At 40.1% G+C, this 261862-nt stretch overlaps 2 protein-coding genes and 1 long non-coding RNA gene across 6 annotated transcripts; 1 reads left to right on the forward strand and 2 right to left on the reverse strand.

Moving 5' to 3' along the window:
* Positions 1-3536: 3536 nt before the first annotated feature.
* Positions 3537-144220, reverse strand: SRGAP1 (SLIT-ROBO Rho GTPase activating protein 1). 4 transcript variants are annotated; one of them, XM_051795758.1, is made up of 22 exons: positions 143553-144220; positions 73883-74078; positions 71189-71351; positions 64946-65008; positions 55085-55267; positions 54567-54695; positions 47208-47429; positions 46330-46431; positions 44645-44842; positions 44443-44527; positions 40312-40339; positions 37278-37311; positions 34078-34138; positions 33853-33930; positions 32725-32859; positions 22560-22665; positions 18965-19189; positions 17807-17886; positions 9563-9743; positions 8870-9004; positions 8399-8744; positions 3537-6626 (listed from the first exon to the last, which is right to left on the reverse strand). In XM_051795758.1, exons 1-22 carry the CDS (start codon positions 143617-143619, stop codon positions 6249-6251), a joined length of 3195 nt encoding a protein of 1064 aa, XP_051651718.1. In that variant the 5' UTR covers positions 143620-144220; the 3' UTR covers positions 3537-6248. The 4 variants fall into 4 exon arrangements, 3 of the variants coding, with proteins under 3 accessions (XP_051651718.1, XP_051651717.1, XP_051651719.1); XM_051795757.1 differs by lacking the exon at positions 37278-37311 and adding an exon at positions 37825-37927; XR_007905928.1 differs by lacking the exons at positions 3537-6626; positions 8399-8744; positions 8870-9004; ... (3 more) ...; positions 22560-22665; positions 37278-37311 and having other exon boundaries at positions 32815-32859.
* A 37860-nt stretch (positions 144221-182080) lies between these two features.
* On the reverse strand, positions 182081-192967 carry RXYLT1 (ribitol xylosyltransferase 1). The gene is made up of 6 exons (XM_051795821.1): positions 192580-192967; positions 192066-192242; positions 190947-191049; positions 185705-186019; positions 183879-184049; positions 182081-182782 (listed from the first exon to the last, which is right to left on the reverse strand). The coding sequence occupies exons 1-6, from the start codon at positions 192842-192844 to the stop codon at positions 182365-182367; spliced, it is 1449 nt and encodes a 482-aa protein (XP_051651781.1). The 5' UTR covers positions 192845-192967; the 3' UTR covers positions 182081-182364.
* On the forward strand, positions 192940-210211 carry LOC127474709 (uncharacterized). The gene is made up of 3 exons (XR_007905966.1): positions 192940-193045; positions 204014-204087; positions 208365-210211. It is a non-coding gene; the product is annotated as an uncharacterized LOC127474709 (long non-coding RNA).
* Positions 210212-261862: the final 51651 nt, after the last annotated feature.

Below are 261862 nucleotides of genomic sequence, written 5' to 3' on the forward strand. Positions count from 1 at the left end.
TAAATCACTGTTTTATGTTGTCTGGTCAGTGTTTATAGATGTCAGTGTACACTACCGAAAAGGCATGTGGCAGATATTAAGGGAGGAATTGATGTGCTCTATGGAAATAAGAACAGGCAGGGTTTGGTTTTGGTTTATCCATGCTGCTGCACTGAGTGCAGCTACTATTGATTTCAATCCCACAAGTGTTTGACCTACTTTGTACAGCACAACTTGCCTACATTTTACAACTGAATTTGTTTTGCTTTGTACTTCGCATTCTTATTCCATTACTATGCTACTTCGAAAAAAAAATCAATGCAGTTTGTTAATTAAAGAAAGGGAAACTCACAATCTCCAACCCGGGATCAGAAAGCTGCTCTCGGGTGTCTGTGGTGGTCAGTGTAGCCTAACCCTGCTGGAATATGGCAGTGACACAACTGGGGATCACAGAATCACAAAACTGTTTAGGCTGGAAAAGACCTTTCAGATCACTGAGTCCAATTGTTAACCCAGCACTGCCAAGCCCACCACTAAATTATGTCCCTGAGTGCCACATCTACACAACTCTTAAATATCTCCAGGGATGGTGACAACCACTTCCCTGAGCAGCTTGCTCCAGTGCTTGACAACCTTTTTGGTGAAGAAAATTTTTCTAATATGCAATCTAAACCTCCCTGGTGCAACATTTCCTTCTGTCCAGTCACTTGTTACATGGGAGAAGAGATCAGCACAGGATGCACCATACTTTTGCAGCCGTGGGGCAGAGGCCCAGCTGACTGCAGAGGCACAGTAAAAAATGTATTCCTGCATTTTTCATTTGCATATAATATGTGTTGAGAAAGGTGAGAGAAAACTCGCTGACCTGTCCAATTCAGCCAAACCCAGTTCATGTTATTTTATTCTATTTAATCCCTCAGTCAGTATCAAATTCTGTGTGTCACCTTCCAGCCCATGGGCCTGTTGACTCTTGCCATATCTGCTGCCTGTGTGAGAAGGTGAGGGAATACAGAGCCTTCTCCCCTTTGAGTCCAGCTTAGTGCCACCACACAAATTTTGTTCTCCCATCTGGTGGGGATGGTGCATCAGGTGGGCTGCTCTGATACCTGCCATTTTCTGTTTTCCTTTCCACTGGTTTTGGCCTTGATCAGTGGGATGGCTGGATGAGAGGAGCCAAAACACTGTGCTAGGGCTACAGCCCTGCTGGGGCAAGGGAGAGGTGGGTATCCAGCGGCACTGGGTGCCAGGAGAGGGCTGAGGGGAGTGGGAACCAGGGTTAAGACCGAGATTGCTGCAATGGCACTGTGTCAGAGAGAGTGGCACCTCTGAGTCATAAGGGTTCTGCCATCGTGGCTCCCCAGCAGGAAAACTTGCTCATGCTGGGTCTGCTGGAGCCATAGTGAGAGTGGTGCTGCCAGCTGCGTGATCTGCAAATGCCCTTGTGTAAAACACAAAGACAGGGAGTAGCTGCAGTTACAGTAGTGTGTCTGAACTAGTGGTTAGTTTGTTTGTTTTTTAAACAGTAATTCAGCTGTTTTAGCTAACTGGATTTTAAGATGCTAAGCTGTTCATCTCTTTGGGCTTTCACATATCATAGTGAGATTTTTTTTCCTTCACAAGCCGAGTTCATGGAAAAAGCAATACTCCTACCTACAAGAATGGTACTTTCATCAAGTAGCATCACCAGTTAATACTTTCCTGGTTTCAGTTGCTCCCAACATATCAGTTCCACCCAGACCAAATTCAAAGCTTGTCTCATGGGGTACCAGTGACTGAACAGAGCGACCGCAGATCCTTCTGGTCAGAGTGAGTCCAAGTGAGCCACAGAGTAAGCAACAAACAATGAGTCTCTACCAAGGAGAACTTAAAACTGGGTGGATCCTCTGTGTTTTCTTTATGCTGGCTGAGGAGGCATTTGTACAGGCTGGGGCAGTGCCATGTCCGGGAGCTGCATGTGGCTTGAAACAATGATTTGCAGCAGTGGCCTGAGAGCTAAACGCTCCGCTGCTAGTGCTGCTCATTTTCTGTTCAGTTAATACACTTTTCTCAGCAAAACAGCTCATCACCTCTTTGCTTTTTGAGTGCGAATAGACTCAGCTTTTCCCCCATCACCTGCCAAAAGCTTTGGCTTTGTGAGAGCTGAACTTCTTTCCACTACAAAAACTGGAAGGAACCTAACAAGTCAGCACAGTGCGACACCAAAACTTCACATTACAAAACAGGAAGAGACCCCTCTTCTTGTGTTTTCTTGTTTATTGTAAAACAGATTCAAAGCCATCATATAAGGCCCTCCCCTCATCGGTGTATGATCTAACTGAAAATTTGGTTATGCATCCTCTGAGCTGTGCAAGATCTTGAATGAGGAATGACCTTTGCTGTCCCTTCTTGCATGCCTTAGTCAGCTTTTGTGCAGTAGGGGCCAAGAAGAAATACTCAAAGTATTACACTGGACACTATGGCACAAAGGCTGCCATTGGGCACTGATTGATGAGGAGTCACATTATGGCAGCTTTCTCAGCATGAAGAATGAAAGCCCTGCTCTGATTGGGGTGGCTGCTGTGCCCCTTCCTCCATATCACCCCATACTGCCTGACATAGAATTGTAGAATGGTTTGTGTTGGAAGGGACCCTCAATATCATCTAGTTCCAGCCTCCGTGCCATGGGCAGGGACATCTTCCACTAGATCAGATTGTTCAAAGCTTCATCCAACCTGGTCTTGAACACTTCTAGGGAAGGGGTATCTGTCTCCTTTTCCTTCAGGCAGATGGTGGCCCTCAACAACCAGAGATGACTTTTTTTTTTAAGCAAGGATTGGAAATGCATTTCCGAATAGCTCTTCTCCCCCTAAACACATGCAAGTTGGGGAGCACGGTGAGCCAGTCTGGGCAGCTGTAGTCCAAGCCCAGGAATAGTCCTTCCCAGCATCTGATCCATAAATGGCTGAACATCTTTTATGCATCCATCAGCCTGACACTCACAGACCCCCTGGTTCCTGGAGCCAGCTGGGAGGGTGTGTGTGTATATTGCAACCATTTCTTGGACATAAGGTCACTGAAGATAACCTTGACCTGCGGCACTCCCCTCTGACTCCACTGTGCCATCTCTTCTGCTGCCATAAGAAACGTCCCCAGGTAGACTTTTTTATTATTTTCATTCTGTTTTTAAAATGTGTAAGCTGGATTGGCTTTTGCACTCCATTTTTCCTGCAGGGAGCAGGAGGGGGAGTGGCAGGGTGCTGGCTAAGTGGGTGGCAGGGTGTTCCTGCAGCCACTGGGAGTGGGATTGGCTGCTCTTGATGGGTGCTCAGGCAGAACTGTGAGGTTGGTGGCTCCTTGTGTGGGTTCTTCAGGTACAGAGGGACTTGAGTGAGCTTAAAGCAATGGTGTAGGAGCAACTTAAAGCAAATTAGGTAGGAGCCCGTCTGGGAACAAATGCTTCTTCAGCCAAGAGCGTGATGGGACTTGATGCAGTGTGGGGTAGCTGGGGGTTGCTTTTGTCCCCTTGTGTGGGAGGTAGACAGGCAATCCATGTTGGAAGACATGGCAGCAAAACTACACAGACAGAACTATTTTCTTTATTATAAAGATACACTATGAGGAACAAACTTGAATGTATACTGAAGCTTGTAATGGTACATGCCAAAAATGTACAGTACTATACATAAAAGTGCATTGTCACAACAGATTAACAGTACATTTCTCTTTGAGAACTGTGATTTTTTCTTGTTTTTATTTGTTCTTCAAGAGTGGAAGGAATGCAATGGGAATGCAGCCATACACAAACAGGAAAGGATGCAATGGAAATGCAACAGTACAAGAGCAAAGCTAAAGCTCCTCTAAAATTTAAAGGCACTTTCACATGTACATACTACAGATGTACATTGACACAAGTAGGTAACAGTCAACAAGCAGGAAGCTACCAGTACTGCAATTCATCAAACTTGACAGTAAAGGACAATACTGACTGGATTAGGTGTGCAGGAGTTACCCTTTAGTACGCCTGTAGTTGTAGCAGTCTTTCCTGTTACATATCCACTTACTATACTTTAAAGTATCTATAATAACCATCGAACTACACATTTAACTGTGTGAATGCACTAAGTGGATGCATTCACTAAATGCACTGTTTCTAATATTTTCTTTTGCTAAACAATTTCTAATATAAGCATTATGGAGTCCAGTATAGTTATTTAAACATACAAAATTCCCTATGCAATTTAAAGATACAGGTATCCATCTCAATTGTGCCAGGTGGGTTAATTTAAAAATGCTAGACTAAAACTGCATGTAAATGAAAGCTGAAATTCCAGTTTTGTTCCACTGAGTCTAGTAAACTGGGAAAATACTTGAAAATATCTCTGGTCCTAACCAAGTGAGTAGACCCTACAGACTAGAGTGGTGTGCAGCTGGTCTGACTTAGGTTCTGGCCCTGGTGTTAGGACTGGGCAGTACAGTCGAGAAGGATGGAGGTTCACTGACTGATGCTGCACAGCCCTTTCTGGTGGCTTAAGACTTAGCCTTTAACCTAGATATGTGTGAAGTCTGTGGCTGGGTTGAAAAGGGTTTGCAAATACAAGCAGCAGTTTGAGACTCAGAGGTTCATGGGGTACTTTTCACACCTGGGGCTTTGTATTGCATCATCTGTCTAGAGGGTGTAAATCAGAGTAGGAATAAGCTCCTCCTATATAACAACAGGAAATTACTCCTGTCACCTCAGCAATTATGTCTATCAAAGTTTGTCACTACTCTTCTCCCCCCAAACTCAATTGTTTAGGTACAGTGAGTGGTACAACTTCAAGCTTTCCAACAGTGAGATTGTACAGAACATGTGGAAAGACAGATCTCAATTACATTCAGTTGTACTCCTGTAGGTGGACTACATGTGATTTTTTCCCCATTTTCTTCACTGAAACTTACTTTATGGATTGGATATTGGAAAATATCTTCACAGAAATAATATTATGGCTTACTGTTGCAATGTGCAAACGAGCTGTATGTTAAGTTCACGCCTAACAAAGCTTAACAGAGCGCTAAGGAAAGTTGACAGTTGTCACTCACACAGACATAAGAAAGGTATTGATTTCTGTCATTTAAGAAAGAGGGGAAGGGGAGGGGAAAGAGGTTATGGAAAACTTTAGTCAGCTTGAATCTAGGCAGTATAAACTCAGCTGTCCTGTGAGTGATTCCTGCACTACTGGCAGGATGCAGTCCCTCTTCAGGGTTCCTGCCTTGCTGCCATCAGCACAACTGAGCGTTTGCACCGTGCAAGGCAGTCAGTGCAGCTGGGTCAGCTCGAAACTCTGACTATTACAACTCAAATCGTGTCTTTAATTGGACATTGAGCAATAAAGTCAATGGGATAGTTTTCTGAATTACTGTGTAGATGGTCCTTTTAATCGCCTATCAGCCTGCCTAATGGACCAACAGGTTCGTGCACTCCCCAGAGCCTGGCTTGCTTAACTATGAACTTGAAATGAATTTAGCTTTCATGAAAAATGTGGTATCGGGGAATGAAGGTCTAGCTTCATGGGAAAAGGTATGCTATTACAGAGGGCAGCAAAAGTTATTTTCTAGATATATCCTGGAGATGTGCTTCAGCTGTGTCCTGGAATGCTGCTTTGTATCGGTGAGAGTCATGTGAACTCCAGCTCCATCCAGTGCTTGCCTCTAGTGAGACTGCCAACAAGAAAGCTAAAACTCGGTGCCAATTACGAGTTGTGAGGGTTTGGTGATTATTTTTTTTGGTGTGTCTTAAATTTAAGAAATGTGGCCTGAGATGACTTAGACATTCCATACAGCCACTTAATCCTCACATGCTAGATTTCAGTTCTTACTAACCTGCTTGAGATTTGGTGACCCAGAAATGAGAGGCCCCACCTCCCCTGAACCTCCCCCACCCCTTAGTTTTGTGCAGGATCTGTTATTATATAGCTACAGTAAGAGTGTGAAGTACGGTACGACATGGCAAGCTGTTTGTGATCTGTGTTGGTTTTATTACAAATGGTGCAGCATCAAGTTTTCAAGTAAGTCTATGTTTGTTTTTTAAAACTGTGCACAGTTGTCCAGTTTTTCTTTTAATTGAAACCATACAAAATACAAATGCCCATGTTAATGTAGCTACTTTCATACAGTACATTCAAAAACACTGAAAAACAAAGCCTCTCCAGTTACAAACATGAACAAATGAAGTTATGGACCCCTGACTTCTATTGTTAATCCATCCCTTTCACTAGCATACCACAGCTGGGCACCATGGGTGGCTGAGCTGTCTACATTGTGCAAGATTTGTCAGCTGGGCCCTGGGAAGGAGGGGAAGGTCCTATGCTAGGATTTGTTTTTGGAAGAACAATAGGTTTTGGCCTAAGAGCAGGAGGTTTCAGCTGCACTCCCATTCTAGGGGCCACCATGGGCTTGAAAGTACTCATGGTGTCACTGGAAGAACTAGTGCTACGGCGGATCTGAGGCTCAGAGCTCCTTAAAACAACGCTGTGGAGAGGGCTGAGCGACTCCGTGGAGGTGGCAGGGATGGGAGTGTTTTTCATTTGTTCCAAGGTGTCCAACACGACATCAGGGGCGTGTTTTGCTGAGCTCTGCCTCTCCAGCTCACGGAGCTCGTTCAGTGCTGTGTTCATCGTCTCCTCGATGTCCTGGGTCAGAGCACAGAGAGAGGCACATCATTCCAATTGCTACTGAATGCATAGCACCAGAGGAGCAAGGGGAGGGGGTGGAAAATGCATGAATTAATTTGCCAATCATCCTCTAATAATTACTATAGTGCTAAAACCAATTTCCACCAGACTTCTTTAAAAGACACTACAATTGACAAGATGGCAGCTTTAGCTGGACATTATAAATATTTAACCTGTTTACATGAGAGAATCAAAAACAATACAAAAATCTGCAAGCCATTTATTAAGTGACTGTCAGGGCAATGAATATTTGCTTAGCAGTGTTTTAGTGGTGAAGATTTCTGTCATCTCTTGCGTACTGACAACTGTAAAGATTCTAGTCCATTTGCTAACTCTTAGCTAACTGCTCCTCTCATCTAATGCTTCAGGTGTTCAGGAACTGTATTCTCTCACATGGATTATAAAACCTGGTTTTCTAAGAAAATAAAGCTTGTGTGCCTATCAGCTCTTGTCTCCTTTAGTTTCACCAAGTTAAATTTTAAACAGAAAAAACTTCAAGATATTGTTCAGTATGCAAGCCTAAGAAAAATTATTTTTTTCATCAGGATTTCTGGCATGAATGCTAAAAGAATGCACCAAGACACTGGTTTACTGCTTTTTGGTGGTACTGAGATACAACTAAGGTTAAAATATCTGGTGTTCCCTGTCTGCTCACAGTAACTTTCACACAGTTCAATCAAAGTTTGGGTTCTCTCACTGCTAAATAATCAGTAGTCTAGGCATAAAACAATAGATAGTGTAAGCCAAACACCACTGTATGTACTTCCAGGAAAGTAAATAAATAACTTATAATAAAATAAAATGATAGCAACATTTACAGTTTCTAACCCTAATACATGGTTCAGCTTTCTGACTAAGCATGACAGTTCCTTCTATTCCTTGCTGGAAGCAGAGTTTGAAAGCAAGAATTACCAGTACATTAAATTTTAAAACATGAGTGTCAGTGTTATTGTAAAATGTGTTTGCAATCACACTGCACCCTCACGGTGCCCCTAGTAATGTTATCCTGCCTAGACAAAATGTGAGTTCTGAAGACAGAGGTATCTATTTGCTCAAGAGCTGTCACTAGCTCAGTACAACAGACCAATCTGATGATTGGGGTGCTCCCTATTCTATCCTTCTCACCTCTCCACTGCCAGGAATAAGACTGGTAAGTGTTCACACAGGGATAAGATGGCCCACGATTTACGCAGGTGCAACATCTTGCATGTTATGTTCTACTACAGGCACCAAAATAACATACAGTATGAACTATACATGAACTATATGAAAACCATGTAAAATCCACAGGAAGCTGGACAGTCAATCAGGGCTTTGAATGGTAATGGTCACTACTAGCCAGTCAGAGCACTTTTCTCCTTACCACAATACCGAGAAAGAATTGAACACTAATTATATGCAAGACAGAATAGGCCAGCCTTCAACAGCACACAGCGATCTACACAGCATTGTAATCATATACTGTCTTAGTATTCTGTGTGGCAGAGGTAATTTCATTACAGTATAATGGGAAACAATTTCTTTTTATTGCTTCTGCAATCTTTACTCCCCCTTGTGCTTCTTCTATTCAGGATAACTTAATGCATCTTCTTTCACACACACTCTGTTTTGAAAGCTAAGTAAGATATTCCCCTGCACACACCTTCCTACCAGTGCATGTGCTCCGTGTTACTCAATGAGATTTGCTTCTCAGAAAATCAAACGGTGACATAAAGAAAAAAGACACAAACCTGAGCTATTGACTCTGGGTCCAGTGGTTTATGGTCATTGAAACCTGTGTACTGACCAGATGACGTAGACCTTCTAATTGGAGGGCTATCGATCTTCTTCAGAGAATCGTGCCTGCTGATGTTGGTGAGACTGCCGTGTCCAGGCCTGCGTCGCCTTTCAGGGCTGTCGGCATTGAGGTTGCGATTTTGAAGGAGGGCTCTGGAACTGCAGTGAGCTGCCAGGTTGGGGGAACCCAGCTCCAAGGCTGAGTTGGAGAGAGGGTGAGGTGGGTGTACTGGGCAGTGGCTGTCACTGCTCCTGCCGGGGCGTCTTAGAGGAGGTGGAGGTTCTGATCTCTTTCTTTGCCTGCACCAATGAAGAAGTGGTTATAGGACAACTTGTAGCGATCTACCATAAACATGTGGAGGAGCAATTACTGTGTTACCTGAGCCGTGAGCAATACTAGTGAAACATGTCATGCTGAAGCTCACCTTCCTAAATAAACATCAGAGTGACGGTCAGTAGGAGAGTTCATGTCCTTTGATGATGACTTATCCTCAGTTATGGGTCCACTGCTGGCCTCACTGTCTGCTTTTTGGCTCAGTGTATCTGAGAAAGTATCATCCCTGAAGAGAAGACACATGATGAGGTGAGAAGTCAGTGACTGAAGTGTGACAGAGCACCTTGGTACTCCCAGCTTTTAATTCCCTTAGGAAAGGCAGGCACGTTATAATGCACTAAGCCCTTGTATGTCTCCCAGAATTGCTTATAATCCTGTTTACTGAGCTCTTTACACTTTGAGTGCAACCTTTCTGTAAAGAAGAACTTTGTCATCCTTGGCAAAACACATGCTTAATACTGTAAAACAAGAGTTCAGGGTTGCATTTCTCCAGTTTTTGCTATTCTGAAGTTAAAAGTCAGCAATTGCTACAAAGAGATACTCAAAATAAAATAGGTGCAGCAGTATCTCTCTTATACTGGGAACATATCCATAAAAGTAGCTTAGCCTAGTAGTAGTTTTTGATTGAGCTGTCAATTCAGGGCAATAAAGACAGAGGTATCTTGCCTAGAAGGCAAATGTTTAATCTGTCTGAGCCTTCACGCCACTGACCCACTTGGAAAACACTGCTAAATGCTTCAGATTTTACATCCCACCAAGAACCTAGTCACCAGACATTACTTACATATCCTGCACCACTATGTACTGGTGAGGGACAAGACCATCAATTCCATTGTGCCTTCCTTCCCACCAGTCTTCAGATGCTCGGTGATAGAGCAGAAGGGAAGCTCCTTTCTTGAAAGAGAGTTCTCGTGCAGATCTTCCCACGTAGTCGAACTTGGCAATAGCTTCTATGGGCTCGCACTCTGTGTGGGGAGGGAAGAAGAACAGATACCAGATTTCACTGGTTTATCTGCTCATTTTGTTTTCATAAACCCCATTTTTTGCATTTTCTCAGTGCTCATTCTGAGCAGAGATGACAGAGATCAGCTGAACTAAGGCAGACTTTAGGCAGCAGTTATAATGTGCCCCTTACAAAGAAACACAATCAACCGGTGTCCCAAGTGAGAAACATCTGGCTTGCTTCACAAGCTGCAGAAAACAGAACTGCATACTCAAATGTTACAACAACTGTTGCTGTAAGGGCTCCTGCATTGCTGGGGAGTGGGATGGAGGCCAGCCAATAAAGACCTCTGAAACTAAACCGAATAATCAAAGGTCTGAGGAACCAGTGTGATAAAGGAAAAGTAAGTAGGAGTGCCTTTAATATCTGCAGCGGCAAAGGAAGGAAGACAAAATTACCCTGTGCATTAGTAGGGATACTCTGCGTAACTGGGTTATGGGACTTCTTTTAAGTGACAAATGAGCAGATCTAGGGAAAAGCTGATGTTTTACCCAACGCCGAAGCCTAGTGCTTTAATCTGCTTCCTTAAAGCCCTTTTTGAGCGAGACAGACGGCTCCAGACTACCTAAGGATGACCCCTCCACAGGGGCAGACCCTGTGTGGCCTCAAGTTGCTTAAAGCAGCTCTGCCTGCTCCAAAATCCCGAGCTGCCCTGGTTTCTGCAGGAGAGGCTGGTGTTTTCTGAAGCCAACCATTAGCTACAGCAGTCCTGGCTAATCTTCTGTCAGTATGTTGGTAAATTCAGCCCCACACTGGTAATGGACTCCACCCCATAACCTATGCCTGGGATGGAAACCTACTGGTGTCAGCACAGGGCCCCTGTAGGTATCTTGAGAGCTGTGTGTGGGCATCAAGGAAACAGCCTTTAGTTTCTTCTACACAAAACAGAAAGCACCTGAGCTCAAACAGATTAAAATTTGTCATCTCAGTCTCAAACATAAAGAACCTGCAAAATACAGTTCTAAAAATCACACACTTTGATTATTCCAACAACTCAAGAGTCCCCTAAATGACTAATTTCTTTACGTAATTAGAGCAATATTTAGATGGAAATTAACATCTGGGCTAATGACTAGCATAGCAACTGTCTGTCTGGTGCAAATTAAAATCACTGAGGTTGTAATTCCCCAAAGAACCAGGCTGGTAATGAAAGTCACTGTCCCTTTAGGACAACATTTTGCACAGGAATGTCTTTTTAAAATTAACTTCATGCTGCAGCATGAAAACATAATGATAGCACCTTATTGAGGTTATAGTTTGCAGCTCATTTTTTTAATAACCTGTCGAGCCTGCGGAAGGCTATCTTGTGGTTTGCTGCTTCTGCAGTCACGTTAAGAGCTTCTGTCAGTGACAAACTGCAGAGTGTTTAGAAGTTACCAACTCAGAAACTTTCCAGAAATGGAACAGAGTGACATGGGGAATTCACTGTTAGAAACGCAAAAGTAATGTACGGTGGTAGAAATTACTTCAATTACATAAATACAAATAAGAACCTAGCACTAACAGTATTAATTTCTCAAAATGCATCCCTACTGGATACCTATGGAAGACCAGACCTAAGCATGTTTTGTCTCACATGTTCTCAGTATTGCTACAGGAAAGGTGTGATCGCAGGAAGGGCAGCGCTGTGCTGAGCCAACTCCCTGCTCCACCCCAAGACTCATGCTCAGTACCCCCCATCCAATTCATCTCCTGGAGAAGGGCAGGCTATGCACATGTGAACAAAACGCACAGAAGTCTAATTTACCTAGCAGGTTGCACCAGGTGAACTACAAAAGGGAGCAGATTGGGCCCCCTCGCTCTCTTTTTTTGTCTCTCTTTTCTCTGTCTCTTTCTCTTTTGTTTTCTTTTCTTGCTACCTCAGCTCTGGACCATCCATGCGGCAGCACCAGCGTGGGATCTGAGGACTGGTGATATTCTTTGTCTTCTTCCCTTGCTTTGCCTGGGCAAAGCACGCCTATCATATCCTACCCCATACTCCATTTTGAAGTTTGTTGTGGGAGTGGGCAGCTTGTGGAGGTGTTTGTGGCTTATAAGCCAACACCCTTGAATATTAGTTTGTTGTGGCTTGTGAGTCAGCACCTTTGCTTGTGTGTTGTGGGAGTTGAGAACTTACTTCATGAAGTGTACAGTACAAAATTAAAGGTTTGTTCACCTCCACTCTTGTGGAGGGAAGTCTATTGTAAGAAATTTAAGGGTGTGTTAGCCAATACCTTTTGAGTCTAAATATTGGACTGGTTGCCAAAGTTATGGAGACTGTACAATAAAACAGTTCTCTGACATGTGTCTGGTTTCTCTTCTCAGCCTGATGAGAATTTATAATGAACATCATGGCTCCTACCAATGGGTCATCACAATGGCTTGCTGACAGGCATTCCTTGGTGGGTGGGTGGGGGCTGACAGGTTTCTTGGTTTTATGATTTTAAGCAAAGAAAATGTATTGATGTAGAAAGAAACATTCTGGAAAACTAGGAAATCTTTAATGGTGGTATGATATTCTAATACGCTACCTTGTTGTCATTTCTAGATATTAGCTCTACAGTCTACCTGAACAGACAAAGTGACTATAGGCACAGAAAGACATCATTGCCAAATGAAAAGAAATAAAACCAAACATGCCTTTATCTTGCCTTATGTTTAAGAGGGCAATATGAAATCAAACAACAATAATTTAACACTGACCAAAGAACGCAGTTTTTACACATATCATGCGTATTGCTTATGGAATTTGTTATAACAAGGTATCACTGGAATCAGGTAAGATTGAAAAGGAGCAGACATTTGTATGAATTGTTCTCAGGCTGCAGCTAAGTTACGGGTTATGGTAGAGGGAGTCAAGAATTCAGAAACAAATCTTCCCAGGTTTCAGAGAGTCAGTCACTCACTAACGGGTAGTACTTTAAAATGAGAAAAAAAAAATTCTACCGAACAAAAAAACTTTACAATAAGTCCTAAGATCCCAAATTTCCTGCACGTATTTTCCTTTGACATTTTCCGAAGTTAGGTTGTAGTGGTCATGAGTACTGGATTGATTGATAAACCCCTACACAGATTAGCTATGGAATTTCCCATTTCTCTGCTGACTTCAACAGATCATACATTATCCCATATTTAAGTATACAAATCTTTTTATTTACAAATTAAGTTCTATCTCCCTCAGTGGAATTATGCTAATCTAAGTATCGTGTACAATGGGAATTGTATGGTTTCACTGCCTGAAAGACTCAAATACTTTTTCAGAGGTTGAAAGGAAGTTGTCCCACTAGAACCAGCTGTATGAACTGGTAATGTACCCAAAATGGATGTGACTTTTGAGATGTGTAGATCAGATTGCCTGGGTAACAAATCCCTCCTCCTCAGGAAGGAGTACCCAGGAGATTTCACACAGATTTCTTAACAGGACAAAAAATAAATTCAGCCAGTTTTTACTATGTCGAAAGGGGCATTTTCTTTGCTTGAATGTTGCTTTTAGGCAGAAGAAACAGAGATAAATTTCCTATAGCAAATAGTATTGAGACTGTACTTAAATAGTAATTCACCTTGCTACAAGTCAAGCCTTAATAGTGGAAATCAAAGTACCATGACAGTTACTCCAAGAAATAAATGCATTTTGGAAAGTTAAGCCACTTAATAACACGGTTACTGAATGACAGACAAGAATTTCCAAAAAGCTAAGGTGATGAAAGCTAAAATTGGGATCTGTAACTCAAATTCCGTGTGATACTGAATATCTAACAGTAAAATTGACAGCTGAGAGGAAAGTGTAATTGCACTGCTCTGTCCATACCTGAGGGCATTCACCAGCAACAGCAAGAAGTATTTGATGACATACAGGATCTCACCAGCTATCATCTCTAGTGAATCAGGCAATGCTATGGAAGTGAAAAATTAGGACAAACTGAAGAACTGTGGGAAAAACTTCCACTGCTTGGAAGAGCAGAAAGGACAGAAGAAACATAAGTGTTAATTTTAATTTTGGGATTGGAGTGCCAGATGTAGGACTAACCTCCCAACAGAAGTGACAGCACTAAAGTGGCACTTGGCTGCCTCTACACATCAAGGCACAAGGAGACAGAGAAAGGAGGGGAGACCATCTGCACTTATTCTGGGGGGGTTGCTGTTGCTCTGCTCTGTGTTTCCTCAGTTTTCCCAGGTGTACTCTGTGTGTCAGGAAAAAAGTATGTCTTTTAACATCCTGGGAAAATTGTATCCCCCAATGCCTTTATCCTCTTCTGCATCCCATCAGAGAATAGAGTGGGGCTTTGCAACTTCAGAGTCCTGTCCTCAGAACAGCAGTTCTCTCTCACTGGCAACAGCAACATCAAAGAAACATTGCAAGGTGTTGACAAAGCAGAATTTGGCAAAGTGTTGATCACAGCATGCACTACTGAAAAGCAAGAAAATGACTATGTGTTGGGGACACAAAAATGACTTACAGTCTGACATGTCCCTGTAATTTTTGTTTTCAGCAGAACTACCATCTAAATTTTTACTCTACATTTATGACATATCTGTGAAGAGTATGATATTAGTTGCATGTATGTTTTCCTAGGAGAACTCCATCTGTTTAACTTCCTCAGGAAATGCTTACTTCCTTTGAAAACAAATCTAGTCAGCCTTTTCCATGTGACTCCAATAAGAATAAAAAATTTCCAGCAATTTGAAGGTAAAGGAAATATGCTAAAAACTGGTTCAGCAAAACAATGTCCTTTGAATCTTTACTGCAGAGGCACTTTCAGGTAAAGGTTCGTCTGCAGCAAAATTACAGATAGATTTTTTTTTTTTTCTCAGCTAAAGTACAAATGTACTGAACTTCACAAATTAAATTTCATTTCCAGATTTAGGAGAAAGAAAAAACTTATGTGTTTTCCTTATGGGATACTTTCTGCACATTTAAAAGAAGACTGAAAATACTACAGTAAAATGCATCTTCTCTTCCTTCCCTCTTCCCTTTCCAGTGATCAGCTGAAATATATGAACATCAGTAACCTTAGGGAAAAAAAAGGCAATTTATATGTTTAAAATAAAGCAGTTATGAAGTATTTATATGCTCAGTTATAAGTTCCAGCTCTCTTTCCCCCAATCTACCGTATTTTACCTCTGCACACATAATTTAATTTTCAATTTTCATAAAGTCTGGTTGTTTTCTAAATTATAATTAAACATTTCTAGTACTACTGCCACAGCCTCTAAAGATGGGTTTATTCTAGTAGGCACAGAAAGAGTCACTTGAAGTTTAACTTTAGAAAAACAGTCAGTAAAATAAATCCTTTTGCTTTTCACCATAGCCCCTGGATTATATTTCAATAACCCTGTAATTCCTGTGGGGTTAGCTGCTTGGTCTTCCATATGTATACATTTATACCTATCATTTTAGCATAAAACTAATCAGATTTTCAACACTGAAAAAAAATCCTTCACATTTATAGAATCTGCTTCTTCCATGTCCTAACAGAGGGAAACGTGTGAGTAGCACGTGTCTGATCGACACAGCAGCAATGCTGCACCTCCCTTTCTCTCTCTCCACATACAAGTGGTAGTGATGCATCCAGCATATAATCCATGAATCAATCACATTAAACCCCCAAAATACTCCAGACCTCTCAGCAAAAGCTTTTTTTTTTATCCACCACATGTCAATCAGTGACTTTGACGAAGTTCAATATGCAAACTGAAAAATTCTCAGCTATTCTCATATCTGGAGTAAAAAATAGTTTTAAAAGGAATTGTCCAAAGCACAAACACATGAATGCATGTGCAAAGAGACGGTGAGTGCATTTAATTTAAAGTTTGTAACCTACATTAAAAATGTGCTATTAAAATGGAAAGCCATATCCATGGAGCTTACAGGCTGGGAATCGAAGATCAACACTGTTTCGTATACAATACAGGCTGGCCAATCTTCATCTTTGCAGCAGTATTTCCCAAGCTTACAAATATATTTGTGCTAACAATTATTTCTCTGTAAACACAAATGTCCGCTTCCTTTCAGCACTGAATTAATTAAAAAGGTGTGATGAGGCAACAAGAATTAAACTGCTGGCTGATCTGGTGAACAAAAACCCATGTTTTGAGCAGGTAAATATTTTAACAGAACTCTGTCCTGTTATCAGCTATTCTCTTCAGGGTTTGTCTCCACCAGTGACACAGTTACAACACAAGTAACGCTATGACGGGAATGTAAAACTGGTATTATAACAACACAGTGGTGGGGCAGAGCCCATGATGATGGAGGTACAGGTGATGCACCATGTGTTGTCATGGTCCTGCTCCTCTGTATCCTGCCGATGTTTTCATCCTTCCTAGGCACGGTTTTGAAGTAACTGCTTTTGACTGGTGCTGAAAAGCTGCACTTGTCTCCATGCTTGCTTGCACCTTCATCTCTCAGTTTGGTCACGGGACCCTGAAGTTGGCCCCAACATATTAAATTGTTGTGTCACCTGCATTTCACTACTTCACTTGTGCTCTAAATGACAGACAGACAGACTTCCTCATCTTCCACTCTTGCTTAATACCTCCAGTGGAAGAAGGAGCTCTTCTAAAGTAAAGCTATACTGTCTCAGAAAAATAAAGTGCAATTACGAGTTTGTCCACACTATTTAGCAGAGATGAGTTGTACAAAGATGGTGGGTTTAGTCCTGCAGAGCTGGTCAAGAGGAACCCGTGCACAGGCTGTCTTGTAGAGCTGTTGGTATTCCTGACTGTGGGTACAGCATGGCTATACACCCCAGGCAGATTGATTTCTCTGCTATCCTCAGTTTTTTGCCCTTCTGTAATGCCTGCCTATACAACTTTCCCTCCTCTCTAAACAGCTGCATTGACAGACTCTGCCTGCCCCTCCTCACCTCGGCAAAATGGAAGAGACAGACAATCTGTCACTGACAGCCTGTGTACGTGACAAAGCAGATGGGTACAGCTAGAGTGGAACTATGGCTTACATTGTTCTGTGTGCAATGGGACCACTGCAGCCAGGTTTCCTATAGATACATCTTCCGGTTCCCCTTTCCTATGGCAACCGTCCAGCTCCTAAACAGTATCCCTTATGACATTCTTTAAAAAAAACAAAAAAAAATTCCTTCTCTGCTGTAACTGTTTTCCTCCCCTTTTGTCCCCTCTGTCTTTTCCTCTTCCTCCTTCCACACATCCTCTGAAATGGACAAAAAGCTTTTGTTTCTGCTGCTGCTAACTGCATGTGTGCTGGTTGCTCTGTCTGGGTTGCCTGCTGGCCTAATATGCAGTGAGCTCACACTGCAATATGCTGCTTGTCTCTACAGGGAGTGTTATTCTGAATCCTTCACCTCTAATGGGCAACTAATTCTCACAGAAATGGTAGTTATTTAACAATTTTGATATTTCTTTCTACCTGTTCAATTTGTTTGACACTAGGCAGAAGTTACTGTGAGTGACATCTGAAGGATGTTTCAACTGTCACAAACACACCTTCATGACATGTGGCTAAAAAGAATTAATATAATAGAGATGCATCAGTTTTTTCATGGATATCTATTGTACCCAGAACTCTCAGAGCATATGTGACTGATATTTACAGAAAATTACTACTGTTCCAAAGTTTCACCGTGGGGGGTACATACATGTTTTTTGGTCGTCATAAATCCTTTAGACAGAGCAGCTTTTAAATTCATATAAAAATAGAGCCTGAATGGCAAATATCCCTTAGCTGAAATATTTAAAGGCAAGCTTTTGAGGAGTTTAGTTTTTGCAGACAAAAGAGTCACTAAAAATGTAACAGTATGTCAGAAAATAATATGTGCTGACTGAAATAGTTTCTCTCTTGCCCTTCCTGTGACTGGGCAAATCGAGAGAGAACAAGGAAACAGCTGGTCAAACACAGATGAATCAAGAGTGCAAAAGTACACAAACAAAGATTAAAGATTTACTACTGAACACCAAGACTGAAATTTCCTTCTTTCAAATGAGACACAATTAGGAAAGGAAGAAGGTCTCCTGCATGGAACACCTGTAAAACTTACTCCCATCAAAAGCACAGTAACGTAACAGACGTACCGTCTTCACTGGTGTGGGGCTCTGTACTGGCATCCTGGTCCACCTCCTCCAATGTACCATGTTCGCTGTATGGGCTGTCACTGAAGGGAAACAAAAAGTTGAGCAGAGAGTGAAACCACATACATCAAAAATATGCCACCCCCATGAGATTATTTAAAATTATTCTTATAATATTACAGTTATGTGCAACATTACAGAAGAAGCCTACATACCCTTCCTTGAAACAAGATCTTCCGGTATTAACAAGTCCTCAGAACATTTGAATCCTTTATTTATAAAAAGTGTGTGTGTGTGCTGTCAAAGGAGTGTCCTGGTTTTGGCTAGGATATAGTTAATTTTCTGCCTAGTAGTTGGTTTTGCATTTAGGATGAGAATAAGGTTGGCAACACACTGATGTTTTAATTGTTGCTGAGCAGCGCTTACACTAAGTCAAGGACTTTTCAGCTTCTCGCTCCACCCCGTCAGTGAGTGGGCTGGGGGGCACAAGAAGCTGTGAGGAGACACAGCCAGGACAGCTGACCCCAGATGACCAAAGGGATATTCCAGACCATGTGGTGTCATGCTCAGTATATAAACTTGAGGCAAAGCTGATCAGGGGCTGCTGCTCCGGGACTGGCTAGGCATCAGTTAATGGATGGTGAGCAACTGCATTGTGCATCACTTGCTTTGTATATTCTAATTATTATTGCTATTTGCCCCTTCTTTTCTGTCCTATTAAACTGTCTTAATTTCAATCCATGAATTTTACTTTTCTTCCCCCAGTTCTCTCCCCCATCCCACTGTGGTGGGAGTGAGCGAGTGGCTATGTGGTGTTTAGCTACTGGCCCAGTTAAACCATGACAGAGAAAAGGAGCAGGCTGAAATTTGATAAGGTAGTTCACAGTCAGAGTAACAAATTTCCTATCTGTCTGTGTGCTCTGCACAGTACACCTGGAATTCTGGCTGTGTCTGGCTGAACATATGCTGTAGGGAACCTCATCATAATTGACTTTGCTTCACTTTTTTATAGTTAACACTTTATTATGTGAACCTAAATGCTCTTCTCATTTATCTTCATAGTTTTATTGTGTGCAAAAATAATTCTGTATCACAGGAATTATCCAGACAACAGCCTAATGATTTTGTTAAGATGATAGGAAGGGCAATATTCTGCCTTACCAGTAGTCATCTCCAGCCATGCATTTTTCATATACAGGTCCATCAAGTTCCTTCACATCCGGAAAAATAGCCTCATGATGGATGATGATAGTTTTGATTATCTCATTCACATGCGCCTGACAAGACACTTGGTCTTGTATGTCTGGAACAGGCATCAGGGTTGGCCCAAAACAAATGGCCAGGTTGTATGGATCCATCATGTTTTCATCACTGTACTGCGAAAGGCTGTTATAACAGAAAAATCAAGACAAATTGACTTTTCTACTGTGACTAACCTTAACCTGAAAACTGGAGGAAACTTAATGTTCGATCACAACTTAGAGATTTCCTGTTCTCATTGATAATCCTACATAAAGTAACAAAACAAAAAAAGATTTCTTCCATAGGTTATGCCCTTTATGAAGTGAGTTTATACCACATATATGTATGTAAATGTATGTGTTCCCACACTACCATGTTTAGTGTACACTGACTTAATGGGCTAACATAAAATGCATCAACTGGTGCTGTTTCTATCTCATCAGTGCTTATCCCTGGAGCTTCAAGTGAACTGGATGCAAAGTGGGTATACATTTCTCATCGGTGCTTGATGCACCGCTCCCTTCAGCTGGCTATGTAACTTAGGCAGACTGAATTGCCTTCTGGAGGCAACTAATTTCCTGGATCTTGCAAATTCTCTTGTGACTTCAGGTTGCTGTTTTTACCATACAGCCTAAAATTCCGAAGAACCTTAACTTCTGCCAACAAACTCCTACAATAGTTTCATTATGGAAGTGTCCAAACAAAAGGCTTTGATTGTTCTTATTAATCAATCTTTGCAAATTCTCCGTTCTTCCAGAAAATGCAATGTTTTCAGTTTTGAATGAAGAGTTGCTATGCATTCCCTTTTTTAAAAGCATTGGCATTTCTAACGGAAATGCTGGTTTTTGAGTGGTTCTATGTGGGACCAGTCAAACAGAACCTGAAGTGCTTGGATGCCCTATACTATGTTGTTCTGCACTCTGAAGCAGCATACGAATTCTGATGTTTGGTTCTGTTCAAATACAGCAATGTATTTCCCCTAGAAAGGGAATTTTAGAGAGTGGTTTCCACATACAAACTATACAGATGCATGAAGCAAACCTTCTAAATTACTTCCCTCATAACTACTTCGTAAAATTAATCATGTTCCCCCCTTTTTATGCCATTTTATCCTGTCCTGTATGTTAATTGGAGACATCTTGTTCTACCGATTTATAAGGTGATTTAGCCTTTACATGTGTGCAAAATTGTGTAAAACATTATAACTATCATCATGAAATGTGAAGTTCTGCTGATGGCTGGCAATATGCAGGGCTCAGTACTGGGGCTGATGCTATTTAACATCTTCATGAATGACTAGCCAAGGGGGTGGAGTGAACACTCAGCCAGCTTACAGATTATGTCACACTGGAGAGGGTGCAGTAAATATAAAGGTCAGGATTACCATTTAGAAGGACTTTGACAAGACAGAGAAATGGACAAATGGGAATTTCATCAAGCACAAAAAGGATGAATGCAAAGTCCCGCCTACAGGATGGACTAATTCCACATACTATTAGTCTGGAGCTGACTGTTGGTTAGCAGCTCCCAAGGAAAAGCATTGGGAAAAGCCCTTCTTGGACAAGAAGTTGGATGTGATTCAGCAATGCATCCTCCTGCAAAGAAGTCTATCTTAGGAAGAGAAAAGCCAACAGGTCAAGGGAGCTGATTATTCCTCTTCTACCTCGTGCTCATGAAGTTGCACATGACACTTCTGTATCTAGTTCTGAGAGACTGGCAAATTGGTGCAAATCCAGAAAAGGACCACTAAGATAGCTGGGGAGCTGGAGCAATGGGTTATGAACTAAAGTGGAGAGAACTGGGTTTGTTCAGCCTTTGCAAGAAAAGGCTACTGGAGAATTTAGCTGCAATCTCCTACTACATACAAGATTATAAACAAGAGCGAGACAGACACAGGTGCAAAGGGATGAAAGGCAACAGACACAGCAAGGGATACTCCAACTGAAAGCAGGAGAAAATTTCTTTACTGTGAGAGTGACCAAGTACTGGGACTGACTGCCTAGAGAAGTTATGGAGTCATTGCCCACTGAGGTTCTTGACTGCACAAAGCCTTGAGCAACTTGATGTAACTTTAGAAGCTCTGAGAAGTAGGCTACAGGAGGTGAGGTCTGCCATGAGATCTCTAACTTCATGTGGCCAAGCAGGCATAACTGCATATGCAAAAAGCAGAATGAGATTTGCAGAAAGTCAAATCACGGGAATGTTTTTCCTCTGGATGCACGAGAAGCAATTTGGAAGCAGAAAGGAGGAAGTCTACTTCCCAAATTGCATTCCTGTGGAGAGCACAGATGTAGCAAACATGACCGTGTAACAAATACCACCCCATACAGCTCTGTTCAATCTGTACGTTTAAGAAGAGGAGAAGCTGTGATAAAAGCTCTTAGGACATGGTGTCACTTTTGGGGGATGAATTCTGTTTCAAATGAATAGTTATTTTCATAAAACTTTCGATCTCTGCCCCTCTCTTCGATATTGCTTAAAGTGGTTCAGAAACTGCTAGAAGAAAGGAAATGGGAACAGCTGTGAATACAGGCATGAACAAATAACCCAGCTGCAAAGACCCTGTTACTATAGGAACAGACAGGCTGGATGAAATGGGGAAGGTCGCAAAGACAGAATGAATCAGCAAAGGGCAAATTTAGGGAAAAAAAAGAGGAAAAAGGTGATATGAATATAGATCTAACAGGAAACAGACAATATGGCAGCAGAAAGAGAAAAGCTAGAATCAGGGTAAAATGCACATAAGCAAATTTTTCTGTGAAAACACTGGGGGCCAGCAAAAACCAGAGAGGGCTGTGCAAGAGTGGAGGGAAAAACAGTGCAATTGCCCAACTTGTCTTTTATTTTCTCTTCCAGAATGAAGAAGTTTTTTCTGGGATGATGAAGACACGAACACCACTTTCCCTTTCTCACACAACTCTTCTTCCAGCCTGTGTTTTGCAATGTGACAACAAAGCTCCTTCATATTGAAGCATACACAGGAGATGTATGTTCTTTATACTCATACCCCTGTTATATGAAAATAGAAGCAGCCACAGGAAGTCTCACCGTGGCAGTGTCTAGCATTAAACAGGTAGTTTGTAGTGCCTTTGTTGCTTGAATATGCTAGGGTTCTTTTTTCCCATCAGGAGATAAAAGTCAGCTTAAGATAAGGAAAAAAAAAATTTTTTAAATTGCAGAAACTATTTTTAATGTAGTTACAGTAGTTTTGCTATTTTTCTTATCAGCTTATTTTGTTGTCAGCTTTAATGCTGTAGCCTGCACTTCCCATTTCAGACAAGATTTTAATCTGTCTAAGTATAACCTTGTTCAGTTTTGGACAAATGAAATTTTAATTTGAATGAAAACCAGTGTTTTTGTTCTATTTTCATTGCCAGTTAGAAGACCATCTTTCATGTTAAATGGCGCTTAAATGTAAATTCTACATAGAGTATGAGTAAACCCAAAGAACTTCAATACCAGGAAAGGAAGGCAGATAAAAATATGATACACTGGGTAATTATCAAGCACTTACTGATTGAGGAAGGCGAAGAGGTATCTCATCACTATAAGGACCGACCTGGGCAAAGTAAGAAGGAGTTTGCGGATGTGAAGAGCCCTCTCATAGAGATTGTCTATTCCTGCAAACAGAAGAAAATATTTTATGTTCCCTTGCATATGATTGTCTAAAATGATATTCAGTCCATTTACTCAGTTTACTTTGACTCTTTATTGTCAAATGCCCCTAGTTAGTATTGTCTAATTTTGGCCAATTAGAAAAATAAGATCTAGAAGTTCCTCCCCCTCTCATTAAAACTGCACAGTTTAAAAGGTCTTTATAAGAAGGTACAAATCTGCCTAAGTCAAACCCTGGCCACTTGCTGAGCATGACAGCTCACAAAACCACTAAATCAGTACATAAATAAGCTGAGAGAACCAAGGAGAGATGTTTGTTATCTGTTTCAAATAGAGGTACATTCTCTTTATTTGAACGTTCACATCAGATACATAATCTTCCAATCATTGAGCTTCTTGTCTTGTACCATGGATGCACTATCTTCTGTGTTGGTCAGAAGGATTACGTGGCTGCAAGTAGGGCAATGATGGGATAAAAGCTTGAACTGTTTTTCAAAATCACTAATATCTCAATTTTTAACTCAGTGTGTTTTCTATGTAAACGTCACTGTTGGAAACAACCTAAAATTTCAATAACGTTTTTTTATGTCAGCCAAGAAAGAGTGCTGGAATTAACAACATCTAGGGGAAATCTTAGCTGACTACATGAGAAATCCTGTCCTGTGGCACTGAAATGGATGTTCAAAAATTTGGAAATCAGAAACAGAAGCTGATTCCAATAGCTGAAAAGCCAATTGTACCACAAAATGTTGTATTTAGGAGTACACAATTAAAATAATCACTTACATAAAAATGCAAGTGTAAATAGAGTTACTGGTGTGTGTTACTTATGTGCTCTTTGGTGTCGCTATTTTTACTGATCAGCATTTATCTGTAGATGCAAAACGCGTGTCGACTTGTGTTTCTTAGAAGAACAACTGGTGTCTAGCAACTATGCATAAGCAGAGCATGTTGGCAGCAAGACTTCTGGTTACCACGCAGAAGTACTATAGTTCATTGGGAAATGCCAGTGTAGTAGATGGGTGTGACATCTGCTCCCACATCAGCGTTTATAGGAGATTCCACTCGCTCAGCACCACTAGTGTGCTGGGAACAGAAGATTCTGGGATGGGGTGAAACTGGGCTCCATGAGAGTTTCTGCAGGAGGAGAACAGTGCACCACTGCTTGCATGAAGGAAGTCCATTTGGATCGTGGTATCTACTGCAGGAACAGCACAGCAAAAACTCTGGCAGGAAGTAAAAACCTATTCCCCAGCAGAGCCCCTGGAGGCTGGAACAGTGTCTCTTCTCTGGTGAGCTGCTGTAGAGCTGGTAGGGAAAAGGACTGCTGACAAGCTGGATAATTTATAACCTACTGAGTCACTCTGAACCCAAATGCTAGACGAAAATCAGTTCAAGTTGTTACACTTTCTCAAGTGGAGCATGGGACTTGAAACTTATTTTTATGTTTCTGTTAAATGTGGACTGTACGAATCAAGAAGAATTATTTCTGGCTACTGGTTAAGAACTGCAGTCCATGGCAGGGATGTACTAAGTCCAGGAGCTGCCTGCACAGTAAGGATGCACAGAGCAACTACAGTTCTCCTTTCCCATTCCAGTGCAGACCACATCTTGGATGTCAATGCTGTACACCCTCACTTCTGCAATGCAGTGCCACACTGCTGTTCTGCACAGCCCACAGCCACCAGTTTTAGTGCAAGGCCGTTCTCCACCTGCCTCATCTAGCCACTCCAAGTGGAAGAAGCCTGCCCGTATCTTCAGTTCCCGTTCTTTCAACAAAAACAGCTGCTGTTACAGCTAGGGTGCCTTGTGAGTCTCCAGTTCACCTGACTTTTCTCCTGACAAGCCTGTCTGTGAACCTCTCTATGCAGAGTTGGAGGTCTAGGTGGTTTTGTGCATGGGCACAGGTGGATTTTCTATGGAGTGGGGCTGAGGGAGGAAGGTCCAAAGGAACTTCGGTTACATCTTTCAACACTATCACCTCGGCAGCACCGTGTGCTGCATATGAGAAGCTGGAGAGAAGTTGTGATGCAACACCAGGACTCGTCTTCTGCATTACAGCCTTTCCTGGCTAATGGCTTGTGCTGCAGACCTGCCTCTTCCAGCCAGTTCTGGAGACCAGCCCTGGGCCAGGTTCCGTCATTGCTGAATTCAAATCAGTCCTGAGAAATGCACTAGCTGGAACCCCAGGCGAGTCCAGCGGCTCCTTCTAGCAGTGTGCTGCCTATACGGATTCAACAGCTCTGTATAAATGAGTGAGCTAAACCAGGCTGGGGCAGTCTTGAACACCAGCAGGTAGCTACAACTCAATAGTTATCACACTCTCCAATGTGCTTGTGGTCTGTGCCAACTATAACTCTTCCAAGCAGTTCCTACACATGGTTGACAGGATGCATGAGCCAGGAACTGGCTCCAGTAGGCAGCATGGACAGGGTAGAGTAGGTACAGAGAGTTTGGCTGTATAGCCATGTGTTGAGCTATCCCAGCTGTCCTACTAAAAGCATGACTAGTATTAAGCATGTCATCTCTACTGAAGCAGTTACAAGTTATACGTACCTGAATGATGTATTTCCAATACCCTCCTGGTAACCCAGACCCAGTTTCTGTGAAAGTCCCTTTATTTAAAATCCAAACTACTGCCCAGTGGTAAATTCATGTTCTTTCCACATTATTTTGAAAGGCTTTTATTTCCCAGCACTGATTTGGTTTAAAGGAGATAGGTAATTATGCATATTTGCAATATTTGCATACTGCTTTTAATGAAGAGCTGAATTTCATCGTTGCTTGCGTGTATGCAGTACATGAGTGTTTGGGTACATAGGAAAGATGGAATGAATACAGAACAATCTTTCCGCATCCAGGCAGAAAGAATTTGCAGCTCTGCTGCTTCCCATGCAGAGGAAAGAGAAAAGCATTGCTTGGCCTCTGCTGGCTTTGCTAAAGAGAGCCTTGGGGCAGAAGGGCCATCCAACCTACAAGCTGGTTGCTGCAAGGAACCACTGACAATCCCAACACTAGAGAAAGCTGGCCATTTTCCCCTCTCCCACTACTTCTGTTAGAGACCTTCTTTTCAGTACTCTGATTTTCAAGAACTGTAATTAGCCCTACCTGAGTACCCGATGAGGTATTACCCATTTTCCAGCTAAGAAAACAGAAGTGCTGATATTACATGACTTGTCCAAATAAGGCAATTAGCTGCCAAGCTGAAACAGAAATCAGGGGATTTGAAAACTGGTTCATTACTCTAATGATGAGACTCACATTCCCAAACACAAGCAAGAGGACAAGCCTCTGGCAAGGCCAAGCACACTGAGAACTATCATGATTTTTCTGACTGTGAAGAGAGAGGCAGCGAAGAGAGATCTCTGTGAAGGACACAAGAATATCAACCGCAAATCAAGACTTATGTCAGCTAAACATCACACAGTGAAATGGTTATTATTTTTTAGTTCCCAGTTCTCATAGCAGAGTAAAACTTTTGGAGCTCTGGTCTGACACACCTGCCTTCCAGACCTATCTCAGCCATGGGGGTCAAATCCACAGGAGTTTCCTGACAGCAAGATGAGAAGCTGTTTGGTGTGGGAACACTGTGCTTCTACCAAAGCAAAGCTGCAGTGCAGCCCAGAGCACAGAAGACATTTGTGGGGTGAACAGAGAAGGAGAAGAAGCCCAGTTCTGGGGTTTCATGACTACAGTATATTTTGGAAGAGCTGGGTACCTGTGCCCACAACTTTTAATGTATTTTTATCATACCATAGTGGAACAAAGTACCCTAATAATATAAGGAACTTCATTTTCTGTGTATTCATAAAATTATCTAGGCATCTAAGTATCAGAGGTGTTTGGGATCTAAGGAACGTCCACCAGACACTACAAAAAATGAAAAACAGAGAGCTTGGAGGACTCTTCAGAGGTAATTTAAATGTCAGCCTCTGACTTCACTTTAATCACCTCTGAGAGGTGTCCGTCCAACTTATTCATAAAATCCTTCAAGGCGGCAGATCACAAGTTCCATAAGAAAATCCTGTATTGCTCTTGGAGAAGATTTTATTTATTGATCTCCCATGGACTTCCTCTGCAAACACTCCAGGTCCTTGAACTGGATGAATGAATCCAGATGAGATTAATGTCATTGCATAAATGAAAGAATTACATATCAGCTAGCTGCCTCTGTCAGCCACGCACTAAGGACTGGTTCTCAATAGCATGAGAGAGACATACATCCTAGGCACTCAAGCCCTAAAAGCTGTGATCTTCAGCTTCCAAGATCACTGGAACCTCTTCTGGAGAGGCAGCATCATCTTCGCTTACTGCAGAGACCCACAGAAACAATGAATGTCTACTTTTCTCTTTCATGAGAAATAACACATTTTAACCACCTGGTCAGTCTTGATGAGGTTTTTGCAAAGGCAGACCCTAAAGTGAAACAGACAGAAGTGAACAATCTGCCTCAGAAGACTAAAGGAAACCTGAGAGGGGAGAAAACACAATTACTAACAAAAGCCCCCAAACACAAATAAACCAAAACTAAATTACAAATGAATACAGGGATACATTCATCCTAAATAACATTAAGAAATGCAAATTAAAGTTTAATTAAGCAATAATCCTGAAATAGTGGAGCATATAAAAGGCAGTAAATATTCAAATATTTAGATGCAGTGACGGAGAACAAAAGACTTTTGCAAGAGAACAATTGCTGGTGGTTTTCAAGTATTTTGGGACAACTGGACAGCTGCATGCTACTCGGGTTTAGCTAAAAACGCTAAAGAAGCACTGTGCTTTTCCTGGTCTTGGTCCTACACATGGCCTCTCCTACACTGGAGGTGAGACATGGTTACCAAACAAGAAGGTTCAGGTTGGGAACAGAGCTCAGAAACATGAGTTCTGGATTGTCTATGTTCTACCACCCTCTGTTAGTAGCCAGCCTCCATGGCCCAATCTCAGTAGGAACAACAGGATTGCAAAGATTTGGCAAAGGGAAGATATTATTGATCAGAACATATGGAAGGAGAAACCTGGTGTCAGCAACTAATGAACTGTGCTACCACTAACACCCAGTGCTGTGCAAGGTGTAAGCATATTTCACAGGCAAGGGTAGCATAAAGGAGGAATAAGAAAGCAAACAACGGTAATGTAAAATGTTTCTCTCCTTTTGGGACCACTGTTTTGAAGGTTAAAATCTAATGTGATATCTCTGTGTGGGGGTTACTTGCTACTTCCCCTCGGTGCAGTGCCTACTAGTAACAGCGTGAATGCCTAACGCATATTTTACACACCCCGTGAATGTCAAATGGGACTGAGTTACACTCGCAGATGTAATTTTTATGGTCAATTTGCAGCTGACAAGTTATCTACATGCATATGTGTTAGTGCTGAAGTTAACAATTTGTGCCTCTTTTCGCTTTGGTAGATGAGTCCAATCCAGCTCAAAGATATGTATATATTAACTCAGCCATTACAGCTCCTTCAGATCTATTTAAGAAGGCATTACAGGAGGACAAACTCAGCAGTCTCCACTGTCACTTAGGGAAGGAAACACTTCCTGTTTTGTTGAAACTTTTCCAGGAAGAGGTGATGATTCAGAATAGTTTTTTACTTTTTAAGTAATGGGCAATAGTTTGGAAAAACAATAAAATAATTTCCCTTCATAACATTTATGCCTTTAGGTAAATGGGCACTGCTGGCAGCAAGGGACTCGATAAAAATCAGAAGGAAAAAAGATGTAAGTTTTCATCCATCCTGCCGTCTTCATATATGAAATTTAAGGCAAGAGAGATGAAACCATGAAGAATTACAATGCTCTGCACAGGAGCTAAGCAGTCTGAATAGCTGAGGTGTGTCTGTTGCTGCAGGGCACAGCTATGTCTGTAAAAGGGAGCTGTAAGTCACGTGTATAAGAGCCCACACCAGGAGAGGAACTGCAGTCCCCAGCAGCGAAGGTGAGTTACAGCCGGCCCTAAGCACAGCTTCAGCACCCTCTTACTCCATGTAATTCTTGTTACAAATACTTTGCTTGTCTTTGGTCCAACCTGTGACTAAAGGGCAGAGAAGTAGTGCAGTGCAACTTCTCCACCTTTCCACTCCAACCTTGGATTGCCCTCTAGACTACAGAATGCTGCTAGGACCAACCGTAGCCACTCCTTATGCTGAGAATGCAGAATTATGGCCCATAATCAGATGGATTCTTTACATTCTGTTTTATCTTTCATGCTTGCTCCCGCCCAAGCATATAATTTGGTCTAAATTTTATCTAAATCAGATCATAAGCCCAAACAGAATAACACTGTTCTCATGAGTCTAATTAATACAAATTGCCATAGAAGTCAAAGTAATTTTGCATTGTTTCCACTGTATTTACAAAATGGAAAGCATTAACTCACAATACTCTATTTCATTTGGAAATATATGCATAAATGCAAAGGAATTCCTTGGTGGTTGTACTGAGGAAAGGTTCATTCTGCAGCTGTAGCCTCAATTATGCTTGACATCCATAAATAACCACTTCATTTTCAAGGGTTTTTTCACTGACGACATTACATTTCCATATAAAATGTGTGACATTCTGCCCTTTTACAGTTTTATGTGAACATTAACTTTATGAATTTGCTTTCTCCCTCCTCCCTATTGCAACCATTTCTGCCAAAGATTAAGAAAGCACATGGACATTTATCTTCAAAAACTATTTGAAAACAACATAATGTTTATTCCTTTCCTCATTGTTTTTCAGACAGTGAACGCAGTTTGAATTAAGAGCATTTAAACCCTTCTAATTAAAATGTCAAAGTTTTCTGGACTTTATGTATGTATCAATTGTGATCTAAAGAAGTTACAGCAACCTGTGTTCTCACAGAGGAAAGAGACTCTGGCCCTGCTCCCATTAACAGGAAAACCAAGATACATAATAAGTGAGCACAGAAAAAAGAAACCAATGCAACTATGATTGGTTCAAAGTCTGAAATGGAAGAAAAATCTTGCCTAGGCTGCTTTACTTTTTGCAAGATATCCAAAGCATTAAGGTTAAAATATAGCAATGGAAATGATATTTTTTACCAACAATTTATGACAGCATGTGCCATATAGGTGCTTTGTAAACTAAACCGTGACAGGTAGTATATTTTGAAATGCTTGCTGGATTTTTTGTTTTGTTTGTTGTTTTTCAAAAAAAGGCATCTTACTCCCTGGAAGTGATGCACCACTCAACAAAGCACATAGAATAGGTACACAGCTGTAAAAACACTCTGCCTCAGGCTTCTCAGATAACCAGAAGATGTAGAAACACAGCCTCCTGTTCCCAGTGTATGGTTCTGGGGCTGGCTTGGGTGCAAGGCACAAGAGCTGTTTCTTTCTTTCCTCATACCATATTCAAATTCCCCTCACTGTGAAAACACAAACTAAACTCACTCCACTGTGCTCAGAGAGAAAACTCGCTTTGTCTATCATGGTCTGCACTTACTTCTCCTCCCTCTGCTGAAAGCATTGACATGCCATTTCAGAGTGCCCCTAATGATAACCTTGTGAAAACCAAACCAAACAACAAAATCATCCTCCCCATGCTTCCTCCAAAACCTGCCAGAAAACAGATTTTGGACTCTTACAGTACATTATCAGGAAGAAAATCCTTTGCTTTCTTCTATAACAGCGATAGTAAATGTCAAAACAAGCAGAACTACTCAGTAATTATGCCTCATTTTGACAAATTGTCATAGAGATGATAAACCAGATTTATGACACCCTCGGAGAACACTCAGACTAAACCAGGATCAGAAGGCAACACCTCTTTCTCAAGAAACATTTGAAAATATTGCTGCCAAAAGCAGTGACTTTGTTCCAGGCTATTGGTTGTTACTGATTTCAGCTCTGCTGGATGATACTACTATTCAAAGAAAAGGTTGTCAACTCTTTCACAAGAAAATAATTCATTGCCTACTTGGAACACGTAATAGTTGGACATTCTCTACAGAAACCAAGACCTAACACTAGGGAACTAGTGTTCATGGCCTTTTTTCTTGAAATTCTTAATAACAAAATAAATACCTTTCTGGGATAACTGAACTGGAACTCTCTTCAACAGTGATGCTCTAGAGGTTGGTAAATCTTTCCTGCCTGTGCGGGTGCCATGTATATCTACCTGATCAGTTCACTGAAGTTCTACCCCTCTTTCCAAACACCCTGTGCTCTTTTCAGAACCTTCAGTGGTGAATGGAAACCCTTTAAAATCAAGTTCCTCTTCTTGGAACACATTTAAAAGGCTGTTTCGGGCAAGTATATTTGCATTGCCTGAGCATTCACTTGTATAATCTCTGTAAACAGAACACTCATTCTTGGTATTTCGCAATTTGTTTTACAATTGTATTTAAAGTTCTGCAACACAGCAGACTGCAATACCATCTCCATATATAAGAACCACCACTTATATTTTTCTTAATGCTTAGTCAAAATAATGAAGACACAAAGAGATCCAGTGCACAGAATCTGACAGCAGAAACTTCGAAAAAGAGATCTGGTACAAATGTTTAATGATGAAAGTGATCAATAATTTGAACGCTGTATCCAAGAATGTGGTAGATTTTCTGTAAACTGAAGCCATTAAATCAGTAAATTTTTCCAGCAGACATGCTTTAATTCATCCAAGTTATGGAAATCGGCACAGGATTATTAGGTAAAGTTCTATCATTCCTGTCACACAGAAAATCACTCAGTCAAAATGATCCTTTTTAGATTTCAATTTCTGTGACTTGCAGACATTTTCTGGGCTGTTGCACCACAGCTAGCGAAAGCTGAACTCAGGCAGAACAGAGATTGTGCTCGCTAAAGAGACAATGCACCCCTCAGCATCAAGGATCAGACTGATAAACTGAGGTTTTGAGATCCTTTAGGACTCCTTAGTACCACCAAGTCTGTAAAAAGCAACAGCTGCACAAAACCCTGAAAAAAAAAAAGAAACACAAAATATCGCACATAGACCTGGTCACATGTGCATGATCCATGTATTTGTAACCTCCAGGAGGAATTACTACAATCCTCCCTATGTGGGAAGCAAACCACACGTGTTCACCAAGTAGGGAGCTGAAAAACACACCTGATCACCAGCCCAGGACACATCAATCAGTGGTCCTGCCTGCTGGGTTGAGACCTCTGCTAAAATAACAGTTTGGAGAGAGCCTGACCTAATTAATATCCCAAAGGACTGGCTCTTGTTACCTGTGAAACTGCCTCTTTCTCCATTTGGTAGAAGCAGGCAAGTAATAAAGGAAGGGTAGAAAGAAAGAAATTCTTCCCCAAAGCTAGCAACTCTGACCACTCCCAATGTACCCAGAGGGAACAGCAAGCCTACTGATGGTGGGCCTTGCCTCGCCCCTCCTCAACATCTGCAGGGATCCATGAACTGGAAGAGGTTTCGTGCATGTCAGAGCAATTCACTCACCCACTGAGTACTTCCCAAATTACCACAACCTCTTCGTGTCTGGCTACAAACACCATCAGTGCACAGATCCATGCAATGCTCCTCCAAGGCCTTCCATTACAACTTGTGTGTGTGAAGGCAAACCAGGCTCTCCCACAGATAACACTCAGCTGCTCCCCTCCATCCCTACGCTGAAGGGTTTTCCTGGTTGGACCACGGGTTTCAAGTTGAGCACAATAAAGGTCCAGAATCACACAATGTTGAGCAGTTGGTTACTTATTCACCAGTGCTGACTCCAAGCTGTGGGGCATGAAAACTTTTGTTAAAAGTAACACTCTCTTTGCAGGGTCATGGCTGCATCCCCTTCTGTCCGCCCCAGTGCACAGAGGAAAATAATAATGCATTTAAATTTAACTATCCTTTGTATACTGAAAGATATTCTTCCTGCCCTATTAAACAAAGAGTTGTACTGTACATTAATCCCAGTGGAAAAAGGGAACAACCACAGCTGCCAGTATGACTAATAACTGACCCAGACTGCTACAGATGGCAAAAAAACTGTCTCAGGAAAATGTGTGAAGTTAGCTCTTTCTTCAGGCTACTACTGTGTATCTAAAAGTAAAATTCTCTTGAGAAAGAAAAAGAAATTTCTACTTACTGATACAAGAAATAAGATCATTAAATCTTTCCTTAGGAAAGACAGGATTTTCCAGCCCTCGGAAATAGAGCTTCAGTACTCCAGCAACTGAGTTAATGTCATGGTTACTTTGGTCATCTGCCAAAGGATTTTCACCTTAAAAAGTAAATAAAGTGAATGAAACACACATGCAGGAGCATTCTTGCATAGAACATTTTTATAAGTGAGTGACATTTTTTTTGGTTGGTTGGTTGTTTTGTTTTTAGTGCGTGGGAGGTGGCAATGCAAGCACTGAAGTAAGATAATAAACACTGATTTAGAAATCCCAGGCTACGATTAAACTAAAAATGGCAGCCTAAATAAAGCTTCCTTAAAATTACATAACCTAGTGATCTCTTAGGTCCTGAACTTCCAGTTAGGTATTTATGGAGATGTTGTGATTTACAGTTAGTAAAATTAAAAAGCCAAATGTTTTTAACTGAATAGGATTTCTCAGACTTTTCTTTGGGACCTTACATAAAGCATATGGAGTTAGATCACCCTTTGAATTGGAAATGTGTCTTCATTCTGAAATACTAAAACATTCAGGAATATGTGCAACCATTTTGTTGAAACCCTAACTGAAGCTTCAGCCATGGCTGAACTATTTTATTTGTGCAATTTTAAAGACTTAATCTTTATTTTTAAACACTTTAAAGTGTATGTATTTTCCAGGATAACACTACCTAGGAGAAGCAGTTAAGAATAAGGCAGATTTAAAAGCTGCAGAATGGAGGGATGTGACTTCAGTTGGCTAGTAAAAACAGCTGCTTTACGTATCTTGTCAAAAACAAGATCAGGTTTAACAAGATATATAACAAATCCTGGGGAGAAAAATACTGTGCATATTTTTTCATGCTTTTAGTCACAAGACTTTTTGCTCAAAGGGTTTTTTTCATTAGCAGAGGATCTGCAAAAGTTTTTTTTATTTCCTGGAAATTAAAAAAACAGTTTTTAAGACTCAGGAAAAAAGAATGTAAGATGTTTAAAAAAAATGTGCAGTACACAAAGTACATACAAACTGCTTAAACAGACAAGAAAATAATTAGAATTTAAAAGATTTTTAAATGTTAGATATTAAGGTGCTCGAGTAAATGAAAATGCAATTACCTCTCTCAAATGAATTTTTAATATCATTGACTTCCACCTGGGAACCAGACACTCTAAAAATTCCCTGATGCTGAAGACCTGCAGCAAAGATGGGAGACAGTGGTGAAAAATTAATATGATTTTTAAAATACTTTAATCTCTATTTTAAAATCAAAGCTGTGGTGCTAAATGCATACCAAAAAGTCAGGGCAATAATGAAATGACATAGTTTTTTTCGGAGCTTACCGTATAAATTTATAAATCTGATACAGCTTTCCACAATAAGAGGAATGACTTGCCCTGAATCCTGCAAAAATGAGCAGAAAGAGTGAACTGCAGATCGGAAAGAGGAAACCTCCCTACTATGGTCTGAATGCAAAAATGCACTTTCTTGGTCAATCCAGATGGCCATACAGTGCTGGCAAAAAAACACCTAAGAAAAAACATCACTTCTAAGAGAACTCTCTTTCCATTTAAGGAGGAAGGGAAAGGAACAGATGAAGAGGAAGGATTATGGTTCTTAAAATCATTCAACTGGGAAATTCAGGCTTCATTCTCTACCTCTGCCACTGTATCTGGCTAACACTGTATGCAACATCTAAGCTCATGCATGCATTTTGGATTTTCGAAGCAAAATGAGTTAAAGCAGTGAATTTGTCTTTTAGAAAGCTTATTATTAAGAATAACAATTCATGATGAAGATGATCCCTCTGCATCCAATTAACTTACCTTTCTTTTCCTGGTGGAGAAAATCCTACATGGACCTAATTACACAGGACCTAATTCCTCAAGGTGGGTTTTGTTGTTTGGATGGGTTTGTTTTGTTCGTTTTTTTGGTAAAAAAAGTTTATTGCAAACAAAAGGCTTTTCTGAACTTGTTGGACTATAAGAAATGATCTTGGAGAAGAGCCACCAAATGACACTACACAGGGGTACCAGAATGTCTCCCTCCTGACCTGAGAGTACCTCTGTGCACTCTGATGATTTGCATGTCCTAACATAGGGCAGATGATGGCCTGGCACACTGTTTCTGGCTGCTCTACATGGCTGGTAGGCCCTGGATAGTGAATTCCAGCTACTCTGAGCTAAGCATGTGGTTCAGCTGTCTCTTCTGTAGCCACAAAGTTACTGGGAAAGGGAGGTCACAGCCCATACCTCTCCACCTGCCACTGGCAGAGTTCAGGAATCATTGCTCCTCATCTCAGCAATGATACAGCAGCAGGTCTGTACTACATTGTCAGTTACACAGAGATGTTTTAATAAAAGATATAAAACATTTTTGATGGGAGGGGGAGAAGATGATTATCCACTAATTTTCAGTGAGTTACTTGCCTTTTTCTTTTAAACCACCTTTTTCCAAAAGGCATCCTTCTGTTTTGGCATTTTGAAAAATGGATGTTTTAACTCAAGTGTGTTAGTGACTACAAGTCAACAAATATCTACTAATGACATAAATCATATGATTAAAAATTATTTGGAAAAGTTGGTGCTTACGGTGGAAGAATTACTGCCTCATAAATAATTTTAAAATTTCTTGTCTTGGAAGCTATAATTTTTTTCCCAAATGAATTTCAAATACATAAGTGCTCAGAGAATTGACTAATTCATCTGAAAGTTTAGTATAAAATCAGTCTGTACTATAAAACCATGAATTCAAAAGCACCCCGCAACTCAGAATACACATTTCCTCTTACAAACTAGTCCTTCATTTTCATGCTAAATTACAGTAATGGGATGTTTATGAATTGAGCTCAAGTAGAATAAAAGCCAACTTCTAAAATAGTTTGAAAAATAACACAATGAAGCAATGAAACATTGCACTTCTAAGGTAACCTAACCCCCTGATCTTCTGTGTACTCCATGCTGTTTTAGTGGGGCTTACAAAAGACTGTGTCACTAATTATGCTATTTAAATTGTGGCTTGTTTGTCTTTTAATTTAAAAGCTAGCAAAGACTGGCTAGCCAAGAACCAGTAATGTCTGGACAAGCATTATCTCTCTGACTTGTGTTCAGTAACAGCTAAACAAAAAAACCCATGGAACAGGTCAGTTACTAAACCCAGGAATGTTGTCATCTTCACCAATACTGAGCAGCCTGGCTGTCCAAAGAAGCAGAGTATTAGAAAACATGCACAACATGCACCCATATCTTCTGTTAGTACACTGGTTCATGCAAAGAATGTAAAGCCCAGGAAAAGATAGTGTTTGCAGTAAGAAATTATGAAAAAAAACCCAACCAACAAATTACTTTCATACCTGGTTTTGGAGAATCTGTTCAGAGCCACACAGAACTTTATACTTAAGTAATTCCTTGAAATAATCTAAACTAACAGCTTTGGCTTTTGGATCTAATGAAAGGAAAATAATTTGAAGTAACAATCTCTGTTGGTGAATGTCAAGAACAGTGAGCATACTGCTGCTGTGAATTTAATCTGATATGTGTAGTCAGTGAATGTATGTTTGGGACTAATTATAATTTCTTATGATGCAAAACTCTAACAAAAAGCAATTTGGTGAGATGCTATATTTCACTAGCTGTAATCCTTTCGTGACTGTCAAAATGACTCATCCCTATCAGGAATTCTATGGTCTTTGGGCAGAGATGCCATCCTAGGGTAGCTCCCACACTGGCAAATCTGTCATAAGGCTACCAGCTTTCTTGACCTCTTCCATTTTGAAAGACTAATTATGTAGGACTCCCACTTGCAAATAAGCCCTGTCACCCACTCTGCCATGTATTATAACCCCTTTCTCTGTGAGGGAAAATTATGGGGTACCATTTCTCCTGATTTGCTCTGTGCTTCTCTAATCCAGGGACTTTCGTTGTTGAGAATTTCTGCTTTTTGCTTACTTTTATCCTTGAGCAAGAATCTGTTCATGATACTCATCTCTTTCATCATATGATGATTTCTGAAAGTCTTCGCACTTCACAGCACCTCCTGCATAACAATAATAATAGTTTTCCCTATAGTTGTATTGAAGATGGCTGAAAGCTTGATTCAAAGACAGCTAAACTGGTATGGTGCCACTGAGCACAGAATTTGTTCTGCAAAACGTTTGCCAATAGCTATATTGAACAAGAAGGAAAAAAAATCCCCATAACATTCAAACCCAATTCACAGAGCTTGCAGTCAGGAATTTTATTCACTGCATTTATAAATGTATTTTTATATTTTTTTTAAAGATTTCTTTTCCTTAGCAGTGTCAGCTACTGTCCAGAGGCACTAATTGGGCAGGTGCTTGAAAATGAATAAGCAAATATCCATCATTTAAGACTACAATCCCTCCAAGTATTGTGCTCTGATTTAGTTTTGCCTGCTGTATTCATACACTCATTTCTTAATGCAAACTTCTCCCTCCAGGTCTTTGAAAGAACTAATTTAGAGCCAGGCATGAATGCAACCCGAAAGCGAGGCAGAGCTGGTTCTCTTGTCACCAGAACTATACCTGATGTCTTGTGTGAGAGTTCCTTCGGCCTCGGCTAGAAGCATTATTAGAAATAAAAGTATGAGAAAGAGGAAGATAGTAAATACAGCAAAGATACAAGATCCAGAACAGCCGTGGTCACAATTTCACACAATATAATAAATTCCTAAAGTCACAGGAAATCAAAAGCTGGATATCAAACCCAGGGTAAAACTGCTTCTCCCTTTTCCACAGACTTTGAACACTGAATGTAGTGAAAGTGGCAAGTAGGAAATTGTGCTAAGTTGTGAGATGTACCACATCCTATCTTCTGCATCATGCTATGTTTCCTAATAAAAGCAGGCTGCCAATACTATTCCTACTTGATTAACAAAACTGTGGGGAGGCTAACATGAGAAACGAATCCCCTTCTTTCCCTTGACTTCAGGAAGTATTATATTGATCAACCGGGAAAGAAAAGAGCCCCAGGACAGACTTAAACATAATGATCTGCCTCAGCTTCTGTGAGGTGGTGACCATTATAGTAAGAAGTGTTGATATCAGCCACTGGGGTGGCTGGTGCCAGTACCTTGATGAACGACTCCAAATCACCATTAAACAACTTAGCACTATAATGTGATCGGGGTCTGGGCTTCCTGTGTTTCTGGGGCTTAGGGGGAAGATTTGGAGGCCTAAGGGAAGGGAATATGATTACTGAGCAAGGCAGAATTAAGTCACACAATAAAATTAAATGTCTGTAAGCTCATGGCAAAACAACAGAACATTATAAAGGGAGAAATAAACACAGTACTTATCAAATAAAGACTTTCCATCAAATTTAAGTGTAACAGTGATTAAAGAGTGGAGAACTCCCCCATTAAAAATGCATTACTTATGGATAAATAATGACATTCTTTATGAATCCCTGTTTTGTGGTTTTACCACATACATTTATTCCAAACACTGCACAATTGAAATGGCCTTTTTTGTTGTGGTCATTCATAAAATGTGCAGTAACCACTGGAATTCATCCTGCCAGCCGTGGCAGAACAAAGGCCACTCAAAGAACCTCTTATCAAGCTGAAAAGTTGCTTCATGCTGAAAAAACTTCAAATGCAAATTAAAGCTGCTCATCACACTCCTAAGATGCTTCAAAACCAAACTGTCTGCATTTTCAAGTAGAGCCAGGAAGGTTAAACAGCTTTAGTCCTCCACGTCCAACCATCAACAACTTCACACATGAAAAAAACCACCTTGCTAATTAGCTAAAGGAATTAAAAGAATATCAACCTGAAACAAATAAATAAAAGCAGCATAACACAAAAATAAAAAGAAATGGAAGAACACACAAAACTTTGGTCTGCAAAATGTTTATCTAGTGTGTTACACATGTTATGACTACAACTGAAAGAGATTACATGAAATAAATATTGTTCTCTAGGTCACAAACTATTTTGTGAATGTCATGCCAGCAGCTTACTTAGTTCCTATGCACCAGCAGTCCAATGTTTCTATAGGTTTTTTGGGAATTAGCAAAAAATCAAATGTTTTTGGAGAACCAGTGAGGAACAATAAGGCACAGGGCATTCAGTGGTGGAACTTTGGTCTGTTGGAGTACTATCTGCTGTTTTAAATTCATCTTTAAAGATATCTCTTCCCTTCTACAATTTAACTTTGACCTTGAACATTTCTGTTTGCATGTCTCACATACTGGAAACTTAACTGAACCTTGGGGCAATAGGCAGGTCCCAGCCAGAACCCAGGAGCTGGTGCTGAGGAATGGATTGGCAGCCTCTACTCCTCAGAATTTATTTCTCTAAATGACCAGCTGTCATTTAGAGAAGATATGACGTAAGATGGATTCAAGCTGCTCCCCCATTTAACTAAGATAAAATCATTGCCTAAGTCCTCCATCTTCTTTCAGCTGCTTGCACAGTAGGGAATTTAGGATGATGTGAGTCTGATGAATCGCCTGCTTTGGAGTCAAGAAATAAGGTTTTTCTTATTAGACATAAATTTGTTGATTTCCGTGCATTCCTAGAATGGTAGCATCTGGGAGCAGAGTTACAGTTGTCAGAATTAATGCCAGCAACTGGGAAGAATGCTCTGATTTGTTACTGCTTTTCAACTGATGTCATGTAATGAAAGTAGGTGAGCGAGTCCAACTTTACAGAGCTAGAAAACATCATGGAGTGGTGGGAGAAAACCTTGTGTAAAGTCTGTAGGGATGCCCCCAGGAACATGGGGACCAGACAAGATGGTTCTTGTCCAGGAAGCAAAAAGGAGAAGGAGAAGGCATTGAGCAAGGCATGGAAAGGGAAGGGAGGAGTGAGACCAAGAAAGCTGGGCTGGATGTTCCTGCTGTCACCTGGACACACTGCCTGTAGCAGTGATACATACAACTGGCAGCTGCAAATCCAAACAGTTGCCACGGCCCCCCACAGTCTCATACCCTGAGGGCTGCAGTGCTCATCAGGGTTTGTATCTGGAGGTGGCTTCAAAGGTAGGGCATTACACAACTGAAAAAGTATGTGCAGCACAAAGCAGGGAGATCTAACACTGTATCTATTCTCTTCTGTGAATATACAGACCCATTTAAGCATCAAACACATGGATGCTGGGGGAGGCAGGTATTCGTGCCCAGAGCTAGGTTACCAAAGACATAGCCTATTGCCTAAACTGATCTTCCTATCAGGTTCTTCTGAACTGTGCATCCTGACCAAGTGAATCACAAACTGTGAGAGGCAAGGATCTCTGACAACTGGCACCAAAGTGCCCCCTGCAGCTTCCAAATTTGACATGTGATTCACAATTATTTTTAAGGATCTCCCAGCTTGTCACACCCTTGACACTGGTCTAAACTGCTCACAAGAATGAGGAAGATGAACAGTCTGGTCCTTTATCCATCAGCATGCTGAAACAGGAATGCCGAAAGTTAAAACACACATGGTCTGTACATAATTTATGTAACAACAGCAACTATGTTATAAACCCTTACAAAGTTAGTCTAATATCTGTAATTTCTAGATTTTACCTTATTTTTAACCCTAAACCAAGTCAGATAAAAATATCTTACCTTGTTGTCATGTATTCAGCTCTGTGACCTAGAAAAGTTCAATAAACAGGAAACAATCATTTGTACAATTTAGGGAGAAATTTTTATATCTAAATTACACTTAGGTAATTATTTTTGACCCTAACTTTCATGTTACCAGCAAAAGATATACGATTACATAACAAACAGTTATCTACTATCTCCACAGTTCCATTTAAAATACAAACACAACCCATGTTATGGAACAACTTTTAAGAAGCCTGTCCACAGATTAAAGAGTCACTTGATACCGTAAATAATTTCAAGTAAAATTCCAAACAATGTCTATTGTTCGTGCTCATGTGTTTTAGTGGCTAAATCAGTATGGAAATAGAGCTGTGCCAAGATTAGATAATATCTGCCCCTGTGCCTTGTGCCTAAACCTGGTCAGTGCTGAAAATAACAGGGCTCTAGATACCAGTAGCTATTGAAAAGTCTCCCCTCTCTTTTGTCTGTGCATTGCAGGAAAAAAGTACAACACTACCACTGAGAAACACCACAGAGAAGAACTGCAGGAATTGTAAAGAAGCAAATACCATATTCCAGAAAGGTTCCTGCATAACCTTTGCAGATCAACAGACCAGTAAGTCAGGCATATGCACCATGTCAATTCATCATAATGAAAAGCAAAATAATGAAACAGAACAAAGGCCATGGTATGATGAGTTCCAATGAGCCCAGTTTTGCCAAAGGGAGATTGTGCCCTATTAATTTATTAGAAATCTTTGAACATGACAGTAAAATACTGGATAAAGGAGAATCAGTTCAATTAATTTACTTAGACTTTGAAAGGTCCCTGATAACTTTCTTCCCAAGAGGTGACTAAAGCAACTAAACAACCATGGATCAAGTGGCAAAATATTCTCACTGATCAAAAACCAGGGAAGAAAAGGGAAACTGAGTGGACTTAAATGGTCTCTTTTCATCATGGCAAAAAATGTAACAGCCATTTACTCATTAGGACCACTTATGCAATCCGTGAGGCATTTATTAATGTCTTGGAGAAATCATAAGGAGGCAGAACATTGTGCAGATGATTGAAATACTTCGGTAACAAGTCTTGACAAAACTGTGAAGCCCTTCAAAAGACTTAAAGACTACAAAGTGACAAATGAAATTCACTATTAACAGGTTCAAGTAAGGTATTAGGGAAGAATTAAACACCTATGCAGTGAACAGAACCACAGATATGACTCTGAAAATCACTCTGAGCATCACTTGGGCTAGGTCTAAGTACATTGCTCAATTCAAAAGTAACACTAGAAATAGCTTGTCAGACTCCAGAAAGAATGAAAACCAGTGATATGAAAAACATTATATTATGTGCCAACGTCCAGATGCACCCAAAGTACTGCACAGTACTGAAAACCCAAATTTGAAAATATATTTTGCAGTACCAGAAGAGTGTGGATCCCATGAAGGTGGCACAAAGAATAAGCTCTGGGACAAATCTCTGATATTAAACATGTAAATCTTGTTGCCATCCATTTTAGATAGGTGAAAAAGAGAGATGAAAGAAGAGTATGAAATATAACCTATCATAGAAAAAGAGTAAAAAAAGTATCTGGGCCACAGAGGCAATTTCTTTTACAACTCATTGTTTTCTTTCTTGCATTTCCCTTTGCTTTGTTAATTTGTTCTTTCAATAGATGAGGGTTAGGGTTAGGATTAATAAGAGTATCAGTGTTCTTACTATGTTTAGTATCAATTTCATTTGAGCATTTCTCATTTACTTTCCCAGTTTGTAGATGCAGACTCAGCACAGAGCATTCCATCTATCTCTGCTGTGCAGATCATGAATATATATCTGCTGTGTCCATAAACAGCAGCAGACTGTAGCAGGCAGGTGATAAACTGGAACAGAAGCCAAATGCTATCAATGTTGTGGACACCAGATGGGAATCTGGATTTATTCAGCCTATGTCCTTACACTGTATAGGTTTGAATAAAAGCAAGAAAGGGTGCCAAAGGAAAACTTACAGTTCAGACAATCCTCTCCTTCTCCCCCCCTTCTCCCCTGCATTATTTAACACAGCACACTCTGTTATTTGTCTGCAGTCTTGCTGACATGAAAATTCCCAGAAAAGGTAGTTTGAGGGGAGCAGGGGAGCAGTTCACTTCCAACAAATTCATTTCTATATTAGCTACAGCAATAACATTCCTAATATCACTGTAATTTGATCCTTTCAATCATCCACATTCAAGGAACTTTCAGAATCCAAGTCCTCCTTCCCAGGCATGTGCACTGGAATGCAGGACATGCCTCAACTGAAGGGAGTACTTGAACTTTTTCACCTGCAAAAATGATGGCTTTTGCTCCAAATATCAACTTTGAATGTAAATGTGTATGTTTGGGGTACTATTTGTATGTGCTATGCAATGATGATGGGACAAAAAATATGTGCCAAAACACTGTGGGCAACACAGATTGACTACTTGGGGGTTACAGCTGGTGGGTAGAAGGGATCTCTTCAAACACAACTATCCAAGCATGCCTGAGCATGGCAGAATAACCCAAACACTAATGGCAATCTATCCTTTAGATCACCCTGCTGAGAAGTTTTTCTTTAGTTTCCTTTCAAATAATTCTTTCCTTATTTTTTTCCAACACGTATTAGGCAACAGATTGTTTCCTTTGATCTTTCTCCCTTTCGCTTTCTTTTTCCAAATACATTTTCTATGAGCTTTCAGAGGAAAAATTTCCCCTTTTTTTGACTGATGTCAGCTGCACATTGTTTTGTATAAATAAACTGCTCAATGCACACATTCAAAATAAAAATCCTATTAAACGAAAACTTCCATGAGAAAGAAGATAACGTAATTAGTTGTCTAAAACCAGCTACCATCTTCTACAGTCCAGCCTTGCAAGAAAATGCTGCTTATTTTCTACCCCCAACCTCAGTCACTCTCTGGACAGGGGCTTTGTTTGGGCCACAGCCACTGAACTGCTAATAGCTCTTTAGGCACCTCCACAACTGGATTTGTGAACTAGGTTTTTGCACTAAAAGCAAGAAGAGATGTGATTAACAACAGATACGTGGAAGTAAAAAGAAAATAAATGGATACATCTTTTAGAGACACTCTCTAGAGGACAGGTCTCCTTTCTTGAGTCTAAACTTTAAATTACAGTCCTTAACCTTCAGGAGAGGATTTTTACTCTTTGTGGTGTGATCTCACTTCCTCTCAAGTCTGTAACACTGTGGGGCTAGCCCTCAAGGCTTGTACTGCAATTCCCCTCTTCCCTTTGGTCCAAGAGGAAGTGCCTGTTGGGAGGGCTGGAGCTGTGCATAGTGCCTGATTACTGCCCTAATTCAGCTTTATTTCATTTGATCGTGGATGTCTGCTGACTTGGTTTAAATTTTAAGATGTATTTTTAAAAACTGTGGAGAGTGTTCAGGACAATGGATAATTCTCTGCTATCGTAATTTGTAATGCAATAATTTTATATGCAGTAATAATAATAATCAGCAGGTATAGAGCTATTCATTTAGTTTTCATTCATTTCAGTTTACAATATGCAAATACTTGGTAGAAAATCAACATTAAGTCCACAAGAATCTCCCTTCTGACATCAGTGAGATCAGGATTTCACTTTTTATCTTCCATAAATGCTCCACTGAGTTTTTAGGTTGCAAGGACATTCATGTCCATGTGTTAGAAATGCTGCATTAGAGCATCCATTATAAGTGATGCACCCTGGATAATTCTGTACGCTTAAAAAATATCATTGTCCCCCAACTCTTAAAAAAACCTCAAGTCAACAGAAATTGTTAGGACGCAAAAGTACATTTTTCACAGCTCTTAAATCAGCCTGCAGAGACTGTGTCAGTTCTCCTTTCAGACACGAGATTTTTCATTCAACAGTTCTGTTTCCAAATATACTCACTTGTCTAAACATCTGTGCAGCGGAAATAAGTATCTGCTGAAGAAATAAAACCGATTTCTTGTGTGTACTCTTACCACTGCACCAAAACTATGACTAGTAAAAATCAAATCTATGTTTACTGGACAATTAAGCTTTAAGTTCTGTAATTCTTTTCCTGCGTACCTTTAGCATTTCAGTGGGCACTGTATAGTCTGGAATCACTTTACAGTTTATTGTGTGATATTTACCTTCTCCGAGTGTTCTCTGCAGCAAGTCATGTTTTGCCTGAAGTTTTGTGATGAGATTACTACCTTCCAGATATTCTCTGAATTTCTGTAGAGATGCAGATAAATCTATTACTATGTATGACACATATTCTGGGAACTTCTGCATAATGTTTACTTCAGGTGTTTGGTCTGTATCACATGAATGAGGAAGCAACCAACATACCATGAAATAGAATTGCTCTGTTTCCTGCTGGTTAGCTCTTCTTTTTGCAATGCTAGGCTTACTCAAGTATGTCTCAGAGACTGTTGACTTCACAGACTCTGTTGAGCGACTGTGCTGGAAACACTCTGACACATCATAATCTTCAATGGTGACCATATCTTGTATTGTCTGAAGGGTAGCCTCTGTTGTTTTCTTAACCTGGTATTAAAAAGCACAATTTGCCAAATGCAATATAAACATATATAGAACAGCTTAGAAGATAAATATATATAAGGAGCAGCTTAGAAGGAAAGCTTATTACTCACGGTAATTCTCTGGCACATTCCCTTCAAACAAACTGGTGTGTAAATGTGAAAAGTCACTATAACAGCTATCTAAGTAACAGAAGAATGACATGATTAGGTTTCCTGTCTAGTTCTCTGTTTTGCCATGGTCCCACAAATATAAACTTGTGTTGGCTTTGTAGTGCACTCAAACATTTGTTTCCTGAAATTGGAATTGAAACCTGACATGATTTGATTATGAACCCTAATCTGGAAGGCAATAGAGACAACACAGAACTTTGGAGGGTCAGCTCTCCTAAATGTGGTGAATGTGTTATATTGAATGTGTACATTCAGGGATCTGGCTGCCAGAACAACACATTCTTCCAAGAAAAAAAAAATCTGTTACCCTACTCTGTGAAGTGCTATCATGAGGAGCACATTGCTGTCTAAACAGCAATGTTTAGACTGCATAAGTGGAATACATAGCTGAAAGACAGTGCTGGAGCAAGAACAATTTACACCAGCCTCACAGCACCTCCTATGACCTGTGGAGCACCCCTATGCCCTTGCACTTCATTGAAAGAAATAATCTTTCTCCTTCCTTTTGTCTTTGTTACCTTGAGATACTTTCTGAATGCAGGTGTTTTTTTTTAAAGACTACTGTACATGTGTCATGGACATTAACACTTTGTTACAGACATTCAACATATAACCTAAAATGAGAAAAACTGGCATCCTGAAAACTTATCAGTAAAGTACATGAAGAAATTAAATTAGTCCTAGGTTTTCATTTAGGAACATAATTAAACTGAAGAACTTCAACATTGCCTTAACTATGCTAAAAGTGTGGTTTATTCCCACTGGGAGGCCTTTCTTTGTTGCCAGAGCAGGAGAAAGAGAACAGCACAGTTTTTTCGTATTTTACAAAAAAAATGCATTTTATTTTGCCAGGTGAGCTGTTCCCATCACAGGCATTCATTACTTGTGTTTATAAATAGCTGTAGCTGAGAGCATAAGAGATCTTGACTCAGCTACCACAAAAGACAGTTCAAATTCCTTTGTACTACAGAAGTAGCAATTTGAGGACTGGACAGAGAGTGGTCCCAGAAGACAATAACTGTTCTCAGTGGCTTTCTGCCACAAGAACTAAAAAATATGTGTTCTAACAAGTTTACACTGAAGCATCTGCAAAACACAGAACTCAGTAATGTGAATGTATGGACAGGTAAAAAATGAAATTTTCAAACCTCTATAAAATCTACCTTAGCATATTTGTCAGTATTTGATTTTTAAAAATAAAACTGCTGATACAGATTAGAGCTATTTCAGGGTCATTTATGCGCTTCTGACAAGGTAGAAAACACCACACCTTCCTGAAAATGGTGTTCAATGCTTAGCTCTTGTAGACATAGGTCTTACCTCCTCATTTTCGATTTTGAGTGTAGCCAATCGTGACTGTAGTTGTTGATACCTAAGCATAAGCTCTGCTTGCACAGGTTGCTGGGCAGTGACCTGGCAAACCTAACAAAGAATCAAAAAGAGGTGTAAGATGCAAGTAATTAAAAAAAACAGTCAATCGTCTTTGGTTGCTCTCCTTAAAACAAGGTGGATTCCTACTGAAGCTATTAAAACTTCATAAAGTAGACAAAACATGTCCATCTAAATTTAAAGTTTTTGTGTGTTACAAGGTGTGGAACTACATACCACATCTTATGACTACAGAGCACAGCCTTGTTGTATGGCTGTTCTGTATCGCTTCTCTATCACACAGAAATGCAAACCCTGGAGTTACCTTCAGAAAAAAAGATGTACACAGGTGATTCTGCATTCTGCTTTGCTACAGGCCTTTGGTGTAGCAGACGGGGCACAGCCGGGGTACTCTGTATGCTTGAGATCTCCAGATGATAAAATGGGGGAGGAAGAAGGGGAAAAAGGCTGCATTGCAGCATGAATAATTTGCAGCAGCTCTGCAGCTGCTCTCAAATAGCACCCACAAACTCTGTTCTGAGTGAGGCAGGTAGTAAAGTCATAAAGTCACTCCTTACACTGCTGCTGGCTGAGCAGTGGTTCGCCAGCAAATTCACATCCATGTTATTATGTGTGATACAGAATATAATAACATAGCAGTTTTTACATGAGAACTTTGAAGAAACAGACAGTGCTGCCAGTTTTGCAAAATGTTATTGCTGATCCACTGGCTTTTGGGTAGCAATAACAGCTTTTTGTTATGTGTAAAAGGGGATAAATTCTCTATCCTGGTATACAGTCACCGTGGGGATATTTGTCAGTGTACAGACCTCATCACCCATATGAGACTGGAACTCAAATTTCATTGGTGGACAAAAAGCAGTGGGGTACATTTCCATGAATCTCTGCTTGTCACTTCGTGGCTCCAAGCTGTCAACTGCATTTTCAATGATGTCTAATCCCTCGTGCCTGGAAGTTTCAAGGTTATACTCTGCAGAAAGGTATGTTCTTAGGGCTCTGTTCAGACTAGCGTGGTATCCAAGATCGCAACACTAAAAAAAAACCACAAAAAAACAATAAAAGGAAAAGAAAACAAATTTAAAAGGAGGAACACCATTCCAATATCCCAATCCTGAAATTATCATTAAAATTTTCTGTCCTAAAATTTTTCTGTCTCTGAAGTATTTAACAAAATATCTTCTAAATTAAAATACACTCTGGGGGTCAAGACAGTAAGTATTTAGTATCTTTATTCTGTTGTAAAGATTGAAGAACAGTTTTAGAAAAGAGATCAAGTGTACATGTATGACAGTTTCCTTATCAGATACAGACATGCAGGTACTGTATTTACATGGAAAAGGTCTGGGACTTCACACACAAGTGGACTTTTTAGTATTAATATCATTTGTAAGCCTCAAATCATATATTTAAACTCACCCCGACATAACTCTATCATCTAAGTTAATGCGAGCACCAAACTGAACACAAAGCAACTCCTGCTTACCATGTCTTTGTCCAAACAAAAAACTCCACAAATGACTTGAGGATAAGCAATCCATCTAAAATGCTTTCTGATGCAACAAGAATGGTTTTATATCCTTTCCCCGATAGTGAACATGCATTTAATGTAAACATGCTATTTCCCATGCTCATACAGAGCCAGCAATGTACATCACATTACTAAATGCAGGAAGTCATAATTTATGTCTTTCTTTTTTTCTACAAAATGGAATGTAATTGAAACCTAACTAGTAAAATTTGAAGTTGTGTTTGTTCTTGAATTTTAAACATCCTCAGTTTGCATTATTCATGTTTGGTTAATATTTTAGAGAACAGCTGAATATATTTTAAAAATGTCACATCGGTAGCAAATCAACGGATTGTTTCCTTAATGTTTTCCCAACATCACACAGTAAATATCCTCAGTGTCTGCTCAGTGAGCCTTCAGGTAAGGGAATATGTGTTGCAAACCTCTCTGACACCTCAACAATGGCAATGTCAGTCTGCTAAGAGTTGCATACAAAGTAATGCTCTTTATTTGGTGGACAAGTGAGTTTTGTCCCGGAGGCCAGTGCCTGGCCAGGGCAGTCAGAGAGCACTCTGCTTTAGGGCACCCCTCAGCCCCCAGCCACTCATCCCGGGTGTCCACCCGCAGGCTGAAATCATCTGTCCCTGCAGGACTCGCAAGTTAACATATGGAGATGGGTAAAGAAGCAATTTGAATTCAGTCCACTGTATGCATATATGCACTGTTTATATGAGTACCTCCCTCACAGCTATCACAAACCCTTAGGACTCATGGAATCACATCCCCTCTCTTTCTTCTTACTTATTTGAAAAAGGAGAGAAAAAGATAGAGAGGGAGACAGAGACACAGAGGTACACACTGCATGGGAAAGAGCTTTCAATCTATTTACCATACCAAAACCTGTGTGCAGAAGGGAAAGAAACCCTTCACACCTCGCCTTAGGTGCCATAATGACTAGTGATCAAACTGCTCTCTGAAATCCAACAACAGAAAGCTGTTTTATTCAAACAAAGCTTTCAGAAAGACTAAGCTTTCAGTCCTAGCAAGTACTCCAGGTAGTGACTGCAGTTGGGGCAGTGGATCTCCAAAAATCAGTTGCTGAAAATGAACAAAAGATGTCATGTTCAATCAAACACACATATGTTAACCTCTCTTTTGCACTTATACACTGGAAATTTGTGTTACATTTACTAAAACAGCCACCCAACTTTTATACTAAAGTGCATCCATATTTCAAAGACCTCCAGCCTAAAAATATGGTTTCTAAAAGGAAAAGTCCCTTGGTGTTTTTCTCTTGTTCTATGTCAAATCAGATCTCATATCTAATTCACTATCATGGATGAAAAAGACAGACTAAAAGTGCTGATAAGAAAGTGAATTGGGACAGCTGTTTCATTTCATGTGCATTACTTTCAGAGAAACCTCATGGAAGATTAAACTGAAAGGAAATTAGAAATAGAGGGCAATGCCAGGTTTAGCATTGCCAACTATCCATGTGTTACAAAACCATAGCCTGAATTTTGGCTCTAGTGGATTAATCTGAGTATTACTAGAAAGCTTATTGATTTACAATTAGAGCTGTGTGGGTTTCTGATGCAGCTTTTTTGCAAGCTGGAATATTGCAGCCTTTATGCTGTGACTTAACTTCATTGTTTAACTCTTAAGATACTCAGTCACTATCACCACGATCATCTTTGGCAAGTGATGATAGCTGAACAGGGTAACAAATACAGCCTCTCAGACAATAAGAAGGATTCTTCAAGAGAAGCATAGCATCCTGCCAGACTAAGGCATTTTCTTGCAATGCCAGTGCCAGCAGAGCAAACAAGAATTAAATGCAGAACCTGAACTAGTGCTATGTGACCAGTGGCTCTTTGAATGGAATTAAAAACATATGAATTTGGAATTTTGCTTCAATGACTTATGTAAAAATAGAATTTGTATGAGTAAAGTTATTTTTAAAAGCAAAACTAAACACTCAGACATCACAACTCTTACTTCTGCCAGACTATAGTCCACTTTCTCCAAAGTTTGAAGGTGAAGATCATTTTAACAGGGGAATGGTTCTGTCACAGTATCAACTGAGAGCTATGCAGAACGAAACATACTGTTTTAATCTGCTAGTACTAGTGATGGTTTAGAAAGAGACTTGTCTATAATGGAAACAGCACATTACTGAGGCTAAAAATTTAAGGTACTGCCACTAAACTGCCACCCTCACCATCGTCTCTGACCATGCTTGGAAAAATTAATCATCAACCTTTCTGCAAAAAAGTATATTTGTATGCATACTCACACACAGATATGCATGCAAATTTACATGATTTTCAGGAAAAATCTGTAGATTTGTAAAGCTCAAGTGAGCAACCACACCGTTAGCCAAAATAAATATGTCTTAGAGGTTCACAAATCAGCATACCAAGGGTAGAGCCAGGATGGCCAACGAGATCTGCTGTCTATCTATGGGCTAGAGATACGAGATGTCAGTTGCGCAGTATGACACGAAGATGAAAAATAAGAGAATGAAGTCATAGACTATGAGTTTGATTGCATTTCTGGATTCATAAAGAGTCTTGGTTGGGCGAAGTGGAGGGAGATGAGTGATACATTCGGGATCTGTATGACAAATTAATTTTGGAATTTGCATTTTATTCTTATTTAGAATTAAATCGGAAGCAGTCTCAAGAGCATTTCCTGCCTTTATTGCACCCCAGAGTATATTTAGGCTTGAACAAAACAAACTGCAGTGCTTAGCACAGAGCTTCAACCAAACCAAGCTGCTCTTCATTTAATTTCAATTCATTTCAGGAATAGTAATAAAATTCTAATGCCAATGGAGACAAGAACTCATAAAAAAAGCCTTAACCTCTGAATAAGTCTCTTTCTAAGCATCCTGTTACACAGACGTCCACATTCAAATCAAAGGGCTCTGGCTGTACATAACATATTTATGAGGACTTATGTAATAAAGATAGTGAGCTGCACACACTCTACCCTAGTTTTAAACTTGGTTCTATGAATGATTAATATAGAACCTTTACAGAATAAATTAAGTTCACAATAGCTAAATGTTCCCTAACTTCTTCGCCATCGAAAGCATGCAGACTGCAGTTAGAGATTCAGAAACTCCATTTTCAGAAAGACCAACACATGAATATTTTATTTATTCCAGCAGCTGAACTACAGTCAAATTGTTTTGATCACTATTTCCTAGCATCTATCTCCAGATCATACAAGTGTATGGTAAGTCTGAAAAAATGTCTCTACCTTCCTCTTATACTCAGATAAATTTAACGAACTCAATTACATGGAAATCTTCAAGTAAATGAATAAAAGTATGTGCCATATGGACAGATGCTGGTACTAACAACCAGATTAGCAGCAGTGTGTACTCTGTCGCGCCTCAGAAACTCAAAGTCTTAGAAAAAAAGCCACATACTAGGTAAAGCTTATTTAATTTAGCTAAAATGTAATCTTTACTGCTTTTCACAAGATACAAATGAAAGAAACAACTCATTCTGTCCTCCACTTGAACTAGATACCAATCTAGAGAAGAAATACTCAACAGAAAATTCAAATTCCTCAATACAACATGCAGAGGACAGAAACACTGTGCATATCAAATCCTGTTTATCTCTCTATTTCTTCACAAATGCTGATTTCACCCCTTAACTCATTAAATGCACTAAATCATCCAGTTAAGACTCCAACAATATTTTTATATTGCTTTTATCACAAGAGGTTAAGATGAGCAATGCTTCATCATTTTAAGTCAGAAGCCCTGAGCTTTGTTGATGAAATGAAGGAATTGAATAGTTCAGACTGAGTTCAGATGAGGAACTGTAATTTAGGATTTTCCACATGAGCCTCATATATGGAAAATGGAGTGGAAGTCAAATGAAAAAGTGTTATTTTTTGGTAAAAAAGAATAGTTCCACAAGCCTCCCCAATCTTGGTACAAAAAAATGTACTGCATTCCTTCATACATTTATCCCATTTTTATTAGATGTATTTTTCAGTAACATAGGAAAACATTCAGTTTCATTTATGGGCAACACCAACAGCTTGGGGAGATCTAAATTCTTTCCATGTTAACTGGAACACCGACACAGAGGAGAGGTAATCCCCTTCTGTACAGGCAAAGAGAGTTCAGGGAAGCATGGAAAATCAGGCAGGCAAAGGAGGACAAAATAGAGAGGGCAAAGAATGAAATTGCCATCACTGCTCTGAAAACTCCAAATTGTACCACAACATTAAGAGATTTACAGAATGAGATAGTCTGGACTGTTGCAACATATGGCCACTGGGAAGCATGTCTCACATTCCAATGATATAACTCCAAAATCTTGCCAAGACTCTTGCATTTACAAAAACTTTCCTTTGTCAAGTGGCAAACATGCTGTCTAAATACTGACGCTTTCACAGCATATTCTGCTCAAATACAAATGTTTGAAAGACACTTCATTTAAATAAGCTCACAATTGGATTAAATTGGCTCTGAAGCAAATTCTGGTTGCATATGTTTACAGCCTACTCTTACAAAACAGTGATGTAAAGGGCAGCTAGATTTTCTGTCTAATTTACTCTAAAAGAGTAATTTCTAAAGCCATTTCGCCAAAAGAATTATTGTGTACATTGGTCCATGGCTTTGAAAAAGCCATGCAAACTAGATATAATTTTTCTGCATTACTAAATATTGTAGAATGTCTGTTTTTATTAAAAACTAACAGTTAGGAAGCTTTAGTCTTCATGGTTGTGTAAATACCTTTAGATACACTAACTTCAAAGAGTACTGTCTTTGCATGTGTATGCGCAGAGAGCTTCACTTCTTCTCCCCTCACAACTCTTTGTAAAGCTCCAGGCCCATGGTTCCTCCCCTCAGCTTTCACTGCTACAGCAACCTCTATGGACATCGATGAAATGGTTAAGAATCACATGTGTTTTCCAACCTGATATGGTTTTGACCAGGTAGAAACACACATTGAAGACATTCACTAAGAAATGTGAGCTCTGAAAGGGAAGGCAGGAGAGATGACAAAATGAGCATCTTTCCATCTTCTGAAGGGGTGCGGGTGCTGGGAACAAAATCAAAGGGATCTTTCCTTTCTTCCAGCAGACAAGAAGAACTCATAAAGTTTAAGGAGGTCAAAAATGCATCATCCTTTAAGCATTAGCAGGAAAATTCTCCATTAGGTAGGGTCAACTTCTCACTTGGGTGGTACCCTAGCAGGCACACTGCTTGTCCTTAGTTTTTTGCCCTGATCATCAGGATCCTGGTAAATGTTTTCATTGCCTGGGCAGGCTAGATGGGTGGAGCAGGTCGTGCAAGTGGATACAGATTAGACAAGGACAGGACACAGAAGAATAAAGCAGAAGAAATCAGAAGAGATAAAACACGCAGTAGCGACTAGGAAAGGAATAAAAGAGATGTTGAGATAGAGACACAAAAAACCACTGAAAACACAAAAAACATTCATTGCCATCTTTTATAAGAAAGCAAGAAAGAAATGAAGCAAAGGCAGGAAAAAAAGTTGAAAGGGAAAAGGAAAAAGTTCTAACAAAACCAGGCAAGATTTTATAAAATACAGAAAACCCAGAAATGACAAAGAAAACTATAAGTATTTAGGTGACATATAATAAAACACACACATGCAGCTATTTTAGTCTGTTCATCTCACAGAAAACATTTTTCCCTTTCTCTATGAAGCTTTCTTCCCCAGTCAGTAGAAATGAGAAACCTTGCCAAATCCTGCATTAATTTATGCTATATTAGAAACCAGAGGTGTATGTAAATGTTGTTTGCTATTGTAAGTAACATACGTTACTGTTGCAGTAGAAAGCGTATTCAAATATCTAGGATTTCATATGGGCCACAGGGCCGTAGCCATTAACCTAGTTAACCCCACATTGCTAGTGAATGAATATTCTTGAGCTTGTGTTTTTTGTCTCCATATTTTTTCTATCACATATGAAGTCAGCCTATGAGGAGGGTGGGACATGATACAGTGCAGGATGTCCCCTCCGCATCATGTAAAAATGTCACTAACACAGGTTCTGGAGACCAAATGCTGGCACAAGTCAACATCAGTGTATAAAATCATTCTTCTAGGATGTTCTCACAGGAATAACTTAATGAAAATCAGTAACAAGATTGTTGACAGTATAGATCACAGGACTGATTGTGTCTGTTCTTCAAACTACATGAAATAAGAAGCTACTGTATATATGATTCAGTGATGCAATGAATGTAACTAAACAATTTTGAAAACATGGAAGAAATGGCTTCTTTGGACTTAAATACCATTAGATGCTCACTTGAGAAGTTTATTAATAAATAAAAAAATATTTATAGCCCAGAAATTCTTTAATAGTACAAAATGAAAATGTCTATTTTTTTCATGGTGTTCCTGTCATATTTTCTATTGACATATGGGGAGAAAACACAATGTTCTAACTTTAAAGGTATGAGTTCAGCATCTTATTTGCACTTTATTATGTGAAACATAAAAGTTAAAGGGAAAATCTACTGATTATATCATACAATATTATAAATAATAAGCGTACTATAGGCAACCCATATGACTAGTGTATTCCCTTTAAAAATGAAAAAAGTATTATTTCTGAACAGAACGAACATAAAACCAAATGTGACAATACTTACATCAATTAAATCCGAAAGGTCATGAATATAATACTTGAAAACAGAAGCATTGGTTGCTTCAAGGGTGAGCAGGTATTCATTACGGGCCTTAATAGATTTCAGCTTGTTTTCAGAATATTTTGCTTGACGCTAGGAAAGATATTGCATATTAATGGATTTTAATTACTTCATTTTTGGTATGCAGAAAAAATGGTAACAATTCAAGCACACATTCCTACTAACAAGAAAGAATCTTAATTGCCAGCCTGTTACACATGTAACAAATGCAATACAAAGTGAAAACTTAGTATTTTGTTTCAAATGTGACAAAACATATAGTAAGAATTACACTGGGAATAAAGTATTCCCCTCTTTGAACTGCAATTATGTCAAGTTATCTATAAGCCACTGATAATTTATTATGTGCACCTTATTTAATTTTATTTCCCAGTTGGATTTCTCTGTCTCATACCATGCTAAAGAATGTCAGAAATGCACTGAATTTACTTCAAATGAAGCTAAATAAAAGGACTATTTACTTTTTCCTTCATTTTTTCAATCTTTTTCACAGAGCTCCGTCTCTGGTGCCTTTCCTCTAGTCGAATATGAAAAACAGGGTCTCCTGACCTCCCAATCTGTTTTTCTTCTTGCTTCTCTGCCTCCTTCAGTTTGCTTTCTGCACTGATGCTCTCTGCATGATACATGTGGTATGTTTTCATGACCTGCAAAAGACAAGAGTCAAAGGAAAGTCAGAGAAAATGAAAATATAAAGGTATCTACAGAAAAATCACAGGGTCTTTAAGCAAGATGTTGTCTTATAAACTTTAGGTAAATTTCCTTGCCAACAGAGATTGAGGACTTCTGGTTACATTTTTCTTTTCCGATCTATTTAATAGTATCCCAACAGGCATTTTTTCTTTCACTGCGGATAGGAAAGACCAAAAATCATTCTTATGAAACTTTAGAATTCTTGTCTTTCAATGAAAATCTGAAATAATGAACAAAAAGCCCTAAATCTATATCAGTGCCATATCTATCTCATATAAAACTATCTTCAGGACTAAGTTAACAGCTTGGCTGTGGACATTGAATGCTTGAAAGCAGAAGGATCCCTTCAGCACTGGGGAAAGGGGAATAAAGCAGCGGAAACAGGAAGCTTCGGTCCGGGAGCACACCCACAGCTAGCTGGATGGCACATCCACGGCTAGCTCCAAGGCCTGGAAATAAGTGGATGCCAACTGAAGAGCCAGCAGATTAGGTGCAACATAAAACCAGATGAAAGCTGAAGAAGGAGCTCCCTGATAAATAATTTGTGAAGATGTTTTCATCACAGCCCTACAGTTAATACCATTATCTTCCCTCTACACACATGCTGGCTCTGCAGACAAGAGAGCTTTGGCTGCCAGCATGCGAATACATGCTTGCACAGACCACCAAGAGGGACATGGACTTGTTTAGCCCAGTCCTCCTTCCTTCTTCAAGCAAGAAAAACCTCAACTTGAATGTTGTGTAGTGGGCAGCAAGCAACCACAACGCCCCCACCTCTGCTGGGGAGGGCTGTCTGTCCACTTTCAGTAAAGAAAGCTTCTTTCCACCTTTGCCAGCTCTTTTTTGTTGTTGTTTTCTTGTCTTATTGTCTTAAGTTTCAAGCACTGAACAAAGCAGGAAGGCATCCTCAGGCAGCTGGTGGCTGCCACTCTTCTTCACAGGGTGCCAGAGCTCCAGCCAGCAGATGTTATGTTTGGGTGGAGGCCATGCAAACCATTCACATCTCCTCCAAGAAGCACAGCCAGGGAGGAATCAAAAGGGCTGTTTGCGTGACCCATGGAGGAGACAGATTGGTCTGGGAAGCTGCAATGAAATATTCCCTTGGGAGAGACATACTTTTGGTGACTAAGTAGTTAGGCCAGCCTAAGGAGCATCCATAGAGCAGCAGCAACACAGGGAACACTAAAGTTAGATATTGCAAATTCACTGCAACATGTCTTAGCATGGATCGATACAAACCAACTGCACCACGTCAGTGGGTGGCTGAACTGATGTGTATTTGAAGTCTGGTGCAACAGAAAGACAACACACTTTTAGAGAGTTGCAATATTGCATAACCCATGGATGTTATACACCTAACTGTGTATGCCACTACTTAATACTGAAGCCATGCTGCTGATAAAAACTGAAATAGCATTGGTATTAAAAATGAAACAGGCAACTCTTCACTAACTTCCTGTAGTAAGGTAAAATGGTTGGAGACGGACATTAAAAAGTGGCCCTGTTTTTATTTTTAGAAACGTATGTTTACAGTTCTGTGGTGAAAAAACCCAAACTGCCAGGAGCACAACTTAATGCTATTGCTGGTGCTCCTTTATAGCACAGTTGTGCTCCAAAGCCTAACCAGAGTGCAGAGCTCCCTGCCTGAACACTGCCTACACCCACTGGGAACAGCTGCTGCCCCAGCAGCTCACAGTCCGCATGGATGATGCAAAAACCCAAAGCCAGACAAAGCTGGGCTAGGAAGAGAAGGCAAGCCTACAGAGCCAAGGTCTGCAAGGTTCCCAGCTTAACCAAACAGCACGTTCAGTCTCCTATATCCTGCACTGTTCCAAAGGCACTTGCTCCTAAAGTTGTCAATAATCAATGCCCAGGGAATCTAACTCATATGGCCACATGGAAACGAGTTACTGCAAAGAGAAGAAATGCACTTCTTAAAGAAATGGTTTATAGAATAAAACACAGAAGCACAGAAAGTGATATGGCTCTGATTAAAAATGATGGGGAGAGGAAATTAAAAGTAAGGTTGTGCCCTTCTCTTCTGGCATTTCTATTAAATTTTTAAGTGTTTCTTTACATAAGGCCATAGGTATTTGCTTTTATTTTTTATCTTTTGTCCTGTGTCAGCTCTAGAGACTTTCTAGTTCATGGGACAAGGCTAACTCACATATCTTACCATCTAGAAAAGTTATTTTCTTTTATACTCTGCCTGCAGATGGAACAATAATATCTCAGAGTTTTCTAACTGCATCTCAAAGCACCTAAGTGGTGAACCAAGCAGAAAGCATTGAAGATTTTTAAACAATTTCTCTAAGTTCCTAGTGGACTAGGCATAAACGTCCTTCTGCAGTGGCTCTGACATTTCAGCCTGCTTCCTTGTTGGAGGAAGTATTCCTTGAAGGAGTACAAGTGTATCACCACCTGTTCTCACCAATGTCTCCACGCTGACTCCAGTAACTTCACTGAAGAGTATTTCTTCCTCTCACTGCTTGCTTACAGCACAAGATACCAAATCCAGGTGTCTCACTCTACACTGACTGAATGGCAAGTTTTGTGGGAAAACTACATGGAACTCATGTCTACTTGAAATCCATACTCCCAGAACAAACTCTACACGAGTTATTGGTACAAATGATTCCCTAGATAACTAAAATTGAAAAAGCAGCCCTCTCTTTAGCAATACTCAGGTTGGACAGCAGTTAGTCTGTCCTACCTGAGACACACTGGCTTAGAAATCAACACAGACTCTCTACAGAGCAGTGATCAGCCCATGCATTTGACTCCTGTCCAGTTTGTTATATTGATAGCACTGCTTATCTCATGCACTAGTGACATCATTATTTTGCAAGCTCTGGGGAAAGCTTTTTCATGATTTGTCAGTCTTTTTCATGATTTGTCAATGTTGATTTTTTAAGAGCTGATATTTCAGCAGCAAAACTTGAGAAGGCATCAGAGAGACACGTATGGAAAAATAAATGAGAACAAGCTAAGGAGTTGGCTTCCAAGTATTTCAGGGCATACTTCCTCAACAAATTAGCTTAGAATTTGCATGATAAGTTGCATATATGATTCTTTCCCTTAACACTATACCATCTTTTCACCTTGGAGTTTTTAAGACTGTTAGATATTGTTAAACACAGTAACAGGCTTGCCTAATTCTTGTAAATAGACTTATTATATGAGTATCTGTGAGTATCCAAGAGATCCATATATCTGTTATTCAAACCACAAATAACCTGATGAAATAAGCAATAATGCTTCTCAAATGTCCACCAAACTGTTGAACTGATAGACTATCCTGCGAGAGTATCCATCACTGAACTGACTTTAATTAGTCCCCAAAGTGCTTATTGATCAGTCATCAAGTATGCACTGAAAAGAGAGAGCGAGGTTGTAATTTTGCAGATGCTGAACTGTCATCATGACATATGCTGCACTTCTCTGCTGTAGTGAACAAGCATTGTTAAATGCTTACTAGTACCTTTCTAAAATTAAACTTCAAGGTTTATATCCTAATAATTTTGCAGGTTTATTCTGCAGATCCAGTGATGTAAAACACAGATTTCTGTCAGATGACTGTGTCAGACTACAACCGGATGAAAAAGATTATGCTGCCCTAACTATGTACTCTCACACCTGTAGGTGACAGACTGTTCACTCAGTGGTATAAACATCTCATTTTGCGTGCCAAAGTATCAGCATCATTCGGGAGAGCTCAGCAAGCAGGCTTAGGGCAGAAGATAGCACTCATCACAAGGAAGGGCACATCAGAGTACAACCTTAAGTAATTATTTTATTTAAACCAATGATTGTTATCTGGACAAATCCATCAAAAAGTCAGTAATCAGCGCTGTACTTCTGTGAACTTCAAGAGAGGAATGTGCCCATAGCAAGGCACTGGTTTTCTTTTTCTACATGCATACTTCTTTCCTAGAGAACTTCTTAACCCAATGTAAGACTGAATGCTATGAAGTTAAAAAATATTGGAATTACCATGTGTTTCCATGTGTTTTACTTTTATAATACAACTGCAAAATTAGGAGCTTTTTAATAGTGTTTCTCAGGAAACACGCATTCCCGGAACAGTAGCTCATGCCTGGTGCAATTACCATGTTTGAATTGTTTCAGAATTGTCTCTGCTAAGCTGTTAGTTCTTATCAGAAGGTGGAGTCACAAGGGTTTCACTAAACTGGGTTACTCAGTACTCTACACAAGAAATAAGTAAAATCTTATGCCAATTTTACCACATCAGTGGCCTCTAGCAGTTAAGTAGGCTCAGTGTCAGCTGCTGTCAGTATCTTGTTCCCTTCCAAGCCAAATTCTGATGTAGTTTTAGGAATTGTCACTGATATATTACTACCAAGAGAAAATTACTGATTTCACCTTCTCAGATCTCTGATGTGCTACAGTAAACTAAACTTTACTTTTCTACAGAGAATCCAGATTCTGTGTTACTTCAGGAAAGAAAAAGGAAAATCTGGCAGCAACTGCTTTGAGAAATTAAACAGCCAAGATTTTTAAAAAGTAAGATAAAGCAGTGGAGAATGTAAGTGGCACAGCAACCCTGTCCTATTTAATATTAAATTCGCTTTGGACTGTCCCTACTTTTTCATTTTTCTGAGACTTTTACATTTGCGTTGCTTGTGAAAAGTGTGATGCCAGCAGGATTAATTTGGAAAGCCAAGTGGGAGACATGAAGATGTATTTTTATGATGTGTATCACTTTTCTCCGCCATTTTCCCTCAGCCTTATTACCAAAACAGCTCCGTATTTTGCGACCTCTCTGACTCTTTTAGAGGACATTTATGAATATGTCCTAACCCCTAAATAAATCCAGTGGAGACCCCCCCTCCAATACAAGAAAAGAGTCTGCCTACCTTCTGTTTCCTACCATTTCCAATCACTCAGATGCTACTGCTATATTCCAGTACCTGATCTGACAATGCAAGGTGTTCTAGCTTTTCAGAGAAATAAAAGAAGAATTTGACTGGGGAGCTTTCTCTGTTGCAAAGATGATCTATTGTAAAATCAATAATCTGTTGCCTCTTTAAGTCAACATGTAAGAAGATTTCTAAGTCAGTCAGTTCACAGAAAACACCAACCCAAACCTCCTATAGCTTTCAGTTTGACCATCTTTTCTCGCTGTAATTGCCAGGAAAAACTCCGATCTGTGACTCCACACAACTAACTGGGCTCCTCTTTCCCCATCTACCCTCACTCAAAAATACACCTCACTGCAGTTTCAATAGCTTATATCCTTATGTGAAACATGGGACGAATTACTAGCTTACACTGGCTGAAAGCGTAGTAGGGAGAGGAGTAAGACAGGAGTGCAGCTGCTGGGAATTGGGAATGTTTCAGATCTGAAAATACTGACTGGCTGGTACAGCCAGGGAGAAGCCATGCATAATTAAAAAGTACTTACCACTCATAGTTTACTGAACTTGCAAAGATACAGAATGAAGCTTAGCTATTCAGTTGTTTTTAGCATGATGTTTTCAGTTATAATTTTGAAATCAGTGCATAAAATATTGAGAATTGAAAATACAGAGTCTTAAAATCCATTTTCATTAGTCATAAAACATTTAGAAAACATACAAATATGTAATGTAATATTTAAGAAAACCTTTACATAAAAGAGACGGAAAATGAATAACTGTGGATTCCCTTATACAATTCTGATTATTCCAGCAAAATAAGCCTGCTTTGCTCATAGGTTCTAAGAATATCTTCTGAAGTTGTGGTTCACCTGCTTCTGTTCTTATTTTTTCAACAATCATGTACATGATGTGTAGTTTTAATGAGGACGTCACAGGCCAAAGTCAACAAAAGCTAAGCTACTCATGGAGTAAATGAAGACCTATGGTACAAATCTCCAATTTCCATGATAACTCCTAGTAGCAAAAATGGGAAAAGAAACTAATTATATAAAGTATAAGCAAGGAGAAAGGTCTCTTATTAGTGTGCATTTTTAAAGTACAATAGGTATTTAATACGGCAAAGTTCCTGATTTTTTTGACACTTCATTGCAGCTGTGAGTCTTTCTACATTAAATAAATAGTCAAAATTTCTAGTCTCTTTCTCAAAAGGCAGAGGGTCATACTTTCACAAGTGAAAAAATATCTTTGAGCAGAAAGTCTTTTTAATTGAAAATCTTCATAATGCACTCTTAGTGGAAGTTGGTATGTCTCTTAAACTTCTCAGCGATTTCTTGTTTTCTTCTCTTCGAGTAGTTTCTTCTTTGCAAAGTCTACAGCACTGCTTATTGACTACTTTGATTTAAACCCTGCCAAAATCAATGGAGATAACTCCCTAACTATAGCACATTTTAGATCTGGCCCTATGAACAGGTTAAAAAGGATTTTCTGAGGCAAAAGTGCAATGCTAGATATTCAGAGATGGGTCCCAAAGCCACCTGTTTTTTTCTGGCACTTGCTATAATACAGAAGATTAGGACACTTAATAAAACAGAAGAAAAGTCAGTTACTACTGATACTTGGTAGCTTACATTTGAACTTATCTGTTAAAAATATTTGGACTAAATTGGTGGCAATTCCTTTAAACATCTCATTTATTCCAGATCATTCTAGATAAACTGGTTTTGAGATATCTGGTGCTTAAGAAGTCTGCAAGTAGGTTTGTTGAGGCCTCAGATCTGACTGGCATGCTAGAGATGGGAGGCATGGTAGAGGTGGGAGGTAGAGCTTTTCATCACTTGGGTTTGAAACAAGCGTTTAATTCAGCCCTTTGTCCCATAGCATTAGAGAAATCCAGGCATATAACCTCTGAATATGTGTGCCTAATGGGCACAATCTTTAACTGAGAAATTCAAGAAGTAACAAATAAAATGTGCAATTTCTTTACACTGACCACATACCTGTGCCTCAGAACAAGCACCTCCTACTACTTCAGCTCTTAGTAATTTTCATTCTATTCTCTCATTAACACACTTTTGTGCACAACCATGTGGTTTTTAATTCTGCGAAAAGGCCATCATTTACAGACCTTTCTTGTAAAATAAGGAATGATGATAAGAAATAAGCAGATTAAAAAACCCTCTTCATACACATTAAAAGCTCTGCTACTTGCCCCTCACTCAAAGACTTTAGAGGTACTTAAATTCCAATAAGGTTTCACATTTTAAGTTATAATTCACAAAGGCACCGTTCCTTTCAAAAAAACAGAACCAAGTAGTAGGGAGAGATTTCACTATTAGTATATTACTCGCAGGCTTGAAATTAATTTGCTTTTTTTTTTTTTTGAACACAAAGATTTATCTCACAATAGTAAGACTGAATTCTTTTACTTTTTTCCCCTCTATAAATCATGATGTCTCTGTTTTGTAAGTGACTGAAAAATGTGCCTGCTGGAGATTAGAAGTGTAGATACTAGTTTTGCTAAGGCCACTGTGATCTTGCCCTGTAAACAGTTAATGTCATACACAATTAAAAACCTGTGCATGGGGTTTCCATCCGTCTAGATATTGTTCTATCTTTATGTACATGAGCAGATATAATACACAGATATGCTGATGAACATTCTAAACATGCAAGTGGTGAAACAGATGCTACTCTGTACCATATTGTCACTTTACTATGTGGGTTGTGTCTAGCTAAATGGGGACATACACAGCTGACCAAGTCCTTTGCAATCTATGAAAAGCCGGACAATGCAGTTAACAATATAGATCATTTAATCTGAAACAGATTCTTGCATCTGACTAAAGGGGTCTTATCTCCCCATATTAGATCTCCAGTGACTATAACTGGAACCCAGATAGCAAGCTAAGATATTTGTATCTATACTGCAGGTGTCTGAAAATCAGGTGAAGTAAATTCCATCCCAAGAAACCATCTTGCAACAGTAGCCTGACTCAAATTGTGCACAAGTTCGGAATTTTTATTAACATCAAAAATATTCCCATTTTAAAACATCTTAAATTTTGAGGAAGGAATTAGCATTCACTGGAAGCCGTAATGTGGAAGTTAATACCTGAACAAATCTGTAACCATCAGCGGGAAGATGTAGCACTAGTGTGAAGAAAAAGAGTGAAAATATTGAAGTCCAGTCCTGAAGATTTTCACTAGCAATTCAGAAAAGTATTTCAGCACATGCCTCACTGTTTCCCTACCCGGGGAGCACAGACACTAATCCCAAGTCTCATCAGGCAACTGTTTAACTGAAACAAGATTGTATCTTCAGAGCCTATTCACTGCTGAAGACCCACTTGTGCAATGGCTCCTACAGTTGCTGATCCCCAGCAGCTGTGTGAATTTGTTTGCGGCTATCGCTACTTTGCAGAAGCTGATCCCAGCATACTTCATTGACCACAGGCCTGAGCCAACAGGGTTTTGCAGTATTGCACCCTACAAAATCAGTGGTGGTTTCAGACAAAAAAGCCCCAAAGAAAATCCCTCAGAAAAAAAAAAAAAAAAGTGGTGGTTTAGGTAGGCTTTAGGAATCTGTGTCTGTAACTACAACTCAAAAGAACTCAAGGCAGTAGGACAAGACCAATTTTCTTTGGATCTCCTTTTTGCCGCCTAAGTTGCTCTTGAGTTCAAATGTTCTTCAACCCATCTACTGACAGGTGCACAATTTTCCCTAGGTCAAAAGAAAAACTGTCAAGATGCACAAAAGTAATGTTTGAGCTCTGCCTGTGGAGTTCCTAAACTTCCTTCAGGTCACAAATTGTTCCTTGATATAAATATTGTGAGTTCTTTTTACAGTCCTCCAAATCTTGAGGATGGAAAAGGGAGCAGTCTAGAGATTGTTATGCAGGGTACTGAGGAACATGTTTCAAGCTCTTCCAAAAGAGAATCTGGATGCACAACTTCCTCAAACAGCAGGAATCAACATGCTTTAATAAGAGGTGGATATCATTAGTTCCTCTTCATTCTAAAGCTATGTTTAAAAAAAAAAGGTACCTCTTGCTTTTTTTCTTTCTCAGAACATGTCCCCTCAAAAAATAAATGGGGAAATAGTTATTAGGTAGACAAAACATCATTTTGCAGTAACAAGTTGTGTAGATTGGTTTCAAACAAGAAAACAGGTCCAGACCTAAGTTCTCTCAGATTTTCCTGTGGGTTAGCAGCAGCTTGCCAGAATGCTTACAGTGTTTTTTTTCTTGACCTCTCTAAATAGTACGGAATGCCTATAAACCCCTCTGTTTTTCTTTTCATTATTTACTTATCCCAGTCAAGGACGGGGGAGGGCACATAAGTAACATTTAGACAGCACAGCACTGGATCTGCAAACACCTATGATTTTTTACTGACTGTAGTCCCCGAGTCAAACCAAGCAGATGGCAGCATGGACAAAAACAAGGCAGAAAAGAAGCTTTGTTCTGGTAACCTCTGAGTAGAAATGTCTCCTTAATAATCAACAAAACTTAAACTGGTTTAGCAGAGTCTGGGTAGAAAAAAGGGTTGAAAGTAAAGAGTAATCCTGAAAGCTTTAGCATAGGTATTCTAAACAAATGAGTAGTCTTCCCAAAAATATAGTTTAGACTTGTGTAAAAGACAAAAATAAACATCTCCACTGGGGGTTAACTTACTCGATAAAAGGCCACTTAAAGCTTACAGAAGTAGTTTGATATGGCATTTTTATAAGATAAGCTAAGTAATTGTACTTACTGTGTAAAGCTCATTAAGTACTTTCATTAAGTCTTCATGAAGCTGAAATGAAATCTCTTTGCTCTGTAATTAAAAAAAAAAATGAGGAAAAAGTCACATAAAAACTGCAGCATACATTTGTTTCTTGATATTTGCACTCATCATTCATCCTAGACAGTGAATACAATTTTGCTCACAAAGACCATTCTGACAGAATTACAGTGCCCTAAAAAGAGTGATTCAGAGATGCAGAGGTAGACAGATAATATCTGGACAGAGACTAAAAGGAAACCCACAAGTAATTTGAGATGTTTTTCCCATAAAGCATCAGGAAATTAGGTGCCAGCAGAAAGGGTAAAGTTCAAGATTAATGTTTTTAATGGAAGAAACTGTGTACTGTTTTATAACTGCTATGATACACACAAATCCTAAACCATGCAGAATGTGATATTCTAGAAGGACATCCCGCCCAATTTTACATCTAGGATAGTCTTTGTTTCTCAGTACATGCAACTATCTAAATATTTATGCAAGAAATAATTGTGGCTCCTCTTTGAAACAGATATCCATCTGCACAATATTCCACAGAGTGGGTTGCTGAACCAGCTTTGTTTAGCTTTTCTGGACTGTGTCTTTATTTTCATTCTGACCCAGAAAAAAAAAAGAAATATTTAGCAGTAGTTATTAACAAAGCAAATATGTCAAAATAAGAGTATTTAACTGGAGTCTCATTCAATTATATTCCCTTGTTAGTTGTCCACAGCAGTTCAATCTGATGAAAATTGTGGCAACTGTGCAAGAGTTGAAGACATTTGTATCATAGCCTTTGGAAAACAGTTATAGAACAGAGCTACAGGACTTGGCAAACAGCCTGGCTACATTTTTTCTGTTATGCTAAGCATTGTAACATCCATGATGAAAACATCAGACTTTTTTTTCTGTGAATGAATTGATAACTAGTCTGGCTTCTAAAAACTCCAACTCCATGATAGACAATGGCCTTAGCTATGAGAAATATTTTGCATTTGCACAGAAGCCAAAGGAAAATCCTCAGGGACAACTCATCTCCAAAGCCGCTAACACATACTTGGCCATCACTAAAACACCTGCAGGAATAATGGTTTCTGAATGAGAATTTCCAGCACAACGCCCACGCACGAGGAAGAACCACACCACACATCCCACCCACTGTGTCTTCCAGCAGGATGAAACACACACATACAGTAGCTCGAACAGAAAATTTTGTGGGTTTTTCCCCTCCTATTTCTACTGACATATTCTAACTTTGGGCAGTATTTTAAGGCACCTGTCATATCACTTAGTAGTATTCACTCAATCCTTATATGCAAGATGATTTTTCACTGACAAGAAGCTAGGAATACAGTCTAAAAAACACTTCAATGAAATTCTTGTATTCCCAAGGGCATTCGCTGTAGTAGCTAAGGCACAGTAAGGCAGTTGATCTGAAGCTGAGTTACATGGAATTACTATGAAACTTTCCTTATTGCTTATACTTTTCAAAGTCTGGTATTCTTCATGAGGTATGCATTACTACTGAAGGCTTACTGAACAAAAGGCTTACTACTTCCATTTCTTTGCGTATATCAGATTATTTTAATCTAATATTAAGCACAAAACTTCATATAAGTAACAGCACACAGAGTGCTTGTGAAGAATTGGAAAAGGACTGCAGATTTGCAAGCTGCTGTAGGGAAATGCACTAAAAGCTTTAGCAAAAATTCTGAATTGCTTTTCATTACTTTACATTGGCACCCTGCCTTTAAAAGTCAGCAGCACAGCTCTAACACAGCTTACACACCTCCTCAAAGCTCCAAGTAGAGGCCACCTGCTTTTTCTTGGATAGTTGCTTCTATAGTGCTGAGTATGAGTGGTCTGTTTTTTAAATTACTTTAGAAGAAAGAAGGGCAAAACATATAAATAAGATGTTTGACATTAAGATGAAAGTATACACGTGTGGGAGGAAACTCTAGATGAACTCTAGCTTCAATCAATTTATCCCTTTCAACTGTTGGTCACAGCCATCTCGAGGCTGTGAGAAGTCAAGCCCCAAATAAGTAACAGTGATTCTAAGGCAGGATGCCTTAACCTGGTAGTGCAAAAGTCTGAGAAGGTGAGACAGAAAACACCAAACCAGTTTTCGCTTTATCCCTTGCAAATTTTGTTGTAAGCAAAGCACACAGCAGTTCACTGGAGGATGCACCCTCCTTTTCTGCTCTTAATGCAGTTACACCTTAATGCAAATAGACACTAGATGAGTTGAGGATTTAGTGAATAATCACTATTTAGTAGGGCCCGTTTCTTCTCTTTGCTCCTTTAGAGCTTTGTCCAGCACTGCAACACAAGCGGTCCAGCCCTCAGTTTGCTCAGGATTTACTGGCCAACATGCACACATGGACTTTTCCAGGGCAACACAGTGATCAATGATTAATTTGAAAGTGGACAGAATAGATCACTGCAGAGAAAGAGGAAGATGCTTTAGAAAAGGACAATAGGTTTTAAAATGGGAAGCAAAAAGAGGAGGGAGGTGATCAGCAAAAAGAGTAAAAATAGAAAAGAGACAGCCTAGCAATGCCACGCAATCATAGAAGAATCATCCTTTCACCAGTTCATCAGTGGACTCCAACCTACAGAGGGTGTCTGTAGTGACAGATAACATGTCAGTTGTTGCATTTTTCTGATGAAAGATTTTGTAGTCAAAAAAAATCAGGAAATTTGGTTAACCTCAGCAGTATAAAAGGGATTAATTTTCAAGAACCAACACATTTTACATTAGCATTTAAGATAAAGAAAAACTGACTTGAGAGGCAAGCGATACAGGTTTTAGTGTGTAATATACAGTGTGTTAGAGCACCAGATAAAAAGTGCATTTATTTTCAGTGGTTAATGACTCTCCTATTTCTTTTTTATGCTACCTATTCCCTGCAGTAGTTCAGCATGTCTGAATGGCGTGCACCTCTAGGAGCCTGTACTCAGGGTAGCCAAACAACAGAATGTAAGATGCAGCACTCATTTTCCTGGCGCTAAGTTGATAACTCTAATCAGGCTATTAAAATCTGACAATCAATCACTGAGGTGCTTCTTTATTCACTGTGTCCTAGAGAAATGGGTGAGCACCTATTAAACAAAAGAACAAAGAACATAAAAATGTTAGAGCACATGCAAATTCCTGCTAAAAATATTATATATGCTACTAATCTGGTTCAAGGGCATTAGAAGACAGTAGTGTATTTTTTTCCCTGATTGCAGCCATGCAACAGACAAGTGCATCTAAACCCCCCTTTCAGTATGTGCTCAACTTTCAGCACATCAGTGGTCCTACTGATGTTATTGAGATTTATATGTCTGAGAAACTTAAATTTTTATTCCACATTAATACATTTTCATTGAAGTCTGCTAGAATTTTTCCATCCATTTCAGTTAGAGCATAATTTGGCACTCAAACTTTACTCCCTTGTCTATTTTAACTAAAATTTAAGAGTCAGTTCAGTTTTTCCGGGAATTCTTTAGTGTCTGTATTTAGTATGCATAATGCTAATCTCAGTTACATCATTTAGGGAAAATATTCTGTGACTATTGCTTTTAAATGAGTCTGCTACTGGTCTCTAGTCGAAGTGAGAACCCTTCTTTTGAGGAGTTTTCATAAGCTGACAATGACAATGACGGAACCAACTTGTAGCAAAATTTTGTCCCAGATTTGCCAGTCGATAGCAACAAACAGCTTTGTTATCCTTTAAACATTCAAATGTTTAAGAAAATGAAGCAAAAAATCTCTCTGTATGCCACAATCTTTATAACATCAAATAGAGGCAGCAGGTAGTCATATTCCTTGTTAATAGGCAGATTATGGAACTAAAATATTTATTGCGCTTGGCTTCTCCAGCATCTTTAACTGCAAAGATTGGAAGATATGTTCATCTTGGTTCATTTAGATTTCTGTCCAAAGAAAATACATGTTTATAAATTATAAATATACAAATCTGCTCAAGGATTTTGTGGGTATGTGTTTATACAGTTGATTATTAATGCTGGGGTAACCAGAATCACTGCACGAAATGTTCTGCATAATACTTCTCCCTTCTGCTTGACATTTTTCCTTATTACTTTATTCTTTAATTGTCCCCATGAGGCCAGCTACCCCATCTGCCTGAAGAAACACACAAGCATGCAAGGTTTAAACTCTGTTACTTTATTTTTGTAATTTTACGTGCAGCATGAAGGCCAGGCATGAACAGCAATATGTACTGCTTTTATATGCCAGCAACTAAAACGAAGAAGAGCTTAAGTGCCTGTCTGAAAGTATGAGACCTGATATAATGTCTTCATATAAATGCTAAAAAATCCCTGAACTAGATCCTATCTTTGTCCTACATTTAGTACATTTACACAGATGCCAGTTCCTGACCCCTGGAAAAAAAAGAATGACAAATAGCTCCTGGGAGAACAAAAATAATGACTATCTACATGTTAAGTAGGCCAGACTAGACAGCAAAGCCTTGTACAATCAGGTATCTGAATACAACATATCCTGTCTCATTAGAACATGTAAGCTAGAACCAGTAGAGACCATTTCCCCAAAGGAATCCAAATGTTGAGACAGAGGTACAGATGCACACAAAAGGAAGAACCAGAATGAGGAAGAACAGAGAGCGAGACAAGGAAAAGGTACAAAGACTAAGGGGCACAGACACCCTATCACTACATTTCATAGAGACCATCATTGGGTACTGCACACACTTTTTACAGGAGTAGAGAAAGGGGTTGCTACAGACTTACGACTTGTGCTATATCCCACATAGGAGAGGGAACAAAACAATACTCTAGTGGTAAGCATGGCCAGGAAATGAGGAAATTGTTTGATTTTTTCACTACTACAATTCAAGTCGGAGCCAATCTCAAGACAGAATTCAAACTACATCCCTCTAGAAAATGTTGTGGTCACTTCATGGAAAAGTTTCATTTGAGAACAGACATGCACCACCAGCAAGATGGAAAAAGCCAGTAACAGCTAACACTGAGAAGCAGAATGTGAAGTCTCATTCTCCTGGATTTCCAGTGACAAAGAACTGAACTACACCGAAAGCAAACAGGCTAATGTAATAATGCACACCTAGTGAAGAAGATATTTCTGAGCTAGGAACATAAGTGACTGAAAAACTATTCCAGATTCAATACCAAAAAAACCTCTACTGGTTTGCAACTCTGAGATCTCTCTACATAGACAGTGCTGCAATACGTTCAAATCACTTTCCCCATTATCTGTTCAACTTCTACAATAATCTTTCACATTACTAAGTTTAGTGGTTAGTGAATTATAGTTATATGTATTATATGAACATATGACATATTATATGAACAGACCACTACTGATTGAGAAACTATAAACTTCAACCAGTTTCCTCTTTTGAAAACATTAACATGATACCTTTGCTATCACTTAGTAACACACTTTATGTTTTTTAACTTTTATTCTTTTTGAACTCTTTTGTATGACACTTGCTTAGCGGCATCCAACCGTGACTAATGGATATGCATTTATAATCTATTTTTAGTTTCTGAATATTATAACAACAATGACTGCAAACACATTATGTAGATCTCGAGCTAAGGTTGCCTAGAGTGCTTGCTTAGCACATGAGGGATTTACACATTGTATGTGTTATGAAAATACATAACAGGCATGGACAAGAACAAACATGTACAGAAACAATGCTTTAATGATCTAATAGAAGTAGTTATGTTATCAAAAGTGTATGTCCATATTTACTACTAGGAAGGAAAGGGAACACTTGTAGGAGAATTGCAGCATATGCTACCATCTTTATGTCAAAGCACTACACGGCAAACCCTTGCTCTGGTTTCAATCTGTTTCAGTCACAATGAAATACTGGTTTTACAAATAATTCATTAATATAGCATTACTATTTTGGGAGTCCTAAGTGAAAACTGTTTCCTTTCTGCATGGGTAGGCAAGTGTGCTTTTGAGAGAAAGACAGGCTTTTTTCCCTGCCTTTTGGATATTTGTGATTCAGCTCTTAAGGTCACCAGCATAGACAGCAGGATCCCAGGCATTTTAGTGCTAAGGATTTGGTTCGTGAGAACAGTCATGAAGAATTTATATGGATGCTAAAACAGATTTTATGCTATGTGTGCTGAATCTTCTCCTCAAAGGTTACCTATTAGGACACTTTTGCCTCCCTCACGCATCTTACAAGTCTGCATGGAGGACTGCAGGAGAGACATTACCTTCTTGAACATTCTGGTGGAGTCTTCACTTATCTGCATGAACCTCATGATCACGTTGTTCAGGTAGATATCGCTCAACGTTGCATGGTCTTTGCTTTCTCTTCTCACTTGGTTCAGGAGTAAGTACCAGCAATTCACTGGTGACAAGAGGTTCTGGTCTTTCCTAAGAAAGGAGATACACACATGTATTATGTATAGAAATGAGAAAGTTACATTATTAATACAAACATCTCACTGACATTTACAGTCATAACTTGTTATGTAAAAATAGCTGCTTCTGGACAGACAATCAATTTTTGGAATAACTCGGGTTAGGCAAGCCTCAGATTACTTTTAAAATGCATTCTACAAGTCTCATGAGGCATGGATGCAAAAACATAGAAAAAGTATAAGAATTTAGAACACTGCAAGCCACCTGAAAGTATAAAAATATCTTGCCACAAAGCTTACAGTTGTTTACAGATGAACTCCATGTAAATATTCAAAATCAATAAAGGTCACTGCCAAAAGAGTAACAGTAATTAATTTTTGACATTAGAAATAAACAAGCACTGCATAGCACATCCCAAATCCTTCATGAGCAAAACTGCAGGCGTAGCTGTTTCCCTACACTGGATTTGTATAAATGCTGTAAAAGTAGAAGAACATGTCACAAGTATCCATATTCTGTGACTAGCATTCATAAATACACTGTTACTGCTAGCCCTAGAGGGGTCAATTACAAGACAAACAGCAGGACTGGACTTTTTCCACAGTGATCCAGTTCTGAATTCCTGTGACAGACTTTTTGCAATGTAGGCCCACTCCAAGCCTTCATACAGTGAGAAGTGAAATCACAGACGACTTCTCATTTCTTTCACACAAAGGAGAATAAAAATATAGGTAGTTCAACAACTGTTTCACGGACAACAAAAAACTATTTGTAACATGTCTTATGATTTCACTGAAATTTTATTATTAAGTTTGCCCTTCAACTAACTGCTCTAGAAACTTACTCCTCTTTTTTTTTCCTTCTTATATAGGGATTATCCTATAGTCAAAACTATCGAGCATGTGAAGATAAAACAGGTAGAGGTAGTGATGAACTGAAACTCCTTCAACTCTTGGTAAATTGTTCTAATAATTAACTATTCTCACTATTAGAAATATGTCCTTAAATTCCTATCTAATTGTCTACTTTTAGCTCTCACCCTCAGAATCAAAGCAGTAACGAATAATTAACAGACAAAAGTCTTTTCTTAATCATTAGTGTTTTCTTTGCTATCAATCAGAAGTGAGTTAAGGAAACATCCTGAGATGGACATCTTAACAGTGTTAATCACAGCAAGGAGCTTCAGGGTTTTATCAGCCAGGTCAGCCAACACGAGCACTCCTGAAGGACCATGCTGATATTACTTGCTCCTTATTGCTTCTGCATGTCCCAAAGCCAATTCCACAGACCTGATTCTTCTGGAGGGAATGGTGGGAACAGTTCTGGGGACCAACAGCTAAGGTGATTTTTGCAGTAACCTCTTCTCAAAGCAGAGAATTGCAGAACAAAGTCAAAGGCAGGACTCCAGTCATAACCCCTGTGCACAAATGCCAGTCTGGATTTAACGTGTTTAAGAACAAGTAAAGATGTTTGTATGCACAAGGAAAAAAGATTTTGCCACAAGCAGAATGGAAGCCAGGGCCCTCTCTGAAGTGGTGACATATGCACACGTTGGCTATTTCAGAGAATCATTGAGTCACTTAAATGAATTTTAAGAAATACATGTTAATGCTCTTTGAACTGCACAAGCTGTATCTGGATTAACCTTTCCTTTGCCAGATGTATTTAGAAAAGACTTTTGTCCTGAAACAACAGCTCTATCTCTAGCACAGCACTGAGTGAACAGTGGAAAAAGGTACTTATTTTTCAATTTACAAACAGTAAAATATTGTTTTATACCCCTAAGCGTAACAGGGCCAGACAAACGCATTCAGTAATCAGTCTCATCTGGTTATTTTCCTGACTTGAGCTATGTCAGCAAGTAATGCTTGAAATACTTCAGAAAACATACTGTATACAGGTTTAGCCAAATACTACCTGACCACTTCTGTTCTGCACAAAAGATACTATGCCATGAAAGGGGATACATTAAATCATAAGCAAGGCATAAAATTCACACCATCCTAATTTCCATCATCAGAGGTCAAGAGGCAGCAGAGTTCACATGCAATAACAAATCAAAACAGTTTTCTTTATTAATGCCTTTTTTGGCCAAAATCGTCTTCTTTTGTTGCAATGTTGACTGACCTTCATTTAGACACTTTAAAATCTTATCAACTCCAGTACAGATCAGTACACAACTTTCAAGCACTTTTGGGGCTCTGCATCTCTTCTAGATATTGGCTGTATTTTGGGTGACTTAAAATCCATATGGTAGGTTAGGGATAATATATGTGCAACTTACTTTTTAACAAACTGAAATCATTTGTCAGAAGCATTATATGAATAACTGCACAGGGCCAAATCAACAACAGTATTTAGGCACTCATCTACCTTTGACTGCAGTGAGAACTGCTACACTGCTAAACACGGGTGGGAATTTTAAACAGGCCTTTGAACCTGGGCTCAAAGCTAGCAGTAGTCCAAACCAGCGGAAGCAAAGAGTGGTGCAGCACTGTAGCAACAGCTAACATGGGGGCGACAGGGAAGCAAATCTCTCTTACTTGTACTGCTGATGATCCTTTGTACTTCTTGTTTTTGCCATGAACCTCTCTGCCAGTTTTTCCAGGTTTCGGGAATACTCCATCTCTATTTCTGACTTCTTGCGGAAGAAATCCTGCAGATCCTGAAGAAGTTGCACTCTCATTTCAGTCTGCTGCTCCAGGCATTTCTGCTGCTCAACAAGTTGAGCTCGGATCTCTAATGAAAGAAACACAGAACCAGTCAGGTCAGTGAAAGCAAATGAGAATTGAGAGTTACCAACCAAAATTACAAATGCTCCAGCACACTTCAGCCTCACAGCTCCACCAGCTGGATATGGATTTCAGGTCCTGTGGTGGAACGCAGCAGTGGCAGCTCTCACTTCTGCCACCACGTGCTTATGCCCAGCATCCCCCACTTGCTGTCTGTCTCACAAATAGCTATGGCAGGGGCTCAGGACTCCGCTGGGCTCAGGTGAGCAGAAGACCGGCTCCACCTTCCATCCTCTTCCAGGCCTCTGGCATTAGCACAAAATTCAGCTGGGAGTGATCTCCTTGCAGGAGGTGGTGTGCAACCATTTGAGTAGCAGCTCCTTATACTGCCCTAATAAATGGGAGAATAAAGATGCACTGTTTGGGCTAGGATCAGCTTGCTGACTGCCAGGTGGACCGTGCTTGTTGGTATCATCATGCACACCATGGAAACAACCTTGTGATAAACTCTGGAGCCATTATCCACTGTAACTCTGCACAGTGAGCTTCCATATCTGCCCCATCTCTGCCAGGGAGGGAACTGATATAGTACACATTAATTCACCAATATTTTATAGCAAATATAGAGGAAAAAGTGTAATTATACTTGGAGATAACTACTTGAAAATTTGCACAAGGTCCCAGAGATCACGGTACATTTTTTAACATTAAAAATATCAGATAATTTAGAAGAGAATATATGCTCACAGTTCTCTGCTGGACCAACAGGGAAAAGCCTCCAGATTTCTTACCACTGTTGACCAAATGCACAATTACTATGTGGTACGGGTTTTATTTTGGGGTTTTGTTTTTGTTATTAGCACTTTTATTTCCTGACTGCTAAGCAGTTAATCTCATTTTGAGAACACTCAGTCTAGAAACATTCCTGCAGTTTTTTAGGGTTCATTACAGTTTTGTCAGCTGTTCAGTAAACATGGGAATACACATTTTGTGGCAATAACGTATGTATATATTTTAAACAGTTTAATGCTATAACAAGGACCTATTGATAGCAAACCAACCAGAAGTAATGTCCAAGTAAATGCAAAATTGTTGCCAGCTTTTACTTGATTCTTAATGATGTAACCATGCTGTGGGCTACAACATGGTAGAAATCTTAGATGCCCACAGTACAGTTTGAAATAGAAGAGTGTTCTAGAAATCATGCTAACATCATATGGAACTGCCAACCAGTAAGTAGCAATAACATTGCCAAAAATGATCTGATGCAACTAGGATGTAATGCATCCTTACTGATCTTAAAACAGGTATGAAGGCAGAGATCCACCCTGCTGGGATTCAAATGTGTATACCAAAATAAGGTAATACGAGCACAGAAAACTGTTACGCCAACATATTTACTGGAGGAGAGAGACACTGCAGTATTTTCTTCCAGATCTCCTTTGAGCTACCAGCTGCTGTGTTAATCATTAATGAGACCATCCATTTTTACAGTCTGGGAGGGGAACCAAAAAATTCAGGTTTGGTTTTCACTTCATTTCCAGTCAGGTTTGTTGGAAGAGAAACCATGCCTCCAGCAAGGATGAGCCACTGTAATACAACACTATATCAATGACATTCTTCCACATGGAGGAGGAAACCACATTGGAGCTGGAAAGTTAACAACAGAAACAAAAACTCAATACCACTTTTTTGGGTGTCCACCACCGTTAATATTGCAATCATGGAAAATTCCTGCGTATGGGAAACCAATTGGAGTTGGAAGGTTAACAACAGAAACAAAAACTCAATACCACCTTTTTGGGTGTCAACTACTGTTAATATTGCAATCATCGAAAACTCCTCGTATGGGAAACCAATTGTACAAATTCACTGATCAAAAGCAGCAATTTTGTCCATAAGCTGGAGTTTTTAATAAGATCCATGTACATGGTCCCTATACTTTGGCCATCTCCCTTTCCAACTACAGATTTTCTAGCAGTTACTTCGAAAGCAAAGCTCTATATGGAACAACTATGTTCTGATTATTTTGTAGGTCAGTGTATCTTGCTGCTATAATTCTTCTTTTTTAGGTAGGCTTTTACCATAGCAACAGGAATTAGAAAGATTTTAGAAACAGGAATATATGAACAGAAATATAAGAAACAATCAACAAGGGAGAAGAGATAAAATAAGAGAAACTGCCTTAGGTTTTTGATGCCGTCAGGATTTCCAGTGGACAACAGTGGCTTCCTTCAAACTTGTGTATTAGAAAACAAAATTGAGGCATGATCTCTGAAAGCTGATAGAGATGTACAAGCTCTGAGTAAGGTGGTAAGCTGGGGTATAGGTATATATAGTTATATTTTTCATATAGCTTTATGAAAAAAGATTTAAAATTTCTGGCTATTTGAATCTTGGCAAAGATGAAGAACATGTTGGTTCCAACGGGCTGAGCCTCTGGCCTCCTGCTGGAGGAGAAAAAGGGGAGATGCACGTTCCACTCATGCCAGCTGACCACAGTCAGTCCAGAAGTGATTTCAATAGCAGTTCTCCTTCTAGTATTTCAGGTCATTCTGCTCCTGCACTTTCTAATTCTTCTTTTACCAGTAATCTGTAATGCCATACTGGCAGGCTGAGGAGATGGCAATGAATAAGAAATCAGATCAACAAATGTAGTGATTTCCATTTTCTGATAAGAGAGAGCCATGGATTTAAAAAAAACCCAGCAACCATCAAAACCCCCCAACAAACATTGGCAAAATATTCAGGCAGCTTGAGTGGCTGTGTATGGCAAAATCACAACTGTCCAAGCACTACTGACTAACATAGACTACCCATTACCCGCTGCTATTGCAAAATGCATTGAGTTCACGTGTGATTTCCCTAAGGTTACAAAGAATGGCATGGAAAATTGCTGCGCTATATTCAAAGAAACAAATACCCAATACAAGAAGGTACCAAGTTATAAAGCAGTAGACTGAACTCCATAGATACAGAGACGAGTGCAGCAGGCAACAGAAGGGTGCCTGTCTTTATTCTATTTTGCTGGCATATTTAAATTCAAAATTGAACTGGTATCAGCTGTAATGGACAATGACATCGTCCTTTTCTGTTCTGTGAGGTGGCTGATGTCAAATTGCCAGGCTATTTTGTGCCAGGAACAGGCTCATTTAAACCCTGGATGAGTTAACACCTTCTTCATCCTCTTAGAAGCTTTGAGTCATACTCACTGCTTTTCTGGCCAGGGGCTGGCTCAGAAGGAATCCCATCCATTTATACTGCACCTTGAACAGAGTGAAATCACATCAAGTGGAAAAAGCCCACCCAGACCCTTTGTCCAAATTTAAACACAAAACCAAAGGAAGAAAGCAGTTAAAGTGACTGCAATTAAACCAATAAACTCTGAGTAAAGTTTTATCTAAAGATTTTAATGTTAAAAATTATTTCAGTTATGCCCTCATTTACACCATCCTCCAGAATTACTGCATTAAGTGTCAAATTAGGTTTTGTTTGTACCAGTCTTGAAGATGTAAATCTAACCTTTCAATAAATCTTTATTTTCTTCTGACAAGAGATTAAATCCATGCACCATGGAAAGCAAAATGAGACAAGATTATAGCTGTTTTGAAAGTAAAGTCAAGGCGGATGAAGCTGAACTATTGACATCACCCAAATCATAACCAGAAATAACTCATCAAGGTTACCTCTTTGCACACAGTACAGCATCACAAATAATGACTTACATAGCACTGCAGTAACGCACCATATTACCCTGGAGAAGATATGTGTAATCACTTATAGGCTAGTGCCTCACCTGAAGGAACCTGTGGGGAGATACACTACCATGTGACATACAATGATGCTGGGTACACACCCACACGGAACAAAGTTCTTCACCTTCACTTCCACACACACAAAAGCACCAGGCTCCATCAAGCATTCCAAAAAGTCACAGGAAAACCCCTCCTGACCTCAGCAACAGCACAACTCATAAATGCACACAATAATTAACAGTATTAACCAAATTAACCCATTGACAGACCAACCCCTGGCATGCAGACTGCCACCCCACTGCAGAACTCCCCACTGCAAGGCCCACCCTGCCCTGAGGTACTGCAGTGCTCCGGCCATGCTGCACTAGGGTATGCCTAGTCCTTCAGACCTTGGAGACTTTTCAGAACTCTCATTACCAACTCTTGAGCAAAGCAACTCTAATGAACGCTTCATGGTGCTTGCCTGCTGCAAGATGCTTCCTGCCCAAGCCCCAACATAAGCTGTTGTAGCCCTGTCATCCTTAGCTCCCATTTAAGTGGAACTAACTTTTGTGCTTGCAAAGCAGCCCTGGCATGGGTTTTGGTCTTTGCTGAAAGCTCTGGAAGGTGCCACAGAGCTGGATGCATCTCCCTGGTCACCCTCTCGGCTGCACTGCAAGCCTCCCACCTGCTCTCTCATTCTGCCTGGCAAGGAGCTATATTTAAGTCATTATTACAATATACAAACTATGCAGACACATTAATCTACTAGTATTACTGTAATAATACAAACAGCCTCAGGGCCTCACTCTGCAAAAGATTACAAAAGCAAGCAACTCATCAGAACTATTTAAGAGTACAAAGAGGTTCTCACAAGGCATAGTTATGTTTGCAGGTTTTGTCTGCTCAGGTAACCAGGCAAAGCCACATCACCTCCTATCTCTCTTCAAATACCTCCTTCACAAAAAATTTTAAAAAATTAGTTTTAAAATACTCAAAAATGTCTCACCAAATGCACTAAAAACAAAATATGGTATCTTAGACTTTGTATTTCCAAACCATTAGACTAGTAGGGTTTTTTTACCCAGTGAGCTATCAACACACATATCCCTCATTGTCATGCTTATGATATTCAGATCATATTTCATACAAAAAAATTCGGACCTCAAATTCAGCCTAGATATCATCTGGTGACTGACATGCATTCATAATTAAGCAGCTACTGGAGCATTAATCATCTTGCAGTTCCTTCTTGAAGACACTTGAGTTTTACATGCCTCTCATTGAGCCTCAGTTATTTAGCATTAATAACTGCTCGTGTCTGCGCCTGCTGCTAGAAGCTGGGGTGCTGCATGGGGGGACTGATCATTTCCATTTCAGCACGGCCATTGCCTTTATGCAGACTTGCTTTTTTCTCCTCTGCCAAGAAGAGCAGAGCTTTGGTCCAGCTGCATGCAGCTGGCCAACATCTGCAGTTTAGGTTTTGTTTCAGGAAAGCACTTATGTCCAGCCCACCAGGGATGCTGCCAGCAGAGAAACCGCATCAGGAATCACTGAGAGGGGACTGGAGGTGTTCCTGTGCACAGCTAGCAATCCTTAATGCCATGTCACCCCCAAGATCAGTGCTCCCACACCTCCCAGGGACATTATCCTTCCTCTCAACAGATAAGAAGATAAAGATGATGAGAGGTATCAGACCCATGGTGGGTGCTGAGTCCCAGGTGTCAATACTTCTCTCTGAGATACACAACCTAAAGGTACTAGTGCTGAGCAAGTCTTTATTTCTCACAGCCATGGCTAGAAAGCTTTTTAAATATTTCTATGACAAATGGTGAGGGAAGCTCTGTGGTCAGTATGGGGTTTGGCTCACGCTCTCTCCCAGGTCCTTGCTGCCATCTTCCTTGACCACAAGCAGGAAAATCCACTTCAAAAGCCAGGAAATTCCACCAGACTGACAGCAGAAAGAAGATGTGAGATGCTGGGGTGAGGATCTCACAGGCTGCTGCAGAAATGCCTTTAAATAGATCATGAGCATGTACCACAACATTAACCTTCTATGACAGACTAGTGAAAATCACTTCCCTGTGTTCAGCATGCTAGAAGTGTGGCTGCAGAGACAGTGATGCCCTTCAGCTTCCAAAGGCAGGGCTTTTATGGACTTTTTTCTACCCTGACCTCTGACAATTTCACTTAGTACATGGAGCATAAAGCTTTATACACGTCCTCACTTAAAGTGTGACCTCTGCAATGCACATTCCAGCACTAAAGTTAATGTTTGACTTTGTGCTATTTCCCAGAGAATTAGTTTCAGATTTTTTGTTTGTTTGGGGCTTTTAGAGTATGTGGTTGAGGTTGCCTATGACAGAACATGTCTTCAGGCTGTAGTGTAGAAATAGATGGGGAGTGAGAATCATGCCCAGTACGTGAAGGGCTGTTCAGGAATCTGAAGCCCCTGTTGACATCTGTCAACCCCTTTAGAATCTGTAAACCACGTTCATTCAAGCACTTTGGCATATTTTAAGATAAAAATGGCCCTTGTGCAGCCATTAGCAGGAAATCTCGTGTAGAAGCCATTTGCAGGAAGCAGACAATTGTTTACAGGTCACTTCAGTTGTCGTGCTGAAATAAAGAGAGCACAGAAACAACAAGCTCTCTCCTTGCAGCTGCAAATTTCATTCTACACCTTCAAGCAAAGAAACTCCTATCTACTGCAGTCACAGACTGAGCAACATGTCCCCAAACAGAATCTGTAACTGGGGGATCCCTGTGGACAGGATTCAAAAGGGGCAGCTGCATTAGGGCATCTTCCACCTTCCAACTCCCTTTGAAATGGGAAGACATGTCTGGAAGAGCCAAGAAAACCTCTAGATACAGCTGAAGAAACTTTTCTTCTTGTTGTTCTTGGACTAACGCCCTCCTGCTATTCACAGCCACAGCTGCTGGTCACTTGGCTGCCTACAGTCCAAGTCTAAATGGAGGGCAGTGCGCCAGCTCATGACTTGGCACGACACTTTTGCCACAGTGTTACTGCCAAGCGACTGTGGATTTAAGCAGGCAGTCTGCCTGCACCACATTTTGAGTGCCACTGCTTTTGCGGTAACTGCTCCTTTGCACACGTAACTAAGTGTTGGCACTATGTCCTACCAAATATTGAGCACTGCCTACTCTGCCCCTGGGGTCACAGGACCTGGGACTCTGAGGACAAAAACTTCTGTCCCTCAGAGGAGAGAGAACTTCGTTTTGCCCACCAGTGAAACCTCAGCTCATCTCACAACAGCACTAACCAGAAGAGCAGAGAGCAAAGGGCAAGATGCCTCCTTTGCCTCAATGCTCTGATGTAAGGTCTTCCACCAGCATGACCCAGCCCTCTCCTCCTGCTGCTGGAGTATATACAATGGCCTGAGCTCTACATGAGCAAATTAACTCTGCAAACCACCAGCACACAACAAATAAGCTCCAGAACACATGTAGGAACAAAAGAAAGCAGAAACTACCCCAACTGTGGTGTTCATGGCAAAGGTCTGTATCCTGTCATAGGAAATAAAAGGAGAGGGAGAGAGAGAGGGCGTCCATACATCTCTGTCTTCCAAGGAGACAGGTGATCATTAAGTAGGTGTCTAAAAATCCATTTAGGGCATCTAAACTGTCAAGACCTATGCGAAAACTTACTCTGAAGCTTCTGAAGATCTTCGATCATCCCTTTTTTTTATGTTTGTTAAAGATACCATGAACCTTTCCTCGCAGACTTAAATTTTCAGCATGTGAGAAAATGAAAAAGAAACTCAGTATGCCCAAATCTTTCTTGTCTTCTCACCAGTGAGGTATCTGCCAGTAGAACAGAAAAATGACTCATGGTTCTCCTCTGAATCATTATTTGCAAAATATCTGGAATGCTGGGTTGACATGAGCACTCTACGAGAAAATCAAAAACCCAACCAGGGTGTCTAGTAGGGAAGAAAACCCATTTTGTCACAATCTGAACAGGAACCACAGTGGCTCATCTCCAACCTCCCTGCTAAAGCAGGGTCATCCTAGACCACACTGCATGACTGCATCCAGACCAGCACCATTTCATTTTGTTAAGCTCTGTCACAATAAAACCCTTCCTTCCTTCTTAATACTGCAGGTGTCTACCTGCGATACCAGCTGACAAGTGTCTGAAGGCGTTTTGTAGAAATTAAGTCTTGAGAGATGTGTCTTGTCTTGACAAAAATTTAATTATTCTGAACCTCTGGCAGGTGACATAGCTCTTAAAATGAGTTATGCTGGTAGTAGTGCAGGGCAGGAACTCCTGAGCAGCAGTACGAGAAGAAAGCCATCAGTCAGATACGGCATCTCCTGTTGATGGTTATCACTGCAATAAGACTCAGGAATTAATAACTAGAGAAAATACCCTCCCTACATCCTGTGAAAATGTTTCTCCATGCATGGCACATCATTAAGAGGTCAAGAAAACATTTTTAGGACACACACACCCTGTTGCATGTCATAAATAAGAGCATGCATTTGACCCAGCCACGACTTTCAATGACAGCTCTTTAAGTCCCAAGGTGACGTAACAGTCCAGTTAAAGACAAAAAGGAAACTGTAATCTATGCTGTGTGCCAGGATTTTACGCACATACAGTAAAACACCATCACTATTGCTCATTTAGCTTCGACACATTTAACTCCTAAACCCCACAAACTTAATATATTGAGCACCTTTGTGTTTTTCCTCTTAAACAAATTTGTATCTTTTTTTGCTGCAACAGATCCATCCAGATGCTTCTCTTTTTCACTGAGACAAACAGCTATGCCACTGAGATATGCCATCAACACCAGTTTTAAAACTTTGTGTCCACATCCCATGCTAATTACTCACCTGAGGACATTCACACAGTTACTTAAGGTCCCATCGACCCTAGCCAATCAAGGGGGCAAAGACACTGTCTTGGGCAACACACCAGAGCTGTGGTCTGGTTTGGTCACCGTCACACTTCTGGGCAGAGCATTACTCCCTGCCCATAAACACCCTCCTTGCCAGCAGCACAGACCAGGGACTGTCCCCATCACCCTGCACTGGTGAGGTATCCCTGTGGCAGTGGGGGATTAGAGCTCCTCCCTCACTCAGAAGCACGGTGTCCAGCACACAGCAAATATTTGAACTAAATCATATCACCACGCTTTATACTTCTTGTACAGATTTAACTGTAAAAATGCTAGTCTTGCTGGGGAATATGTCTGTCAGACCAGATGGACCTCGATCTCCATAATTTTTTAGCAGAGACTTGACCGAGCCTGCAAAACTCCCAGTGTGGGATTACTGGTCTTTTGAGCATGACTGACATTATCAAAAAATAAATCTCAGTGTCTTGTCTCATTTTCAATAGCAAATAATACTGAATTTGACTAAATAGATGATTTAAGAAACAGGACAACATTGCATTCTGGGAATGGGAAAAAAATGTCTGTATGCCAAACTTTGCACAGTAGAAGTTTGTATTTTTAATAATTAAACAAGAGAATAACCCCTATAATGATGGGATAACTTTTTCCATCTGTGGGAGTCCTAATAAATGTAAAAAAGATAATCACCATGGTGGTTGATTATAACTATCAAACGAGTAGCTGTAACAGACAGGTGTTCTTACATAGCACCTAATTAACAAGATGACATAGATTCTTCCACGCTTCAAACACATGTATGTATTTGAATGTATTTTAATACATGTGCTGATCTGATTTTGTAAAAGGTGTAATTTCTAAGTGAGAAAATAAAATGCCTACCTCAAAGGAAGGTTTTCTGACAAATCTGAACCCAATTACTCAGAGCCTCAAATTCCACTAGCAGCATCTGGGAAAAAACCAAATCCTTCAGTGTCACAGAGCAGATTCTTCCTGCTACGAGAAAGTATAAATTTAATTGTGGACCGCATTTAATTAAATTGATCTTCAGATTGTTACAGGAGAAGAAAGCTCTCACCACCCAAGGTTCCTGGTAATGGGAATAGCAAAAAACATACCCTGTGAGACTGTAGGTAACTGTTGCTCACTCACTCAATAGTAAGATGAAGAATAGTGTCTGCTGGTAAATGAACTTTTGGACTAAAATAATTTGCATATTTCCTGGTCCCCTGGAAACAGTCTTCAATTTGTTAGAAGTTTTACAAAAAAGAAAAAAAACACATTTCTTTAATGAAATGAAATATCAGAACCAAGAAAATTTGAAGTTGATGATTTGTAGAACCCAGTATCTGCATTGTCATCCTATATTAATTCCCTAGTTTGTCTATTCTGCAAATGTTTCTCTCCAACAGACACAAGGGTGGTTAGGATTTCCAGCAGGGCTCTGATGGCTGCTCTATGGAAGCAAAGACATCAAGAACAGTTGTAGGAAACAGATGTGCCACTTAAGGTACCTCCACTGAATGGCAAAGGGACCAATGCTTTACATGCTAATACTTAGTTCAGGATTCCTTTATAGAATAAGGCCATAAAAATCCTATTATTGCCTATGTTTTTAGCCTAGCTCCACTTGGAAGCAGACATTCTTGTAGCAAAAGCCCTGTTGGAGTGAGTAAAGAAGAAGAGTTGCAATGGGCAGGGCAGAATCTGTAGCTCCTAGGCCCCTTGCAGCACTAAACTGAAATTAAATTTTGATTTTTGTAAGTATAAAGTGCTAGCTCTGAGAAGCACATCAGCAGCCACAGCAGCTGGATGGCAAAGTGGTAATCTGCAGAAATAGTTATTCATTATTCTGGGAAAAAAATGGGTAATTCACAGAAAGTGGTGCACAACTCAGTGAAGAAATCAAAGATGGGACATCCACAATGGAGTAATCTCCATCCTCTAAGTAGTCCATCCTCCAGACATAAGCAAAATACTAGGGAAACTTTTTGAAAAGAATAAATGCAGTAAATACAGATACCAATCAGGGAAAAAAGCAAGGGTAGTCAGATGGACAAACCAGACATGCCAGCAAACAATACAAGTTTCATAAGCTTCTGACAATTTGCTAAAGGGGGCTTTATCCTCAGTTAGGTTTTCTTAATCAGGAATACTCTAAATACTCCTGATACCAGTTTTTACAATGGTGCTAAATTTCCAGATGTTTACCTTAGGGATGCTCTTTTCTTTTAAAACAAAGATGAGTTAGAGTTACTCAGGAGTACTGGGAAAAGAGTTGAAACAGAAAGATTAACTAAGATTAACTGAGGCGTGGGCAGTGCACACCTACTCAGCCTGGATGAAGCCAGGGGTGCAGTGGCCAAACTGCCACGACAGAATATATTCCCTCTCCCTGAAAGTGGCTGCTGTGACCAAAGAACTGGAGGAGAATCTTTCCTCCTGGAAAGGCTGAAGGGGAGCAGAGAGAGATGCCAGTGTGTTCTAGGTAAGCAAATTGCTATTTCTGCATCAAGTAAATTACTGAAACTCTCACCAGAAATATTTATAAAGCAAAACCAGGTAGAGAGATAAGGAGAAACTAGGGCAGTTCCTGGAAAAGAAAACTGTACAGTGGCAAGCCATTAGAATTACTTGAGCTCATCAACAGATAGTGGATAACTTAAACTCAGCTGACCTTCAGTTTCAAGTTACCTGCAGTCCTTTGTCTCAAATTATTCTATTCCTGTTCCATTTTAAATCTATCAACAAACCTTAAAGGGTACAAAAATACAGATAAACCAGTTAAAAAGCATTTAATCTTTCCAGTTTTGGCAAAACCTGCATTTTGGCCGCAGCTTCCGTCCTGTACCTAATCTATCAGTACAGAGAGTGTTTACTGAAGTATCAGTCCTGTCCTCTCTACCTGGATATACATTTTCATCTTAGTGCTAATCTACTGCTTTGTCACTTTGGTGGTAATCTGTCATAACTCTGTCATGTGAACATAACAAAGAAACAAAGACTACATTCACACGAAGTTCAAGTCGTCCTGGTTGACTCAGTTGAAAACCGTAGATTATCATGTCCAAACTGGGTATTATCTGAAAGACCTCCTCTGTGGCTTCTCTATCCAACAACAACCATTTCACAACTAGCTGCACCTTCCTCAGGACAGTCATCTATAGCACAGCTTCTACATCCAACTTACTGTATGCCCATTCAGTGCTGAACAAAGTGCCAAACTCAGATGAGACTGTAGGCAGAAATACAGCACATATCAAATACTAATGGTGAAACCATGGTGGTCTGTAGTTGACAGGTGCCATGACCTGTTTGGGAGCATGTGCACCAATACTGCTCAGAATGGTACAAAACTATTACAGTAAATTTTGTTCTACCTTCACACAGGGCTGGAAACTGTATGATCCTGGTGTCATGCTGTATTTCTAAACACTATCCTACTGCAAATAGCAAGGTCCAAATGACTGAAGTCAAAAGGCAAGTTACAAATTCTAAACAAGTAGTGTAATCAAAAAGCTTGGAGAGGTATTTTTACTTGTTTACACAGATGTTCAGGTTATGAGGAACAAGAGTAAGATAGTCAGGAGATACTGTGAAAGGGTTTTGAGTATCATTTGCTTTTATCTACTTTGAAGGAACAAAATGCTGATAGGAGGAAAAAAAAAAGAAAGAACTTTTTACCTAGGATGAAAAGCAAAGAAGTATTAAAGTGTTCTGCAAGTCAAGTCTTGCTGACATGGTGTTCCAGGTAATGGGTCTTTCGTTGCCCATAAAACCCAGTTTCACCTCAAATTAGCACTGGTTTTGACCAATGAGGTCAAATTTTGAGAAAATAAAGAACTTCAGCTGTGACAAAAGGCTCGTCAGAAAACCCACCAGAATGTAATATCCAGATCCTGCTGCAGATGAGCACAGTTAACCTCACCACGAACCACCTCTCTTCCAAACAACAGTGAACCTGCTTGGAGAACAACCAATCCTGCCCAAAACTGCGTCAATCACATTGAAACTGCTTGTAAATGTAACAGAAGTCTAATGAGAAATTATAACTAGGCATATTTTCCCCCCTCGATCCATATTTACAAGATTGCTTGAGAGACACGAGTTGGCAAAAGCCTCTCTTGGTCTGGAATATCACTGCACACGACATCCAGACAGGTTGTTGAGCTCAGCCTCCTTTTCCCACTGAGCCAAGCAAGCTTTTCTCACTTTCCATAGAGAGAGTCCCCTAACCACACAGGTATATAGCACTCTTGACGGACAGATTCAGATCAGAAAAGCCAGCAGCCTGAACACAAAAAGCTGGTTGTAAGCCGGCTTCCTAGGAAAATGTTTGCCAGCAGACCTACAAGCAGTTCACATTCAAGCCAAAGAAGCTGCTTGAGCTCCACAGAGGGGGCAAAAAAGCGACCCAGAATTAGTGTAGTCTCTGACAGAAGCAACATGAGGAGATGGCAACTGGAGACCTATCTCTCATTCTTGAGTGAGAAGCACATCTGCAACATTTTAACTCTTCTGAGTAATTACTTGTTTCTTGAATCACCATTAAGGCTAGACATAAAACCTGCATTTTGATAGAAATGTACCAGGTTTCAATTTCAGGGTAGGACACTTAAAACTTCCAAAAAAAGATCCCTCCTCTCAAAAAAACCTTCTCATTGCTGTCCTATCAAGGGTGTCACTGACCTTGACCTGCCTCCGTCCCTCAGGTGTTTTGCTAGGAGCGCCAAGATGGAGATCCTGACTTCTGGGCTCTGCCTGCACAGTGCTCACTTCTGCAGACAGTATCATTGCCAGAGCTGCAGATCCACCAAGGTTGTGAAAGAACAGGGAAGATATTTTCAAAGCATATCTCAACCCATGAGGATGCATGGACAGTGCAGACGGAGATGACTTAAAAAAAATAAATCTAAACAAATGAGGAAAGCCCTTAAGCACTCCTATTTAATGAAGGAGAACAAACACATTTCAATTCTAAAGTACCTAATGATTTTAATTAAAACTTCTCTCCTCTGCAAAGTTTCAGTCTTTTGATTTATTAAAACCTTGTAATTATAATGTAAACTACAGTTCCAAACATTCCCATTTCCTGCAGGAGGGAAATTCTGATTATTTTTTTAACATGTCAGTATGATTTAGACAGAAATTTTATGATTTAAATCTCCAAGTAAAAAGACCTAAACAACTGCTGCCAAAGGAAATTTAAGGCAAGAAATGAAAGCTTCCAATGACATAACAATACCAGATGCAGGAGAATAAGGAGCCTTGCAGAGGCTGCATCTGGAAGTGGAATACTCGACAAGCATTCTCTTGAGTGCCAGACTTTTTCCAATTTGCACCTTCAGATCTACGTATTTCTTCACTGAAATATAGTAAGAAAAAGTGCTGTCCTTGTTCCTTGTGCTGCCATGCAGTGCATACTCCATTAGCTCAGCACAGTCTGGCCTGTCTCAGGCACTTGGTCTTATTAGAAACCTGTACTCATTAGCTATGCAAGAGAACACACTGTCTGGCCAGTCACTGCTTGTACAATGCCAAATACATCTGCCTCTGGGCAGATCTGGGCTGGATTCACCACCACCTACAGCCTTCCTCTGAACTCCTCTGTGCATGGATGTCTTCAGGATGGTGCTCCCAAGCAAGTGAATCCAATATCACCTTGGTAACAGTTTCAGGTCTCCTTTTGAAAATGGGTTTTTGGATGCCTTCACTATGTTTTCCCAGCCCTATACAGACATCCCAATACCTTCTACCATCGCTCAAGAGCCTCTGTTGATGCTCTCTGAATGTGGGGAGGGAGAAATAGCAAGAATTTTAATTGTTTGAGGGCAAAATGAAATACTTTCATTACCTTTTTACACAGGCACTAGACAGCCCCGTACAACACTCTGGTTTGCAGGATGCTACTCTCTATTTACCAAGATGTTTTACTTAGCAGGCATATGCTCCCTCTGTATTCCCCACATGCTTTTGTGGATTTTAAAAAATAAATTCAGAGAAGCAGAATCATTTGCTCCATTGCAGACAGCTTAAATGGGAAACATTTGGATAATAAGAAGAGGATAGATAAATCTATGTGATGACTACATGAGATTTTTAACTGAAAGACTGACAAACTCTTCTGCAAAAATACAGAACAAAGTTTTGTGACATTAATGGCATTCCTTATTAAAGACTATAGACATAAACATCTGAACACTGGTATGCTATTTAAGAAAAAAATACAGTAAAGGTCAGGTCAGCTCAGAAAACTGTACCTTTTCTGCATAAAAATATAGAATATTACACTCTCTTCAATACAAGACATCTATTGTTAAGGTCTGGTCTAGGAAGCCATTTACAGCTCTCAACAGCAGCTGTATTCAACAACTGAATGTATGCGCAGTCGTGCTCACTCTTGCGCGGTACAGAATGGTGACCTTTCTATCAACCATGTCCATCTAAATCTCAAACCACTGTAAATGCTGCACATACAGGAACAATGTGCTTTTCATGTGGCATTAAGTATCCCATGCCAGAACCCATGCACAAAAGAAGCTGCCTGGATGAGGGTGAAGACGATACACAAACACAACACCTGGGAAATGGGGATTTTATTCTCAGCTTTCACTAAATTCTTGTGTGATCTAAGGAGAAGATATTTTGTCTTATTTTCTTCTGGGACTGAATTCACAGTGGCCCTGTAATTTATCCATCCTTTTCAAATTTTTTTTGTACTCTCAATTTTTACATTTCTTAAAAAAAAAACCCCGGAAAAAAAGAAGTGAGTTGTTTGGTGTTTTTAAGTCAGAAGAAGGGCATGTCAGTACAAAGTTTGATTGTTACAAAGAACCTAAAGTACCTTTTTAAAAAAGCAATTTTAAATGAAGGAGTATTAGCTCAAGATGAAGGCATCTAAGATTGGTCATTGTGAACAAAAGCAAAACCCTTCAGTTTGACGGGACTGTATTTGGCCATGCTTTCTCTACCATGGGCCACTTAAAATCCAGCTGACCTCAGACAGCAGCACGGAGGCAAACCCAAGCTCTGACATTCAGAGAAAGTAATGAAGGGGAAGGATGAGTTCACCTTTGTGTTCTAGAAACAAGACCTATGTGATTCTTTGGGGAAAAAAGGAAATCTATCAGAACAAAAATCCAGCAGCCATCCTATTTGCCATAGGCACTATCAAAAGTAGAACTGTTAGTAATATTATAGCAAATTTGGTATTATGAGAGGTGAAACCTTACTGCCTATTTTTGCACTTGCTCTTAAACAACAATCTCCATCTGACTTTCCTTTGCACACTGCAGTGGTGCAACTTAAGCTGACCTAAGCTGGATCTAGAGCAGTGCATCTGTGCTAACATGTGTTAGGGTGTTGATCTCGCTAAAAATTAACGAGGTAAAAAAGATTATCCTTCATATCAGCTCTCAATACCACTGTGAGATGAAGCAAAAGGCAAGAACATATGATGGGCTAAGAAGGCTACTGCAAACCAGATCAGTCATGGACCTAAAGTGCAGATGGACTGAAGCTCTAGCTGATCTCTGTTAGCTGATTGAGTATAGGCTGATAAGGAAATATATGGGCCCACCTTCCCTTCTCTCCATGGTTGCTCACTCCCTTCTCTTTCCTTCTAGACCCTCCAGAGATAACACACATGTGGGCTGCATGATCTGTCAAATCAAGGCCTGAATGCAACCAGAAAAAAAATCAGGTGAGGGTACTGAAGGTAAGGTTTGTTTTCCATCCATGCGGCTTCCCTTATAAAAGGGTTACATTTTCATTCTGTCCTAGAATAGTTCATCTTTCACCCTGCTTCTCTTTCAGCCACTGATTCAGAGCAGCAGCCAAGTACCATGTGCTCTGGTCTGCTCTGTGGGAGAGCTACTCCTCTTTCCATTGAGGACTGAGGGAACCCAGAGAAACCAGCCCCTCTCCAAAAAAGATTTGATGACTACAAACCACTAGTCTCCATATTATCCATTTTTCTGCATCGGGAAATAGCACCTGAAACAGCAAGTGGCAGCCCCCCATACCAGTGAGTCAGGGAGGGGCAGAAAGAACAACTGAACACAGGCACAGCAGCATACAGATGAAAATTCAACCAAATTATTCAGATATGCAGTTGCATGTCAGAAAAAAAGGGTCAAGAAAAGTCCTCTTTGCCCTGCACGATACACTGTCATTTGATCATGTGCTCTGCCATTTCTGGCAGTGCCTGGCACAGGTACTGTCTTACCTGTCAGGTGTGTATTAGACGACACCCCAATGAAGTACTTGCAAGGATACATTTCCCTACAAGTGACAATCCAATGCCTTGGTAAGAATACTGGCACTAATGCTAAGGGCTCACTGTCTTCCAGTCCAAATCCTACAGCACGGGGGTGATTTCTACTACTGTCAACCATAAAGTACAATGGATATCATCAAGCACTTGAGTAAAAATACCCGTGTAAAGCATTAACATGAAGGATGATACAGCTTCCTCTTTGATAAATGACTCTCCTGCCTAAAGCCTGCATCAGGCACAACCACATATTTCACCTTACTTACTGTGGAAGAATTTCCTTTTGGTTTTGTGGATCAGACCATCATTTAGCTCACCCACCTTGCTATTCAGTTTGCAGTGGTACAGAGCAGCAATCCACAGGATGCTGAGCCTCAAAAAGAAAAGCACCTGTGTTAAGTATCTAAGATAGCAGTGCCTAGTTCAGGAACGCAATTAATTATTCCTCATGCAGTCAACTATGAAAGAAATCCTCCTCCAGGGAATTCAGAGCAGGTACAATGCCCAGAGTAAATACCTCCTCCACCACCTTTCTGCATGTTACCAGTCCTGAGGGTCTTGGGATGCCTGTGACAAGGGACACGTCAATCAGTGCTGAGAGGACATGGGAACGTGAAAAAATTGCATCATGGAAGCCAGGGAGGAAATGGTCTGTCATATAATTGCTTCTTCATGTGTGCATTAAGCCTGAGGCATGGAGGTGTCAGGATGTTATTCAGTGTCAGGAAAAGGAAATAACCTTATCCTGTACGTCTAGTTATTTCTATTGGAGAGGGAGAAAAGACTCCCATTACACGAGTTGGCTCTGAAACAGCTAGTCCCAGAGAGGTAGGACATTGATTTATACCATTGCTCGGGGCATCTCCCTCTAGTGAACAGCTGGGTACACGATTAGCCCACGTATCAATGTATGAAAAGGACAGATTTGTCAAGCAGGAGCTTTGCTAGGTCATCAGCTGGATAACAGACATGCTAGACAGGGACACATACTGATCTTTTCTGAAGAAGTAGAAACATGCTTCCTTGCTACTGGTCCTTCCAAATCTTTTTTTTCCCCTCTGTAAGGAAGACAGAAGGCAATATTTGATGTCCTAAGGCAACTGCTTAAGTAAGAGCTCGATGGCAGATGACAGCCAGCACTTATTATGGATCAGAGGCACTTATCAAAGACCTCTAAGTCCAGATGTTGGAATGTTAACACAAAAGAAGTTACGAATGCCTACAAATATACCAGTCAGGAAAGAGTGTAACTATGGCAATTAAATAAGGAACAAAACCAAGTATCTCTTTGTTCAAAGGGACTTAAAACTATAAAACAAATATATCAGAAAGGAATTGCTGTGGCAAAAAAACATCCACAAGAACAAAACAAGGAGCTGTCTCAGGAGAAAGGAATTATAATTATTATGTCACATCAAATGCAACAGATAACTTACTTTCACAAACAGACATATTTGAGGGAATTCTACATGGAACTGAATTGTGTGTTAATGCTTTCCAGGTGTAAGAGGATAGCTAGAAAACCACAGTAATAACAAGACTAACTATGGCAGAGTAAGGAGCTCTAATGGACTGATAATCTTCCCAGAATTGCCTCGCCGCAGAGCTCAGCTGGCCTGGCTTGATTTCCTTCATCATTTCCAACCTTAAAGGAACACCACCAACTTCAACTCAGTCAATCTCCAAGCCATCAGAAGGAGTCACCCAGGCTAAGATCTGTGACTTGAACTTTATGGGTTTTTGCTGACATGTTAAAAACATACTCCCCAACAAAAAATGAAAAAACTCCTGGAGAATCAATGCTATAAATGAAAAGAGAAAACTAACTAGGTGTGAAATGCACAGGGATCAAAAGCCAAGAGACTGAAAAGCATTGCACCCTCCAACCTCCTGAGCTAATTGTTTCCCTTGAGGATTCACTGCTGCTGTTTCTGGGTGTCTGTCATGACCTCGCACCAGCTGCTGGTCAACAAAGCAGAGCATTTAATGGACCCCTGGCTCAGAGCTACCATATTACACACAGCCAAGTGCCAGGCAGTGTTACACCGCTGGTTTCAAGTGTTACTCTTCCTGTTCCTCATGTCCTCTCCTTTTTGTGGTCCAAAGACACGGTTGTCTATCTTGAAAGCTCATGTTCAGTCCCTTATGCTTCTGTCCCCTTAATTTTTTCCTCGGCTTTTCTCATGCTACTGGACATGGAGAGCGTGTGGGAGAAGGCTCACACATCTCATCTCTTCCTCTCTGCCTGCTGCCAGGGAGCAAAAAAGAGATAACACAGTCTCCTTCCTCTTGCTGCCATCACATACTGAGGAGGAAAGAGTGGTTTTGTCACTCCATACACACTGCAGTAGAGGAGAAAAGGTGTTGAGATGATCAGAGTATCTTGTTTCCTTGTCCTGACCTTAATGAAGTTGGGCACAAGGGACCTCAGAGCTACAGAGATCACGGTGCATCTCACTGTCAGAGTTTGCAATCAATTCCCCTTCATCAGCTGTTCCCCTCCACCAGGACTCTATTCTAGTCTCCTGCGGTTAACACAAGCCTCCAAGCTACAGGTGCTCATCTGCTGTGACTCACAGAGGCAGTCCCTATTAAAACAACATACAATTAATATCACAGTAAACTTCCGCACAGTCTTTAACAAAGCACTGTATAAAGTGAGGCAGCTATTGGTATGCTGGCGCAGTGCCTGGGGAACTAAGGCAGCCATGGGCAAGAGGACTTGTCTGATGTCCCACCAGAGGAACTGAGGGCACAACAATGAAGAAATAGCTGAGTAGCAGCACAAGAAGCTGTGAATGAGAGCAGTTCTGACACCAAAACCACCTTCTCCTGCCAACTACAGGCTTGGCCCCATAGCATGCTGACAGACATACTGCCCGGCATTGACAGCAAAAGAAATCCAGGAGGAGTGAACAATTTGGTTAAGAGAAAGAATATGAGACATGTTTACCTGCATACTAGTACTTCTGAAACATCTCACTTGAAAGCTCTGATGCGGGTTTGAATACTAATAACTTCCTCCTGCTTCTTAAGGAAAACATTTTGTTCTGGGTGTCAAGAAGCCCATTTCTACAATTCAAATATGCAGACATCTGCAGGATGAAGAGAGGAAATTGTGTGCAATGCTGCCTTCAGTGTACAAAGCAAACATCTGCATAGTCACAAGCAGTTTATTTGTCCAAGTTCAAAGGCAGGAGAGCCCTCCAGCTCTGTACACCTCTACTTTCAGCAGCTGGGGCTACAAGAGGAAATAAGTGCCACCGTTGAGGAGAGTGCAAGAGGTTCCAGCACAGATGACAAATAGCCTGAAAACAAGAAAGGAGTAAATAAAGGAAAAAAGGGAACTACACAACTAGACAACAGTCATGTAAAAATATCCTCAGTAAATTGTGAGGCAACATTTCAACCAATCTACACTTACAATATGATTTGCTCATAACTCAGAACTTTACTCATCTTTGAAGGCTCCAAAACGAAGTTGCAATTACTCTCTATTGTCTTGGGTGCAAGTCTAAAAAGCTTTCTAGAAATTTAAATTGTGCTTTTGAATAGTAAGAAGTTGCCTTACCATTTTCTGCTTCCTGTCTGAAAAATACTATCTGATCTGGAAAGGAATTGATGCATACCTTAGTGAAATGAAAAGTGGCAGTTAAAGACAAATCTGATTTACAAATAAAATTTATTATTAAACTGTCCTCCTGAAGGTTTTCAATTTGATTGAAGAAACTCAGCCAGGTGACTGCATTTTTCAGAGCAGAGAAGGTATTGTGGAAAATCCCCAAGTTAAAAGTTCAAATCCTTAGACTCACAGAAATAAAGCCTTCTGTGACTCTCAATCAAAATGCACATCTAAAATGTACAGTGATATTCTCACTGTCTCCTATAGAGGAAAAAACATATTTGCTTCAAAAGCAAAATGATGTTTTTCTGATTACAAGCCTGCCTGGTGACTTGCACTGTAGCAGGCAGCAGAGCTGCAGGGTTAGCTCCTAGGCCACTGTGCCTCTTAGTAAGAGTGCCATTGAACAAATAACATTCCTGTTCACTTACTTGCAAGTCCATTGCATCTCTAATCCTAATTTTTCCAATTTTTTGCATTAATATCCTAATGTATTTTTCCAACAATCAAGATAATCAGCAAGAAATATTACCATAAAAGCATAATCCCATCTTAGAAATTTTATTTTTATCAAAAGATCCAGAACTTAAGGCTAGTCCAAGCTCAGCAGGAGTGTCAGAGCAACAGAAAAAAACAAAGTCATTCAAAAGACATTGAAATAAATTTTCTCTTAGAAAATCTTGACCTCACTAAACACAACACAGGAGAAGGCTGTTTCAGTCAGAACTTTTTAAAAGACATTATCAAAATATTCTGTCCTGATTTTAAACCGTTCAAATGTTATGCTGAATTTTGACTAACTATACAAAGATCTTGTTTAATACACTACAAGGCAGAATTTCTGATTTTCCTGCAGTGTGGATATTAATTTCTATAGATGCTGACATGATGAATAAGAAGGAGAAAACACAGGATCCCAGACTTCGGATTTGTAGTAAAACTCTGAAAACATCCAGACTTGTAGTAAAATTAGGATCTCAATTTTTAGAGGGATCGCACTGAATAAATTCAACATCTTTTAAGAGTTACATCATCTATAGCTGCATATGTGACATCCAAATCTATCAGTCTTGAACATCGTTAGGGGCACACGCACCTTAACATGCAACTATGTAGAGCAAGGCAGCACTGCTCTTACTCTTGATAATTTCAAAAGGAGAAGAGTCATGTTCACTCCAACTTCTCCTAAAGGAAGGTGCCCTGAATATTTTGAAGGAGAATCAATCAGATTATATCTTTTACCATATGGCCTAGACACAAGGACATGAAGATTTACTTATAAATTTCCCCTTCCAAAAATAGTAATGTTCATCATCTGACTGAGACACTTCCTGCCCTTTACTCTTCTTCCTCCACAGAAGAGGTAAAAGTTTTTCCATAAATTTTTTGCAAACAAATGTTGTGAAGCACCTGTGAATTATTCACTGTGAAAGCTATTACATTGTGCTCTGACAGGTGTCTTCAAGAAAAGTAAAGCCAGAAAGCATCACTGATGTTTTGGAATCACATGAGTTTTATGGATACACAGTGTGTAAAAACTAGATGCTTTATTGTCTTTAGTCAACACATGTTCACAAGCCTAATATACAGAGTGCTGAAAACGACAGTGGCAGAAGACAGTTAACATGGAGTAAGGATTCTGATTTAGCTCATTATCAGCAGGTAGCACTTCCTAGGAGGCTGGAGAAAGTGTGATGGGAAACATCTAATTAAGAGGCTGAAGAACACCTACTTAACTATCAGCCAGCTGGGAAGAATTAAATAGCTAATGCTATCAGAAAAGAGGCAATAATGGATGGCACAAGTGCTTTTCAGATAGGCTTGTGAGCAGCAGTCTGGTGCTTAAACTTCTGTCAGGTTCCCAGTGCACAGTAAGTCTGGCTGGAAACCCCGAGGTGCAAAAGAAGGTCATTCTTTTCTATGACTTCTGTTTATTTGGTTTTGCAATCCTTGAATCACACAGATGAAGTTTCAGAAGGTTTTCACTTCTGCAATGCAAACTGGAACCATCTAAACTTAAAATGTTACCTCTGAATTTCTTTCTTAACTGTAGTAGAAATTTTGGGAGTAGCAAGGCCATCCAGTACTGACTTCGACAGCTGTCCCAAATGTCCTGGGTGCCCAGTCACCCCTGGAGACTTCTACAGTTGCAGGGAAGCACTGTGGGCTAGGCTGTAGTGTAACAAGACAGTTTTAGGTGATTTTTTCAGGAAGTAGATGCTACGGAAGACATCTGACAACCCACAGAAGCAGAGCCAGGATTTAAATTAAAAACCTTTGGGCCTTTCACTCCAGAAACAGTCCAAACTCTGCATTATCAGCATTTTACTAACAGCATTTCCACTGGAGGATCCTGTTGGTGGAACAATGCAATTAACCTGAGAGTAAAAATGTAAAATCTATTTTTCAAAACAAGAAAAGCAGGAATCAGTAAATGCAAACTTGCTGAAAGCCACCCATTTGTAGTGGAGTATTTGCTGCTGTGTAACCTAATGTTCTACAATAATACACTTACAAAAGTTAAGATCTATTTTTAAGCTGCTACTCTTGCAACAAGACTGTAACAGCTACATCAGAAACATACAGTTCAGCATAGAAGAAAATTAGTTTTTCAATGAACTAAAGCTGTAGCCAAAACTAAACCACCACATTTCCTAGAAACCATTAAATATCCCTATGCATTGTTAATATATTGCACCTGGAAGTAACAGTCTTGGCCCTAAATTTTCATTTTTCCCAGTCATGTGAAAATAATATACAGTTACTGCTACAATAACAGGTCTAATCATTTCCTTAGGCTGTCTCCATTCTCCGTATGTCAGCTGTGCATAATTCATAGGATGTGCCATATGTTGTCTGAAGCAAGTGTCCCTATAAGTGTTTGTGGTTCTACTTGAAGGCATGTCTTCATAAATTACGTTGTGATATATTTGACATTAAAAAAAAAACAAACAGGGAAAACAATCAGTGTAACATAATCTGGTTAAAGTTTACCACTTAGCCATTTGTTCAACATTCAAGCGGTTAGCTCACCGAAGTACATCTTTTTCTCAGCGTGCACAGACTGCTCCTGCTGGCACCAGTTTCAAAGGCAAGAAACAATTGATCTGCCTTTCAAAATAAGGACTTGGTCCAGCAACTCTTTACAAGCACAGATAGCTTCTGTTGACTTCTCAGAGCCTGAGCACTCTAGGATTAGTCACTTGACTAAAGGACGGCAGGATTAGACTTTCCACTGGTTGCAGCCTTGCAGCAGAGAACCCCCACAGAGCAACTTGGGTTTCCTGTTTCCTGACAGACCTCACAGCTCCGATGGCTTTTCTGACTCCCAGCTGGTTTCCCTGCAGCATCTTCAATAATTTTTAGGTAAGCAAAGTTCAAAAGATAAGCAGCTGTGGAGCGAAGACAAGACTATTGTCAAAATAACAGGATGACAAGCAACAGGATCTCCCATGAGAGCAGCATTGTTCGGAGAGGGGAAATAAACAGCAAAAAGTATAGGCAAGGGCAGAGGAAAAGGAAAAATAAGAGCAGAAGTGATGTAACCTGTTTGCTTCTGTCTCCTGATAGCTAATGAAAGATGAGTTAATTAGCACAGCCCTCAGCTGGAACAGGAATAAAACCTCCCTCCTACAGACAGCTATGCATACTGCAAAAGCTCTAAGGGGCATCCTGTCTCTCAGACTGCTGACCCTCTGACCCATCTGCCTACAAGCTGAAAAGGTGCTGGAGAGAGAAGGGCAGCAAGCCAGAAGGATGGACACAGCAGGATCTCATGGTACCTATTTTCTTGGGAAAACGTTAAAAATCTGAAGGATAAAGGAATACAAACAGGCAAGTTCCTCTTATACTAAGAGAAAACAAATCATCATCTGAAGCTTGTAAGAGGAAAATGGAAACTGGCTTTAAGAGAGGTAAACTGAAATGCTGATGGTTAGCTTTGCATATTTAAAAACTGAAAATTTTAAGAGAGCTTCTCAAAATACCAGCATAATTGTGTTTGTATAATTCCAGTATATTGAGGAAGTCAGAAAAGCAAGTATGAACTTAAAACCTAAAGTGATCCACATTTTCTAAATCATAATTTACTTCTGATGCTCATAGCAATAGTGTCATCAAAATCCACTGGCAGTTACCACCCAAAAACTTTCACACATAATATAAAAATTTCTTACACAGCCATGACCCTGTGAAGAACCATACATTTACAGCATGAATAACACAACTATGTTGGCACCAGTGGGGCTACAGGCACATGCAGGGAAACATATGCTCACTGTTCAGTTGGTCAATGACTCAGGAAAGTCTGACCCCCACAAAAATTTGCTCCCCAAATCCAGTGCAAGAAGTGGGTGCTCCAGACTGCAAATAGAAATATTTGTGTTTTAACAGATTTAACTAGTTTGTCGGTATGATGCTACGAGAGTGTAGGGGGCCGGAGATTGAGAACAGTTGAAAGTGTATACAGTCGTGTATAAGATGAGAAGGTCATGTCTGACCACAAAGGACAAAAGGAGAAAAACAGGATGTCAGGTTGGGCAGTAAAAACAGGAACTTGTAACCGCAGAAGCATTGCTGACGCCAATATAGGTAACCAATGAAGAGAACCCCTTGTTCGCATGTATGGCGCGTGGACAAGGTGACTTAGCCAATAAGCTTATGCGTGATCGCGTGTACGGAAGTAAAACAAACATAAATGTAGCCATAGAAGCTTCAATAAACGGAGTTCTGCTTTACCTACATCGTATCGGTGTTCTTGCTCCCCTCCACCTGGCCGCTGCACTGTGGTGACCCCGACGTGATACTGCACGGACGCTGCGGACGAGAGAAGGTGGAGACATCCCGGCTGCTAAGAAAGCAGGCTGCTCGAGAAGCAGGATCCTTGTTGTGGCCACGGCTGACCGGTGAGTCAGGCAGACTGCGGTCTGGACGGGATGGGTGCCGCTGTATCAGCGATAGAACGAGCTACAGTCGACGGGTTGCTCAGTGTAGCGAAAAAGACTGGGCACACGCTCCCTCGAGCTGAGCTCGTGGACTTCTTGTATTGGTGTCGGAGACGTGGTCTCTTGACTTCTTCTGATCAATTGTTTGATATCGAACATTGGGAAAAGATTGGGTCTGAATTATGGCAAAGTGTGCAGAACGGCCAAAAGGGGAGCAAGCAGATGGCACAGATCTTCCGAATAGTTCGGGAGATGATTCAACAAGTCCATGCTGACGCTGAGATCGCCACTGCTTTGCAAAAAGCCCTCGATTGTTCTACACAGCCGAAGGAAAAGGAAAAAGACGAGGAGGGAAAGGACAGTTGTTCGACGTTGATAGACTGGGAGGCAAAATCTGATCCTCCCCCATCGTACCCCCCACTAGCAGCGCCTATGTTCCGGGGAGAGTTTGAGGATCTCATTCCCCCTTGGACCCCTAACGAGATTTCTGCTGGGACAGCTGCTGCGCCTTCTGCGCCCCCTCCCCCGGAGGCTATGGAGGTTGATCCAGCTAAAGTACTGTTACCGGAGGACGGAAAAGCGTCCCCTCAGAATCCTCTTGTCGACGAGCTACGGTTGCAACGAGAGCAGATGGCTAAGTTGCTGGGGGCAATGCAAGAAATAGACTCTAAAGGGGGGAAGGGCAAAATGTGGGAGCAAGAACTTTTTCGCATTCAACAGCGACGTCTACACTTTGAATCGCTAGAGCAGAAAATAGTAGCATACTGTAGGTGGGCATTGGAGAAGGAGGTATATCGCCTAGAAAGTCAGGGGAAAACATACATACTTCAAACACGGTGCAATCGGAAGGTACCCCTGAGATTTTTTACATTAGTAGGGCCCTTTAGAGGAAGCCCTGATAAAGCGTTAGCAGAAGCAATTGAAAGGCTGCGTAGAAATGAAAGCTATCATAGCACTGCTCGCACTGTTCGCCTCTGGCGTCACCTCTTGGTTAACGAAAATTGACCAGAGGCAAAACATGTGGCTTACATGGGCTAATCAAACTAATCTAACATCCTTTTGCCTATCCTTAGCCACACCTTCCGATCCATTTCGCACTTGTCTATTAGGCATACCCTTTCAGTCATACACCGACCTTTTGGTTATGCGAGGATGGACAAAGCCCAAGGTTCCAATGCCCCACAATGAAAGTCAATTCATAATTCAAGTCTGCAAAGCTACAGCAAGCCTTAGCAATAACAAAAGCACTTGGGGTAATACGACATGGTGTCAGATACAGATTACAAGAAGAAGCGAAAATGGTTTAGCCTTATACCAATGGGGGCTTGCATGGTGGACACGTAAAATATTACTGAATTTAAATCATACTGGTCTAGAACCACAAGAGTTAGAATTGCTGGGCTCCAAGCCAGGAAATTATTGTGTTGTTTTCGGAGACATTTACAATAACCCAGAACACAAGCGCCCAGTCAATGACAGTGTAATAGTAACCCCCTCTAATGTTGAGATCTATAATTACAGCATGGGAAGCCCCTATTGCCTAAACGGAGTAGACTTTATTGAGACGCTTAACAAATCCCCACGGCGTTTACCCCCTGCTACGTTTCTAGTCTGTGGAGATAGGGCATGGAACGGCATTCCAGCTAGCCCATGGGGAGGCCCCTGTTGGTTAGGCAAATTGACTTTGTTCTCCCCACAACTAAGAGACCTGCAGAATGTTACCCGATCACCCAAACGACAAAAAAGAAGTATAGCCATGATGAATCAGAACTACAACTCTCACATAGTTTTGTGGAGTTCCCCTATCCAAATCTTAGCTTCTATCTTTGCTCCTCATGTTTCAGCAGCCCATGCGTTGAAACAAATAACACGGCTAGCATGTTGGGCTGGGAAACAAATCAACATCACTTCTGACATTATAGGGCAACTTACTCTTGATGTTGATTCTGTAAGACATGCGGTACTACAGAATCGAGCAGCTATTGACTTTTTGCTTTTAGCGCATGGGCATGGGTGTGCAGAGTTTGAAGGCATGTGTTGTTTTAATCTCTCTGATCACTCTGCGTCAATACATAAGAAGTTACAACAGTTACAAGACGGCATGCACGATTTAATGATCGAGAGCAACCCTTTTGATAGTTAGCTACGCTCTTGGGGAATAGGAAGCTGGCTACGCAATATAATAATAGCTTTAGCCGGTCCCTTTATCGTTATATTGCTTTGCCTTTGCTGTGGACCTTGCCTATTACAATGTCTGTTGTCGCAAATATATAAAGTGATAGACATGCTATTTGAAAAAAGAGGGGGAGATGTAGGGGGCCGGAGATTGAGAACAGTTGAAAGTGTATACAGTCGTGTATAAGATGAGAAGGTCATGTCTGACCACAAAGGACAAAAGGAGAAAAACAGGATGTCAGGTTGGGCAGTAAAAACAGGAACTTGTAACCGCAGAAGCATTGCTGACGCCAATATAGGTAACCAATGAAGAGAACCCCTTGTTCGCATGTATGGCGCGTGGACAAGGTGACTTAGCCAATAAGCTTATGCGTGATCGCGTATACGGAAGTAAAACAAACATAAATGTAGCCATAGAAGCTTCAATAAACGGAGTTCTGCTTTACCTACATCGTATCGGTGTTCTTGCTCCCCTCCACCTGGCCGCTGCACGAGAGTAGAAAGATCCACACTTTCAAGTGCCCCAGGCAGCACTATGTTTACATTCTTACATTAAAAAAAAGAGTAAATAAAACAAGAATAATAAAATTATAATGGTTTATGTTGTCGAAAGCTTACCTTTAGGAAATTTTTCCATGCATTGGAATTTAGTTAATCCCACATAGATCACCTAAGCATCTCAGTTTTCATGTATGCAGAAACACATTTAAGATTCAAGACAAGCAATTCAGAGACACAACACAGTCTTGCAGAGGCACCACTGACAGTTCAGTACAAATCCAGTGCACAGTTCCTTCAGTACTTCAAGGATGGTTCTCACTGTGTTTTGATGCTTTTTTTTGAACAGTTCTATGAATTAATATTAATTAGAACTTAAAAATTTTCAGTTCAGAAAACAATGAAAACTAAAGCCAAGACAAACACAGAAGAATGAAGAGACTACTGTTCACTTAAGATACAGTTTTGCATCAATGAAACCAAAGCAAGTTCTACTGCTGCCTCTGCTGAAGGAGGCATCAAGTCCCCACTCATGGTTCTTCATTTTCACATCTTGCAGCGATACAAATTTAAAGTCTAGTAACACCCAGAACTAGGTCTTGCCTCTGGCCATCAACACAACAATCATCATTACCTTTCTTTTTCCTAGACAAAAAGTAACAAGAAAGAAGATCCAGAATTACAGATATGAACACACCAGTTACTATCAACCAACAGTATGCTCTTTGAAACTTTTTAGAAGACAGAATACACTTTACACCTGAACATTTGCCATCTAATAAATGCGAGTTGAACTGTTTAAATTTGTCATCTCTTATCAGCAGCTGGAAAAAAAAATCATATAAACAACAGCCCTATTCCTGTGGCTACTACCTCACATATGAGGAAGCAGCACAGCCACAGGCACCTCAGGGACAACTGCTGAATACAATCAGAGATATTAAAACCGGAAGGTGACTCAGATGGCTTCTGGATGTCACAGGGGCTCAGGGCTGCTCAGAGCTGGAGAGCTTCAGAAAGAAGTTTGGGCATAAACAGCCTGTTGCCAACAGAGTAATTTATGTAGCTGCCTCCCAGTGGCTGTTTTTCCTGAGTGTCCTGCAGTTATCGGCAGTTTTCATGGAAATGTGTTCCTCATCGCCTTCTTTCCTGAAGCATGCATGGTTCCTTTATTTTCTGTATCATCATGACACTAGAAGTAGTTCAGGTCAGAGGGTGGTCAAGCACTGTAGCAAGCTCCACAAGGAAACGGTCATGGCCTCAGGCCTGTCAGTGGTCAAGAAGCATTTGGACAATGCACTGAGATAAATGGTTTAAGCTTTAGGTTGCCTGTGGGGAATCTTGAGTTAGACTCAGTGATCCTCATGGGTCCCTTCCAACTCATAATATTCTGTGATTCTATAAATGGCAATGCTGCACAAGGACCATCTTCATTTTTGTTACTTGATGGAGACAGAGTTGGTTGCTTTTATTGGAGTAGCTAATCCAACCTGCACTATGCTCCCAGCGTGATTCTTAGAAAGCAGGTAGAAGAGAATATACCACAGCAACCTCATGAAGAAGATACGGGACTTCTGTCTGCTGTACTGTGCAACACACCAGCTTGATATCCCATTATTACACACAAGCAGAACTGGGTTTTTTTGATGCAAATCAGCAAGAAGCTTTTTCTAGAGGATGTTGATACTTACAAGAGAAGCTTGATTTCACTCTAATCCCCTTGATTTCTACTGCACTCTGTAATTAGAAGTTTTTGCCCAGTTCTGTCAATTGGAAAAAACTACAGCTCACCTGATTAGTCAGTGCCCCCTGCAAAGAACATCTTCAGTGTGAATACTCTTGGAATGCACTGATACTGACATTGTCTTGATATTTTTTTTAAATGAGATTTGTGAATATCATTTAATAGCCTCTTTCCAAATTAGAGGACTACAAACTCTTTCTTTCAAAGAAGGTTTTGAGTGTAAAAGATTTGGTGGGATATTTCCATTCAAGGATAATGTTCTTCAGTATCTAGTGTATATTTAAATAAGCTAAGTGTATTAAGTTTTTTTGCATGGCACAAGAAAAGCTAGCTGTCATCTTAATTTTTTTGAAGATGTGCATGGTTTAATAATTGAAGTAAATAAAATTATTTTATGCCTTTAGCATAAAAGCTCCCAGAAACTCCAGCTGAGAAGAAACACCACTGTACTAAACAATGTGCTAATAGAGAGTAACACATGACATTCTCCCAAAGTTTACCATCAACAAAAGGCAAAGAAAGTACCATCTGTACTTTATATTGTTCAAGCCGTGCAGGTAAGCTGAGAAAGAAATCCACATCTACAGAGACCTGATACAATGAATTTAACCACAATCTCCGGCCATGGTCAGGATGAAACTGAGGTCTTCCCTCAGTGAGTGCTCTAGCAACTCTCACAAAGTATGACCTCCTTCGCCCCTTTTCACCTTGTATTGCCAGCTTGCCAGCCCACTTTCCTCTTTCCCCCCGCCCCAGCCATACTTATGATTAACATATATATTTCACTGCGATTTTGTCATTTTCTGTTCTAGTTGCAACCGTTTAAGCTTTTGTTCTGGGTAGCTTATTGTAATGATTACTAATGCCCATTTTTATTGGAGATGATGAAAGCAGTTTACCAGCAGAGATAGGTCTCAATAAATTCCAGTAGATGCAGGGCAGAGATCAGTCTTCACTTTTATAAAGACAGAAGTACAACACATTTTGCAAACTAGTTATAAAGAAAAACATATTGAGTTGTTTGAGTCCAGCACACTTATTAGAAATGTTATGACAGAATCATATTCTGCCCCTGGAGTAACAAATGTATCAGTTAATCGGCCATGATTCAAATGAGGGATGACACAAACTGTGAAACAGAACTGATACACAATATAGCTAAGAATACACAATAAAGCTATGTCTACTATGCAAAAAAATAGTTAAGGCATTGCACCGTAAGTCAGTTGTTGAGACTCCCTTAACTCAGCAGAGTCTAATAGAGCAGTTATTGTATGTCTTAAATGCTGAAATTCAATGGGGCTGTGGGAAGAACAAACATGGAAGCAATACAATGGGTTCCTTTAAGTGTGCTCCTGGCCAAGCTGCTTCAAGGAATTAATTTTCTGTCTCCAATTAGGTGCAAATGTTGCTTGGGAAGAGCTGGTATCAGCAGACCAAAGGCTTACCCTATAGGATAAACAGCACCTTTTCTGCAAAGATTGGATGAATTGCCAGGGTTCCCAAAGGTGTCAGCCCTCCAACAAACAAGGTAGCAAAGAGGGGAGCTCCAATGAAGGATCTGAGTTCATCCAGTGCTGGCTAAACATTTACTAAACATGCACTGCATTTAAACAATTTTACTCTTTTTGAAGCCAAAGCTTATTTTGTACAGGTTTTGTTCTAAATCCGGTGTGTCCTTGCTCCAAAAAGAACAAAATTACACAGTCTAGGGAATAAATTAGGCTTGGTGAGGAAACCAGAACCTATAATTGAAGGACTGAAATGCAGGGTCCTGCCTAAACGTGGGAAAGTTGTAGGCTTCCTCCTGGAGATGGGGAGGGTTCAAGGTCTCCTGCTCAGACAGGGCACAACTGGAGATGCCAGGAAGTCACAGGCAGGCTGTTGCCCACCCAGCAATCAAGATTTTTTATGATGTGTGTTTTGTGGTGGTCTCTGCACCATACAGTATCATTTGAGGCAAGCAAAATGAGCATTCAACAGGAATGAAGTCTGCTATGAATATGTGTGCAAGTGAACCAACTAGCAAGATTCAGTGTAAACCCACGTGAAGAAGAATGTTTGAGATGCAGTTTAAAAATCCAAACTAAAGCAATCCTCTGTCATCAGAATTGGGAACACATAAATCATCTATGCAATTAATTCAGTAATTTATAATGATTATAAATTAACCAATAAAGTGACAGTGCCAGCCCAGTCCTTTTTAATCATAGAATTATCATGTTCTCCCCATTAAGAATCAAGGCAGAAAACAATCAAATACTTAAAAGGCAAAGTTAACAAACCAACTCAATTCACTGAATCTTATAACCCTGACAAGCAAACTGATGATGGCTTATGAGCAAGTTAGTGAAATGCAAGATTTATTTTCCTATGTTCTTTGAGAAGACTGTAATCTATCTCACAGAACATACTTCCACCATCACCATCAGTAAAATAAAAAATGTCTTTTAAGTCACAAGCACTTCCTCTCATTACTGAGGCAAACAACATACTCTTATGCAACTATCCATTCTTTTCATGAGCATTTTGTTATAAAGCTAAAATATTAAATGGTACAAGATGTATTTCTCAGCAACTGTCATGATATTTCTTTGATTAGAATGGGCAGGTATACCATTAAAAAAGGCATACTATAGGCATTTATAGAAGTCTAATAAAAAGCTATATCCTATTCCTGTGTTTTGCTCTTCTACTATGAATACCCAAGGTGAACCAAACAATCCATCCCCTTCAACAAAACCCCAAAGCTTTGCAAATGACATGAGGCATTAAAATTCAGATTTTTTTTTCTTTTTTGTTTTACATAAATAAAAAATTAAGGTCAAGTCAGTTTGTTCTTTCATGCAGCAGGAAAGATCAGTATTAAAAATATTTCCATTTCTGCAACAAAATCAATTCTTTCCTTGAAAACTTTACAATCCCTTATTAGGCTTGAATTAAGGTGTATATGTAAGAGCATCATTAACTTCAATGAGAAGTTTCAACCTTTTTCTAAGTTGAAACGAAGATCAGTACAAAGGCAGCTGGAGATATCACATAACACAATTACGATGGTGGCCCCTGAAAGTCACCTGAGTTTTAAGGCATAATTTAAAATATCAGGGATAGTTTGACTAAGACATCCCTTGTAGACATTTATAGCTCTGAACTATACTGAGTTTTTTGTATACCAAAGTTGAATGATTTAGAAGTATAAGCACATTAAATCTAGTGGAAAGTGCCATAAATCCTTTGGTATTTACTCTGCAACCATAGGCATAAAAATATCTCTGGTGTTACACTTCATCCTGACACTGGAAACTGATACAACACTAAGACAGTGGATCTAGTCCTTTCTGTAAGAATGCATTCTGCTTTCCTTCTATGTTTTCTTCTTACAACCACCATCCCAAGGAAAGCAGATCTATCCCAGCCCTTTAGGAACACAGTACAGGTAGTCACCTGTTCCTACACAGGCCTTCACTTGTTTTGCCTTCCATTCACCAGCCTCACCAGTGTTCCTGCCTGGGTTGGCCTCACTTGGACAGGTGACCCCTGCACAAAGCACTAAGTCCCCACTGGAGGCCCGCTCTCCATGTCTGCCATGGGTTCAGCTGGGCTGCAGCAGCAGAGCCGCTTGGCAGCTGCTCCCCAAAAACTGCAAAACCCTGTCAGCTTGTCAGGGCATTTATGGGGGATCAGGAAGGCAGCAGCAGAAGGGCATCGGCATTCAAACAGCATGCTCTGCAACCTCTTGTTAACAGTGGCATAGGTCATCTCAAAGACCCTCTTAGCAAAAACTTAAATATAGCAGTCACTACAGTGAGATCTGATTTATTCCTGAATGGAAAGGATACCCCCATCACAGAACAAATTCCAATGACTTTTCTACTTGTTTGTTTTACAGAGAGCTCATCAGGCCACAGATCTGTGAAACCAGTGACAACACTAACAGCTGCCACGTCTTTCCACTGCTGCTAAGTTTCATCAATACAGGCCAGACTGACTGATCCAGGCTGCAGCCCAAAGAGACTCATTTGGCAAGGTTACGTAAGAAATGAGCTGCTGGCCCGGCTGCTTCATTTTTGTTTATCCACACAAATTAAAAAGTGTGGTCATGCGTAAGTTAATCAATAGCAGAAAAGAGCTATCCCCACTTTTTATGCCAGTTGGCCTATTTATTGCTCTCAATTTAAAAAGCAGCAATAAAAAGGCCACAAAACAGAAGATGTGTTGGATGAGTGGAGGATGGCGACCAGCTGGAGAATGAGCCAGAGCATGACGTCCATTGCTGTGCATTTCCCGGAACTCAAGTATAAAATTGGCAAAAGCTACAGATAAACCTCAAGTCAGCAATATACATTAAGACTTTTTGCAATGAAATAGAGTGAAGCCCTGGACAAAGCAAAATAAACTTTAAAAAAAGAAGGTAACTAAAAAGTATGAAGAAAAATATGCAAAGGCACTCTCTTTCAAGAATGTACCAAAAGAAAATAAAAATCTCTGACAATACCACCAAGAATGTCATACACACTGTTTAAAAGTTTACAGAGAAAAAGGGCATTTGGATCTAGCAGTCATCTTTTCAAAAATCATGAAAAAATGGTCTCAGAATTTGCCAATTACACATTTTGAATTTCTAACATAATTTCTTACTTAATATTCATGAGAGTGTTGTGCAATACTTCCTCCTAATTTACAAGCTAAGATTAAAACAAACACAAACAACAAATTCTTCAGCACATCTCCAGGCTTTTCATTTAACAACTCTGTGTCATGGTACCCAAAACAGAAATTTGCAGATGCTACTTAAAATTTCCCAGTAAGTTAAAAAAAAAAAAAAAAGTCAGTGCGTGCAGGAGGTGGCCATTATATGTTAAAAAAGAAGCTGCAGGCTGTTATACTGTGGACTCATGCCTAATATGCATTAACTATGTCCATTACAGCTAATTTTCACAGCCATTTGGTATCCTGACAGCTTACTCTGAAGTCTGAGATCATTACGATGCCAGCCCCATGCTAGCCTTACGTAATACTGTCTGTATCTGTGTAACCTTTTTCAGCAATGAAGAATTACTTTATTCTAAGGCACAGTGTTCTTCAACCGTTTTAAAAAATCACTGAAATGGGGGGGAAAGGGATTGTTTGGTCCAAAGCCCAGTTAATCGAGATGGAATGTCTCTTGGTGCTCACATCTGACCTCAGGGTTTTTCAGGATTTCACTGGTCTCCCTGGTGATAGTTGCTATGAGCACTTTCAGTGTGTGTCATGAGAAATACTTGAAAAGAAATTTTCACTGCTTTCACACAGTCCTTTTAACCTTAGCTGTATTTACTTTTATCAGTGTTGTTACCCATAAAAAATAAGTTGTAAAATTCTTCTAATGTTTGCTCTCATTCCTTTGGGAATCCAAGCACTGGACAGCATTTGCCTCCTCCTGCCACATTTAAAACCTTTCAAGATGAAAAGACTTTTTCAAAACTTGCACTCCATGGAATGAGCTTGAGAAGATGAAAGTGTCTTGTCCTCTTAAAAGGCTCAAACCAAGTAAAACACAACTAGGTGTGATGCAAAGTAAACTAAAGCCATAAAGCCATGTTCATCAGCCTCAAATACTGGGCCCTAAGAATCTCATTATATTTTATGAATATGAACAAGTTGAATTTCACTGTGTGAGGGACCACAATAAATCATATTGGATTCTCTTTCCTTTTACTCATTTGAAATATCAGCATTTTCTATGTTTTAAGTCATATAGTCATCCAACATGCAAACGAAATGCTTCTTTATAAACCTTAGAAGATAAAACCATCTTATTTAATGTTTGCTCTGTAATACCAAGGCAGTCAGGTCCTGTTGTCGAAGTAGTGCATGCTGTATACTTATGCATGGTATGTTTTGAGCAGTTAAACCTGTTTGAATCCATTTGACAAAAACAAACACTGCAGTTCAATATAACAACTTCCCCTTCCTTTTTGTTTTGCCTTATCTCCTGAATATTCTAAAGAAAGTTCAAGTTTAATACTTAAAAAGCACACAAAAACTACGCTCATTTATGCTTCTTGGTGTGCTAGTAAAGAAAAATTAGCTGGCTATTAAAAACAGTCAACAACTGCAACCTAATCAAAATTGGTTGGAACATCAGAAACTGACACAAATACACAAAAGATGAACTTTCAGAGGGCTTGGGAAACATGATTAAGGTCATAATGTTCAAAAAACACTAGGGTACAATTCCTCTGGCAGCAATAGAAATGCATTCAGTTATATTAAGATGCATTAGACATGTGCTTAAAAGCTTTCTGGCAAACTTAAGTCAAAACCAAATTTTATATTGAGTGGCAAAGCTCAAGTTTTTCCTATAAAAGATTGGTTTAAATGCAATCTTCTTTGTTGGAAGAGAGCCTGAATAAAATCTGACACTTCAAGCTGAAAATATCTGGATTTAAAATGGAACTGTAATTCTTAAGGAACTGTAATTCAAGTGCTTTATGCTTTCCACTACTGTCTAATGGAAACTTCAACTGGGATACACTTCAATTCCTACAGGAAAACCAAATGGCAACTTGAGTATTTTTTCACTTTCACACTGCAGACTAGAAAAGAAGGGAAAACACTAGTGTTATCCTCAGCTGCCTAATGGGAAGGCATACATACAGAAGGCAGGCTCTGGTATTCCCAGAGGTGCAGAGTGATGGGGGAGAGCCAGTAGATACAAACTACATGACAGAAAATTCTGATTAGCTGCAAGGAAAAAGTTTTCTCTGTGATGGTGGTCAAACAAGGGAACAGGTTGCTTAGAGAGATAGTGAACTCTCCATTCTTGGACATCTGTAAAGCTCAAGTGCAAACAGCCCTGAGCAATCTCATCTAAGGGGCTTCTAGGAACACACAAGACTAGATGGCCTCCAGACATAGCTCCCAACCTAAATTATAGCACAATTCTATACAGGGACTGAGAAATAAACTGCCTGTTCACAAGCAAAGTGTACACACAACTTCTCCACATACACCTACTTCTCAATAAATAATTTTGCTACACAATCACAGTCAAAATAAAATTAACTGGACTGAACTCTTCCTTGGATTGTAGATAGTGTCCTAGACAAGTAAGAATTTTGTTCAAACGAACAAAATCATATACTAAACTCATTTGGAAAGAACAAAAATAATTCTCCAAATAAAAATGCTCAATATTGTTGTGCACACAATTTGCCCATATCAGGAGGACACCTAGACCTCCCTGAGAGTTCTGTAAAGGCAGTGACTGTTAACCATGCTTACTTGAAATGCACTGGGGCAGATTAAAAGCTTTTTTGAGCATTTTTAATATTGACAAGGTCAACAGCCACCGACTCATGCTGCTACGTGTATTACACTTTCGAAGAAGTGTTATCCAAAAACACAAGCACAATCAGATCAGCCTAACAAAACTCAAGGTAAAAATCTTTGCCTCTGTTCATGTAAAAATGTTTGTGCAGGAACGTAGGACAGTTTTAGGATTTAGGAAGAAAATTCTTCCAGAATAAAAACGTAAATGTATTCATATTAAAGTAATATGTATTCTAAGTTTTACTATTCCAGTATGTAATCAACATACTGCAAATACCAGCAAAATTACTTAATGGGAGGCCAATTTAGAGGGAAAAAAAGTTAAAAGGAAAGCCCAACTGCTCCCTGAAGGTCTATCCGAAGAGGTCCTTCCCATGTCTATTATAAAGCAGTATTTTCAGGCAATTTGGTCAAATGCTAAGAACACCAAGAAAAGTTGTTTTAAGAAACCTGTCAAGCAAGTGACCTTACTGAAGTACAGAAACACTGAGAAAACATGCTCTCTTGAAAAAAATTAAAATTTAGCTTTTGAATTGGTGGCATTTTTCACAGTAAAAAGGTTTTCTAGCGTTTCAAATACCTGTTTTCATCCTTGAACTGAACATTTTCTTCCTAGTAAGGAATTAAATGCAGCACGTCAGAACCTATAATGTTCATAGGGCACACACATTTTTTTCAGTTGGTGGCTGAAGACCTTGCGAGTTGGCAGACGCTTCCTGTGTTACAGATCACCACTGTTCACAGTGGACACTTCTAATGAGGGCTAATAATTGTCTAATTCCCTCCAAATCCCATGCATGCTCCATACTTAAAATGCCCAGGAAGAATGGATGCCACTTCAGTCATTCCTTCTACACGATCTCAGTTGCTGACTTCAGCTACACACACTTTCCCATTTCCCTCCCCAGCCACTTGTTCCCAGGTTATCTGGAATCACCTTCACACCAAAGTGATTCCACTTCTTTTGTACAGTTTCAGTTATGCCACCTTCATTATGAGATAGAGAGACTACAATCACATTCAGTGTTCAAGAAGTTCTGCACCGTGGTTTATATAGCAAACTCTTTCTGATATGTAGCATACTATTAAACCTGGAACACTTACAGAAAACACATTAAACCAGAGTCATAGTTTAACAGCATAATCCATGGTTTAATTCATAGTCTATTATGTATTTTACCCTTTCCGTTGCTCCTTTTAATATGCCTTTGATTGTTTCCTCATTTTTATCTACTTCCTTTCTGAAATATTATAGTGGGAAATGAGGGGTTTTTTGGGAGGCCTTTTTATTTTTTAATGAGAAAACTGAATTAAAACACATTACATCATCTATTACAACTCTTCAGCATATAAATTGTGAATGAATAAATGAAGCCCCAGGACAAAATCAGAATTTTTCTTGTGGGTTCTCCAATGAAATCATTGATATTTGACTATTATTTTCACATCATACCTTTTTTAACTTCTTCCTAATACGTGGAGAAGTAACTGAATTCTCTGGACATTATTGTTTTCTAACGTCACAGCAATCCTCACTTTCCTCCATATTCTGCATCATGATCACCATTCTGTGTTACAACTGCTGGTACATTTCCAGGATAATTGCTATATATTCACTCAACTTCTATCCACATGGACTGAGTCACCTGTTGGTGACATTTGGCCTATTAATGCTATCCAGTTTCATTGTCCTTAAAAGCACAATGACATCGAGTCTCTTCAGCTGGAGGCAACAATAACCATGCCCAGATCTGCTACATTTTTGATTAAAACTAATTGCAGTTCTGAACTAAAACCATACAGAACTTTTGTGAACTCTTGTAACATGTAGAATGAATAAAATAGTTTACCAATAGTTCCTTCTCAAGTGCAAAGAACATGTATTTATCTCCTATGATTTGATTCAAAAAGTAAAGCCAGATATTTTGAAGAATGTCGTTAGGGTTTTATAGTCTTCATCAAAAAACAGAGAACATAATTTCCATTCTATCTTAGTGTTAAAAATAATAAATAATAGTATGCAATGGTATTTTAGTAACATGAGTTAAGGTAAAATTCCAAGTTCAGTAAGTCCTCTTCACCTTTCTGATCTATTAAAGTTCCTACCACTGTTTTGTTTGGGGTTCCTCTTTTTAATCCTGATTCTGTTTATTCAGGAGACTGTATTATGTATCTTAATAATTTTAAAGATGAGAAACTAGACCAGAGTCTAAAGGCCAAATAAAAAGAATTCAAGGTTGGAAGACATTAAAAGCCTGTGATAGGTTTGTATATATATATAAAATATATATATATATATAAAAATGTAGGTAATATATATGAAATTTAAACATGATACTGAAATAGCTTCTGTGACTTCTTCGAAGTTTCTTAAAAATTGAGGTAGCTACAAGTAATGTATAATGAAAGAAAATGAACACTTGTGTAACAATAATTTTCTTTTCCATAGAATCATAAAATCATTAAGGTTGGAAAAGACGTCTAAGATCATCAAGTCCAACCATTGCCATATTCACCACTAAAGCATGCCCTCAAGTGCCACATCCACATATTTTTTGAACACTTCCAGGCATGGCAATTCCACTGCTTCCCCAAGAAGCCTGTTCCAACACTTGAAAACCCTTTTGGTGGTGAAATTTTTCCTGATATCCAACCTAAACCTCCCCTGGCACAACTTGAAGCCGTTTCCTCTTGTCCTATTGCTTGTTACTTGGGAGAAGCGAGTGACCTCTGCCTTGCTGCATCCTCCTGTCAGGTAGTTATAGGGAAACATGAGGTTCCCTCTGAGCCTCCTTTTCTCCAGGCTAAACAACCCCCGTTCCCCCACCCACTCTTCATAATATTTATGCTCCAGACTCTTCACCAGCTTTGTTGCTGTTCTCTGGACACACTTCAGGACCTCAATGTCCTTCTTGTAGCAAAGGGCCCAGAACTGAACACAGGATTCGAGGTGCAGCCTCACAAGTCCAGAGGGACGATCACTGCCCTAGTCCAGCTGGCCACACTACTTCTGGTATGTTTCCAGGATACCTCCAACTTTTTGCCTATAGCAGTGGCGCTCTAGATATTCCTCCAGGAGAGAAAACCTTCTGGAGAAAGTAGTGTTAAGTTCCATAGCTTGTAGGCATTCCTGTACCCAGGAGGTTGCAGGAGGTGCAGTCGGGCATACAACTGGATGTTGCTTGTAATTACCATCTGCCCAAGTGCAGGTGTGTCGCACATATATCTGCCTCTGTGATAGGATGCGTGTTTGGCACATGATGGCAGAGCCTTAAGCATTCTGGTGGCAGCAGAAGGCAAACATGTCCCTTGGGACAGAAGGAACCACAGTGTCATCTGTGACAACTAACTGTGGCCTGCAGCCTACCCTCCCACCTGGTCCAAAAGAGAAGGTGAAAGATGCAAGCTGTGGACTCTGGGAATTATTGCTTTGGTAAAATGACAACTCCTAAACCAGAGCATTTCTAGAAGAAAGTTTTGCATCTCTTTTAACCAAGCAATCTACCAGAAGATGTTGTCCTCCCTGAATACAATTAAGACTTTCTCTTCTCCAAGGAGTCCACACGTACCTTGTGACTCCAGCCTGCCAAAGATGTTTTGGCACCTGACAGGCACCAGTTCCCTGGGGAGACACAGGGAACACTTTACTCCGTGTCATGGCTTCAACATAACATCATCAATCTGACCAGAAAGACAAATCTGGTAACATCTGTGACCAGTTGCACCTGCCATTTGTTATTTATCAAAGTGTGTGTGTGTGCAGGACCTTGCAGAATTTACTGGGGCACCCAACAGTGAAACTGGAAATGGGTATAAGAGGATGATCCTGGTCTACTTAAAAAAATCAAAATGAAACTACTGACTCTCTAGCCTGATTAGCAATTGTTTTCACTGACAGTAGCAATAACAACTCAGTAAAAATGCAAAGAAAATACAAAGTATTATTCCAAAGAAGTAATGAAATCCTTATCAGGTGCTCCCACATCAAAGATTTCCTGCTCAGTAGTACATATTTTCCTGTTCTCCATGTGCACAACACACACATCATGGTGGATACACAAAAATACTTTTCCTTCCTCACTTCATCTATTATTCAACAAAATATTCTCCAGTTTTAATTTTGGCAGTGTGTCCTTACTAATCCCTATATGGCAATACAGGGATATTTTCTTGTCTTCCACTTATCATATGTAAGTACCTGCAGAAAACACAAATGCAAATGCTAATAGACTGACATGTTTATTAATTTTTCTGTTTATAAGCAACATGAACCAATCATTGCCACTACAAAGTACAAATAATGATTTTACATTTTCAATTTGAAAAGGCTTAAAATTAAGTTTAAAATATTTATTGTCTTCTTTCCACTGTGTCTATTCTACAGTGTTGATAAGTGCCTCTTTCCTTTGCAGATAACTGTGCTAGTGTACCTTTCCCAGATGGGCAACAGTGATAAACTGGTTAACAAGCAAGCAGACAAGTCACTGTCAGACCGGCTTCTTGGGCTTCCACCAAGATTTATTTTGTCTTCAAACAAGTGAGGAAAAAATACAAAGAAAGGTGACCTGGAATAATATTCAGTATCTGCCCTTCAGCATCTTCACAGCAAACATTAAACATAATTGCCCAGTAACAGTTGGTCTGATACCCAGAAAGGCCAGTACACGTCCCACCTTCCCCCTCACAGCCTTTGGGCATGCAGCCTTCAGCAGGCATCCACAGAAATGATGTCAAGAAAATGCTGATACAGCAGGCTTACCATATGAATCCCAAGTACACTAGATTATTTTTTTAGCTGGTTTTCTGGGTTACCACAAACATAGTAAAAGAAAACCATATGTTTAAAATGCCATCATCATACTATAAATCTCATATATATAAAAATATATATATATATATATATATAAAATCACACACACAAAGGAATATATGTATTAAGTATCAAAAGAAATTGTGGGTACTGTTTCTGAGCAACCAAATGCCACACAGGAAGGCCACCATGGTAATATGGAATCCAATGTTTAATTCACAATCTGCAGATGCAAAGCCATTCTTCACAACTCATTCATTAAGCAGTACTGAAAGAAAGGCCAACAACCAGCATAATAAGTGTTGATGTTATACACAAATTTAGTGCATGTGGTAAACAGTAAATAGCAGAACTTCCCTTTAAGCCAGTAGGACACACACAGACTTATACACACTGTGTAGTTTCAGATATCTCACTTAAGGTCATGGAGTTGATAAAATCTGATCTCATTGTTGCTAATGGCAAACTGTCACTTTAAAACTACTTTAATTCCTTAAAGGCAGGTACAGAGCAAATTATCACACTATTTTAGTACACAGTTGCAAAACTTTACACTAAAGTCAAATTGTAATTCAGATAAGAGTATGCCAAGCTGTGCCTGGCACTGTTTGCAGAATTTCAAAAGAATTGTCAGTGGGAAGCCCAGGAGCTGTAAATGGAAACAGGCTACTTGTATCTTCTGAGCACAGCTAAGTTTTAGTTAAATGGAAAGGTTCAGAAAACACAGCATACGTGCACTAGGTGCTTTCTCACAGACCGGGTACAACCTGTTGTTCAAATTTAGTTGCAATATTATAAGTGACTGGCAAGTAAGAGAAATTGTAGCCTGAGATAAGCAGTGCTTGGCAGACTCATAAATACTGGATTTTAGTTTTGGTTGTGCTGTGCAAATCGATAAATACTGTTTAGAAGAGGATATTCACCTGGTGAACAGACATGTCTAGAGACCAAAGAAACAGGAAGCATGGAAATGGTACCCAAGCTAGTAAGACCCTTGGAAAGGTTGAGAAAACTTTATTCCTCTCAGTGAAGTACTTCTAGGACTTACCATAAGTTGCCAAACAATTCCTGCTGGGCCAACACACCTACAGTCTTGCTAAACAGTGTATGCTACTATCCTCACCCAGAGTACAACGATATGAAAACCAAAGGTGAAAAATCCTTTGGAGGAAAAGTTGAAAGACATTACCTCTATTCTCAAATGTGTTGCAAGATATACAGTACTTTTAAGTTGTTGTCACTTTAAAAGCCTGTGACACTTTGTGTTCCAAGTAAGATGTATTTTTAAAATCTATACTACTTTTCTTTATGCAACTCCAAATAGTTGCATATGTGTATATCTATGTATATATCTATGCTATAGTGAACTCAAAATAAAAAAGATAAAATTCCCTCTGCAACTACCCAACTCCAGTAATAAGTAGAACACTTTTCCAAATGATTATCCAGGGACAATCTGGGGATTGTGGAAAGAGAGAGTGAGAGTGAGCAAGAGAGGAACAACTGTATCACATTTTGTTTAGAAGTGCCTTTAAATTCTGCCTTATTTAACAGATCATTCAATTCAGTGGAAATGTTCTCAGCTACAAGTTCTATTTGCTTCTGCAAACTGTTTACAGACCCATCTGTCTGTAGTGACTCCAGAATACTGTTCTATTTTTTCAAGATAAGTACACAATTGAAATATATGTAAAGCAGCACAGAAAGAAGTCCTCATGTAAAACATACAGAAAAATTCCTTAATGGTTTGCCTCTTATGATTTTGCTTTGACATTAAAATATTCAATGAATTAAATGAGACATATAAGATCCAAGTATCCCCTCAGTAACATACAGATGAAAATCCCAACTCAAGTAAAGACTGAACTGCAGAGACATCATATAGAAACAGTTGATGTGATAGGTTGGTATGTGTAACACGAAAACATGGCAAAAGGGTGTGCGCTAAAAAGCAGGTCGAGTCCATCCATACAGGCCTTTTGCATATACCATCTGTTGGCTCTCATGACGCTGGGGGCCTGCAGTACTAGGCTATGAATACTCTGGAAGAAAATGAAGAAGCACACCGACTCTACCAAGCAGAACTGCTGTAGGTGTGCCATGAGATGACTTCTTCTCCTTTGAAAAAGAGCTCTTTAAGCTATGGTGTCTCAGAATTGCCAGAGAGAAGCAGAACTATTTCAGGTGTAAAAAAACTTTTGCTTCTTAAACAAAAAAAAATATGCATGGCCATGAGCCCAAGCAAATCTAAATGACAGTAAAGTAATACAAACAATATCACTTGGAGTAAATGTAAAAACTATAGAGGAATTAATCACTCTCCACTGTGAACACCGTAGTTGAGCAGAAGACTTACAGAGAGTACACACCAGCAACCTAAGTCAGTAAACACACTCTTACCCATATTTCATGACGACAGCAGACCACAATTTGGACTAAAGGAAAAACAAAAAGGTGTTAACAACTTAAAAGCATTGAACTCAAGCCAAGAAGTACCAAGGAGGCCTGGGTTTGACCATTAAGACAGCATAGTCAGAAGGCTGCTTGGTCAGCTTGGCTCTGGAGAAAAGCGAGCCTGCATGGGGCCACGACACAGGGTGAGCACATGTGGATGACTTGCCATTAAGTACAGGCAGGACATGAGGAAAAGGTACAGGCTGTTACCTCAGTCTCTGAAGATCTACTGTAATGCTTGGTGATTATATTTTAACTAGGAGTAAAAATATATGCACTCTATCCTAATAAAATCCATTGCATAATTCCAACCTTCACTGTAGTTATGGCAGGAAGTTCTGATTTTACCAGTCAAACCCAATGAAACACTACCAGGAAGATAATGTTGCAAATGAGCAGCAGACAAGAAAAACACTGGGAATTTTATTTAACTAAAGTGTTATAAAATGAAGCTAAATTAAGGGAAAAATAAATATTTTCAATCCTCTTCAGATTCAGCCATGTTTTTAGAGGCAAAATCCAAGTGTTGTTCCATGTCTTTCCAAACTCATCATCTATTAATTCTGAACCAAGCAAAAAGCCTACAACCAAAAGTCACTACAGTCTAATTCAATACATGTATTATTTTTCTCACCTTCAGTAAGGTGGAATTTTTAATTGCACAACTCTTCTTTTATGAGAGTTTAAAAGTGTAACCAGGTTATGTATAGGCCTTATTGTGTTAAAGGGAAAAAAATCTGCCTTGCAGTCATCATGGCATCACAATGTATCCATTAGCAATTGATGATTTTAGCTTTTAGCAGTCACTATAGCCATAGCAATTCATGACGCTGACCCCTGTTTTTCTGAATGAATTAAGAGGAAGAGAAAAATGTGGCTTCCACCAAGCTTCCATTCCAGCACAGGAAATTCTGTGTGGTTAGATACAGTATGTGTCGTGCTCAGAGATTTCATTCTACTCCCCTTCAAAAAGCCAACATGAGCAGCATGTCACAGGAAATTCTTCCTTATTTTCAGTAGTTCATAGGATAAGGCTTCTTTGGAAACAAGGTCAGCATGAATAGAGCATTGCTCACTTATCGCTGCTAAGCAGCTGCGTTGAGGATGCGAGACACAACGCTGCACCCTGTCCCTGAATACCTCTTTTCATAAACTTTAAGCATATGCAGTTCAAGCAGTTAGAAGTTCCTTTGTGCTTTTTCATTTTGAGATTTTTATATCACACACTTTCAAAAAATATTTTTTAAAAAAAATGTACTGAGCAACTTTAAACTCCACCTTAAAAAAAAAAAAATAAAAAAATTAAACTTCCAACTACTTTCAAACAGCACCACACAGCAAGGCTGACAAAATCAAAGCACAGAGGTTTGGCCATCTCTTCAGGAAGCGTGGGGCTCAATTCCAGCTCCCATTGCAATGTACCACTTTCAAGGTGCAATGTATTGCTTTCAAGGTATTACTGTAAGTTTCTTACTCTCCACAACTCCTCAGTTTTATGTAAAGCTCCAGCTGTAATTAATCATTTAACTTAATAAGCAATTTATGCAGGAATTACATGCCTAAAGAGTGAAAGCAAATTCCAGTTTTTCCTGATATAAACCACTCATAAAACATGCAGTTTTCCCCTGTGCCAGCAAGACTACTGTCAAGCACACTGATGAATAAGGTGTTGCTAATTTCCCTCAGGAGAATGCCTTGAAAGGTTTGCATTGCTAACAACAACAGTACCTGAAAGATTTGCATTTATTTTTTGCATATTTTTGAAAGGAAGTCAAGGGATGGAGGGAAAACAAGTTTAAAAGTAGCGGCAGTTTGTCACACAGAACTATCTAACTAGTGATAACCAAGAGCAGACACCCCAAAAACACAGGAAGACATTTAAAACTAAGACACTTAACCCCTCCATGGCCAAAGAGACAGAGTGGGCATCGTCCATTCACATCAACTCAGTGCTCCTGGCATAAGAGACACAGAGACAGCATGCTTGCTCTCACGCTGCAGACTCTTTGATTAAGGATTTGGATGGAGGAGTTCAGAGGTGAGAGACTGCCAGCATTCCTCAGGCAAAAGGGTAGCAACAGCCACCTCTGAGACACAGCATGCAGAAGGAGTGAACATAAAAGAAAGGAAGCATCACAGAACAGTGAGAAATAGTCCTAGCAGTTAAAATATATTCTAGGCTGAGGCATACAGAAATATGCAGTACCTTGGCCGCACTGCATTTCAGTCCCATTTGAGCTGAGCAACTCCACAAGTATTTTGCAGAAAAGGTATATAAAACCAGCAAATATAAACCCGTCATCAACAGCTTTGTCTTCCTAGTTTTCTGGCTGCAGATCCCCTTAAAAGTAGTTCATGAAGTCCCAAGTGTCCTCACATTTAAAGCGCTCATGTAGCAACAGCCCCAAGCTGATGAAGTCTAGGATCTTGTATTTTCCTGCTAGGTTGGAATGCTAAACATCCCTCAGGTTCCTAGACAGTATGGAAATGGTCTGGGTGAACGCAATTACCTGAAGTACAATCTCTCCTTTCCTTCCGAAGAAAAGTCATAATGCAGGATAGGTTACTGGAAATCGGTGTCTTGAAGGAAATGACATTGGTAATAATCAGCAGACAGAACACTTAACAGACATTTTAAATTTGTTGTAGAACGTAATACCTCTCCAAAGGTGCTGCAGGGGCTTTAGCTATGTCATCAGATAAAAAATCCTATACCGTTCTGGGGTTTGTGAACATCCAGAAGCCATTTTACAATCTACAAAAAAGTTACCATAGAGTCTGCTGTATGTGGAATCGCAAACTTGATTTTACAAGTAACTCCTAAAAGAAATGGCACAGGATAAGAAAATAACATTTTAATAAAACCCACTAGAACAGTAAGGAAGGGCAAACATAATCTCTTTGAGCATTTAAGTAGGTAATTGGTAGAATATTCCTATGACACTGGGACAATGTAAATGTGCCTAATTTTGCAGTGTGAACAGCAACACACTGGCTTTGCTTTAAGAGCAGAGTAGTAATTCCTCACTAAGGAGGAAGAGTTCTCTTCAGGCATCCAAACCTTAACCCTCTTTTTTTTTTTCCCAAGATACTGCTGTTCTCTTAAACCTCAATATAATTTATGCAGCCAGCACAATTTAATACCTTAACATCTGTGAGATAACTAATAGGATAGGTTTTCCTCTATTGCGATGTAAGGCTAGAAAGAAAATACGATGACCCAAACCACACCTAACCCCTTAGATCTTTTAACAGTTTATTTGGATTTGCTGTTCCATCTAACTTACAGCTGTATTGGAAACCAGACACAGAAGGCACAACCGGTCCAGATGTAGCAGAACTACTCCCTCACCAGAGCATACCATACTCCAGAGTTTTTTGTTTATTCTTAGAAATCTGACTCTGTGTGCAAAGCCAAAAAACAACATCTTGAAATGAAATGCAGTAAGTACTTGTGTTGGTGCAACTCATGGACTGAAGCTGAAAAGGCAGGCTGAAGTGCCATTTCTGTTCTGACAGCGACTATGAAAAATCCAAACCAGTTCTTCTTCAGTTTTACTCAAACTAGTAATTAAACCTGACCAGTTCACTGACAGGTTGTTTATCCATACCTGGTAGGGTCCCAGAAGAAAGAACCAACTGGAGTCAGAAAAGCCCTTTCACATATCAGGCACGTGCAGGAGGTGAGTACAGAGGCTGCTGAAGCAGCTACAGCTGGTTCCACCTTGCTTTGGAGGGGCCAGGCTCCGGGATCACATCACCCAAGTGTCATACCTAGCATTGCCCGCTCCCATCCCTCAGAGCTCTGCAGTCCATGGCCTGCAGAGGCGGACTTGTTTTTGCACACAGCTTTCAATTTGTGAAATCTGTGAAATTTGTTTGGCTCAAGCACATTTATTGCTTATTCTACCAGCACCTTACATCAGAAACAATAGGAAAAAGCTTCTGCCTGAAAAATACACAGCATAAGCTACACTGACATCCTAATAAACACATACTAGCTATGAGAAAGGAAACTACAAGCCTAGAAACCACCCCTCCAACAGGACACAGCTTCCAGGAAGTCACTATTGAGAAATTCTAATAATTTACATCACATTTGTTTAAGGAATTAATTGCAGGCAGTATACTGTATGGCAGAAATGAGAAAATAATACCAGAGCTGGGAGCAAGCAAGGCAGCAGGAAGCATGATCATAGATGCGAGGACATATTGACCAAAGTCATTAAGAAGGACTAGTTACACAAGTGACTCAGTTTAAGGTCAGTGTCAAATTCCTTACCAAATCTGAACATCATCCGTATTCATCCGTTTCCTGGCAAAAAGTCTCATTCTTTAGATTACATTGTTAACAGAATAATCAAGGCAGAAGAAAGTTGAAAGTTTCTTTCTGGAACAGTCAAATCAATCTCTATGCAGATGATTTTCATCTTATGGGAAAAATATTCCTATTTTTCAGTTCCATCTTCGGCACAGAAGTATTTCATTCTAGTGACTGTAAACTGAAGTACATTACCAGGTTCATTACCTCTCACATGCAGAAATATACTCTTCTGTAACTTATACCTGTCTGGCTAAGGCATTTCATGTCACTACAGACTGCCAGGCCAGAGGAAGGGACGCGACCAACCAACCAAACATTCATGTACTCAGAAAGCTATGAAATTCCTGGGGCAACAGGCCACTCAGAAATTACTAAGGGCCTTGGGAGGCTGAGGAGGCAGCCAGTGGGCAGCTTCAGTGGATTATGGGGGGGAGGACCAAAACAAACAAAACCCACCCAAACCCCCCATACCCTAATAATTAAAGTACAATTTCTAAACTTTATGGGGTGAATAATTCAACTGGTCTCCACAGAGGCTTGATATTTCGCATTCAAGAACAAACATCCATTTCATCACTGTGGTTGTCTGAATTTTAAGAGTTCCTTTGCCAGTGGTAAAAGGATCCCATAAAATAGGAAGCAGCTTTATTGCTTTTTATTGTTCTTTCAGGCAAGAACTATTTTAATCTCACCAGAACTTTCTGTAGGCTGTTAACAAACAGGCCGGTCATCTGTGCAGAGTCTTTCACCTCATCGCACCAGAAAAGGAAGAAAATGATACTTAGAAAATGGTAGTAGGAAAATGGAAAAAGCAGTTCTGTTTAAAGAAAAAACAAAACAAAGAGCACATTCACAATGCCAATAAGAAAGACTTGGAAGATTCACTTCCTAGCTCCAAAACCTTACATTTTTATAACACGAAAAGCAAGATGTTTGGTACTTGGTTAACCAAGTTACATAACTCAGAGTGACAACTGGCCAAGCTTCTTTAATCTAAGTAAGGATACTAACATTTGAGGATTGAAAACAGAAATGCAGCAATTAAGGTTTCCAACATTTTTAACAGTGTACAATCAAAGAGATTTTCTTCTAATGGAATTACAAATCAGAAGTGTGTCTTCTTTAGGCATATTAACAAGCTTGCATTTACTGCTGTCAGCATTAGACCTCCCAGTACAGCCATCATACAAATAATCAATGAAAATAGTTTGCAAAATGCCAGTCCGATATTAGTCAGAGTTTACCAAGGAAAGATCTCTAAGTTTAGCGAACAAGAGTAGCATTTTTCAGCAAGGAAACTGGTTTGTCAACAACCACTCTTCTCCCACACAAAACCTCTGGCAATGCTGGCTCAGAGGCAAGGCTAGCTTCATCTACTGGCGGGAAAAAAGGCGTCCCTTTGTACCATCACTTTTGTGCCCTTTCAATAGCAGCTCTGGTGGTAGATTAGTGTGGACAATCACAGTGACCATCTGCAACTATGAGACAGTTCGATAGTTGCAAGACTAACTTAGGTTCAGCATCACCACATCTTGCCCTGCTGAGTCTTTCATATGGCTTTGAAAAACTTAATGAAAATGGATACATTCAAAGCTGAATAAAAAGAGGTCTCAACAGGCTTGACCCTCAACCTAAACAATGGAACTGTAACGCTGGCACCATTGTAGCAACACGACAGATGTAGGTCGTGTTAGCTTTCATCCCTAGCTGTGACTGATAGCTTGCAATTTGCTGACAAGACGTCTAGTTTCCATTTTCATTTAGTTTGTAGGCATGAATTTCAAGGGTTCAATTAAGATGGAAGATGCACATTTTTTTTCCCCCCAGTTGTTCGTAAATTCTTGCAAAGACTATAATCAGCATGTGTCACTGACCTAGGAACATTCTTATACTAAATGCACCCTGAAGAATTTATTCTAAAATTACTCAGTGTAAGGTTGGTTTAAAAAGTTTAGGGAGAAATATTACTGCTTGAACAAAAAGGTTAATTCACAAAATCTTTAGTATCAGCTGCAAGCCAGTGATCAGTGGCATACTCCAGAGGCTGATACTGGGGCCGGTACTCTATAACATCTTCATTAATAACCTGGATGACTGGTCAGAGTGCATCCTCAGCAAGCCTACTGATAACAAAAACTGAGAAGAGCAAGTTGATACACCATATGGTTGTGCTGCCACTAGGAAGGCACTGCCAGCAGGTTGAGGAAGGTGATTTTTTGTCTCTACTCAGAACTGCTGAGATCTTATCTGTAGTGCTGTGTCCAATTCTGGGATTCCCAGTGCAGTGAGCACGTGAGAGTGAGTTCAGCAAAGGACCACAAAAATGATTAAAGCACTAGACCATTATTCATTCTGAAGAAAAGGTTCAAGGTGGATCATAACCATAAGCAAAAACATATAGTGGGGGACCAAGGGAAGGGAGAGAGAAGATGGAGCCAAACAATTCTCAGTGATGCCTATGGAAAGAACAAGATGCAACATGCACTAATTGATATTTGGGGAAAAAAAAGACCTTTTTAATTTGCACTCTCAAGTTACTAATATCTCCCTTACATGAGGTTACTCTACCAATCCTTGTGACAAACAAGAACCAGCCATGATCAAGTCAGGCAACAGGAAGAGCCATTTAGTCGCACATTCTATAAATGCAACACAAGGTCCCTGCCTCTCCTTCCTGGTAAAGAATCCCACATGCCAGTTGAGGTTGTTCCAAGGGAAGACAATAGCTTTCTTTGGCAAATATATTACTCATTTGGGATGCAGTAAAGGGGATGCAAGATGTGGGTCAGAGTAGGAGATTTAAATAAGTTTCAAGTACACTGCTACTATGAAGTATCCTTTACACCTCTGCAACTAAGATGCACTGTGTTCTGCGCTTAAATGGAGTTTGCTGCTCACACCGTAAAAAGGGAATGTTATATTTCTAGAACAGTCTACAAAATAAAGTTTTGAGCAACAAAGATCACATCGGTTATTTAACATAAAAGGCTATGCCCTTCTTTTTCAAAAGCCTGACCAGAAGCCCAATGAAATCAATAGCTGCTTTCTTCTGAATTTAGGAGTTTTGTTAGGTCCTTTAAAAGGACATGAATTTTGCTCTGGAAAGTACTCTCTTGATAGGAAAGAGCAGAAAGCAGTAAAACACCCAGAGATAGATAATTAGGGAAATGGACTATCTCAAGCCATGTCTGAGAACTCTTCTACCCAAACAAGGAGTAGAATCAATCGTTTCCCAGACAACAGCAGTCTTTTGTCATTGTTGGATTTGGTGTTTAAACTGCAGAGGACAGGCATAGGACAGATGGCCAATGCTTAAGCACAACCATCTTTTTGAGGTGTTCCTTTAAAGAACTCATTTAAGACAGGAGATTATTCAATTGTCTCATCACACATAATAAGCCAGTAAACATTAGATAAGCCAGTGCAAAAGAAAATCAGCTTCAAATCTGCTAGGCTTCCTCTTACCAGTATCTGTTGAGAAGTGGAGACTACAGTTCAGGTTTTTTGCCAAAGGCAATTTCGTAGACAAATTAAGAAGCCCTTGAAGCTACTACGTATTATTCCTTAAAGGTGCCAGTTTTATAATTTATTGCTCACTGGCAACTTGCTGAGACTGTACAGAAGATTATTGACTTCAAGACCTCAACAAAACAGAGCAATGTACATCCCAGAACACACCAGAAAAGATTTATTGTCATTCTTCATATTTAAAGGAAATACTGCATTGTATTTAGATTACATAAACTAAGTATAAAGATGAGCAATGGAAGAATGCAATTACAATGTCTGTGCCAACCTAAACCCAAAATATTATAAGTTTAAACACTCCTATTAATTTCACATTGCAATAAAGGTATTTCCTACATGAAAAATTAAAGCGAGCAAGAAAACCCCAAGCCAAAACACTGAATAAGTTGAAAAACATTGTAAAATATCTTGACTCAGATGCTCAGGGATGGGGATAAGGTAAATCTTATTTTAAGAGCTTCCCAAGTAAAAATTACTGGTTTATTGTAAACTCAGCACTTAACTTTGTAAACAGACTTGCTTCTTCCAAACTTCCTTCACCCCATCCATTGTTTTATTTATCCGATTTAACACAAGTTTCTCTTACACAAAGCAAAAAAGAATGCAATTGAAACTCCTGTCCTAATTAAAGGTTTCCTTTTTCTATTATGAACCTTACTTGACTGTTCAATACTATTGCCCAGAAGAACAATACATATTTAAATCTCTAATCCCCACGAGGGAAGAGAGTCCATTTGGAGTTCTGCAGTAACTATAACAACCTTGCTTGGGGACAAAATACTATTAAAAAATGTGTTAATCTAAACTTTCTTCCCAACTCTAACACTCCACACCCACTGATCTTTACATTTCTAAGATTTTGTACACTTACAGCCATGTGCAGCTGCCTCCTGTACCAGTTTGCGAGGTTTGAACTGTGGAGAGGGTGGACGTACAGACGATTATGAGACAGAGGTACTCCAAATTAGACACATGTCAGTGTCAGAACACACCACAGGATTTGCACTACCACCCACGAGACTTTTGGAAACAAAAGGGACCTCCGCAAACAGCTGCATATCTCAAACTCTAGCCCTGGCAATCAGTAGCAAGACATTTAGGACAGCAGCTTTCAGACAGGCTATAGATTTTGCACTCAAAGATAAAAGAGACCAAAAAGTTCACACCACTCAAAAGAAATGCAAAACTTACTTTCCCAGTTCTGCTTTTCATAGGCAACCTGCAAATATGAGCCTGCAGCTGAGTTATTTAGCCTGCAGGATGATAAAGAACCACAATATCAATACCACTCATAAATTCCATAGGTGGGAGCCACTGACCACAGCAGTGTTGACCCGCTGAACACATCTTGTTAGAAATTTGCAGATGACTACTGAAATGGTGGTGTTCAGTTCTGTTTGGAGACATAATATAATCTAAGAGGTTCCCAAGGGAAATGCCTTACAGCTCCTCATTCATCTCTTGACCAAACATATTACCTTCCTACATGTAATTCCAAGTTTGATCATGATATAGGCAAGTGCACATTCAGTAGTGGAACAGCATCTGTAACCAGTCCCCAAACACCTAATGTGGTGCACACATGCCTCAGTTACGTGATATGCATCTCAGGTCACAAGACAACAGTAAAGGTAGTTGTAACAGAAGGAAGGCATGTAGGTTTGTGAGGAACTGTGGCAGACAAAGTAAGAATCTGGTTACACAAAAACAACAACAAAAAAACCAAACTAACAAAACAAACAAAACAACCACAGCCACCCACCCACACACACACATTGTAATAATAAGCTGGTCCACAGCTTGCCCCAGAATCCTACCCGGAGCAGCTCTCTGGATGGAGGTGACTGATAGCCTGGATCTGGTCTAGGTTGACTATGTTTGTTCAAGGCTACAGAGTATCATCACTATGGATTCAAGGCCTTGCATTACAAGTAAAAAAAATCATCACTTTCTGGTTAGTGTTATGTATTTTATACACAGACAATGTTCAGCAACATAATCCTGTCACCAAAACACTTTTCCTATGACAATGTTTAGAAAAATAAATAATTTAGGGAATTAATGATACACCTGTAAAGCAACTCAGCAAACTTATTTGAAATACAAACTCAAAGCTGTTTAATATTAACACAACTTTTGTTCAGGAGGCAAAAATCGTTCTTGTTCAATATTCTATGGAACATCCATTCCATCAATATTGCAATTTCAGAGCTAAACATATTAATAGGGTCATAAATATTCAGATTATGTAATAAAGACAGTGAAAGCAGATGATAAAATGCTGTTAACATTCATTTACAGCAGCTGGGAAGGCCCTGCCAAATGTTGCTTTACATAACAGGTCGTGATGCTCTGACTGCATTAAGCTTTCAGATCACTCTTCCTTTATCTGCTATGATTTTGAACACAATATGAGACAGAGCAGACTAACCAAGGGATTTAGAAGCCCTTTCAAGCACACCAACATTTCAAAGGTTTAAAAGATTAAAACATCAAAAAGGGCCTTGTGGTTACTACATTTGTGCTTTTGCATTTCATAGTGCAGACATGAAAGTGACATTCACATCTTTCTCCACTACCTCCACAATTCAGTGCTGCCAATAAATTTTAAAAGCAAGTTTATTTTATTAAACCATGCTTTAGTTAAGCTATATGCAAAAAGGAAGTAAGGGTCAGTAAACTGAAAACATCACCACTATAGTTTTCACAAGGCATACTGAGTACTACTGAAATGTTCTATAATTCTGCACAATCCTGTCCACTACTTACACTGATTTTATCTTGGAAGTTGCATCTGAGTCAAGTGATAGTTCTTGCTTTGCTCCAGTATATTCTGCATTACATTTCCTTTGTTTCAGAATAATCTCTGCTGCAATTAAGAAGTCAGGATTTCCAAAGCATGGGTCAGATCCAACAAGCTCTCAAGAAAGGATCAGCCACACACATCAACTGTGGGACTAGGTCTGAATGTTTTACTGTAAAAAATGATGACTCATAGTTCATTTGTTTTTGCATATTCCCACCACAAAATTAAGCCCAATTCTGCAGACATTATGGAGATTAGTAGCTCCAGGAAGGTTAAGAGCTCTAGTGAGGTCAACAAATTCATGTATGTGAAGTAAACAAGGCTATGCATAACAGGACACACAGCAGCTACTATTCTGCTTGTAAAAGCAGTACCACTTCATTCATCCCTCCAGTCCTACATTAGTTAGCAACTATTCAGAGCACTGAACACATTCAAAGCCTAATGCTTTAACTGACTGAAATTTTGCTGCAGTGGGTCTCAAGCTTTTCCTGTAGTCCAGGCTCAATAGAGAACGTTGACATGTCTATGCACAATTAAGAAGTCTCCTCAGCACTTAAGGGCTCCGGTTCCACCTCATCTATGTGGAGCACTGCTTCAGCAAGGCCCACCTCATCACTTGGAAAACCACCTAAATATCAGATGCTAGCAAAAATCTTAGCCATCACAGGAAAAATAAAATTCACAAAGAAAAACATCAGTTTCATCAATACTCATTTAATGTTGTGAAGTCTGTATCAAATTACAAGGAACTTGGTACTCATTTTTTGATGCAAGTGCATCTACCTTCAACCAACTTAAGGAGACTCTTGTCGGTCCATTCAGTCCCCTGAAATTAATGTCTCTTTAAATTAAGTCCTCTTGCTCAAGTTAGATCAGAGTCTGACTTAGAAGAGACCAAAGATGTTTGGGTTTTTTTTTTCCCCTAAGTCAGGTCTGTTTGCACAAGAACTACAGAAAAGGTATGTTCTCCTAAAATCACAGACTCTTAAGATGAGATTCAAAGGGGTAATTCCAAGGTTATAAACACACTGTAATAGGAACAATGGCCCATATGATCCTAGTAACAGGTCTGAATCCCCACTGCACTACACAATGTTCAAGCTGCAACCTAAAAAGCTCTTTCTCAGAGTACCTTGCAAACAGACCTACAAGCAAGGTGGAGTTTTCAGTGATCATAGCTAATCCCATGATCTCACATACTACTGGTATCTTACAAACTAAGAAAAAAACTAATTATAGAGACATAATAAAAAAGTATTTAAATTAACTTTCAAATATCCTAACATAAGCAATGCTAAGCAAAAATGAAGCTGCCTAATGTAAACAGAATGTCTCTGCAAGTCAGATATTACAACTGAAAAAACAACAGATTACATATAAATACTTAGAGATCTGAAGTTTCTGTTAAGTCTTCATGTATATGCTATCTCCTTATTTACAGTATCTCTGAAGCTTATAAGCATACTCTTATCCAGTAGGAACTACTTCTGATTCAGGATGCATCAGCTATTCATTTAATCCAACAGTCAATTATAATTTAAAAAAAAAAAGTCATCAAATGAATAGTGAGATAAATTATTGGATAACCAAGTGAAGTGCAGAACAGAAATAAGAACAAATTGTTCTTTCCAATACAAAATATGCCAGTGTACAAGTTTAGAAGAATACCTGAAGGGTCGTCTTAAATCCCCTTTTAAATGAGGTTAAAAAGAATTTGGACATTTCCATCATTTCCATCTTCTTGCCTGATTCTTAGCTACAGTACTTTGCATACGGCTGTTCACACAACCTGACTTCACCACATACAGCTACAGCAGTACAAGTAAAGAACAGGCATGTTAATACACTCAAGTAAAGCCCCAAATCAACAACAAGTATCTTGGCTTCTTGAAGGACTGTCTGCTGCCCTACAATACAGTTCTGCACAGGAAATAACCTGATCAACTGTCATGACTGGTAAAGAGTTCTTCAGTTGTTCTTCATAGCTCCTCCTTACAGCTATATTAATGCACTGTAAACATTCAACTCTAGTCTCTAAACCCCAAAACATTCACTGCTATTTGACTAACAACTGCAGAATTGCCTCAGTAATATTTGCAGACCCACTGCCCTTCTTTCTTCCTTAAACATCAGTTGAGGCAATTTTTCTGCCCTCAAAAAAACCCCCTAAACAAATTCCTGCTCTTCACAGATATGAAGTAACTCAGGAATATTTGCAGAGTAAGTTTCTGTTGGCTGCAAAAAAAGCTGTTTGTGAATCTGCAACTCAGGCACCTGGGGAGTAGAACTGCCATAGGACAGAGGACTGACTATGCTGTATGGAGGGGATGTTGCAGGAAGAGTCATTGAAGCAAAGGTTCAAGCAAACAGACATCCACTTGTGAACCTTTCAAACAACTCTGATCAAACATTTTCTTCACAGATTGTCAGCAAAACTAGAGACAATCTGCCAAAAATTACCATAAATGCTGGCAGGGCATTAAGATTAAAAATCATCACATAGGAAAGGGTTGGGGTTTTTTTCTGTATACTGTATACCACATGCGATGAATAAATAAGGTATCCGCTGAATAGTTCCCCCTCCAGATTAATAAAGTATTCTTAAATTAGAGTAGTCACATAAATATCTCAATTCCACAGTCCTCCTCCTTTTCCATTTCTTTAAAAAAACAAGTAGAACAGGAACGCACTCTGGTTGGAATACATAGCAAGACCCATATCTCTCAGGTGACTGCTTTAACTACCAGGCAATGGATTCATAATCACTCTGTAAATAATTAAATATTCATTAAGTCCGGGAAAAAGCAGAAGAGCTTAAACAAACAAGAAATCGGGGAGACTTGTACCAGAATACTCAGTTCCTTAGCTCTCAGACCAACCATCTGCAGAGTGAGTGAGCTGTATTCAAAACTCAGTTTTGAGTAAGATGAAGGTGTGAATAATGTTTGAGTAAGATAAAGATGTGAAACCAAACTCCTCATGCAAATGCTCTCTGATCACTAGGAAGGATGAACTCCTCAGATTCCTGATTCCTCAATTTCATACAAATTTTCACATGGTTCAACAGAAGCTAACATTTTTAGGTCTGCTCTGGTGGCAACTCAGATGACATCAGCATGGATGAGGCTGGCACTTTTGTCTCTGCCAGCTGGAGGCAAGGCAGTTTCTGGTCTATAAATAAGGGAACAATGTTAGAGATGCGGTGTGTCAAATTATACTGCAGAATAAACATGTAGGCCAGTATATGCAGTCACATAAACATACCCACAGACACCTCCAAAGTGAGGCAGCCAAAGGGGAACTAAATGTGGCATCTGAAAGGCAAAGACAGGAGTTAGAGTTCTTTTGTGTATTTAATTCCATGGAATATTTTTCACCCTAAGCCTCTTTCAGCCCTCATCAAAGACTGAAAACTGCTACTGTAGCCTGAAAGTCTGTCCTCTTAAGCCTGAGCAGAGATCTCCCCTGTGTACAGAGTCCATCCCGGAACCACAAGGAAACAACATAGAGCTATACTGAACTGCCCAGAAGTTGCTTTGCACTAGCAAAGCATGTGCTTAGAATCTCCTTGAGCCAACCATCTGACAACCCATCCCCTCTCACCAGTAACCCACTACTTTGCTAGTCAGGGTGGTATATATATTGGAGGAATTATACTTTGGTTCTTATTTTCATTAATTTTTACCCTTTTTATATGCAAAAGAGGGTATTTCTTGCTTAAGAAAAATGCTTTTGCAGGTGCCAGGGTCTATCAGTGCTGGTCACTTTTTAAACATCACCTCCCAAGGGCACAGAAGCAGGCAATTCCCAAATGTTGTATGTCAAGCAGGTAAGGCAGAAGGCTGGCTTGGCTGAACAGGAATCTTCTCTTGGAGATAAGGCAAAAAAAGAAAGGTGTATGCCCAGTGGAAGTAAGGTCAAGAACATGGGAAGAATTCAGAGATGCTGCTTGCTGCTGTAAGGGAGAATGTTTGTGTGGCCAAAGCTCAACTGGAGTTGAAGCTAGCCAGAAATGTGGGGGACAATACAAAGAGTTTTTTCAAATACATTAATGGCAGAAGGAAGTATAGAAATATCACTGGCCCATTCCAGATAGGGTTTTAAGCAACCTGGTCTACTGCAAGGTATCACTGCCCATGACATAGGTCAGAACTAGATGATCATTTAAGGTCCCTTCCAGTCCAAAGCATTCTGTGTTCTGAAAGACAGGCAAAAGCTGCAAAGCAAATTTTACGCACATTAACTACTTGGTCTTTGGTAGTTAAGAGTTACCCTTGTTCTTTCATCAGGCTCTCAGTACTGCATGCCTCATTGTAGCCCAGTCTAATATACATATACTTCACCAGGTATTTTTAGACATAAGGAAAATGTGTTACAATTTTCTGTATGTACGTACAGTCAGCCGAAGCCACACATAATTCAGTATTCACCTCCCTTTGTTCTGATATGTTAGCAGGTAGATGCAGCACTAGATTCCTGCTCAAATACAGACTATTTTTCTTGTCCACAGTTTTTCCATTAACATTTTCATATTTTTCTTTATTTAAAGTACCAGAGACATCTCCAAAAAGCCAGATATCATACCTTCCTCAGGTGCCTTTATTCAGAATGGTTATGATAATGCATTAAAACCTTAGCAGAAGACACCTGAAGTAGGAAGAAGTCTCACAAGAGGGTTGTAGGAAAAACAGTAAAATCCCAAATTCTCATACCCTATAACCTCTCAGACCCCAAAGAAACCTCAAAAAGTAAAGTTTTATTCCATATTCCCAATTTATATGTTCTAGCTTAAGCAAGTTTGTTGATAGTTGTCTGTCTAGATTGCAATAAGCTACAAGAAACAGTATGTTCCTGGCTGCTTTTTATCTCATTAAGGCCACATGATCAAGTTCACGAGGTGTGGTGTATTTTACCCTCCCACAGGCAAAGTTAAAGATGGCAGTAGGAATACTGCTTAAGAAGCAGGGGATTTGACCCACAACTACAATATCATGTCATCAGAAGTGGCTGGCAATTAACGGATTACAATACACTCAACGATAATCCGATGAGCTCAGCTGCAGATGCACACAGACTGCTCATCGCAGGCTGCCAGGGAAGAAGTGATAGTGCTCGCTGTCACCGGGCTCCTCCATGGCACCCTGGGAGGAGAGGAGCCTCTAACAGGTGAGGACCTGCTACCTTCACTGGGCTCCCTCATCTCTCATCATTCTGCACAGGGGAACCTTCTCTCACTCTGCATGTGGTTGTGACTTCAATGCAAAGGTATTAACACTTTGGTTCTATTTTCTGTCATGACATTAAGAATCTCACTAATTTTATGCACTGTTACTTGAAAATTAGGAAAGCACAAATACATGAAGGCAACCTTAAAATAAGGCACGTAATGCACACAACCCTATTACATTGGTCTTCTCCTCAAATAGTCCGCTGAACAGCAAAACCAGCAGAGTTGTCAAGTTCTTAAACTTCGGTCAAATTCTTACACATATCAGTTATCCATTTGCAACACAACACACACAAAAGCTAGTTTTCTGTTACACAGCTGGAATTAGCATTATTTATGCCAAGAATGTACACATTGTGCACATATACACAAGGTACCTATGAACAAGAATTTATCCATTTTTATTTCTATTCATCATCAAATTAGTGATTTGCAAGAGGTAGAGCTTGCTGTATTGTCTAAGCACTTGTAACAACCTTGGTGTGTTAAGTACCATACCTTTGGAATGCCTGCATAAATACTGTCAAAGGAATAAGAGTAAGTTTATGCCTAGCAACTTAGTCACAGCGTGTTTTGGTACCCAGGCTCGTACTGAAGTGTATGATGAAAGGCTAAAGTGTGGGTTGGTGGTTTTTTTTAGTAGATAGCAGATAATCTTACTCTATAATATAAAATATAATATAAAAACTTCAGTTAAGTGGCTGGTAATAGTTTCAGTTGCTCTGTTATTGTATAAAACAGTAACTTAATTGTTGAGTTAGAAAGTTTCAGTTCAGATGCCTGCTTATTTTGGTACTGAATGAACACTTATTTTATCTTGCCTCTGACCTGATGCTTTAGATGCTGTTTATCCTCTCTTCTCTTAAAAAAAGGAATCAGAGGGGAAAAGCAGAGAACAGCAAGGCTTGAAAGAAGACAGGTTGTTGAAAGAACAGAGCCATACAAGAGCTATCACTGAATCTTATTAGACTTCTGCTGTACTCTGTGGTTTGTAAACATGAGCAGATTCCTCTGATTTTCAGAAAGCAGACACTCTGGAACTGGCTAGAACAGTAGAGACTGGTTTCTTTTACAATATGAAATAATGTACACTGGAAAGTGAGAGGGGATCAGCATGTCTCCTTATTTAGTTTAACATACAGAGAAAAGCCAAAGGTGTGCACCATCCCATTTCGGAAACCCTAAGAGAAACAAGCAGCATCTTGAAGACTCCCCAAGTAAGACAGGACCAACAAACTGCTAACAGATTCTACACACAGTGTAATTCAGATGAGTAAGCACTGAGTCAGTTAAGGAGTCTGGATAGTTTATATGAATCTGCAGTAGTCAGTTACGTTTCCCACAACAGCTAATTATGTAAAGGGTTACAATCATTATTTCCTGGAAGTCATCATCCGGTAAGCCAGCTGCATTTGTTTTTTATTCCCAATATAGCTAATAAGAAATACCGTACTATGTTCTAATTATACTTTTTGTAACTTCTATTTCACAATTAAAAAACCCTTATGTCTAGTGTATTTTGAGAATGTTTTGGTTAATATGCTAATACATTTCCCTTGTCAGCTCTAGTACATCTATAACAGGAAGTCTCAGGAGGTTGCAACTGAAACTCAAACAGGTCTTTTATCGGTCAATAATAGATAACATAACAAAGTTAAGAGAAGTATTCTAACTGATGAATCCATGATCACACTTTTAAGCAAGTTCTACTGAAACTTCTTCTAGATAAATAGACAAAGAATTTTTTTTCACCCTTCTCACCACTCTAATTAAAATCAACCCCCCAGATGCTATGATCAAGGTAAACACAGGTAAAGAACCCACATGCCTTAGTAGGGACTTATTAAAGTCGGATCAACTGCACTGTCCTGCACTGGACAGAGTTTGAAGAAAATGACACAGGTCACCTTCAACTCATTTCACAGATATGATTATTACAGACTCAAATCATAATCACAGACTTTCCCCACAACATTTTGTGAGAGCATTTAGTGGTTTTTCCCTTCCTATTTGCAACACCTACCTCATTAACGGGCACCTAAAGCCAGGATTATTTTATTGTGCCAACCATGAACTAAAAAAAAGCATGTAACCCTTCTAGAGAAGACAAACTGTTCATTATAATGTTTGCATTCACTGACTATGAGAGAGTAATATGAAGTCATGGTCATGCCCATATACAAACTAATTCTTACAGTTCTTAGAAACAGAACATTAGATTTGCTTGGGGTTATTTCCAAAACACTTTTCCATAAGGAGATTGCATCTCAATCTCAGGATTTATCAAACAGTAAGCTCAGGTAAAATCGAGGTCCAGTGCAAGACTGAATACTGCATCTTGAAATTCATATAGATATATGTCTGAGAAATAGTGACATGAACAGAGGGGACAGAAGAAGTTCTGGAAGAGATTTTCCTTGATCAGTTACTAAGCTAAAGCTAACAGAAAATGGCTTGAGAATATGAGTGCTTTGTCTGGACAGGATGAATTAGCAGGCAGAGCATAGGTAAAATGTAATACACTACCTTTAGCCTACCAGGTGGCTGTAACTGACTTGTGACACACTTCAATGTCTACTAGAAGATAACTTCAACAAGCTGCAGAAAACACTAGATTCCAGAGGAAGCAGTGCCTCAGGATTATGGCTCCAGTACAACAGATCAAAGTGAATTTTTTGTCTTAGAGCACTCCCATAGGACCAAGCCACCACACAAATGGCCAGAACAGTCTGCAGTTGTTTAAGTCTTGGAAACAAAGGAAAAAGCAGCGATAACCAACTCCTTTGGATTTGGTGCCAGATATAGCCTTGGTAATGTAAAAGACACACAGCAAGCAGTCTTCCTGTGCAGACAGCTCTGCGTCTTACCCAAGAGACGGTCCCGTGCTCTCAGCTATGGTCCTCTGTGCTTCACCCTAAGTATCTGGCATTGCTTAGCTCACCAGCCTCATCCCTGTTAGTGGTACACAAGCAGTGATGCCAGTCATTGCACCTTCAATCACTGCCTCCAGTTTTCAGCTGTTGCTCTTCTTCCACATGCATACATATGTACAGACACACATACCCCCACAATCTCTTGAACCTCAGGGTGTGTGGCATTGTGCCTGAGAAACAAAAAGTGGGGAAGGAAAAGACAAAATCATTTCAGGCACAACAGGCCATTCATGACTCATAGCTCCCAGACTGACCAGCATAGAGCAAGGTCAGCCAGACTTGCCTCAGAGACGGTCAGCACTTGTTCACATCAGCCCAGATAGCTCAGAGCAGAGAGTACATGGCAGATCCCTGGAAAGGGTTGGGTCAGTACGTGGCAAGGTGGGAGAAGCCAGTCACAGAGGAAATACTGCCATGAGGCAAAAACCTGCAGGAAGCAGAGGGGGTAGCACCCAGAACACAGGAAGCCCTGGTACACATTTAGCCTAGTCACTCACACACTAAAACAAACCTCCACACTCCAAAGCCTATTTACTCTGTGAAAGCCAAGCAGTAAGAGTAGATTAGACTCTAATAGGGATTAATACAGGCTAAGGTATCAGCGGTTTCCACCAGGGAGACCAGAAAGGTTAGACGTGGGATAGTATGACAGGTAGATATAACAAGGGCTTGAAAAAAAAAGGTAAAGGGAAGAACAAGCACCATAGGATCTTTCACTGACACCTGCCTGGCTCCGTTTGAGCTCTCCCCCACGTCCATCCCTGTCCAAAACAGAGATTACACAGGCTGCGCTGTCAAGTCATGGTCAGTGATTTCTAACAGGCTGTGTAATGGTCAGCAGGGGATTTCTTATCCAGTCTCAACAGCACTGACCCACTTTTTTCCAGCACTACCATCCATCACCTCTGACTGACAAGAACAGTTTTCACAAAAGGCAAAACCTAACCCAAGTGAAATCTGAGGCAGAGAATGGGAAGAAATTTGGATCCCATTCTGCCTTACTGCAACCACTTCAAAGTTATAAGTTTAATTTTATCAGCAACTAGAACTTCAGTTCATAAAAAAGTGACCAATAGAAGATAATGCAGGAAATTCAATGAACCTTTGCGTGATTTAGAGCATCACTCTGCAACAGCAAAACTGCACTGGAAGTACATTTGGAAAGGAAAAAAAAAAGCCTCAGAGAAGTGATCCTAAAAAGTTTCCAAACTGCTTCAGAGTCAGAGGTGAATTAAAACTTTCTTAGAGACTAACAAAAATATGCAAATATGCACAAAACATACACATTGAGTATGCATTAGGATTGCTATACTGCCAGAAAGAAACACTCTTCAGACAATCCATTCAGTGCTTACCTTTTCATGTGTGCTACAGCCATCAAGACTTCATTCACCTTTAAACTGAAGTAAAACAATACATGCAGCTTCACTGTGGTGCAGGGACATACCAGCTCTGTGGTCAAACCAGGAAAAAGAAAGTGTACTTTCCTGACTCTTAGCTATATTTTCAAATAGCATCAAGAAAAGGCATTTTCTTCTTTAATTATACAGAAAGACTATGAAACCAAAACATCTCAAGTTCCTCAATCATGACCTTTGGGAAGCAGGCTTTTTGTAGGGCTCCCCCATGCTCTAAATAATTTGGTGCACAGTGTTGTACTAAACCAAGTTCCTTAGTTTCCATTCCAAGAAAGCTGTGAGAATAATAAGAGTACTGAAGATGCTGGTTAACAAAAAAAAACCAAAACAACTCAAACTCCAACCCAATCAACCAGAGAAACCCCCTGGCTGGTTTACGACTGAACTACCTAAATCTGCAGATAACCCTTTCAGCTACATAGTCAACTACAAACTCATTAACATTTACCTAGACAACTGAAGTCTGTACTCTGAAAGGAAGGATCAGAGAGCAGGAAGAATGTGATGGCTGAAAAAGGTAAAGAACTAGCCTTCATTACACAGTATGTAACTCCAATTGAAAAACAGCATAGAGAACAATATCTTTTCTGTATCAGACAAAGTTCTGTGTGTGGTCAAGATCTTGGACCAGAAAAATTTCTGCTAAACCACACGATAAACTTGAACTTTGGAAACTGGCATCTATTCACCAGATTCTTTTTGAAAAAAACCTCAAGAATTCTGACATTGTCCAAGGTATCAAATGTTTCATTACAAAGATTTTTTTCAAAATAGCTATCAGTTTACTAAAATGACAACCCAATTTGTACTTCCGAACTCAGCATTTTCTCAGAGAAGCTTCTAGTGTTGTTTTTAATGTGAAGTTGAAATTCGGGTCACAATTCAGAATTTTCATTTTCCATAAAAATTAATTAGGCAATGTAATACAGACTGCTATCAAGTTGTTTCTGGTGGAAAAACAGGAGTATTTTGTTCCGAAGAAGACTATAAAAATATGGATTTTAGGGAAACGTCTTCTTTTCCAAACTGTTTTTGGGCTTGTATTTACAAGCCAATTCCAAGTAAAAAATGAAGGCGGAAAAAGGAAGCATTTAAGTAGCTCTTCCCTCAGCCCACTGCAGTTGGAGATCCTGTTGCATAAGAAAACCAAAAGACTGTTAAACTCCAAAGATTCTCAACAGTTCAAACCATACAGAGGATCTCACTGAACAGACACGCCCAGATAATTAGTCAGTACAATGTTTGCCTATTCAAAGAACATTTCTCCTGTGCATGGAAGACCAGTTACAAGTCTCAAGAAGGTAATGTCAGTTTAATGCTTGAATGATCATAAGGCTATGAAGCAGTACATTCCCAATCCTCCACTACTACAACAGATTTCTTCTTCAGAGGGATAAATTTCTGAAGTGAGACAGTATTCAAGATCTCGCTAACACATCCTTTACCGTACTCAAGACACCCACACAGCCATCAGAGGATGCTCTAGTATCTCTTCACTGCTGTCGACTGCTCAGTAACTTTATCAACAACTGCTCAGTAACTTTATCAACAGATACAACTTGACATTATCAGCGGTACCAAGGAGCAGCTGGTCCTCAGAATACAAAACATACAATAATAGGCTACTATAGTCAACTGAGCTTAGAGTTAAGGAATGCTGTGTATTAATCTAAGTAGGGTCATATAGCAAAAAGTTAATACTTGGCTCAGAACAATACCACCAGTCTGTTGCTCATCTAAAAAGCATTTGTCCACCTTCTAGCTCTAGTTCCATCACCCACCCCAGTTGCAAGGTTGCTAAAACTACCTCTAATGACTTTAGAGGGCCTATAAAATTATCACATCCTTCGGAAAAACAAACAGATACGACTGATATTTTGGATGATCAGGGATACTTTATTAATTATTTTACTTCCCAGGCACCTTTATGTCTACAAAGTAAGGTACCTATGGCACCATAATATCCTTACATCCCCCAAAACAATAGGTATAGGTATTCCGCTAGACAGATCTAACTTCAGTATTACGACATCCATAAGAAATATCCTGCTTTCTATATGATGTGCAGGGAAGTGAACGCAATTACCTTACTGCTACAATTGGGATAGTTCTTGACAGAAGTTAGGCTGAAGAACAGGGATGTTGCAAAAAATATGCAATAAAATGTTCTGCCCAGCAAGTCAGAAGTACTTTGTCCACTTCGGCTTGACAAACAGGTAACATTTGCAGGCTTTCTACCGTTCCTGTATGACCTCCACTAAAGCAAGAGCCAATCTAGTGATACTGCTAAAAATCCAAAGAGAAGATATCAGTTTACACCACTCAGGAACCAGGCAGAACAATTAACATCTGTTACTGCTTCCTATTTGAGGGGTTAAGAACAGAAGAGCTATGTGAAGAATGGCAATGTTAAATCCTCATTTCCAAATATGGCACCATATACATACCTATAGACCATGTATGTTATGGCCCCCTCTTCCTCCAGTATCAATATTCAGACATCTTAGGACAGGATTTACAAATGCACACATCAGTGTCAGTTTCTGAATCCATTAGGCTGATGTTCAGCAAGCTGAGCTCAATGCACTCCCACAACAAGGTAAGGCATACATGTGGTGTTACACTGCTCTGTGCATGCCTGTCCAGAGGACCTCAAATGGCCAGTTTGCTGACCAATTGTGCACATCCTTCAGGCAACTGAACACATCAGCAGTGAGAAATCAGCTAGGCATTGTAAGCACCATAAATCACAAGCAGTACAAGCGGTTTGGCCACACCCTCTCTCCTATCTTAATATATGAAATTCCAAGCAGCATATAGGGACCTGACTTTCCTGCATTTACATTCCCTTAAAGTTACCTTGCTGGCTGATTAGGGCTGATTCCTTAGCCCTTGAACCCCTCAATATAAAAAATATTTTCAAGGTATCACGCAGTGGTATCGCTACTTTTTTACAGTATCACTGAGCTGGTCTCAAGCAGAAATGTCTTAGTACAAACAGTTCATACCATATGAAATACAATTGCTGTGATGCTGGTTAAAGAAAAATCATCTCTGGTTACAGTTGCTAGCCCAGCATACTTTTTCAAACAGCTGCTAATCAACAATTCAGGTGAGACAGTTGGGACCAGACTGAACACACCCCAGACCACCATAAAGGAGCAAAGCAAGTTAAAATTTCTACTAAACTACAATTACAAACATCACCTCCCTCTTCATTATTCAAAAGAGAAGAATGACTTACATAGCAACTGGCTGCAGAAAATAAAGGCTCAGCCTGTAACAATCAAGTTAGGCAAAGAACAGTCTGCACATCTGCAACAAGCTTAAGATCTTCAACATTTTTTCTGATCAGTGATGAAGACAAATCTGCACCATCTCCACAGAGAGGCAAAAGCACCAATCCTCCAAGGGCTCGATGGCAGTGAATCCACCAGCTATGCCAGAGCTGTCTTGGTCTTGCCCATATCAGATAGACACTTGAAGCATAGCCTACCTGCCAGCTCAGAGAAGACCCCTCACTGCCCACCTGTCTGGCAGGTCTCGTATTTCAAGCCTAGATCCTTTCCTGGACCCAAAACGACAGGTTACAGGTATTTTTCACAAAAAGTTAAGCTTCAGAAGAAAAAAAACCCTCAAAATTACCTCTTTCCTTTCAAGAGGAAAAACCCCAACAAAACTCCAAGAATTGTCTTGAAAAATTCATCTCATAGGATCAAGTAAGAGGAAAAAATATTGTGCAATTATACAGAGTCAATAAACATTTGAACAGCTGAGGAGTGGTCCCTCCCATACTGTTTCAGATGCCTCGCCTAAAAGGTCCCCAGCCCTTTGCCCGCATGGCACACGAAGGCTGTTTCCGAAGCCCATGGACCTGCGTGAGGGCACACTAGCTCTGCACATTGCAGACCGTGGGAAGCATCAAGGAGGAAACACCCTATGTGACCAGCACACCCGCATCATTTTAATAAACAGAGCTCAGGTGTAGCATAGCTTTTTAAACACTGCATTTAAGGTTTGCATCCATCCTCGGATTTATTGCAATTTGTGTATTATGCAATATTTTCCCCGAGAGTACCCAGAAAAAAAGGACGCACACCAAGATACACACACCCCACTGCCCATGTCGCTACTTCCCCAATCTCTGTTTCGCCCAAGCCACCGGCAGAGGGAAAACGATAGGCGAGGAAACTCGAGGCTCTGGAAGCGCCGGTAGTTCAAGCCAGGATCTACCAACGCTGTCCTTGGCACAATAGTTGGACGCAATACAGCCGGGAGATGCGAGGCTGAAATACTTCCTGGGATGGCTGAATGGGTTCATTCAATAATCAAGGATAATTCTTTATTAGCCTTCTTACAGGCCAGCACAGAAACTACAGCCCTGAGGGGAGGGTGGGGGACACCAGCCATGTGCCTCAAGAAAGGGGTATGGCTTACTATTGTCTCTCGCTTCAGTAATTGCCAAGTCTTTTTTTTTTCTTTTTTTTTTGTCCTTCCCCCTTCCCCCCACCCCCGTGTTACCGAAGTCGGTGGAGGAAGAGAAGGTACTCGGCCGGGGCTGGGCAGCGGACAAGCCGCCGCCGCTGCCGCCCGGCCCCTCGCACCCACCGGCGGCGCTCGGAGGGCAGCGCCCGCCGCCCCCTCCCCGCTTCCTTCCGCCACGAAGTTCGGGCAGCTGGGACCGGCCGCCCGGGCAGCGCTGGGGGCTCGGCTGGCTGCCCCGGGAAGGGGCTGGCACAGGACGCCCCACTCCCGCGGGGGCTCTCCCGCCGCCGCCCTGCGCTTACCTTTCACTTGACTTTCATACTCCGCTATAATCTCTTTGTCCTTTTTGAATCTGCTCGGTGTTGACATTATCCACTCGCTTCTTCTGCTCCTTCCCTTGTTTTAAATTATTATTATCACTAATTACTCTTGCTTCTCTGGAGGAGCTCCCAAGTTGGATCAGACGGCCGCAAGCCCGAGGAGCGGGGCCGGGGCGGCGGCGGGCGCTGGCCTCGCGGGAGCGCCGCCGGCACCGGAGGCGGCGAGGCGGGGAGCGGCGATCAGACTAACCCCGGCGCGGGCACCATCGCCTCCCGGCAGCGCCGCCGGCAGCAACGCGGTCCGCGACCCGGGGCCGCCGCAGGGCGGGGCGGCGGAGCAGTTGCCGCGGGGCACCAGCTTCCACTAGGCGAGGGCGGGGGCCCGGCGGCTGCGCCCCACCATTGTTATCTCTCCTCGCGCGCCCGGGAGAGGGGAAGGGAAGCAGGGAGAGGGCGGTGGGCGGGAGGCGGCCGCGCTCGGTCCGTACGCCAGAGGCACTAGTTACTGCTGCCGCCGCGCTGGCCTGGGTGGGAATTCGGGACCGGCACCCTGCCGTGACTAACCCCGGCCGGCAGCGCCGCGGCGCATGTCCCAAGCCCACGGACCGAGCAGCCGCCTACTCGGGAAGACTCCGCCGCCGCGCCCTGGAGAGGTGTCTCCGGGAATAAACTTCTCCCCGCCCTCACGCCGTTGTCTCCTCCCTTCCTGCCTCCCCGCCCGCCTCCGCTCCTCGCTCGCTGTGTCCGCCCGCTCCGCCTCCCCCTCGTTGGCGGCCGCCGGGCGCCGCGGGCGGGCCCCGAAGGCTCAGCGCCTGCCTGCCCTGGCCGGTCCGCGGCGGGAGGCCCGGGGGCTCGGGCTCGGGCGGGGGCGGGAGGAGGGAGATCCCCGCCCCGCCACCCGCATTGGGCATATGGTGGCCGGGCCCCCTCAGGGAACGGGGCTGTAAGGTCGCGGTACGGTGACAGAAGGCCTTTGATGCGGCGTGGAAAGTTGAAGTCCCCTGCTGCCTTCAGCGCCAAACCGCGCGGGGAGGGGAGAGGCCGGAGGGGACATGTGTCCTTTGGGGACCCCGTATTCTTCCCCGGTGTCTCCGGAGGCAGGGCATGGCTGTGCTGGGCGGGAGGGACCGCGGCTGCACCGGCGTGCCTGAGGACCAGGACCCAGCGGGACCAGGGCATAGCAGCACCGAGGGGAGGGCTGCGCCCTCAGCACAGCCGCCTCCACCGTCCTCGATCGCATGGAGCTCCCCTTCGCACGCAGCTTGTTCTCGAGGGCAGGAGTGCCAGCGTGCCTATGTGGTGCATTCCCCACAAGCTCCTATGGGAAACAAGCAAAGCAAGACGGGAGGCCACCCAAAATGCTGTTGCACTGAACTGTTGTGCATGGCACCCATCAAGGCTGGCCCTGTCTGACAGGGCATTAGAAGGACTTCAGCCCAGCAAGGGATGGTGTGCAGCCCTTGCTACAAAGCTGGGGCTGTGAAAAAGGAAGAAGGTGGTCCTGAACGGCAGGAATAGCTGAAAATGGGAGCATGGGGCAAGTTGCCAAAAGGCATAGGTGACCCAGGCATGCCCTTTCTCCTGAGTGCCTCCAGCAGCAGTGGGGACAGCCTCCTCTGCCTGCAGAGCTAGAACTTGGCTCAGCCCTTGGAAGCTGCAGACGATGAGAACTGGCTGCCAGCTCTGCAGGTGGAGTTGAGGCCATGCGTGCCAGGAGTTGAGCACAGCGGTTCACAGGGATGGTAGCCACACTTCTCCAAGGTCCCTGGCTGTAAGCTTGGGAATCCCATGCAAAAGGGATCCGATGTGACTCAGATTGCACAAGCTGTAGCCAGAGAAGAGTTTTCTAAAAAAAACATCGAAAAAGCAGAGTGGAAAAAGCAGTGATGGACACTGCTGGCTTGTGATGAGCAAAGAATGTGGCTGTCACTCATGGGTCAAAGCCAAAAACCAAACCCCAAGGCTGCAGCTGCAGAGAGGTCAGCTCTGAGGCTGTTAAAGGCAGGCAGTGGACTTTCTGGAGGCACAGAGAGCTTCACTGATGTCAGGTATGTCTAGGAGTGATTAAGCAAAGTTGCACACTATTCATAAGGAGTTTCTGAAGATAACTGCTGTATGATTTGTGTGGTGAAAATGCCCAGAGATCCTATCCTGGACAGCTAGTCCTAGCACTGCCAGGACCTGAGTCTTCAAGACAAACAAGAGGGAATGGTGGGATCATCTGCTACTGGGAAAGTTCAAGCCAGCTACCCAGTAATTTGGCTGGGGACCTGGCACTCGGAGGGCAATGGCACAGTTAACTGTATCATGCAGACATTCTTGCTTCTGTTTATATTTAATTCTTATAAACACGTTGACTTGGTGTTACAGTCACTCACTTCCACACCTCTGCATTTCAGCAGTAAGTGTACATCTGTACTTTAAAGCTCGTCTTTCCGTTTTATTAGGTACCATGCTCTCCCTGCTACAGGATCAGGGTAACAGGATTCCTGTTCCCCTTTCCCTCTTCATGTGGTGTTCTCTGTAGTTTTATTACATTTCTTCCTCTTGCCCTCCCAGCACAGTCTTTTTCCAGCGATGATCCCAGTTCAGACCACCTAAAGCAATCTTAGTACAGGGGGTTATTGTCTGAAACCAATTTAACTCCCAAGTTGGATGGTCAAATTACATCCCTTGAATAAAAGGCCCAGCCTCAAAAGAGCAGTTATCTCTGTAATCCCAACCAGTCTCATTTTCATCTCAACCTTTGTTGCCAGCATCTTGCGTCTTGGATGTTCCAGTCCATCTGTTTGGCTGGGGACTGGCTGATTTGCAAGACAGTAGGACATGGTCCCTGGAGACATGTTGCACTAACTGCAGGTTAGCTGTAAGTCTTGCCTGGTCTGTCAGAGCACAGTGGTTTTGCAAACAGTGAAGACAGGGAACAGTGGTCAGGTCCCTGCATGAGGCTGTGCAGGCTGGCACCTGCAGCCAGGCCAGTCCCTTTCTCCTTTGCTCAGGACCTGCATGTAAACCATGCCCAAGATGTGGCTGGATGTGTAGGCCACCCTCCTCCTCTCCTGGGCACTGAAGGACACAGCCCCTTCTTGCCACTGAGGCTATGCTGGGAAAGACTGCCCAGGAGAAGGGTGCAGAGGAAGGCTGAACACCAATGCCTACACCATGATCATGTAGCCAGAGGATGGGCCTAGCTCCACAGAGCCAAACCCGAGGCTGCAGATGGAGCAATTCTGTTACTCTGCAAAGGCAATTGCCCGTGAAGATGCAGAAATCATCTTTTGGCTCTGGAGATTGATCACCCTGCATTCAGTTGCTTGGCTCAGGGCTGTGTCCGTGGCAGGACCGCCGAGCAAGGATGGACCAGTGACCCAGGCTTGCATGTGCAGGGCTCAAAGCTGCACAGATCCTGGATCCCTGAGTTAGAGTTGGACTCCAGGACAACCAGGATTGAGCTGGCTGAGAAATCTGATTCCGGCCCCCTGTCCCTATCCTCCCCCCACCCCTCCCCTTCCCACCCCCATCCTTCTTTAGAGATTGGCAAAGGATTGTGCATTATTACATGCGTGTAATCTTCTTTTAAGATGTTCATGGCAGCTCAAGTCTCCAGACTCAATTCCGCACTGATTTACACAGCCTGCAATCCCATTGTGAGAATGGTGATTGCACAGGAACAGACCCTGCCTGGGCTCTGCAGTGCCATGTTTGAGGTGACTTACAGGACACAGAATATTATTATAGAAATGCTTGTCATTTGAGACCTGTTCCTAAAGAGGTCCCCACAGAGTTCCCATCAATTTCAAGAGCAGCCAGTGCTAGAGCTGTGGAACAGTCTTATTATGTGAACCCCTGCGCACTCTTGGCTAATGCTTGAGAAGTCGTGTTTATCCAGTGTTGTTCTGTGAACTCTAACTTATTTCTTGTAGAGCATATTCAGGTCTTGGCAGGGAGGATGTGATAGACATTTAAAAAGTATTAAGATAAAGCTGATTGAGGGCACATATGTTCTGGCAAGAGACAGAGTTGTATCAATAATGCAGTGTAGTACAGTACGGTTGTGATACAGTACTGGTGCAGGGTTTGTGGACCGTGCCTCAGTGTATGGAGTTAGATAATCTACTCCATTGGGGAACTGGAAAACCTGAATTATGTATGATAGAACAGAGATGTATTTATACAGAGAGCAGTTCCTGCAATACTTCATACACTTAGTGCAAAAAGGGAATAACGCGGGCATTCTGCTTGCTTGAGAACTTCACTATTACATTTCATTTACACAGCCTGATGAGCTGTGCAGTATTTGCTTTCTTGTGCTGCTAATAAAAATAGTCCATACAGCTGGCTGCTGGAATATCACCGAGCTGTTCTCTGTGAGCACGTAATGAAACGCATGAACCCCCTTAAACAATAAAACCCTACACCAATTTTCTTTAGTCTGAAGAAAAGACAGAAATAATTCATCTTTCTTTATGATTGTAGTCAATTAGTAATTTTAAAATTGGACAGTAAGTCTCTAAGTGAAAGACCAAGCTTTAATTGAAACAATGAAACATTTGATTATTATTGAAAAATCAGTTAGAGGCATCATTGAAAGGGCTTGTTCAAATGTTTGTCACTGATAAGATGCACATTTCTATAGAATCAAAACTATTTTCTTTGGAATGAGATTATTTTAGCAAATACAGTTGCTTATCTGCAATGTAAAAACCAGTGAGGCTTTTTTTCTCTCCCCTACCCCCAACCAGTGCGGCACTTAATGCTGCTCTATGCTTATAAACTCCTGAAACATGGAGATGAAATCTGGGCTTATGGGGTTTGTCACAGGCTGCAGAAGAGCCGGGACCTCACCCTGGCTGACCTGAAAGTGAGTGGCTCTAAAGCATTCAGATGGACCTTCACAGCAATGAAATGAGGATCAAAAGCTGCCCAAACTTCAGTAGTTCAGGAGAGATGTTTCCCTCACCTGTGTTTCTCTCTGAGCCTAAGCTGTCACTCACCTTTAATTTCCAGGAATAGTACTCTGACCACTGACTGTCCTAGTTAGAACAGCTGGGACCAGTTCATCACTGTGTGGATGTAACCTAAACTGTGTATTCTACACCCTCTGTGTCATTTCCCAGAAACACTTAACAATAGACCATTTGCAGCAGCTGCCCAGAGCACACCTGACCCCTCAGGCTATAAGCTGGGCGTTAAGAGGCCTGGGAGATAGGAGGATGTTCCTGTCCTCACACCCATGACCCACAATCACCCACTGTGGAACTCCCTGCCCTGGGGGAGGTGCTGGGCGTTCCTGCCTGAACCTGAGGGTATACAATCTTGGGGTCTTGGGACTTCTGGTACCACTTGTAGGATCCAGAGGAGGACCAGAACCTTGACCAGACTGCGATCACTACTGTCAACCGGACTGTGACCACCACTCTCAACTGGACTGTGACCATCACTCGCACCAACGGGTTTTTTCCTCTCCTTTTACTTTTGGACTCAGGGGACCACGTGGGGCTCAGCATGGGGGCCAATGAACAACATTCTGTTCATGCCCCAGGGTGCTGGGTTATACATCTGGGTTTTTGTGGGCTAAAACCAATTGTTCATCTGTATAATTGTATTTATTGTATTATTTTTATTAAATTGTATTTCTGATTTATAATCTCTTTTGAGTTGGATTCATTTCTCCTGCCGGTTTACCTTTACACCAGCACACTGACACAGGTGTATTGATTGTAAGGACACATGAACACAATTTCTTCCAGAAGCAGAGTAAAGGAAGAGAAGGCATTCTTACTTCACAGTAAGTGTCTACAGGTGGAGTATGTAGAATTGATAATATGCTTTAAATTCATGCTATGCCAGAGTCCATGACCATTTTCAAGCCATAGACTTTACTATGTACCCCTCAGGTTGCTTTTTTTTGTCTGTTGAACTGAGTTTCTTTTGGACATAATTACCTTAATTTAGGCAACTGAAGTCATATGCCCAATTCAAATGAGGGCTCCTCAGTAGGCAAGAGCCATGAAGCTCCTGGAGTGAGTCCAGTGGAGGGCTACAAAGACGGTTAGGGGACTGGTATATCTCTTTTACAAGGAGAAGCTGAGAGAGTTAGGCCTGTTAAGCCTCAAGGAGAGACGACTGAGAGGAGACCTCATCAATGTATATAAGTATCTGAAGGGAGAATGCCAAGAGGATGGAGCCAGGCTCTTCTCAATAGTGCCCAGCAATAGGACAAGAGTTAACAGACAGAAACTGATGCACAGGAAGTTCCACCTGAGCAGGAGGAAGAACTTCTTTACTGTGAGAGTGACTGAGCCATGGAACAGGTGGCCCAGAGAGGTTGTGCAGTCTCCTTCTCTGGAGATATTCAAAAACTAGCTGTCTGGACACAATCCTCAGTAACATGTTCTAGGGGACCCTCCTTGAACAAGGAGGTTGGACTAGATGCCCTTCAGTGGTCTCTTCCAATTTTACCCATCCTGTGATTCTGTGATTTAACTAAGTCATTTAACCTCCTTCAAGAGAAGTGGGCATTTGAAATTCACTTATCTCAGACACTTTGTTTAGAATGGATTTTGTTCCCATTTTCCTTGCTATCATAACCAGGGGTCATATAAGACAGGGATTATATCCTCTTCATAAAACCTGAATGTAATGTGCTGAATGTTAACAACTGTCTATTAGGAATATTTGTAGTCCTTTGCTTCTGAATAAAATGCACAGCTAAGAGTATGCAGACTGCATCTGGTCATTTACTAATTGCAGTTATGTAGGAAAGTAATCCTGTTGGCCTGTGATCTGAAGGAGGATTCAGGAAAACAACCACTTGGTAACCTTTTTTATGTATGTGTGTGCATTCATGTGTGTATACAGCCAGTTTGCCACATTCACAGAATATTCTTAGTTGGGAGGAACCCACAAGGATCATCAAGTCCAACAATTAAGTGACTGGCCCCTACAGGGATTGAACCCACAACCTTGACGTTATTAGCACCATGCTCTAATCAACTGAACTAATCTCAGGGCTCAAATGCATGCAATAGCTCTCTCAGCATGAAATACATATGAATCCAGTGGAGAATTGTTCAAATCACAGAAAAAAAAGAATCTTCCAAATGAAATCACTGACTTGAAATGCTAAGAGATCCTTCTGGCTCAATAAGGTAAGATTTCAGCCCTGGAGGACTGAGAGAGTCTGGAACATGAACAAGCATTGTGTTTCTTCTAAAGCAGAAAGAAAAGCACTAAACCCAAACCTTCTCACATTAGTCTAATTGCTATTTTGTTTGAAGAAATTAATAATTGATATGTCAATATTTAGTCCTTTGGCTTTACAGTTGCAAAGTACATTTTAATGTTTCCTTGTTAACTTGTTCATTCTGAGCAATGCTAGTAGGACTAATGACACAACTAACATATAGAAAGTGATGAGGCTACTTTACATCTTCTACTGTAAGAATGTTATCCTTTCTTTATATGGTGTTGCTATTCACTTCCCAATTAGTAATTACAAAGCGTAATGAATTCCAAGTTCTAGCTCTCTCACTTAATGAGAAGAGACTGAGGCAGTCTTGCCATTTTGAAGGAGAAGAAATATACAAGTCATTACATCCTCACTGCAGGGTTTGTGTTCTTTGTGGGCCTACTTTTGTTCTGTTGGTAGCCTTTGAGACTCTAGTATTCTGCTTCTGATCATAATATGCTGAATGCTTAATTTGTAAGCTTCACACACCTAAATTTAGGCAGTGGTATGTGCCTTACACCTGCCACTTTACATGCACTAGCATTATTCTGGATCTTTATCTTACTCTTAAGAGCTATATTGTCCAGAGAAGCATTAAGATTAGTTTTGATTTGGGTTTTCTTTCCAAGCCTGGTGAGGCAACACCAGTGAGTCGGCAACACGGACTCTTCAAAGTGAACCTAAGGGTCTATGTTAGTGGTATTTAAAGTCTTTGATGAGCAGATAATTGCAACTCTGATAAACAACTTTTAGTTTCAAAACTTGGATTTAGTTTTTCACTTGCATTGTTTGTGTTTGTTCCATCCGTTCTCATCCAAAACCAAAATACTTCTGCTACTTCATTACTCCTGACCTTCTCATGCTAATGGCTTTGAATGGAGAACATTAGAAGCTGGGTTCAGTTTAAAAGGAGAAGAAATTGCTTGAAGCAGCATCAGATAATTAAGAACATCACATTTTTAAAAATCAGTCCTATGTACTTCATCAGGCTGCTGTTATCTGATTTTAATTGGAATGCTTCTATGAATAAAGGCTGCTGGATTTTACCCTTGGGACTTAGATAGGGGAAGGCAACTCCTGGTCTTGCTATCCTTTTATGGGCTTCATGGGCCATCCAGATTTCCCATCCAGGAATCTCAGCTTTCTGGGCTGCTTTCAGTCTGTGCCAGTAGTTTAAAGGTTGTGAATTGCCCTCATTTATCTCAAAAGGGCATTAATTTTGAAGCCCAGCAATGACACTTCAAATGTCAGCCTTGTTCTTTTTCTCAGAAGCATCCAGATAGTCTGCTTATTCATTAATGTGGCTAGAGGGGTGGAAACAGCTGCAGCCTATCTAGCTAAAAAAGTGCCTGGCTATTAATGGTCTACCCAGCACACTGCCATTTCTCTGATTCAGTCCCTTGGTCTACCCTCTGGCTGATCCCTTGCCAGAGAGAAAGGCATATGTGGAGAGGAGCAAGAGTGGAAAAAGATGCTATTTCTGTAGCATCTTATCTTTTGATTATTGCTAGTAGCATGATGCTGCTTTCCTGAGTTCTTTTTTTCCCCTCTGCTACTTTTGCCTTCTCAGTGGCAAAAAGACAAACCAGACTTATGCAGGAGAGGTGCCAGACAGCTAAAGGTGGTGATACCTTGGCAAATAGAGGTAGGAAGGGATACAGGCACCAAACTGGGCCTGGGGAGGCCCAGTATTTCTACATTTTGCTTAATACCAGTTTAACTTCACTCAAAATCCCATCTGCTAGCATGGCCCAAGAGCGCTCCAGGGTGAGCTGGGTGGTGTCAGCTGGAAAGATTTCAGGCTGCTGAAGGAATTGAATCCAGACCTGCTTCTTGGCCTGCTGTCCCCCTCTATTAAAAGACATACCAATGTCTTTCTCCTGCCACTGGATTTTTAAAACACAAGGATTAACATGAAAGCTGTTCTTTTAAAGATTTGGTGTTAGTGTGATTCTATACAGGGAAGGCGCTCCTTGCTGCAGTCTTCCTCTCCAGTTGAATCTTGAGGTGCCAATGATTCCTGGAGTCACCGGGGGCTGGGAGGCAGGCAATACTGTGGGTACCCATATCCATTGTTAGATCTGGCTTTCTGGCATCTCCTCAAGTTGCAGCAGACCCTCTCTGCACACTTGGGCTGCTGGCTCTCATCAACAGGAGACACACAGTAGTTCAAAGGTAAAATATAATGGTCTCAACCTTACAACTGTGGCTTCAAAGTGAAGCTTTTAAGCTTTTGTTCCAGTGTCCAAGAATATGCACTCCACACAGAAGAAAATCAATAAGGAGTTCAAGAGCAATTTTTCTTTCATTTTGGCATGTGATTGAATGTTTCTTAGTCATAGCTTCTTTTTGTTATTTCTGTTCAGCAACCCAATGTCACAATAATTGGGTGGGCAAATATCACAAACTACACATGGATGCTTGTTTCCAAATGAATAATTATTTTTACAGAATCTGTTTCTCAGACACATGCATATAACAAAAAGCTTTCTGTTAACACCGACTGCTTCAAAAGTTTATTTTGACCAAAGATAATATCTGCTGAAGGTGATTTATAGTTTTAAAAAGTGTGTAAGACAAAAGATGTGTAGAAAATCCTTCCTGGGGGCCTCCGGGGCAGTTTCCTGCCGAGGCTGTTGATGTATTTCAGATGTCACAGCTCCCTCCAGCGGGAAGAAGTGTGCAGAGGGCTACTACCACTGCAGACACCAACCCAAAGCTTCCAAACCTCAAACAGACAATATTCATACAACTTTTTTTTAAATTTAATTTTATTTCCCCCCCTGGATGCAGTACCTGATTCTCTCTTCTCTCTTCACATTGTAAAAATATTTGAAGCAAAGATTTGTATAAAATCTGAGAAAATTAACATACATGGATCAGATTTTCATGAAGACTCAAACCAATTATTTCCTGTTGACTGCCATGTAAATACAGTTGTTCGTGCAGAGTAGGGTGGCATGGCCTATGAAATCACAATGCCCGAGATGTAATAAGATAAGGAGTGTTGCCTATATTTACATCCTGCAAGTATCATTCTCCAACATCAAACAACTGCAACAAATCCAACACGAATGACATGTCATTCATTTGAACCTATGTAACTCAATGTAGGTTTGCTTTCGTAACATGGATTACTGGTATTTTTGAACCTTTACAGGAGCCGATGCCTTCTTTTATGAGTTCTCAAGTGTGACAGTGGATGAAGTCATGTCCATGTGAATGACAAAGTCTAGCCCAAGCTAACAGATCCAGAATGGAAATGTGTTCTTTCTTTCCAAGAAACCTGAAAACACAGAACAATTATTTTGAGAGATCTGGGTGTCATTTTTTGTGTGATTTTCATATCCCATGAATCTGGCTTCTGGGAAGATGATGGGTTGTGATATAAGCATTTAAAAATATTTTAATTTTCACAAATACAATAAACCCCACCACCTATATTAATAATTTTTGGATGGATAATTTCATATTAAAAGAAAAATAATGAAAGGAGTTTAATGCAGTTCATTACTGCTCCATCCCAATCAACTTCTGTTCACATTACTATGTTCAGCAGTGATTCAAGCTGTGGGTTTACAAATGGGCTTGCAGCTGGTGGATGGTGCTGGCAAACCAAGGAATAGTTTCAGCATGAAGGTTATAGACAGGTGGTGGCTGAGCCTATGAGAATCTGCATTAGATACAATTGTATCAGCATCTGGAGACACAGCAGCAGCACTAAATAAATCATGTGCAGTGTTATATGTTCTCAGGGCATATAATATGTTGCCTGGCAACTACATGTCTCTCAGCTTGGCAAAGTAACTGTTTTTACTTATGTCCCTGTGATACTGTATGACCGTAGAATTAAGAACACTGGCTCTGCCTGATTGCTTTTAAAATTACATTTATTAAAAAATAAAGCTCCTTTTCCCAATCATCAATATACCTTGCCTCAATCAAGCATTTTGTGCTTCTGGTATTGTTGCTAAATACAGATTACAGTATTGCAATTCAAGAAGAATTATGCAGAAGCTGTTTTCTTTTCTCTGAATACTTCAGGATTTATAGAATTTATAAAGCATCCTTCATGTAGTCATGGAATACCACTCCTTCTTTTTTCTCTATCAGTATATTCTTACATCTCTCTATTCACAGAGACAAGAAAGTGGGGCTATTTTACTCTCATATGGCTTGGACTTTACCTTGTGTAAGGAAAGCCACTAATATGCAGACCATCTTGGCATGTATCAGTAGTTTACAATACCCTTCATCTAGATGATCACAATTTCACATCTCTGTTTTGTGGACTCCTGCTTATTTTAGGGCCTTAAATAGACTCTGAGACAGCCATTTGGACTGACCTCTTAAGAGACTTAAAGAGATGCTTGGTTGCTTATAGGCAAGAAATCCCAGATGAATGAGAAAATCCATGGCTAGGCTTCGTGAACTTGGGAATCACTTCGTGATTTGGGAAGGGCTCTACCCATGTTTGTTACAAGCGCACTGGTGGCTAAAAAGGCCACCAGCCACTTGTCTGCGAGACAGACAAGTCCAGTTGCAAAAGGCACAGCAGAAGGACTCCTTAGGTGGTATATTCAGCAAGACACGATTCTTTCTGCGTTGTCTTTTCTCCTCGAGAGTGATCCTGCATGTGTTCTCAAAGGCATCAGCAGCGTTATAGATGGTGTGTCTCCAGGCCTCCTGACTGAAGGCCAGAGTAGATCAGTTATGTTGATCAATATGGCCAAGGCTGAGATGCTGTTTCAGGGAGTCCTTGTATCTTCTCTTCGGGGCTCCTCTCATGCGGCAGCCAGTGGCAAGTTCACCATAAAGTAAGATCTTGGGGAGGCAGTGGTCCTTCATCCTTGAGATGTGTCCTGCCCAACACAGCTGTGTTCTCAGCAACATGGCCTCGATACTTGTAACTGCTGCCTGTTCTAGAACAGATGTATTGGTCTCATAATCTGACCGGTGGATATTTAGGATTGTACGGACACAGCGTTGATGGAAGTCTTCTAAGAGTTGCAGGTGGTGGTGGTAAATGACCCATGATTCAGATCCATATAAAAGAGTAGACAGCACTATGGCTCTGTAAACACTGATTTTTGTACTTCTCTTCAGGTGTTTATTTCGCCAACCTCTTTTATGGAGTCTTCCGAAAGCACTGTATGCCTTTGCTAACCTGTTCTCTATCTCTCCGTCAATCTTACCATCCAAGGAGATGAGACTACCTAGGTAATTAAACTGCTGGACTGATTTGAGCTCTGATTTGCCAACGGTGATACAGGGATGATGGAAGACTTCCTGAGGAGCCAGTTGATAGAGAACTTCTGTCTTCTTTAAGCTGACTTCCAGCCCAGCAGAGCTGGAAGAGCTCAGCAGTGCTCAGCAGAGCTCAGCAGCGTCTGCAAAGCAGGATGTTAAATGCTGCAGAGCTACTGCTGTGTGAGCGATGAGGGCGTTGTTGTCAGCGTAAAGCAGCTCCCAGATAAGATGATTTAAGGTCTTAGTATGGGCCTTCAGTCGCCTTAGGTTGAATAGGCTTCCATCAGTACGATATCAAATGTAGATACCGTCCTGATCATCAAGGTCTGCCGTGGCCCTTTGGAGCATCATCCTGAAAAAGACTGTGAATAGGGTTGGTGCAAGAACGTAACCTTGTTTCACACCATTGGTAATTAGAAAGGGCTCAGAAAGTGCATTGCCATATCTGACTTGGCTGTGCTGATCCTCATGAAGTATGATAATCATTTTAAGGAACTTGGGGGGACAACCTAAACGTTCCAAAATCTGCCATAGACCTTTTCTGCTCACAGTATCGAAAGCCTTGGTGAGGTCAACAAAGGTTACATAGAGACCTTTGTTCTGTTCCCTACACTTCTCTTGCAGTTGTCTGAGAACAAACACCATGTCTGTGGTACTCCTATTGGCTCTGAAACCACATTGGCTTTCAGGTAGAATTCCTTCTGCTATAATGGGAAAATAGAACTACACCAAACAAAAATTGTCAAGGTCCATGGGGAGGTTGCTAGTGAAGCAAGGTGCCTTCAGGATTACTAACCAGCTGCTGCAGTGTTCTTTGAATTGAGTTCTTGGATATAGGTATTCAGTTCTACCCTATTTCTATATTTTATCAAAATCTTATTTTATTTTGTTAATTTATTTTATATATGGGCCCAAGTACCTATTGAGACTGTGCTCTTTTGGTGTTTTTACACCTAATTATCTATTAAGAAACCTTTGAGAAATAACTGAGCGGTAGATCACTCCTTCTAAAAAAATAACCCTGGGAAATCATCTAAGAGAGGATGGCATTAAGAGTACTCCCTCAAATCATACTCGGTTCTGTACAGCTTTTTCACTGTATGGTAATGTGAGAACAAAGACCAGATTTTGTGAGACACTATTGCTTCTCATTCAGAATATTGAACACTAATTTCATATTACTTTTTGGTTTTTTTTTTATTCTATGTGGATGTAGTCCTCACCTAATTTTATAAAGTGTAGGAAATGCACTAAACTTAGTATAAATATGAACATATACTTTATTAAACTTAGCACTGGCACAGGTTGCCCAGGGAGGTTGTGGAGTCTCCATCCTTAGAGATAATAAGAAAATGTTTGGACATGGTCCTGAGTGAAACCAAGCAAGAGTTCTGAGACGCTGGAATTCTATTCTCAGGGGATGTTACAGACCCTCTCTCTGAGGAATGCAACATTAATGTTAAGGGACAAGTGGTACCCTGTTCCAGAGCTCTGCCTACGTATGTTCTGTACTATTGAAAAGATAACAGAAAGGACAACTTAGTAGTCATGAATTAGATAGAATGGACATCCGGGGAGATAAGTGAGCTGAATCAGGGGGGGTTTCGCAAGCTCCCAGTGTGTAGTCAGGAAAAGTTGATTACAAAGAGGACCCTCTTGAGGCTGAAGGACTGGAAAGACCACCAGAGGACTCCCTAAAAGGACAGCTCCGTCTCAAGCTCTGCCTAGACTCCGCCTATTATGAATATGATAATTAGATTGTGAAATTGAATGAATATGCATGTATAGATGTTGTAATCACTCATAAAAACTGTATAAATTACCTGGCTTTTCACTGAGAACTTCGGAGCTTTGTTCAGTGCGAGCTGGCTGGTTCCCCAATGTTGCTCAAAATAAATACCTTTGCTGCTTAAAGACTCAAAACTGTCTCTGAGCAGTCTCATTTCTGCCAATTTTGGCATCATGAGCAACCAGCTGTAGGTGTTCCTGCTTGAGCAGGGGGGTTGGACCAGATGATTCCAGAGGTCCCTTAGAATCTCAACCATTCTGTTTTTCTCTGAAACAACTAGTGAAGGGAATCTGATCAGAAGACCCCATTACTATCTGCCTCTTTCTCTCCCTTCCTCCCAAACCTTCTAAGCTAACTTGAAAGTACTTACAGAGAAAAAAGGAATCAATCTCAAAACCCAAACTCATGACAATAGGACATGACATGGCAAGTTCAGTCTGTGGAGTAGAGCAAAAAGCCAGTTCTTAAATTCAGAGCCTTCTGGGCAGGTCCCAAAGTCACACTGAGCTGGGGGACTAGCAGCTAATCCGTCCCTGAGCAGTCAGGACAGAGCAAGATAGAACCACCTAGCACAAGATTATTTTTTTTGTTGTTGGAAAATTTCTTGCTTTGGTTTGAAATTGTGTTAGACTAGGAGGACTTTTTATCTCTTTCCATAAAGAAAACTATGAAGCATAGATACAAGATTATCAGCACACTTCAGAAGTTGTCTTTCCTATATGTCAAATTGGCCCAGTGTAAGATTTTATTCCCTACAACACAAGCACTGCAGTGTCTAATGCCAAATGCAGTCCTAGTGGTTCACTCCCCTTTCATAGTGTGTGGGGAGAAGTGACTGCCCAGAAAATCCTGTGTGCTATGTGGAACTGCCTTGTGTGGGCCAGAAGACGTAGGCATGGGAGTAAACCTGGAATCCCTCCTCAGCTCTCCAGCATGGGAGTGCGAGTACTCCCTTAGAAAGCATACCTGCCATAACCTGGGGGAGTCATGGGCACATTTCTTACTGCCCAAGAAAGTAACTAGAAACACCAGACTGTAGGCAATTGTGTCCAGGGAAGTAGTCTCTTGTGCACCTGTTAAAGTTGTGTGGCTGCTCAGACAGGATAATAAGATTCACTGAAGAAGAAACTGGCAGGACCACAAGAGAAAGAAAATGAGAGCAAGCATTACTCTGCAGCAAGTCTGGTGAGAAATTGAGGTGGAGGAGTCACATCTGCTCTATAAAGATATACGGAGATGAAGTAGAGAAGAGATTATCTGATTAAAAATGTCTCCAGTGCTGAGGACTTGGAGGGCTTTCAAGGTTTAACTTTGAAAATAAGTGTCCTGTTTTGTACCTATAACTTGTTTTTGTAGCAGGAGCAGCAACAGCTAAAGGGAAACTTGATGAGCTTTCTATTATTTTGTAGGAGTAAAAATACAAGCTCTTATCATCCAGGGCTGACTGAACTGCTCACTTCCTGAAAATAGGTCGCAGTGAGAATCTGCACTAATTAGGAAAAGTTGGCAAAAACAATCATTGCAAGTTCAAAATGTATGTCATATCCATTTTACTTGCATAGTTGAGCTGGAGGTGATGTAATGAAAAGGTTTTGTACCAAAGCTGGACATACTTAATAGTATGACTCAATTCTGGGAGCCACAGGGAATGAGTTAAATCAGGTTCATTTTGCAGAGCTTCAGCTTTTGCTGATCACTCAAGAACATCAGCAACTGCAGCTGCATCTTCCCCAAAGGCCCTACAGCATATTGACATTTTTCCATGCAGCTAAAATTTTCCTTTTCTTCTCAAGTCCAATTTTCTGTTTGATGGATTTAAACTGCTACTTCCTTCGGCTGAATTCAAGAGAGGACTTGAGTGCTGCTGAGTCAGATAATGTACTGGCCTTGAAGTATTTGGGATGCAAAACAGGCTTGTGACAGGCATCTCCCAAGTTTGTATGAACACATGTATGAAGCTATGCAGTGTCTATGCAGAATGAATTATATCAGGCTGGAGAGCTATAAAACCAGTGCGTGAGTAGGACAACATAGTAGTAGCCAGTAGGAAATGGGATGTCTGACTAACTCTGAGCATTCAATATGAAGCTGTAGTAGAGGCTCCTGGACTCTGTTTTGGGGCCCAGACATCCAACACTAAGCCCCGCAGTGCATAAGTTTGAATTTATTGTATAAATTGTAGACATTAAACCTTCTGTTTCTTCTTCTTCTTTCTCTGAGTAAGCAGCCTGTATTTTCTGGATCTGTTTTATTACAGGTCTAGAACACTCGTTTTGCTGCTCAAATGAGTCTAATGCTCTGTGTGTCCAAAAGCAGGAATGAAAGGGACTGTTAGGTCAGGCAGACAAGTGTGTATGCAGCAAGGTTAAGTGTCTGGCCAATTGTTTAATCCTCTTCTAGGACAGGACTCTGTCCAGATTGGAATTTAGAGGTAGGCTGTCTCTTTTTCTGAATTTTCATTATTTTGCTAATGAAAAACAGGAGTGATTAATTTATCTTTAGTGTTAAATAAGTATTTTACTTTCCTTTTGGTAGAACAATGCCCTGGATAAGTAATCACACAAAGCAGGTACCAACATGGAAGGAAAATCTGAATTGTCTTTATATGTGTATTCCAAAGCTGCTGAACTAATTTAAAATAATTTTACTGACTTCAAGAGGCTGTAGGATTCTGTATCTTGGTGAGTATCTGGATGACAGGAGAAGATGCATTTCTTTTTTAAACTTCCAGCATTATTTCGTTACATGAATCATTTCAGTACGCAAAGCTGTCATGAAAATTTACAAGCCTAGGCACACAGTCCAACTCACCCTATATTTACTATGATGAAAAAAAATAATCATACCTTGCTCACACATCAAAAAAGCTGACTGCCTCAGGCAAACAGAATTTCCACCAGCTTATTTTCAATTAGCTCTTTTAAAAAAACAGAGACAGTGAGAAAACCTTCTGTCACTTTTCTTTTTAGCAGTTTCTATGTTAAGAAACCTTGAGTCAACCCAAAAATTCTCTGAAAGTGTGGCTACAACTTGAACTGAGAAGAAAAGGCTTGATACTAGTTTTTAGAAAGGAATACAATAAGTTTATATCTAATGTTTAGAAAGCATTTTATCCAAGATGCTTCTTTCACTGCCAGAAATCTCATTAACATTTTTGAACGTGGCAACTGAAATTGTAACATGAGTGTGAAATAACTACACTGAAAATGAACATTTTGGAGTTCCTATATTGCACAGCTCAAACTGGGGATGTTTGTTGACTTTTGCCAAGGGAGTATGAAGCTATTGCCTTTTACAGAAAGCAGGCTCAAAGGTGAAGAGAAAATGACACTCTAGTGAGAGCAGTTCTCTATTTGTCAATGTTCTCTATTCTCAGCTATGCCATCAGTAGCTCATTCACTAAGATACTAAATGAGACATTAAATAGTAATCACAACATGCCAGCCAAACCTCACTGTCAGAACAGAGCACAGGAACTGCAGTGCCTGTGTGAGGTGGCTTTGCTGGATGAGGGCCCTTGTTCCATTTAGCTTCAGTTCAGTTACCTGAGACCTCATCTCATTCTCAGTCGCTGTATCCTGTCACAACACTAGAGCTTTCACATTGCTCTTCAGAATTGTTCAAATCTTTTCCAAGTCCAATTCTTATATGCCAGCCAGAAAGTATATTTTCTTTCATCTTATATCAGACTAAGTAGTAAGCCTTTTTAATCCTTGTTTTTCAAGATGACTGAATTTCTGGTAAGACAAAATGAGAAGTAGGACACAGGTTCCTGTCTTCCCAGCACTGCACTTCCTCACTGGAGATGGCTCCTAGGGTGACCAGGAAGAGAAGGCAGGAGGTAGCTCTCATAACTCTGATCCTGTCTCCCTTCTTGCCCCCAACACTACCCTCTCAGGAGAAGAGCCCATAAGTGGGATTTCTACCAGCCTTGGCACTAGCATTCTGCCTCATTGAGAGTGTTCCATCCCCACTTTGCTGCACCTCTAGGGCTTTTGCAAATGTCACATTACCTTTAAACCTTCCTATCACACTGTGCCCCCAAGAAATTACCCCATCACCAAGCCAGAGTCAATCTCTCTATCCCTCTGGATTCCTGCCTGTAGTCTGTCACACAGACACACTGTATTCACAGACCCCTGTTCCCTCAAATCATCCAGGGACAGGGCTCTTGCATGTTTGGGTGCTGGAAAAACAAGGGGCTGGATGCCAAATGGCTGGATTCCAGCTGGAGACATCAGGAAGCTCCATTGCCTGAGCAGCCACCTCACACATAAGGATGGGGGGGGGGTGGGAGAAGGCATGTCATGGAGGCCCAGGTCAAAATACTGTGCTGTCTGGTGTTGCAGTGCCATACTGGCTTAGATGATGAAAACTGGAAGTCCTTTATTACTTAAAGTAATAAGAAAAAGTTAAAAAATACCAGATCCTGTGATTTCGTTCCTTTTTTTTTTTTAGTCCTCAAAAAGAGGAAACTAGAGTTGGCTTTGAAAAGAAAGCAAAGAAAAAAGGTTGTACTGCCCAGGCACTTGAACTGAACTTGGGCATGTGAGGCGTTAAATGGGAAGTAAAGTCACTTTAAAAAATCTACTCTGCATAATATATGACCAAAACCAAGCAATGTGATTCAGCATGGTTACTAACTTTAATAAAAAAGAAAACACATATGCTTTAAAGAAGGAATTTCTCAAGGTATAAAAATAATTAAAGAGAGGCAGCTTTACTCATAGCCCTATGTAAAAACTTTTGAGGATTATTGCATGTCATATTTAGTCCACTATACCCTGTAATCTTCTCAAGCAAGATAAAAGATGTCTGATGATAAAAAGATGAAGTAGATGAGGAATAAGGTCTTGCAATATGATTTAGAAAAAGAGAGAGCCATGACTGTTTCTGAGTTGTTGATATTCTGGGCTTTATTGTACAGACACAGCAAAGTCTCCAATGTGCTTTTGTATAAGCCCACTGAAAGTCTTCATGCACAAGTCTTAACTGAACTTTTTGAAAGGAATATTTATTATTTTCCTTGCTTCTCCATGATCCTTGGGGAACATGTAATGAAGGAGCATGTAGGAGAAAAAGGTAACTTTATTCTGAGTTACTGAAAGACCCTCATAAATGGCTTCAAAGCAATATGAAAATGCTTAGTACTCAGCCACCAGTAAGTTTAGCACCACTGTGTTCAAAAGGATCCTTCTGCAAGTTAAGCTTTAGCTCACAGAGGGGGAAAAAGTCTCATTCTATGTGGGCGCCATTAATAATGGTAAACACCAAATAATCTCCTTTTTTGTAGATGAATCATACTGGGAGGACGAATAAGATCATTTTTCTCAGAGTACCAGGTAAGCAGAAGAGACTGCTGTGCCTTAGCTAAAAGTTGATTAGGATATTGGTGTAGATTTTTTAAATTGAGCACACACTGATGTATGTGCTTTATCCCAGCATCTTTTCATATTTTAATAACTTCCTTCTGTAGTGGGAGCAATTAAAGAAAAAACCCTTTGAGGAGAGGCTCTAGTGTTAGATGAATAATAATTCCTCTTCATCTGAAGAATCTGTTTCTTCTGTCCTACCCTCTCTTCTGTTTATTTTCCCTTTTATGGGTATTTGTGCCTCCATGGGCACACACCTGCCACTTTACCTCTCCAGGTATGTGGTAAGCCCAAGTCACCAGGTCTGTAAAGTCAGTTCAATCCCTCTTCTGACCCTTTCTGGCCTGTATATGACCCACAACACACCTACCTTGTCCTCTTCATTCACTAGGTGTTACAAAGGACCATCCTCCCCTGGGAGGGAAAGAAGCATGTTCCACTTTCTAGAGGCACATGAGGTTTCCTGCTAATTGCACTAAGTGGTACCCATCACCGAAACAGCTGCCATTACTGCCTCAACAGTGCAGGAGCAGCGAGCAGGGCGACATGTCTTGCTTTACCAGGCTGGCTAGTATGGTGGGCAGAGGCTCAGCCAGCTCTGACAGGTACAAACCATCAGAACTGGGGGCATCCACCCATCCAGGGGGTTGAATACACCCTTGGGCCAGTGCCACTCTCTGCTGGGCTACCTGAGTTGCATGGAGGGTTGCAGCAGAAAATTGGCTTTCACCAGACAATGGCACAGAGTGAAGCAGAGCATGGTAGGAAGCAGGGAGTTTGGCTGGCTGCAGGCTGATGCTCTGAGCTAAGATGACAATGCAGATATACCCAAAGCATCCCCCAAGTGTCTGGCTAGGAATTACAAGCCTTGGGGCACAGTGGCACAGGCTTTGCTATCAGAGGGCGGAGCAGGTAGCACACACCCATCCCTCTTTACTGATCAAGGATGGCACTAACCAGGTGACTAAAGCAAATTGCACATTCAAGAAAACAGTTCAGAGGAAGCAACAAACCCTTGAATATAAGGAGCAATGGAGGTACTTCATGTCTGTGGTACTTACACAGCCATTACCACAGCACCTCTTGAGCATCTGAAGCTCTTTCAGTGGCAGTCCTTGCCAAGGCCTGGCGAGGAGAGACAAGTTCTGCAATGCTCCATTTAGGAACAGCGATCAGAGACACAGAAGTCATGTCTTCTGTTTAGTTAGTGCTTTGGCCTCGGGAAGACACCAAGCTGTCACTATGTGCTTTCTGTCTGGACCGAGGACCTGTCAGCCTGGCTGTAACGTCTTTGCTGTACTCAAAGCTGAGCGTGGGTCAAATGATTTACTAGCCTGTACTGTACCTGGCACAGCTGGAGCTGGCTGCATGCATGCTGTGAGGATACCTTTGTCCTGCACTGATGTTTGGCTTTTCCTTCATGACGAACTTGGAGACAGGTTGAATCAGTCACGTTGCACACTCGCATGTGAATAATGGCTTAGTCTCCACGCATGCAGTCTAATTCGCATTTCAGTCTCAAGATATACCATAATCTGGATCCCTTTCCCCCCATGGCGTGGGGCGGCCCAGTTCTAGTTCCATTTCCATCTGAGGAACCATTTCCAATGGCTTGAGGTGGATAGGGAAAGGGAACTCCAGCACCAGGGGTTTCTTCAGGTCCTGAGCCTGGAGGGGAGAGGTGCTCTCCCCTCCTTCCACCCACGTGGTCCCATGGCAACCACAGAGACAGCACACCGGGCGTGGAGAGGAGGCAAGAGAGAGTTTATTGTTGGGGGGGTTACATTTATAGGGTTAGGAGGATTCACAGGGTAACCAATTACAGGTCACAGGAAGGGGTTAACAACCAAGAGGAAGGGGTTAAAAGGGGCCAATGAGAACACCTCAGGATATCTTCTCAGGTCATTCCTGCATGGGATAACACTTGTCCTGGGAGTTGTTGGGAAGAAGAAGCATGTGTTTGCAAAGAGACCACAAAAAGCCATTTTAAGACATGTTTAAACAACAGTTTTCCCATATAATGCAGGTTTACTGCTACACCATAACATATGGCCATTTCCAGCTTGCCTTCTAGAACTTGAGCTTCCAGCAAGAAAATTGACCTATTGCTCATGATGAGCAATCTACACTGGGTTGTACAGGTGTGGTGCTAAGCAGGAACATCTCCCAGCCATGCAGTGGTCATCTAAAAGTCAAAGTTGAAGCCAGGATTTAGTAAACAAAATGTTCCACCAATTTTCCTTTCCCAGCTTCTAAAAGATGCAGACCTTGTTTCCAGTGGTTTTCCACAGCCCACTGATTTAACCAACACATATTACCACCTACTGTCTTCTGGTTTCCATCATTCAAAAAGGATCATGAACTAGGAAAGGTTATCCTCTTTCAAGATCTCCTTTCCATGGATGGACTTGTAAATTCTCTGCTGATACACAGCAGCTCAGCATTCATTTTCATTATTCAAGAATGAAAATTCACTGAGGAAGAAAAGGAAGAACAGAGAGGTTTCCTCTCCTTTTAGATCACCCAGAGCATCTTGCTCTCCAGTGGTCTCACCTTGCCCATGATCTTGAGGAGGGCAATATAATCATATTTTAAGAGATGTAAGAGGAACAGGAAGGAAGGATGAATTTTAATCAGCTTCAGAACTAATTGTCTGAAACAGTTAGGAATGCTGGTCTAGTGTTCAAGCTGTGAATTCCTTTTTCCTTTCTTCTTGGCAGGACTTGTTTTGATCACCTAGCCTGAGCGAAGAACTGCATACGTTAATTAGGAACAAAATGTCATCTCACTAGAACAAAATGTCATCTTACTAGAAAACCACCTGCCATGTGGAAAGTTGTGCCATGAAACAACATCTATAGTGTAAATGCAAATTTAGCTGTCTTGAAAAAAGAAGCTGAGAGCTGGCACAATTGAGCAGCTACAGCAAGCCAGCTCAGGCTTGGATTAACAGTGTAGCTGTACTTAATACATGTAAGTTATGGAGACCCTTTGGCAGAACCACAAACTGTCATCAGATCTGGGTCTCTCTCCACCATCCCAATTGTTTTCATAAAGTGATATGAGACCCTTCCCTGTGCTTAATTTGACCTTGTGTTTCTGAAACAAAAAAGTCTCCATTGCCAAAAGGCTTAAACTTCTGCAAATGCCGATTAAGGTTGGAGCTTTGCCTTCCACTTCAGTGGGGGCAGATTTCAGCTCTTGAGCACTGAGCTGTGAGGGAGTGATCAGGATGATCAAAGAAAAACAAACTTAGTTCTTGATATGCCCAAGGCTGGAGGCCAAAGACTTTTAAGCATTGAGGTGTGTCAGTGGTAGATTACAGATATCCTGTCATAATTTACAGTGCGGTTAGAGCATTAATCTCTAAAGAATACACATGAGGAATATTTGTAAGATGAGGAAATCTACTACATTTCTCTGTTTATATCAGATAAATAAAACTGGTTTTTAAAATCATACAGCTGAAAAGTAGCAATGATGAACTGACTTTTCAGCTGTCTTTTTTCTCTGAAGAGTTCTAGCAGCAAGGTACTGCAGTGGTTCCTCAGTGGCTGAGAGTGATGTGCTGTGAACACTGCTGCTGGGCTAGAGATGCTAAGGGAAGCATCCTTTTCCTCCAGATGCCTATGCCCAGTCTGCTGTCATCCATTAAGTCCAGTAAGTAACCAGCAGAACACAAGATTAAAAAATAAAAATAAATTAGAAATAAAATAAAAATAAAATCAGTGCATTGTTAAGTATACTATTGCTAAGATACAAGAAATGCTTCTGAAGAGTGTTTCTCCCAGAAAAGACATAATCTGTTTTCTTCCACTTCAGGGTGACTTGACTTTTTCTTCCATTAATGTAATTTAAGAGACCCTGCTAAGCAAGAATAGAGTCTGAATACTATTCAGCTCTTTCTTAAAGCTCACTTTCTTTATATCGTTATCAATATGGTCCTCCTTATTTCAAAATGGCTCAAACTGGATGTTTTATATAAAATTTTATGTTAATTTTTTCCTGTGACTGATTAAAATAAAAATGCATTAGAAAGTACAGTTGATGAGAAATATAGAATATGTTGTTTTTACAAGAGTCAAGGCACTGAGTAGTGTAATAGTATCTTCTAAAAGAATGGTTCAAAAGTTACAGATTAATAAAAGACCATTTGGAGTTTTGACTAGCTGATCTGGTCGATTGATAGACAAAGGATCCTGTTTTGCCAGCTCTACTAATCTTTCAAGCTCCTTTTGGTATTCATCTGTAACAGTAAAGCTCACATGTCATTGATTTAATGATAAAATCTAGGTATCTCAATGCTAAACTAGAGTGTAACTAGTTCATCCTCACAATGCTGAACCTACAATGTCAGACTAAAGTTGTTTGATTTTTTTAAGAGTGCATAGTTTCTAAATATTTGGTTAAAGCTCTGGGGACCTGACATTTTGTCTTGCCTAGGTATAAAAAAGTTAAAGCTGTCAAAAGAAGACAGTGAAAAGCAAGTGACAGATGAGTGTAGGTTCTAGAGTGGCTTGACACTGTGCTGGTTCCTCCTTTATTTTTGTAAACATGCTGGCTCATGGTCCTTGGGGATTACTTATCAATAGAGTATTGACTCCCTGGATGATAATTCTCTTCTTTAGTCTTACTTGTATGAAAACAATTCTCATTATACTTGCCATGATACTTCACATCATCTGGGTGTTAGAAAAGACTGCTAATCTCTGTCCAAGTAACATATAGCCTATATAGCAAAATGTAAACTGAGCGCCTCCTACTAAAGGCAAAGGTTTATAAAGAATCTCAAACATTACAATTAAATTGCATTTGTAAAGTTTAGTTTATAGTGTTTCCACTGAGAATATAAAGTGCTCAGGCATATGGCATCACTAGTAAATTATGACACTTGCCTACATTAATGCTCATCGTTATTAAGTCTGAGTTACTAAGAAGTCACCATGGATCTCCTGGGCTGATCTGCTGCATTATAAAGAGCATGAGATTTCAGGAATTAATGGCTGCTTCAGGTCCAGTAGTTCAGACTGGAACAGAACATATTTTTCACAAAAGGCTCCAGTCTTGGTTTAAATTTTTGCAGTGCTGGAACACCCCCAAACCCAGACAGAGTTTTTTTCTGGGGGGCAATCACCAAAGTCTGCAGGGCCGAGATTCTGCTCCACAGCAAACAGGCTGTTTATGGCCAAAACACTGTCAGTGTAACCCAAACAACTATTGCTTTTTTGTAGTACAGTCTTTTTTCTTCTCTTTTGCAGGATGTCTTTACAAGACTAGAATCCCCTGACAGTGGTTGCAGTATTTTGCTAGTTAGCAAATCATCATTTATAATGTTGAAGAATTTCAAGGATATTTCATTCTGGCTTTATGAGTCTTTTGTTTATATTACTCATACTGAAATCCCTCACAGTAATGCTGGTTTTTGTCCCTGCATCTTACAGCTGTTTATGTGATGATGGTTGTGTTTACCAAAGTGATATGATGGTCTGTGGTAAATACCAACATACAAGGCTCTTTCTGCCTTCACAGAGCACCAATCCAGTGTAACCATGGCAATTTATTTTCAAGCTGTTGGTGACTTCGAGAGAAATGGTGACATGTTCTCAGGCACATTTATGACTCTTGGGAGTGTCCTGTGTATAGGGCTAAGAGTTGGACTCAGTGATCCTTGTGGGTCCCTTCCAACTCAGCACATTCTGTGATTCTATGTCAGACACAGAGACCTACTCCATTTTTCCCTTTTGCCTTCTCTGTATTTCTTTAGCAGGCTGTAAGATGTTGTTTTAATACTCTAATCGTCTGAATCATCCTACAGGGTCTCAAAAACACCAGAGCCAGAATTTATCTTCTTAGAGGAACAGCTCTAATTCCTCTTGCAATTTCTTTCTTTCTTTCCTTTATATTCTATAGTACCTACATCAGTTCTTGTTCTTGACATCCTGAGTTCAGGTGAAATGGGTGCTCATTTTTATGTTTTTGAGAGGATGCAGTGGGAACTGGGGCAGGAGAGTCAGAAGTCAGGAGTGTCCCCGACACTGGCTGTGCCTGCACCAACAATTTCCATCACATTGGGAGTGACTACAAAAGAACTTAATCTTCTTCTGACTACAGAGGCACAGAGGAAGCTTCAAAGTGGTCTCAGTATTCCTCTGCTTTCCTTGTTTCTCTGAGGGCACATGGCCACCAGTGCAGCCTCCCTTTCTCAGTTCAAGATGCATTCAGCCCTGCCTCAGCCGGCTCCGGGAACCCCTCAGCACCCTCCTGCCATCTGCTCATCCCATATGAGATGATCTGCTTTGCTCTTTCTAGCAGAACACATACCCCAGGAGAGCTCTTCTGCTTGACTGGCAGCTGCTCTCAGACAAGCCTCACAGAGGATGTCCTGCTCCACTATCCATGCTGGACATCCCGTGTGCATCTGGCAAGGCGGATCCTCTGCTCTCCTCTCACCATGGCTCATTATGTCCCACTTCATGAGTGTACCTGGTCAACAGTACAGCCAGTGTCCAGCCTTACTGTTGTTTGGTTTAGTCTAACAGGTATGAAGGGTAATCTCGGGCCCTATTGAGACACCCATCAGATCTGCTATATTTGGTCTGCACAGGTCTTTTTATTCCACTGTGTGGATGAGTCAATATCTGCGAGAGCCTTCAGCTATTTATTCAGCCATTTATTAGCTGAAATAAACAGTTTGAATTTGTTATGTAAATAAGCATTAGATAAATGAGATTTACACCAAAATATGTAGGGAGAGAGGATTTCCAGAAAAAGACACATAAAATTTCTGTTGAAAAGTGCCATATCATAAAGTGCTATTTCCCTCTGGTGAAAAGGTGTTGTATGAAAACTGGCCTGGCTACACACAATTTTGCTAAATAGGCATCATGGAAATGCTCTATTTGCAAATTTGGGGATAAAAAGAAACCCAGAGCAACTTCAATATTCCCAATTGGTACCAGCATTTTTTTCTGTAACATCTGAAAGGATGTCTTTTCTACTTACGCCACATATAAAAACCTGTAGTCCAATATCCTAGCAGTTATGGGGATTCCCAAAAAGACAAGGATAGCACAAAAAAATCCTCTCCTGGTGTGTATTTCATAATCTTTATAGATACTATTCATAAAACAGTTATTAAAATATTCCTCGTGAACTAGAGTGGTTCCAAGAGTAAGCCAACTGGCAGGGCTGCATCTGTTTCTGTTCCTTTAAAAAATGAAGGCAGAGAACATATCTCCCAATGTTTTGTGGAGCACTCTTAATACATGAGCATGTGTCTCATTAGCTTCCCAGGAGTTAGACATTAGTAAATGTGATCATCAGAGGAAAATTACAACCTGAGTAAATGGTTCCAGCCACCTGCTGCTTTGAGGAAGACATTGTGCTTACCAAAAAATAAGAGAAATTCAATCCTCTTCTAGGATGTGGTGGGGGAAAAACGTTTTCCCCCTGGAGTTATAAAAAGTGGTAATCCCCGAGGGGGGTGGTGTCTCTCTTGTGGTTGACCCAATCAGCGCTCCTGCAAAATATAAACATATCACAAGCAGACTAGAAAAGAAGGTGATAGTTGTTGTTGGAGAGGTGGCCATGTTCTGAGGCCACGAGAGAAGGGGCCCAGAGCCCCACTTCAGGAGCTGAAGAGAGCTGAGCGAAGGAGGGTTGGAGAAATAGTTCTGTAACTACACAGAATAGTAGATCAGAATTGCCAAGTGCTCTTTGCAATACTCTTCCACACTGCTGCAATTTATTATCTTGCACGGCTAACTTACTCTAGGATGAGGTGACGAAGGAGAATAGATGCTCCCAGACAGATGATGCCAGCTCCATGTCTTCTTGTATAAAATCCCCATGGGCATTTTTCAGAGGCGATTGGGAAAGCTAAATCTAAATGGACTTCTTTAAATGGAGAACTCTGCTATTTTCAGGAGATAATAGTGGTTCTGCGAGATAAACTAGATATATTTACCTGATTGTTCCTTTCTTGACAAATGTAGCTCTTCTTGGAATACAAGGGTTCTACCAGACCATTAAACCACATAGTTGTCTCAAACTTCCTTTAATTAAGGATTGCAGTATTGCTTTTTTTATTGCTTAAATTAAAGCTCTGCTCTCTGCAATTTGTTTTTATTCAGTTTCTCGAGCAAAGCAGTTCTTTCTGTGAAAAGTCTATGGGGAAAAAAAGGGTGAGCAAGAGTTCATCTACTCTCAATTAAAGGAATTAAGTGTGACTTTAAACAAGAAACCTCTGAGAATTTTTTCCTCATTCCTGATTCAGCTTTTATCAGGAGAAGCACAAACCAGAATTACCAGCCATAAGTACAACAAGAACAACAAGCTTGGATGATAAACAGGGAATGGATGTAGGAGCACAGCTGGTATCTTCTTTGAGTTCACATTGCTCCCTCAGATACTTGCTGTGAAGGACAGACAAGCATGTAGTGTCTATGGTGCTGCCCATGTGACAAACCGTCACTCTGTTTGATGTACCTCCTGATAATCTGGACTGGTTAGTTTGGAGTCCACAAAGATCTCATGCTGTGAAATGTCTAACTTTTCCTTTGTTGTTCCAAGTGTTGTTTGTCCTTCTTGTGGTTGCCAGGGATGCTTAAACTGTAAAAGACTTAGTAGTGGGCCTGTGATGTGGAAGCACTTCTTGATGAGTTGAGTCAAAGGCATTTGTACATGGGGTATTAAGATAAGTTAGTAATGCTTGTTCTGGATCACTGGCTTTCTGTAAATACCATTATGTTCACTGCAGCCTCAGTGGACTCAGTTTTCAGTGAACAGCAAGGGATGACTTCATAAAACTAGTCTTTTGCTACTGCAGTGAATAGAGACACTTTTGTAATTATTCCAATATGGCTTCTCTCCAAAGTCTCTTGGAAATTACATTTGGCAGAGGTGAAATTCATGTGATAACTGCATTGAAGCAAAAGGTCTTTGACTTCCTCCACCTGATTTTACATGAATAGCAGTTAGCCATGAAAAGCTACCAGTGATCATTTTAGGAAAGGAGAATGCTCAGGGAAGACAGACAGCAGAAGATATCGTACTGGCTCTGGCTGGGATAAGTTAACATTCCGCATAGCAGCCCCTGTGATGCTGTGGTTTGGGTTTGCAACTAAACCAGAGTTGACACTACCCACATTTTGTCTGTTACTGAGCAGTGCTTGCACGGGGTTGATGCCGTCTCTCCTTCTTGCTCTGTCCCCTCCCCTGCAGTGAGTAGGATGGGGGTGGGTAAGAAATCTGGTCCCACACCTGACCCAAACTGGCCATAAAGATACTTCCTTTGAGATGATGCCATTCTCAGCACTGAAAAATGGGGCATTTTTCTTCCAAAGCAGCTGTTGCTCTGAGACTGGCCCAGTATTGGTCAGCTTGTAGGAGGCAGTGAATGAATGCTGTTGCATTACTTGTTTTTTTCTCCTTCCTTCACTTTTTAAGCTGTTCTCATCTCAACCTATGAGTGTTCTTGCTTTGACTCCTCCTTTCCTCTCCCCTGTCCTGAGGAGAGGTTCTGTGGGTGCTTAGCTGCTGTCAACCCACAACAACTGTCCCTGTCTGTGGTTCTCTTTATGCAGATGTATCAGGGAGTGCTGATGAGTGCTTACCTTCCCTTCAGAGCCTGTGTACCTACCTTTCAGCCAGGCCAACACAGGAGTTCAAGCATGTCTGGGATAAACCCAGGTAAAATCTACTCAAATCATGGCAGTCTTTTGTCTCTAGCTACACCATATTATTGAGTCACTTCATCTGTAACTATAGAAATAGTGGTCTCTAGGATACACACTTAATGGGGGTAGTAAAAATTCCACGCTGCCAAATTTCTTAGAGTGGAAGTGAAGCTACTGTCTTGGGCAGTGCTTGAAGATATTCAAAGCAGAACTTGCTACTGCTATTCCCAGGCCTCATTTCTCCCATGCCATTGTGGCCTCAGGTTTCTGTCCTTCTGTTGTTCCTTCAGTCTTATCCCCTAATCCCATCCATGTGAAATGCAAGCTACAAAACACTGTCAACAAGGTCACCAAAACTCAGACTGTTATTTGATTGTGGGTGATTAGAAAACATAAGGGTGAAAACTTCATATTTGTTTTGGTGCAGTAGTATTTTTTTCTTAGCAACTTAAATGTTTCCTTGTCAAGTGTTGCTACAAGTTCATAAAATATACAGTGAGTGCATGTCTCTCTCTCTCTCTTTTCCACCTCCTGAACTGTTGTAAGTCAGCTGTCTTACACATCCTTCATGTGAACATTTTGTTACACTTGCTATGTTAAGCAAAGTTTTTGGAAGATTTTTACTTCTCATACTGAGTTTAGGTATATCAAAGTGATGTGTGGCCATTCCAAGACTTTGGATTATAACAAAATCATGTCTCTCTTCAGTATCATCTGTTACCTCTATTTGTAGCAGAAGGTAGCAGAAGGATAGCCACGATCATGAGTAGACTTGCAATATGACTTTGCAGTCTGAGGAAGTAAAATTAGTCAAAGCCCTGAAGGAGAAGAACCGCCTCTAATGAAAGATCAGAGCAATCAAGATGCTGGAGGGAAGGGTGTTACTGGTAGCTGCGAATTCAACAGGGAAAAGCTATTCTCCTTTGATAAAACAATTTAATGTTGTGCGAAGGAGGTTCAGTCAATAACTGAAATACTCTAATAAAAGACAACAGAGGAAAAGGGGGAGATTGGTAGTTGCAGCAGAAATGTCTTATTGATTATAGACCCAGAAGCAAGTTAAAGTGCTTGATTTAAGTATTAAACAGTAAAGTACTATATCCAGTTGTCAGCTCTGTTTAAGAAAAATTGTTTTATATGCATTTGTGGACCATATATAAAATCACAATCAGAAAATACTAAGTAAGTACAATACTAACCAATTGCCGGGACAGTGATAGAAAGGCATGCTCAAACTCCCCAAGTTTCAAAATGTGTAGTTGTCCAACACAAGGACTGCATGTACAGATTTGTACAACACTCTGAATTGTTGGCCTAGTGACCAAACACCAGCAGATCAGTACAGCTTCACAGCAGCTGCATCCATGGTAAGTGGGGGAGATACTACTTTTCTACAAACAGGAAAACTGGCAAAGAGGGTTTTGTGGAGCCAGAGCTAAACTCAGGAGTTTGTAAGTTGCCAATTAGGTACAGTCCTCCTGCCACTCTGTTTCTTTCTAAAATGTTTATAAGCCCATTTTTATTAACATTATTTGACTCCACATTTATATTGCCATTATTTGACTCCACATTTACATTGCCATTGTGGGCATGTTGCAAGAACAGGAGCCAGAGGCAACCATGATAGCCGAGGGACTGCTTTGCACAGTGGATGATATGGAATACTTCCTTAGATTCCTGACCCTTGTTGCTAAGGAAGGCCTAAAAAATCCAAAAGCCAACCCACTACAATTTGCAATTCCAGTGAGTACTGGAACGTTTTGTGAAGAGTGGGGTGACTTTAAGTGGAGAAAGACCAACTCCAGTCTATGATAACATCTGGTGCATTTTTCATTCTGTGAGCTGGAACGTGTGGGTTCAAGTTTTCAGGGGTGGAGAAGGGAAGCGAGCCCAATTCACACATGCCTTGGGGAAGTGCTCTCATGCCTGAACAGTGATATGAAAAAAACAGGCACAATCCCCTCCTTTGGAGAGGTACTGCTTTTTGAACCAAACCAATTGCCTTTCCTTTTTGCAGAACCCAACCCAAAAGGTGTGCCTTAGGCATGCTGTGGCCATGTGTAAGGGCTCTGAGGGAAATGAACACGAGAATGCATAGTCTGAGGAGTGACAGGTGGATGGAGAAAAGCAAGGATTTGTTCAGCCCTGACCAGACCAGCGGACTCGGGGCATGTGGAGGCACAAAAAGTAGGGAGGTTTCCACTGGTGAGAGATGGGACCTCTGGAATAACCCATAGGTTTTAAAGGAGCACACAGCTGCACAGCAGAGGGAGAGCCTATCCTCCACCTTACAGCATACTTTTTGATGATGGGGGAAATAACAGTGAAATGCTTTCCAGATACATAATTTTTTAATAAAGTTGTATGTCGGGTTTGTAAATTCTTTAATGAAAACCAATAGCAAAGGAAGTGATCTTGTTTCACTACAAACACTGGCAGCAGGGGAACTTCTTGTTTGTCTGCCTGTGAGGAATGTGCATTTGCTATTGAGAAACAATAAAAGTTACAGTTTTAAGGACCACTTTGTGGTGTTTCATGGCTCACTAGCAGGCCAAGCACCACAGGCTGTCTTAGCAGTAGTTGAAAGACTGGTCCTTTGGACAGTGAATCTATGCAGAACTGATCTGCCCTAGGCTTTATACTGCATCTGAATACCCTCTGCTGCATTTGGCCCTTGGTTCCTTGTGTGGAACTGAATTCAGATTCCAAAAGTCATGAACCAATGTCTAAGACTTTGGTGTCAAACACTATAAGCTGTGATCAGCTATTTATAGTTACATGTGAAGTTTCATTCAGGGAATGAGGAACATTCCTTGCTGCAAAATGGAAGGCAAAGACATGTTTGAAGTTAGTCCTCTATACTCTCCTACATACATAATCCTTTTCATTGAACTCTTAATACGGTCAGTCAAAAATCTTAAACAACAGACTAAATGTTTAAGAAACAAGCACTCAAATGACATAATAGCCTACAGAGAGATGTTTTGGCAGCATGCTGTGAACCAGCATGAACCAGCATAGTAGAAATTCAGCAAAAGCCTAATTACATCTATACTGAGATTGGGTACTCAGTGGAAGTTCTCCATGGGGACAAGGAAATTATATCCCTACCAGATAGAAAGTAATTTGCTATAATCTGAAAATAACAATGTGAAAAGAAGGTCAGCAAAGAAAAGAGACACACAAGAAGAATCAATCAGTCTGATTAGACAGGGGAAGGAAGGAAAATTGTTACAACATGGCATAATGTGCAGATCCCTGCTTGTGTATTCATCAGATGGAGTATTGTCTTCAATTTTAGCATTAGTAAGACTATTTAGTTTTCACTGTAAAACAGTCATGATACTCCACAATCACCACAAAGGGCTGCATTGACAGACATTGATAAAACACTATTAAATTAATAAACTGAACCCTCCAGCAAAATGGGATATGCAATTAAAGACTCCATACCAGAGAACACACATCACTGGTTGTCTTAAAGCTATGCTAGCATTTGAGGGAAGTGTAAAGGACCATTTAAATTCCTACAACAATCAATCAGTACACTCCATTTAGCCTTGTGGGAAACAGAGCTGTCCTTAATTCTCCATTTCCATATTCAGAGAGAATGACAATACCCCAGTAGCCTATTACTGTTCCTCTCCACCCTTCCCCGCCCCCTGTCAAAGGTAGGAGCAAAGAGATTCAACACAGAAATTCCCAGTGGTTTTGTTTCTGAATTGGCAGCTGTGCAGTGGCAGTGTCCATGTCCAAGCTGGACCAAAGGCTTGAACGTGGGTATCTCACATCTCGGAGTAGTTTGTGCATTACGATATAGCACCATAGTAGCCCCATTGCTGACCATTAGTGACAAGGGTTGTCACAAATACTAAAATATAATTAACAAGCAGCCACAGAGGAAGATGTTTCAGCATCTCATATTAGAGTGGATCTCTACTCATGGCCATGGACTACCTTTATTCTTCGGAAAAGAACTCCACTGCAGAGGGAAAAACATGAAAAGAAAGAAAACACTTATGGAGAAACTTTGCATTTTAGGCCCTGAAAAAAATCCCTTTGATATAGCAAACTTCAAAATATGACTAACTCTGTTAGATATATTGATGCTGTTTGAATAACTTCATCTGAAAGAACCAGGCTAATTTCAGTCATGCAGAGATTTTGTTTTTATTTGTGGCCACCTGCACAACTTGCTGTCTTTCAGTAGGTTGTGTCTTCATCTGGATCTTAGTGAATGAGTAATTTCTGCTTGATGCATTCATTTTGTATCTCATATCTTCTGAAAGCACATATTTAATGGAAACACTGTATAGTACTTCAGTTCTGTTTGTTTTAAAATGCAGCCCAAGCTACAAATTATATACTCCTGAAGATGGAAAAAATGCAGACCATAGTGGTGAATGGTGTCATGTGAAACCCAGAAATGAGACTGTGCTGAATATGGGAAGCAATTTGAGGATACTTACCTAAACCTATCCTTGTGTGATTAAGCTGGTGTAAGTCTGGCTAAGAGCATGAGTAATGTTATATCATGGCATGCTTGACAAATCTGTGTTGTGAGAACACAGATCAGAAATACCTTGTATTCTACTATAGCAGCACTCACGTATTTGCACTCAGGTCCCAAGGGTGTTCAGAGACGAAAATGTGAATAGCAATGCAGGAAGGCACTCAACACAATTAGGAGGTAAGAGATGGTACTGTACAAATACCTGGCTGTGTGGCCAGCTTCTCAACAGCAGGCACCTACTTTTGGGCACTGAACTACAGCGATCTTAACAGGGTCTTGATTCTCAACATGTGTAGCAGTTTCTTCTGAAGACCCAGGCCTTTTTATGGGACCTTGAATCAGAGACACTTCAAATATCAGTCAAACTAGCCACCAGACCCTAGGGGACTGATGTTACATAGCATGTTTTGAAACTCTTTGCTTCACCATTTTACTGCCATGTAGTTACAGTCCTCAAACGGATTTTTTCTTAAAAACCTTGAATTAAATAAATCCAAAATGTATGTAGGCATCCATCTTTTTCTCTTTAGCATTCCTCTTGACCCTCAGATTTTACCTCTAGAGCCTTTTCAGCTTTTACATTCTTTAAAACTAGAGTCGCATGAGAGATTTTAACACTCAAAGCAGTCCTCCATGCTCATATTAGTCATAAAGATGTGAACGAAAATTAGATTCGTAAGATATATTGACAACCATTTACTAGTTTTTATTGTTCAGGAGACACTGAAGAAATCCTGAAATTTGACCCATCCAAAAAGTTTAAATATCAATCAGTAACATAACCTTTTGTAGCTATTTCTTTATCAGAAGATTATCAGACATGATTTATAGATTGGTCAGGAGTAAGAAATCCATGTAATTCTTTCTAATGGCATAAGCTGCTGGAATTAGAAGAGTTTGCTGCATGGCATGGTTTTTATAGCATCACTTTGGAGTGCTCCCAGAAGGGCTTACTGTACAAACTATTTAACTTACCTTTGTGAATTCAGAGAGCAAAAAACCCGACCAACACGAAGTCCTGGCACACAATGCAGACTGTATATCACCTTTTCAGGCACATTTTCATCAGGTCAGCTCTTTTCTTTTTGTCTGACTCTTCAAATCCTTTGTGCAGGATTCACAGCACTACATAAGCATTAAACTCCTTAGCTACTGGGAAATGGCCCAACATGCCTTATGGTAGCAATTTTCTTGGAAGCAACAGTTTCTTATGGCACAGTTAAAACTGCATTTGAAATACTTTTGCCTCTCCCAGTGTCAGTCTTTATGAACAGTCCAAAACAAGCAAAATTTTGTTCAACCATCCTTCATCTTTCCAATCACAGTAAGAACAATTCCTGGAAATATTTCAGGACTCACTAGCATGGAAGCTGCTCCTGAGTTTGCCCAGCACTTACTGGTTATTACTAACATGCAGGGCTTGTCAAGAAGTAACAGGATTTTATTTCTGTGTTTTTGCAAGTGTTTTGGTGAGAGCAGTAAGCCAAGAGAGAAACTGGTGATTCCAGCACACAGTATTCCTAATTCACACTTAGTAATTGCTGTGAGAAAGGCTTCTAGAAAACTCTTCGTTTTATCACTCCTTGTGTAAGTTTCAGTCATGGAAGGATGATATCCAACAATACCAGAAAACCTAACTATTGAAATATACTATCACAACTCAAATATCCAAGAATGGTAAGCAAATGGCAGCCAGATCCTTTGCAAGCCCCTTCCTCATCTACAGTATTACAAACAGTTGTGAAGACTGGTTAAGTTTCTTTGAAAACATATTGCTCTCTAGAAGATGATCTTTTAAATTGTTTACACCACATGTTCACAGCCACTCTTAATGGGTTCCAAATAATGTAGGAGAGAGAGTTACGCTAAATTGGGACAAGCTGGATCTGTTTCTTCTCATAGCAAGGCAATCCAGCTTAAAGTCTTCATCAGCAGGAAATACTTCAGAAAACAAAACTGATGGAGTTATATATTCCACATACAAATCTAAGCATGATGCAAAACACCGCATAATTAACAATCTGTGTAACATTTGATGCTACAAATGGCATTCTTGACTCCAGGTAGGCTCAGTTCTTGCAGAAGTCCCTCTCCAAGAGATGCCATGCACAGCTATGAGGCATTGTTTTATGCTCTGGAAAAGTTATGCTTCACCATCCCAGACTTGAACCAGAGGGCTAACTGCAAAAACAGAGCATACATTCTCCTCTTAGTATTAAACAACCGAACTTACTTGCTGTCTTCCCACTGACAGCCGATACTATCTACTCCTACGTGGACGTGTTGTGCCATCTTTTTTGCCAGTGGCTTAACTGCTTCTCTTCAATCAGTTTTGTCTATCACTGATAACACATCCTCTCTGATTTCTTCCACTCCTTGGTGTCTTTCCTCTCTCAGTCTCACCCTTTCTTTCCCATAGTCCATTTTGTTGTCTTTCTCATCTCTGGATCCAAACAGAGCACAGAGTAGACAATTTTTCCAATGAGTAAGTATCAGGGAATAAAAACAGGAGAACTACAATCTCTCCCTCAAGTTGGACAGTGGAATAAGAAAACAAAATACTCACAACCTACCTAATGCATTAGGAACCCTCTCTTGGCTTCAAGATGTTTTGCCCTCTTTGTTCCATGAGCACTGGAAATACAACACAAAAAACCTCCTTCTGGTGCTAATTCCTGTTGGTCTGAAGAATATGAATTTGAAAGTCAGGTAAGTGCCAATCATTTCCCTTTGAACTCGCAAAGTAGGCAAACAGCTGCAATGTGAAATTCTGTGAAAACTTTGGTGCATCTTGGCCTCCCTTAAGAAAAACTCACATTTACTTAGAAATGAATGCATGAGTAGCAGCATGTTTCTTCTATTGATGACCAAGTAACACACTGAACTGTTTTTCAGACTTCAACCTCCATACCACTGTTTTTTAGGAGCTGCAGCCTTTTTTATAAGAATCTCAGCTGACTGGTAAAGACCTCCCTCTCGGAGTTTTTTTCTGCAGTTCCTTGAAATCCTGGAGGAGTGCCAAAGGATCTGCCAACAAGCTGAAAAGTACTGCTCTAGATCATTGCTCTGCAGTTTTGTAGCTTGTGTAGAAATAAAGATTCTGCTAAAAGGAAAATACAGCACTGACATTACATTATTGCAGTGGTGAGGCACTGGAACAGGTTGTCCAAAGGTGTGGATGCTCCAACACTGGAAATGCTCAAGTCCAGGTTGGATGTGGCTTTGAGCACCTCATCTAGTGTCCCTGCCTATGGCAGGGGGTTGGAACTAGGTGATCTTTTAAGGTCCTTTCCAACCCAAACCATTTTATGATTCTATGATTATTACAGATACTCAAGCTTCCTCTAATCCTCCAAGTGCTATGTACTACTGATGGGCTACTTCAGACCCTTGGTGTGGAAATTTTTGCTAAATTTGTCCTAACAGGGTCCACCTCCAAGCAGTGCTCATGAACTCAATGATGAGCTGTGAGGGCTGTACTTGCAGTTTCAGCTGAATGGGGAATGTTTGCATTGTATTGCAACCACATGATGTTTCAGATAATATGGGTGGATGACAGTCACTGGATATTCACATTAGGCATACAATTCAGATTATTTGGATTTAGATTATTTATCTTCTGAGAGCCTCTTCTAAGCATATGGAATACATCTCCTAAAAATACAAGTGTTCTGAAACATACCTTATTCCTGATCTAGAGCAGCCACCGTGGGTATGATCCACTGTTAGCAAACTAAAACCCTGTGTTTTTATGTTTTGGGTTTTGATTCAATTTTTTGTTGGTTTGGTGCCTTTTTTTTGATACTACACAGAAAGGATGCAAGAAAACTGAAAGAAAACCACAGAAATGCTCTTATGGCACATATTTCACCACCAGATAGTATCATTACACAAATGAGTATTACTTAGCTGTAGAGTTGCACCAGCCTTTGAATTCCTGTACGAGAATGAACCCATATGTCATGCTGCTGTAAATGGAAAAATGTCTATGACACACTCTTTGTTTATGCCAGTGGTGTGTGTGCAGTCACACTGCTCAGCCAAACACACAGGTAACAGCACAGATTCATTCCTAATGGGCAAGAACAGTAACAGATCACTTCAGCTATATTTAACAAAAAAAGCATTGAAACTGTTTGTGGTACATGTAGCTCCATAAACATACAATATTATACTTCTTTTGGAGTTGACAAGTTTCAGCAGATCTTGAGAAATCAGGTAAGCTACAAACAGGTTCATGTTTAAGGCCCGGTTTAGAATGCACAGCTGCAACTACAGGTAATGAATGTTCCTGCAGCAGAAATGCAGAAAGATACGTCCCAAGACTAAACAGAAATGAAAGAAAGCCATTTTGATAACTGAAGTTAAAGGGGAAATATATTGCTATGAAGTATTTTTAAGAAAGAGTTCTCTATTTTTACCTTGAAATATACATTTTTATTTCACAGTCTTTATAGCCACTTTCTTGGAAATGAAATGTCAATCAAGTAAACGGTTCACATTTTCAGAACAAGCACTTACTGGGATGTGCTAAACCTGGCAATTTTGCTGTAATACTTTTCTGCTTCAGTCTACATAATAAATTACCCTGTGCCATACAGCTTTCATTCTCCTCTTTTCTTCAAACAAAACTGATATTTTTATGTTGGATTTTAAAAAGTTCACATGATCAAAGATATTATCCTAAAAAAATTTTATCAGGTCACACAGGAACATGGAAATTGTGAAAACAGTAATGAAATTGTTGTCATCCTTGCAGAGTACCACCCTACTAAGTCAACAACCTCTCTGAAAATCGTTAAGAATGAAGGGACAAATTAAGCTCTTGGTCAAGCTAGAGCAATTCTGTTGACTATAAAAGGAACACATCCACCCTGTGAGATTACTTTTCTGTAAAAGCTGCCTCAGAAGGTTAATGGAAATTAAGCTGGCAATCTATTCTAGATTTTCAAAAGGGACAATTTATCCTTTATCACTGGGCAAAAATGAATTTTCCAAAGTAATAATGAATTTCTGTTTCATCCATGCTTTGAAGTTTTGATACCATTCTAAAAGCTTTCTTCTCCTTTGAATCTTTTCTTGTAAGCTCATTTTTTTTTCTTTCTCTAGAACAGCAGGAAGCTCATTCCAGTTTTTAATAAAGATAAATGGAGCCCCCATGGTTTTCAATAACTGTAATGGAGCACTGTGGTACATTGATGAATTTCCGCAATCACCTGGTGTCATTACATCTTCTATAACAGGCAGAGATCCATAGGAACAAGCTTCATAAATTCTGTAACATTCTGTATTTATTCCCACTGGGCACAATGTCAAATCACTTTGCAGCAAGGCATCTTGATAGTTTTTGAAACTTTCATCTGTTTCTTGAGGCTGCCACCTAGGAAAGTAAAGGGGGCTAAAATTAATATTTTTCCCACAGACACTGCAACGAAAAAATAAGTGATACACTTTAATTTCAACTATGCATAAAGATGAAAATGCTGTCAATGTATGAATTTTATATTACACACACAATCAATGGGCTTTTACTTTTAGTCTTAACTGCTCTTAAGAGTCTTCTAAAAATTTATTGAAAATGTCACTGTTAAAAATAGACTGTAACCATGTTAGATGTCGTCCTTTTAGGAAATTATTAATACGTAGAAGTGTAAGAAACAAACTGAAATGCCATTTTAAATCTTCTGCATGACCTGGATGATGCATATGTCAATTTACTTCACAGCACAGTTCAGAAACAGACCAACAGGGAGACACTTGATGGACTTTTTAATGACTTTGTTTGGCCTCAAATACTTTACATGAGTAGAGGTTTGCTTTTCAAAAGTTAGGATGTAAAGCAATCCATGTAACCAGAATCCATCTCCTGAAGTGCCCCAGAATGTCTGTGAGATAAGAGTCTATGTCACAGATACAATCCATCTCCTGAGACTCTTCATCAGGGTAGCTGAGGTCTTCCTAAGCACTGCTGTGCCTGCTATCAAACATTTTATGTGTTGCTTTTCAAAATTAAGAAATACAATCAGAACCCTACTCTTGTCAGTCAAAAGATCTGTTCCACCTACTTGAAATAAAAAACAACCATGCTGTACAGATTAAATCCACTCTCTTATATGGAACACAACAAAATATGGTTGTCTTCTTTCTTCTGTTAAAGACATTAAACCACACAAAACACAAGACAAATATTTCTTCTCCCACCATAATCAAATATATTCAAGAAAAAACCCTGATGATCTTTGATGGTTGTATATGTAGGAGATTTTTCTATGCATTTAAAAATATACTTTATGTAAAATATAGCAACAGAAAGGCTGTTATGAAGACCTACACAAAGAGTGTCAGCAATGTTCTCTGATTTAATTATGACTGATTACCTTTATTTGTACTATTTTTTAATGCTCAAGAAAAGATTAGTAATAATGAACCAGGCAAGAAAATCTTAATATTTTCACAAAATAAATTAAAAGTCTTACTGTTCTCTGGCTGCAATCCAGCAAAGTTTGTCAAGCCCATCCTGCTTCAGAATTTCCATTAGGGTTTCTCTAGAAGAGTTCTTATAAACTGTCCCTAAGAAATTACAAAGATATGATCTTGGATCATGTAGCATTGACCAGCTGGGTTCTATAACTGGAAAATTTCTGTAGCTGTAAAAACAATGTATAATTAGACAACTATATGTTTTATGTCAAAGAAAAACATTTTGCACCATTTCATCTTTACTGCATCATATTTTAAGACTAAAAGCACCTGTTTGTTGCCAATCCACATATATACAGACAGCAAACCACACACAAGCAAACCACTTTAAGTCCTGTCCTAAAAGTAGGTCTTTATTCTCTTTGCCCCCACCACTCTCTTCAGAGACTTTCCAAAATACTTATGTTTTTTTTCAAGATCAGAAATACTATGTGTGCATATTACAAAATGTCCTTAACATGCTTTTCCAAAGCAGCTGCTCTTGATGCAACCACAAGTTTTGACTGAAATGGCCAGGTTAATGGTAACTATGGTGTTTAAGCCTCAGCTACCTTAATCTCTGGGCATGCCTATCAACTGAAAATACCGCTGGTAACCTCTCAAAGCAAAATCTCACTTTGATCTGAGTGGACTTCAATAATCTAATCTTTTGGCTACTAAAAAGCTTGTTGTACATTATTTGATGGACGGTCCTTTCCTAATTCTTCTCCTGTGGGATGAATGTTAATTCACTTACTTTCTGAGAACCATTCTTTCCTTCATGACAAATATTTTTACAGCATTCTACATCTTCATTTTCTCTCTTCACTTGGAAAATCTGGCACGCGTTCACACCTTTAACCACATTTTTTACACTCCTTGGTGTGCAAGGGCTGCAAACCTCCATTTTGATACCATATTTATCTTTCTCCACCCAGCTGTGCACCTTAGTTTATTGTTGTAAATGTTGTTGCTTTCTGTTAACTGTCACCTTAATCTCTACATCTCAAAATTCAACTTCTTTTTGCTTAGGAACTTCCAATGCCAACAATTTTCTGACATCATCAAGAATCCAAATTTATCATATTTCAGAGACACTGTAAGCAAGTTCAAGCTATATATAAAAAACTCCATACAGTTTTCCAGATTGAGCCAACTGGATCAATACAGGAAATTGAATTCAAATTCAACACAAGATATGAAAATAATTCTGTGCTCCTTTCAGCTTATATTACTGTGATAAGTAGTTAAACCACTATTAACTCTCTGTTAATAAGAAGTAAAAGTGCATCTAACTGAACCGAGCCTTTATTTACTCCACGCAAGTAGTTTGAGCAGATAAGTATAATAAAAATGTTTTTGTAAGCATGCAGTTAAGCCAGCTTATGCTGCTGTGATACTGGAGTATAACAACTCAAACCAGGAAGCGCACAACTGCCTTTTAAGAGCCATAACAGGGGTTAAAAAAAGTACCACCAGAATCACCTTTCCATTTCTGAACAAGGAGTACCTGGAGCTTAATTACATAAGTATCTTTGAAATCCCCCGTGTCACTGGTACATATTACGTCAGCAGACATGATAAATCTCAAGAGCAAATCTTAAAGAAAAAATAAACAGAAAACATTCCAAGCTCCCTAAACGCTGCCATTCTTTTCCTATGATCATTTTTATTTCTAAATGCAATTTCAAAGGATCCCAATGTTTGATTTATAAAATGATTAATAGGATCACGTTCTACAATTTACTTACTATAATTGTTCTGGGCATCAGCAGTAAGTCATATTTTCCGTACCTCATGCACAACAATTGTTTCAATTGCAACCTCTGCCTACAGCACTTACGTAGCTACTCCCAAAGGCCACTGGAAAATATCTTCTTCATTTACGAACGCATAGTCATAGGTAATAAAGAGCAGATTCACAAATCCTCCGTTTCTTTTCAGGTATGGCTGAATCCATCCGTTGTTGCACTGCTCGTTTCCAAGCAGCACCACCGCCACGTGCCGGATTTTGTGGGTCTGAATTAGCGTTTGTGCGTAGTGCAGCCACTGGATGGCGGCCGCCACCTTCGCCTGTTCCCTCCCGTTCAGCACGAGCACGACATGCTCCGCTTCCACCGAGAAGTAGCCAGGAACTACAGATGGGCCGGTGAGGAAGCTGAGAAAACCAAAATGAGAACAGTAAACACCCCTAAAACAAATTATTGACCTTAATCCTCTAAACATCCTTACTACACAGTCTGTAATCCTGAGACTATTTTTTCATCAATAAAGCAGATGTAACATACTGCGAACTGTAACCACCTCTGTTAGTATCTACTGCTTAACACAGGACTAAGGTTGCCTTCATCTTTGTTGGGAAAAAGGAGATTTAGACTTAAATAAAGTATTTTGTCAATAAATCAGAACTAGTACTATACTCAAACCTAAAAACGTGTGTAAATCAATCACCTCTAAAAAAGTGGTGTACTTTGATATTCACTAAAGGTCTTAATTCCAGTAATAACCAGTGACTGCTGTACTAGAACAAGAGAAAGGCCCTCCCAAAGACCTGGTGAGTATACTAAACCAGGTATCATTAAGACAGACAGTTAGCTGGTCTGGCATACTACTTTTCTCAGTAATTTTGGTTAAGTTTCTACTGAGTAGAATCAGTAACACAAGAGGTATTTATCTAAATGTAAACTTAGGTTTGCTGTATATGCTAGAAAGCACAAACATTCTAGGTAGAAAATGGCTTTTCTAGATCTTGCACAATGTATTTAACAGAGAAATTTCAGTCAGGTAGCAAAATCATAAAATCTTTAATAATTTTAATAAGTTTTCTAGGTCTGCTGCACTAGTTTTTCAGCTACCAGCAAAACTTAAGTTATAATGAGCATGAGTTTTAACTCATGAAGTGCTGAGACTGACAGCTAGCTTCAGTTCAAGTGTACCTAGAGAGGAAAGAAAAATTCACAACAAAAGCTGTTGTGTCCCAGTGAGGTTATCTGGAGCAGACTGACCACTTTACAGGAATAGCAGGATGTACAGGTCAGGAAGTACTGACTCGTGTGTAGAAAAATATGAAGTTTAAATGCATAAAATTACAGTGGGGAAAAAAGGTAACACTATGAAAGTCTCATAAATCCCATACTTTAATAATAAAAACACAGTGCTAGGATTGTACTATTAATTCCCAGTCAGAACACAATTGGGATTGGGAAATGTAAGGGAGATTACAAAAGCCGCAAAATTAAGGCAGCAGTACTAACAGCACTAACTACTCACATGAAGGCTAGATCAAAGACGGTATGGGGAGATTACATTTTTTTGACTAAATACATGACTTGCTTTCTACAAAGTCCTTGTTTTTCCTTACTAATCATAGAATCCATTCAAAAAGATGGTATTCTAGACTGGGTCTTCCAGACCCCATTCCAAAGGTGTTAGTCACACAGTCATTCTGTAACAGCGGTATGATTAAATTTAGCACTTGCAGCACGAGAGATCACACCAAATAGTGTAGAGATACTCCATATGCAATAAAGGAATTACATAAAGATGAAAAAATCAGGATAAGAACTTGGAAAGGAGCAGTACAAATCACAAGAAGCTTTCAAGGAGTGTGCAGACTGTTCCCAAACACTCTATAAGAAGCCCAAGCACTTTAATCCAAAAAGTAAACAACACATACTTCCCAAACCCCATATGAATTTATCGAAAACTAAGGAAGATTCCTACATGTAAACTCATTCCATTCAGAAAGAAATATAAGTTTAAACATAATAAGTATTATATCAAACAGAGAATTTGGACCTGGATGGCATTTACTTGAGAGTTCTGAAGGAACATGAAATTGCAGAACTGCTGGCAAAGGTGTGCAGTGTCATTATGAAGAGACACTATGCTTAATAAGGGGTCTACCCATCAACACAAAACTCCCATTAACAGAAACAACTTGAGAGGACCCTGGAGGAGACCAGTCAGCATGAATTCCCTCTCTGGAAGAGTCTGTAACGAATAGTAAGATCCCTGCATCTTATCAAAAGGTAAGATCACTGACCACATACATGGATAAGCACTGCTGGAAATTAATTATCCTGTTTTACTAATCTGATGAAGATCTACAAGTGTGTCAGTAAGAACACAGATAAACAGGATCCAGTAGATGTACTGCATTTGGATTTTCAAAAAGCTTCACCAAAAGGTTTTCTTAAAACTGAATTGCCACAAGGTATCCCTGGTGGAATCCTTCAACAGATAAAAACCTTTGCTGGTTGATTTTTTTGACCAATAGGCTTTCATTCTGGCATGAATCCAGATGGTTGCAATTTGTGTACAGAGGGTAGGAGAATGGCGAGTAATTGCAGAACAACTGGGGTTAACAGGGACTGAGGCAAGGCAGCATTGAATGTTTATAAAATAGAGGGTGTTAATCAGGGGAACAGAAATTTAGGAATGCTTTTACTTAATAATAAGAGAAAAGTAGTTTGGCACTCCCTGCCCTACAACATCTTCTTAGATGACAGGAGAGAAGGATGTGAATTGCTCTAGGCCAAATAAAGTGCTAAATCCTGCTCTCCTGCCTCTTGTATGAACATGGCAACATGTCATGTGGATTAAAATCCACAGCTATGTAGTTCCTTCTCCACTCATGTTTTTTAATAAACATCCCTGCATTTCATGGAGAAGCTGATACTTTCTGTATTCTTTGGTGAAAGCTTGAAGCCAGCAAAATCTATATTAAATACGTTTATTCTCCATCATAAATATACAAAATTCATGCAACTATCTTCAAGTGATATTTCGGCATTTTTGTGTCTTTAGAGTTGATATGCTTTGAAAACATTTATTAGACCTCTATTTTTTAACAATCATTAGACTTACCACAAAAAACTGCAGAGCAGCACATATTCTCCAAATAGGTCACCTCAGCTAGTTCCCTCTAGCCTCATCTAGTAATCAAATGGAGATAATTTACCTCAGCCAGGTAGTAAAGTCAACATTCTAGAAAATCTTATAACCAGTGAGCAGCCAAAATCATGTACTAATTCTTTTTCACAACAAAAATGCAAAATAGTATTTCCAATTTGAGCAAAAAGTAGAACTTCAGCTATTTCATTTCAGAAGCCTAGTTGTTAAACTAACAGTGATATTTGCATACTTTCTATACTTTGAACTACAAGTTCCTACTAGCCTTTCAAAAGTTAAGTTTTGTTATGTTGGTACCAAACTTAAGCTTTGTATTTTATAGGATCTAGCATCCAAGCTGAAATTAAAACAAGGACTCTATTATCCCTGGTCCATCTAAACACAACAAGAAGATATTTAAATGCAAGTATAGAACTTTTTCTTTGAGGCATGCATGCCCTAAGGAATCATGTGAGGTTATCAATCATTTGAAACAGGCACACCAGAAGTAAAATAATCATAATCAGTCAAGTGACAGACTCATTAAGTGCAGCAAATTATTTTCTTGTTATAAACATGGTTTGAAAAGCTTGAAAGAAATTTGCATGTGAATACCAAGAAGATAACCTATCTGGCAGAATGTGATGGATTTCTGTAGATTTAAATTCTGGACTTCTGAGATTTTAATTCTAGGAACAACAAAGTCTCTTCCACCAAGACAGCACTACAGGCACTGGTCCTTATTCAAAGAAAGCATTGTATTCTTTCTCTAAATTTGTGAATGGAAAGCTCTCTTGCTCTGTCAAGGAGACTACCAAGATGCAGTAGCATCGTTCACAGTTGATTCTCTAATATTGTAGGATCATCTTTTATTTGCAGACAAGGAATACAGCTATTTTTTTTAAGAGTACCCAATTTCATCAATTTCCTTAGATATAAGACAGACTCTTTAATAATTGCTATGTATAAATCAAGCCTATATATCTTTCTAGAAAACAGTTTTAATCTCTTATGAATGTGATGCAGGCATTACTGAAAATATTCTATGGCCTGTATCATGTTCAACATTAGATACATCAATAAAGAATTCAAAATGATAAAAAACTTTTGTGATCACTTAAAAACCCCTTTCAATTCACCAGCATATATTTACTTCAAACACTACCCACAAATTTCAACTAGAACCACATCTCATTGTGTAAGAAAAAAACACTCTTCTGAAACAAGATATTTTTCAGAAGTTACACTCACTTAAGTGTGTATTTTATGTATTAAGAGAAAAATTTTTAAAAGGTGAGTCCAGGTGCAAGTGACTTAATGTTGCAGGAGATCTACTATTGCAGACTGGCTAACCGGCCAAGTAGATAAAAAATCCTTCACTGTATCTTTACAGAAAGCCTTACAATGGTATTAAATAGGACTTCTGAGAAAAGAATATATGATTCACTGAATAATATAAAACATTTGACATCAGTCTTAAAACATGCATGATCACAGCTTAAGCACCATTTTTTAAAGCAAACAGTGCTTTAAGTGTAATCTTCCTTTACGTATAAAATTTTGTCTTGCAAGTCAAGTAGCTAAACAGATGCTAGTCCTCACAGATTGCCTTTGTTATAAACAGAAACAAAGTTTTGATGCAATCCTATTTATGACCAAGACCCTTTTCCCTGAATACAGAGAAACCAAATAGCAGGAGACCTCCTCTTGCCTCAAAATTCCACACTTGTTGTCATCGACTAAGAGCCCCCAAACCCCAGTTCTTAAGACTTTTCTGAGGATTTTATGTGTCCCCCCCCCGGTGCCACTGAGGTCTCTTGGCTGCCCTTCCTCTCAGCATTGGTAAGTCTTTCTCTATTTTTTTCAAATAACACAAACCTTCATAAAACAGATGAAATTGCTCCCTGGTTTTCTATTTTGTAACAGTGACTTGTTTAGGCTAGGATTAGCTGCGTTTATCAAGTATGTGTTTCCATGAATAAACGATATGATTGAATGAATGAGAAGCTGTGTACATTTTACACAGTTATCAAAACACGAAAAAATTAAAAAGGACTTGCAGCTGATACTGAAATAACTACAACTTTGAGACAGGCAAAATAATCCACCTGTGCATCTTATAATGTACTTTAACTTTCCAATGCATTATTTGTTAAAGTTCACACAATTGAAATCAGCATCATGAACAACACCTGAAATATGTTTTTCCTGCTTTTTGGCTTCCTTCTCTCCACTGTGCGGTCACATCAGCTGGCTCAAGGTGCCCTCCAAAAATATGCTGCCAAAGGTAAAGACCTACACAAAAGAAGACACGATGGAGAATGTGAATGCACAGATCATGCCTACTCTAAACTCCTAGCAAATAAAATAACTTCTAGGAAACGAAAAAGCATCACAATGTAAGAACTCGGGAAAGAAATGTCAGAGCTTCTTATATAATGGGAACACTGCTTCTCAAAGTCTGTATGACTTTGAATTAGTTCAGATTAATTTTTCCCGTATTGGGGCACTTTAAGATATTCTCTGGCTGACAAAATATCAGTAGATGAAGATATACCACTACTTCTGTTAGCATCTCTTTCCAGCACACATACAACCTAAAAATGAGCAAATTTTAATCAGCATTTTAAGGACAAGCATACTTCTCTTAAGCTTTTGTGAAACACACCATTTTTTTTGTGATGGAATGTGCCATTGGCTAATTTACCAATGTGTTCTACAATGCTACATGCAAGTTTACCTGAAGCTGGAAATTTGGCATTTTCAAAAAGCTAAAATACGAAAAATGTTATGTCGTCGGTAGTAGTTAAAGAGCTTGAGAAGACTTTGGCTCCCAGTTTATGTAGAGTAAAATCAGTGTCTTCTACAACAGAAGAATTTCCAAGCTCATCACTGGCCGTAGTACTGCAGTACAGAAAATGGTTTATTTCTCACTGTATGATGCTTTATTTCAAGAAGTGTAAATGTGACAAAAATATATAGTCTCGTTTAACCAAATAAGAGGCCTGTTCTTGTGTTGTACTGTAAACCAGACTGGATTAAAAAAGTAACTGTGTTTCTCTGCTATTTGAGACATTTTCTTTGCCAGATGCAAAAAACAGCCTTGAAAAGAACTGATAGAAAGAAACTAAAGTGTAACTACTCTTACACTGGTACAAATTTGAATAACAGCTACAACTTCCTTAACAGTCTTCATGTACAAATATACATACTATTTAATCATATACATAAATTTTAGTCATTAAAAAGCAGGGGAAAATGCTATATCAGAAAGGTTATGTGATTAGTAGACACTGGTTACATCTGCTTACCAATTGCTGCTTTTCCCCAAATCTGTACTCTAAGACTGGTCTGTTCTAGGCGAGACCTCGCATATTTTATCATCTTAAGATTAGCTTCATATCTCTGCTGAGAAGCAGCCAGCTCGTTTTTCTCGTCCTCTTCCCATGGATTCCATTCGTTTCCCAAGGCAACATGATTTGTGAAACCTAAAAGCGTAATTTACGTAAAACGGTCAGATTCACGGGTTTAAAAAACTGAAGAATTTTCTGGAATCCATAATTTCAGGCATCACCTGACAACCCTCCCACGGCCCCGGGCCAGGCACACCACCGCCGCCACCGCTTCCTCCTCCTCTACTGCCGGGCCGCGACCCGCTGCCTCCCGCGGCACTGGGGAAATGGCCGCGGCCTGCGCAGGCCTATCGGGGAGCGGTGGGGCTCCGGCCCGGCCCTGCTCTCCCTCAGGAGCTCCCTCCGGTCCCCGCCCGCCGCCCCGGCCGGGCCAGGCCGGACCGGGCCGTCGGCCCGAAGCGGCCCTGCTCACCTCGCTGGCCGCGGCGGTCCCGGTGCGGCGGGCGAGGGGCGGGCGAGCGGCGCGGCCGCAGGAACACGGTGTAGGCCGCGTAGAGGGAGAAGAGCCCGTACGCGAGGATCAGGGCGGAGCAGAGCCGCCGGCGAGCGCCCCGCATCCCGCCCGGCGCGGGCGGACGGCCCGGCGGGGGGCGCCGGGAGGCGGCGGCGGGAGGAGCCTCCGCCCGCCGGCCTGGGCTGCGTCCCCTGCCGAGGAGGGTCAGAGCCGCCGATGCCATGGCCTGCCCGACAACACCGGCGCTGCCGGCACGGCGGTGTGATAAGGTGTAACCAGGTTGTAAATGGATAGGTGAACAGCACGGTCAAGTCGTGGGAATATTGTATAATGGGGAGAGCTGTGGACCGGTCAAACTGAGTCGTGTTCCATAGTAAGAGAAAGTTGAAGCTCTTTTTAGGCTATCCACGAGTCCTTTCTAAGGGTAGGTGTTACAGCTTCTGCAAAGCCTCTGCCAGCCTATTTGCAAACACCATGATCCTAATGGTAGCCAAAAGTACAGTGACCTTTATCTACCCGAAGGGGGGGGGGGGAGAGAGAGAAAGTGTGTGAGAGTGAGGGAGAGGGAGAGGGAGAGTAGAACAGTATACATGATAATGCGCTGCACAAACCTGCAGCCTGTTCTGGACCTAAGTGGGTTTTTTCTTGGTCTGTTTTTTACCTTATCTACGCTGAAGTTTATTGTTCTGACCCTGACCTAAAATTCATACAATGGGCATCTGCTTATTCTCAACTAAAATGTGACACAGGCTTCTGAAATAGGCTTACAGTCAGCCTACTGCCAAATCCTTAATTTAATTTAATTACTTATACGCTCACTGAATTAGAAGTCCAGCCTGATGACCCGCAGTGACAGGCAGTGACACGTTCCACTAGATCAGGTTGCTCAAAGCCCCATCCAACCTGGCCTGGGTCGTTTCCAAGAATAGGACACCCACAATTTCTCTGGGCAACTTGTTCCAGTGTCTTACCACATTAATCATAAAAAATGTCTTCCTTATGTCCAATGTTTTCCAGTTTGAAGCTATTGCCCTGTGTCATGTCACTCGCCCTGGTAAAAGGTTTTTCTCTATCTTTCTTTTAAGCCTTTATATATTGAAACCCTACCCATCAAAACTGTGCATATAATGCATATGACTCCTGTCAATACTACTGGTAATCTGTTGCAGAATTGCAGGTCAATACACTTGTTCCTGTTAGGTGTGATGGCCTCTTTGCTTTGGTTATAGTAATTTATAATTTTATGGAAAAAGTGCACCACATAAATGCTTTCAAAATGAAGACCGAGCTTCTCTCCTGCCTTTCTAGCTTAGTGCCTCTGTGTGAATGCACAGTGAAGTGGTAGTCACAAACCTCAGAAAGATCAGCAACATGATGTCTGTAGTGGTCAATACTAAAATAAATATTATATATTTATTAATATTTATTAATAAATATTTATTAATATTTATTAATACTATTTTCATCTTTGAGTGCAGTCTGTTTTCTAGACTGTATCAGTAACTGAGTTGCTAAAATTCCTAGAAAATCTTTGTACCAATACTTTATTTAAAACAGAATATGACAATGAAAGTATGATAAACATAGAACCAAAGGGAAAGAAGGCAGTAATAAAAATTAATTAAAAAGGGCAAAGAAGAATGTAAAATGTTAAATCTTTGGGAACACAGATGTCCTATTGCACAGCTTCACTGCTTTGGATAATGATTAGAATGTTCTCTCTTCTCCCCACGCAGATGCAGTTAATTTCTTATAAAAATTACAAAAGACACTTGAAAAGAAAAAGTCAAGAAGGATTAATCTGAGAACAGTTTGCATTACTGACCATTCAAAAAATAGTGTCTTGAAAGTCTGCATTGGAATGTGTGCATTTCAATAAGAAATGAGAAAGTGAATGTGATTTGGAATAGTAGTGATCATAGCTTTTTTGATCAGGTCTTTCACAATAGTGATGATACTTATTTGTAGTCTTATTTGTAGCAGCGAAGAAAGGTATACCAGCCAAAGTGAGGTAAACAGGCACCTCAAGTACTGTGTCCAGTTCTGGGCCCCTCAGTTTAGGAAGGATATTGAGCTTGTCCAAAGAAGGGCAATGAAGCTGGTGAAGGGACAGGAGCACAAGTCCTATGAGGAGAGGCTGAGGGAGCTGTGGGTGTTTAGCCTGGAGAAGGCTCAGGGGAGACGTCATCACTCTCTACAACTACCTGAAAGGAGGTTGTAGCCAGATGGGTATCAGTTTCTTCTCCCAGGCAACCAGCAGTAGGACAAGAGGGCAGGGTCCTACTGGGAAGATTTAGGTTAGACATTAGGAAGAAGTTTTTTACAGAAAGAGTGATTGGGCATTGAAATGGGCTGCCCAGGGAGGTGGTGGAATCACTGTCCTTGGAGGTGTTTAAGAAGAAACTGGATGTGGCACTTACTACCATGGTGTAGTTGACAAGGTGGTGTTGGGTCAAAGGTTGGACTCGATAATCTCAGAGGTCTTTTCCTACCTAGTTGATTCTGTGATCCTGTGATTCCGTAATATCAATCAAAGTCTTAGAACAACTGTAGTAGATGGCAATGTTTGATCATTTGGAAAGAAATCCAAATACAAAAGTGAAAATGTGTGAGAAGGAAGAGCATATACTTCCTGAGTATAGCACCTTAATCTTACATTTCCTACCCTTATTAATTCATTGTACATTTTGCAAGTTGCATCAGCTCATTTCATGAGCAAAAGAGGATGAGAAAAGCTATACATAATGTAAAAAAGTGTATTCATTTTATAAAAGTTTGTATTCTTTTCCAGCCAGTTCAGAACAAACTCAAATAAACGGTTTTCTTGGAATGCAAACTCAAATCACATAGAAACTTGTGGGAATTAAGAATATAATGTTAAGAATGCACTAAGGATATGTGGGGGAGGGGGGTGTGGAGAGGGGTGTGGGCTTAACAAAATGCCTACATGAATTAAGATTTTAGAGTAGAAGGTTTATCTAGGGATTATGGGAGTGAAATTTACAGGAACATTAAACTGAAAGAACCACCTTAACCATGGTATCCCCTGAAATCATGAAAAACTGTGTAGCAGATACCAAATTTAGGAAATGCCTGTATTGCATGCATAGTGTCCGCAGGGGCCTGCAAAGGCCTAGCAAGTACTACTTCCCAGCACTCTATAAGAAACTTCCAGTATGTGGCAGAAGGCCAAAAGCCAAGTGTTATGTCACAAGAAAGGAGAAGAGATCAAGAGCATCAGTGGTCTTGGTCCTCTGTGCAAACAAGATCATTATATCTCTAGATGATTTTAAGAAGCAGACATGTCCTACAGTGTCAAAGAGGGTGAAATGTCCAACAGCAGCAACTACTGAGACTTGGAAAAATCCCGAACCCAGATCTGATATATCAGGAGGCTTAGATTCTTTCTTAGCTCTTAGATATCTTGCTGTGTGATCTTCTGGCAGATTATCTTGTCTCATGGGGCTCCAACTGACTCCTTGTAAAATGTACATAGCTGAGCTTCTGGGAGTGTTAGGAATCCTACTTGATATAAAATAGTTGAAGTTTTCTTCAAATGAAAGGTACTCAATAAAGACAGGAAGAGTTATAACCAAAAAGGAGAATCTAATTAATAACAAGAACTCTGAGAAATAAACAGTTAAACTTTACAAGTTCTTTACAGTATAAGGCATCATAAATTTGGAGACACAGGGGAAGGATGTATCATCAGGTTCAATAACTGTTTGGAGATAGGAAAAAAATTTTAAAAAGCACAGAAATGTCAAGTATATTCAAAAAATGTCTATGCTGTTCAAGAGTTCATTAAGTTCAAATTAAGACTGAGTGCAGCTGCAAGCCTAAATCAAAATACATTCTACTGTACATCAGGTAATTTGAGTAAGCACCTGTGAAAGTTTTTTTCTCTGTGAAAAGTATTTTTTTCAGTACATATTATGATAAAACCAGTATCTCCTGATACTTGTTTTTACTCCTTTTGACTGCCTTCAATAAATTATGCTTTGGTCTCTGTTACTCACAACACAATTCTGCAGCATTACTTGTCTTACTTGGTTTCTACTCATTGACTGTTGGGTTAGAATTGACAGATGTCACTGGCAAGCTCTAAAAAGCTGTATTGACCAACATGTGGCATAGGCAGACCTGAGCAAGGTTTTAGAGCAGCAGTTAGACATCTAACCAAAATATGTAATGAAGACAGTTGTTGCCAGAATCCCAGCAGAAAGATGTTGAGGTTCAGCTGCTGCTCTGTTGAGCCTGTTTTCATTAAGCATTTGCAGGGTTTTCTACTGCAGATCTGCTGCCATCTGCAGATTGTTGTAGGCAGCTGCTGTTACAATTTTTCTATAAAAGTCTGAATCTTCTCTTAAGGCTGCACCATACAAGGCTGAATGGAAATGAGAAGTCTGCAGAAGGCAATTAAAGATATGAAGCCAAAGAGGCCTCTCTGCTGGCCACAGATCACAGTGACCATTCTTATACTTTGGCAGAGGTTCTGCTCTGGATAAGTCTCTTGTGATGAGAGAGGTAGCAGTCTCTGGTGTTCATTACTGCTTGTTTAATAGAAATACTCCATTCTGCTTGCTCTGGTTTGTATGTGTACACCCTGACATCATCCTTCAGGCAGAAGGCTCAGGTTAACTTCACTTTTACCTGAAACTAATTACAGTGGCTGAACAGTCACCTCAATGGAGTATTGCTTGAGGCAGCGATGGCAGCAGATGGTAAGGAACTTCTGATAGTGGGGAAAAATTAAGGGCAGTGAGCTCTTATTTTTTGGTACACCTGGATAAATAAGAGGGTGTCCACCTGTGGCCTACTAACTTCTTAGTTTAGGTGAGGACAGTCTCTTCCTGAGAAAATAATGCACTGCAGAAGCATCAGAATAAAGTGATTTTTCAGCCTTATGAAATGACAAAACCAACTGCCATACTTAGTTCTATGTCACTCTCACATTCAAGACGTAGCAATGTGAAGGTGTTTTTAGATAACAAAGGATTATCTTCCCATGTGACATGTGTTACATTTAGAGTGTCTCCAGGTTTAAGTCTGTTTAGACAAGTAGTATATTCTAGTCTAGTCTAGTCTAGTCTAGTCTAGTCTAATCTATTCCATTCCATTTCATTCCATTCCGTCAAAGCATAAGCCTTTCAGAACAGTGTCTCTTCCTGAGACATAGAAAGAAAGGACTCAAAGCTGTTGTTTCCTAGGCTGTTTCATGTCTTACACATTTTTTAATATCTGTGTCAGGACTAGGTTAGACCTTTCCAACAACTCAAATAGGTTTGATATAAGCCATGCCTAACCAACCATACCAAACTATGCCTAACCATACTCCCTCTTGTTCCCTGAACTGTCACATCTCCAGCATTTTGTTAAGTTGGTATATAATAAAGGAAGGCTGTAAAGTCAGTTCCCTGCTCTTTTAAAATGTCTTTGGATGTTCCCACCCAGATGAAAGCTTTATGGCTCATTTGCTATTTCAATAGGCTAAATACACCCTCTTACAAATCATTGTTTTCACAGTCTCTTACGATCTTAAGTACAAATCTAAGACAGATGTGTTAAATATATTTATAAACCTGACACTATTACATTGGCCTTTTGCATAAATCTTCAATGTTCTCATGGTTTAAGTGACTGCATTGTGGACAGATGGGATTATAATATCTACTCACCTCATTCTTACTTTGAGTAACATAAAGACATATTTGTATGTCACTCTCATCTAACAGATTCAAAGGGAAAGAATTTCTTCTTACTTACTCTACTAGGTTTTATACTAGTGGGAATTTTGGCCATATTTTGAAATAAAATCATATTAGCATATTACATTGCAGTGTGAGTCATCTGAGTTTTTCTGTCACATGGCTTACATAGGGAGGAAGGGGTCATTTAAAGTCTACAGTGTTAATTGAGGTGGTTGCAGTACCATTTAAAAATCACTTGAAACTGCAATTTTTGTGGGTGGTGGTTGTTTGTTGGTTTTGGTTTTTGTTTTTAATCTGTAATGATAAAACAGAAGAAAATACTCTGAGAGGAACAAAAAGAAACTTCTTTTCTTCCTTGAGAGTCCACTCCTCCACACACTAGTCGGGCTAGCTACCAAGAAGAGTTACTGTCACAACTGTGTTTGGGTTTCATGTTAGTGGTCAGCCTCAAGGTGGTTTGAGTGAATCTAGTTTACTTCCTCCTGTCTGTCTTAAGAAGACACACAAAATCAGTTAGTTACTGCTTCTTAGCTGAGAAGCAGCTACTTTTAGTGAGAGAAAGATCAGTTTTTGAAATACTGGCACATCTTTTTTGTGTGACAGCATTGCTGTCAGTTATTTATACCAGAATTACCTAAGGAAATGCAGCTGTGCCCTTCTTCTTATGTATGCAATCTAAATCAAACCCTTTGTGTCTAATTTATCTTCCTAATTTTTGAATTTTTTTTTCCTACTAGATATGGAAATAATGGAAGCCCTAGGCTTTCTGAATATATCCCAGTAGGAAATGAGTTGAAAGGACTGAAAAAGAAGCTAATCATGAAAGCTCTAACAAGTATTTTTAGAAACCACCTTTTTAGTTTTGATCATCTGATTTTTCCTCTTCAGCTCTTTCACCACACTAAAAGGTTTTATTTATATGGCAAATTCTCTTAGAATCCTCAGATAGATAGTAAACAGAAGACTATTAAAACTGGTTTTTAGCTTCAGAACTCCTACAGTTCTGAAACTTTGAATACAGATCTGTCATGAAATTAATTTGCTCCTTTTTTAGAGATTCATGTGATTCTCTCTTTATTGGCCATTTATATGACCTACCATCTACTGTTGCTTCTAAAGTGGCTTATATGGCCTTCAAGGCATCTGGCTGTGTGCTGGGCTGAGAAATTGTGTGAATTGTACTTTGAAAGCCTACTTTCAGCAGTGTAATTTATTGTTTGTTAGGATGGAATTTCAAGATATGTTATCTTTGCTTATCATCCTTTCAGATGTACTCTGCCACAAGGGAAAAAATAAAGTGACTCTGGCATTTATATTCTGAATGGCATCTATTTATTCAATCTCACAGTTCCCTAATGATTAAGTAAATTATGGGGGAAGTGAAACTATTTAAATCAGAACAATTAATTATTATTAATTAATTATTAGTGCTTGTTCCCTTATTTTCCAGTTAATTTTAGAGCAGCTTCTGTTTTCAAGATAGCAATTCCTCACAAAGTCTCGTGCAACTAATAAAAAATCTTTTGAACATTTTCATTATGATTAATGGTTTGGTTTTATCAGTATTCAATAAGATACAGTTTTTCTCTCTGTGGAGAGATTTTCATTTCAAATACAGTGTTGCATGAACACTCCTCATATATGTTTTAACAGTAAAATGAATAGAGATGGCTTTATTTCTAATTTTTGTCCATTTGAAATAACTGAAGGAATACAGATGATTAAATTTGTAATGTTTGGTGATAGTGGGTACAACTTGATGTTTTTGAACATAAAATCCTTTTCTGCAATATTCTGTATAAGACAGGAATCCACCTGGTAATAAGACAGAAACAGAGAAAAAAGGAGAAAAAAGAGAGAGATATTTTTCTTAAAGTTACGTCATGTTTAGTCTTTTGAATTACTGTAATGTGTGTTAAACTGCAAATTCTTATCTTTGGCTCTGCTGTGTTTTACATGATGTCTGTACAAAGATATAATAGGATTAGCTTGTTTGTTGTATGCATTATAATTTACTTCATTTAAGGTAGAGAATACCTCATCTGCACAATTGCACAGCAGTATGGCAGATGAATTTCAGTGCCAACAAGGGCAGTTAATGCCTTTGGTTTGAAAAAAGAAAGAATCTCTCTAACTAGGCATGCAAAATGATTGTTTCTGAAGAAGTTATTTTGATACCTGGAGAAAAGATCTGGAGTTACTGCAGCTAACATTCTAAAACCATCAGAGAATGTCAAAAAGACCTCACGTTAGAGATCGCTAGGGAAGAAGTAGAAAAGCAAACATCATTGTGCCACTGAATAAATGAATGGTTTTATTTTCTAGTATTGGGAGGAAAGATAGAGACTTAATTACTTTTGATAAGTTTCTTAATCAGATACTGAAGGTCCACCACAGGCATTCACTTCCCTTTTATAATAGTTTTACAGCGAACTCCCCAAAATAATTATCTTACTGCTTATTTATTTATTCTACTTAAAATTAGTATTTATTGTGTCTTGATACTATTCCAAGCAGATTGCAAAAGTAATTATAACGTAGTTAACAGGATTTAAAACTTAACTTTCCAGCATCTCCCTTATACCACATGTCCTGCCCTTACACTGATGGCATCTATGTTAACATATGACCTCTAATTCCAAATTTAGTCCACAGATATAAAATTTTGGGAACACCTGTCTTGCAGTAAGGTCAATATGCCCAAAGGCAAGACTGCCTATATATGGATCAGATGAAAGATCCACCTTGTCAAGTGTCCTACCACTGATAAAACTACCAGTTGAGACATGGTGAGACCCCACAGTGGATAAGACTCTATCAAGTTGTCTGCACCCCTCAACAGACCATTCCAAAGATGAGCAGTATGCAGTTTTACTGCTTCCTGAACACAGAACCAAATGAGTTCTTCCCAAATTCAGCCTCAGCCCAGACTGCCTGCAAATTATAAAACTTCCAGCGGGAGTGGTCTTTCGTGGAAGGCAGGGACTTTCATGGAAGGACCCTGTGTCACTGGACTATATGATGTTGTCGCATACCAGACAGGTAGCCAGTGCATTGAGTATCATATACAGATATGGGGCTAGTAAGGAAAACCTAGAAGTGCTGGAGAGCATGTTCTCAAATCCCCTCTCAATTGTCACCAGGTCATGATGTACCCTGCAACATAAAATAGACAGCAGCAGTTAATTTGGCTCTGAGGCCATGTGTGGAGCTGGCTGTCCTTCACAGCAGTGTGGTTGTAGCCTCATGATCCAAGGTGAACAAAACTCATTAACCTTTCAGCATAAAATACCCACTTGCGATCTGTGTCTAACTTAGCAGTGCAGAGTTTACAGCTTTTCCTGTACATCAGACATGTGAACCCTTTGGGCAACAAGCTTTGGAAGCTGTGGGCTGGTTTAAGTGTTAAACCCACCACCTTTCATTTTATTTGGAATACAAGTGGCAGCTGGCCAAGCTGACAGGGCACAGGGGCCAAGGACTTGCTGCAGAAAGCATCTGTTAACATATGACAAATCAGACAAAGTCTTTGCTAATGAAAGCTACACACAAATTTCAAATAATTTTTCTGATTATAAGGAGACTCTCTGTGGAGATATTCCAGCAACAAGAATATAAAAGCTTCTAAATTGCTTCTTTTTCTTTGCTCACATTCTTAATAAACTGTAGAAGCACTACCATAGCCTATTGGGTGGATGTTATGATCAGGTTGTTAAAATTATTAGAGAGATGCCTCTGCCCAAATTAAGGTACAAACAGAACCATATGCTGAAGCCAATAGTAAGGATTTTTATTTAACTGTAAATGTTAGCTAGAGGGTGCTGCCCAGGCACATCAGTACATCCGGGGCCCCAGCTTGCTGTGAGAAGCATTTTCTTCTTGCCTCTTGGACACTGCACAGAGCCTGGCTTGCAGCAGCCTCACGGGGATGACTGCCAGCCAGTGGCTTCTGTCAACTCTGTCTGGCCTTCAGCTTGCTCCATGCACCTGGTGCATCCCAATGTGCTTAGCAGAAAAAAGGAATTTTTTTGGATACAAAGCTCTGGTACCTGGTCTCTTGTTCAGCACCCAGGCCTGCCTTTCCAGCAGGCAAGGTGTCCAGTGAAGATGTTTTTCTAGATTTCTCCTTCTGCTTTCTGTGGCCTTCCTCTTTGTGTCCTACCTTTCTTTCATACAGACATATGCCAAGAAGTTCCTTCCCTTAGTTTCCCTTAGTTTCTACACCTTCAAGAACTGACAGTTATATCTCTACCTCTGTGCACACACAGGGATATATAGGAAGCCATGGGTGAAACCAGGAAAGGTCTAGGACAGCAACATGTTCTGAGGGATGGCCATGCTGAGGTATATAAGGGAGTGATCTATGGTAGTAGAGCACTCTTCCTCTGCTTTGGAAGTTGTGTAGGAAATTCAGTGAGAAAATTCTCTATTGGGATAGAGAAAGATGTCAACTGCCCAGTATGAGCTCATTCCTACTCTAGCTCATATAACACAATTCTGCATGCTCCATCTGAATGTTTTTACTCCCTTGTAACCAGCTGCTAAGATGACAGTGATACTTTTCTGCTTAAAAGATAATAGAAGAACCCAGGAATTGACACTTTTAAAACTGAAACTGTAAGAAAAAGCACCAAGGTTGCAAATTCAGATTCTTTATAACTAAGAAATACCAGAACTGAAGAAAAATTCTCTACAACCTCATGGACATGCATTATACTGTGCCTTTATCTCCTCTTTGTGCATCATTTTCTCATAGTACCTTTATGAGACTGACTGAGGTGACAGGATATATTCTAAGGATTAACTAGGATTGTGCAGTGAAGGGGACTGCTATTTATTGTCTCTGCCTTCTACACTACAGCAACAAAATGGTCTGTACAGATCATAAGAAGGGATTTCAAAATGGGAAAGGTTGATCTCTGAGTTAAATCTTTGAACATTGCCTCAAACTGTGTTTGGACACTGAGTTCCTGCAGTGCTCTACTGCAGGAATAATTTGAAATAAGTTTTCATCTAGAAGTGGTAATTAACTTTGTGATATCCATTTCTGAGTTTCCATGTGAAATGCTCGAGTTTGATTTGTGGGAATACTGAGCTTTCAGAGCCATGACTGATGTTGGTAGGAGCTATGCTTTATATATGTGAAGTGCTCAGAAGTGCAATGTATTTTGAAAGATCAGGTACAAACCTTTCAAATTGTGCATCCACAGTTAAGAGATGCTTTCAAATTTAATCTCATATTGGTGCTCTTTTCCTAAAATACCCAAAATTCCACTTCTCCAACTTGAACTGTCCTGTTGTACAGATTAATGTTGGTGCCACACTCTAACAATACAGGCAAAGAAATTCCAGGAAAACAGAATATTTTGGAAGCATATAAGATTTTGAATAATGTACTGTAAACAAGATGTGGGTCCCCCAGTCAGTGATGAAATGAAGCAATAGTGTCCTAGATCCTAAGTTCGGAGCTAATAGTTTCCTCTGACTTCCAGTGTAACATGGGTCAGCTCCTTTCTGAATTAGTTTTTGTTTAGCTACAGCATCTCTTTTTAAAAGTTAGAAAAACTCAATTTAAATATTTGCAGTATGAACAAACTATCATTATTTTGTTAAATTATTGAAGTGATTAATTTTCATGCATGTAATTTCTATTTCTGAATGTCTCTGCTTTCAACTTCCAGGCACTCGATCTAGTTATGTTCGTGTTTTTGAGACTGAAGAGCCCTCAACTATCAAATTTCTATTCCCCCTAGAGGTAATTAGAAGCTATGATCAAGGCACCCTTTAGCCTTTTTGTTAAGATAAACAGACTGGACTTCAGTGTTCCACTAAGGCAGGTTCCTCAATTCTTTGATCTTTCTCCTGGTTCATCTCTGAACCAGAGGGACCCAATTTATTCCTTCTTGAGTTGTGGGTGCTAGGACTGTGAAAAGCATCTCAGAGGAAGATTTGCTAGTGCCAGATTGTGTAACCTTTCTAACAATTTTTTGTATTATTCTGCTCATTTATCCCAGGATTGGCTTTTTGTTTTGCTGTTATACCCTTTGCATACTGCGCTAGGAGCAGATCTCCAGCTGATTGACATGATGCCCCAATCATTTCAGTTACTGTTCCCAACATAGTGCCTCATTATGTCTGTAATTCCCGAATATTGTTGAATTACAATTATCTGCACATGTCATTTGCTTGCAGAAGCTTATCAGCTCATTTCTTTCAATGCACCCTCTTCATGAATCACATGCACACTTTAATCAGTAAGGATTCTCTCCTTTCTTCCAGAGCATTAATAAAAATGTAAAGGCCAAGAACTGACCTCAGCATGGCCTTAAGAATACATGTCCTTAATGAGACCTTGCTGTTTACAAATGCATTTTGAGATCTGTCAACAGCTTTTAAAAGTTCATTTTCTGTGTACCACATTGCTTTTTTTTAATTATCAAAATGTTGTATAGTGTCAAGTTTAAAGGATTCTGACTTTTCCTTATAACCTCTATTCCCTTTCTCAGTCACTGAATGAGAGCTCATTAGTCATGCATGGGATGAAGTAGGCATCTGATGGGAAAAAAGGATGTGATCTTGTAGTTAGTATATCACAATGTATGGAAGTAAGACAGGTGATTAGAGATGCTCAAGCCACCATAAATGCCACATATCTAACTTTTTGTATGCTGGATTTTAGGTCCGAATTTTTCCTGATATGAAGGACTTCTCTGTGTCTGGGTGAGAGACAGAGAGTTTGATATAGCTTTAAATATTAGAATACCACTCACTCATTCAAATGTAAATGTATAAAATAAATTGTATGAACTGCATTCCCTAAATGCATATTCCTTGCTGCTCACTAGAGAGAGACTGTATAACCAACTCAGATGTAAATGCTGATGTGACATAGCCAACGTTAGATAAGATGAATCCCAAACAAAGCATGTGGAATTCCATCATGATTCTTGCTTTTCCATCCTGATAATGAAGTCTATAAACAAATTCATTTTTATGGAAACTAAGAAAGAATTCTCAATGTTTTGCTTTACTAAACAATGTTTTATTTGTTTATCTGGCAACTATTTAATAACTGGATTGACTAATTAATCACCATTCATTTTAACTACAGCATTAATTGATAACATTGCACACTGTATAGTCCCAAGGCCCACAGAAAACCGAGGTGTCCCTGTAGAGCTCCAGCTCCCTTTCATCTGGGGACTTGGGCCAAAGAAAAGAATGAACAGATTAAAAAAAAGTTTAGGAAAAACATCTGAAGACCACGGAATATGTTTTTTTCAAATTTTCCTAAAATAACTCGTAAGAATTATTTGAGGGAGAGACTAAAAAAAGTAGTAATTGAAAATATCTCTCTTTGTCTCATTTGTGGGTATGATTTTCTTTCTCTGCTACAGTTTCTGTTTTCAGAATGTTCATTAAGGGACAATATGTGATGAAACGATCCGGGCACATTTGCATATTAATGCTAGATGACATGGCATAGAAACTGATTAGACCTCATCTATCTCACATGCCTGGAGATTAATGCTAACAACATTTAGTACATTAATATTCAGATTAAACTAGACCAGAGAAAATGAAGTGAAAAAGAACTTTGCTAAACATTTTGGAATTCACAGATTTTTTTCCTCTTTTAATCTGGATAAGAAAGTTTCTTCATCTCAGCTATTGGTAACTTAAACATTCTTAGCAATAATAATTTTCTAATCACATACACAGTCTAGAAATGACATGAGGAAGATAACAGTGTTTATGATGGGAAGGTCTGTGAACATGTCTGTGACTTTTCCATTCTTGTGTTTAGATAAGGCAGGCAGTAGGAGTGAGGGTATGTGCTTTCAACAAAATTTTCACCTTTATAAACACATGAGAAAGCAAGCAATAATTTTCAAGCCTTGACAAGAAATGCTGAGGAGTTACATTAAATCTTTGATAGTGTGATCATTTGTGTCTGATTTAAACTCTAATATTTTGCTTATACTAGAATGGTCCTAGCAGCTGATCCTGAGATGCTATCAGTGGTATGTACTATACGCCATCAGGATGCCATGAGAGTTTGCTATTTGAAAATTCACTGGACAGATTTCAGAAGAAAGCACTCAAATCATGAATAAAGTAAAATAGAAACAACTTCAGATTAAAATAAAAAAAAGTAAATTAAATCGCACATGACTCTTACCAGAGACCAAACTTTATCTCTGCAACCTGCCTCATGGTAGGGACAACCTGTCTTCACTGAAAAGAGTAGGTCCTTTGTGACCTCTGAGGTTCACCTTCTAAAGGCCAATAATGTATAAAAGACCTGGTGGCCACTGGCAAATTAAACTTGGCTTGAGATCAAAACACTGCATCTCATCACTCCTGAATACTCAAGCAGTTGGGGTACATGCTTGAGCTGAAATCCTGGATGCAAACATTTATGTGTGAGAAGTTCAAGTACAGACAAAACTCATATGGTAATTAATTCTGAGGTTTTCTCATTTTCTAGCATAAATAATTTTGCAACGCAGTACACGTGTGCCCTATGTAACATTCCAGAGCAGAAATGCATTGGTCAGAAGAAGAACAGAAGTTAATATGCACTGTATCAACTGGAAAGGTTATTTACAGTTTAACGAATGCATACCTAGCCACTGCTGATGCAATGAAGAAGAAAATGTCTGAAATATCTTTAAGTAAAACCTTAATATCTTAAAGTTAGTGCCTCCTTTGTGGAACAAATTTTTATAGCGCAATTGTGTAATTTTGAGCATAGACATGTAATTTCTTTATTTTGTTTAGCTTCTGCAAGTCATAACAGCTGTAATGGTGATTTTAGTTTTATTTACTTTTGAAGATTTTATTGTGGGCTTTTTTATCATTTTATTAGACCTCAGTAACTTCATAAGACAAATTCAGTGTCTCATGTTAATGTAACAGGAAGTAATGTAGTATCCACAATAATGTAAAAAATATCCTTTTTAATACCTTAAAAAGTATTAAACATAATGTCTCTCCCTCCAAGACCTTCTTAACTGACAAGAAGCAATTAAAAATATGTAATATACTCTTTGAATAAAATATATCATGTGGTAAAACTGAAATTCAATTATGTTTGTGTGTGCTATGTTCTGTCTCTTGTCATAGCTGTTGAGACATTTATGGGGTGCCACCCACCTCATAAAAGTCCTTTTGATGTCTTCAGCATCTACTGCCTACCTCTGTTGTTTCTGTCATTTGAATGACAGAGAGAGGACTGGCATCATCTCATTGCCAGAGGCTGGAAATATGCAGACATTTGTGAGAGAGATTCCCATCTATCTTTCACCAGCAACTTCCCACGGTCTCATTCTTTTCTCCCAGAGGCAAAATTATCTGAGCAAAGCAATGGAAGATCTTGGAAGCTTCAAGAGTCATGCAGGAAAAAAAAATAGAAAAAAGTTTTGTTGATTTTCACATTGGATCATTTTTTTCTTTGCTGGAAGGTATATAAGAACTTACCTGCATATCTTAGATCTTTATGTGAATCACTTTCAATAGCGATTATGTAAATTATAATAGTGTAATGAAATAGCCCAAATCATCTGTTGTTAAATCAGCAAGTTTTTGGTTTCATAAAAGTTAAATAGCAATTTCTGGTCTTACTTCTGCCAGAAGTAAGTTATGAAGTAGGTGTTTATTCATCACCATCAAAAAGAGCCCTTATGGAGGTGATGTTAAAAATACCAGGCTTCAGGCTGTGAGTTACATGCTCTTTCCCTAAGTCCTATGATTGACGTGGAAATAGACCTCAGAGCCACAAAAAGTGGTCTCAGATTATTCATCCTTATTGATTGAATGTACTGTATTCATTAGGTAGTAAAGCAAATTAGTTAGAAAGAGACAAAGGTGGTGTCCACTGAAAAGCAGCAAAAATCCCTCTAAAATAATTGCTATACAAAAGGTGTGTGTCAGAAGCAGGTTCAACACTTTTTACTAAGGAGGGCAAGAGCAGATAAAAGCTTCCTCATTTCCTCAGTCTGACTTTCTCTCTCTTGTCTTTTGCAGCAGGTCCTCCCCAGTCCCTCTGGGGTGCTTCTCAGGCATTGCCAAGCACTTGTGAAGAGGCACTGGGATTCACAGCAAGACCTGCTCCATACGCCTGCCCCATGCCTGCCTCTTGCCTCACCCTCTCCGAGACAACCCCTTCCTCCATCGTGCCCTGGGAAGGGGATCTGCATGGGGGAGACTCTCTGTAGATACCTAATAATGATAGTGAATGAAAACATTCTTGTGGGAAACTTGTAACTTTTCTCTGTAAATCACTATATTAGATGTGGAATTAGCTGCTTGTAGGCAATGGAGCTGTTCCTTTAGCAAGCACCAAATACAAACAGGGTGTAGTTTGCACAACATGTCCCCAGTTCTCTTTATAATAATTCAGCTATTGAGAATGGGGAACAAAAATAAAGAGCTTGATCCATACCTTTATATTTGAGAATACCACAGCTGACACACTGGGGATTATGCCTGGAAAAAAACAACCTGGTGTCTGCCTCGAGATCTTCAGACCTGCTTAAAAGTTTCAAATACCATGGGCTGCTATCTGCGCTGGAGACTGACACACGTTCTTATCAGACACTGTCCCTTGTTTGAGAAACATTGTTTTAGGTAATGCAGGTATGAATGATACACCACCTCTTTCAACTAGGGGATAAAAAAATTCTCAACCGCCTTCAAGAAACAAATACTGGTCCCTACGGTACACCCAAGAAGTCAGAGAATAATATGTGGTAGAGAGAAAAGCAAGAGTAGTCTGGGGACAAAATGGAAATTTAGTGATTCACAGATGCAACTTTCCTTGGAACAAACCAGAACACTATATAGACATAGATTTCTCCATCTTTTTTAAATAGTTCTGTTGAATTTCATTATTCACAGGGCAGTAGAAAATGTGCGTTTTGAAATTCAGTAGTAAATAAAATCAGGAAAATTGAGGCTATAATTCTGTGACCTCATTGCACTTTGGCATCTCGTTATGCATTTCAAAACTGTATAGAAAAAGGATGCCTACAAAAATGTGTGAAAAAAAAGAGGGAAAAAGTAAACAAAGAAACAAATACCACAAAAGAAGCAGTGTAGCATTTTGTGCAGGCTGCAGAAAGCATTAAGCATTATACACTGATGGAATAATTTTCAGAATTCAGCTTTAAATGAGTCAGAAATATAATTGGGGAATGAAGTGGGAGAACTTGTGGCACACTTGATTTCTACTGGCTTGAAGCATGGACTGCTCCCCTAAAATTCAGAATTCCGTCTCTGGCTCTCTGCTCAGCTGAATCCCATTTTCTTCACTGTATCTGGTGAAGTGTCGTTCATAATATCAGGAGTACGTTCATACAACAGCAGCTCCATATCACTAGGAACATTGAGCAAAGGCTGATACCAAATTTCCATAAGCAGATTTTAAATATGAGAGGTCTAGGCTTGATGGACATTCACCATGAGAGTGGACTGCTGAAATGGTTGCCTGTTACAGTGAGTTTGCATGGCAAGGTTTTAGTAGTGGAGGGCTGCAGGGGTGGCTTCTATGAGAGGACATCAGGAACTGCCCCATGCCAGCAGGCTCCAAGATGGACCTGCCACTGGCCAAAGCCAAGCCCCTTAGCAATGTTGGTAGCACCTCTGCGATAACATATTTAAGAAAGCGTAAAAAAGTGCTGAGCAATAGCTGTGATGGAGAGGAATGAGAAAAAAGAGAAAAACAGCTCTGCAGACACCAAGGTGGAGGAGGTGGTCCAAGCACCAGAGCAGAGATTCCCCTGCAGCCTGTGGTGAAGACCATGGTGAGTCAGGCTGCCCCCCTGCAGCCCACGGAGGTCCATGGTGGAGCAGATGTCCACATGCAGCCTGTGGAGGACCCCATGCCAGGCCAGGCATATATGCCATGGAGAAAGCTGCAGAGAAGGGTCCTAGCAAGATATGTGACCCTGCAGGGGACCCATGCTGGAGCTCTCTTCCAGAAGGGCTGACCCTGTGGAATGGGACCCATGCTGAAGTGGTTCTTGAAGAACTGCAGCCTGAGGGACAGACCCATGCTGGAGTGGCTCGTGCAGGACTGTATTCAGTGGGAGGCACCCAGTGCTGGAGCAGGGTAAAGGTGTGAGGAGGAAGGAGTAGCAGAGACAGCATGTGATGAACTAACTGCAACCCCCATTCCCTGTCTCCCTATGGCCCTGTGGAGGAGGAGAGAAATAAATTGGGAGTGAAGTTGAGCCTGAGAAGAAGGGAAGGGTGGGGAGAAGGTTTTTAGATTTATTCTTATTTCTTGGTATCCTGTTCTGTCATGAATTGACAATACATTAAATTAATCTTCCCCAAGTCGAGTCTGTTTTGCCCATGATAGCAATTGGTGAGTGATATTCCTGTCCCTATCTCAACCCACAAGCTTTTCATTCTATTTTCTCTCCTTGTCCTGCTGAAGAGGGGGAGTGAGTAGGTGGCTTGGTGAGCACCTGGTGCCCAGCCAATGTCAACCCACTATGCCCTTTCTCCCCTCACTTTATTATTACAGAAGCACGGAGCCACTAGCCACCACCCAGGCAACAACTAAAGGTATAAGTTAGAGGAACATGGTAGCTGTGCACAATACCCTCATGGCTAATATCTGGAAGTTGTGTAGGTTGTGAAGTTAATTAAACTTTGCCTCTGTAAAATTAGGAAAATTTGGTTCTCAATGGCTCGTTTGCCATTTTAAATGCAGACAAATCTAGGGCTATCTGATTTCAAGATATTATCAAGCTCTTACCTCCATTTGACCTTATGCCTAATTTTTTTTTACAAAATAATGGTTTTGGTCAAATTATTTTGTAACATGGTTATGCATAAGTACTATCCTGCAAAAGAGAGACAAGAGAAAAAAATATCAAACGGTGACTCATTCCTATGTGTTTTTCATGTTTCAGTGGGAATGATGCAGCAGAAAATGCTGCATGGACAGATCAAAGGTACCTGATCGAAAGGGTCTGTTGAAGTATTTGTTAAGGGTCACTTTAGTGCATTGAAAAATGCCTGAAATGTGGACACACTTAACTGTCTCAACACTCCTCAGTCTATACTTATACCACTGGGCAGAATAACATGTCATTTATTACAGATGCAGGAAAGCTGCTACATTTTAAATCTTGTTCTCACGTAGCTCATTTACATTGAAATTGCCTTTCAACATCACACCATCAGTTATATTTATGTCATCCATTGACAGGTAAAATGTTCTTTGGGAAAAATAGATGCCTGGCAACATAGTGAAACCAGCACCTCATGACAGAAAATTAAAATTTTTTTTGTGTCCATGTTGAAAAATGTTCAAGTAGATTGTGATGACAGGGCAAAATTAAAGTTGCACCTAAATGTCTTTAATCTTGCATGTCTACCTCTACAGCCTTTGAAAATGTCAGATTCATGTGGAGTATTACCTATTCTGAAGAGGAATAATTTCTATTGGTAGTGGTATTTTTAAAGAGGTGGGACTAGATATATCACCACTGCAAAGTAGAAAATTTCCATTGACTTCAGAGTGGGAAGATAAGTTCAGGCCTCTTAGAGTATTGTACAGGAAAAACTGAAAGGGTTTTTCTGCTTGTTTGAGCAACAGATGAGAGAAACTCAGACTGCATAGTTTGTAATGAAGGGATCTGGTATTTCCTTGACATGCTTTGCCTTTTGGACTGATGATCAATGTACATAATGACTGTGATGAATGCTGCCTTTTCTCGATGTCTTCTCTGATGCACTATAAGTCATCATTAAAATACACAGCCTAAAATAAAAAGCCTTTCTCTTCAAGAATTAAAAATAATAAACAGGACTTCTACATGAGGTGATCTCCACTTTCTTACATAGAAGGGTATCTTACTAATTTAACTGCAAATGCTACATTTCCTCTGCTGACATTGCCTTTGCAGATCACTTCAAGGATTGACTTTCATCTAACTTTCCAGGTATGTTTTATGTATATCTGAAGCTGCTTTTGAATTATAGTATGTGGGAGTAAAGCTGGGTCTCACTTCTCATCTAAGGATTGTTGTTAAAAGTGGTTTGCCCAAATTGCTCTGCTGTGATTATTTTTTTGGAGCTGCTTGGCCTTTGTGTTGTGTGGGGGAAAGTGGTAATCCCTATGCTGGTTGTCAGCTTTGAGTCTGTGACCTACACATATTGCTGTTTATCTGTCTTTGAGTAGTGTGTGGGTGATAAATATGTGAAAGTATTCTCCTGGTCTTTTCATTTGATTGAGATAAAACCCCAATAAGAATGCATTTCAGAAGTATTTGGTGAGTGCTAGTGAGGACATACCCATGTTAAAGGTCAGTAGTTCCAGCATGTCTGGACAGAGCTGGTGAGATGAAGCCTATAGGGAAAGATGATGGGGGTCTGGAAAATTGTATGTCCTGGAGAAGCAGCTGTTCCACTTCCCACATCTGAGGTGATGTCCCCAGTGACCTTGTCCTAGAAAAAGAAAAGCATAGCAAAACACCTCTTTGCCATGTTTTCATAGAATCGTGGAATGGTTTGGGTTGGAAGGGACCTTTAAAAGTCAGCTACAGCAACTAGTTAAAAGCTAAGGTGAAAATACTACTTCAATGACAGCAGGAGTATCCTAAGTGGTCAAAGGGTTTTCATTTAAACTCAATAAAACAAGTTTGAAGCTATACACAGCAGCATATATTATCACAAAATTTTGGTTATGTTTGCAGTACTTCAAAAATAAAGAATAACATAGGTATTTAACCCATCTCAGTATCTCTCCAGCACACCAATAATGTCTTAATTTTTCAGATGCTTTTGAAAATTAACTGTTTCCTAATGTCATACAATATCTTCCTAAACCAGGAGATGGAGCCCTGCAGCCAAAGCCTATCACCAATTGCTGAGTCTACATGCAGCAAAAATACTTTTTAATGGCATTTGAGGAGAACATGAATCAGTTCTGCTTCCTTGCAATAAGATTTGATGTGTGCTGTTGCTCAGCAGATTTGTAACTGGGTAAGGAAATGGTCTGATGGGCTTTTGTCTTCAGAATAGAGCCAGCAACAGGAAGAGAGAAGGTTGCAAATAGTCTATTCAGTTTTGTACAGGTGGCTAGTGGTGGTGCTATTAAATGCTTCAGGTAATGTTAATAGAGCTGAGACGAAGCTGTCTGGTTGGTGAGCGAAGGGAGTAGAGCAATCCCCCCATGCCAGGGCAGTGGGGGCCCCTGGGCTTACACCCCTCGGCCCCTGTCACTCCAAGGGTTCTGGCACGGGATGCCTGAGGAGGCATCACACAGCAACAGGGGGGTGGCACAGCTGGGCTCAGAGTGGCTTCCTTGTCATCCCCAGGGCTTCAGGGGCTCTGAACCCAGCACCAGCTGTTGAAGGCTCTACTGTTCACGTGGTATTTTTATTGGGCCATACCGTGACAGTTTAATCCATTAGCAGGGCAATCAGGAGAGGGGGAGGACCTTCCTGCGAGCATCTGGCATGGCCTAAAAGCCCTCTGTGTACTCAGCACTGGATTTACCCAGCTTTGTCAAAGTCTGCCATAACTGGCCACTTCCCTTTCCCCGTTATTAGTCAGTTATTAACGAGGACAGTGCTTAGCAACTTAATTCAGCAACATTAGCCACGATCCTCCTGGAATACAGATGTCTAAGTTCCACTCATCACCTACAATTCCTGATTTCAGTGCAAACGATGCACCATAGTGGAAGTCTGCTGCCTAAATGATGGGACAAGCAGGGGAGACTGTTTATGACATATATATACATACACACAAGGAATCAAGGAAAACTGTTCACTTCACTGAATACATACCTGCAAAAGAATACGAATCTTGCAAAACTGCTCCCTGAAGTATATGTATATTAAAAAAAATGCAAAGCAGGGAAAACCATTCACTGCAGTTATTTTGCTTTGTTTTGGCAACACAATAAGCTGGATGCTAGCTGGCTCTCTTGCCAGTTCAGACAAGCACAGGGCTGCCAGAGCAGCTCAGAGCAGCATTTCCAATGCCAGTGACCCTCATCTAATTCTGTGGAGGTGATTTCAGGGCAAAGGAAGGAAAGGACAGCCCCTGTGTCAGACTCCAAGCCAACTAACAAGATTTCAGCTAGAGATTTTTTCTGTTTGGGTAAAGTCTTCAGATTCTTACAGTTTAGAAGTACACTTATAAGATTATACTGCTGTTGGATAATTAATTCATTGATTCCTCTGAATTTCTATTCCCTGAATCCAGATTCCATTGTGGTATAAACAGTGAACAGTGCAAAGTAGATTAAAAAATGGGGACTTGAGTTGTGATGCTTTCAAAACCCACTGGAGCCCTCTGAGCTTGATGGCAATAAACATGTTTTGAAGCGTTTCTAATATGGTAAGAAGGGATCCCACTGCCCTAACTGCACTAGAGTTTCCAGCTCCTGCAATGCTCATCAGCACAGTATGGAAAAAGGGTGTGTGGTGCAGAAACTCTTCCCCAAACCACTTATTTAAAAGGCAATTAAATGTTGCGCTATGTCTGCTGGTTCCCACGCTGGGTACTGAAAGCATCCGATGGCACCAGGTGGCTGCACTTCTCCACTTGCTGCTATCCCCTTCCACACCAGTGAGGAAACATGGCACAGGGAAAAGAACAAAGTTGCTGTTCATCCAACATGATTAATTAAGATATCAATTTCTTGCCTCTATCTCAATGAAAGAAGTTTTAGAAATTAATTGTTGCCAGTTGTGCACAGAAACAGACTTGATTTAATTGTTTGGCTTTGATGATTTTGTCTAAATTTACAGCCTGTAAAGGGCACTTCACCTGTGGAGTCACTGTCAAAGACACCCTAAATATTGAAAGTGATGCTTCAAATGAATTTGAGAGTGGAGAATTGTCTCAAAAAACAATGCTTGAAAGCAGTCAGCACAACAGCCTTCACATACCAACCTGTACAGTCTGGCTGTAGAATAATTAACTCAATAATCAGCTCATGGCTGCGTATGCCAGACGGACATCCGGAAATGACAAGGTGTTTGCAGGGCTCCCTAGCTGACTGTTAGGGACCAGGAAGAGTTTGTTCTCCCCTTCCCTTTTTATTTTGTCTGTTACAGACACCAGACGAACTACCCTCACAAAAAGCCCTAACATAGGCTGTTATATGTAAACTGTAAAGATTTATTGCAGGTAGAGGTTAGGAGCATCTTTCAAAAAGTGCATTTTTCATATGTTTAGTAGGATTTGAGTTGTGAGAAGTAATGTCTTTTATTGACTCAACTTATACAGCTGGGTAAAAAAGATGAACTTTTGACATACAAGCCCTTTCTTATTTGGCTGTTCCTAAGATTTTGGCCCCAAGGAAAAAACAACAGTTTATATTCTAAAAATAGATATACAGTGTATGAAATACGTACTCTAATATATTTAAGGGACCTAGCTTCGTGCTCCACAACTGTACACATTCCATGGGAGTGTTAAAAGTGAGGGAATGCTTTGGTTTGCGGGGTTTGCTGGGTCTATGTCAGATGATTTAAAGCTGCCTTGTCAAATATGGAGTGTTTCTATTAGAAATAATTGGTCCACAAATGCAGCTTCACAGCATGTGGATTTCTTTGGAGAGTGTCAGAAGTTCACTAGAATTCACTGTTTTGCAACTGAATAATTAAAACTTGTGCTTTGAAATGATGATCTTGTCATCATTCAAGACAAAACCCTGGTATTTTAGTTAGTTGATATCATGATCAAATGCTTTTCTGTTGCTATTTATAAAGTGACTCTAGCTGTCATTTGACTGTTATCAGGGAGGATAAAAAGAAAGGCCTGACACCTCCCTTGTGATTCTCACAACTTCTGAACAAACAAAAATTTCCCTTTTCCTGCCTTGCTGTATTTTCAGCAGCAGTACATTATGTTGAAGTGAATGGTTTTCAGCTGAAAGTTATGGAGATTTAATACATTTAGCTGCAATAAACTCTGTTCAAACAAACATGCGCAGGGAATAATGCTATGCTGTGAGGTGTTCTGGATTATCCCAGATTTATTGAGAACAAAGCTCTCCTCCTTTTGCTAGGTGGTCTCTGGACACCAATTAACAGCTGTATGGGTTGATATTCAGGATGAACTGAGTGGAGCTTTTTACCACCTCTTTTTGAAACTCTCATGAAAGTCTCAGAAATTACTTTCTACTCAAGATCAGATTTTTAGCGGTCACATTTCAGTGTATAATAGATACATTTTTCTGTACTGGACTATAAATGCTATTCCTAAATCTAACTGTACAGAATTTTAAGCTTGGGGACTCGTCTTTATGACACAACATTGATTTTTCTGAGAGTAAAAGGCAGGCATATTCTTGCTAGTATTAATTCAGCACAATGAAATTGATTATATATGGGAAGACACTGCTGGGAGCTGAAGTAAGGAGGGTGAAAAGCGCTATGATGATGAATGAATAGTCCTGGATGTGACACTGGGTTGATATATGTGGTCCAATTGTGGAAGGAGAAGTGATTTATCCCGGGTTGATTGTAATTCCAACTCGGCATATTTTATGATTCTGTAATTATCGATTTTAAAAGGTCTTTCCTTATTATTCCAGTCGTAGCAAAGGTCAGTCTAAAGTTTCTTCTGACACAAATTTGGGCAGAAGATATTTGTAAAAAAAAAAAAGATTTGTTAAATGTTCCTCAGTTTCTTTGTTCCTAAAAAAACTTTTTCTGATACACCATTTCTGTTACTGCTGTGGCTACTGGGCAGGAAACTACTGGTCACAAGGGCAGCCGAGCACCTCGTTCTGGTGATCAGTCTCTCAGCTGAGTGAAGTTGCAGCTCTGACTGAGTTAGATGAGTTGCCTGGGCAGCTCTGAGGAAAGCAATCAGGATGGAAATCCTCCTCAAATCTTGTGAGGCTGAATGCCCTGCCCATCAGCTGAGAAGGAACTGCTGCTGCCTCACTGATTTTTCCTGTGATATGTTTCTGTCTGTGCATATTTGTGCTGAAAACTTAAATCTCTGAAAGCAGAGGTTTCAGGGGAGTTATTCCTTTACCATTAAGGTTAATTTCTAGAACACTCTTTGTGGGGTAATAGGGACTGTGAGAGAGCATCCACAATGAAGGTCAGTCCCTGCATATGAGGGATGTTTCAGACTACAGACTTCAGATGTTTAATCTGCGTGAAGACTTAAGAACCCAAGAATGCATGTGTCTGGTTACCTGACACTGTGCAAGGGATGGGGTATTTAGCAACTCTTGCTAAAGATTTCTTGTGTACCTTGAGGAATAATTTTGGAAAACTTCTGGTGGTGGAAAAGTTTGGGTTTTTTCTTAATTATAGGAATAAAAGAACAATTTATCTACTGTGCTTTAGATGATGTGGTTCAGAACAGTGTTTTTTGGTGATAACCAATGTGGTATACATGGTGTAATTGTTATCAGTAATTATGTTGATATATTGGCTCTACTTTTGTTGATTTCTTTTTTAATTTCATTTGATTTATTGACACTGCTCAGGCACTGACTGTAGTATGAAGAAAAATGTGCAAAGTGGTGATATGTGCCTAGCAAAGTTTTCTTTTGAAATGAATAAAAGGAAAGAAATCCCTACTTCCTTTGCTTGTCGTAACCCTTGATACTGACCCTCTCAGTTTGTGAGAACACAGAAATAACAAACTCTGCTAGTCATGCTTTCACAAATTTACTGGAAAATTACGAAGATCCAGTATTGCATGTAGAGACTAGGATGGTTTAGTTAATAGCCTTTTATATACATTTTATTTTATCTACCTTTTATTGAGTTCAATAGGTGTTAGATTAGAGATTTCATATTTGGAATTATTTCCTCCCAACCTTCTTGCATATTTCTTTGAGATCTTTTTCTTATTGTGATATTTTTATGTATATATTCTGTAAATATTTTTATTATTTTAAGGTAAGACTTAAAGGTCTCACTGATGATTAAGATGGTACCGAATAGTTTACATGCATTGACTTCAAAGCCCCAGAACATCATTTTGTCATCCAGCAAATGTAGGTGTTAAGGGACAAAAAAATTTCCAACAGGAAGCATATGCAAGTCACAATAATTCTGCTGTGCTCTGGAAGTAAATTACATAAAGCTAATAACTTGAGGTTGAAATAAATTAAAAATGTTATTGCTAGATAAAATATACTAATGATATATTTCACAAAATAAAATTATTGTTTCTCATTTCTGTTTGAATGTCCTATTTCGTCTTCTTGTGGCTAGATTCTCCTTTGTATCATATTATGATCAATAAGGCTAAACAAAAAGAAGTATCTCTGTGGACCACATATTGAAAAAAAAATTCAAAATATAGTTTTTGTTAGTTCCCACTATACTTCCCATCATGTATCAGCAGTTAGTGCTGCACTAGACAGGAGGTAGAATAGAGATTATTTATACAGAGAAGGGATTACATATACATATTTCAACATTAGGCCACAAAATATTACACAGAAAAAAATTGCATTCCATACCTTTTACCTCCTAAAAACATATCTGAATAATGAAACATCACATTCTTCAGCTTTGTCTGAACTTTTATAAAATGTTGGTAGGAAACATTTTACAGAACAAAATGTGAAAACCAAACATATATAAATATTTTCGGGTTTATATGTGTGTAAGATAGCATAGAAATACTTTAAAAGCTTAAAACCTCTTACTTCACCAGTAAAGCTCTGTCCACCCTTACAGTCCATTTTGAAAATGACCTCTCTAGAGAGAACATTATTTGGAAGCATAATTGGATCTGCCCTGAAGTTACAAACTTACTTTCTTAAAGCTAACATTGGCAAAATATTGATAAGGAAATACGCTGTCTTTGAGAAACCACTAGTTAGCATTTATTCTACATGTCAATGATAAAAGTATTTTGATTTTAAAATAATAGCAGTCTCATGCACAATAAAGAACAGTGAAAAAAATCCTGCATATATGAATTAGGATGGTATGAATTTTTTGCACTCCATGATCAAATGCACTAAAATCTCACATTTATATAGGGTTGGTCTTGGACTTTCAGTCTTAGGTGACCTTTTCTGAAACACTCAAAATGACATTTAAAGTGCAGATGATATAAATGATCCCTTCTGTTTACTAAACTTGCTTAGTTTTTTGTAAACCTGGAGTTTATATCCAGCCTGCACCCGAAGCCCAGAGAAACTCCCTGATAACTGGATAACTGTGCTGAGAAGGCAAAGGAGAGGAGACATGAAACTGTGGTAGTTTTGGGTTTTCAGCTGCGGATGTGTTTTGCATAGGAAAGACCTGATAGGCAAGAGGGAGAAATATCTGTGGTCAGAGGAATTTGTAGGGACTGAGCAACACTGGAAATTTCCCCATTGTTGGCACTGTCCACACAGGGGAAGCAGCTGGAGAGGCTTTGCAAGTCACCAGGACAGACACCCAAAACTTTAATTTGTCACAATCCACATATTTTTGCAACTTTAACTGTTTTGACCAATTGCTTCTAACTACTCCTGAGTCTGGCTAATTAATCTTAGAGATGTTCGCAGGTGAGGGACAGGTAAGGGTAGGTTCTTTTCTCTCTGTTTCCAGCAACAAAGTAACTTTCCCTAATTCCTCAGCCTCGATTCCAAGTGATTTTTAGTGAAGAAGCTTAAAAAGGCACGGTGCATATCTTTAAAATACTATTTAAAAACTCCAACACAACAAACAAACCTGTAACTGTATAGAGCTGTGGTATTTTGCCATTCAGCTTACAAGAAAGATCGAACACTTGCATGCTTGCAGACATAGTCCTATTCTTGGAGTTGTTCACGTTGTCATGGCTTTCTGACACAGAGAAATACTTGCAAGTTGTCCTGGAGGAGGATCAGGTGTCTAATGTAGACATAAGGTCAGATAATCTATGGGAGGACTTCTGTCCAGGTGGTTTTCACTGGGCGGAAGGAGCTTATCGAAGGTCAAAATGTCAAGAGCTGTCACTGTCAGTGGCCAGGGAGCTGGACTAGTAGATATAAACCTCTTTTGGAATCTGAGCTGCAGCCAGTTTGTGGTCAAACATAGGAAATGAGCATTGGGACATCTTAATCAATACTTCTCTTGCTTCAGAGAGCCTTAATCAGGGAAAGGATGTGACTTTTGCATTCTGCTATAGTTGTTAATGCTTAATTATGTATTCTGAATGATGAGGACTTCAGTTGAATTGTCTCTTCAATGAAACAAGGGAAATGAATGGACCCAGTAGCAGAGGTGCCAAATTAACCAAACTAAGCCTGTTGACTTTCATCCTTTATGAAAAGTTGTATCTGTTGCTTACACCAAAAAAAAAAATCTGCAAATCCTTCCTTCAACTAGCTACAGCATTGCTGAAGTTAAACAGTGGTTCTCATTAGAAGAAAGCTATTCCATTTCTTAGAATATTATTTTTATAAATTTTTGCAAGAAATCCAGTCACATGCATAAAAAATGCTAACAAGAGAAGAATCAAACATTATAATATGTTACAAAACCAGACTTGCACTTGTGAAGTTTAATGAAGTTTAGTTATAGATTAAAGTGGAGCAAACATTAGATCTTATAAACCCTATTGAGAAGATGTGAATAATTTCTAATGTAGTGGTTATCATAAAATCATAGAATCATTGAATCATAAAATGTTTGGGGTTGCAAAGGACCTTCAAGATCATCTAGTTCCAAAGCCCCTGCCTTGAGCAGGGACACCTTCCACTGAACCAGGTTGTTCTAAGCCCCATCCACTATGGCATTCATAAAATAGAACTGGGAATATTTCCTGAACAGTCTAACAGCTAAGATCCTCAGGAAGTCTCTTTATTCTACAGCTGAGGCTTTATTAAGACTATATGATATTATTGAAAGAGTAAAGTTACTATGTCCAGAATTAGTCCCCCAAAAATAATAATTAAAACTCCCACAATAATACTTTGGCATGATCAGGTTTTGCCTAGTTCTGTGGGTGTTTTTTTGTACTAGGAATAAAAACTTGTAACTCTAGCTTGTAGCTATCAATCCATTTTAGCGCTGAGTGATTAGAAGTAAATTAATCTCAAAATTATGTATTTTTATTACACTATATATTTATTATATATTTTGACACAAAACTCCAATAATTAGTGTTTGGGCTGCTTTGATACTTTGGTTAGGATTGTCAGTAGTTCTTAAAGTCTGTGAGCTTAATTGTAACTCACACATATATCAGTCCAAACTTACTTTGAAAATCCTGGCTGAAAAAAATACATTCTCTTCAGAATAGTGATGAACAAACCAAGAAAAAAGTAAACCAGAAATCTATGTACTTCTTTTGATGTAAAAAAAAAAAACAAACTGCCACATGGAAAGATTGCAGCTGGCATGAAACAATAAAGTAATTTCACATTTTAGAAGAGAAATTAAGGAGAATTGTAGTGGGACAAAAAGTAGAAAACAGTATTTAGCAACACACATTTTGCACTAATGTTTTCTCAGAGCCTGTATTCTTATTTTTGCTAGCAAAAATAGAATTCCACATAAACAGTTAAACAACTGATTTTTTAGATACTGACATGAATGACTGCTATTCAGTACTACTTCAAAGGCATTGAACTTCAAAGTTACAGATTCTTCAGCCCCCATTCTGGCATCCTTCTTCTGCAGCATCTTCTGCTTTTTGCTTTTTCTGTTTTTGAAATAAAAAATATTTTAAAAATAAAAGATAGGAAAAACTCTTCAAAATATTCCTGTTCAAATGAATTTGCAGTTCTCTTGACAGCCCAAATGTAGTGTTTAAAGACAGTACTTTGCAATGTTAAGGCAGTATTTTGTAGCTCTTTGAAGATTCTTAGTCTAATTTGATTAGAGGGGTTAGTTATAAAAGATGAAATTATAGCATGCATGAGTACTGAGAGACCCTTATTTTCCTTGATGAGTGCGTAAACTGCTCTTGCTGTATGTCAGAAACTCTAGCATAACTTTTCCTTTGCAAATTATGGTCTTTATACAGCAGATGGAATGGGATACAGATGAAAAGATACTATCAGATGAAAATACATAACAAGATGAAAGCAGTGAGGACCATAACACTGATACTGCTCTTACTAAATACAAGTGTCTTCTGCTAGCCAATACACATGTGAAATCCTGGACATGTGCTCTGTCCTTACCTTCAAGGACAAATACAGGCTACTACACCCCTTACTTCCCCTACATCTACTTTTGTATATGTAGGCATTTGTACTTTAGTACCAAAGACCAAAGGAAGCTCAGAATACTTTGGCACAGGAAAAAAATGAGAAGGTAGGTGTTTCTAATGCCTTAAATCCTACTGTTCCTACAGATCACTGGAATATATCCTACATTGACTTGTAGGTTTATTATAGTGACGCTTACCACATAAAGATGTTGCAAGAGGGCAACTATTTGAGTATGCTAGGAGTTCTCTAAGCACCAAGGTGGCTGTCAGTTTCTGAGTGATTGTTAAGATCTTGGCCTTAAAATCATGTAATAAAAATAATCCCACCAATTTCAATGGGATTTTGAAAAACTCAACATGAATAGGATAGAAATAAAATTAATGTTTGAAGTATTTTTGAGCTTAGATGATTATAATGAAGAGGAATATTTCAGTGCCTGAAAGGAATTATCATTGTGCTTTGTGCTAAGGTCCATAAGGCCGTTAATTAGGATACTTCAGTCTGTTTGCAGTTTAGGATGAAAACCCAACTTGCCAGTCAGTATAACTGACCCATTGCTTCATGTGTCCTCTGTGACTATTAGCTTTACCTACCTCTACTGCTACAAAGTCTTTCTGAGGAAAATGTCAAAGAGTATTACTAATATTTAGATTACTACTGCATTCAACATTTTGTCTAATGCTAGTCCAAATCCTGAAACTGTGGGACATTTTAAAAAAAAACATTGTCCCCATGCACCTCTCTGCTTTTTTTCCATGAGGAGTTTGTTTCAGCAAAGGCCATAAAAGCCCTAGGGACAGAGCCAGGATGATGAAAATTTAGGGCAAAAGAGGAGAAGCTTTGCACCTCCATCCCAGATGGAGGCTCAGGTGTTCTAGGTGCCTCACAGCATGACTAAGCATGCTTCCCTTCTCCATCAAATCTAGCAGACAGCAATTTTGGTAAGCAAGGATGGAACCAACTGGGTTGGTGAGTACATACCCACTCAACAGGGTAAAACCAGCTCTGGGATAGGCAGCTCTATTTCCCTAAGAGAGAACAAAGGCTTGGGAAGATTGTCTGAGGCCACATGCTGTGGCCACATTTTACTGAACAGGCACTCAACATTTGGGAGTCAGCTGAAAGAGAGCATGAGACCCTGGAAGGTCCACCCTGTGGCAGGGAATACACAAGATTAAGCTCCATCCTCCTGCTGCCAGCTGTACCACAGACATTGCTGTATCTGAAATTTGCCTGCTTATATACTGTGATGACACCTCTGGGGAAGTTCAGTCTATTTTTCTCCTCATGAAGAAAGGTCAGCAACTCAGAATTGGAGACACAAACCACTAGATGTACAAGATAAGTAAAACAAGAAGAACAGGACAAAATCAAAGACACAATATACTCTCAAAGCAGCCTGGTGGTTGCAAAATTCTGCTTAGAAAATCTGCAGAACTGTAGTCATAATGTGGCTATGTATACCTCTATTTTGAGAAACTGCTTCAGAGGAATGGGGTTATTATCTGTCTTTAATTTTCTCAAGATATTAAAGTGCTATGCTGTTGTCCTACTTTCTGCAACAACCTGCTGCAAACTTAGTGCTCCCAGTATTGGAAATTGAGCAGGCATAAATAAAATAACAGTTAGTAAGAGATATTGTAGACCATTTCTTTTTCTGACCCTCATTTTTTGAGACTGAAAGGTTTCTGTGTGCATTAGTGGAAACATATTTGAAATCATGAAGTACCCACTTTCCTTGTCCTATTTCAAAGAGGAAGACTTTGTCTCCTAAGTGTAGGCATCTTTGTAGATATCTAGTTGTAATCCCTCATCTGAAAAAGGGAAAAAAGTGTACAGAAATGGAAGCTTTTAAATATTACCATAGATGCTCTTGCATGCTTTCACAAGTGAAATAAATTTGAGTAGGTGGTCATGCAAGTTAGATCCATCCCATTCAAAAAAAATCAACAAACCAAAACATTACCTGAGGGCTTCTCAAGAGAAAAATAAGGAAGAAAAAGAGGATAATTTTTATTTCAGGTGGAGCTATGAAGGCAGAAACTGGACCTAAACTGCATTAGTGGAGTAGAGGAGACAGTCAAAAGTCAGACAATTTGTCAGGGACCCTTCCTGGCTCCTGCTGGGTACCATAGGATGTTACATGGGTCAGATGGCAGTTTAGAGCAACCCATGAGTTGAAATGTAGAAAACTACTCAGGGAACACCGTTAATAGTTGTTCTGCATTGCCTTCAATCTGATAGCAACTCTCCCAGCTCGTAGAAGCAAGAATAATTTATTTTCCCATTTCCTCTGAGGTTTCTTTAGACACCTGCTAATGTTGCTTTATATGTTACTGTGTCTGCACCAGCAGATGTCTGTCCAGCTTGACCTGCCCTTATCTTGCATGGGCCAACAGGAGAGGAATGTGTTTGGCCATGGGGGCTGCTGCTCTGCAGGCTGCTGAGTCAAACAGGCCCTACCACCGCACTGCATGTTATCAATTAATGTATTTGCTTTGGCTCTCCCCACATGATCCAGGATCAACAGCAGAAAACAGTTATTTAATATTATTTTTCCTGCTGTTTTTTTAAGAGTAACTCACGAAGTTTCCTACTTTATCCAAGTTAATTCAGAATTCCCTGTAGTAATTTTGCTCAGTGTTTACTTCATGGCTCAGAGTTTGATTGATGTTTTTGCCCCTACTTGTGAAGACAGATTACTATTGTATACCATTTTGCTCACAGTAAAATAATGTATCACTTGCTTTTAAGAATAACTTCGTTAAGGTTGCACCCTGATGGTTTTGTTCTTGCTGCTCAAACTTCTCCTTTGGGTGTAATATTTCCAGACTAAACAGAGTAACCTTTTTGTAGTTCTAACAGAATTTGAAAATACAGAGAAATGAGTTATAGCTAGGAGTTCACAAGTGTTTTCCTTCTAATGCGATGGCTGTGGCCATTATAGCTGTCAATCTGTGAGATTAACAGCATCATAATGACACTACTAACTTTCTAGGAGATCTATTTATATAATAAATTATCTCCTGGAAAAAGAAAGGTAACTTATGTGTTATAGTTTCGGATACCATTGCAAAACCCTTTAATCAAAATTAACACTTTCAACTTCAGACTTAATGTGCTGATTGAAAGGTAAACTGGCAGGGTAAATGAACCCAATTCAAAAGAGATTATAAATCAGAATAACAACTTAATAAAAATAATACAATAAATACAATTACACAGACAAACAATTGGTTTTAACCCACAAAACCCAGATGTATAATGCAGCACCCTGGGGCATGAACAGAGTGGTGTTCTTTGGGCCTCCCCTCCCTGTGCTGAGCCCCACGTGGTCCCCCTGAGTCCAAAAGTAAAAGGAGAGGGAAAACCTGTTGGTGAGAGTGCTGGCTGCAGTTTGGTCAAGGGTCGTGATCACAGTCCGTTTGGGAGTGCTGTTGCAGTCTGGTTGAGAGTGGTGGTCGCAGTCCAGTCCAAGTTCTGGTTCTTCTCTGGATCTCACGGGTGGTATAGAAGTCCCAAGACCCCAAGATTATTTATCCTCAGGTTCAGGCAGGAATGCCCAGTACCTCCCTCAGAACAGGGAGTTCCACAATGGGTGCGAGGACAAGAGCATCCTCCTATCTCACAGGCCTCTTAACACCCAGCTTATAGCCTGAGGGGTCAGGCGTGCTCTGGGCAGCTGCTGTAAATGGTCTATTGATAACAGTTCTGGGAAATGGCATGGAAGGGTGTAGAATACACAGTTTTGGGTTACATCCACACAGTGATGAGCTGGTCCCAGCTGTTCTAACTAGGACACTTAAGAACTATTTTCATATTTTGATCTGGAAAAATTTGGACTGGGAAGAGTATTAGCATACATATCTTTTAACTGATTTTGGATTCTAATACTTTCTGGCCAAACTGTAGAGGTGTTGTACTGCTTTCTGCTAAGGTATGGAAACCATTTCTCTAAGACACACACACTCTGGCATGATCTTTAGAAGTATGACCAGTTTGACTTTCTTTCAGTGCATGAGATGACCTTTATGCCAGTGAATGCAAAGTTCAGCATTTTTTATTAAAGCAAAAGATTGAAAAAGACAATAACAGAGTTTAAGGAGTTTCAATCATCAGGGTTTTCTGAAGTCAACTTGCTTTGTACTCTTCAGGGAGCTGCAACCCATAATGGTACTTTGATAATGAAGCAGGATCAGGCCTCACCTTTGTGGCTCAGGAAGATACTTCAAATATCTTGTCTCAGCTCAGCAAATGCTCTTTAGTTATAATGATGAATAATCACTGTTATTTACTTCTATTGCTGCGTAATAAGGTGGAGCTCTACAATAAAGAAGTAATTGGATTTTAATTTTTCAGAACGTTTTCTGAATTTTTTTTACTCGTATTGGGACCCATGCATTGCCAGGCCTTACGTATTATAGTAGTAGTACATGTTGTAGTCCGATGTGAAGAAGACAGCAACTCTTAGACAACTGAGTCTTCACTGATCAGTGCAATAACCTGGCTCACATGAGGTGGCAGGAAGATTAAAGCAAACCAAGTGAGAAAAGAGGGGAGGAAAGTTCTCCCTCGTGATGAGTAGGAGATGAAACTGTCACTGCTAGAACAGTTTGGTTGCTATCCTCTTCCTGAAGCAGTGTGTCTTCTTTGCTGACTTTACACAGGGTTTCACCATGACTGCTCCTTGCTTTTAACAGAAGACAGTAAGCTTGCTCCAGTGCATGCCCCTGGGGTGGGCTATGCTGGGCAATGGGCTTTGCTCCCTGTGCCACAGAGGCTGGGTGGCTGTGTGAGCATCCAGGTGCCGAATGCAGTGCCCTGCATACAGCACTGGTGATGCAGAGGTGCTCATGTCCAGCCTCAGATGTGGAGATCTTATACGGGCAGCAACTCCAGGAAGATTCTTTTTTGGCAAAATTACACCCTGATATGTGCTTTTGCTTGTGACTGTTCTTCTTTACTTGTTATTTGCTCCTGTCCTTAGAAGAATACTTCAGAGCATTACAGGCAGCAGATTAGCAGTGGTTTCTCATTTATTCTGTTCAAACTCCAAAGCAATCAGAATGCAGTAATCAAGTTTATTGATTGCCACACAACATAGAATTCTGCAGTCAAATAAAGGTTACAATAGTCCCTATATACTCTAATAGTCCCTATTAGTACTCTAATACTATTATTTCTTTTATAACTTCAAGAACTTGTTTAGAAGTAATGAATGCTCAATTCCTTTGGGTATCACACTGTGGTACAACTGGTCCAAATGATGTTATCGGTTCAAGTTTTGGGGTTTTTTTAGTGTATTTTAATGCATATAGTTTTTTCAGAAAGCCTCAGAAGGTTTAACTATGCATGTCTGTGAACGAAAAGAATAACACTGCTTGCTGTTTTGTAAAAGAGGTTTGGAGCAGATGTTAAAGTTAGTCATAAGGAGATTAATTTGGTGCTTGGATTGAAGGTAGTCTGACTGACATCTTGTGAAAACTAGGCAGGTGGTTCAGAAATTAAGGAGGGGACATGGAACATGATATGGTTTTACTATTACTTTAAGTAACTGCTTAGGGTATATACAAGGCATATGCTCTACTGACGCAAAATTCAAATTTGAAATAGAGATTTTTGTTTATTACAAACAGAACTGACCAGATGTTTTTCATGTTTTTCATGTTTTACATGATTGGAAGTCTTTCCTATCATGATTTTTGATGATGTTTTGAGCAGTATAGTAAATATACTTAGACACAGCAAATCTATCTATCTGTGGTTCAGGGCTGATTAAAAGAGAATCAAGTAATATTACAAATATCTGTATCTAAAAATAGTAATTTCTCTTAATGACTCCTCTTGCAAACTACCTTCATTCTCTCTTACAAGGTCTTCAAACATTTTCTTGCATGGATGGTTCAATAAAACAATCTCACAGAACTGGCCATCTACAGTAACTATTGCAATGGAAAGGTTTATCATATGTCTAAGTAATCTTCCATTTCTATTTTGTATGTTTTAGCTCCCCCCAAAACAAGAGGTACACTAGAGTAGTGGCGTTGTAGCAACGCCATATAATTGATAGAAGCCTGCAAACATACTGACTTTACAGATGTTAATAAAAAGACAGCACCAGCACAAGTAGGATGATGATGATGATAATGATGGCCAAGTTTACCAAGATCTAGGTAGGGCTTTGCTTTTTTTTTTTTTTTTTTTGTTATTATAGCCAAAGCAGATTCTTCTCCTTTGGATTTGGAGGTAGGATCATGGGTTATTAATGTTATGAATGGTTTATAAAGAGATAATCAATGATTAATAATTGTTGATAGCAAGCTGTGAATTTCAGCAGAACATTTACACAACTCGATGGAAAATGCTCAAGGTCTGTGAGGGCCAGCCTTTTGACCAAGAGAGTATCAAAGTTTTCGAGTGGCAGGAAAGGCCTACATGCCCTCTGTATTCCCTTTGTGGCAGGAGCACATGTGGGCACACACTGGCTTCAGTGGAGCAGGGCTGCCACGCTTCCCTGGGGCTCTGGGCAGCTGCAGCACAGAGGCTATCTCAAAGAGTTTTGCAGTGTGGCATTCTTACACACTAAGAAAACTGGGCTACACTGGGAAGGGAGGGTGTCTGGGGAGAGGCAGCTGCTCCCCAGCACCATTCACATTTTTCTCTTGGTCCCCATCCATCCTGGGAGACCTCCAGGAGTGAGCAGGGTGTATGCTAGATCTTCAGAATTGCTTGTCAGCAGCAGCCCAGGGTGAAACACTGGCTATTCATATCCTTTGGGATTTCCAGTGAAATTTATTGCTGCTGATTATCCCCTAAACAAAACAGATTATTTGGTTATTATTCCTTAGACTCAACTTTAAATACATGTAAAAATAGAAACTTAAATATAACTCTTTGTTGCTGTAGCATTGTCTTTCTATTTCCACAATATATAATCTATTAAGCAGATCAGTCTGCCATATTGTCATTAAGAAAATCACCTGTCAAAACGAACGAACAGAATATACTTTTTTCATATTATGCTTGTTTGTTTTAATTAACTTTTCTTCAAGGCCAGTTTGGAAGGGGCTTTGAACAACCTTATCTTGTATAAAAGTGTCCCTGCCCACAGCATAGAGGTTGGAACTAGATGATCTTAGGGGCCCTTCCAATTCAAACCATTTTATGATTCTATAGAATGTGTGTCTTTTAGTCCTTACTGTTAATTATACTAAGGTCCTAATATTCTTTTACATAAAGAGGATTATTAGAGTGGGTAGTAAAAATAGTCTTAAGTGATATTTTCATATACAAGCAGAAGCACCTACAAAAATTTTTACAAAGTATCACCTGAAACAGTGCCACAAATAATCCAATGAAAACTGTAGCAGAAAGTAAAGTGGTATCTGCACTAAGAATTACTTTGCTATAAATCAGAATGAAAATATCAATACTGTAAAATTCAATATTGAAATCAACACCTGTTTTTTAACTGTGCACAGAGGCTGCAGCCAGTACAGTTCACTTCTGTGGCAGCAACGAGCTTGGTCCTGGAAATGTGAATTACAGCACAGGATCCTTATCAAATAGGTGGATTCTGCACAGAGTGTCTAGACATGAGACCCATTAGCTGTATTTCAAAGAAAGAGAAAACACTGTTGTAATATCTAGCAGCTTATGGGTGATAATATTTTTATATAAATGTCTGAAATTTAACTTTTGTAAAGAAAAAGTGCCATCCAGGAATACCTTCAAGAATATGCTTAAATTTAAGCACAAGCATTGACCCAATTAAGCAGATAAAACTAAGGAATTACGTGCATTTTCTTCTGAAAAAGAAACTCTGGTTTTTGCCTTTTTTCATGCCATCTATGGTTTCTCAAAATCTTTATTTTTTTTCTGCCTGTTCATCCAAATATGGCCTGATTACGAAACTACCTCTGTGGCTATTACACATAAAACCAAAACTGGTTATTTCAAGTTTATCTGTAGCCTCGTTTGCAAAAGATGTGGCATAGGTGTCAGCACATTTGCAAAACTAGAAGTGGCAGGACACAATATGAATCCAAGTAGCCAAAACACACCAAAGTATTAAAGCATGTGTTTAAATATGAGAATGAATTTGTTGCTTTGCTGAGATGGAATCAAAATCAGAGCTGTATTAGATACTTGCTAGATCAATTCCTTTTATGGTGACTGGCTGGCTGAACAACATTTGCAGAGTCTAATCTTTATATTATCTTCTTGCTGACTTGGTAATGACACCTTCTTTTCCACATTAAATAAACTTCTCTCACTTAGTGTTTGTTCACCATATTTGGCTGAACAGCCTCTCCTCTCCCTTCTCTATTGAAAGGGCTGGGGATTTCTCTCCCAAGAAAAATTTTCAGACCTAGTCAAAACCTAGGTAGAATCACTGTATCATTACAATTTACAGGAAGCTCTACTGCTGAAAAATATTTTGTGTTTTAATCATCATAAGTAGACTTAATTTTGAATGAATGACAACATAAAACTCAAGGAATTATTTTCCTTAATTATCTGCATCTGTTTCCTAGTTGGTGATCATTGTTGGTTCTTGCAGAGCTTTTCAACTAAATAACCCCATAAACCTTTCTATGGTGAAATCTTAAGGATTTTTTTAATCCTTGGTGTAACATCATCCCAGTAAAAATATTTCAGAAAACATTTTATAAATGTTTGTTCTGCAGTCCCACAACTTGACATTGTATTATATGTACCATAGTTTTTGCTTTAGCTTGATCATCTCCTCTCTTTCTGTTTCAAAGCTTCTTGGTAATTGTAACTGAAACAGTTTGTTCATAGCTCAAGACCACTCTTGAGACCAAATTCTACTCTCCATACATATATGGTTCCATTCATTACATGGATAGATCATGTTTTCAGCAAAATACTTGCTTAAAGCAGCTACACTGATGAAATTACTGGAGTTTCTCTTTGAGAAACAAGTCCTAAATAATTCTTGACACTTTAAAACATTCTATACAAAACTCTCTATGGAGCCTATAAATTTAATTTTTTATTTTTAAGCTGAACAGTTCAGGATGCCGTATCAAGGACAAAAGTGCAAGATGGTAAAGCGATCTTCTATTTTGTTAGCATATTCCTAGTGGTGGAAATGTCTTGAAATGTAATAATTGCTTAATTTCCTCCACAATGGATTAATTTAATTTTTTTTAATTGTGGATATTAAAACTAAAATAAACAGTAGTGAATTCCAGTCAGACGCACAGTCAGACAGACCAACATTGTAAATCCTGGATTGGGCTAGTTCTTGAATGTAGTGTTTGTATGAGTGACAGCTATCTAATTCTCTTGAGGAAAAACTAAATCCTTCTGATTTTGGGTCAACTAATTCTGTCTATGAACCTAGATGGAGGATGAAATTAATTAAATGCATCATGAAAACTCTCTCTCCTAAGCCTCAACAATAGTTGGACCACACAATTACTTCACTTTGAGCTGTTGTGGTGGTGATGTCACTATCTGTTGATCCTGCTCTGCACATGTAATGAAGGTCTTTACTCAAACTTCACACATACTCAACCACTGGAGTTTTTTCAGACTTAGTGGGTTTTATTCCAAGAGATGCTCTCTTCAGCAGACAGCAGGGATGTGTTTTTAGGGTGGCACCCAGATGGTGCTAGTTATCCCATCTGTCTGTACACATTCATGGGGGAAAGCATAGTGGTCCTGCAGGATGGTAAAAAGCCATCATGAGAAAAATGGGTGATGTCTTCCCTCTCCTTGTTGACCCACTCCAAACAGTGGGAATTGTAGGTGCAGAGATGCTCTTCCAGCACTGTCTGGAAGAGGAAGCTGGACCAGCAGGTCCTGGTGACTCCCAGAACCAGCTGTGCTGGGCCTCCTGCTCTGGCTCTGTGCAGATTTATCACCGCCTGACACCCCTCCCAGAATAGCACTGAAAAAAGAGATTCATTTGCTCACATGCCACACATATCACACCAAACCTGGAGAAAGGAGATTGGTGGAGTAGGTAGGATGTCATCCCAAAAAGGTTTTAGTCACCCCAATGTTTCTTTCTGATAGTCATTTTTATGTGTTGCTTTATAATATTGGAATGATGTGAGATCATGATGGGAAACAGCAATGTTTGTACATTACGTTAATAAAAATGTTCTGAGATAAAGTAGCTCTGGCTTGTTCCTGGCGTTTCTCACATATCTTGTGTATATTATTTATTTGTATATGGCATAGGCTGAGGAATTTTCTAGGTTTCTTTCTTGGAATATGAAGTAAGATCAGGAAAGTGCCATTTACTTTTTTATTACTGACTCAATGTAACAGAAAATGTAAAAAAAACCTGCTTCACACCCTCTACCTTAGGATTAACATTGTTGGGCAGGTGAGGGAAACGGGGATCTGCTGCTCTGCATTAGTAATGTAGGAATTATGATTTTACAAGCAGTGCCAAATTATAATGAATTTTCTATAATTTCATTATTATCATTGGTCATAATCAAAGAAAATGCTTCATTGAGCACAACTATTTTAACTGAAGCTTTCAGGGCTGTGTTTTATGCAGTCTGAATATGATTTAAAATGAAGTAAGGCAACATTTCTAAAATGAAAGATAGAAGAAATCTTCATGGAAAAGCAAAGAATCAGACACATTTGCTCACTGGAAAAAAAAAAAAGATAAAATTACAGAAACTTTTATCTGCTATTCTATTGCTAAAGATGATACTGCCTTTGCTAGTCCCATCTCCTCAGGCCTTTGTAATGCCTCAGAATACAGCAGTTAAAAAAGGATAGATGGAGCTGGATAAACTAAATGGAAGACCAGAATCTCATAAAAGAACTAAATGTTCTCCAGACACAGTTGTGAAATTTCTGTGCTTATATGTGTAATAGACAGCAGGCTCCAGAACTTCTGAAAAGTGCCTGGGAGAAACCTTAACTGGCTTCACCACTTAGTACAGTGTTTGTCAAATCGCTGTTTCCATTTCAAGTAGACATTAAACTTCAACTTGAAAGTATGATTGAAGCATATAGAAACTTTTGGTGAAGAGTGCAGCAGCCAGAGCATCTTTGTGCAACTGGGAGCCAAACCTCAGTCCAGAAGGCTTGAGTCAGTCTGTGACAGCTTCAGAAAAGGCCTCACTATGCAAAGACCTTAATTTTTCTAAATACCCTTGACTGTGAATGAATTCATAGCTATAAAGCTTTACTTTTGAAACAGGAAATAGAGACTAGTGGGTTAAGTTTTTCCAGCACTTATCTGCTTCAGCTTTGTTCTGCATGCCCTATTTCCAGCATGGACTTTGTTGAATCACCAGCACTGCACAGTGCATGCACAACATGAAAGGGGCTCTGAGCTGGTGAGTCCCTGCTCCTGCAGTGCTGCGTTTGTCACGATCCTTGGCTGTCTCCCTCCTATGAGAGCCAAGGTGCTGCTTCCACAACCAAGCACTAAACACGGACACAGCTCTGGCTGTGTGGTGATCCTATTATTCCAGATCATCTTTCTCTGTCCTGAGTAGATGTGCCCCACCCTTTGGCTTGTTGGGGACTTCTGTACACCACATACAGAGCAGAGAGTCTGCAGGCTCATGTAGAGAGATATTTGAATGATAAATGCAGTAGCAGAGCTCTGCTCTCAAGGAACCTGGCCTGCACAACTGTTTAAAGGAAAGCAATACATTTTGGTAATGTCAAATGTCATATGCCATTTTAAAAGAATTTAACAAGCACTTTGTGGATACACCAAATTTGCCAAAAGTACTTGCTAGCTCTGACTAAAATTGTAATGGCTGGAATATTCACAGATCGTTAAATCAACTCATGCGCTTGTAACCATCACTTTTCAGAAGAAGATATTAGTAAGCATTATATACTCTTAATTTCCACTAACAGTTCAGTAGGTCAATAGATTGTACTTTTGTTGCTCAGCTGGTAGGGCCATAGAGTATAATTCAGGAATAGTAAAGTAGATGAATAGTGGCTGTGCTTCTTTCTCATACATGGGAAAGTTATTTGTTGTTGAAATGACTTTTTTCCAAAACATTGTATTATTCAACCTCAAAATATCAGCCACATTAATTATCTGGAGACATAGAAGGGCTTCACATTCTTTGGATTACTACCCAACATGACATAAAAAAGAATAGTTTACTGGTATTCTGTGGTATAAACATTTTGATTGGTAAGTCATGTAGATTTCAAAATTGAAATGGTTACTGGTTACAATTCTTGTTTCCCTCCTGCTAACTGTATGCTGGCTAATCATAAGGAATTCAGTGCAATAGAGGACTTCCTGGAATGTTGCTGGAGGATGATTTCGAGTGGCAGGAGTGAAATATGATGTGATTTATAGTCAAACACCAAGTTTCGGTTTTGAGTACTGCCTGGTTTTTAGGCAGACTCGAGTGTCTTACCACTGTGGACAGTGCGAATGACTACAAGATCTGCAGCAAAATAGGAATTTGAATCAGAACTAAGATCTAACACAGATGTTATTGCTTTCAAGAACAGGGATGTTGTACAGAAATTAGCAACTATTTGCCTAAAACTGTGATCTTGGTCTGATCCAACTTTTATTCCTCATGTGGTAAGATGTAGGATATTACTAAGGTAAGAGTTTTCGTGGTTCAGACACATACCCCAAAGCAGGACAGAGAGCATTGGCCAGGTACATTTTATTAACTTAAAACTATTTAGGATAATTTCACTCTTCAAAAGATAAATTTTGCAGTGCTTAAGTAAGGCAGAAATTAAAATCCTCAGTAATATTGTTTTCTGAAGTTCACATACTTCCCTGTCCATTCTGCTTGGTCAAAAGACTTCTTTTCTGCTTTAGGCAAGAATGAATTCGTGTTTACCATGCATATATATGTACCAATATGCTTTTGAATGTCTGGGATCAAACAAAACAACAACAGCTTATCATCCCCTTCTCAGTGCATAAGAAAAGGCTATGTAGACATGTAGACAGAGCCTAAAATAGCCCAAAAGCGCTTTTTTTCCCTTGAAAATTATGTATTGCTCAAAGGTCTTCTTACTGTACTCCACAGAAAGTCAGCAAACTACAAATCTTGGTTTATCTGGCTGTACATAACACTGATATACTCACTTCTCTTTATTTGCCAAACATATTGGCAAGAATCTCTGTGTCAACATTAATCAATAAAATTGGCTTCTGTGGAAAGCAGCTGGTCCAGTTTGCCCTCTTTAGGCATCTGACTCATTCAAACTGCTATTAAAGAGAACTTAAAGTACTCCTTGCTGTTTGATTTTATTAAATAAATAAATGAATGCACACATTAAAAATGCTATAAAGGCTTCGCTTTTCTCTTCTGCAATACAAATAATTCAGGATTTATCTATACTCTGTTTTTTTAAATAAAGAAAAGGTAGGTCTTTGAGGTAGTTATTTTCTTTGCTATTCTATTACTATCTTGAGTATTACTCTGCAATACCAAGGTTTTTACAAAATTTTCCAAAGGCTTTTTCTACCTCATCTGTGCTAGTTACCAACTCTCCCTCATCCTTATGGGCTCACCATCCTATAAGAATTTCTTTAGTTTGTTTGTTTCTGTTTGTCTGGATTTTTCCTTTCCCTTCCCTTCCCAAACCTTCCCTTCCCTTCCCTTCCCTTCCCATACCTTCCCTTCCCAAACCTTCCCTTCCCAAACCTTCCCTTCCCAAACCTTCCCAAACCTTCCCTTTCCTCTTCACTTCCCTTTCCTTTTCCCTTCCCTTTCCTTTTCCCTGTCCTCTGCTTTGCTTTGCTTTTCCCTAACCTCTTATCTGCTTCCTTTACATTCTCATAATTTCATGGGAGATTCCATTTTACTCTATTTCCAGTATTTTCTCATGAAATTTTGGAATTTATATATTTTGATGCTGAGTTGCAAAACTGAAGGAACCTTATTCCTGTTTCATTCACCAAGATGAAATCTTTAGTGATAATACTTTACATTATTGCCTTACTTCTTCTTGTCTTTTGAGTCTTGACTGTTTTCTCTTGGTCACTTTTAGACACCTGTAAATACCTTAAGTAGAATAAGAAGTTACTATATGTAGGTTAATTCCCAGCTGAATAATGCTAGATATAGCAATGATTAATTAAATCCTCTCACTCTCTTAAGGTTGTGGTTGATTTATTTTCTAAGATGCTGGAGAAACAGCGGATACTGATCCTGGTATGTGAGTCACGTAGCTAACAAACACAGCCCTTATGTTCAAAATCTGATGGATATTGAAGTCCACCTTTATGGCTTCATTCAAATTCTCTTCCTTTTCCCTTCCTGTTTCCAACATTTACTATGACCACCCAAAAATGTTAAGAGGGTTGGCCTTGTGTGTGGGTGCATGTAGAGGTTATTGTTAATGTTCCTTTCAGGGTTACCTTTGATACAAACATACCTGCTATCAGCATCTAACTGTTCACCTTTTACAAAAAGGGTAAATGACAAAGCAATGAAAATGAAAATGAACCTTTCCTACTGACAGGTTCCAGAATCAATGTATGAGTTGTTCATGTGTCGTCTTTGGGTATTTTCCATCACTGGTCTGAAAATTGTTTTATTATAATAAGATACTGCTGTATTTATCTTGCTATTATTTATTACTGTTTTCATTTTAAAATCCTCTTTCTTTCTGTCAGGGTTTCTTTAATTTATAGAAATAAATATATGTTGGCTGACTTACTGCACTGGCTTTTCTGTTCTCTGGGTAGACTTCTCTACTGTTAGTGTCAGCAAGGAGGGTTATAGGTTGCTGAATACTGTCACCTATGAGTGTGTTTGTACTCAAATCCTTAAATAAAATATCCTTTGTCCTTTTGAAAGATAAGAGATATTTAATATACAAGGCAGTTTTTTGGTCAATCACAAATACTGATACTACTATTTGGTCCTCATTTATTGAGTGGAAAGGAATGCTTCACTCTTCTTTACTGTGTTTCAGCCTTCCTTACTATTTTTCTTGCAGTGCCAGCCTGGGTTAACTTGAGGGAACCTGTCTGAATATTCATAATAGATTCACTTTACAAAACCCTTGCTTAGAGACATAAGTCACCTGAATTATTAACCCAGCAGCACAAGATGAAGATAGATATTTCTAAAAGGGCATGTCTATTAATGTAATGGTGAAACAAAGGAATGAATTATAAGGAGCAATAAAAAAATAGTAATATGTAATCATTATGTGTCCATCTACTTGAGTCATGTGCATGTCTCAACCGGGAGAGGAATGCACGCCATTCTGTGCTCTTTCCTTCAGATACCTTGGTTCACAAAAAACTCATTCTTTTTGAGCTGACTTTGGAGTTTCTGAAGTGCTCCGTGAAATTTAGCAAAATCCCAGACTTGACGATTATTACTGAGACAATGTGACATTGAAACAAGCCATATGAAAGCTTCAGTTAGAGCTGGAGAAAGCAGGGGCATTCAGGAGAGAATTTCCATTTCCATTTTGCTAGACACAGAGAGACAGAAAGCAAATTGGAATGTGTTTGTAGAGAAAGTAACAGCCAAGATCAGCTGGGAATGCCCAGTGCTTGTGCAGATGGAAATAGAAATTGGGAGATAATACAGCTGGTAAAGAACTGTCTTGCCACTTAGAAGTTAGGATTTTTCTCTTCTCTTCTTTGGGAGAAGTAACACTTTCTTTCTCAGAAATTGCAAGGACAAGGACACAGCAGCAAGATCTCCTGGAGTCTTAAAAATGACAGTTCATATGTCTTAGCTGCAAGATTTTTGTTTAAATTCATTGGTAATTTTGGGGTATGAGCAGAGATTTTTCCCTGAGATTAGGCAAATAGGTCTCATTTTATGTTTTGTTCTTACAAAACTCATTCTGTAACTGGTGGTCTAGCTTGTTCCCCAATATCACATGGGAAAATTTTGCATGTCAAAACACCCATAAATGCATTTTGGCCCCAGATAGCACTACCCACAGGGATTAACAACTACCTGCCAGCAGCTAGTATTCATGAATGTAAAGGCTCTGAAGTGCTCTGCTGGGAAGTGTTCCTGCAATCCTACAGCAGCAATGCCCCTTCCAGGCCCTGTGCCTGTGGAGAGGAGGTCAGCCATACCCTCTGGAGCCTCATCACCTTGACCCCACAGAAGACTTTGCTGTGATGGAGGCCTCAGAGGCAGCCTCAGAAGCCTCAGAGGAGCTGCAGCCACCCTGGGAATGAGGTCTGCGTTTACAAATGCTGCTGGGACTGTATGGCTGGTTTTGCCAACCAGTAGGCAAAGGTCAGATGTCTGCAGGCAAGACTGAATGACCTCTGGTTATACTGCTTTCCTAGACTAAATGCCACTCATGTTTGTTTGACTAATAAATGAGGCATGTACTAAAATTCACAAAGCATGCCTCTTTGAGTGTCAGGTCTCTGTGTCTTCTTTTTTTTTTAAATGTTTATTAGCAATTTAAACATTAACAAACATCAAACAGATTTATGGCTAGTCCTCAAAGAGAAGTTGACTACCAAATCAACCCTTCTGAAGGTAATTTAACTGCCAAAATCTCTCCCATACTTCTCTTCTGAGGATACTCTAAGAAACACTAAGTTAATGGTGGAAAACTTAAGTAGACTTAATTAACAAGGGGAATTTTATTTTTGCCATTTCCCCATTTAATAGAGGCTCTTATCAACAGGAGACACATAAGAAGTTCAGATGTATAATCTCAGTCAGCTTTTATTTCTGTATTATGGAAAATCCTCTAGGATTCTACATCTGCTCTAATCTTTATGGTATTGCCTTGTCAAAGAGACACTGGCAGCTCTGTCCTGTCTAGAATACATCCCAAGTGACTAAAAGCAGTTTGAAGCTGAGCAGTGTCATAGGATCAGATATATTCTTACTGTGTAGGAAAGATACTAGAGCTATTGCACAACTTGGAAGAAAATGGTATCAGTTATACTCCAGAGTCCCTTAGGAAATTTTTTTACCCAAGGGACTGCCCTCACACTGCTGCCTTTCCTCTGCCACTCCATCTGGTTAGTCCGCAAGGCACACAAGTAACAGGACTGCTGCTTGGCACCTCTCAGAGCAATATTTTCACAGCATGGCATGCAGTGAGCTCCTCATATTTTGAGAGTGTGTGTGAGGTATGTTGGTATGAAAGGCTGCAGCACTTGCTATAACTGCCAAGAGGAGAGTTAATACTTTGTTACTAACAGTAATGAAGTTACTTTAGTCTTTACTGAAGTCTTTAAAGGGCATAATTCTCGTCCTAGTGCCCTTGCAGCCATTTGTTATTCCCTGGCTAAGGAACCCCCCTGACTGCCTTTGAACCCCTGATCTCTCCCACTTTTCCTGCAAAGAGAAGCCTGTGAAATCCTGAGCTACCCGGAGCAGTGGGCTGGGACATGCTCCCACATGTTGTCCCCCAGTCAGGTGACTGCCCTGCAGATCCTCATGCTTGCCATGCCATTCACTGCCCCTGGCTGGCCAAGTTTCTCCATGAGAGCAGCCAGCCTTGTGCCGTCACCACTCAGGTGGCACAGATTCCTCCTGTCACCACAGCTCCAGCCTCACTTTCCCACCATTTACCTCTGCCTCACAGAAGTCTCCTCACCACTGTGCCTTGCTGCCTGCCCACAGCAACACTTCCAAACCTGCTGGCTCTTCCCAACCTCCTTAATCCGATGGCTTAGTCATTGGTACATATGTGCTTTCCTGAGGAACAAATATATTTGCTACTTAGGCAAAGAGATGGAGCAATGGACTCACTTCCAAAACAGTCTGTCTGGAGGCTCCTTAGCCATGCCTGGGGGAGAGGCATGGGACAGAGATGAGGCAGGGGCAGAGGAGCGGAGGATGAGTGGGGGCTGCTGGCAGGGGCAGAGAGAATAAAGGGGTCTGATGAAGAGGCAGGGAAGTAGAGAGGGGCTGAGGGAAAAGGAGGCATCCTTTGAGGCCACATGGGAGGTTGCTGAAGGCAAGCTGCCCCTGGCTGCCCCTGATCTATCCGGCTGCAGTGGCAATGGGGACCATGAACTAAGCTGCCACTGAGGCCCCTTTGCGGGTTAGACCGGACTGAAAGTGTCTGTCTACATTGAGATGGTGGTGGGTGCTTGATTTTGGTAACGCGTATGGCTTTGTGACTGTGGATATGTGCTACTGCTTTCTGGGGTGACAAGAGACACCCTAGCTGGAGCAATGTCCCCCACTTTTGGCATACAGACACCAGCACTTCCTTTCTTCCCTGCCTACTATGTTGTCCTCTTGGAGCCACCATGCCCCTCTCCACAGCCATGAGGGTGTTTCTGGTTGCTGCTGCTGCTACCTCTGATGTGTCCTGGGTGGGGTGACAACTGGGGGTTTGTTCTGCAAAGCACAGCCTGATGCTATTTTACTTGGTAGTGTGGAAGTGCGGAATGTGCATACAAGATGTAGTTGGCTGTTCAGAGATGTTAGAAGTGTCCAGTACTTGCCCTGTGGCAGGTCAAAGATGATCTGACTGGCTTCCAGACAGTGACTTAGATATCATCTACAACTCAGAAAACTCTTTTACCATATAAACTGTCCAGGGTCTGGTCTGAGATCTCTGGATCATGGAGAATTGGATAAAGAACTCTTAGCTACTAGTAGATGACTGGCATAGAGACATGAGGTGAGAGGATAACAATCTGATTGTCACAGGGAGTTGGGGAGCTTTGGAGCTGAGCCAGGACCCTGCTTCTCAAGGGAGTGAGCATACCAAGCATTTCACTTAACTTCTGCTGAGACCTGGCTGCAGACCTGGACTCCTGAGCAAGGTGAGTTGTCTGGTTTTATATGGCATTTCTTGAGGAGTCATCTTCCCAAGCTGGAAGAAGTAGAGCTGGCAAATCAAGGAGAGAGCTTGAGGTAGATTTTCCAAGGACCTGTCCTGCTCTCCTAAGCATGTTGCTTGGGCAAATGCCATTGTTTGTCTCAAAGCTGTGCAGGGGAACTGCTCCTACTTGAAAGTCAATTCCTGGACCTTGATGGTAAACCATTAAACAGTATGGGAGACCAGGGAATAGAGACATCATTGTGTTTTCGTTTTGAGACCAACTAATGAATAATGTCACTACAGTTCCTGTGTTGCTGTTTCTCCTAATAGCCTACTGATTTAATAATGTTAATGGCCTTCTACCTAAAATAGGGTTTACTGCAACTAAAGTCAGTTTCCGGTCAAGATGTATAGGCTATGTTTTGGCCACTATACGAAAATTAATTGTGGTTGCCTTCAAATTTCTTCTTAAAAGGCTTGTTCATACTTTGCTTTTACAGATGAATTGCATCTTCTCAGAATAATACAGGAAAGGATACAGTTAAAGCAACATGTTTTGAATGTTAATGGCTTAAAAATAGAGGATCACAATTTCTTCAAAATATTTTACAATTTTGGCTGTACTTGTGAAACATCAATGCTGTGTAAAAGAAGCAAAAGAGGTATTCCTATGCCTTGATTGCAGGCCAAAAATACACCAATATATTTAGCTACTTTGTTTAACTTTCTGCTCGCAACAATTAGTCTGGTAATGCAAGGTTCCTCAGTCAGCTTGCAATGCATGCTGACGATGTATTTCAATCACAATATAAGCACTCGGAATATGTTTATAAATTAGCTTTGCACCAAATTGTCAACTTTCCTGCAATTGTGTACAGTAAAGCCAAAATCCCAGTAGTACTGGGTTTCATCTGCACAGAAATTACTTTACTGGAGGATTCTACTGAGGTACAGCATAAGATTCAATAAACAAAGTTAAAAACAATTTAAATTTCAATTCTGTGTGAACTGAAACATCTTATGTTAAATGACTTTACTCTCCTTCCCTCAATATGTATATTTAGTACCATCACAATTTTATCCTGGATTGATTTTTGGTGATAGAAAATATTACATTTGTTTAATTATGCTTTGGGAACTATCTCTGGTTTTTGGAGTAAGGCAAATGGCTCAACATGGCCCTTTGTGCTGTTTGCTTTCTGTTTTTCCCTAGAATCTTCACTTGACAGTACTGTGAAGTGCATATCTAGTAGCATTTTGGTTGTGTCAGCTGGCAGGCTCCTGCTCCAGTACTTTCCTGGCCTAACATTTCTCTCTGCAAAGCTATAGCTGGCTATAGATAGTTTGTGGACAATGAGATGTGCTGTACTTTCATTTTGCTGTACTAGGCTGTCTGTCCTGCAGGTCTGCCTGGCAGAGGGTCTCTGTAGGAGGCTCTAGCCAATTCTCCAACACAAATAACTTTAACCAGCGTTGGCATACTCAGGTGATGGAGACTGTAGGGGCAGGGGCTGTTAGGAGTGAGGTGATCAGTGGATGAGGTGAACAGTGGTTGGCCCAAGGAGTTGTGTTAAGTATGGTCATTCTTATTACAGGTTCCTTCATGGGGAAGGTTTGGGTGTGAATAGGAGAACTGATGCCATCATACATACAAGGAATAATTCACAGTGGGTTCAAAACTTCTATACAGACAACTGCATTTTAGGAACTTTTCTGAAGCTATTGTGGTAAATGAACCCATTTCTGTTACCAAAAGAATAGCCACTGTTTTAAAGAAACTTGGAAAGTAAAGTTGCAATAACCATGGCAACAAATTCATCTTGACTTGGAGAACACTGTAATGCCTGTAGTAGTAGGATAAGAACTGTAGAGAAATATTTTATGTTGGCTCTATGGGCAATTAAACAATTTCTGTGCTTCACAAAGCATGTAAAGATTTCTTAGACTTACATTTATATTTCAGTTCAACTGTAATACGCTATGGATTTTTTTAAACAAAAATGGTTGGGTCAATCATTGGTTATTGCAAAGGAATGAACAAGACAGCCCTGTTTTGTATGGTCCATCACTTAACTGTGAATTGTTAAATTGAACAGACAAGACTGCTTACTATAACCCTCACCATCTAGAGGCCTTTTGCAGTCAGCATTTCTATGTTAGAAGTTATGATTATACCTCCTTTATTTGAACCATGGAATTACAGGTCTAGATTATACAAATTTTACTTAAGAAATGTAGCCATTGACCCCAAGAAGAGTGGATATTGGAATGGGAAGACTAAGGGATTGAAAAAAAGGAAGAAATCTATTTTTTTTCTAACAGATTTTTAGATAGGATTAGTCCACAGCAGATGCTATCAAACAGCTCAGCACAGAGAGTTGCCAGAGAGGTCCTGGAAACCTGTTAAAGGTAGCTTCTATATAAGAATTCAGTGCAGGCAAGACAGACTGGGCTAATTCCAGCAGCCAAGACCATCACAGCACCTTGCAGTGTGTGATTTCCTCCTGGTGATTCCCTAGAAACCGATATTAGAGGGATTATCACTTCAGCCACACAACCACAGTCCAATTCCTGAGTCTCGACAAACACAACAACTAACGATAGCGTTTCCCAGCGATTTCTATATGAGATTCATCTGTCCTAACTCAGACAGTCAGAGATGGTCCCCTTAAACTGGTCCTCTGCATTCCTCTTCTGTGTGCCCTGGGATCAGCAGCAATTCCTCCACATGGTTACTGGGACCTGTCCCAGTTCCTCATCCCTCTGACACAACTCCCTTCAGTCTTTTCTCGGGCCTAGGTAACCTATTATACCTACAAAGTGATATCACACACAGTTCATGGCAGCATAGGTCAGCAGAAGCTGCACTTCACCCAGACCAAAGGTATTACTTCCACAGAAAAAACAGGGAGGTGATGAATTCTCGGAGAGGACAGGCAGCAGAGATATTTCTTCAGAGTATCTCAGAATTGCAATTCAGCATTATAACTCTTGTGTGTGACTAGTTTGGGCACAGGAGTAGCTGAGTTGAAAAACATGGGCCCTGTCTAGATTCAATTTGCTGGGTGAAACTTTTCAGAATAAAATATGACTGGTTCAATGTCTGTATCTGCACTTGTCTTCTTACATATACTGCTATAAAACTGCAAGCAATGAAGTTATCTTCTTTCCTTGGGTGATGGCACTCTGCTTGGCTTTGTGACCCTGGATATCTTAGGGGTTTTTTTCCATTCAGAGAGTTTGACTCTCGGGAACCCACCTGTCCTCCAGTGTTCTCCATTCTCATCTTCCTTCTGTCCCTCGGTATGAACATAGACAGAGGGATTTCCCAGATGCCTCAGAGAGTGTCCATTTTTTGTTGCACAACTTTGCCTTGGCTGATTTCTCTGGCAGACATGGGACACCCTGCTGCTCTTGGTCACATCCTCAGGGCACTTGCCACAACTTTGTCCAATTCATAGACCTCTATAGGGAGGTCTCCATTTTCACTGAAGTAGTACAGTAAGTAGAGTCTTAATCACCCAGGAAAAACTTGCATGAAAGATGCTTGCCTTAGGGTCTGAGTAGACCCATTACTCCTAGATGTAGTTGGGAATGCAGGAGGCACTTTCACTCACTGACAGTGCCATGCTGTTACTGGGTTTGATTCATTCATGCCCTGGTTCCAATACTGGTAGTATGTGTGGGAAAACTCTTTCTCCCTTGACTCAGCTTCAATATTTCTTGAATGATTCAGGGAGGTGATCAGCACTCTCACAGTTGTGTGAAAGTCTACAGGCTGTTAGATGATTATGCAATGTCATCTATTTTAAAACTGCATTTCTCATACATTTTACAGCAAAGCAGCATTTTTTTGCATCTATCTGTTCCAATTCAGACACATTTGTTGGGTATTTTGGGTATTTTTAGCTGCACTAATTCTGATGCTACCTAGGTGACTTAGACACAGTTTGTCAAGTTACTGGATTTGCCCAAAGGGAAAACATTTAAGAAATCCGTTTTGAGAATTCAGTTTTACAACTGACCTAACAATCTACAACTGCTCTTGCTACCATAAGTAGGAGAACCTTAAGATCCTTAAGATATAAGTAGGTTAGAAGGGTTGGGGAGGGTGAAGTTGCCCCTTTTGATGGCAGATTGTTTCAAAACAGGTTACAGTTTCATCATTTCCCTAAACTTAAATGTACAGATGAGAAGAAGGCAGACTTACCTTCTTTGGCTTTGTTTATCCTATTATTCACAGTCAAAGCATTAGATGATTTCTTTGGTACTGTGCATTATAGACATAATAATAATGTGCACGACTATTTTCTGTTCTTTTTCTCTTCTGGGACTTCAGGTAGAATTTCATTCTATTGTAATCAGTATGCTAGTTGTAATAGCTTGATAGTCTTCTGCCTTGGTCTGTGTCCCAAGGGTTCTTGTCTGATCAAAATTCTGCATGATATAAGCATTCTTTTATTTGTGTACTATTCATCATACACGATGGAGTTCCTGTGTAATCAGGTGCACTAGTTATGTCACTTAATAGACTTTAACCATTCTCTTTTTCCCTCTAAGAGCAGCTTTTACTTTTATCTTGCACATGAAAAATCCTATGCTAGTTATTATGGCTATGTGATGAGAACAGACTGTGATAATATGGACTTCATTCCATTTTATGTGTGAAGTAGATTAAAGTCCCCTTTTTAAAATTTATCAACATTTTACACTTCAGATTTTAAAATTCTGAAAATGCAGCTGAATGGCAAAATAGGGCAGCCAAAACTTCCTGTTTGCGAATGTTTATTTTTGGATTAACAGAGGCAAAAGTACTTAATACTTGTTTACATTTCTTTCAGAAGGTTTACATGATTACCTTTTTTAACTTTCTTATAAAAGTTATTCTTGTAAATATATTTTGTATACTGAGTTTGTATACTCTTCATTTCCCCCCAAACTATGTTGATTTACCACTCTTTTTCTGAAAGAAAAACTGACCAGAGTCACAGATAAAGCAGAAAAGGAAAGACAAGTTATATATTAGAATTACAAAAAACTTTATTTGAAGAGGAAAGCATTTATATTTTATAAGCCATGATTAAATTTCTTATGATTCATTTTCAGCCTGAAGCTTTTTAACCAGACTGATGTGAAGTCTGATTGAATGACTTCAGTCTTTCTCCTTATAGGAAAAAATAGCATCTCTAACAAATGTGTTATGGGTCATCTGGAGCCATCCTCCTGTGCCACTACAGAGCACCTTCTGTGTTAAACCAGGACTGGTTTCATTGCATTATCCCAAACCCAAATTAAAACCTTACTATAAGGGCAAAACCCAATTATAAATAAGGTTCATGATTAAATGGGTTGTTAGGTTTGGGAAGGAGAATTAATTTTCTTTTTTTTTTTCCATGGAGTTCCTGCTAATCTAATTTCAAGCACTTCAATACAACAAGCATTAAGAGGAGTCGTTGGCTCCAGGAGTAGTATTTATCGTATATGAAAAGGGACAATAAATAAAAGCCCAAAACAGACCTCTAGGTGAAGAGCATTTTCCTTCTAATTTAGTATTTTTCTACTAGTGAAGAACTAAGGGTTTTCTGCACATCTCAATTTTCAGCCTACATGTCTGATTACTCATGACAATCCAAGAACCTAACAAACAATGAAAACTGGAAATGTCTATGTTCTGTTTCCAGTCATGCCTCAGTTTAGAGACTGTATGGTTGTTTATAAACCTTGCTTTAAGGATATTCACAGAGATGCACAGAGTTAAACAACCAAGGTTGTTTCCTATATCCCAAAGTTTTTTTCCTCCTTAGACTGTCACAGTTGTCTGGAAGACTTAAGTGCTGGGCCATACTAAACTTCTTAAACTTTGGAAACCCTTGCCTGTTGGCTCTGTGCAGTGGTGACTAGAGAAGCAGTTCTTGTGTATATTGCCAATGGGTACAAATTATTTGCCAAACACTGTAATGGACAGGGAAATCAGCGTGAAGGTTATGAACCAGAGAGAATATCCTGTATATTCAGTCTGAAAGGCAGTCTAGATGTGTGCAAGTTGAGTCTGTCCCACTCTGGGTACCATTCTCAACTTCCATGGATGGGGTTCTACGTTAATATGCCATGGCATATTAATTTGGAATTATGCATTTTGCCTGAATTATAGGCTATTGGGATGATGAATCATGTCTTTTTCTTATCCTGTGTGTCTTCTTTCTCTCGCATTAAAAATAGGTACACATTGTCCCTGATACACCTACTTGTCTGACATGCAATGTGACATAGTAACATATTTTTATTATGAGTAGTTCATGTTTTACAGTACATGCACATAATGAGCTGTGCTTTTACTCTGTATTAGTTTTGGCTTTCCAAAATAGAGGTTTCTCCAGCTGAGCCCATAACTGATCTAGTATAGTATGACGTGCATTCTTGACAATATATTGAAGAATTTCCATGTTGCAAAGACATTAGTATCTGGTGCAACAAGGATTATTTAAGCTTGAGTTCACCTAAATTCCTTTCATGAGGACATATCAAGGAGAATTAATTGAATGATTCACTGGTAGGCAACTACCAATAAATATTAATAGAAAAATACAACAGTGGCAGAAAGAACAAACAGAACACCCTTTTTGGGAATGTAAGTTTCTGAGTGAGAGAATATTTTTCAATAGACAGCCAGCTTTAAATTGATCTCATTCCAAAGCGAAAGACAGTATACACTAGAGCTGCTAGATTAAATTACCAGTCTCAACTTTAATTCACAGTAATGTATTTGTAGTAAGATAGCTGGTGTATGCACTTACATAACCTAGAATTACAGTGCAATAAAACTTTCTTGGTTTGCTTTAATTAGGAAATTATTAGACTAAAAAGGGAAAAGACTCTGTTCTGTCTGAAACAGTAGGTCTCCTCTCCAAAGGGACATCTCAAAATTCAAGGTCTCACAGGCAGTTACTGGACCCCACATCTTGCTACAGAGGTCTTTGGCTGTCTATAATAGACTTCTACCTTATCCTCATGGCCACAGTTTACTGAGCTTGTTATGCCTAGGCTGCCAGCCACTATATTAAATCATAGTTGATAATGTACAGAACCCCTAACCTTGGGGCTCAGGGGATGTAGCAATTTTCTTGTTTGTTATGTAGACTTTCTGGCCCAATTATTCCAAGAAAGAACATATCTTACAGCTTTTAAACATATTTTGCTAGATTCTAACCAGGAGGGAAAAGTTTCTTAAAATGCTTCGGCCTGCACAGGATTATGGCTATTTTTTATTTACCTTTCAATTTTCTTTCTATAACCCAGAACCTGACCCCTCGCCACAGCTGAATGAGCTAGGAATATCCTTTTTTACTTTGTGAAATCAATGCATCACAGCAATTTCTTTAAATGTCTCCTAGAAGGAAGCCAACACACCAGAAAATTCCCTTCTGTACTTTTTGCAACACTGTTTTATTTTTCAGCTCCTGATGCTATTCCAGTTTCGAGAGGTTCCTGCAACAGCCCCAGCTGAACTGCCTCTAGAGAGTTTGGGGCATTTTTTTCTGGACCATCCATGAGCACATCCTCAGTTCACCGAAAATCACTCTTGACCAGTTGCTTCCAGCAAGGTGGGAAAGGGAAAATGCCTTCACTCTTCTGTAAGAGTGCCTTGTCCTTGTAGGAGTCTTTACTCTGGTGTAGCATCCCTTGCACAATGTCCTAGCCTTCTTTTCTCTCTATGAACCAGCCAACAGATTTTCAGGAGTACCTTCAGCAGTTGATTAGGTCTGCAGTTTTTTTCACAGTGACCTGCTCTGTCCCAGCATCATATTTTTCCCAGAGTAGGCAGAGAAATGCATGAACAGGCAAAGAGGTCCACATTCCTTCACTGTCAGAGGAGGCCAAAGAAGGCCTTGTACATGTCACTTGAACACCAAAGAAAATACATGTATACTTGGTTTTTCTCAAAACTTAACTTCTCTTTCAGGTTGGTTGGGTCCCTCCTGAGTAGTTGCCCTTTTATCAGAAATATACTCAGTCCTGATGATCCTTTCTGATGACATATTGAAGTGTGAGAATTATAGGGAGGAACCCAACTGGACTAGGATTTATTTGGATGTCAGATCTGGAGGCAAATGACTGAGCCTTGAGTTGAACTTAAGCAAACATCACCTGGGTGAAGACATAGTGGTTGATTCAGCTAGGACTGGATTACCTGAACACTGGGGGATCACTATGGACATTTCACCCACTTTAATCTTGGTTGGAGAGAAAAAGTACATGCTTACCTTTGAAGGCAGGGTTATTCTGGAATACATAAACAGGGAAATGTCAAAGGCATTACAGAGAATATTGATGAAAGGAAAACTCCAGAACAAGAAAAACTGACCTGCCAGTTACAGATGATACTGATACATAACACTGTGGGACTAAAAGTACTTCTGTAGCGCCTAATGGTTTGTCTGGATCTCAACAAGATAATTGCTGGGCTATTGCTGCTTGCTTGGTATGACAAAATGTTGCTGAAGTGCAAAAAGAAAGAAATACTGACCAGGAATGAAGTAAAGTGGAATAATATGTCTGGCTATTCCAGGTCAGCAGACAGACACAGCAATTTCAAGTATTTCACAGAAGAACTGTTTCTGATTTTGCAGAACATTCTGAACTGCAAGGGACCCACAAGGATCATTGAGTCCAGCTCCTAAGTGAATGGCCCATATAGAGATCAAACGCATGACCTTGGTGTTATTAGCACCGTGTTCTAACCAACAGAGCTAATATGGTTGAGGAAAGAATTGGAAATGTCATTAATAATGGGCCATAAAATTGACTGTTTTTCCTGGTGGCTTTGGGGAGTGTGTTTTGAATCAACTGGGTTGGAAAAGACCTCTGAGATCATCAAGTCCAACCCTTGATCCAACACCACCGGGGTTACTGGACCATGGCACTAAGTGCCACGTCCAGTCTCATCTTAAAACCTCCAGGAATGGTGAAGCCACCACCTCCCTGAGCAGCCCACTCCAATGCCTGATTACCTTCTCTGTAAAAAATTTCTTCATAATACTCAACCTAAACCTCCCTTGGCACAGCTTAAGACCGTGCCCTCTTGTCCTACTGCTGGTTGCCTGGGAGAAGAGACTGATATCTGCTTGGTTACAACCTCCTTTCAGGGAGTTGTAGAGAGTGATGAGGTCTCCCCTGAGCCTCCTCCAGGCTAAACAGTCCCAGCTCCCTCAGCCTCTCCTCACAGGACTTTTTCTCCAGTCCCTTCACCAGCCTTGTTGCTCTTCTCTGGACCTGCTCCAGCACCTTAATATCCTTCCTGAGCTGAGGGGCCCAGAACTGGACACAGTACTCCAGGTGTGGCCTCACCAGCGCTGAGTACAGGGGAAGAATTACTTCCCTGGACCTGTTGGCCACACTGTTCCTGATCCAGGCCAGGATGCCACTGGCCACCTGGGCACACTGCTGGCTCATGTTCAGCTTCCCATCAATCCAAACTCCCAGGTCCCTTTCTGCCTGGCTGCTCTCCAGTCACTCTGTCCCCAGCCTGTAGCGCTGCAGGGGGTTGTTGTGGCCAAAGTGTAGGACCCGGCACTTGGCCTTGTTGAACCTCATCCTGTTGGAATCAGCCCATCTCTCCAGCTTGTCCAGGTTCCTCTGAAGAGCCCTCCTGCCTTCCAGCAGATCAACACCCCCCACCAACTTGGTGTCATCTGCAAATTTGCTAATGGTACACTCAATCCCCTCATCCAGATCATCAGTAAAGATATTGAATAGAACTAGGCCCTGGGGGACACCACCAGTGACCGGCCACCAACTGGATGCAGCACTGCTCACCACCACTCTCTGGGCCTGGCCATCCAGCCAGTTCCTAACCCAGCACAGAGTGCCCCTGTCCAAGTGCAATGATGATGCAAATGACATTTTGCAATAACCATTAACTGACTCTTCAGAAGCTGTGACATTCACCAGCACATCTATTGTGAAGTTGAACGTTGTCACTGCATATAGATAAAAGGGAAAAGTAAATAGAGAGGGTAGTAAGTGTCCTAGGGTATTAGGCATCATAAAAAGTGAAACGTGCTTGTTGACTTTATGCTTAACACTCATGCAGGTACCCTGCTTTTCATCTTTAAACAGAGGACTCGAGGATATCCTTATGTCAAGGAAGGTATACAGCTCTCTGAAAACTGACTTATGCCTGAGGTACAAAATGTGTTGGAAAGGGGATATGTTTGCTCTAGTGTGGTCAGTTTTCTGTTCATAATGAGGAGCACTAACACAGGGGGAACTCAAAGGTCAGTCCTTTACAGCACTGTGGCATGTGCCTTAACCATCCCTGACCCGTCCAGAACATGTGAATGAGAGTTCATGTGATACACCATGGCTCAAGCTTTCACTTTAACATTTCCTCCTTTTTCTGGACCTTAGTTTAGATTTATATCAGAGGCTGTCCTAGATACAAGGGCCAGGACCAGTTTATCACTATGTGGGAATAACCAAAGCTGTGTATTCTACACCCTCTATGTCATTTCTGATGGACGATTAATAACAGATCCTTTGCAGCACCTGCCCAGGGCACACCTGACACCTCAGGCTACAAGATGGGTGTTAAAGAACTCTGCAAGGAGTGTTTCTTTGCCGTCAACCCTGTGACTCAGCTGTGATAACTCCCCACTGGGGAGGCATTAGCACCTTCACATCCAGCCTGAGGGGTCATCTCTGCTAATGGGCCATACTGGACTGGTATAACAGGCAGCTGCAATGACCTAGACCATCAAAGACTCCAAAAATATCCCATGACTCACAGGGTTAAATCACCCATTGTGGAACTCCCCACCCTGGGGGAGGTACCTGAACCTGAGCATATATAAAGTTTGGGGTTTGGGACTTCTGGTACCACTTGTTGGATCCAGAGGAGGACCAGAACTTCAACAGGACTGCCACTGCCACTCTCAACAAGACTGCCATTGCTACCTCAACAGAAATGCAACCATCACCCACACCAACAGGTTTTCCTTTCCTTTTACTCTGCACCGGGGGGCACCATATGGTGCTCAGCACAAGGGCTAACAAACACTGTTCTGGTCTTGTCCCAGTGTGCTGGGTTATACATCTGTCTTTGGAGGATTAAAACCAGGGTTTTTTTCTGTATCATTGTATCTTTTGTAATCTTTTTAGTAAGCTGTGACTCTGACTTGTAATCTCTTGAGTTGGGTTTATTTCTCCCGCTGGTTTACTTTCAAACCAGCAGAGAGGCATAGGTGAATTATAGGGGTAGGTACAGATTTGGGAGTAGGTTAAGTGATATTTTTGATCCTGCTTCCACCACCTCCTTAATGGTCAGGGATAGTCAAAAAATCACTTGGAGGAGATTAGAAAAGAACATAGCAAAGTAGTTATGCCACTCTAGAAATTGATGGTGTACTCTTATCTGAATGGCTATGTTATGTTTCTTTTCCTCCATTTCAGAATGCGTGATACCATTGGAAAAGTTATAGTTGTAGACCACAAGAGTGTTAAAAGTATGGGATATATTCTGTACAAGGAATGTCCAAATTAACTGGAAAAGAACAATAGAGCAGACGAGCTATTACAAAAGTCTCTGAAATCATGAGTAGCAGTAGAGAAAAAGTTCTTCAGTGTCTGTTCAGTACAAAAATGAAAGGCATTGAGATAAACTAGTTGGTAGTATGTTCAGTATAAAAGAAAGTCCAAGGTTTGGTTCTTCCAACATAAGCAAGTGGCAGACATGCAGCCACCTTAGGTCTTTTAAGGAGTTCAAATGGCAACTGAACCAAATTCACGGAAGAACCAGTGACAGCCATTAAACACGTTCATCCCCTCTGGGTCAGTAAAGTCCTTATTCCTCAAACTGCTGGAGGGTGGGAAAATATTTGTAAAGTACAATAGCACACATCTCTTTGGGTGTTGGCAACTGGCAGCGATAGGGCGCAGACTCAGAAAGGCCCTTATTCTGACCAGTAGATCCATCCTAATGCTAGCTTTTTGCAAATGCAGGCTTGTGAAAAGAGGATACAGAGAAGACCTGGTCCATCAGGGTGCAGGACAAGCCACTGAAATGGAAACTGGCCCCCTGGCTTGGAGAAATTGCTTCCCTGAGGAACCAGCAGAGGCCCTTTGGACATCCAGTGTAGGAAAGATTAATCTGGAATGAAAATGGAAAGATAGATTCCATCTTTCCACTCAATAATGACACATAAAAAAAATTTAAAAAAGGGAAAATAGAGCAAGCTGCCACAAAATATCTCCTTTAAGTAGAATGACTCTTTGTTCTCTTTATGAGCTTATACAAAATATACAGGACTCCTGTCATGTCAGTACAGTAGGAGTCTCCATAAGCGACCCAGAGCATACATAAGAATGCTCCCTCCTATCCTGAACAGTACTACAGCTACACACACTCTGCATATGAACTATTCAATCTGTTTCTCTTTTTTTTCTTCATAGAATCACAGAATATTCCAAGTTGGAAGGGACCCACAAGGATTATCGAGTCCAACTCTTACGTGAATGGCCTGAAGAGGTATTAAACCCACAGCCTTTGTGTTATTAGCACCATGCTCTAACCAACTGAGTTAGTCTCAGGGTCATGCGCAGTAAGGAAACAACAATATTGTGTTGCCTTTAATAGTGGGGGGTTTTGCAGTCAGTAAAAGAACCTGGAGAAAAATATTAGTAGGATAAATGGGCAGATCAAGGCAGAAGGATAAGCTGTTTTAGTCTATTTTCACAATATGCCTTATAATCTGCACAGATCATTACCTGGGTCTCACAGACTGTTGGTCTGCATGAACTTCTGTTGTGCTTTAACACAGGAGAGTAGAAGCAATGTGTGTGTAAACTCAACAAGACACGTGAATCCACTATGTGTTAGTACTTATACAAAGTAATCAGAAGCCTTTAGGTAGAAAGAGAGATTTGGAGATCATCTGGTCCAATTCACCTGGTCAGGCAGGGTCTCCTAGAGGAGATTGCCAAGACTGTGACTAGTCGTGTTTTGAATCCCTTAAAAAATGACAACTCCACAACCTCTCTCTGTAACCTGTTTGATCATGCTTACAGTAAAAATTGTTTTCTTGTGTTCAGAGCACTCCTCAAATTGCAGGTTGTGGTGTCATGTCACGGGTTTCCCTGTGTTTTGTGTGTGTTTTACTGCAGTGCATTTATTTTGTATCCAGTTGCATAGATGTTTCAAATAGAAACACTTATGACAAAGCTATATTTAGCTTTTGCACGTGTCCTCCTGCAGTAAGTCATCAGGTAACTGCTCTGCTGGCAGACAGGACAGGGAGCAGATGACTGGTGAAAAGGCTTTCTGAGTTTTTATGCCCAGTAGATAACTTACCACCTCATTTCCAAACTTCTCCAGTATCATTCATTTGCCTAAAGATTGAGATATATAGATATATATAATCTTCTCGGTACTAAGTTTCTTTCCCCTAAAAGATTTCAAGTTAATAAGTCATGCTTGGTTTTGGTTTCCCTCCCTGTTGAAAACAGGGTACAGAGAAGTGACAACTGTATCAGAATTAAGTATTGATAAAAATGCTTATCCTGCATGCTTAGTTCCCTGTGTTGGCTTGAGAAATTCATCTGTGATGTGTTGGTTTTGTTTCTGACACTGCCAGCTCAGTACAGGCAGGTATCTGGGTAGCTCCATTCCTCTGAAAAGCCAGGTCAGATTCAAGCAGGAATATCTCTCAGAAGTAAGACAATAATTATTTCTTCCAATAACTGGGTCTCATAATTTTCTCAGCCACGTTTCTGAACTCCCACATCAGCACAATCAGTCTTGGAACAATAACTTTTGAGTCATTCAATACTGGCAAAATTTAGAAAATTCATCTGTATTTTATTTTAGACACAAAAATTGTCCTTCATGCCAGAAGCATGGTATAAAATTTACCACCTGCAAAGAGAGTGTTAGGAATATGTACAGACCTTTGGTTTGAAGGTCATGTGGAAGCAAAGTGGGTTTAGTGCCTCAATTATTTCTCAGAAGTTGCAAGCATCCTGTTCTCAAATATTCTGACGCAAATATGAAAATTAATTGCAATCTACTGCAGGGTTTGAAAGGATGGTGCAGGTTTACTGAAGAGTATGAGAGATCTTTCCTTGTTTGTGTTGTCATGAAGTGGAAAGGAGGTGTAAAATTCAAACAGGTTTCCTACATAAGTGAAAGAAAACTAGATATAGTGCAAGGCAGCAGTATAGTACAAGTGCCCAAGATGTTCTATTTTTTTCTTTTTGACATCTGGATAAGCAAGCAGAACCCTCAGGTCTGACAGGCACCAATACTGGACACTGTGTGAACTGAATATTTTAACAAAATTGCAGATGAATGAGGACAGGAATGGTCCAGCATTTCTACAGTTTCTTTCAAAGCTTGTGAAATTTGATTCTATCGTCTTTGATCACATACTTCAGTGCAAGGTACTCCCAAAAGCAGGCGACAAGATGTGCAAGGGGGAAAAGGAGAACACAGTTCTGTTCACTGGACTAGGTTGATTCTGGAGCTCTAGGTGATAATGCTATGTGTGAAGCCTTGATTTCACCAAAGGAAGTGAGTAAGAGCATGAGGGGCATCAGGAAGAGCTGAACCCTCAGTTCCAACCAAATCAGCTGAAAACTTGTCTTCCATGCCAGTCCTGATGATAAATGGGTAATATTTGCTGCACCCTTAGTTAGCCGCTGGCAAAAACACAAGGTGACATGAAGGACTGTCATTGCATCCAGGTCCCAATTGTTTTTCCAAGCCAGAATTCAAGAGTGTTTGAAAGAACGTGTGGGTTATTGCTCCTTTCACCATTGTCCTTCCACCCCATGAGAATTTTCTCTGATAGATCTCCTGGTGCTGTACACTGTCTGTGGAGAAGCATCACCCAGCTCTTCCCTCTCAGCATGACCCCCAGCCTTTAGAGGGGCTCCTGGGGTTGTAAAAGTTTCTATCTCCGGGTGCATAGGAGCCTTGAAGTTTTGTGAGATGACATTTACTGAGACCCCCAGTGGATTCTTTATGTTCTGTGATTTAAACATGTCTTGTGCTTGATTTGAAGCTGGGAGATTTTTTCCTCTGGCAATGGCACTAGTCACAGCTTAAGCCCCGTTTTTCTTTGGGACAAGTATGCAAGCCAGACCCTGTGCATGCTATCTCCAAATACACAAGTGATAGATTTAAACTTTTGTTTATCATTTGTTTCCTGGATCCCACCAAACAGTGCAGGAAAATTGTTTATACTGCCTGACAGCAGAACAGGCAGAAGAAGGGAATGGGTGATTTAGCCAGGAGCTATAGGCCAGGGAAAGACAAGGAGGGAGACATTAATTTTTCCAGTATATATTAATAGCGGAAAACTGAAGGTTACCTCATTTCTGGTGGTAGGGGAGAAATGAAGACTATTTTAGTGGAAGAAAATGTAAGAATTGTTATGTGCAAACTATCTGCATTCAGTAACAAACCATTATGGTATTATTAACATGAAATTTTGCTTAAAATCTTCTAAGTCATGCATGTAGGTGTTAATAGTCTAGAAACTGCAAGTGCATTTCCTCAGGAACTTGTGCTGGGATTGCTCATGTAGAACTGGAAGACGACCAGAAATACTGGTAAAGGAATTAAAATATTACTAAGTGCTATCTGTGAAGTCATTTGGATAACGAATGGATCTGCCTCCCATTACTGTGGCAGTTATCAATCTTCACAACAAAGCATTTGGGTGACAGTGAATCTGTTGAAATTGACTGAAAGAAGAAACTTGTGTAAGAATTTGGGACATTGTAAGCTTTGGCTTTGCTATATTTATTAATGCTGAAAGGGGCTTCTAAACACAAAGAGCATATTTGATCTTAGTTCTTCTCTACCTAGAGCACTGACAAATACTTATTTTATTCCACAGTGCAGAAGAATACTACCTTTTATTTAAATAACACTGGCTTGAAGTATTTTAGCTTATTTTTATCTGAGAAGATATCATAATCCTACTTGAACAACAAGGAAGGACATGAAATGTTGCGTTCTCGGAAAAAGTTATTTCTGCTATGATCTGGCAGAGTTGTTCCCTCTGAGTTGAGTTCTGCATGCATTTCTATGATCAATGAGTCAAGCAGAAGAGAAGAGACAAGAACTTGAAAGAAAGTGTCAGGAAATATGTTGTGTGCATGTGCACCTGACATTCACCTGCCACTCACAAAGTATCTCCTTTTCCCTCTTCTTCCTTGTTTTTCATAGACTCTGAAAGGGTGATCTTGAGCAAGGCAATGCTTTCCACTAGGATTGTTGCTATAGTAGTACCATGCTGTATGTACATACATTGCTGTCACTTTCTCTCCAAGGTCTATGCTGACATAAATGAGTCACAGAGAAGAGCTCACAGTCACTAAGCTATTTTAACCCCTTTGCAACTTCTGAAGGGACAAAGGTGATGAGAAATTTAAGGCAACACTTTTTCATAGGTAATGACTGAAGTTGTGAGCCAACAGAATGGACTTGGAGGCCTGTATAAAGGTAGATCAATGCAGGTATCTGCTGAGAGGAAATAAAACCAGCCAGATGGTGCAGCGGAGAGTGATTCTTTCCCAGATAAACTCAGTTGCCTGCAAGAGGACCATGTCTGTAACCACGTTGTAACTAGAATGACCCTGACTGATTTCTGACCATATGGCCAAGAGGCAAGCTCAGCCTGTGTCTGCATACTGAAAATTGCTGCCTCCAAATTGAAGTGGCTACATCCAAACTATGTGTTTACTTGTCAGTGACCCTGGCAAGAGACATAAATACTTCTGAGCCCAGGCCACTTACACATTGAAATTGATCCTGCACCCTGCAGGGTCTCAGCAGAATGGATATTTGGACAGCTGGACACAGACACTGGGAGACAGACATGCTGTGGTCACTGCTAATGCCCTAACAACCCATGGAAGAACCTCACAGCAGAAGCACCACTAATGCCTTCCAGGCCCTGTGCATCTACTCTGACCTTGCTTTCCTCTCCTGTCTCAACAGCAGACACCATCAAGAACGACATGAAGCCATCTGTTGCCATCACAGCCCTAGCAAACACTGCAACAGAAGCCATAATATCCTTATGCCTTACCCCAAGAAGGGTCAGGAAACAGATCTCTGTTTTCTCTCCCTTTGTTCATATTCCTGACATGTGCAACCTCAACACCTCCTTACACTGCTGTCTCCTATTTCTTCTACCTTTTTGACAATTTAACACTGCCCACCATAGTCCCTACTTTCACATCAGATTCTTCACTTTTCACTCCCTACTTGCTTCCCACAAATTCTCTCCACTGCTATTTACTCTCTTCTTGCCTTTTCTGCAATGCCTTTCTGAACTACACAGCAAAAACAAATTCACAAAATGTTTCCTATCCCCTCCAAGCAAGACAAGATTTTCTTGGGCTACTGTCAGCTTGCTGAATTACTTTATGCCCCCCCAGGATCCTTTGGACTCTCTACCTCTGCCATTCCTGCACTGCATCTCCTGATTACTGTTGCAGCCACCTCTGCAGCTTGTCCTGCCTCAAAGGCTCTGCCCAGCAATCAACAATTTTGTGTGGCCTCTGCACAGAAGTTTCGACTGTATTGTTCAGGGAAACCCAGGTCTGAGTTTTGTCTTCCCTAGACTATGAGCCTGCCATGTCATCCACAGGGTTCATCATCTTGCTCCTGGATGATGGATCGTGTGTAGACATTCTCTCCTTGGTAGGCCAGGGCATCAGAAGCTCCACAAAGCTCAGATAAAACTTACTCTGATCTGAGTAACACTGGAGGACAGCTGGGGCTTAGAAGATCCCCAGCCCCGACTGGAGAAGAGATGCTAGGTAATCTTCTGTCTTTAGGGTAACCCTGAGTGAAGTAGGCGTGCCTGATGGAGTCAATCTTGTTTGGGAGATCAATGCATCCATCCGAGTTTGTTCCCTGTACTCAGTGGGGACAGCATCTTGGAGGCATAACTGGTCACTGTTTGAAGTACTCTTCAGCAGCTGTTTCTTCATCTGCTGTAGTTACTGCAGGAGGCTTTGAAAAGCTGTAGTCCAGCTCCCACCAGTGGGACACCTATCACAGGACTTTCAGGGTATGTTTAGTGTGATTCCCCTTCCTTCATATCTTTTTCTCTTCTGAAGTAGTGTTAGGAAATAGTCACAAATTAATTCAGCAGTTAGGCAATACAAAAAAATTGTTGTGAACTAGGGCAGTTCTTTTAGGTAGAAAATTGTTCCATTGATTCAGTAAAGTGAGTTGTTGATAATTTAATATGTTAAAGAAATGACAATGTACTAAGGACATGACAAGTATTGTCATGTTCAACGACATTTAATGGAAAATTATATATATTAAAAATCACTTAGCAAAAGGGAATGTTAATTTTCAATTATGTTTTCTGCTGCAAGCAATATTAAATCTTTTCACAGGAAAATGAAATGTTTGAGGCATTTAGATTCAAGGATTTTCCACAAAATCCTGAAAAATTAGAGGTGAACATTTCCTTAATATACTCGCAATAAACAAAAGCAAATAGGCAAAACCCCAAGTCAGCCAAACTTTCTGACAGAAAACTTTCAGCTACTTCTGGTGGTTGCCAGTACAAGAGGTCACATTGGTAGGCAAAGATTCATTAAAGCAATGGACACAAATAATTATTAATGATATCACCTACAAATCTTGCCTCTCCTCTATCCTTTGACCACTACAGTCATAAAAACATAGCTATTTCACCATTATGGGCAGTGTCCCCTTATTGGTGTTTGATCTTCCCTCATTTCCCCTATTCTATTTGCCTCCCTCTTTCCTGTTTCTTGTCTCCTCTCCTGCCACTCCTCCATTTCCTTTGCTGTAGCACTGTTCATTCCCTCTCTAAAATATATTTCACCAGAAACATCTTGTTACCCCTTAGTAAAACGATCAACAGTTGCATACATGCATATTGCCTCTTGAAGTCGTAAATGGATTCTAATTTTGAGGTCTTTAAAGAGAAACTCTTTTCTTTCAGATCCACTGTTACATAATGTCTTCAGTTTCAGTTTATAAAGTAGCTCCCATGCTTGAATATCATATACTCTCATACCTATAAAATCTATGTATTTTTTATTTCTAAATCCAAGCTTGAATTCTGCAAACTGCACATTACAAGCAGGACAGATTTCAGTTGTTTATGTAAGTGACATTTGAGTTAGTGTATTAGACACTAGAAAAGAATCGGGATGTTATATTTCTAAATTTGTCTCAGTCCCCAAAATACTAGGCATGTATCATTCTGGTAAATAGTTCACATCTCTAAGTGATTTCTTCTCTGAGTAAGTATTTCATCTCTACAGTGCTCCTCATCTGCTGCATGGTGCTGGTTTAGGAAATAAATAGCATTTACATAGGGGCTGGCCATCAGAACTCATAACATCTCTGTTCTCATAACATCTCTGTTCTACAGTATCATTTCACCTGTCTTACTGCTGTCTTGATTCAGGGCACAAATGATAAACACAACAACTCAAAACTCTTGGTCTATTCTACATATTCTTCTGTAAATTGCAGGCACACAGGGAGGCTGCTCCTCTGGCATCTGCAATGCGCACACAAATTGCTCCAAGTTCTTGTATGTTTGCTTTTTCATTTTATAAATCCAGAAAGATAGGAAATCTATGCAAGAGAAGCAAAGGGAAAATGCTGCATGCATTTTTTGAGTGGTTGTATACCTTTATTAATTTTGTTTGAGGAAATTAATTTCCTCAAGGGTTCTCATAAAAAACATTTGGATATGGTCATTGCATCGCAAGGAAATCTGCAATGTTCCTTAGCAAATGTTAGGTAGCACATACACGGGACAGCTCAGTCTGCCTTTGTATCTTGTGCAGTCACTTGTTACACAAATGCTCTCTTTGTATCCATAGATCCCAAAGCACTTATGAAAAAATTCAATTCACATTCTAAGAAGCGAAACAAAACCACCAAGGTTTTAGCTTATATTACAATCCATTCTGTTTCTTCCTATTGCCCTGGGTATCTCCTGGTTTCACTGCAATGTGCAATATGCATGACAGTTCCTTGGCGATTGTCTTATTTGGTTCCAGGAAGTCTAAAGAGATCTATATAGTCCAATATAATTTTTATCTATGTTTATTCTTACTACAGAAGAAATATCCTCATTCTGCAGATAAACCAAATCCTTTTAGAAAAAAAGGTTTTGTTACCAAGCAAGCCTGGTAACAGAAGAGAGAATTTTCCTCTTCATGCAGAACAATCAGGCAACATTTTTGCATGATGAACTTTAAAATCAAACTTCTTGCATATTGATAAACTAAACTATGAACATAAGAGAAAAGTACATAATGATACTGTGAAGGACTGTATTGCTTAATTAATCTGCAAGCCAATATTAATTTGGCTCTCTGTCATCTTAAAAGAACATGTACAATACAATCAAAGATAAAATTTATGAAGACTAAGCCCGTCCTTACTGCACATTGTGAATTTGTCTGGAGTTCTTCCCTGACGATTAAAATAGGAATTGTATTAAGGTTGTCAGGCAGGTGAGGATGTGTTAATGTAGTGCAGAGTAATTCTATTCAAAGCACATGCATCATCATCATCATCATCCAGAGAAACAAGAAAGAGGAGATCAAATCTTAATGACCCCTC

This window comes from Manacus candei, unplaced genomic scaffold, assembly GCF_025592945.1.
Source record: "Manacus candei isolate 608988 ecotype Guabito, Panama unplaced genomic scaffold, ASM2559294v1 h1tg000043l, whole genome shotgun sequence".
Lineage (NCBI taxonomy): Eukaryota > Metazoa > Chordata > Aves > Passeriformes > Pipridae > Manacus > Manacus candei.

Bases quoted from the DNA above. Each gene is read 5' to 3' on its own strand.
- RXYLT1 (XM_051795821.1), bottom strand. From the start codon at position 192,844: ATGGCATCGGCGGCTCTGACCCTCCTCGGCAGGGGACGCAGCCCAGGC. The intron at 192,243-192,579 runs GTGAGCAGGGCC...TTACGCTTTTAG, and splicing joins GGACCGCCGCGGCCAGCGAG to GTTTCACAAATCATGTTGCC. The intron at 191,050-192,065 runs GTAAGCAGATGT...TCTTTTGTGTAG, and splicing joins TTGGGGAAAAGCAGCAATTG to GTCTTTACCTTTGGCAGCAT.
- SRGAP1 (XM_051795757.1), bottom strand. From the start codon at position 143,619: ATGTCAACACCGAGCAGATTCAAAAAGGACAAAGAGATTATAGCGGAG. The intron at 37,928-40,311 runs GTAAGATATTTT...CCCTTCCCTTAG, and splicing joins GCTGAATACATGACAACAAG to GCCTCCAAATCTTCCCCCTA. The intron at 9,744-17,806 runs GTACGTCTGTTA...CTCCCCACACAG, and splicing joins GCCCCACACCAGTGAAGACG to AGTGCGAGCCCATAGAAGCT.